General features: G+C 39.5%; 2 protein-coding genes, 1 long non-coding RNA gene and 1 pseudogene across 6 annotated transcripts; 1 reads left to right on the top strand and 3 right to left on the bottom strand.

Moving 5' to 3' along the window:
• Nucleotides 1–73,290: 73,290 nt before the first annotated feature.
• Nucleotides 73,291–81,923, bottom strand: LOC146371482 (uncharacterized). The gene is made up of 2 exons (XR_014802754.1): nucleotides 81,839–81,923; nucleotides 73,291–73,711 (listed from the first exon to the last, which is right to left on the bottom strand). It is a non-coding gene; the product is annotated as an uncharacterized LOC146371482 (long non-coding RNA).
• LOC146371479 (MAM domain-containing glycosylphosphatidylinositol anchor protein 2) lies at nucleotides 80,945–275,692 on the top strand. 4 transcript variants are annotated; one of them, XM_084953559.1, is made up of 18 exons: nucleotides 80,945–82,275; nucleotides 150,156–150,295; nucleotides 160,385–160,559; nucleotides 179,400–179,596; nucleotides 184,329–184,461; nucleotides 184,658–184,927; nucleotides 200,208–200,299; nucleotides 200,405–200,642; nucleotides 213,990–214,310; nucleotides 225,277–225,549; nucleotides 241,755–241,903; nucleotides 247,004–247,181; nucleotides 254,971–254,991; nucleotides 257,098–257,253; nucleotides 261,757–261,918; nucleotides 271,060–271,190; nucleotides 271,686–271,782; nucleotides 274,229–275,692. In XM_084953559.1, exons 1-18 carry the CDS (start codon nucleotides 82,203–82,205, stop codon nucleotides 274,315–274,317), a joined length of 2,895 nt encoding a protein of 964 aa, XP_084809685.1. In that variant the 5' UTR covers nucleotides 80,945–82,202; the 3' UTR covers nucleotides 274,318–275,692. The 4 variants fall into 4 exon arrangements, with proteins under 4 accessions (XP_084809685.1, XP_084809684.1, XP_084809687.1 ...); XM_084953558.1 differs by having other exon boundaries at nucleotides 184,326–184,461; XM_084953561.1 differs by having other exon boundaries at nucleotides 80,946–82,275; nucleotides 214,017–214,310.
• Nucleotides 121,956–124,105, bottom strand: LOC146371481 (low choriolytic enzyme-like). The gene is given in 7 exon segments (XM_084953290.1): nucleotides 121,956–122,109; nucleotides 122,217–122,298; nucleotides 122,388–122,566; nucleotides 123,317–123,434; nucleotides 123,527–123,676; nucleotides 123,778–123,858; nucleotides 124,036–124,105. Coding segments are annotated over 7 exon segments (834 nt in total).
• On the bottom strand, nucleotides 130,589–132,302 carry LOC146371480 (low choriolytic enzyme-like; annotated as a pseudogene).
• Nucleotides 275,693–288,358: the final 12,666 nt, after the last annotated feature.

Below are 288,358 nucleotides of genomic sequence, written 5' to 3'. Positions count from 1 at the left end.
TTCTTATTGCTGGTGTTTTCTTAAGTTGCAGTCCGTTTGGCCTCTCAGGGCCACCGTACAACTCCCTATTAGCAAGCACTTGGCAACAGTGGGAAGGAAAAACTCCCTTTTAACGTGATGAAATGTCAGGCTGTAAAAAGTGAAAAAAAAAAATGCAAAAGTAGCATAAAAACACAGAGAGTGCAAAGAGGTGAGTTAAGCTAATGCATTTATCAGCTAATGTACTGCAAATGTGGCCCACCTAAGCTAACAACATGCTCAGCTTGTTTTAAAATCAAGCACACCCTGTGTCTGTTTATGGGATTTACAATAGACGGGATAGCACCCTATAATCAGAAACACTGAAAACCAGAAATGAGGTATAAATATTAGGAATGAATATCCTTTTTGTTCCAACAGCCATTGTTGAGCAAAACAAATCTCTTCACATAGCGCACAAATTTCCTACTACTGATGATCTGGCGATGCTTCAGTTTCACCTGACAAACACCTAACCATCCTATGACAGCTGCAATCATGAAGCAGAGCAGTGGGAGACAGCCTGGGAGCTACTGATGACTACTGAAGTGGAAATCTGGATCTTTCTCTCTGTAGTCTGTATAGGATAAATTGCAGGATTCATACAGAGATTCTCACCTTCGCCCACATCACCGGGGCCAGCTGCTGCTTCCTGTACAGAAGCTCCCTGCATCGATTGCAGTGATATCCCTCTGCACCCCGATGCTCAGTTTAAAAGGGGTGCTTTTTTTTCCCTGCGCAAAAGATTAATAAGGGGCACAGTCATGGGTCGCATGAAAACAGCAGATTAAAAAAAAACAGTTCACAAGGAAGGTCGTCTGCAGACCCTGCACACCTTTAAAAGAGCATGTGACGGACGAATCATACGAGGAAAATGGCAAACCGAGCGCCGGCAGATATATTAATAGATCTTTCTTCCTTTGTTTTTCTGCTTCCTGGATTAAACTTGTTCACTCATTCCCCAGGTAACTCCAAGGAAGACAAGATTAATCCCAGACAGCCCAGTCTGAGTTCTTTCCATTGTTCCAGCATATCTCCCATTTCTCATGTCTGCCTGTGACCTTTTCCTTCCTGATGGTGTAGTGGTTATTTCAGTAATAACTAGGCATCATTCAAAGCTACGCACTCCACAAACAACACTGCCAGGGCTGTTTCCAAATTGTTGGCGTGGATTCAATAATCCGCTGCATTTCTTTTTTTTTTAAAACCATCTTTTCGTCGATGAGCAAGAATGTCGAGATTTAAAGACTGCAGGGTTGTTGGAGGGGGAAGGAGCAGATGGATAAGAGCTGTCTGTTGAGTGGCTCCAGGAAATTAAAACTGTCTTTATTACCTCTTATTCTGATCCACTACCAGACGCCCACCCCCCACACCCACACGCACCCTCACACACCCACACGCGCCCCACATCCGACTATTACCGCTACAATACAGCCGAGCACAGCAGCTCCCACAGCTCAGAGAGAGGGAGGAAATGTCAGGATTATTTGACAGCGTGAGCTGTAATGAGATGATAATGGCGTCTCCCATGCTGACGAGTTGACAGAGGGATGAACAGGCTTCTGGGATGTTGCTGTCAATAACCTGCTGAAGCAGATAAAATGACATTACACTCAATTAGCTCTCAAGCTTGCATGGATGCATCTTTTAGCACCACATTGGGTAACGCAACACTTGAACCCAACTCATCACGATGGCACTTTGTGTTTTGCTGTCATAAACACGGCCAAACATGTTTTACATGTGGTAAACAAAGGATTCTGCTAAGTGCATGTTTGGGGGCAAAAACTTGTTCTAAAGTGATGGTGAAAGATGAAGAATTGCTGGCACCTTTGAGTGTTCATGATATAGGGCATGTTTTTTTTTTTTTAAATATATTCACAAATCTAATGAGCACCAGACTGAAAATAATAAATCCACTGATGGACTAGGGTACAATATTTGATTATAACGCCTCAGTGAATGCACAGTATCTTGCCCTTCACTTCTGCAGAGGTGTTAACTAAAAAGCTATTTTTTGTTCTTGTTGTTTTCTTTAATGGATATTAGATTTCCACCCCTTGTATCCACATAACAGAGTCCATAAACAGAAAAAAAGGAAAAATAATGAAAGTCTCATATTTTTGACCCCGAATGTAGAGTCTGTTTCATCTTCCTAAACTCACCTCCACTCTTCTCCACTCCCCTTTCCCTTTTCCGTGTGTCTCTCACTCCCTCCATGCGCTCAAATCACCATCTGGGAAAGCCTGATAAGCTCAGAGGCAGACACCAGTATTCGGGCGTTGAGTTGAAGGGCTGCCTCGAGACTGCTGGTAGGTTAACCCCGACAACTGCGCAACCTTCCGAGCATGGAGGTTAGGAAGTGACACACGCTTCGTCCTCTGCCTGTTTGTTTCCGTGTGTATTGTTTATGTTCCTCTTTGTCTTTATATGCTGTATTTTCAACTAGATCTTTCATTCTGCTCAAGTAAAGAGTGCAGGTGCATCATATTTATGGGAAAGTAAATAGATCTGCGCTGGACATATTTGTTAAAGAGAGCATTGGTCTACAGCTCATACCCTCGTAATGTCAGGAAGAAAAGCCATCACTAAACAAAGCTCATGCTTTGTTTAGCTCATGCTTGATCATCAAACACATATATGATTAATACTGGAGCTTAGTCGTCACAGGCTGGAGTACATTTGTGCAAACTACTAGTCCCAGCCCGTTTTGTTGTTTGTTGGTACTGTGAGCACAATGATTTCTGCACAAGCTGCGTGTCTTACAAGGATAAATACACATAGATGTGATACCATTGTGCTGCCACCAGCACTTGGGTGTGTTTAATTTGGTTGCAGTTTCCTTCATAAGGGTCTGGATTAATCTGTTGCTTCAAGTTTGGCTGAATTTCTGTCTGGCGCTGTCCATGGTCCTGACTGGCTAATACTTATTAAAAACCTATTAACACCTTACACGCCACTGCTTTTGTCATTTCTGCACAAGCGCTACACGTCACCAACCTCACCAGTCTCTCTCTCTCTCTCTCTCTCACACACACACACAGGGAGCAAGAGAGAACACATTTCAGCTAATTAATGACATTCTTGTTTTATCTAAATATAATCTGAGAGCCACTGTGTGAATGTGGCAGCTCAGGGAAAAGCCAGAGAGGAACCCTAGGGCCTGAGCGTTCGTGTTTTTTCCTGCGTCGCTTCTCTACCTCCTGCTGGACTCCTCTGCCTCGCTCTGCAATTTATATAACTTTACACAAGAAATTCATAAACACATAAAAATAAAATGTCAACCGTTGACATTTGATCATAATGTCACAACTGACCCAGAGATCCACCACCCACAAAATTTACACACGTAGACCATGTCACGTGGCCGGGTTCCTGTATGGCTTCTCTGTGTCTGTGCTGGCTAAAAACACTCTTTTTAAAATTTTTACTCATTTTAACAGGGACCAGAAGGCAATGTCATTTTAATTTGTTAGAATCTGTCAAAACAGCTGCACACTATAATCAGCCTGTCTTTATCAGCGTGGTATTGGAAAGGCACCCACACATACCTGTGTGAGACAGACAGCCAAACAGAGGATCAAACTGCAGCGAGTATATTTTTCAGCCTTCAGACTCACTGGTGGCCTACAGGTCAAAATCTCTTTGAGTAACAGTCCAAATAGCCTTTTTGCCTTGTCTGTGTGCTGGTTTGGAACTTGCTAAGAATGTGTCAAAGGCTGCATGTTTCAAATGCAGGCTGAATTCAGAGTTGGATTTCTGACTGATCTGCAATAGGTTTGATTTTGAACTTACATCTGGCTCAATCCCAGTGAGCTTCTCGGCTTTTTTGTGCTTAGGGTAAAACACCAAATCATCATTGCTCTTCTTGTGAGAAATTTGTACAACTTCCATGAGACACACACTGGCCAGGCACTATACTAAAACCACTGACAGCTGATGTGAATAATATAATGTTATTAGAAAGGCACCTGTCATGGCTTAGGATGTATTCGACAGTGAATGAACAGTCAGTTCTCAAAGTTATTGAGACAGAAGCAGAAAAAATGGTCAAGAAAGATTAGAGTGACTTTGAAAATGGCCAAATTGTGATGGCTAGATGACTGGGTCAGTGCATCTCCAAAAGTGACAGGTCTTGAGAGGTGCTACCATAATGCAGTGGTTAGCAGAGAACAGAACATTACTGCAGACCACGTACATTCTTTCATGTCAGAGGTAATCCCTGATGGCAGGGCTCTCTTTCAGCTAGAAAGAGGCCCTGTCGCACTTCAAAAACTGATTGAGGATCTGTGGGATGTGCTGGACAATTAAGTCCAATCCGTGGAGGACCCATCTTTTAATTTAAAGGACTTAAAGGTACTAAAATCTTGGAGCCCGTTACCATGAAACACATTCGGGGGTCTTGTAAAGTTCATGCCTTGATGACTCAGAGCTGTTTCACGGACACAAGGGAGACTTACACAATACTGTGCAGGTGGTTTTAATGTTGTGGCTCTTGTGTGTATGTTTGCTCTGCACTCATGTTGCTTTCAGTCCCCTCTGGCAGCGTGTGAACAACTGCTCGGTAATGCCAGCTTTGAATACATCCTTGCTTCTGACATGATTGCAGCTGCATTATGTCAATATACTTATATGTGGCAGTTCTGCCTCCCATTCAAAGTAATATCTACATATTCACATCAAGTGATCCATAACATAACTGATTCAGACTGTGACCTTAATTTAGAGGAATGTGAATGTTTTGAGGCATCCTAACGTCTGTGCTCACAGATGTGTCTTTCTACTCCTGCCTTTCATGGATCTCTTTGAAACGGCTGCCTTTGTGATGTGAGCTGCTTCAAAACATGTCAAGGCATTCCCTCTGAGAACTATTGAGCCTTTTGAATATTGTTTTTTTTATTATTTTCTCTTTATTGGCACATTGAACCTCCATCTACATTGCAGTTATCCTCCCTTGGCTGCAACCAGCATAGTAAACACATTAGAAAGTGTTTTGCTGCAACATCGAGAGTCATCTTCCGCCACTTCACCCCAGAAATTTAAACACAACTCTTTTATATCTCTAGCTGATATGTATCTTTGTTTTGGCACCTCACTTGAACCATTAAAAAAATGCCCTAATTAATATGCAGTCAGGTCTGCTTGAACTTTTCCTACAACCTTGCTGCCATGTGAGTCCAAGCCTCCTTAGATGGACTGTGTCCTGAAAGGCAAGCTTGGTCTTCCCAGAGGAATCTAAAGAGATCTAGTCAATCCTTTCTGGACATTCACTTATTCATGTGAGGGATGTGAAAGGAAGGAGGGAAGGATGCGGGGCAGTGCAGTAAGCCTTAGGTTAGGTTATTTAATGCAGTGCGGGATGAAGGTGGTGAAAGGCTCGCAGGACAGATATAAGATTAAAAAAAGGGGATTTTGCCATCCATCCATGGGATTTAATAAGTACACCATTACTGAAATGTGCCCTGTAACACTGAAACCTCAGGTTTAGTTTAAGGATATCAAAGGTCTGATGGGCAGTGAAAGTTAGTTGACTGCAGTGGGTGATAATGTCCAGGTTCCTGATTTGAAGGCTGACTGTACAGCAGCCCGATAAGTGCACCGATGGGTTATTTAGAAGATTTGTTCCAAATTCAAATGCAGAAAGGTTAAGGGGGAGGAAAGAGAAGGCAGTTCATGAAAATGAAATGCCATTTCTTGTGCAAATTTCACAGGGTCAAGTGACAACTGTGCATGAGATGACGGTAAGTGGCTTTCAGGGTGCAAGCTACAAAGTCAAATAAAAAGGATATAAATATACATGTGGGCTTTGAATATAAAAATCTGAGCAGCATGAGAAGCGGTAAAATGTTCTCATGCTTTAAAGCAAGTGCATGTTGGGCTGCTATCAACATGCATGACAGCAGCTGCTTCTCCAGTCCTAACCTCTGATTATAATTATAACCCCATATCATAGAGAGGGGATTTATTCAAATTACTCATGTCATTATCTGCAAGATTACTCCACTAAATATTACTTACTGGTGTCTATTCAGTGACAAAATGTCCTGCTCTGCACCGTCTGATCGTGTCACCACAGCAAAAAGTTAATCTGAATGCAAACAGGAGTGAGATGCATCAGAATGTCGGCAGACATCTTTCAGTATCAAACAAAGCAAATGGAATAGATAATCGCGTTCTGTCTTCAAGTTCTACTTTCTTCCCCATAAAGTATTTATAAAGAATGGTTGGCTGGAGATTCATACATGGTATGGTGTGGTGCTTATGCTTAATGGCACATGAGCTGTAAGAAGTACTGCATCGTCCTTGCGCATCTGACTGGTGTCTTCTGTACGACTAGATAACTGGGGTTAGGGTGTGAATATAGAATAATGAACACGGGAAAAGGAAGATGGATCACATTAATCTGAGCAGCAGAACCCCCTCCCAGCTTCTTCTTTTTACAGTGAATGCTGCAGTTGTGAAGCTGACACCGCAGTCTTCCTATTTGATGAGCAATTAGCATACCCTCGCCTGAGTTTGTATCGTGATGATCCATTCATTTCCGTGGTGTAATTATGTGTATAAGGCTGCTCATTTGGAAAACATTGAACTCATCAATCTTTTTGCACTCGTTTTCTAATTCGGCCCATTGAGAGAACCCTGGGGGACACCAAAACCGCACTTAATTGTCCTCATTCCAGACAGCTTCTAATTACACCCAGTGCTTTTAGATCTCGTTAGGAAAAGTTCAAGATCCTCCTTGCCTTTTTTTTTTTAACAGAACTGTTCTCAATGTTTAGGCAGCGAGTTACTGAGAGGGAGAGAAATTCCCTCATCACCTTGCCCTCTGGCAGCTGCGCCCTGGATAAACAAACACGCGTCGCTGCACATCAGTCAGCTGGTTGGGAGCTGGGGCCTGATTAAAAAGCTCCCTCTGCTGTATCTCATGGCCTTCCTCCTGCGAGTGCCCAGATAAATAAATAAATGAATGGCTCCGTTTCATCTAATGGAGGAATGGGATAGCTGTCTTTACAACTTCTCTACTGTATTGTGTTGAGTTTGTGTGATGGAGTGGAAAGAAGGGAACACTGGACCACACTGTAAGTCAGTGCAGTCTCGATTAGCACTGAGCAGATGATTAAGCAGGAGCACTGTTTGTCTTTAACTACTCCTCCGGTCTCAGGACGTAGCTACAGTGCACCTTGCCTGAAAGTCACAGCTCACATTTTTGTTTAAAATAGAGATGAACAAAAATGAAACAGATGGTGGATACTGTGATAGCTACTAATTTAGTCAAGCTGAAGGTACTATGGTAGATTTAGTTTGTGTGGAGGACACTGAAAATGGCACTGGTGCCCCTTATGGGCCATTATACTCGCTATTCTCACCCTCGCGAACAATCTCACAGCAATAGTGATGTCACATCCATTGGTACCAGCAATGCTTTGATGTCAGTTTGGGTGGTTGTCCACCTCATGTTGGTTTTTACCACCATTTCAGCGACGTATCAGTGCCAAAGTTGTGAGATTTCCAGATTATACAGAGGGAGATGTGCAACAACTTGAAAAGATGAGCTCTTCTGGAGAAAACTGAGAAAGAAAAACAAAACCTACAAACAAAGAAAAAACTTGGTTCTTATTTGGTTTTGTTTAATTGGTGACACCAATCATTTAGGAGAATACTGAAGCAGGTATCTGCACCCTCAGCGCTGGTATAAAAGGTGGCGGGACTGTGATGTCTGTCTCTGAGCGACACGTCCAATGTGACGACCATAACAGCTGCACCCTGTAAGGTTATAAAAGCTCACAAGGATACAGTTAATCTCCCTGCTGAGAGATAGAGGTTTATAAGGCAGAATTCTTGAAAGGAAAACCTTTTCTTTTGAGAACTTATGATACCATGGTTTAGATTTCAGCGTATTTAGTACTGGGTATGTTACATAGTGACATCTTTCACAAGGTGCAATCAAAAAGCTGTGTGAGCTCAACTGCAAAAAGCAAAAACTTACTTCAGTTTGAGGGTGCACGGTGGTGTGATGATTAGCACTGTTGTGTTACAGCAGGGAGGTTGCATGTTCTACCTGTGCCTGTGTGAGGCCTATCCAGTCCAAACACATGGATGTTAGCATGACTCAGGACTCTAAACTGGAAGTAGGTATGATTATGATTGTGAATACTTACCTGCCTCTGTGTGTAGGTATGATGTACCCCGCCTCTTGCCTCATGACAACTGTGATAGGCTCCAGCCCCTGCCACTGCCCTGAATTGGACAAGCGGAAGAAAATGTACGGATGGATGAAATATAAATTTAATCACTAACCCCTTCAAGAGTGTCCCCTAATACATCTTTCTATGACCTGTGGATTTCCCATTTGCAGAGCACGCTTAATCACCTCCACTGTGCCAAAACTGTGACCCTTCAACTTAAATTTCATTTGGTGAACGAAGAGAAATTAGCAGAACACCAAATCTAGGGATGTCACGTGGGTGGTAAGCCAAGATAATGTTCATGTAGCCAAAAATACCCTTTTTCTGAATGCTCTATGTCAGGGGTGGCCAACTCCAGGCTTCGAGAGCCGGTGTCCTGCAGGTTTTAGATGTGTCCTTGATCCATCACCACTGATTTAAATGGCTAAATTACCTCCTAAACATTTCTTGAAGTTCTCCAGAGGCCTGGTAATGAACTAATCATTTGATTAAGGTGTGTTGACCCTGGGTGATATCTAAAACCTGCAGGACAACAGCTCTCGAGGCCTGGAGTTGGCCACCCGTGCTCTATGTATTGGTCACTATAACAGTCAAGTATGCAAATGGTTGCACTCTTTACCTGATGCACCACCTCAAAGCGTGTATACTGCTAGACTCTGAAAGACGATCCAACTCTGTTCAGCATGAAATTTATAACAAAATGAGAGATATCCACTTGCGAGTTGTCAAAATTAGATTTTGCAGGGAGTGGGAGTGCTGAAGGTGGCCAAGGGGTGCACGAGTGGACAACCTTGAAGGGGAGATAGGAAAATATAAATTAGGTACAATTTGTTTTTCTGTTTTCATGGGCAGAGTGTTTTTGGCTCCAAATCATACTGACCAGTTTTCATTTGTACTTTTGTGTATCACAACTAATTAAAAAATGACACTGCACCTGGTGGAGTGTAGCAAACAACGCATGCAGTACAGCACAATATTGCGTGCGGACAGATGCTTGCAAAAGGTTAAAGATATACTGAGTACTGAAAGTTCTAAGGTTGTCAAGAAAAGTTTTTTACCACAGCCATTTTCATTTAACAGATCAGAAAGAGAAAAACACAGATGTACAAATATATCTGTGTGTATTTCATGACTTTATTGTATCATATAACACTGTCAAAAATTTAAGGTTATATGTGTGTGTGCTGTGAAAAAGGTCCCTTGTTAAGCATTTCATGCTCTAGAATGTGATAACATTAAAATATAATCTCAATAACAAGAATGACTTTCATTTCCCACTGTTTAAATCAGCTCACAACTTCTGTCACTGAGCTAAAGAGCTGAAGAGCTCAGAATTGCTGCTATGGCAACAGTGCAAAGCTCGGGTGGGCTTTAGATTCAGTGATGAGCTCCCAGCTTTTAACATAGAACTGGATGGAATAAATGGAGATTCATACATTAGATACAGAATCAGAATCCTCCGACCCTTTATAATTTAGACTGTGTGCACTTGTTTTATCCTTGTGGTCATTTGGTTTGAATGCAAACTTTTACAGTTTCTCTCTCTCCACACACACACACACACACACACACACACACACACACACACACACACACACACACACACATGCAGTATTGCTGCCTGCTAAACATCAATGTCAAACCTGATATGTGTATACTTCAGTCAAATCACACAGTTGGACCACTGTGTATGACCTTGTGTAACTCCCTCTTCCCCTAAGGTACATACACTTGCATGCATACAGTATGTAAGTGTCCGTGCTGTGAGCAACTGTACAAACATGCAAACACACATATCATGCATTATTTAGCACATGGACTGTATAGCTGGAGAGAACCTCCAGGTCATAAAAAGAGAAGCTAATGTGTAAGTGTTTTAAACCTGAATTTTTCTCCATGTTTTCAGAAATCTGATAATATAGAGGTCTATAAGAAAATGACCCTACTGCTCACTTGAGCTATATATAAACTATGACTGACAGTGAAAGTAAAATCGATGATGAAGCAGGGTATGGATGGCTAGATTGCTGTAGCAAAGTTGAAGCCATATGTGCATGCAGTGCCAAGGTTGGCCAACTGAAGCTTTAAAAACAACAGTCGACAAACTATATGGTGATGCATGGGGTACAGATATGTTACATCAACTTTAGGCCCTCATTTAGCAATCAGATGCAAATGTCATGTCAATGTCAAACACTGGTGCTGCTATTAGTATCCTAATCTCAATGCTTCCAAAACATTTGTAGGACCAATACACTTCTAGCTTGCTTTCTAATATTTGCAAGGTGGTCATAGGAGCTAGTGGTGTGCAATACTGTAAATTTTGGTAACAACCTGATACTAAGTAATTGCCAATACTAATACCACTCCTGATACTTATGTATGGGAGAGCATTATGTCACGAATCATAATCAATTTGAAAATTCTGAACACATTTTAATTCAATTTAATTCAATTTTATTTATACAGCAATAAATCACAACAACAGTCGCCTCAAGGCGCTTTATATTGTAAGGTACACCCTTCAATAATACACACAGAGAAAAACCCAACAATCATATGACCCCCATGAGCAAGCACTTTAGCGACAGTGGGAAGGAAAAACTGCCTTTTAACAGGAAGAAACCTCCGGCAGAACCAGGCTCAGGGAGGGGCGGGGCCATCTGCTGTGACTGGTTGGGCAGAGAGAAGGAAGACAGGATGTGGAAGATAATAGGTTAACACAATAAAACACCTTTCAGATTTTCATGTATCTCTGGAGAGTTGGAATCCAAATTGACATGGCAGTCAACAACAACAACAACAAAAAAACATTTTTCATACTGTGTGTTTGAGGTATATATTTTTTTCATTTCCACAAAAATAATTTGAAACAATTCAGCAGACTACATACTGAACTTGGAGGACAGAAACAAAGTATCGATCTTATTGCACTGGCGTTAATCTGATACCAATATCAGCGTTGGTATCGATACTATCGATATTTGGATTGATCCCCCACCTCTCAAAGGAGCATAAACTTGCTGTTTGAACCATAGAACCTGAACAGACTTTGAATAAGTGCAAATGCGGAAATGTGCTGTGATTTAGCTGTGTGAACTGTGGGGCAGCAACACAGTATCGCCTGTTTATTCTTTATCTGAGGTTTCATTCCTAGCGAGACATTGTTCGTCATACCAAAGATGTTGTAGGGATGCTGCATTCTTCAGCTGCATGCTGCAGCAGCAGCTAAAATAAAATGCCCCGCTGAGGAGTGTCCAGTACAGTGGGATTTATGTCCAGCTGAAGAAAGTCTCCACAGAGCAGACTAAGCAGCAAGGTGTGCCCACAGGAGAGCTGCTTCATCATTGTATTGATTTGTACGAGGGCTTAACAGACTAGATCGTAGCATGAGGTTTCGTGATTGATTATTGATATCAGGGAGTGTCATCAACCCAAAGCATTAATGAAGCCTCTTCTACTGCCACCGACTCTCTTCCCATGTGAATTGAAAACAAGAGGAGAGCGAGGGCTGACTGCATGGTAGAGTGGGATTGTGTTTGTGTGTGTGTGTGTGTGTGTGTGTGTGTGTAAGGAGCTGAGAGAGAAGCACCTGAATCCTAATCACATTTGTTGTTACAACTGAATGCACACAAGAATATTTAACGACAACTACTGGCTCTAAGGAATAACTTTTCTGCAGATGGGGCAAAACAACTTTGTAACACATTCTCTTATCTTTTCTCTTCTGTGATCTCAGGACAAGTGAGCAAATAACATCTGAAGGATGATCTCTCCTCAGCCTCAACATTATAATCTTACTTGAATTTGGGCTGCCAATTTGCTTTTGCCAGCTGTGAAACTAATCATGTGATGAAAGCTGTGTGTGTGTGTGTGTGTGTGCGTGTGTGTGTGTGTGTGTGTGTGTGCGCGCGCACTGTGTCTGTGGGTCATGTTAGCGTGTGTCAGGCTGAACAGATCAAATTAAGGATTTTTAATTACAGAAGGAGTAGCAGAAGTAAAGCAATGGAGTATATGTTGCTCTAACTTTTCACTTAGAATGAAGTTAGGAAATTGCAATCCAATCCAAGGCCAGAGATTTTATTTAATCAAATCAGGTTTTGCAGTTCCGCCGTCAGTCCTTCTTTCTCTTGGCGTGCAACTTCAAAACGCTTGAAAATCTTGGCTTTCGTGCCACCTGTGGTTTGACTGCTCACCCTGCTGCCGTGATAAAGAAGTGTACTTCAGTGCTCACTGTTTCTGGGGTTACAGAAGCATCAGTGCACAATTCTGACCATGTTGGGTGCCGTCGATAGTCTTGAAATTTTCAAGGGCTATGATCCTGCGCTTTTCTTCCTGCTGTAATGTTATTCTGTACAACCTGTCATTTTAAACAAGTGGTGGAGAAAATTCACATGTCAGGTGCACAAAAGAGGCATACACAAGTTAATTTCAGATGCATCTTATTTCCCTGTGAACTTGAATTCAGATTCCAGCATTAGGTTATATTCTATTAAAAAATAGGTGGACCAGTAGTGCAGGAGCAGACAGTTATTATGGGTACAAGAAAAAAGAAAAATCTTAATTCCATAAGCAGAGTGGTAAGCAATTACTTTATCCACAAACTCAATCAGTTGCTTCTCTGTCACGAAAAGGGTTTTCCAACAAATATCATCAGTGTTGTGGGGATGTTAAAGTTAATACCAAAAAGAAAAATATTCTGAATTTCCAGAAAGCCTGTCATCTAGGCTCAAAGCAGTACATCTTACCACAGGTGACACACTATAAAACCATCCTTCAATCTCAAGTGCCGTTTCTGCTCATAAATATAGACATCTGAGACCCTGGCCTCACACAAAATTAATTTTAAAGAATTACCTCTGGTCACTACCAAATGTCATGAAGGATAAGCAGATAAGCTCTTAGTTAAAATGTCACAGGGTGGCTGATGGAAAAGTGGAGGTGGTAAACTACGGCCGAACAAATTAAATTTGGACTACAACTTAATAGCCTGCGGATGAATAAATGTGATTCTTTGCCCTTTCTAGTTTACTTATATGTCCACACAAAACAGCCTGCAAAGTAAATTCATACCGCAGAATACTTATCCACTCAGTGTTACATAATGTTTTAAAAGGGAAAAATCTTCACTGCCCTCAAATTGCATAACCATGTATTACAAAGTTGATCTTGAGGCAAAATTTTCTACTTAAAAGGCACTAGAAGATATTCACTTGTTTATTTTAGTCATAAATTATATTAGCTTTAACTGAGCTATAAAATACATTTTTTGTACAAAATGAGGGCTGTGGATTTTGTTCTCTGTCACTTATAGTTAAATTTCATTTGGAAAAATACTCAACTGCTCAGCAGGCTCTAAAGAGAAGTAATGATTCCAGCAAACAAAACCTGTTCTGTTCTTAGGCTCTTGTTTTAAAAGACAGGTACTTAATCTGTAATGTATATGTAATGTAATGTATGCTTATCACATCACCAATGTAATTTTATACACAAACTATTAGGGATGCCCAAGCCAATACTTGGCATCACGTATTCATTCTCGTACCAGCTCATCCGGCTCAGATCCGTTTTGGACGTGTTCATCGTGGATTACTGATGTCATTGTTGTCAGCTGTCTGGAGCTCTGAAAAACAACTGCAGCTGATTGTAAGCTAACATTATGCTAATGTGAGGCGCGAGTGTCATGACCTCTAGGTCTGCTCAACAAATTCTACATCCAACAACATCCACAGTATTATTATTTTTATGTTTTCCTAAAACATTTCACCGGCCTGTTTAACAAAGTTGGCGTTGCCACTGTAAAATCAGCTTTTTTTCCATTATATAAATGTTTAGCTAACATAATGTAACTAAACTTAACAGGCTACTTAACTACCCTAACATTTCTTTGCCCTATCAACATTTTAAGATTTTGTTAACATTTTAAATAAAATCTCCATGCTACCGCCAACTTTTTTAGTAAAAAGCTGTAGGAGTGCAGGAGCTGTAGCTGTATCACAGGTGCTTTCATACTTTTCAGAATTTTAATAGGGCAGTTTGCCCTCCACCATACACTACAAGGTTTTTCTGTGACAAAAAACACCACATGGAAAAAGAAGTTAAGGGGGTGATTTAAACGAACGTATCTGCAAATGCACAGTCACATTAAGTTGTAAGAAATATCGCCCTCTGTGTTCCCTTATCTGATGATCGATCAGAAAAGCTCCATACACAATTTAATTTCAAAGCTCGCAGAAGTCTTGGCAGCAACTTGCACGTCCGCACACTTAGACACGTGTTACAGGTGTCAGGTACGTGGACATGAGACAACTACAATGAGACAGAATTATTTTAATACTAATCTCTTAAGAATAATATTCATTTAATGCAATGGTCAGAAAATTACCTTGACTGGCGAGCTATAACTGCTCACTTTGACTTTTATCACTGATCTCCAACATCATGGTCCAGCGCCACAACCCTACTGCATGTTGCTAGCTAGCTAGTCACAGCACCCGCTGATCAATAGAGTCCCGCTTTAGTGTGTAACATCAAGCTTCTAAGTCTTTCAATATCAGAATAGTGAAAATGACTGAGAAACTGAGCATGCTCTGATGTCAGTCTAATTGTCAATTGTTGGGTTGTATTTGATAAAACGAGGTAATAAGGATATGGGAAATGTATTTTTTCTGGCTCTATGCTGCACACATTATAGTTTTTTAGACTCACAGCTGGAAACTCCTGTTCTGAATCATCCTGCATAGATGTTTGTCTTTTCTGACACTCTTACTTTTAAGTCTTTACATTTACTTTCTCCTTTGCAATAAATGTCTGAGCAAAACAGCTTTTTAAATGTCAGTTTCCATTTGTCCTTGCTTGGTGTTACCTGAGCAATGCTAATTCTTCAAAAGCACTCTCTCTGCTTCTTCACTGTTTTTTGTCTTTGATTTTTGAGTTATTGTATAATGATCTTCATTAGGAAATGTATTATTATTATTTTTATGTGTTCCTCATTAAAAATGGCTAAAACGAACATTTTTGAAGCTATTTAACACTTGTTCATTGACTCATCAGTATTGATTTAATGACAAGTCTATGTTTCCTTAGTTGTGTGACTCTACATTTGCAAAAGGAATATCAATGTCTTGCAATCAATTCTCCCCCAAGGATAGCACATCTACATTTAAACCCACTAGCATAATATACACAGGCCACAATAACATCGTCTTTCTCTTTGACATACATTAATATGCTGCTATCAACAAAATTTAATTATTGTGTCATTTTTTTACATTTAATACACAATTTTCATAGTAATGTAACAGTAATTAAATAAAGAATTCTGTATCCCTGTGCTGACAGTTTCTCCATTAATAAAATGTCAAAATCAGGTTATCTAATGCATATTAAAAGTCGGCAAGGCTGCATCCTGGTTCGCTGGCTCAAAGCTCATCTCAGGTGGTAATTTGCCACCTATTTTCCATATAAAAGAGACAGATTCCAGTTAATTCATCCACCTGGAAAACCAGGAGTGTCTGCCTCTGATACAGTAATTTGCCACTGTACCTTGAACTACTTTTCATTTTGTGTTCTGGCGTGGTTTCTGTCTGTATATCTTCATTTCAGCTTTAACCTCCCATCCACACTTGGAAACACAAACACTCATGCTCACTTATTTTCATGTAGCCCCTCCCCAGGGGACGGGAAGTGCTGCCAGAGAAAGAGTTGTATGTTTATGTGTGCACCTTTCTTTCTGTTCAGCTGTGCACCGAAGACTGCACCCTTTAAGTCTCTTGGGATTGAGTCAGGCATCATTCACAACACACTAACTAAACCTCAACTTTCTTGCGCCACCCTACAAATGCAGTGGGATATGCGTTCACACACACACACACACACACACACACACACACACACTGACAAGCCTGTACTGAATCAAAGTTTGCAGATGTACAAATGAAAAAGAGAGAATGAAGTCTGTGGAAATATAGACTCGTGGGTCAAATGTGATGATGGGCAAAATTACAATAGCAGAAAATTTTATAGGATTACAATATTAGACAGACGAAGCATTAAATTAATGCTAGTCAACTGAAATGTTGAAGGAGGGATGGAGGGAGTCGAAGGAGGCTTGTCTCACATTTCTATTCGGTCTGTATTACCATACCACAAGAAATATTATGAATGTGAAATTATATCATGAGAGAAAGTTGCCACTCTCTTGCAATTGTTTTTATGCATGAGAGAGTGTCTGTTACTCGACACGTGTAAAGCCAGATTAGACTCAGGAATACAAATTTGCCTTTCCATTTCTCAAACATGCCTGCTTTCAATGAATATATCTAACTATGAATAAATATTCCAGTATGGCCATTGGCTTAGTCCTTTTCATCGGTCACGTTTGTACTATAAGTGTTCCACATGCACCCAAATCTCACCATTATCCAGTGTTCGTAATTAGTTGCATCATTTGTCTCTTGCCTTCTATCTCTCTGTGTAGTAATACTTACGTACTACTTATGTAGTAACAGCAACAATGACAATGAGAAAATAGAAAAGTAGTGGTGGTGTGCAGTGGCTTTTACAGAAAGGCAAGCACAGATGATGACCAACCCCACTGCAAATCAAACACCCATTGCTCACCAGGGAGTTAGCCAGTGTTTACAGAAAAGCTGGTATTTTTGATTCAAATGAAAAGACACTGGAGCAATCTGCCAGTGACCAAAGCAATCATAAGGAGCTCTTTGTCAGTGATTTCACTTGTAGACAGCCAAGAACCGCTAATAACCCATCACCAACGCCAATAGGGAATACGCGTTTTTCCTTATCGGAGATTGTGGGGGTCACTTACTGGTCTCTCTGCCTGTGTGACTGAGGCCCTAATGTTTACTGTGGAAGCAGTGCTTGTCCTGTCACATAAGGGGAAAGAAATTAAATAAAAGCAACGTGTATCTGTTGGTTAACGGTCTCTTAGTGGGATAGTAGGCATCGAGGTTTTCATGCCAGACAATCTGCTGGGATGGCAGCAGCTCTTTCATCTTGATTGAAAGGAGCATTTCATGGTGTCGCTGACTTCCACTCCTGAGATGTTCTTTTGCAACAGACAAGTTCTTCCAAGAAAAAAGACCTTTATTCCAGAGAAGTCAAACCACTAAGCCAGCCCAATCTGAGACTGATGTAATTTGTATACAGTCTCACATCATCAAGTAAAAATTCTTTAATCTTGGCAGCCATTTATCTGTTATGACACTTATACCGCAACAGTTCCCATATCCTCAGAGAGAACATGTTCTTGGCATCAAGACAGCAACACTTGCTTTCATTGACTCTATATAAGGATTGTTTCTAAGTCAACAAACATGAGTTGTAGGTCCAAGCGAGTTGACAGATAATCTGCTTCTTTCCCATCAAGAAGAGAGTCTAAATGTAAACATACAAGAAAATCAAATTATGAGCAATCCTGTCACTCTGTGAAAAAACTTTCACAAAATAAAAATAAAAACTCAACACTCCTTAACTGTATTGTGTTTCCTCCAGTGTAGTTTCCCACCTCTCACTACACAGTGAGTTGAGCATGTCTGTGTCAGAGGGAGGATAAGGCACTCTTAATATTGTAAGTTGTGTCTCATTACAAAATTACTATGGTGGAATGAACTTGCTTGCATAGTTTTGTATTTGTAAAACAGTTTAGTGAATCTGTGAAACTCATTCACATTTGACCAGCTCCTCCAAGATACAATAACACTGTATTGTGACTTTATTGTAGGATCCATACAGCAGTAATTTTCTCCAAGGATTTGTCAGTCCATAATAACTTTTTCCAGTCTTGAGTCGTCCAGTGGCGGTGTTTCATGGCCCAGGCAAGCCTCTTTGTCTTATTCTGACATCTTTGCAATGGCTTTCTTGCTGCAACTTGTCCTGTCAAACCTGCACCTCGAAGTCTATTCTTCACAGTTGAAACTGAGACTTGCTTACTATGACCACTATTAAGCTGTATTTGAAACTGTTGACCTGTGAGCCGCCTATCATGCAAGCTGTTAACCCTCCGAAATTTGTCCTCTGATTCAGTTGTGGCTTTGTGTCTACCAGACCTCTTCCTGAGTTTGCCCCCAGAGTGCCTTTTGATGGTGAAGGAAACTGTACTTTTTAAGTGGTATGATCGGTATGGTCTGTCTCTCTTCCATTGTTAATTGCCTTTTTCTCACCATTTTTGTAGCAACACACTACTTTCTACAGTACAGTACTGTTCAACTGATGCTCATGAGGGTATGGTACCACAGTGTGTCCAACACTGCTTTTATGCAGACAGAAGGGGTTGTAAGTAATCCAGAAAAATTGGAACATAGGAATTAGTAGCACAGCTTTCAAGGCTTGATCAACCTTCATTGCTGCAGAACAGCTTTAAATTGTTAACCCATTTTGTGTCCCCTGAAAAAGGCTTTTTTGTATAATTCTGAAATGTAGCTACATTATTTTTCAGTTTTGGGTAACCTTACATTTTTAACCCTTGGAAATTCACCACTCACCTTTGTACTATTTCAGGCTATTCATTGGACTTGAATTACTTGAACTGCAATAAATAACTGGAAAACTTGGGCTGTTCTGAAACTTTTGACCAATAGTCTATATCTGTATGTTTGTTCCTGCACTCCTCCTAGATGAGTGGTTCAATCTTCATGAAACTGGTAACATGTACATAGTAACTGACTAATATTTTTACTCTGACTAAAAAATAATCTCTTTCTGTGTATTTGTAGTGTATATAGAAATTGTGTGACTCAGGCCAGCCCATAAACATATGCCATTTTGATGCACGTAAATGCAACGTATTGCACACTCATATACACATTACATTATGTTTTAATGGTCACCAGACACTTTTAGAATTGGCAAGGTTTTTTTTTTCCTATTTGGTGCATCTTTACCATACAAACGCCATTAACTGGGGGGCGAAGGTTGGCCATAAAGATGGCAAAGAGGGGGTACTCTTTCTGGATATTTACATGCCATGTCCCAAGAACCACGATTTACACAAAAGGCATAATATTAGTCACTGTGGATGATGGTTGTGGCTGTTTCTTTCTTTAAAGGTAAAATATTGCCTTACCTTTTCAGTCATATCAATGGTTACAATTAAAAGCCCCTGTTATTGATAATTATGTGAGTTATTATGTATCTGACTGGTGGCAAAATGTTGAAAGTTGTCCCTTTTCTTTTAGTGATTGTCTAAGTCTTTAGTGACTGTGTAGTTTTAAACAATGCTCAAATCATATTTAGTAGTGATTAAATTATTTAGACTTATGATTTATAGGTAGTTCAATGTTAACAAATGACAGAAAAGATGTATCAGTATGAACAGCTGACAGTTATATGAGCTGCACCACATACACCAGCGGTCCCCAACCCCCGGGCCTCGGACCGGTACCAGTCCGTGAGTCGTTTGGTACCGGGCTGCGAGAGTTGAGCCTCAGGTATGAAATGTATGGTTTTCAGGGTTTTTATCGGTTTTCAGCATTATTCTGTTATCGTTTTTATCGTTAGCTCGGTTTTCCTGGGTCTTTTCACGTGTGTTATGAATAAATCTTCTTTTTTTCGGTACCGGTACTAGTTTTATTTTGTTGTATTTATCCGCGACACCTTAAAGGCCGGTCCGGGAAAATATTTGTGTGGCATATTCCAGCAGATCAGCAGTAATTTGGCAGATAATATATTTGTGTTAAAGAGCAGGTATACTTTAAAAAGTGGCTGTTGAGTGTATTCTGTTTAAGAGAATAATTTTATTTTAAGCATTTTATTTTCAGTTATTAATTTGTCCAATTACTTTTGAGCCCCTAAAATTAAGGGATTGTGTTAAAAAGTTATTTAGCTATTAGCAATGTCTCACAGACAAAGTAGCCATTCATTTGACCAGAATCGTTGAATCTCTCTCTCCCTCCATCTATTCTATTACTGCGTTAGTTTCACCTTCTTCGTCTCTTCCTCACTTCTCCACAGCTGGTGCTGGCAGCAGCAGCCTCGTGTGAATGTGAGGTTACTTGTTGTTGCTGGTTCATTTTATGGTTCATGGTATATTAGCAGCCCTGACAGCTAAAATGACAGTTAATTTGACACATTTTGCTTGACCTATTTTTTGTTTAGTTTCTTTTTCTTTTTGTTTTCTCATGAGATACTTTTTCTTCACCACTTCTTCCACTCTAAACATTTTCTACAAGCTGCATGAGTGCACAGCGAAGGTAGAGGAGGGGCCTGTTGCATTAAGAGATTTGATTGGGTAATCTAGTGTCGGTAATGAAAATGAATGAATGGGCTGCTGTCAGTGCTTGTACAGCTGTTGCACAGCGACCCTTCAGGCTGACCCATCGGCCCAAAAGTGCGTCACCCCACCCGGAAAGCCTGCATGCAAGATTACCAGTCCAGCCCTGCCACTCTGTAATTAGCAAACATTTGTTGTAAAAGCAGTCATTAATGGAATGACTCATTGCACAATAACAGCTCATTCACAACGTTTTAACTGGAAGTTTGGCAAGAATGTTAACAACTCACTTCATTTCATAAATTAACAACTTGCATGATCTTCCAGCAATCATGCTCATATCCTCTAAGATCAAAATAGACCTTAATATTTCAATCCATTATAGCAATACTGGATCAGAAATAATATAACCTTACGCCGCCTCTCATTATTATTTATCTTTTATTTTAGTAGGGATAAGGTAGTGTTGGTAAAATATTTACAATGAGTGGAAAACAAGGAACAGAGAAGGAGGAGGAAGAATAGTATTTTAAGGGGTATTTCTTCATAACAGGAATCTTAACTACAGCCTTAATGAGAGACTTGTGTACTACTTCATACTAAATCAACAACTAAAAACTCGACGCTACTTTAGACTCACAGAAAACATCACTATGTATTATGTTGTCATTAAAATGTGAATCTAGCCACAGTTCAGGCAAACTGTGCAGGCTCTACACAACACGCCCTATTATTTTTCAAGTAAATCTACTACAAAAGCTCCAGTGGGCACCAACAGCATCTATATATTGGAGAGGACCAGTTCACTGACTCACATTAGTGAAGGTGATGCCTAGCAGGTGATTAGCTCATTATGTCAGCACACCTATTAAACAAGCACCCACCTTTCCAAGTTTAAGCCTTACCAGAAACTAAATGGAATGTCTTATAAAAATAAAATAAAATAACCTACTATACACTCGTGTATGGAGTCTTATAACTAAGTTAAAAAAAAAAGAAAAAAGAAAAGTAAGTACTAACTACTACAGAAGTAACAGTTTCTTAGTACCAGTCAGTAAACACAGCTTTCAGTTGGGCATTTTAACATGGGAGTCATTGGGGAGTGCCTGAGTTTTTGGAGCCAACCTCAAATGGCCACTAGAGGAACTGCAGTTTTGGGAATCCTTCATTTCTCAGTCTGGTTCTGTTGGTGGCTTGAATGTGGTATACCAAGATTGTACCAAAAAGAGCCTTAATTCATATCAGCTATTTTCTCATCTCTGATTGTTTTCCTGTGGTCCTCCAATCACTAGTGAGATGACAATTTTGGGTGTAACATATTTTTATTGCACGTGATGGTAATGTCACATTCTGTACCCAAGACTAAACACAACAGCTGATATGACATTGTGAAGATGTAAAGACACACAAACACACAAACCTCTGAGGGAAAAGGGAAGCATGATGTTATAGTAGTGATGAACACTTAGGCTTGATAGTGTTAGGGTACCTGTGTCGCTGACCCAGTGTTTTCATTTTTGAACCTTTATTTGTATTCTCATCTTAGTTTATTACTGTGAAGGTTTTTGGTTTCTGTTTTGCATTTCTATTTTCCCCGGTTCTTCTTCTTCTTCTTATGTTCGGGTTTCCATACTCCCTCTGTTATGTGTCTGCCCTGGTCCCACTTCTCTCTTCCCTCTGTCGAGTGTCTGCTTGGGAGTCTGTCTGTAGTCCAGTCTGTGTTTCCTGTTTTACTTTGAAAGTGCGTGTCCTATGTTAATGTGTCTGGTTTTGCTTCCCTTGCCTCATTACCCCTGATTTGTCCCAGCTGTGTTTCCCTCCTGTCTCCCATTCCCTGATTGCTCCCTCTGTGTACTTAAGCCCTGTGTTTTCCTTTGTCTGTGTTGTGATCTCCATCATCCCGTGCTGTGTGTTCAGTCGGCCTTCCTGTGTAAGTTTATTTTCAGTATTGTTATTTTTTTCAAGTCAGCATTAAAGCTGTTTCTGAGTGCACTTTTGCCTCTGAGTATCTGCACTTTGGGTCCTACCCTGCCTGCACACAACCTACACTTGACAGATAGTGGTTAAGCCTTCATGTCTACCTATACCTATTCGTGCTGGGAGTGATTAAGTAATGTGCAATGTAAACAATCACATTATGACCCCAGTGTTGCTATGTGTTAGACCAAACTCAGACAAATGGCAGTCAAAAATATGGTTTTGCGTCCTGGTGTACTGTAGCTCAAGGGGTTGAGCAAGTGACCTGGGGTCAAATCTGCCCTGAGGCAGTTTACATTAGGTCTTCCCAAATGGTAAACTGCTCTCCTCAACTTACCTGTCTCTCAAAGGCAAAAAATCCACCTTCCAAAAATGATATCTTGTTTAAAATTTTAAATTTTTTTTTTTTTTTTGTTTTTTCCCTTTAAATTTTAGCATTGTTTTTAAGTTGTTCACAGTTGCTCTACTTTGAATGTGTCCATAAAATGCTGCCTTGGAGTTGTAGTAAAGTGGAGCTCAAGGTGGCATCTTGGAATAAGTGAAACTCTCACATCATAGATAAAGCATATACCCTTTTCTAATATTTACCCCCAGAACAAACAAGCCTCTTGTAAAGGGACACACCAATAAACTGAACTATATTCTGCTCAATGTTAATTTCATCGCTTATTGTTGCAGGTCTTGACAAAAGGCCCAGTTTGTCATATGGCTCCTTGGGGAAAATTCATTGCCTACCCCTGTAGTATTATTTTTATTTTTTTGTAATAGAAACACTTAATGACACCCCTCTGTAAATGTTATAAGGTTCAAGTATGTTATGATATATGCAGTACTGAACATGTTCACCTGCCTCTTTAGTGAATTTCCAAACCCTTGGATGGACTCTTAACTCGGGTAACAATGATCTCTCTCCACGTTCTGTCCTGCGGTTCTAGTGTGCTTGGCTTGAGGGCACACAAACCAGTTTTCCACATGCTGGATATTCTGTTCAGAGTGCTGTTTCAGAATAGAAGATGATGGGGTTTGAATACAACTGTCCTCAAAACAAATGATTCACACTAGAGGCATCTAATCACTCTGGCCCACCAGCTTACAGGTTAATTGTTAGCTAGTCAGCAGCATATGAATCAGGGACTTCTTTGAATTCATTGTACTCTCTGGCAGATTATAAGTTAATTTAAAAGAATAAATAAATAATGCTATATGTACACATGGATTCATCATTAACCCATTAGAATCCACTCCTTTACACGCTGAGGAAAGTTCCTGTTAAAGTTTTAACACTGACTCCCATTGTTTTTCTGACAGTAAAAATGAGTCAGGACTCTTATGGGTTAATACACATGTCGCCAACGAAGAAAATGTTGTATAATTATCTAAATTAGTTATATGTGAACCTTATGCGCATATTCAATAAGCAGGATCTGTAATCATTCACCTGCCTGCTTTCCTGGGTGTTCCGCTGCTAGTCTGGCTGATTTGGATATAAAGCACAATCACTCTGCGTGGTTTAAATCTGTGCTCTCAGAGCTCTATCCAAACCTCAGCCTTCATCTTCACCACCAGAGTTCTCATCAACCAATGTATCACAGCTGTCTAATTACTGGATACATTGATTCATTTCTCTGTCTTAATAAATCTTGTTCTGCTCTTTCAAGTGATCTCTTCTTACTGAAATAAATAGACCTTTTCTAGATGGTGATTAATCCTAAATGCATTGTATTTAAACATTGTGTCAACTGGTTTTCTTTAGCACAACACCCTTCATAGCACTAGTCTTTATAATCAATAAGCACCAGGAGGAGTCAGTCAAATGCTCCTGATACCTGGAGAATAATATATCATGAAGTGATCCTTTGTGAGGAGATCAAGTATACAAAATAATTGCTTAAGGAGCCAGTGTGATAAATGCAGCAAATACACAATAAGAAGCAAGACTGACCCTTAATCATTTGCCTTCATCAAACAATTTAACCCGCTGTGAAATTTTCTGCTTAAAATATAAAAATAAAATAAAATTCATGTGGACAGGAGAGTATGTACTCCACCAGACAACTGTTGCATGCTTGACTCACCCTAAAAGATGATAAATTAGATTTCTAACGAACTCTTGACTATGTAAGCGTCTCCAGAGCTCTACTGAAAGCAAAACACCGAGATCGTCTTCACAGAGCAGCTTTTAAAAAATCTTTCTCAAGGAGACAAAAGTGGCAGCAGCCTTGCAGCCCAATTGACTCCACAAATCCAAAAAGGCTTTGCAAGCCAAGATCATCCCCAGTAGCACAGACTACGGTGCCATGAATCAAGTATTTGAAAGTGCCTTTGTCTCAAGTACTTTAATACCATTGAAAAGCGGCTGAAATACCAAATTAAAACCATAACGCCTGATGTTCTATGCATGGATAAGAGCCCGCAGTAGTCAGATCTTGTGCCAAGTACCTTTTCAGCATAAAGTACCTTCTGTGTCTGTGATGTATTTGTTTGGTTTAGCTTCCGAAGCTAAGGATGTGAATGGGTCTTCCATATTTTGAAAGGATTATTCAATTTTGTTTTCCCTTGAACTGTAGTTGGAAAATAAAAATACCATGAAGCTGCATCTTTCCCATGATAGTTAATAAAAAATAAATAAAATAAAGAAGAACACTTCCTCCGTATAAGAGACCAAATTATTTACAGTAGGCTGGCTTGATGCCCCTGACTTCAATTGTGCAACAGCAAAGGAGACCCACAGTGCTTCCATTTGACTTCAGATGAAAAACATTTCATCAGTTAAGGCTGTCTCTTCTACATCAGTTGCCTTTGCTCAGTTTGACATCAGTTTAGCTGTCAAGACGCCCAGTATGCTTAGTGTTTAAATAGTTCTTACATCCCGTACCACACACCCTACTGTATAATACATATCAGGGAACATTATTTTACAGCCAATAAACCAGTTAAGTTTAATAACAAAACCCATTCACTATCTAAAACAACTATTTCATCATCATTATACTGTCATTAGCAGATATTTAGCAAGGCGTTGACATCCTTGACACATGGAAATTCAAACAGCATGTTGCTCGACTGCTGCTGGGTATGTTGCAGCACCAGGGAAATGTCAGTGCTATCCTGTTGTTGACTGTGTCTTCATCAGCTCACACTTTGAGATTGAGAGAGAGAGAATTAAAAGCACGTTTTTCTCTAACTGGAGGCCTGTTTTTGATGCAAAGCTCTGATATTCATTTTCTATCTTTCTATGTGTAAATACTGAAAGTCACAGGACAGGTGTTGCCTTTAACTTTTATGAATGGTGAGTTTGTCAGACTAAAACAAGAGCCTGGCATATTCTCAAAGAAAATTCATCACCACATCACCACAAGGGGAAATGACATCACTGGTCTCGCGAAGGCCAACCTATCGAAGCAAGCAATTGATATTCATGTGATGGTCCGGCAAATTAATGCCTCCCCTTTGTACCTAAGGCACATCATAAGTGATTGTTTTTACCCTGATGATCTGCCTATTTGACTTCAAAGGGTACCATGAAGAAAGTTGAAAGTTCCTATAATTCTGCAGCAGCAGATATCATTAGAATCCACATTTCTGAGTGTAAAATAAATGCTAAAATCATACTTGCCTCTGTGCAAGTGAGGTCTTGCTCAGAAAATACAGGGCATCTCCATGGGATTTTAAACCATACACATGTGTTTTTCTGTGTGTGCATCTCTGTCTCTTTGTAGTAGCATGAGAGTAAAAACATTTTAAGTCAGATCCAATGCAGAACTAAGTAAAATACACCCGGTTTTTAACCACAGCAGTTGTATCAGACTTTAAATCTGAAAGATTTAGTGTTAGCTTCTGTTATTTCAGACATGTGTCTTTACATCAGGGATGGAAATCTATGCTACATAAATTATTCAATACATAAACCACATCTTGTTCAAGAAGCCACTGCATTGGCTGAATCTTTTCTGCAAATCTATGAGTCTCTTGAGCACACATTTTATAGATTTAATGATATTATGGAGCATAGGTGATAAAATCCACTGATCCACTAGAATAGTATTCTATATTGCTCTGTACAGTATTCCACTATTGTTTTTTCTCCCCTGGTGTGCTGACAACTCTCTTAATGGCATGCGGTCTTCTTTTGATGCATAATTACTACAGCGGCTGTCAAGCTCTGCAGGTAGATTTAGTCATTTGATTCTTTTTCTTTAAACATATATATCCAATCAACCAAACACATGACTGCAATTAAATGCATTTAGACATGTAGACGTGGTCAAGATGACCTGCTGAAAGTAAGCATCACAACGGGGGAGAAAGGTGACTAAAGTAGTTCTGAACATGACGGTTGATGCCAGACAGGCTTATTTGCGAATTTTAGAATCTGCTGATCTACTGGGATTTTCCCGTGCAACCATCTGCAGAGTTTACAAAAAATGACCAGAAAAAGAGAAAATATCCACTGAGCAGTAGATCTCTGGGAAAAATGCATTGTTGATGCCAGACGTCATAGGAGAATGGCTGGACTGCTTCAAGCTAGAAGGAAGGCAATATGAACTCAAATAACCACTTGTTACAGGCAAGGTATGCAGAAGAGCATCGCTGAATGCATAACACATCGAACCATAAGGCACATGAGCTTCAGGAGCAGGAGAGTACATCACATGCCACTTCTGTCATTCAAGAACTGGAAGCTTCAAATCACACTGGATCACCAAAGTTGTAAAGCAGAATTAGCAAACGATTTCTTGGTCTGATGAGTCTCAATTTCGTTGCAACATTTGAGTGGTAGGATCAAAAGTTGACACAAACAGCGTGAAAGCATGGATCCATCCTACCTTATATCCAGTGTTGGTCAAGTTACTTTAAAAAAAGTAATCAGTAACTAATTACTGATTACTTCCCCAAAATGTAATCCCATTACTTTACTGATTAATTATTTTCAAAAGTAATTAGTTACTTAGTTACTTTAAAAAAAAAATGATTTACAACCTGAATAGGGTTGAAGAAATAGATCTTTCAGCCCAATTCTATTTTTTCTGCATAATCCATCATATAAAATGTAATCAAATGAAAAAGTCTCATTTTGAAACTAGTTTTATTAGTTTTAATCTTTTAACTTTACGCATGAAGCAAATATTAAATTATATGCAACATTCTCTGACTGGAAGAAATTTGTTTAACATTTAAACCTATTTTCTGCATATTCCAGCATATAAAATAAAATATTTTTTTTTGTGTTTACACTCACTCTTTCAAATAAATGCACGTAAAACACAGCAGAAAATAAATAAAATCAAAGACTCAGCGGTCCTGTTGCTCTATTTTCACCTGTATAGCAGGAGTGGGGCAGGCGGAGGTTTGCCCTGGTGCAGGTGTGTTGTAGCATCAGTGGAAGGACCTGGCAGTTTCACATTCCCGTGGCAGCGTACTGTCGGTGCTTGCTTGGAAGTTTAGGGGTTTTTTTTTTCGCTGTAAAAAGAAGTTTTCTTCCCACGCAGTGAACAGCGGACGCTAATGTTTTTGTCACTTTTTCCGGAATCAAACTCAGAGTAAGGTCAGTACTTCCACGCTTTAAACGCTGCACGGTCATACTCTCTGCCGCACTCGTTATATTATCCATTGTTGATCTGCACACAGCTGTTGCCACGAACGTCGCACTCGCTTACATCATTGTCATGAGACACTCTCGCAAAAAAAATCACGGTTTTAGTAACGCAGTAACGCAGCGTGCTTACGGGAAAGTAACAGTAATCTAATTACCTTTTTTGCAATAGTAATCCCTTTACTAGTTACTTGAAAAAAGTAATCGGATTACAGTAACGTGTTACTGCCCATCTCTGCTTATATCAGTGGTTCATGTTAGAGGTCATAGTGTAATGGTGTGGAGCACAATATTCCTGGCACACTTTGGGACCCTTAGTACCAACTGAGCATCATTTAAACACAGCCTACTTGAGTATTGTCACTTACCATGTCTGTGCCATTATGACCACATAATCCAGCAGGATAACACACCACAAAGGACAAAAGCAGTATTGAAGGCAAAAGCAGGTTAAACCCCATACAAGAACGGCCTACTAAATAGTACATTGAGTTTTTTAATGTACAGTAGAATGACTTCAAACTAAGTTTCATATTGACCGTTCTTGCTACCATTAATCAGTAGTTAGCACACCATTGTCAAGTTTTTAATATACACAGAAAATCTTGTTGAAAGCAGTGACCTTCTTTTGAATAATGTGAATGTATTAGTCTTGCTTTCTCTGCTGTGATTCGCACAACATGTTTGTTAAATGTGAATAGAGCTTAAATACCAGAACCCACATACTGCAGTGGAGCTAAGATGATGTGCAGATTGTCATAATGTGTCTGTTTAGTTTTCCATATGTTTTACATAACAAAAAAAGACATTTTCATCTTGTGCCGTACATCTTTATCTATAGTACAGCGTGATAGCATACAATGTATCATCTATATTTCAAAATATAGCTGTAATTTTCTAATTTACAGTCAAAATGTTACTGGTTCCCATGTAAACATAACTAAAAGCAACAGTGAGATGAGAGACACTTAGAATAACTACTGTAGCAGCAGGAATAGCAGCTGTGAACAGTGAATAGTTTGACAATTTAAATAGACTGTCCAGTTAAGGCTGTACATTATATAAGCTCAGTTTAAAGCATCAGCTGCAGTGAGTCTCAAATTTTCTGCCTGAACTAGCGTGCAGGTTTTGCGTTATTAATATTCAATTGTCAGCACCTGAATGCCAGCTGTCATCCACAAAGATAAAGTAAAATGTTTGTCAAATAGTGAAATCTAACTTTTGGTTTAAAATCCCCTAAAATCTTCCTTCACACTGCCATTTTTTATTTTTTTTTTTGGCTTTCTAAAATAAAGTAGAAAGAAATTCTTTCTAGGAAACAGCAAACCACCAAGCACCTCCAAAACCTACGATGTAATGAAAAATGCATGACTCAAACATCATTCACTTCGATCCTCAGTTACTAGCCTACACTATACATACCTCCTTTCGGGTAAGTGAACACATACATCATAAAACTGCACATAATAGCCAAAGACCTATAAATCATGCAGTAAGACACATTCTCAGTTCTGCGGTCTATATGCTTCTGAAACTGGCATCCACCCTATCAAGGCATTTTTCATGAGCGCTACACTTCTTTATGTGCACTAATATTAGAAATATAATACAACCGTACAGCCTACTGTTTCTAAATTTGAGGTCTCGTGTATTTATTAACCTGGGAATGGCTATGAATCACTAGTTGGTCTCATGGTTGAATGAGCATGAAGTGTGAGTTTTACAGGATAATAGAATGAGCCTCTGCATTTGACTGAAGCTAAAGCTTGCCTGAGTTTCTAAAGATGCAGTGTGTTATATATATATTTGGCTGAATTTCAATTTTCCAATCAATCATCCTTCTTTTTATCATAGTAAGTTGGCTGGAAAATATTGCATTGTGTAAGATTCATTAGCCGAATGAAGACAGAACAATTCCGGTGCAGTCTTTTCAGTAGCAAATTCATGAGTACAGATCGGCAGCGGACGTCTGAGAGATTGTTGGTAAATTGTTTTGCAGATGAAATGGGCAGGTGACAGGAAGCAAGAGAGCATATCACCGTTATACATCTCCCTCTCAGAGCACCTTGGTATTGGTCTTCTATCAGATAGTTCTCTTCTTCCACTTCACTGACTGACTGTCCCCACAAGAGGAGAGTTCTCAGCTCCAACTTCAACCACTTTCCCATTATGCAAATGATTTCCCTGCAGAAAAGCTCCACGCCTGGTGCCCATCAATTCAGTAAGGCCTCCAGTTTGAATACAGGCGTTTTTTTTTTTCTCTCCTCCACCCCCCACTTCCTCCCTCCATACTTCTGAAAAGAAGGTCTATTTCTGATGCAAAGCACTGGTGTTCACATTGCTTTGGTGAGGGAATAGAAAGAGCACTTACCCAATCAATTTATACAACCGCCTTTGAAGAGTATGCTTTTTTTTCTATGGTGAAAAGTGAAATTATACAAATGTATGGGGAATACCAGCTGTAAAAAGTAAGATGCACTCATACAGGCAATGGGTTGTTTAGGTTGACCGCATTGCCATTCGAAATGCATACATCACACCAGGGCGTATAAATAAACTTCCCTAACCCATTTGATTAACTTCTTAGAGGCCCTGGAGATCTGTGGCCTTAAAACCTCACCATCGTTTAATCCTCTCTTCTGCAGAAAATTCCTTGAGTAAGACCATCAAAATATCTTCAGTCTCTGCATTGCCACTGGCAGAGTATGTCTGCAAACTCAATACATAATGAATACCATTTAGGTTATTTATGCATTTTCTAGTATACTAGCCTGAATTTGCATATTTGTTTTTAAACAACGGAAAGAAATCATATGCATAGATAAAAAGCTGAACTCTGTAAGAGGCTTGGTAGACATACATTGAAACTCACTTGTATCAGCTTCTTGGTTTCTCAAGATTTTACTTGCTGTTTAATCTGTTTCACGTTATAGTCTATTTAGATTTGGTATAACTCTGGATCTCAAATGTGTAGCTAGTGGCCAAAGCCTTCAATATTCAAGCAACCACCTATTAATGGGCTAAAACAGCCTGCATTTAGCAGTTACACACTTCTAACATCTCATAAAAGCATTGTATCATTTTTATTTCATGACAATAACTTATCATGCAACAGAACTTCAGTTGTGTGTCATATGTTGTGATGCCATCAGGTTCCCTGGCAACCACCTAGCAACAGGCTGAAATTACATGTTTTTTGCATGTGTGCACCTGCAGTGCCTTATAAAAGCATCCTGTTGTTTTAATTTCACAACAGTAACATCAAATTTATATCCACAAAAACTGAATAATATTTGATGTGTTAGAACGTCATTGTGTTGCCTAGCAATGACTTAAAATGCCCCATTTTAGAATTTATGTATTTAAGACAACAAACAATCTGTAGCATGGATATGTACTAGTAGAGTACAATTAATTTCAACACGTGTTATAGTTTAAAGTATGGCTACTTTGGGATTAACGGGTACAGTGATGGCCAGTATGTCATACCAGTTGATGAGGTCGTATTGACTATGTCCACCTTTCATATACAGCCACATGCATCAATCTCCATCTATGGGCAAGAGGAAAAACATTTAATCTTCCTGTAGGGAATAAGTACTGCTTTCATTCAGACAGTTCTTATTTTATCTTTAGCTATATTTCTATTCCTAATATAAAAATACAATTTTAATGTGTCTCAGAAAATTTCATTTCAAAATAAATAGTTGTACTTAGGGCTGGGCGATATGACACAAAATTCACATCTCGATATTTTTTAGCTGGATGGCGATATACGATATATATCTCAATATTTTTTTTAAAGCCATAAAGTAAGAACAAAAAGAGAGTTCTTAGTCAAAGCTGTGCCCCAGATGTCACACAGGCACTTTTATTAACATACAGCATAGATGTACATGAAAAAATTACTCAAAAATAAATTATGAGCATTTATTAAATAATAATGCTCCATAAATAAAAGAAAACAATGTTGTTTTTGTGCATAACAAAAAGCTCACAATTGTGCAGTCAAAATGTAAACTAACAGACCCTGAGCATAATAACAAAGAGACACGTTTCACAGCTGCTCTGTTCCCAACTTCTACTGCGTGACTGACAGCCTGGAGTTTGAAATCCTCTTAGTAACCACGTCTCTTGACAGGTGCCATTTATGGTCCTTATACACACACAATACGGTAACATTACGTTGAAGCACAGTACGTATCACTCCGCGAGGCTCCTCGGTAGCCGTAATGCTCCAACAATCCATCAAGCGGTGCAGCTCCGTAGCTTACCAAAGTCGTACTAAAACATTTTTTGACAGATTTCTGAGCGCTGTGTACCACATAGAATCGGTTCGCGGTCATCAAGCACAACCAGAATTCATACATAAGGCGCGCTGTCAACTTTTTGAGAAAATGAAATGATTTTAGGCCATGCAGCCCCTGTGGTTAGCTCGTTAGCGTGGTTAACTCGTTAACGCGTTGACGCTGTCCAGCCCCACGCACGGGGCGATGCGCAGTAACTCGTTAACGGAGATTTGCCGTGTCCATCTTGTCGTTGCCTGCAGATTAAGCTATGGGGGAGAGAGGCGAGGCCGAGTAACGTTGCGTAGAGACAAAAGTGGACGAAAGAGAGGCAAACTTGCGGCTCCACAAGTATAATTATAACGTAACATATACTATATCGATATAAACGATATTGTCACATCTTATATCTCGTATAACAATATATCGATATTTTTTTTTTTAAAACTCGTTATATCGCCCAGCCCTAGTTGCACTTACATTTTGTGGATTTAGAAACTTACCAATCTACTGTGCACTCCCAAAAAGAACATTTCTAAACTCTGTAGCTGCTGCCATTTTTGATAAATTGTGAATTGAAATCAAACCACAGAAAATGGCAAATGAACTGTCACCAAACTTCCAAATTTCCATAAAATATCTCCACACAAAATGCACAAAAGATACAAAAGGATTCTTCTACACGGCCAAAAGCGATTCCTCTTAATTTTAAATTTTAAACTCATAAATGATACAGACATTATTAATCAAGTGGTTTTAAAGATATTAGATTTTGTTTATTTTCGGGTTGACTGACATGCAGCTATTAGCCTGTTTGTCAGTTGTCATTTTATACTGAAGCATGACAGCAAACTTTCATTTGAATGCCCTCCCTTTGAACTTGTCACATCAGCTGGCATTTAATCAATGCAACTTGACAGCTCTCTCCTCCAAAGCTCAAACTGTACAAAGTCCCTCAACCATCAAAAAGTGGGCACTGCACTAACTCAACCTGACTACAGGTTAATTCATAAGATTAACAATTCCCCACAGACACCTTGTATAGAACTGCTGATCCCTACACTAGGATTAGTTTTTCCATGCGTGTGATCTCCTACAAGCTGTCACTGGCAGTGGATGCTTTCACATTTACTTCTTTTCCAAACTATTTTTTTTTCCTTCGCAGAGAAGGAGATTACCACTCCAGGTTTATAAAACAAACACATGGCAGATGAAGAGGAGGCATGCCTCTTAATGAGTGAGTGGCCCATGCTATTTCCTTGTGATTCACTAGAGATTAGAGTGATTACAGTGTGACAGCTGTGTAATTACATGGGTAGACCCAAACAAGAGAGTAGGTGACATGTTTGAGCAGCTGCAAGCAGTGACATTGTCCCTTCTGTCACTTTACTGTAAATCCTTCCCTCAGTGTGTACACGAGTCTGCATTTATTTATATTGTGGCTAATATTTAACATGCAGGTGTCGTGTATGATACCAGTATAGTCATCAAGTGGATACCTCACACCAGAGAGGCACCACTTTCCACCAAAAAAGGTTGTAACTGCTTGGGGCCCTGGACTACCTGGGGGTGGGGGGTGTGCATGATTCTCTTTGAACAAACAGCAAAAACCACTCAAAAATGAAGAAGAGTTATCCTTCTGGGAGTGAAACAAAGACGAAGAACAGAAAACAAAGAAAGACATTAGTGGGTTGAGCAGATAATATTGATTAAATGTAATGCAAAATAAATAAGTGCAACTAACTAATCTAGCTTTAACTAAGGAGGGAGATACTTAGCATAACTTCCACTAGCAACACATTATTCCTTTTATTTACTTACGTTTTATAACTTGGCTAACAGAGCAGCCAATTAATTAGCAGTTTGTTACCAGCCAGCCCGGTCGTGAGCATAGTTGCCAAATTAATATGGTTTCTGTCATTTCTAGAGTAATATTTAGTCATTTTATTGGACTATTGGTGTTTGTGGTGGCGTCATCATTGGTTAGAGGGGCCCCCTGGGAATTTTTGCTCTGGGTCCCAACAGATTTTGAATCACCAATGCCTCTCACAACAAATGTTTGTTTTATTAGGTCCAGTCTCGAATGCTAACATTTAAATGGCAGTATACAATACCAATAACTCAAAAATGACCCGAATCTGTTTTCAAGACTTATGTATTACATCTAATACCACGATACAGAATGGCATGAAATTGGTTGTGACAACACTGTTTACATGTAGAACATTGTTCTAGAATAAAGAGGTGATGAAATGCAAAGCAATGCAATGTGAAAAAAAATCATTGATTTTTAAAATATGACTACATTTCTCTTTTGGGGTATTTTTTGGATTACTTTCACATGAAACAAGATATCTAAAAAAAATGAATTGATGTGGAAAGCAATCTTGACTGCAATATGATATATTAATGATTCGCTGAATATGTGGCTGAGAATTGCTTCAGCAAAATTTCCCCAGTTTCTGCCTATCCTTTTCCTTCTGCATGTCAAGCAGAAGACCCTGACAGCAGCTCACCTCTCCCGGTGTATCTCTCAGGTTTTAATTTAACACAGTCACGCTACAAGGACATCCCTCTGGATTTTACAGCGTGGCTGCAAACCATCAAAATAAACAAGAAAATAAAAACATGACTTGGGTTTAGAGGAGAACGAGAGATGTAATGCCACCCATTACCTCATTTATTTGTATTTTTGATTTGGCAAATCATAGTAATATCCTTTAATTCCTGCCTCATATCTGGTGCAGGCTCTCCGTAATGACCCTTAATATTTCTTTATTTGTTTATTTCTAAATATAGTTTAAAGCAGAACCCTACACCAAACACAAAACAATTTATCAGGAATTAATTAATCAAAGAAAAAAATCGTTCCCTTGTGAGTTTTAGCTTGCAGGAATTTAAATGCTAACCGAGGAAAGGCAGCTTTAACAACTCTGGGCTGCATTTAACAGATCTCGAGCTGTATGTCAGATTTAAGGAATGATTCAAAAAGCATCTTAGCCAAACTGTGTTTTAACGAATGACACAACTCGTGAGGAGCTGTAGTTCGTGCAGCTTGAGGAGTAGTACTCATCATTGCCTCATTAAAATTTTCTACTAGTTTCAGTTAATTTTCTATTGACAGTCTCTGTTGCTAAGCGTTCTATTTTAGTGTTATATATTGTTCAATGCTGTGCTGTAGTGCTGAAATCTTGGATTTCTTGATCAGTGGAGTTTCTGCCCGCCTGCTGCTGTACTGGCATTTTGGTGACTCACCGTGGGTTGAAGTTGAGAATCAACGCAATGGGGGGCATAGTTGGCAATTCACTAAAACTTTTGAGCAACTATTCACAGAATTTGTAGGTGTGTGTGTGTGTGTGTGTGTGTGTGTGTGTGTGTGTGTGTGTGTGTGTGTGTGTGTGGCATGTCTGCCGGGTCAGTCGGTCAGTGCATTTGCTGCATGTACTGTTGCAATTTCCATTACTTTAATTGGAGAGAACAATCTTCCTGAATAAAACAAATCCTTGCTGTAGATATTTAGCTTGTCAGCTTCATTTTCAATGTACATTCATCTGCATAAATGAACTCCACAAATACAATTTTAGAGAAATTATGGCCATAATGCCAGAAAGGCAGAGTAAATATTTATGTCTATTCTCATTAGCATATCTCATCATCAAGTAGTTGCTTCTTCAGCTGATAAACTAACTGCAGCCATCTAAAGCTGACAGGTGGTTTTCTATCTACAGTGTCTAATTTGAATGACAGACATGGTCAAAGTGTAGTTATGTATGCCACATCCACTATGGTTACACTGATTATACACAACTGCCATAGAACAATGATGGCAGTTTTGTCTTCTTGTGTACTTCAAACTGGTTCTTTCTATCTTAAAGAGCCTGCCACATTATTTATTAAAACACTCACAGGTGAAATATAATGTGTCTAATCAGAGTGCAATTTGAATGACATGCATGGGAGGGAACTATTATTCCAACTTTTCCACTAAACACAGCTGTTCAAGAGTGAAAACTGCCATTACCTTAATAAAAGAGAAATGATTTAGAGCATCAGGAGACTCACAAAAAACTGCACACCTGAATTTCTTTCAATACAATATATACGTATTGTACAATACAGCAGAATATTGTTGTAAAATTTGTGGTTATAAGTTTTGAACTTGTTGAGATGTTATTTATAATTATTCTATAAACATACTAACAGTAGTAATACATACTCCAACGGGGTTCAGAGTATATAGAGCGACATGATTCCTAAATTACTTTTCTGGAAAAAAACAATACAAATAAGGAATAGCCTCTGTTTTTTTCCCCAGTTTGCACTTTGAGTTAGGCCAAATGTGTTTGATAAAAGTTTATTAAACTTAAATCAGTTGATACATTGACAACCTGACTTTCCTTTTATAGTTTCTTAGTTTAAAGAGTCTGTTTTTTCAATTAAAATTGACAATAACTCTTGAAGTCATTACAAAGACAATCTGTCAGCCTATTCGCAGTGACAGCCGGATAAATTACAGTATAAATAAGGGGGTTGGAGGGCTACATTCAATGTTAACCTTCATTATGGTTGGGATTGTTTTCATTATTTTCAGAATAAATAGTTACAACTTAATTAAATAAACTCAGCTATTCACCAAACTTAACATTTTACAGGGATTAAATGATTTTTTTTTTTTTAAAAAGAAGGAAAGAGTATATTAAACTCTTAAGATCCTAGCTGTTTGGCAGGGATTTTTAATTCCTCCTAGATATCTCCGATTAGTTAAAACTCATACATATAAAAAAAATAATAATATAATTTTTTTCATAAGTCATGGGTTAGTGGAACAGTGGGTTTATTTTACAACATAACACAATTATAGCCATTGTCTAACAAAGTATAAAATGCTTTGAGAAAAAGGTGCAGAAAGAAAAAGAAAATGTATGTCCTTAAATGATAAAATATCTGATATAACGGATTAACCAGTTTCACCAAAACCAAAAATAATGAGTGGTGAATCTTCAAAAATTGTTATAAACTTTGCTAAGTGAACAAAGAATGCCTATTAACTCCAATCTTTCATTTTCTACTGCTCATCTGGGTCTGGGTCACATGAAGCAACATCCTCCTCCTTTGGACATTGAGGTGTTCCCAAGCCAGTTGAGACATAATCTCTCCAGCATCTCCCCCAGTGTCTTCTTTCTCTGCAGTCATTAAAAAAAGTGTCTGAGGCACTTTACTGTTTTTTATTTATTTTATTTTATTTTTTTAAATGTTGTTTCTTTCTCTATGGTTGACCAATATCATATAAGATGCTGTGTATTTCCACTTTTGTCCCTAAATCTTTCAAACTTTTGATTGGTCCATACTTTTTTGTTCCACACAGGATAAAAGACAGTGTTTTTTTCCTGCTGTTTGTACAAAGTTAACATTTTTTCTTGTATGAGCCATCTGTCTTTATTTTTCACGCAAATTGTGCCTGGCTTCTCAATCTGGATGTCGCAGACTGATCATTTTATGTCCACAATCTGCTGTGACAAGCATTATGTCTACTAACTGCTATGTGTTTGGTGTGGTTTTATGTGTATTTGTGTATAAGATAAATGCTAACACATTTGTTCTTACTGGCCTCCCTAATGGAGAAGTGTTGCCGGATATAAAAATCTGCCAAAACAAGAGGAGAAACAGATCCCTCTTCTGTGATATATACTGTCTTTGCCAATTCTCCTCTGCCACATCAGTGCTAACCTGTCTCCTGTGAACCCACTCACATAGCCCATAACCCTGCAGTCGCTTCTGTTTGGCAATCATTTTCTCTTTTGAACATAGCAAACGGCATGATAGACCGGTTGTCATCTGGAGCACACAAAAGTGTTCGCTAGCTATGAGGCTTTCAAGATAAACATCCTGTTGTCTTCATAGTGTCTTGGGTGGAAGAAAGCAAACAAATTATAAGTACAGTCATAGCTTCCGCTCCCTGGTCCTGTCTTTATTACGCAAAAGGTAGATAAATGGGGGAAAAAATGGCAACAAGTGGTGCAAATAGAGGCATGCAGTAACTTTTACAGAACGGCACAAATCTTTCTTGGCTTTTTAGCAAAAAAATGTAATATTACTATTCCTTCTATACTTTTACCATAAGCTGAGAATGAGTGTTGTAGTATATTTTGAGAGCCTGCCTCTGAGGAAAATTAACAAAAGAAAAAAAAAGTATGAAAACACCACAGTGCACATAAAAGTTTATATTTGGGGAATTTCATTTAAATAATAAAAAGAAAAAGTACTAACTATGCAGTAAAATGTTCCCCATTAATGTTATATGGATCAGTATTACTGCAAATAATTTTTTTGCTTAAGCTCCAGTTTTGGTATATTCTTTAAATCATATTTGTATTGTGGCAATGTTAGATCACATATCTCTAAGAAAATCTTTTAATAAGCTCAGAATTTAGAAAACAATAATAATATTAAAATATATTAGAAGAAATAAATGTCTAGAGCACTGTGTGACATGGTAAACTGTCAGTATTTACACGGGAATTTTAAACTCTGATTCTTCCTTTTTCTCATGGAAATGTGACAAACTTTCAGTCCTTGGGAGGAAGAAAAGAACAGAAATATGCAGAATTTTCAAATTTGGTGTCAAGGAAAATGCAGCAACTGTCACCAGTAGAAATACATCAAGCTTTTGCACTTAATATTTTAGTTAACTGAATCAATTTCAAAATGAGTCTATCACAAACTCACCACATTTAGTCGACTGAAAGCAGACTAAAACTAAAATAATGTGGTAGGTGCTCTATGGGAGGCTTATGTACGATGCAACTTTAGTTCAATTCAGTGTTTCCACCGAGGCTAATGATGGAACCAGAGCTGTGAAGTAAATGAGAAATGAGCTCTAGCCATCAGGGTGGGGCAGAAAAACGTATTAATGTGTCCTGACAAGAAACCGTGGTTCCTGAGAAGAGTCTGAAGATGGCGCATACAATTGTCTTTTTATGTTGGCTGTCCTCACAGGACAGTCGGCATTGTACTTCTTTGAAGCTGTGTTTTGATGTTAAAAGAAAAAAAAAAACTGTTTCTTTTGTTCAGATTCATTGTATAACAGTTATGGCCCTCAGCATGAAATATAAATTGTGTGCGTTTGAAGTCTGAAGTACGATAATGATAATTTGCTCAGCTTCAGACACACTTTTAACTGCCTGAGCATCTGAATTCTAGGATTTGCGCTTTAGGAATTACAAGTTTACCTTCTTTGCAAATGACTATTATACAGAATGTACAAGTATTGCTTCTAACAGGTGGTTACGTATGTGTTTGTTTATCATCTGCAAGTTTAACTGTATGTGAGTCTTCCTGTGTATTCTGTTACCACTTGTACATCATCCCCAGCCTGCCTGTGTGAATCAGCTGCTCCTGTGTGTGGTGCTGTAGAGAGCAGAGCAGAACCACTGAGCTGAAGCTGTATTGCTACAGTAGTAATGAGGTGCCTGGTGCCTCAGCATTTCTGATGAAGTCTTCCCTGTGATCACTTCTCTATCTAATCCCTGTTGGCTAGGGTCCTAGCAGCCTGCCTCCCATTAGTAGAACTGCTATCTAATGCATGCCTAGGAACTCTCACATTAACTCTCTCCTGACTGGATTAATGAAAGCTTGTGTCCCACAGTGGGGCTTTGCATGCATTTCCATGCTAACAAACCTTTTGTACAACATGATGCACTTTTCAAACTGCCTAATGAGACCTAGTTACAATACAGAATGCTAAAAAGACGTACAAGGTAGATGGTCTTTTCCAGCGACGCAGCAGCGTCTACCAGTCCTGATTTTATGGGTGTGTAAGGTCAGATCTTAAGGCAATGTGAATTACCTTGTGGTCTTTCCTGCTGCACTATGTCTCTAAGGTCCTTTGCAAGGACCCATCCATATGCCATATGCTGTATCTGTGGAAGAATATGTCCTTCTTGCCAGTTGAATTATTCATCTGTTGAAGCCAGTCCTCATATCTGTGGAGGCAGCAGCTTCCCTGCCTTATGAGGCTGCAGTAATGTGACTTTATAGGGACCAAAGCACCCTTTACCAACCAGTCAATCCCATTTTCTTTACTCTCCAACACAAGATCTCTACTGCTTCAACCCCCATCTATCTGTACCATTTTCAGTCATTTCCTCTGTCATTCTTGTTTTTTGTTGGGGTTTTTTAAAACTTTCTTCTTTAGCCCTTTTCTACTCTCTGAGATTTCTTAAAATGGATGCTTTATACATTTAGCTTACAAGTGTACATGTTTTGTTTTTTCCTCTACTTTTGGAATTCCCCCATCCTATCATAGTTAAATAAGAACTCACTATCACATACCTCTGAAGCCTTCTTTAGTCCCAAACACTCCTTGTTGTTACCCTGTCTCTGTGTCACTCTCCTGTCTTCCCTTGAATGCAAAACAGAGATAACAAAGAATAATAGATTGTCCCTCCTTTCTGTAGTTTGCTTTTTTTTGGTAATGTCTTAATAACCACTGGTAGCATGAGAGGGTACCTGCAGACCATTCAAGCTGCACCGGCAGTCCAGCTCCTCCAGGATGATGCACCTGTATGCGCCTTTAAAAGAGCATTTGTCTCCCAGCTAAGTCTCAAGAGTGTGGACAAGAACCCAGGAGATGGCCCACTACACGAGGAGAGCGAGACAGTGTTGTAGTAGGGCATCAGCCAAGCAGCAGGAATAGGTATCTGCTCCTTTGTGCATGGAGGAACAGGAGCATGACATCAATTTTGTTTCACAAGAAGAGATGAGGAAGGAGCTACAGAGGTCTGGTAAGCTCACATTGTAAGCTTTTTTATTTCTTTATTTTTCATTTTCTGATGAAAATGAAGAATGATCTATAGTCAGTGTGGTTTGACTGCATTACAAGACTCAAATGTTAATCCAGTTCCTAACTACAACTAACCAAGTAGAATAACAACACAGAATGAAATGAAATTGAAAACACCACGTCTCCCTTAATTCATCCTCTCAGCCATTTCAGTGAGTTGTTGTTTTTAATTGCTAGTTTTAGGTTTTGTTTAATACTATGTGATGACAGAAAAAAGAAAAACAAAGACAAAAATCTGAATTTACTTGGCTGATATGGCTAACTCAACAACAGACTATTTATATTTCCAAGGGACCACTTCAGAAATTGGTTCCACTGTTGTGGAGGGCCTTACCAATAAGTCGAAGTTAATTCTGGGTATAGTGAAAACACCCAAAATATTTTCACTGTTCAATCAACATTTTCAGCAACAACTGTGAAACAAAACATGCATGTTTTTGCAAAATTTCAAAGACACATTTTCCCTGTCAGATTTGTTGTAACATCTGGCTGTTTGCCCCATTTCAGACCCAACCTATCTAAGCATGCAGCTGCATCTGTTATCTGCATCTGTAGTCTCTTTCATTCAGCGAATTGCTTTCAATTCCTCTGGAAATGCAAACTCTATCGTTATCTCATATACAAAAATGAGTAATTTGGTTGCACGGTGGACGGCTCATGTCCAGGGCAAAGGAGAAAAACACAGATTTACCAATAGCAGTTACCTTCAAAATAAAAGCAGCAAAGCTGTATTGTAATTTTACTAAAAATCACAACAAATGATCAAACTAATAACCACAAAAAAAACAAACAAAACAATAAGGCATTTTCTGAGTGTATTCTTAATAATAACTATGTACTACTACTACTACTACTAGACCCATTTTCATTCATTGTGAGAGTCAGGGTCAGTTAAATCTTAACTATTTCATATTATATTTGAAAGGTGCACTTTACCTTTAAAATGCACATTATGTCAGATTTGCATGATTCTTCATTTGTCCTGTGAACATTTGTTTTTCTTCCTCCTATACGGAGCACAGGAATCATTAGTGCAATCCTTTTCAGTAGGTGACTGTCTTATCCTTGCTGTCAGAACATCCTTAAAAACTGTCCTTGCAACTTCACAGCTGTATTATGACTTTGACAACAAAATTGAGTCAAAAAATGTGCCACTGTGCTGAATTACCTGTCTCGAGGTCCCTCATAAAGTTGCAGTGTCCTGTTACTTGTGGCACAAAACTGCACAATTTTTATTAAATGGGCAAACCTATGTAAATGTAACACATTTGTTGCTGATTGGCCCAGACAGACTTGCTATTATTCTTAGGGAACAACATGTAACCGTTGTCATGGTGTCTTTCTGTCTCTCCCTCACTCTTTCTGTCTCTCTGCCCACCGCCCCACCCCCTTCTTTTCAATTTCACAGCTCCACACATTTGCTACTGATTCAGGCCATTACCTTACTCTAAATGGCATTTCAACAACTGTCATTTTCTATATTCAACTTTACATCAACATGGACACACACAAACGTGCTTCCAGTGACCTAAAAAGCAACTCAAACAGCCCTGGTCAGTGTAACTGCAAATTAAATATAGGACAGGATGGAAAATGCTTATTAAAGCATATTCAAAATAAAATCTAAGTCTATGAATTGAATAGGTCAGTGTAATAATAACATAAAATGAACAAAATGCACAAATCTTCTTTTATGTCCTATTTTTTTTAAAGCCAATGAAACCACTCTAGGAACTAGACAGAGATTAAATCTTGGCTGATGTGTCCTAATGAAGATGTCTTTACATCAGCCTTGGCGCCACTGGCTTTTCTGGGCTTTATGTCTACTTGTAGCTTTTAATGTGACCGTGTCATTGCTTTTGTTTTTTGTGTATTAGCCCTGTGAGCATTTACAAGTTAGAAAAATGCCCCCAGTCCATTTCCCCAAATTGTCACATGTAGCAAAGAGTCCATCAGAAATAATTAGTTTGTTACGTGCTGTCAAAACGAGCAATGCAAATCAAGGTCCAGCATCTTGTTATGTGATAATTTATCGATCCAGTCAGAGAAGATAACATCTAATTTACTAATGAAGGGTTATTGAACAGTGCACCTCAGAGGAAAGCAAAGACAGAGAAGAGCTCTGCTCAGCCAGCTGGATGACTTTTTTTCTATGCCGTCGAAGCTGCTTGCTAATAGAAATTTTTTTTTTTTTTCCCTCACATACCGGAATGATATTCTTTCAGTGAGATGACACAGTAATGCATTTTGGACAGGCCAATTTCCCTGGAAGCTTAGCAAGTATAAAATGTTCTTTTATTTTTTGTTTTCTTTTGTTTAAAATTTAATGTAAGGTGTTTTTACTGTCTCTACTGACTATTTTTTTTCTGAGGTCAAATTGTGATAAGAACATTAATGCTGTACATGTTAAGAAGGCTAGTACTTTATTGGTAATTGTGCAAATAACAGTCCAGTATTGAGAACTGAGCTTAAATCTTGTTCTCAGAGGCAGTGTCACTTCAAGATGATGTGTCTTCCATAGTATCAGACATACTGGTAGACTGATTCAATTTTCTGGCCTTTTATTTGAAATTGTAAGTGTATACTTTCATAACGATAAATCTTAAGAAGCAATTTATTGCTTCTGAGATCAGTCAAGCAGTGTTTTGTACCTGTAATGTGTTTTGTTTTGTTTTGTTATTTTATTTTGAGAGATTATGAGACATCTTCAATGACTACAGTGTTCTGTTTGTTGGTGCCAGCTTTACAATGTTATTCTGAAGGTCAAATCCAAGTGAAATCAGGACAGACTAGTGTATAAAGCACTGACTCGTGGAACAGTCTGTGATTTTAAATCAATTTTTGTTTTATATGATGGGAATAAGGCCATGAGCCAGCACTCTCAGTAGAAGGAGTCTTAGTGTTGGTGTTAATAAGAAAGGCTGTTGACATCAGTAAGCTCAAGATGGAGTATACAACAGGTGGAGCTAACTGGGTTTATAAAGTCCAATTTTGCTGGTAATTGTTTCCAACGTGGGCAAGAGACAAGAGTAGTATTTTTAGTTACGTGATGTCCATTTTCTTAACAGAAGAAGCTTTTGCTTTTGCCTAGTACAATGGAAAATCTCTGAAAAAGGTGGTCTTAGAAAATATCTATTATGAATGGAAATGTATAATTTCTGTTTTCATTGGGAAATGTTCTAAGGCCATTTACAATTTGAATTCTGTCATTCTGCAGTGAAAACCATTATTAATGATTGTAAAACATTCAAGACAGTACATTTAGAAAAAGACTGATTAAGCATCACTTGTTTGGAAAGATTGCCAGGAAAAACCTCTCTAAAAGAATATTCAATTCATTTAATTCCATTCAGTTCAGTTCAGTGCCAAATCACAACAACAGTTGCCTCAAGGTGCTTTATAGTGCAAGGTAGGTACCTTTCAATAATACAACTGTAGGGACAAAGCAGCACAGCTTATATTTGCATAGTTGAATCATGACGCCAAAGTGAGACTATCTGTCCACATGCACAGTGTCACATTTGGTGATAACCAAACACAGCACAAAAACATCATACCAACTGTCAAGCATGGTGGAAGTGTGAGAACCTGGGCAAGCACAGGACTTGGGCACCTTGGAGTCACAGAACCAACCACAAATTTCCCAGTATAGTGTAAAATACAGTATTCTAGAGTTGGATGTGAGGCCATCTGGCCGGCAGCATAAGCTTGGCTAGAACTGGGTCATGCAACATGACATTGATGCCAAACACAGCAGCATGCCTAGTCAAATTCCAGACCTAAGATCCAGACTTTAATTTGACACACTGACAGAGTCACATTAACAGCTCCATTTTGACAGACATTTCAATACAGTATGAATGGCTCTGATAGAAAGCAATTTAAATTTAAAGAAACTGCATGGACACTGCTTTGTGTGCACACTGCTGAGAAAAGACCAGCAAGTATTTTAATTATATACTGATCTCTGTGCATATGACTTAAGACCTTCAGGTTAATCAATTATGTCCAGTTTCAATAATTTGATAATAATAATAGGCAAGGCAAGGCAAGTTTATATAGCACAATTCAACAACAAGGTGATTCAAAGTGCTTTACAGAGACATTAAAAAACAAAAACAAATAAAAAACATGATTTAAAATTGATTAATCTAATTATTATTTCTTAAGAGCACAAAGAGACTCAGCTCTAAAGACTCAGTGTAAAGACTTGGTAAAGAGTTACACGACAGACACGTTTTAGCACAGAGCTTACTTCTTTGAGCCATCCTCTTTCACAATAATGCACTTTTCTGATGACACGGTAAAACTGATGCTGCACGTTGTCATTAGATCCAACAGTAACTTTTTAATGCCAAAAGAGGGTTTTGTTGTGATGAGGAGTGTTAGTAAATCTGGCCCGTGGACACAGTTATTTTTGCACTTGACCTCATTAAATATGTATTTGTAGGAGATTCCCTTTCAGAGCCTGCAGGGAAGCCACAGTACAACAGCCATACACGCAATCCAGATATTTTTTAAAGTGAGCTGATACACTACATTGTTAAAAGTATTTGCTTGTCTGCCTTCATATGCATATGAACTTCACTGACATCCCATTCTTAATCCACAGGGTTTAATATGAGGGGCAACCCCCAAACTGTTCCCACGAAGTTGGTAGCATGAAAAATGTACAAAATGTCTTGGTATGATGAAACGTTAAGAGTTTCTTTCACTGGGACTAAAGCTTGAATTGGAATTCTGCAGGAAATCTACGTCCTAACTTATGTAGTAACCACAAACTCCTTTTATCCCTACACTGCAATGACATGATTCAAGTCACTGTGATTTGCACCCACCCAGCATGTAGTTACATTTGTGCATGCTCAGCTACATCGAAGGTACATAGGGTTAATGGGGTTCTGCTTATGGGGTAAATTGCGACGTAGATCTGACGCAGAAGTATAATTCACATGTAAGAACAACAACCCCAGTCCAAGGTCCCTTCTCCACCAAACTTTATACTTGGGACAATTAGGTGAAACAAACACTGTTTTCCTCCAAACCCAGACTCATCCATCGGATTGCCAGACAGCGAAGAACACTTTGCTACTGGTTTAGAGTCCAGTGGTGGGGTGCGTTACACCATTGCATCCAATGCTTTGCATTGGGCTTGTTGATATAAGGCTTAGATGGAGCTCAGCCATGAACACCCATTCAATGAAGCTTTCTACTCACTCTTCTTGAGCTAATCTGAAGACCGCATGAGGTTTGGAAGTCTTTAGCAATTGGCTCTGCAAGAAATTGGTGATCTCTGTGCACTATGCCCCTCAGCATACACTGATCCCTCTGTGATTTATGTGGCCTACCACTCCGTGGCTGAATTGCGGTCGTTCCTCATCGCTTCCACTTTGTTATAAAACCACTAATAGTAGACTGTGGAATATTTTGTATTGCTGGAGTTGTTTCACAGATGACATCCTATCTCATAGGAATTCACTGAGCTCCTGAGAGCGACCCATTCTTTCACACAAGAATTTACTCCATGATGAACACAAGTGCAGCTTATAGCAACACCACAAATCACTTTAACCTCCTAGGACCTGGCGTCCACATATGTGGACATCACATTTTGGGACGTCTAGACCAAAATACTTAATTTTTCAATTTTTGCCATTGTTCTATCAAAATTTGAAACAAATGTCCTCATATGTGGATCTCATTTTTCTCAAAAACAAAAATTAGGTAAAAAAAAAAAAAATCTGGTAATTCTTTGTTTTTACATTCTTTAGGTCCCAATCAACCCAAATAGCAAAGAAAAATTAAAAATGCATGCCATCAAAGAGTTCGGGTCTTAGGAGGCTAATGTAGTTTGTCTTTCTTTCTTCTTTCAGATATCTACTATACAGCAGTGAAATGTAAAATTGGTACAATTAATAGGACTGAGAAAAGTGAGAAATGTCTGAATCTTACAGTATATAATACTGACTTTTAAAAAAGAGTTGGCATTACAGTTGCGACCCATGAGTGGGAAAAGGATCTAATGGTAAATAACTTTTTGTGTGCTTCTTCACACCAAACATGTCAGCTGAAACTCAGATTTCAGGTTCATACAGTGGAGTAGTTTGTAAAAAGCAGGATTCCTCTGGATGAATGCTGCCTCCATCTAAGCTGTCAGGTATATCTATAACTCCAACGTTAACTCTGTGAAAAGTGGCTGAATTCAAAATTCGAGATGGCATCAAAGTTAGAGATAAGGCAGGCAACTGTCCCACAGGAAAGAATGAAAAAGGGAGAGAAGACACATCCAGCGAGGAGAATGCTGCAACCAAATGTGTAAACGATGCACTCCGCTACTTAAACAAATAGCACTACAACTCTGGTTTTTCAGGCACTGCTTCTGTATTTTGAATTAGGTTTTGTTACATAAATAATATCAACATGTAATATGCCATGTATTGTTATGAGGTTGTATTGCAATCATTTTGGAACATGGTAAGGGACCAGATTCTTTTTATTATACTCTGATACATCAAACCTTAAAACTGAAAGATAGTTACACCTAATCACAATTGACAATATCTTAAGTATCCAAAGCAAAATGTGGATAAATGCAAGAAAGGTTATTTTGGAAAAGAAAGAATGTTGTGGCAGTAAGTGGCACAGGAAACAGTGGGCATAGTAAAAAACATGTCATGGGTTCAATAAAAAAAACAAAAAACTATAAACTGAGACTGACAATGACCGGTCATGAAATACTTGAAGAAAAGTAAGGTACACCTTTAAGAATGCCCTAAAAGTCGTTCTGCATAGCAAATAGATGCTAATGGCAAACTGATAAAATCATTTAGATTTTTTTTTTTTTTTTAGAGCAGAAGACCAAACAAGAGCAGGACAAATCGTGAATATTCTTCATCAGTTGAAACAAACATCATTTAAAATTGATTCAGGGAGATGTAAAGAGGAAATAGTGTCTAACCGTATATTAGTCTTGTGTTTACAGCTTGTTGTGGTATAAAAGCATTATGCATCTTTGTTTTATATGAAAGTTTTTCAGAGAAGGTCCCTGAATGGTGCACATCTTTTGAAGCTTTCATGACAGCTTCATCTGCAGTGCCTCTTCAAATTATTCTTTCTCTCTGTTCCACCTGGGATATTTTGGGAGGTTTGCAGTGGCATCTCCGCTCCGTCCTGACATCTTGACCCTCCTTTTGAACATTGTAGCAAAGCACTCCTTTTCGCCTTGTCTGCAAATGCCAGAGTCTTTTTGTACCTTTGGGAGCACACAGAGATCAAATGGCCACAATTCAATGTTGTGAACCACACACGAGGGAACAAGTCACCAGAGGTCCACTGAGAGCACACTCTGTGCCAAGATGAAGAGGCTCACTGATCACTGTCTGATAGTAGTCTTGAAGATGCTTTTTTCCTTTAATATTACACATCCCACAGACAGATAGGACAGACATGGGTGGAAACAGGCTGTTGTGATTTATTCTTTCTATTTAAGAGGTTTTTGAATATGAAATTGGTTTAGAATGCAAGGCCTTAAATTACCTCACTGGTACTCTTTGGAAACCTGACGAGGTACCTTGGGAATAAAAGTTAAAAGTGCATTAGTTTAGTGTTATTCCCTCATAAATTTCAAATTCTATATACATTTGTAAACAGCTATCAGAGCTGCACAACACTATTAATTTAGAGAGAAAGATAATGCACAGTGAGTCATATTTTTATGCCTAGTGTGCATGCATGGAGGACGTTACTAAAAGAAGTTATTTGCATTTCATTAGCCATGAATACACATAAGCCAAAGAAGAACAAAGACGAGCTACATGAATTTTTGAATCCAGCCCCTGATGGCGAGGTGCCTGTATGAAGCCGTGAAAATTTTATGCTTGCATAATAACACTTACAGCATCATGTTCACACAGATGAATATAACCTCTCACTTCAAAATGATTTGTGTTGCCGTGGGAATTCAAACTTTCTCTACACTTGAGTAAGAATGATTGTACTAAATACTTACAGAAGATGCTATTGTTGTTATATAAGAAGCATCAACACTTTGCAAGGCTAGCCCATTTTAGGTGTTGATTTGCCATCGCCTCTGAATGCATCAGTATGTAGGCGGCGTGCAAACCAATCCTGTGCAGCACAAGCTGATCAAATCTGCACAGTCAGCACAGATGGGACTTCCTGGGCAGGTAGAGCAGCCTCCCCAATTGGCTGTCACTCACTGCCCGTCACTCCGAGCCTGACTGTCAGTCATACAGAACACACATGCTCTGACGCAAAGGAATGAATTAAGTTTTGGAGTGGTGACTTTTTTTTTTGCCTTTTTTCTTGCTAGTACATTGCAGAACTTTCATTCCGATGAAATTACCCCTGAGAATAGATTGTGAATGGATGCCTGAGCTCAAAACTGTTCTGTAGCAGCAGTTTACTTGTTGAAATGTGTGAGGCTCATTAGGTCTGGGCTTCCCTGATGAGACAGTTTAATTACATGCCACTGGGTCCAAATGGTAGAGCTGCCATTACAACCTTTATTAGTGCTGTGAACCAGCAAAATGCAACTTAAGTTCTTTATAATGTCATTGTTTCCATTTGCAATAGTGTGTGCAGAGGTGTTTGTACATGTGCACAATAGGCTTTTGTTTTGTAAAGGTAAAACTTTTTTTAAAAATGAATACATCGCCGTGCCGTCAGCTGCTTTACTTCATTGGTACCAGACTGAGAGAAAATGTTGGTGTGCTTGTTTTTATTTGCTTGCATTTTGTGCACATACGTGGCCATCGAGTAGAGTCAATGGCAATCAAACAAACACCTGAAAAGTGTTTGGAAGCTCATCTAGCCACAACAGCCACTCTGATAGGGACAAGCGACCACCCAGAGAGCTCTGTGCTCTTTTCATTCAAAACAGATCTACCTCTTACCTTGTCCTCTCACATCCTCAAGCACAACCTTTGTTTGATTTAACCTGGAGTCTTATATCTGAGGCAAGAACCCCACTGTTTCTCCCCACAGACCAGTTCCTGTGGGGAGAAACAGGAAATACTTTCCTTCCCCTTTTGTTTCTTCGTTGCCTTAGAAGTCTCTTTAGCATGTAGATGTGATTAGCTAATGCCACTGTGTAGCAGGACTGATTCAGACTGTTCCTCTCTGCTGGAGTCGCTTAGACATTGCAATCCTAGGAAAATCAAATTATAGAGCCATTAATTTGTCTAGGTAATCCAGGCTGTCAGCTGCTCTGGAGAAGTAATCTCCCAGGACTGCGTTCATCAAGTGTGTGATGCCAGCAGAAGTGAAGCATTATCTAATTAACAGGAGAGGACTAGGAGTGGCTAGGAATTACATCTGGCCTGAATCACCTGGCTTCGTGCTAAAACTGTGGTGACATCTTGACAGTGCTGAGTATATATGATTTTGAAGTGTAATCTACACTGATTACCTGTTAAAAGCAGTTCCTGATTCCCAGATTCTGAAATTTTGCCACTAATTAAAATTCTGCTCATTGTCACCTAGTTGATGCAGTACAAGATAAATGTTTCTACTGAAGGACTTTATACTTCCAAACAGAGAAATATCTTCTTCAAACACAATTTGTCAACAGTGTAGTGCTAACGATGCAAAAGAAAAAGTTTTTGAGTGTGTCTACAAGAACCCCATGTATATTCAAGACTTGTACCTATTAAATAAGGTGCAAACTTTGTTGTCAGCAAACCCTCACAAGGTGACCACCATGTATTTGGCTATTTATCTCACTTGTATCATTGAAAGGGCAGAGAGCACTATTAGATGCACTTTGTTGTTCTACTCATTAATAGAAGACAACCTTTTGAGCAGCTGAACAACAAAATTAGTTGGTCGTAAAGGTTGAAGGAGGTGAAATCAACTCTCTTGTACTGCTATTTAGAATAAGGTTAATTATATATTTTTTTAAACGGCAAATTAAAATCACTTCAAAGGTAGCAGTGCCAGTAATCAGACCACAGACCTTTTATAATTTGGGAAATTAAAGAAGCATAATACCAGTGATTATTGCACTGATACCAGATAGAATGCAGACGTCTGGTAAACATTTCTAAAAGTCTGACAGACTCCAGCTCAACTGCCTTGGACTACATCTGGTGTTTCCTTACAGGCAGGTTATTCAGGTTGCTGTTGTGGTGGTTCTCAATGTTATTCAGCTTTCTCAAGTGTCTTGTACCGGGACTGGATGGACTCCAACTCTCCAACTGCAGCCTCTGGACACCAAAGGGCTTCTGGTTCAAGTGGCCCTTTAACCGATTCCCATTCTGATCCCCAGAGCTGAACGAGTTGTACATTTGCAGGTTACAGTCCAAAACAGTGGAGTTGGAGTCCACCTAGTCATGGTAGAAGACATTTGAGACAAAGACCACCATATAAGCAATCTGAGCAGCCTGCCTGTAGGGAAACACTATGAAGGACCAAATCCAGCTGGTAAGTAGTGACTGCACTTTCAGAAGAGTGAGGGGATTTTCCAGTATTAAATCCATACCATTGTCATCTCAGACAGATGATAATATCAAAACTGCCAGATTTTCTTGGGTGGCCATCAATGTATCTGAGTAGTCCACCCAAGTTACATCAGTATCTGGAAAACTGAAAGAAAAAGATCTCAGGTCACATTTCTGTGAGTGGCAAAGTCTTGAGCTGATCAGTTAATTTGACTTCATTTGTGTTTTCAGTTAATGGGTTTACATGGTGTGGTTGGTCACCTTGGTTTTATTTTTAAAACAAAAAATATACAAAACTATAATATATTTGTATGGATAAGCTAATGACAACAGCCTGAAATAGTTAAGTCTCCTTAAAACTCAGTGCCAATGCTCGTTACAAATATTCTGGCTACCAGAATGCCAACACTTATTTTAAATACAGAGAACCATGAAACTCCTTTTCTCACAATGTATAGTTCTGGACATCAAGATATCAATATTGAATGTGGGTATCATTGCATATCCAGTGTGGGATTGGGCTATAAAAAGTTACTCCACAAACAGCCAGAGAAACTATCTACAAAGAGAGAAAGTGTAAGACCATTATTTGTTTCTCCCAGAGTGGTCAACCAACAAAGACCAAAGTGCATGTTAGTCTAATTGGTTCTAAATCAGTCACCCTGACTGTTTCTCTGTGTTAGCTGTGTGATGGACTGGTGACCTGACCAGAGTGTAGAACACATCAGATGTAATAAGCTCCAGCCCACCCCCAACCCTAGTTAGACAAATGGTTAGTTAAATGGATGGATGGACACATAAATGGATGGACAGACCTTTCAATCGGGTAATGGTCCTAGTCAGAATCAGATTTGAGTTCCAAGACTGGTGGATAATTATTCAAAAAACTTCTAATGTGAAGCTTATTTACTTTTTAGAAACACACACAAAAATGCAGTTGTATTTGTTCTTATTTTTGTTGAAAAAATAAATATACATACACTATATGGACAAAAGTATCGGGCCACCCCTCTGAAACTTTCATTTCAGCTGTTTTTAGTCACATTACCACACATGTATAAAATCAGGCACCTAACCATGCAATAAAGCTTTTCAAACAATTGTGAAAGAAAGGGTTTTTCTAATGAATTTGAGTGTAGTAATGTAATATAATTCCACAATTAACAATTCACTTCTTGAAATTTCTTTCCTCCACGATATTCTGCTGAGGTGATATTACTGCAAAGTGAAAGGTTTAGAAACCACAGCCAGTCATCTACAAAACACGTGCAGTGGTGTAAAAAAGTATTTACTCCCTTCCTCGTTGATTAATTTTTGAGGCATATTTTTAACTACTACATCTGTCATATCATCAAAGAAATTCTAATATTAGTTAAAGATAAGCCAAGTAAACACAAAATGCAGTTTTTAAACAATTTTGTGTGTGTCTGTGTATGTGTGTGTGTGTGCGCGCGCGCGCGTGCGTGCGTGCGGGTGTGTGTGTGTGTAGCAGTATTAAATTTGTAATATAGCTACAAATGTACTGAGCTCAGTGTTGTGGTCAAAAGGAACTGGCCAGTGAAGCTGTCCTTTGTAATGTGGAGAGAAGGCAAAAAGGGGATAATTAAAGAGTGCATCAGCCTGTCGAGTGTGTCTAAGCCTCTCTCATTAGCAGACATGAATAGAGTTGAATATTGGTCGGAAAATATGATTTTGAAATATTAATTTTCTACTTGATTAGATTTGAAATTGATGAGAAACTTAAAGCGTAATTAGGCATTGATAATGCCAGCCAAGATCACAGTGCAAAAGAGAAGAGAGAGAGGTAGAGGAGCATGTCTTTCCTATGATCATTTTCAATTTGCTGTAGTTTTAAAGCCAGCGATGATGTTAGAAAACCATTTTGTTTTAAAGGACATTTGTTTTCATCCTGTGTGTATGTGTGTGTCTCTCTCTGTGTGTGTGTGTGTGTGTGTGTGTGTGTGTGTGTCTGTGTGTGTGTCTGTGTGTGTGTCTGTGTGTGTGTCTGTGTGTGTGTGTGATGTCAAAGCTTTTTGCCAAACATCATCCCAAAAATCTTCCTGTTCATTTCTTTGTTCAGCGCTGTGGGGTATTACTCTCTAATCAGATCACTTGTGACAGCTCGTTCACAACATGCAGTGTGTTTAACTCCAAAAAGGTATTTTGTCTTTCAGCAATGCGCCAGGAGGAGACCCGAAGCAGTCATTTTGCCAAAATCAAGACTTGGAGGATACAAATAGAATACCCTTTAGTAATTGTGCATTTAGTCATTGGCAGTGTTTGTTTGCATGAAGACAAATATGTCTCACCATACATGAGTGAATAAGTGATAGCAAGCCATCATTATAAGCAATCTGCTTTCTTTTGTGTGAATCCAGGCCTCATTCTTGTCAGAGAGTACTTCCACCATGTTTAATACACAAAGGACTGCTGGTGTAGCAGGCTGTTGAACAAAAACAGATCCTTGCATACAGAGGATGTAACCCAAACCTTTGCAAATGTCATCTTCCCTGTGACTAAGTTTACTGCTGCTATTTGTGTCACAACAAACAACCCCTGGGTGTGTATGATTGACAAGTTGTGAGTGATAATTTGTCACATTCTGTCATTATTCCTTTATGCCAACTCACAGTTTATTCTGGAGCGCACAGTAACACTGTCAACTGGAACCGTAATGATACCTGACAGTGACACATGAGAGAAGACAGCAAGCGAAAGCCTTGAACTTTCAACTAAAGCATTGTGCACACAAGAAAAAAATAAACATTTTTTTCTTCATCCCTTTGGGCTGACGTAGCTCGTTTGATTTTTGATGGCTTCATTACCGGCAGCGACGGTATTAATTTGAAATCCTGCTGCCATGCACGCTTTCTACCTTACAGCACATTTCAGCTAACAAAGATGAGGGTCGTGTGATGCATGTGCGAAAACTCCCTTGAAATTCAAAACAACAATGGGCCTCAAAACGTGCATCGACCACAGCCAACTTTGTGGCAGCCAGCCCTGCGCAGAGCTGTTTAGCAACTCGCGCCATTGATCTCTTAAGGTAAGCATCTGCCACAATCGGCATCCTATCACACAAGGGGTAAGCGGGGGAGTGCAAGAGGTGCAATTAGCTGCTCCCAGGAGCACAGAGGGAGTGACAGACAATCAACATGAAGAGAGAAGGAGAGAACGAAGAGAAGGGGAAGTGCGGAGATACAATAGAGTGAAGGAGTTGAAGGGCTTATAGGTGGAGAAAAGGGAGGGAGAGGGGAAAGATGGTCATTACCTAAATGGGTCGTTATGCCCCATCTATCCATCCCATGCTGCCATTCCCTCTCGCCCACACCACAGGAGTTTTAATTGGCCCAGTACACAGTGTTTGCTCGAGCACTCTGCAAGTTTGGAGAAGGGCTCTGTGGGGGAATGTGGTAAGCTCAGTCATGCTGGAAATGTATAAGATGGAAAGAGTGGGTAGAGAAGTGAGGTGTATTAGTGTGCACGCGCATGTATGTGTGTGCTCACTTATGCATGCATTTTAGTGTATATTCCAGCACACCTAAAACTCATATCAACACCGACAATTTTATATCCAGCCACGTGGATAATGAGCAGCTAGAGTTTTGGTGATTTCCTGTGAGGGGTGGATAAAGAAGAATCAGCAAACTTCAGGACTCATTATATTGCTGCTGTCACTGCATTAAAAGTACCGGTCACTAAACTTGAACTTCCTGCTAAGATGAAGCCTCACTTATTGTGGAGCTGGAATTTCTACAGTATTTCTCAGAGTTAATGTCACAAGAAATAGGTTTTCACCTGCCTGTAATGTCTCAGACTTGCAAAGTCTCCTGTATAAACGGCTTCTGTACTGATAACTTCACTGTGTGCTGCGCTCATCATAAATCCCTGTTCAAATCCACATGCTTTATGCCTCACAAAGCAATGTTAATTTAGATCCCTTCGCAAGAGCAAAGTTGACTTAAAAGTTGAAAAGACTTTTTTTGCCTCCAGCGGCAGGTACGTCAAACCGAAGCTCCTGGTTGGAGATACCGTGATGGAAAGCAGAGTGAAGTCTTGTCTTTTTCAATCTGATGAATACCAATACCCTCCATGGGATTATCTCACCTGGCAAAGATGGAGTCTTTGCCTACAGGGCAAGTCTTTGCTTGTGGTGCGACACGATTATAGCTGTGTGTATTATACCAACTTCAATTGTCCTTACATTTTTTTCTGCTGTTTCTCAGAGAATACTGTGACCTTGAAGTTGATAGAATCTACACACTGCCATCTCCTTAAACTGACCGGAACATATTGTACAGTTGGTCTGTAAAATAATCAGAATATTCAAGGTGGGAATGAAAAACAGTACAGTACAGTATGTACTTTACTTGTCCAATGGTGGTGTCCAGATGTATAAATAAGAACATATGTATGAGCTGTTAAATTGTTACTTTTGAAAGGACATGTAATTTCTTTTGAATGGGTCTTGATACTTACATTTGTGACAGCTTAACATGTTGTGCTAGTCCAAGTGCAAGAACATTTCATGACAAAGCTTGGTTGAATTTTGCAAAACCAATTATATCTTTTAAAACCCAGGGGTTGTTTTTGACAGATTTTTGTATATCGACTAACACTAATTCAATCACCATTTTAGATTCTGGGAAGATAGATTTATTAGTTGGCAGAATTTGAAAGTTAATTGAAAAAAGGTCATATTTGAAAACACTTGCATTATTAATGTTGAAATTTATTGTGCACATTGAAGTACAAGTCTGTAAGAACCTGATCAAACCCTTAGATTCAGCCTTTAAAGATAAAAGCGGCCATGGAGTCTGCTGGTAGATTAGTCTCAACATTTTGATTTACTGGCAAATAACCTTTTTGATCAACTTTGAGCATACTTTAGCTCTTTGTGTTCAGTCTCTTCTGTGTTACAAAAAGTCTGAACCATTGCAAAGGGAACAGCACTGAAATACAGAACCACATCTTGATGTATAAGACGAATATTTGCAAAAGCTTCTAAACTACCGCACTAACAAATGTTCCCTTTCATAATAAATTACAGTCAGTTCCTTCTACTGAAGTATTGCTAGTTTTCTTGCTTATAGTTTCCTATTTCTATATATGTGTATGTTTTTTTTTAAAGATAGATCTAATTTCCAGTGTTTGCCTGTCAATTCTTATTGTTTGATAGAGCTATAAATATTACAAAGTGCAAAGACGCAGCATTCGTCAACACAAAGACACAGTGAGTTATGTACACATGTGACTGTTATCCTTTTTAATCCTTTGTTTGTGTGCATAAAATACATATAATATTTTTATTACTTCTAGAGAAAAACAGAAGCTATTGTGAAGAGAAGATAATTTAGGTACATTTACAATTTTTAAACAAATATTCACACAGCTTTCTCTCTCACGCACAAACACACACATACGCACACACATTTGAAAATGATGCCTTTTTTTGATCTCGTTTAAAGAAAGGTATCACGAACAGAAATTTGAGGTACTTTCAACTGCTTTCCCAAGTGGTCACCACAGCTTTCATGCCCTCTTTGACACAAGACAATCCATTTATACAGACTTGTGACCTGGATAAACGATGGGTTTGTGTCTATTCCCAGTCTTGAACTGGGGATTTTGTATGTCAGGCAATGTGGTGCCACTGTCATCAAGTGAATTAATAATAAACAATACAATAAGAAAAGCATAATAGCTATTTTAGTCGTGTTTTTTTTAATCATTTAATCATATTCTTGTTTTTCCACTCACTCCCCAAGGTACTTGGCCATGGATGAAATTATGAGTGTATACTGACTAAATCAACGGCTCTGCCTTCATGCTCAGCTCGCTCTTCACTCAGTAGACCAGATGCATCCGCATCACTGCGCTAATTTGTACCTGTCAATTTCCCTCTTCACTCTTCCCCCACTTGAATAAGACTTAGAGATACTTAAACACCAGTAAATGTGCCCCTGAGCTTGAAGGTAGTAATTCCCCATCCCTGCCACGTTACACTTGACTGTAAACAGTCCAAGTGCATGCTGGAGGTCATTGCTTTATGAAGCCAACAGGACCACATCATCTGCAAATACCAGAGACAAGATCTAGAGGCCATCAAACTGGAAATTCTTCAGCGAGATACTGCGCCCATAAAAGTTATGAACAAGATCAGTCCGTATTAATGAAAATTTAGAAGGGGTTCAGAGTAAAGCTGCTGCTCTTCCATATTAAAAACAGCCAGCTAAGGTAGCTGACTATATGAGTCCTCCTATATAATACTATATACTATATAACACCTCCTTCAAGTCTTTCAAGCATGTCAGTTAACAGTCAGTTAATAGGGGTGAGCAATTAATTTTTCCCCACGGGCAACATGAGAATTTGGTCTGTTGTGCAAGACCACACAAATACATTTATAAAGAGCTAAAATGAAATGCAAAAATGAGTTCAGCTTATTGGTGCAGGGCTGCACAACAGTCCCAGTTTCTCATAAGGACCCTTGGGAAAATTTATTGCCCATCCCTGCTGTAAACTGTCCTAACTAACAAATTTCAGGTTCAGCATGTGTATGTGTTTGTATGTATAACTTATGTTTCCCATACATAAAGGTCAGAACCAAGAAGATAGCGGTGAAGTGATGTTAGTAGAATTGAAGACAATCGTCTAAATAAACAGGACAATAACTGTCTTACGCATCAGTTGTTGAATAAAGAAGTGGGAGTTGACAGGAAATGTGCTATTATGATGTTACCACCCACCCCTCCAAAAAAAAAAAAAAAAAGACAAACAAATAATTGGATGGTGAATTTGTCTAGCAGCAATGTCTTCCTGTATGTGTATGTGTGTACGAGAGGAAGCGTGAGAGAGCGATCACATTGGGTTAGGCATGGCTAGAGACATGAAGCAGCAGCAGAGAGCAAGCTGAGCACATCATCAGCTACATGATGCACTTCAGTCCATGTGCTGTAACCTGACCTCATAAAAAAAGCAATGAATCACCACTGGAAAAGTACTAGACATCAATTTATTATCAAGAATATTAACATTCATCACTCAAACAAGTGTATTCCATTCAGTCCCTGCAGCATTATGGTCTGTTGTCCATTTGATCAGCGCACACACAAAAGCGAACACAGTGATGCTCTTTCCATTGTATATGAATACTGAGAGAAGTGTTTTGAACTAAGCTTGTATTTTTAGCGGGAAAAAAAGAGTAAACTCTGGGTCACTTCAAAATTGGACCATTTGTACACATTTCATATTGGCTCCATGTGAAAGGAGTCAAAGTATTGTTGAACTCCCCACCTGCCTTTCAGCTTTAGCTGTTTGTTCTGAATGTTTACACCGAACTCAAAAAAGGCAGTCTTTGTTAATGCTGCTGCAGCATGAAACGGCATTTAAGCTGCAGCAGAAATCCTTCACAGTGGTACATCTCCACATGCCCTTTACATTAATGGTGCTTCTTCTTCTTCTTCTTCTTCTTCTTTTTTGTTAAAGAGATTTCTCTCTTTAAAAAAAAAAGCCCTTTCTGAAAAAATGCAGGTGGGCGTGCAGTTAATTGAACTTTTATTCACTTAAAGTCTTTCAGTGACATGACATTCTTAGAGTTTGTATCTTCTCTTATCTTTCTTTTCATATATATTATTTACAGAGAATATTTCTCAGTTTGCTTATTAAGTGATGACATGTTAGCGCTTTGTTTGCAGGTTGATTGAGGGTGTCGTTGTAATGCTTTGTGTTTTAATTTAGTAGAAAAAAACACCTGAAAATAGTAATTCTTGGGTTTTATTCACATATTCCACATCTTTAAGCTCACTTTTAAACCTTACAGTATAATTACAGCCTATGGGCTTCAGAAAACACTCACTCTTGGGCTAACTAAGATTTCTGTTTCGATATTCAGCTTAGGACTTGACTTTCTCTTAGCCTATAATTTAAAGCACAGAGTAACATATTAATGACTAACCTCATTTTGTGATGTTTGGCCTTTTTTTGGCATCTTCTTCCAGCCATATGATGGTGTTTATCTTCTACCTTCACTAAGGAAAAATGTATGCTTCAACCTACAGTTTCCATTTGCTAAGTGTTACCATTAGCCAAGCCATTGCTCTGTAGCTAGCCGTTGGGTGATATGTCATTACATTTCAAACCCTGCAAATGTTGCTGCTCTTTGTTTTTTCTGCCTGTTTTTACATCCAGAGTTATACCAGTCTTTACAATTTAAGTTATGCCATATTTTTAATTATTTCTAAATATCACATTTAAAACTAGCTTGCTAGCTTTCTGTTAACTTCTTCTTTTATGGATGTCTGAATATTAAACTGAAGAATGACCACAATTATTATTTTATTTTAGCTCTACGAATGTGGACCATTTCTAACTCTCAGTGGAGCCTCTGTGTTTTTTAAAATGGAAGGAAGTGTTTGGAGCCAGAGATGACAAATGATGTCAGGTTTAATATGTGGATATCAACTCTCCACCATCAACCACAGAGACATACACGCAAACACCCCTCCTCTGCACCCTCCATTCTTTCATGTGCATGTTAATATAATAATACCCAAAATGAGAACAATCACTTTAACGCTTTTATAAGAACTTCTATAACTTCTACGATTGTGTGTGCATGTACTCACGGACTCAGACCAGGAGCTGGCTACAAAATGGTGTGGTGTCCTTGTAGAGCATACACTTAATACAATCGGATTGAAACACAAATTCATTGAGAAGCATTGCACACAAATCTTCACCTGAATGAGCACAGCATCGACTCGGTAGGTGTCAGTGTGTCATCCTTTAACAGAGACGGGGTCATCACCCCTCCATACGACTCAATACACAAACCATGTGATAGAAGCTGAATTTCTTACCATTAAGTGAACAACTACTGTACATCTGTTGATGAAAGCCAACAAGATGTATTTAAAAGCTAAAATTTTCAGAAGAAACTCTTGCTGATTTAGATATTGTCATTTGTTAAGCTTTTCTCCAGATTAATGAAAATTAAATGCTTCCTAATTTAGGATGGGAGAAGGAAGGGGCGTAGTTGTTGTTCTTGTTTTAACCAGCCTTATCATTGTTAGTATTTTTGTCACCGCTCCCTTATTCACAACAGGTCACCACAATGCATGGATTTTGTGTTTAATTGGGCTTATTTTTACACTGGATGCCCTTCCTTGAGGCAGCCCTCACAGGGATTTCTGTCTCCTGTTGGTCTCCAACCATGAGTCTTTTGCATGTTAATTAAATATACTATGATATACTCATATATATATATATATATATCATGATGCAATTGCTAAAATATGTTCACATGCTGCTTTTGTTTGGTCAACAGACCTGAATTTTTGTTACGAGTGCTCACACATTTGCCGATTTATAGAAAGTTTTATTTTCAAATGTAAATTCATAAATGTAAATTTGTGACACAACATTCAAACTGAATTAGCAGGAAAACAAGACTAATAAAAAAAAAAAAGAAAAAACAAACTAAATTATCTGTTAGATTGGGAGCTATTCATCTCAAAGGCCCCGTTTCAGGCCTGTATGATTGCAAGTGTCTGAGTCAGTCAACCTGAGTGTGAAAACTCATCTGTCTGCCCCTGTACAGTACATTGACTTTGAACGCTATAAAATATCTGTCTGACAATACATTTTCATTGTATGACTGCAACCTAAATGGCCTATCCATTTTTTTTTTCAGTTGCAGGAGGAATACCATCAATTTTGCTGATGTACCTTGCAAGGGCAAAATGACATTGTACTAAGCACAACTATGTTAAATTACGTGAGTAGAATAACCCTCCTGGACACTTTGAGTTTCCAGAGCTTACATGAACCAACATGGTGGGTGATCATGAAGTACTGATGGTAGCAATAAAGAAAAATCCAAACGTAAAAGACGTGACTCAAATGCCATCTAATAATTGGTTCCGATGTACTGCAGAGAAACTATGCGTTATGTGGAAGACTCATGTTTCATGTTGGTCAAACTACTTTTTTTACACCTCTTCTTCTGGTCCTCTCTGCTCCTTACTATCGCTCCCTGTCTCTCCCTAAATCTGTTCTGCTCCAGCAGACTCTCCTCTTTAATCCTATCTGATTAGGACCCCAGTTGTCCCCCTCCACCCACTCACCCAATACTGCGTGGAGGACTCTATGCTAATGTGGAACGACTGCAAAAATGGAAATTAGACTGCTTGCACTCACAGCGCAGCCAAAGACGATGCAGCCTTGAAAGACGCCGCATTGTTCCACAGCAAATCCCAAACAGGAAGATAAGAACCTGTCAAATTTGATCAGCAATGAATTATGCATCACTGGACACCGAGTTTAAGAGTTGTGCCTTTGGACGAATTCCGTTTATCTCTTCATCTGTTACAGAAATCGCACGCTATAGTCAGGAACAGTTGAGTATGTGCGTGTGTAATAACTTTGGTGTGTATACTTTTGTGTGAGTATGTGTGCGTATAGATAAGATATAGCCTTCCAAAGTGAAAAAGACACAGACAACAGCTTATTTTTTGCATTTCTGAGCTTCACACGAAGAGAGCAGTAGATTGTCAATTGAACTTGTAAGAACCTCTTCCGGCGACACCTCAGATGTAAACAGATACAAAAACTTATCATAGATACCCTTCCATCTGGGGGAGTAGTCTGGAATTGAGCTGCTAACAGGATTATGTCTTGTGTGTTCACCTTTACTGAGGAGATAGAGGGGCAAAATCGATGTGTGACTAATGTGATCAGGGAGGGCTATCACCCCTCATCTTCTGCTTTCAATGAAGCCCCATTAACCATGAAACTGTGCAGCTTCAGTACAACCCAGCATATTTTTGCTCCTCTGCAAGCCCTACAGTCAGCTTACGCTCAGAGCACAATATGTTCCTGAAATGGGATATGTCTGATATCGTTCCATGTCTCTCAATTTGAAAATTTAAATTCATACCGGCGAAGATAGGAGAATCAGCCACATCGCTAACAGATCAACGCTCTTGTCAGTAACAATTCAGCATGCCACACCGGAGCGTTTTCATTTACCTACAGCCCAGGTGAGCAGGTACCATGAGCTGAGCATATCTCATTGAAACTGAGGAGAATGGTTCTGCCGTGTCTATTGTGCTCGGTAATTCCTTGGTGATGTATTTCTCCTCCATCTTGCTAATCCAGCAGCATTTCAGATCCCAAACCCCCTTCGCCTCTGCATTTTCCCCTTCTCTGAGAAAGAGAGTCTGATTTTCCCCAAGTTAATGAAATTGTCACAGCACCTTATGAAATTGCCACCGTGTAAGCAATAACATCTGGCAAATAGATGGCGCATGTAATGTCCGCTGAGCCTCACTACACAGAACTCTGTTAATGGATGCAGAGAAAGACTGAGAGACGGGTGTAGACAGACAGGAACAGACTGACAAGCGTACAGACAGACAGATTGGCGAGACAGGAGGAGAGCATCTGTGCGAGCAAAGGGATGGAAAACAAAAACAAAAAGTGAGAGTTGAAAAGCCCTCCTGGATTGTGGCCTAATTAGTTGAAACTGACGAATGATAACCTTTAATCAAAAACAACAAGTTTAATCAAATGGGAAAATTAGTGTGCTTGTGTGGCCTCTGCACTCACTAAGTTTAACTTAAATTCAAACATGAAGTCCTGTCTTTTCTCACAAGTTTCTCACAAGGCCTTGAAAGTAATATATTTTTAAAGATGAAATAAAAGCCCTGGCTTACATTACCTGATATCAGGCAAGACTGTCAGCTTGTTTCAGTCACTTTCCGGCTTCTGACATTTTCTCCATGATAGCAAATTTCCATGGAGGAAACTGTTTGATATCACCTAACCAGCCCTAACTCTATCACTAACTTAATGTGTCCTTGCCAACATATTGGTTTTATGAAGATGTTTTTGGGCAGAATGTAGCAAAGTGAAAACAGTTCAGCAACTTTCACCATTTGTCAATTAATATCCATACGTTTCCGCTGCACAGCATGTGATGTTGACTGGATAATCCTTTGTCTAGGTTCATTAGAGAGTTTTTTTTTTGTTTTGTTTTTTTCAAACAAAAAAACAAAATTTAATGTCACACTGTGAGGCAAATCAGTCAACACAATGATACAGATACAATCTGTCATGAGTTAAATGTGCCATCAACTTCTAAAAGAATTAGGTTTTGTACAGAAATACTGTAACTTACGGGGCTTTTAACGTGTGGACTAGGATCCAGCCATCCATTTTCTTCCACTTATCCAATTCAAGATTGTGGGGGTGGAGACTGGAGCCTATCCCAGCTGTCAAAGGGTGAGAGTTAGGGTACGCCCTGGGCAGGTCACCAACCTGTTGCAGGGCCAACATATACAGACAGACGACCATTCACACACCCAATTTGAAATTACCAATTAGCTTAAACCCATGCTTGTTTTTAGACTGGGGGGGGAAGAGAGAGAGAGACTGTGGGAGGAAGCTGGAGTAGCCAAAGAGAACCCATGCAGACATGGGGACAACATGCAAACACTAGGTAAAAAGGCCCCAGACTGGACTTGAACCCAGGACCTCCTTGGTATGAGGCAAGAAGGCTAACAGGGGTTTATTCAAAATCAAATTAAGGTTTAGAGTACTAAATAACCACAAACAGCGAAACAAACAAAGTTTTTGTTGTAGAGCCAGTTCACTTTCTGTTTAATTTCTATGCGGTTCTACTAGTATTGCTGTTTAGTTGACAGGTCAAGGTTACATCAGTTTAGTTTGTGCAACACAATTAAAATGATTTTGTTTTACACTCCACACTATTCTCCAGACTTGTAATGGGTCACCAGCAAACTTTCACAGTTCCCTAAAGTCAAGTTTAGAGGTGTGAAAATCACTGAGAAGAAAATTAAATTTGCATACAGAAGTATAACTACCAATCAGAGAAATGCTACTGAAACAAACAGATTTCTCTACTGTCCCCATTACATGGATGCTTCTAGGCTTGAGAATCCTCATATAATATGCTTAAACAAAAGATTACAGAATAAGAAATGGAGTTTAATCTATAAAAATTCTCAAAAATGTTACATTCTGACATTTTTTTTCTGTGGGTATCCATGTGTGTTCCCTGTTACAGCATCTTGCTGAGAAGAAGGAAAAGCACCTGGCTCCTTGGCATCCCTGGCAGGCCTCTGACAATTCGTGCTGGCTACCCTCCCAACCTGCCTTTCCAACGGGATGCCAGCTGGCCTGCTGCTGCCACCTCCGCTCAACCACAGCTACCATCATCACCAGGTAGGCTGGTTGAGTGAATACACGACGTAAAAGCAGAGCGAGAGAAGATGGGAGCTGCCAGCTTGCAGCATCCTCACCAGCTCACTGAGATGTTAAATCTGTTGTCGGCCTCATCGTCGCCCTGCCCGATTTGTATGCAGACAGTGAGGGTAACTCATTGCAGACTGTTTCCTTTACCCATTCTCTCATCTGGGGTCGCTCTAACATGCCAGAGCACTTCTAACAAGACACCGTTTTGAGAACTACTTCTGATAATAACGAAACAATCCAAATTCTTGTACAAGTAAAACACATTGAGGTGTCAAGGCAGTCTTCCAGCAGCGAGAACAAAGCTGCTCCTACTCATTAATGAAGACCTGCCTCAGTAGGCTTTAATCAGACAGAGAAGATGAGGAGTGAACTGATGTAATTATCTATTTATTAACCAGCCCTCCTTGACTTTCCTCATGTTCTTTCACACCTGCTTGTCCCATTAGAAGTGTTCGGTCAGCAGCGCTGAGAAAAGCACATTGAACCCGTATCACGCAATAATTAGGCCCCCCTCCACATATCACAGTTCTGCTTGGCTCTGCTCTCAGGAGACATACCCATCATGTCAGTGCACATACCCCAGACACCAAGCCTCCCGACCTCTCTGACATTGACGAACTAGAGAAAACTACACTCCTAAGCAAGCATCTGCACAAGCATCTGCACACGCAGTACAATGTACAGTATTTACATGGGGGGGTGCATTGTAAGGCCATCATGTGCCGCTATTCATTTATTTTCATGACTTGTGCTCAGCTATTCCCATACTGATTAAAGTGGAGTGAAGGCACACATTCCCCTGTTTGCAATTCCTGCTTTAAAAGAAATCAAAGCTATTACTATTTGAAGTTACTCATGATTATAGTGCAGGCTGTCAAACCGCCAAATCTAACACTGTAAAAAACTTTTGCATTTATATCCCCTTTTCACAGCCCCTGGAGCCTGCTCTCATTTTACCTCTATTAGCAATGTGTGAGTCGACAGTGTTGGATGCCTGCCACGCAATTAAATGACAGCCGGAAAATGTGATAAAGGATGATATGAAGTAAGTACATGCTCACGGAGGAAAGACAGAGATGACTGAAATCTTCTACCTTCCCACCTACAATTTTAGTTAATGTAGCCTACTTATAACATCCATGTTGTGCAGTACATTTGCATAAATCCATACTAATTCAAGCAAAGCAATGTGAAGAGCAACACAAGCTTGATCTTAAATGCAATTTGCATTAGCACCTCAGAGAGATTAAATCTAATTCATCATGGCTTTTCTGTGATGATTCAATGTATATGGACCCACAACATCTACTGGCAAATAAAAATTCAGCTTCAGCAATGCATAGTACATCAGCGACTCTAAATAGTGCTTCGGGAGGAAAACAAGTAGAATGGACAGAGCTTGACATTTAATTAAATATTACTTCCTTTCATCATCAGCTACTAATATCCACTTATGCTCCAAGGATCCCAAGGATGGTTTAGCTGAAGATTTAAATTTCCAGATGAGGTCTAACAGATGATCCTCTGTTATGAGGTTTTTAACTACCTTGGAAAGACAGTAGTGTGTTACTGAGGAGTTTACAACATCATATCACATTATGAATATTTGAAATGTTGGCAGAGCACATCACAGTCAGCTCATATCAGTTCCCCAAAAGCACATTTAGCTGAAGGTTGGGTTGAATAGTTCTGGAAAGACAAAAAAAGATAGCGTATTTTTAAAAAAAAGAAGAAGAAGAAGTAGCATGAAAGTAACATTATACTCACGCCTGTGTTATTTATTATTAAAACATGGATTTGTAGTTATAATTAGCATTCAGAAATTATTATTACCAATGTGTTGCAACTTTCTCTGATTGAAATTCATGCACCAAGGATTTGGCTAAGAGCATCACTGAACTTCGTGAGCGTTGCAGTATTCATGACGACAGTGTGTGCAAAGAACAAAGGTATTGTTGAAGCACTGACACTGCAGTTCAGTGGTTAAAACTGCAACGCGTGTAACAAAAGAACCGAGCCAAATGCATATCCTTTCACCCATCATAAAAAAGTGCTATCACACTGCTAACATTTCATGACACGTAGCAAGTCCAATAATTCCCCCAGGTTATGTGTTCCTGGATGAATTTTGGCTGCTACTGTTACACCTTTTCTCTAGAAATGTTTGACTGTGAAGACAGGCTTAGTATGTTAGCGTCTAGCACTTCCCGCTGATCCCAGAACAAGTTGTGAATGAGAAAAAGAATGAGAAGGGTGGAAAAAAGGAAGCTTTTATATTCATTCACTTTCTTACTAATTTTTGAAAAAGAAAGGAGCTCTCATTAATTGTATGTTAACAGTGAAGGAAGTCTCGGGTAAAAGTTTAAGAATAGAGAGTGTAGCCCATTAGACTTACATTTCACACAAGACCAGCTTCAAATGAAATAGAATTTTGAAAGCACACTGTTCTCAAGATGCATATATCACTGACAGTTTTTTTGCTTTGTTCAACAGTTTGACAGTTTTGGCTTTCAATTTCAGGCACCAATCCCACATGGATGGGAAAATCGATTAATGTATGCTTGCGAAGTGTTCAGAAAGAATGCAGGGCTAATTTTAAGGTGGAACATACAATTTTTATTTGTATTTTTCTGTTGAATCAAAGTCAACAGAAAAACACAAGTGGGCAAGTCGGTGCATACCGAGGCGAAGATGCCTCTGTGCACCTTGAAAAATATTTCTGCTTGAGCAAAGATGTGTTCATCCTGGGGCTTTTTTCCCCTTTTTTTTCTTTTAATGAATCTTCTTTATAAACATGAGAGTTGAGATGACTCTTGGGTGGGTGCTTCTTTTTCTAGCTAGCTTGCGGCTAACATATTTACACACTGGCTGTTTGGGGTGAACAGAAACAGTTAAGGAGTCACATTTACACAAACAATGCAAGCCAAAGATCCTATTTTCACTTGAGTAACTATCTGATTTCAAAAAGATAAATGCAAATGCATCCAAGAAGCTTATTCTTCAGATTCTGATCTATTTGTCCACTACTGGAAGTGCCTGATGAGTCATAGCTGGATGCTGAAAAGCTTGCTCTTCACTGCAATTGTGCAATTATGGAAGTAAGAAGTGGAAATATTCACCCTCTGTCTTATTTTCTGAACACATCAGTGGTCTGTGCCCTCTGTTCTAAAAATGAACATTTAAGGTTGCACAATTACGCTGAAATCAATGGCTGCTCTCAATCTATTTTACCACAAACAAAAAGAAAAGAAATGCCTCTGGCTATACACATAATGCAAGCGGGTGCATGGCTGGGGGACCAATGTGAATTGTATTACTTGTTGTACATGAATTCATGTTATGTCATTCTTTTGACACTGATTATTATAAACAATCTGGACTATCTCCACCCTCTGAACAGAAGAAAGGCTGACCTTGATTCACATGGAGCAGAAACAAAGTAAGACTGAATATTAGCAGAGCTGTATTCTGGGTAAAGTGATATACCCAGCACTGTGCTATAGTCTTAAGTCAGCCCTCATTTCTTTGTATTTTGTAATTTCTTAAAGAGGTCTTGAGTTTTTCTTTGGCGATTGGCTGCTTTTTCATTCATTTTTTGGTCCAGTCTTTGTAACTGATCATTTCAGAGGAATGTGCGTGCGTGCATAAATGTGTGTGTGTGTGTGTGTGTGTGTGTGTGTGTGTGTGTGTGTGTCTTTTAAGCCACTTTGCACTGACTTATGAATCAATCAAGCATAAAAAAGGCAAACAACTTTCCAAAGAACTCCTTTTAAATTGAAAATTCAGGCACTTTGTTGCTAGCAGACTGCTGTGAAAATATAAATTATTTTTCATTTCTTTTGTCTCTGTTAAATCTAAGATAAAAGATAACACAGACTGAGAGGCCTAAAATAGTATTTTTGCACCAACAAGGTGATTCCTTAAGCGAGCTATTGGCCCAAAACGTTTCATATCATTATAATGCATATCAATGCATTGTGTCTTTACAGATGTGAGAAGACTGGATGACAAAAGAAGAGGTGGTTGGCCTAAAAATTGATCTGGAGCAGATGAACAGTATCTGAAACTCATTTCTTTAACAAGCAGTAAAGAAAAATCCAGCAAAACCTGACACGAGAAATCCATCTCACCCTTCCGTCAAGACATCTACTGTTTGCTGAAGCCTCATCAGAAATGGTCTCAGTGGAAGGGTGGCTGTCAAGAAGCCATTCTTAATGAAGATAAACAGGAAGAAAGGTATGCCTAATTAGACAAGAACTTGACTACAAATCAGTGGCAATTGTTTTATGGAGTGATGAGACATTTTTGTACAGAGGAGATCAGGACTGAGGTACAACACTGAGTGTCTGCAGACATCTCTTAAGCATTGTGGGGGCTCTCTCATGGTTTGGTGCTGCATTTCAGCCAGTGGGGTTCTCGTAAAATTGATGGAATTATGAACACAAAAGAGTACCATCACCACCATCAACATATTTGAACTAGTGAAGGATCAGAACAGAACAAAAGGCAGCCAACATCCAGAGAAGAGCTTTGAATGTCCTTCAAGAAGCCTGGAGAATTATTCCTGAAGACTAATTAAAGAAATAACTAAAACTCTTCTTAAAGAATAAAGGTGATCATACCAAATATTGACTTTCAAGCTTGTTAGAATAGTTAAAAACTTTTGTCATGGATCGCTGTGTCCAGGCGGGAGAAGAGGACCCAAACGCAGGACTCAGAGGCAAAACGTGAACTCAAATCCACTGCTTTATTGCAAGCAAACAGGTGATACAAACTAAACTGGGAAATGCTAACTGTACTCTCACGGGGGAAACACAGGAAACACACAGGATGGGGACAAACCGACGTTAACGACGCGACAACAAGTACGGACTGACAGGGACTAAAATACACTGACAGGAACATGAGGAAATGAGGAACAGGTGGACACACAGCTGGAACCTATTAGGCAAGACAAGACAAGTAAGTAAAACAGAACACACTAACATGAGATAAGACCTTCGAAGTAAAACAGGAAACATACACTGACAGAACTCAGAGACACAACACCGACAGAGAATGGAGGGAACACAGAGTACAGTGACCAGAGTGACATGAGACATGACTGACGGGGGAAAAAGAGAATAAACACCAGGGCAGAACTAAACCTAAAAGCTAGAAGTCACAATAATCAAAAGAGCACAACCAAGGACTCAGAACAAAAACCATAAAATAAAATAATACCAAAACACAAGAACTCATAATGCTGGGTCACAAAGACCCAGAACCGTGACAGTTTTTGCGTTATATACTGTATTCCCATGTATCCTTGCATGTTCTAGTAAATGTTTGGATACTTTAATTTACACTTATTCAAATATGCAGTAACTTTAAGCTTAGCTTGGATTTTACTTTTATTGGTTATACTGCAAATATAAGATGTATCTGAACATATCACTTTAGCTGACTATTTGGCATCCACTCTTTTTTTTTCAAATCTCTTTATTTGGTTTTCCAGTTCTTTTCCCATAAAGATGACATAGGTTTGTATTTAACAGATTACATTTATACGGAAAAGTTAAACAGATTAAAATACAAAAAACAACAAAAGAAAGTTGATCAGAGGATATTATCTATCGGACTACACATGGAGCTCAGTGATCGTTTATATCTCTGCTGTATTAAAGTGATCTAGTTTCCCCCTTTTTTCCAGTTGCAAATGTCTGCATCCATTCTTTTTAAGTTACAATATGTTTACACTATACAGTCATCATACTGAACCGGTTGGCTATGAAGCCCTAGTGTTTGAGAACACCTATTCTCCAAGTATTTGTGTGTGCAGACTGAGTCGCACAATTTTCCTCCCACAGTCCAGAAATACTGAGGTTAGGCGAAATTGTGAAGACTAAATTGCCTTTTGTTGTAAATATGTTTTATCATCTGCTCAAGGTGGATGCTACATTTTGATAAAAGCACACTAGTCAGCTTGCCTTCCTGACCCTGAATAGGTAGCAACAAAACAACAAAAGGGCAATTTATATGAATTTTGATGCTATATAAAATACTGCAATCTGAATTTTCAAAAAGCCAGATGCTGAACACATCTAACTAATTCTGTGAAAAAAGCTTCTGCGTTCAATATTTTGATGTGATGTTATGAGGTGCGACCACTGGAGTCAGAGCAAATTCAGGGCAGGTGGAAACACCAGGTTTAAAACAAAATTCATGATTTCATTGTAAACCAATAGCAAAAGAAGACATTTAAAGGACAACCGAGTGAGCAGATGGCAGAGTCATTATTACCCTACATCTGAACCATACTGCAAAATAGAAAAAGCCAACGGTTACACAGCGGCTGTTTCAAGCTTTGTTTGACCACTCGATTACTTTTTAAAGTGGGCACATCAGAAGGCAATGTTGGGTGAAAATAGGGACACAACATGATGTGACGCAGCCAGACAAATGCTGTTTATTGTCCACGGATGATAGGAACATAAAAAAAAAACGTTATTTGGTGTCCTATGAAGGCTCCATGAGTATGCTACTGGCCAAGAAAAGGAATTGCAAATATTTGACGTAGATATGTTGGGGTTTTTTTGTTGTTGTTTTTTTTAAATCAGTTTTACACTATTATCGTGCTGTGAACAAATATCAACTGCGTGCTTGTTGGCTTTTGTGCTCCATGTCTCAATGTAGAAAAGTAATTAGAATTCAGCTTCCATGGAAGTGAAAATCCAGCCGTGTAAATCAAATCTGCTGCCTTATGAAGGAGAGGCAACAACAATTTTGAGAGCAATATGCAATATTCATTGTTCATAAATAATTAATTTGTTTGCTCAAAACTCAGCCTAAAGTGATTGTGGCTCTTTTTCATTTGGGTGTATATCTATGGCAAACTCTGTCCTGCTGAATGGAGTGTCATTTGTATTTCATTCACACACCCTGCTCTACCCATATTTCATTGCTTTCTGCTATCGCCCGTGGCTCTACTATGGTTTCAGAAAGAGCTCAGATTCGCAATGAGAATCTCTCTCTCACACAGAATCAGGCACAGGATCTGCTGTAGATAAAGAAAATAATTACACTGTAATGGTGTCTTTCTCATGAAACACCCAATTATCTGTGTCTGTTTGTACACTCGCACAGGTACAAACAGTGATTACAAAGGCTCTTTTCGAGTGGTAAGACTCGACTGCTTTGCAATTTAGTGCTGATCTGAGGTCTGCTGAAATTCCAACCAAATGCAGAAGTTTACTTTTGAATGAGTACTTCCTCTCTGTTGCTACCTGTAATTTTAAGTGGAGATAATAATGTAATTTACTGTTGGTCGAGTGTAATGAATGTACCCAGAATGAGATCTGTTCTGAAGATTTATGTTTCTGGCTCAGTGTAGCCAAGGACACCCAGGCTAACATGGGCTTCACTTTACCTTCTTTACAGAGAGATAATTACATTCTCAGACACTGCGACAAGTAGCACTGCATACTAAACTGGGGATCACATTTGCGATGCAGTTGAGGAGGTTTATATTTGTGACTTGGTTGTTCTTGCTTAGGTCATGGTATTTGAGATTAGCACAGCCCTGGAAATGAAAGTGGGTTACCACCGCCATGAGAACATCAAAAAAGTTTCTCAGTGTAAAGTGAAAGTTGCTCTCTGTGTCAAGGTCTTCTGCTTATTTCAAATGCATATGGTACATTATTATTAGTAAAGATATTTGGTAATGATGTGTGATCAAAAGGCGTTTAGGACAGATTCATAGGAATCAACCTTACCTGATTACATTTTAACCTGAGGCATCACGTTGGGTGAAAAGCAACACCAGCATACATATAATTTCTTCAACATTCACCAGGTTGTGGACCAAAATGTGTACTCCAGGATGAGACTTTCCACACAGAACTCTACTGTAATGCCCTAAAGTGTAGGCGCAGGCCTGGATCCCAGGTTGTGTTGCCTCTGTAAATGCAATATGTGTACAGTTAGGTACATAGATTATTGGTCAGAGGCATGAGTTTTAGTAGTGTAACTAAAAATTATGTATGCCAACACAGTACATTTTAAATCAAAAAATGAAGATGCGATTGAAGTTCATGCTTTCAACTTTGTTTCAAAGGATTTTATAATACTCCTGGATATTACCTATTCAGGAATTATAGCCTTTTTTATACATAGCCCCCCTTTTCAGGGGCTCAACAATGTTTGAAAAAAACTCACGTCATTTCCAATATATAGATTGTTTTTGAGTTCCAAAATAAAGGCTACTCTTTTAGTAGAAAATGCAGCAGATAAGCAAATCTTTTTAGATTATCATCATTTATGTGTATAACAATAAAATTATAAATATGTAACTGTTATGGCCCGTCTAGGGGTGGCCAGACAACAACATAAGGGTGATCCATCCACGTCAGAACCCAAGCAGCCACATCACTCAACTGGTAAAGTTTGATAATGATTTATTTACAAGGAGTTGATTCATTAGGTTATTTGACACAAAACAAGGAGCAGATTATAACTTCGGGGTGGACCTAACGCCAAAACAATAAACAAAAGGAGCCTATCTCGAGGATTTAACAAACTTACCTACTCAAAAGAATTAAACCAAATGATAGTAACTTCCCTCCTTAACTACAAAAAACAGGAGAAAACTATAATCAAACAAAAGGGCAGTCCACCCCTACATACTCCTGTATAAGGCGGACACATTGGGCATGTTGCTAAAGGTCTGCTCATTGGGATAAGCTGAGGATGAATGACTGGCTGTCCATGGCGTTGTCATCATATAAGTCGTCACCAGCTGGCTAGCCAATCCGTATGGTCCGTCCTCTAGATCCACCAATCACCGAGAGGGACCTGCACACTGGGATTTGCATATGAGGCAACATTGCGACAGCAGTCGTAACAATAACTATTGAAATCATTTACAAATAATTTTAATTTTAACCCACTTTTCCAATATCTGAAGTCTAGAACCCATATCACCAAATGCTATGTTTCCTCAGATGCACATGTCTTTACAGCGGCCACCATCATTTGCTGACTGTTTGTGGGTCCCTCTGCATTAATTTTGTCTTCAGTAACTCAAACACTTGCTCTGTTAGGTTAAAATTGGGTGACTCATTTGGCCATTGAAGAATATCCCATTTCTTTGCCCTGAGAAATGGGACATCTCTCTTTGCTTTTGCCGGATGCTTTGGGTCATTATCTATTTTCACTGTGAAGTTCTGACTGATCAATTTTGGATCATTATATGTACGAATCTGACCAGACAGTATAGCATTCACTTCACAGTTCATCCTGGTATTTCTATCAGCAGTCACATGATCAGTAGAGTCTAGTGACAGGTTCTACTGGCAGCCAGACATCCCACTGCCATAACACAGCCTCAAGCATATTTGACAGACAATATTGTGCTTTAGATCTATAAATTGTTTCTCTTCTTTTCCATACTTTTCTTTTCCCATCATTCTTTTACAAGTTCATTTTGGCTTCAAATGTCCAAAGACATTTTTCTGGTTAAGTCTAACCCAGCCGTCCTGTTCTTTAGTGCAACCAGTGGTTTGCACCTTTTTTAAAAACCCTCTACATTTCCATTCATCAAAAGCCTCTCTTGATCGTGGACCGCATGTTGACAGCAACAGGCCTACCGCTTCATGACTGTTTTTAACATGGTTGTTTTGCCTAACCACAGAAATAATTCTGTCATCATACACTTTAGTTATCAGTGATATGTGCGTCATTTGATGTAAAGTACAGAATGGATGGTGTATCTAATATCGAAGTTGGTGCTACTCCTATAACATCATAATGAATGCTACTCCCGGACAAACATTGCAATTAAGCTGTCCTGTTGGTGTTTCTGTCACAGCCAATAACCTGCATGTCCTCTCTCACCACATCCACGAACCCCTCCATTTCCACATAATTAATTTAGACTTGTTTTCTTTGTCCCCGAACTTTCCAAAGTAAGCTATCTCTCTGACATGCTCAGTTTTAACCCTTTATGTCAATGTTACTCTAAGGTTTTGCTCATCTTTTCATCTTTAATTCCGGTGCCTCTAACTTTGCCTACTTTATACTTTTTTGTCAGCAACAAATCTCCATCCTGTGGCTACCATTATTTCACAAATTACTTATGGCATTCATCCCTATCTGTCAAATCTGTGGCACAGTCCTCAAACAGAGTTGGCCTCGCTGAACGAATGGGTCAGACACAGGAGATTTACCTAAAAGGGTTCACATCTCACGTGAGACCAAATGTCAGTGGCTTGTTTATTTATTTCTTCGTTACTTAGTGATTGACTATTTTTATTGATTTATTTGTTAGTGTTATTAATAATGTTTTCATGTTTTCAGTCACAGGTCAGTTATGTTCAGACACAAAACAAAACTATGATCAGGTTTAAGAAAGTGGTTCCAACTGACCTTTTCACAGTGTTGCTTAGTTACTGTAGGTTACGGTGTAGATTTCCCACAGAAGCATAAATCAGTTCTACAATGCCAAGTATTTTATTGCTCTGTCTTTTGTATTAATTTCTTTTTCAGTCAAAAAACCTATACCTTCCCCCTTCAACACGATTGGTCAGTTGCAGTGACATACCTGAAGCGATACTATTTATGACATTGTAGAAACAACACCAAAATAGTAACATTAGAATGTGCTATAACAGGAGTGGGCAATTAACTTTTCCCAAGGGTCCACATGAGAAACTGGGACTGGGAGAATTAATTGTGCACCCCTGATATATTGTCACGTTTTATCTTAATGGCAAATATTGCTGGTGTATATAAATGAACAGTAAAAGTCATATACTAAATTAGTCATCTGAAACTCTGTTAGGATGACTGATTATTCAGCAGTTACACAGGCTTCTTGGAGTTATAAATGTTAACAAATACATCATGCTGACGTACAACAACATCATAATGTTTTAGAAACTATTCAGCATTTATAGTCTCTTCTTATAAATGCTTAACTGTAGCAGTGTTTGAGGGGTTAATTACTGTTAAATATTCATAAAAACATTGAAGACTATGTATTTTTCATACCTTATTTACAATATTGTTGACATTTTTATTGAATATATTCATATACAACCTTTTAAAGTCAACAGACCTCAGTTGTTTTTGTCTGATATCAGGTATCAGCCCATTCGAGTAATAAAGTAGGTTCATACAGCTTAATTAGCAGGCCATGTTAATTCTGTGCTGTCTCACCAAAACAGCCATGACATAATCAATCTGATGAGTTGGAACGAATCCCTTGGGAGTGCAGCTGATCAATAGCCCAATAGGAAGTTCTCTGGTGTTAAAATGGATAGCTTCAGTATAGCTGAATTAGAGGCGACATAAAAGCTTTCCTTGATCACAAGACAGACAGATGAATGAATCGATCTGTGGAGATTCTAGTCATTTTGTAAAATTGAAGGCACTCATTAAACCTCCCACACACACACCCACCCCTTTTATTAAGAAAAGCAATTGAAAATATTTGTGACATATAAACATGTTTGGGCTACAGCTATGAGCGCTACACATTTCATGCAGTGTTGGCAAGTTTCATACGGCTTCAAATACGCAGGTAAATTTGCACCACTTCAATGAATTAACTGATTATTCATCCTCTATTGGGACCTACCTGATATCTCACCAGAGACCATCACAAGGGGCTGCGGTTTCCGGATTCTGATGGCATCTTGATACTAGCTGCTATGAACTGCTGCACCTGATTGTGAAATCTATTTCTTTTCACCCCAGTTATGTGTGTAAATACCACCGACAGGCTTCCCGCTGCCGTGAATACCGAGTGCCACTACCCAGGGAAAACGTGGGTGTCTGAGGGAACATTTGTAGAATAGAAACACGCGTTATGCCTGTCAGAACTGCCTTTTATTTTTACAGTCAGGCAAAGGCCTGCCTCTCAGCACAAGAGCCTACGCTAGCTCATGTTAAAAGACTGCACTCAGAAAGGGAGTTTTCGTTACAGCGAACATAAATGGGGGCAGCGCCTTTAATTGCAACAGAAAAGCACTAAGAACAGATGTGGCACGGATCCCATTAATGTAACAAAACTTCTTTGTTTCATTTCTAGAGCAGCAGTTCCCAAACATTTTTAAGAGAGCCCAACACAATGGAAGCCAACAAAACTACAATAGATAACTACAATAACTACAATATATGGCTTATAAAAGATTATATGTTGAAAGACTTTAACCATTTTGGAATAATCTTATTTTCTTCAGTGCTAGTAGGTTATACTTAGGGTGTACGAGGTGTACACAAATATTATGAATGTTATGTTTTTTTCACACTCCATCTCAGTGACAGGTGGTCTCTGTGATTTTTCCTTTTCATGTGCACAATACTCACTTTGGCTCTCTCATCTCTCATCCAATATGTTACGAATGGACAGTGCCACAGATGATGGTGGATAGCTTTCTTCCACAAGCAGCCAAAATACGTCCATTAAGCTATTAGCCAAGTGCCGTTTAGCCATTTTAGTGAACTCTAATTCAGGCTGTGTCACAGTCACAGGCTGGCTCTGTCTTTGTGCTGTTTTAAATCTTTCCATCACTTGCTCTGACCATCACTATTTTTCCGCCAGCTAAGCTCCTTAAAAACTTCCAAGCCAGAAAGCCTGTTGAGTTTCTATGACAACCGGCAACCATGAGTTGACACTTAATTCGCTGCAGCATGACTGTGTTTTTAATGTGGTCATTTTTTATTTGTTTTTATCCCCCCTTTTGTCTTCGTTTGTTTCTTTAACATGGTTAAAGCACAATAGCTAAACAATTAATGATCAGTCTGAGGGGATTTTGCCCAAACCCCAGGGAGTCACCCACTTTGGCAAGAACTGTTTTTTATCAACACAACTCCACATCAACTAACCAAAGACTTTTTTTGATTAATGAAAACTGCACATGGCTTTTTCATACTTTGAAAAATGCAGTGTAGAAGTCAATAGAGTTCATACTGAATGATTTCTATCATTTTTCCCCCTCCAGCTGCATTTGGATAAACCACATGCAGGGCACTGCCATACTGTAAGTGCACGAATGACAGTAAAGCCAAATGATTTGCAGTCATTACAGTTACATTTCTTAGGAAGAATTTGCTCTGCCAGCTGTGTGGAGACCTATTTTCAAAGTAAAAACTTCATCAGCGGGCACACAGTGTGTTACTATGCATGCAGGCTTGGCCGTGAGTCAGGCATTGGTAATTTCTGACTACCGGCCAAAAATGTAAAGTATATCCCATACTCCCTTGGTGCTTGTGACTTGGATGACTCCTCAGGTAGTTCATGGAAAAAGTAATTACAGCTAATTCAGCCATTAAATCTATTTTGAATCTATATGCTCAGGCCTATTTTATTTCCTGCAGTTTGTGTCAAATGCCATCCTTCTTGCCCACCAGATATGGGCTGACAATGATTCACTTCAGAAGGCGAATTCCAGCAGTAATGTATCAATTTAAATTAAGTAACAGCATCCGGATAGAACCGGATAGAAAAAAAGGTGAGAACTGACTTACAGTAGTTAGTGAAACTGTTTCCACAAGTAGCTGGCTGATATGACTTTTAAGGGGCAGCGAGATGGAAAAATACATGTTGTTCCATTTGAGATTTACTCATGTGTGATGCCAACCAGAGCAGAATATTGTTGGAATACCAAAGCCATAACCCTCTCTAGCGTTTATTCTCACAGATTCACAGATACGCATGTCTCCCTGGACGACCACGGCCATGCGTTCTGCTGTGACGTCATCTGGACATTTGCTGTGTTTGAAAATAAACGCCAAGCCCAGAGAGACTTTCCCAAAATGTCAGATTGTCTTCTTTCATACCATACCCAACACCTCATGCACTAAAATGACCGACTAAATTTAGTGAAATGCCATACACCCAAAAATACAACAGTAGTGAGTGCTTGTTATATTCATGAGCCCCTCTATGATGCTACACATGCAGACGCTCTGCTCACAACGGGCTCCATAATTGCATTCACTCCCATGTCAGGGCACTGTAGTAGCATAAGACATCATGAATATAAAGGTTGCATTATATTCCACAAGGGAAGAAGAAGACAGTGAGGGGGTGGTGGTGGGCATAGAGTGCAGAGTTATCCACAATAGACAGATGGGGAGTTAAAGTCTAAGCTTCCCTAGTGGTTGCCCACTCTCGTCCGTATTGGATGGGTGATGCAAAGGTACAGTAATAAACAGAATGATTAGCAGCCAGCAGATGGAGGGTAAGCGACAAAGCACACACACTACCATATGACAAAATACCTCATTTTTTATACTTGTCAGGACATTCAGCTGACTCATATCCAAGTCCAGACTGCATAACTGTTTCTGAGCAGTCCTGACAACCCTGATATTTTTTCTCTTTAAATATTTTCAACAGCTCTGTCAGTTACTTGAGTTACTGTAAATCCAATGTCAAATCATTTCCAGAATTCCTTTTTTTCCTTTCTTTTTTTTTTTTTTTTTTTTTTTTTTTACAAAAAGTGACAGCTAAAATAAATCAGACTACTCCACTTGCCTCAAGGTGCTTAAGAAATAGAAAAATTAACTGGACGCTCACTTTTAAATGAGTTGTTGAATTTTAATTTAAGTATCTGAGAATGAAAGGACAACTTTTATTACGCCTTCCAAAATGAGATGTGGACATAATTTTACAAAGACGGAAATATATCAATCAAGAGATGGTTTGATGTCCTGAAGATATAATAAACCCCCTGATCCCTCAATTTCCCTCAAAATGAAACAAATCGAAATCAGCCACTGGAAGAAAATGAGATCTGAAAGCTTACTTTTGGCATTGCACTAGTGAGTAAAATTGATAGATGAAGTTAGATGAGATTAATCACTTAATTCCAAAATTTAAAATTTCAGAATGGCATGTATCCAATATTAGCTCCAAAGAGCACATTGTTTATTTTCAGTTCCTTATCTGATAACAAGATATTGACAGTTCGGTTAAACATCTGTAAAGCAAGGGGAAACCCCCGATATTATTATAAGCATTGATCATGCTCAATCAGAATTTTGGCTTAGTCATTAAGGGAGTATAACTCTTAACGACTGCTTGGGTCTAGATGTCTTAAAAACCTGAAGAGGGCGCCAAACTACCCACTGCTGCTGCTCCAGCTGAGGAGAGACTTGCTGCTTCAAATTGAATTTTTCTGTCTCAACAAGTGGAGCATATTATTATTTATTTTTAAATTAGCTATAAACAAAGATTTTACTCTTTTATTCATACGAATCACTTGTCACAACAAACTAGATTCTGACTATTTTAACTTGGGTCACAAAATATCTGAAAGCAATCAGCTTAGAAATCAGGTTTACTTTTATATATTTATGTAAAACACAATGAATTAATTAATTATTATTACTTAATTAATATCATAAATTGCGCAGACACCTCACTGGGTTTTGCTTCATATCCCTATGCCTGTTTGATCAGGGATCATACTGTTGAGCCTCTGTCTTTAACCATTTATCTGAAAAGTATACCATTTACTTCTCCACTGGGGAAAATATTACACTAATTAAAACCATTTAATTGAAATTGTGTTGCTAGGAAACAGCTTTTAGTCTCTGCGTGCTCTTGATATTACCACTAACACTTAACAGGAAAAAAAACACAAAACAATAAAGTGGGCTCATTCACAGTATAATATTTCCCGTACTTTGAAATAGTCTTTATGGCCACCTCTGTGTGACAATGGTGAAAGTGAAACACGTGTAAACGTGCATGATATGTCTTTTCTCTCGCTCTCTTTAGAACACTTGCAGTCACTCTAATAGAATATCATCAAATTGAGATTTTCTCAATTCCCCCCCGGAACTGCCTGCAGGACGCCCGAAAGGCCTATACCGGGACACCATTTGGGAACCACTTAGCCCGACTTCTTTAAAACTTAAAAAGTTGTGCGTTGCCAAAACAAAAAAAAAAAAAAAAACAGTTCCCGAAAAAATGTCGGCCTGTGGCAGAAGCATCACCAGCACCAGTAGGAAGAGCTGCATACACCAGACTAACACAGACATCCCACTATTTCGGGCCAAAAGTAGTCTGATGTAGCAGATGAATGCTACATGACAGACAGCACCTCATCCACCCTGTCTGATAAAGGAGGCATGGTGAAACATGAGCAGGCGGCGGTGTAGACTGTGTTTTTGGGTGGTGATTGCAAAGGTCTGTCAAAGCTAGATCTCTTGAATTCCAATGCTTCCATCTTCCTCTCTCTCCCCCTCTCTCTCCTTCTCAGCATCCAGCAGCTGCGCCTCTCATGCCTTTCCTGACGCTGAGCGAAGCCTCCCATACAGATGAGCGCCTGGAAGCCACGCACCTCTTGACGTAGCTACAGACCGGTTGCGGTGCCACTCTGTCTCCGTAGCACGTATTGCGCAACGTGACCGCTGCTCAACTGGCACCACGGCGGGCACATCCGGCTCCCACCGTCGCCTGAAATCGCCAAAAAGTGGTGTGGTGACGCCGAGACAACCGAAAGCATCGCCGGGGAGCTGTGGATAAACCATCCGGCTGCTCCTGACCGGTCTGGACCCTCCCCTCCCCTTGACTTTCTTTCTTTTTTTTTTCTTTTTTTTGCCACCGGGAGAGATGAGTCGAGCGCGCGGCATCGGGGTGCAGTCGGGATGTGACTATGTGAGAGCGAGAGCCTCCACTGTATACAGCAGCAGCTGGACTACTTTAAAGCGCAGAAGGTGAAAAGTGACAAATCTGTCAGTGTTTTTATTATTATTATCATTATAATTACTATTATCATTATTATTATTATTAAGCAGAGGAGGTGCTTTCGTTTGACAGCTCGCAGTCACCGCAGCAGTAAGCAGCAGCAGCAGCAGCCGTGGAGAGCGCTATGTTCGTGGGTACCGAGCCGCAATCCGCTTGTAGTCGAAAGAACCTGCGTGTCCCCGCGGGTCTTTGCTAAAGTCTACGGAATCGGTGGAGCTCACCTACCTGCAGTGGAGGAGAGTTTTTTTTTTTTTTGTTCCAAGGCCAGGCTTTCTGCAGCCCCACTCCCCGCGCCTGCCTGCTTCTCCACGTCCTCCGTGGTGGTTGTGTCTCCGCGAGCGCTCCGCATTTTTTGGGACTGCGTGACACTTCCCATTAAACCGACCGTTACCTGACTCTGTTCTCCTGCTGCGCCCATACATACCTTTACAGCGAACAGTTGGCGGAGGGAGGGGTGGGGGAGTCGGGGTCTAAATCAATCTTACGTGTGGATCGGAGCGGTGCCCGTGTCTATGCACCTCAGCCACACCGCCCCGGAAAGGACTTCTCGCTTTTGAGAGCTGGATATGCAGAGATTAACGTGAAAAGGATGGATCTAACTATCTGTGTTTTGGGGCTGTTGGCGCTCATCGTGGACGGCATCCGTTGTCAAGGAGTGTATGGTGAGTTTTTGCAATTTACTCCAAATGCAATAATGACCTTGTAAAATGGAAGGGAAAAAGTGGTTTCTCATAAATCGCCTATTGTAATCCCCTTTAAATTCACAAGGAGAAACGAATGAATGAAAGAAATGCAAAATCAGCTTGCGCCAGGTTGACAAAGCAGGTTTGAATGTCACGTTTGAATAAGGGGGGCTCCGAATGCCCCGAGGTTATACAGCAAATCGCGTGTGTAGCCAATCATGCACAGCCCCTTTTCTCATCCAATCCATCACTCACGGTGGTCGGTGAGCAGGCTAAATTTAGGAGGGAGGGGGGCATCCAGTGGATTGTTACAATGAAGCATGCTAGATTTTGTCTCGAATCCTATCGACTGCAGATGATTTGTTAGTTATAATTCAAATAGTGGACGTGGCAAGCACCTTACATTAGGCCAGATACATTTTTTTGAATGTCATCCATTAAGGCTATAATCTGTTGAGCAGCGACACTTGGCACGCACAGTCATGAATGGTTTTCATGTGTGGTGGATCAGTCTGCCCACCTCTTTCGTATGTCTGTCTGTCTGAATTTGTCTCCCTCTCCCAATAAACACGCTTAGCAAGGAGCACACATTTCCGTCTGTGGTTGTGCAACCAGTGGCACAGATCATATCTCAAGTGAATCGTCATCCACAGAGCACCGGCAGCAGCAGCAACAGCAGCACTCTGAGTGATTCATGCGCCCTAACATGGGACATGGACTTGAGTTGGACAGCCCTGACCTCTCTGTAGTAACAGTGGCTGTTAGGGGACATTGTCAGGTCAAGTTAAGATGTGGGATTGTACGTTTCAGAGGCCGTTGCCAAGCGCTTCAAAAGATCTTTGTTGCCATGGTGTGTGAGTGTGAGCGCAGAGATGATGTAGCAAGAAAAGGTTACTGTGAGCATGACAGGAACAGTCATGGTGTTGCATCTGACCCATGATGCGCCAGGATTTTATCTGTTCTCCTCCTCTGGAGAAAGGAGGTAAATGAGATAATAAATCACAGCATATGCCCCAGCAGCCGTGGCATGACTGTTCATTTGTTTATACAGTTATTCCAATTACCTTATTTCTCCCGCACCTGACACCTGTTGGAGCGTTATTTCACATTGAATCACATCTGAAAATGCAAAGGGTGCGCACACACAGACACATACACACACACGCACATCGATTTTATATCATCTTCAAACCTCAAAGTGGCGCTCATTAAGCAGTCTCAGATTTGTACTTTAGGTGTTGTTGTTTGGAGTTAGCGAATTACTCGAGTTACGTATTAAGCCCGAGGGCAGAAGTTCTCATCAATCATTGATGCCTAAAGAAATCATTGCTTTTGCTCGATTCAATAACCACTAAAGCAGCCTTGCGAGATATATTCAGGTCAGGCAGGCGTGACACTGACTATCAAAACTGATGTCTGATCAAAGCTGTGGATTCTTGGTGTGAGCAAACAGTCCATGGTGCAGCATGTGCAAGCTCATTAGAAGGAGTCGTAGCCCATAGTATTTGATATGATGTTGAGAGAGTGGTAGGTGTTGGGCTTGTAGCAGCAGCAGAAGGGACCGGGTGGGTGGGGGGAAGGTGTAGCAGATGGAACTGTTTGGACATTCTGTGTTTGCATGTATGTTGTGCAGGCTAAAATGTTCCCCTGAGCTCTGTCAGCCCCCCCGACTTTCCAAAATTTGTCTTGCTTTCTAATCCCACTAACACAGTAATGGGAGATGAGCTGCACAGGTAGAGATAGACAGGTATAGGTTCTCCATCTCAAACTGTTATTCTATTCTTTTGAATAATGATGAGGTGTCGACAAAAACCTCTAAACTATGCTTAAAGCAAGCTGCGTGCATCTCTTGGGAAGTGCTGTCAGTAAAAAAAAAAATCTATTGGTGAGGTTCAAAAGTCAACATTTATTATTGATAGTGGCAAAACATTTGCATGTCCCCGTCAATGTATGCACTGAAGGGTCTGACGCATGGAGGGTGTGGGAATTGTGCACCACAGGTGAAAGGCAGTGGGTGGGTGACTGGATAATGCGAGAAGGGTTGACACATGAAAGTAGCAGTTACCAGGATTTCACGAAAGCTTTCAGGCAGAGCAAAGCTTCACTGCGCTGCACTACATTTGTCACATCTTTGAAATTGGAGTAAAAAAACAAACAAATTAGCAATAAATATTCTTAGTTTCACATGGTGAACTGCATTTCAATATTCACCCCACTAGATTTCATTATCTTCTTTTTGTTACACTCAAAGCATCTCCTATCTTTCCTTCCCACGATTTCTAAATTGACCCCAGTGCTTACAAATGGGACAATTTGCAAAAATGAGACTTTCAGCGATTAGTTTTGTCCCTGAGCATTGCTGTACGTCATCATCGGCCGAGTAAATGGTGGAATCATGGTGTAGTAATGAAGAAATCACATACTAGTGTGTTAAGTGGTGCTGCCAGAGTCATTAAAGAGGATTGATGAAGGCTAGTCATCCCTCCATGACTTCAGGCCACAGTGGGAAAAGGAGACACCACTAAAGTACAACATCTGCTCCTCTCTCTCTCACTCCACTCCCTCCCTAATTCTTGCCTCTTTTTTTCCACACTTCTCCAGAAGATTGCTCCATTATGCCCATGTCTAATATTTGTTGCATTCCAGAGATCCAATAGGCCAATAACTGCTCCACCATCATAGCAAAATGGAGCTATCCCAATGTGTACAAACCTGGAAATATTCTCAAATGACATTAATGTGTAATGGCAACCAAGCTGTACTAAATAACAATATCAAAAGACTACAAGGGAACATGGCTCCTGTGATATCTCGGAAGTGTTGTTATGTGTGTTACTTTTTCTGGAGATGTTCTTCCTCAGTATGTTCTCTTTGCATCAAAGTCAGTCGGCGACAGCTTCCATGGGATGTGCAGATGTTCCCGATCTCGTTTGTGTTTTGCTACTTAAGAGAAAAAAGTTCCTGCTGCTTCCCCTCCCATTCCACTTCTCCCTCACTCGCTTCGCCTTTCTCTCCCCATTTCTCACTTGCTCTCCCTCTCTCTCGTTTGCATTGAAGTCCAACCAATTGGTGGGGTTTCTTTTCATGAGCCCCGGTTCAGACGCTTTGGCTTCTAAGCTATGCAAATGCATTCTGCCAGTGAAACTAAAGCCGTCTTTGTTGGTTCTCAGAGGCCTCCTCCACAGAGTCCTTCATCATTCCCTTGGATCGGGACCCTCACATTTCCCACCGTAATCAGACCACGGATAACTCTATCGCTTCTCCTCCCTCTCACTTTCTGTCTCTGTTTCCTTGCCTGTCTATCTCTTTCCTGTCTCTCCCCCCACTCTCTGGAGGGAAACTGTACGGATGGACGTCTACAGTATATGTGCTTCAATCAGTGGTAAAATAGGATATGCGGCTCAGTATAGCCCAGAACAAGCAATCTGGTGCAGTGGAACTCTTTGCTGTGCACATTGGGGATTACTATGTACCCCTGGGTGGGGCTTCAGATAGCACCAACTTAATCAAACCGAATGTCAGTTCTCTTTGGACCCAGTCCTCTGAGATTGGCACTGAATATACAGTGCAGAGACAATGTTTGATCTTGAAGTCTGAAGCACTCCTGCCGTACTCAGTTCTCACTGGATAATCCTTGACAGTTTTACTTTAATACCCTAATACAGTGTGATTAAGGTGAAACATGTTTTCCATTGTGGTGAATTTTGGAAACCAGATTTCATAATCTCTCCAAATTCAAGTTAAAGCGGTGCTCCATCAAATACTATTCTTTTTTCACAGGTATTCTTATTATCAATTAGTATGCCTACTGGAGCAAGAGAGGGTGAGCAGATCTGATTTTTAGTATGGGTAAAAGTCCATCACCAAACCGTACATGGTAACAATACACTGCCTTTTGTAAATACACCTGAATGCTGATGCCTTTGAAGAAAAAAATGTAAAAATGCAACACACTGTCCATTTTTATAGAGTAACGCAATAGTTTTTCAGTGTCCTAGACTTTGCTTGGTCGGGATGTTGCTGGTTAAAGTTTTTGTTACTTAGCTAGCAGAGCATCAGGACTGAGACTCCTAAAGCAATTAATCAGTCCCAGCAAGCATTCATCTTGAGGATGTTTTAAAATGTTGAAAATAGCAGTACTGTTATAGATGTGTGGTGCAAGGAGTATAAGACTCGTAAAAAAGCAATTACTTGGGTGCCTCTGATGTCTGATTTTTTTTATCTTAGTATGACCTGCTCATATTGATTTTTGCCAATTTTAATTTTCTTTTTAAGAACTATAAATGACAGCAAATGCAACAACAATCAACTTTTCTTTACTGCCTAAAGAAATTATTAAACTTTGCAATCTTCCCCAAACTGCTCTAAGTTACTTGATCATCTTTCACTTAAACAGCTTAAAATAAAGTGGTGTGTGAAGTGCTCCAAACCCACCTTTACCTTACAAGTCTAACTTTACCAAACAAAAGCAGGTGCAACAGATTCACACAAAAAACAAATATGAAGTAACTCCATCATTTTCCAGCATGTTTATAAATTCACCAGATACATACTCTTTTCTCTTTTTCACTCACCTCCATAATTTTCCTCAAAACTGCTTTGATCCTTTGACTGCTCATTCTAAGGCTTCTGGATAACTTTAGCTTTAGCCACTTTGCATTTGTTAGCTTATTTAAAATGGTTAAGTACACCCTGGTAAGGGTGGTTTAAGTGATTAGCTGTGTTGTCACCGACAGTTTGCTTTGTCGAACTTTGTATCTTTATTTACAGCAAGGACCTTCCATTCTAATGACATGTTAGATGCTATGCCCATGTCGCGTATGCATGAAACAACCAGCTTGTAATTGAACATATGGGAGGCTGAGCAGACAGACATCAGGCCTCCCAGGTCACAAATCTGGGAGGAAAAACACAGAAAATCGACCCATTCCACTTCCTGTTCTATGTGTGGATATGATTAAAGTTTTGGGGGGGGGGTTGTGGCTCAGAGCAGTGCTAATGTTTAGCTAGCAACATGTGATTATGACTGAGACTTCTCATGCAATTAATGAGTCCCAGCAAGTGTTTATCTTCAGGGTGTTTTACAATGCTGAAAGCATTAGTACTCTTGTAGCTGTGCAATGCAAGGAGTACAGGAATAGTGACAAACTTATATTCTTTAAATTTATGAAAGATAAGAAATTAAATTCAGGCATTGGCTTTTATAGGGGGTTATTGTAGAAACACTTAATGAATGGTGTAAAAGAAACCGAACAATTAACACTGTAAAACTATACTGTGTTTTAGATTACAATAGGTACACTATAATAGCAGTTTAATGCAGAGTACTTTACTGTAACCAAATTTATTTAGTCTTTCCTGCCTAGTGACCTGTCCTTCAAACTTCCTTCTTCCTTTAACATTGACTTGTTTTTCTTCCAATTCAAAGCTGGAGTAAGTTCTATGACATCAACGTGATGATCAATTTTCTCAGACTTTCTGAGGCTTCAGAGCTGCAGGAGATATTCTTTTGTATTGAACTGTTTTTTGTTGTAGACATACCACTCATGTAAATCTCTGGATAGGCCCTTAAATTGTTTTTCGGTGACATGGCGCTTAGCTGTGAAGCCAAGAGGTCATGTTTGTTGCCTGTGGTTGTGATCCTGTGGGATGTGTGTCTGTTTGTGCTCTCTGTGCCACTTTTGGAAATTTTGAAAGATACTTTGCGTAGCTTGGCAGAAGGCAGAATTGGACACAGAGTTGTAAGCTTTAGGGTTGTACAGTGGTGGGGATTTTAACAGTATTGTCAACTACAACAATGTCCTCTGCACAGGAAATAAGCAATTGAATACTTCTCCATAGTTGAAAGCCAAGATAGAGTTGTGCACAGCCAGTAGGAATTGAATATGCTTTCAGTATGGATGTTCATGGAGTGTAATATTTCTCTTCAAGATTTGTGATCCAAACTATAAAAAAAATATATATAATGTAGCTTTGGCTATTTTGCACACATCATGAACAGCTGTAATACTCTCCTCCTCCTGCTTTGAGGATTTGGATAAGTTCAGGAACACAATTTACCTCTGGATCATTCGAGGCCAAATCCCTACCACAGACCAAAAGAAGCTTATTGTAACCTGGCTGGCTGCTTGAACTGTTAAGCCCACATCCCCAAACCCTGAGCTACTTTTCCTCCCCTACACAGTACCGAGGACAGGAACCTGCTGCTAATGATGTTGTCCTCATTCATTCATTAAGATACTTTCTGGTGCATGTCTGGACCAACCTTTACTTTGTAGTTTATTTAATTATTCTGTGCTTTTAATGAAGTCTTGCATGCCCTCGAATCTGCAGAGAAGCCCCCTCCCCTGCACTGAACCAAAACAGATATTTTTCTTTTTGTCTCCTGACATTTTCATGAAGTGGTCATTTTTCACCTTGAATCATTAAAAACAAGATTGAAATCTTAAATGTCAAACTTTGGTCCTGCTAATATTACAGTGTTCAATAGCAAAGCTTTTATCTGTAGTGATTTCATTTCATGTAATAGTGTTAATATCCGTATGTCGACAGGCACATGGTTAAACTCAGATAAATTAAACCTACAATATCTTGGCTTTAGAAGCCAGACTGGTCAATAACTGTGGTGCATTTGCAACATGACGTATGACAGATGTTAATTCCAGAACAAGACTCTCTTTGGCAGTGCAGAATGCTCCTTTTCTTTTCACCCCCAGTCTCTTATGCCGTTTACATGAGATAACTGGAACATCTGTGAAGGGACTGTCATTTAGACAGATGCAGGTAATTAATATTTAAATACTATTAACTACTGCAGTATTGACCAAAAGCAGTGGTGAGCCTAGAAAAGTAATCTGCCATCCCTGATGTGATTGCTTATAGTTAGATAAGGAAGTGCAATATTTATTGTTCTTATGGTTCTCCACATTTCTATGGTCTAACACATCTAGTGACGTTAGTGGATAATACAGTAGCCTAATATGTTTCCTGACAGTAATAGAATTTTATTTTGTACAATTTTAAGTATCAGGGCATGCTGACCATGTAATGCAATGTGACATCCCATGTTCCAGTCAGACAAGGACTCTTCATGTGATCCGTCATCTTTCACGATGTCATTTCCTTTCTGTGCTATACTCAATACCTATAAAGTAAACAATGCCAACTGCTACATATGAATGACACTGATCTGTAAATGTCATTTATGGCTCCAGTTTAAGCATAAAAGATGGAGATTTACATGCACTGCTAGCGTATTCTGACACTGGCCTCATGCAAATCTGCTTTGAAAAATGATTCCTATTTTCTGCTCGCACTCTGGAATTGGATAAAAAAAAAGAGGAGTTTTCTTTAGAGAAGGTGAGGGAGTGCTGCTGTTTTGCATTATCTCAAATCCCCTGCATACTGTTAGTCCACCCACAAAGGATGTTCCATAATGTGTTACCTGAGGATAGAAAAACTGCGTCGGACTGACATCTCCATCACCCATTCGTTTTGTTTTGTTGCTATTTTTATTATTAGTGCATGGACTTCAATGAACTCCACCCATAAAAAAACAATTCTAGTAAGACAGAGTGAATGAACACGGTTGTCAGTTTATAGAGCATTGCATTTCCAGAGTAAGCAGTCATAGTGGAGGGTCTTTACTGGAGTAAAAAAATGCAACACTTCACTCAAACATTTACAGTAAGAAGGAATAAACATACAACAGAATAAATATTACCACTTCCACTGACACTGATGAAATGTGAGAGGTTACAACAACAAATTTACTATGGATGCAATCAGCCAGCTGTTTCCATTTCTATTATGAAAATAATATCTTAACTCTGGATGCTTACTGATACCAAGTATTGGTCTGATACCAGTGTTATCATAATGACTATACTTGTAAAGTAGAGTTTGAATCATACTTTAGTGAGTTAGGTAACATATGGTTCAACTTAAACATATTTATAGAATATAAATTAACATGAATTAAATAAAAGTATGTAAAAAACTATTTATTTATTTATTTGGTTCATAAAGACACTCATTAGGCTGCTGCACACTGCTGTTACTTGGAGTTGGGCTAGTTTTCCCTTTTTCGTGCACAGCTCTAGTTCCAACTAGTGTCCTTATAAGTTCTCTCAGAATGAACGTAAAGAGTAAATTTAATAAATAAACAAATAAAGCCAAAATATGCGAGACAAGTGGTCCCCGTAAAGGTGGAAACAAACTTGTTTCAAAACACATAGTTGAGTACAAACAGGCTAAGAAGACTCAGGCAGAGGAGATGCTAGCAGCTTTTGATGCGCAACCCAAAAGGAAACAAATGACTCAATTGAGCACTGCTGGAGCACTCGCTAGTTTGATTTGAAATTAGTGATGCATGGTGGAAACGAGGGACTTTAAGTAGCTACTTAGGCTACTTTTATTCTTACATTTGACCCATGTTGCATCACTGGACATAATGCTGTGTTGCTGCTATATCACAGTAACGCTGCTGCTAGCACCTTGTTCCAGTAGGTCCACACTTTGAATTCTGTCTGTCATTAATGACAATATCAGCAAAGAATAGGAAATGCTCTTCATTTGCTTAGATATATAAATGCTACTCTCTTCAAGCTGAAAGTGTTGATAAAGCTGTTTAGTATTTTTCCCTACAGTATATCGTTATAGATATCATGGCAGATTTTCTTTAAATATTGTTGAGGATATATCACCCACCCCTACCGAACATACAAATAAAAGCTGTTGGCCTTGCTTGGAATACCTCAGAATTACTGACCTTTTGCTGTTAGCTTTTCCTGTGCTACATTAGCCCCTGCCATTAGCTGCTGCTGTGAGATAGTGAAGTAAACACAGAACATCTCAGAACTAAACTGAATGGATCAACTCATAGATTGACTCCACGTCACCAATATCACGGTGAGAATTGTTTCGGTTTTCTGCAAAATGGATCAAAAGCTCTGACTCACAGCTAAGTGAATCATTCATTAACATCTCACACTGTATTTGCTTTGTTGTATCTGAAATTAAACTCATTAGCTGAGTTTAGTTAATCACATTCCGCACTGAATTTCATTTTTTCTAACATATACTCATGTTTGTCTGTTATATGCTTTGCAGCTTGTTCAGCTCATGAGTGCTGTATGCTGTATAGGGATAGATAAACAAGACCAGATGCATAGTGAGGAGCTGTAACTGTATATGGAGCATGTTGATAAGAACAGATGAAAATACCCCTTTACCCAGGTTTAGAATTTGTGCATAAATGGAAGAAACAGATGTATTTATGCTTCCAGAGAATGAGACAAAGTGACTATTATTGCAAAAGACTGTCAAAATTCATTTTGTACATGGATAATTAATGGGTTTTCAATATCACATGAGCTATAACAACTGCTAACATTATACTGCTATTATATTTGTTAAGCCTGCAAATACAGTATATTTTTAAGATGTATTCAGCGACTTGGCTTTCAAGCTCTTTTCACTCTGAATGTGTTTTTATATCTTGAGTTATCATTTCCACAATTGGCATCACTTCAAATTACAGAGAATTATACATGTTACCCAGCTTCAAAGTGACGCGAATGATGAAAGCACCTCATTGAATATGAATGACTCCTGTCTTACGTTATGCATCTTGCTCAATTGAATTGTCTTTGTTAAGACAAACTGGCAGGACCTACATTTACACACATGAAGTACAAATCACTCAGCAATCCCAATAGGTGGCTTACAAGAGCAACAGAGATCCTTTTAGCAGCACTGTGGAGGAAATTTAAAAAACAAAAAACAGAAAGCCAGGGAAGGATTGGTACGTTGTGGCACCCACAAGAGGCTAATGCCAACCTTCAACTATGTCACTTCAGCCCACACAGGCATCCTTCCTAAGTGCTGCTCCTGTGAAGTGATGTCTGTTGTCATGGTGACAGTATGTGAGCCTGGCATTGCACGTCCTCTGACTTCACCGCTGCCTTCCTCGCTCGCTTCTTCCTTCCCTCTCTCCCTCGCAGCCTACCCACATTCTCTCCTTCCCCTCACATGCCAGCAAATCAATCGCTGAAACAAATGTGAAGTGATTGCAGAAGCGCAAGCTTCTCGCAGCATCCTTACAATTGTGCAAGAGAGCAGATAAAATTGCTGTGTGGCGTGGAGTGGGTCGGGGGAGTGGGGATGGTGGTGGTGTTGGGAGGGGATGATGAGGCGAGGGTGGTGATGGTAGAAGGTTGGGTTGGTGGGGGTGTTGAGACAGAGTGTCTTCAAAATTCAGCACTGTTTCATTGCTGAGGCAACTCTAGGATGGAGCTTAGTTATCTTTTTAGAAAATACTGCTTAAGCTTCTCTGACAAGAAGGAACAGTAGCAAAGTACCTTTGTTGACAATGATGACTTCAGTAGTTTCGCTTCAGAATAAATGGCAAACATGCCATGCAGCGCAGAAGGGGGGACCTTCCTATAGAGACAACTTTGCATAAATCTCCTAACAACTCTTCTCCCCACCTAATAGTGCAAATGCATTTTTCCCCTCTTCTCTTAAATGTAGGCCGTAACCTACTGGCAAAAGGAGACCGAGCCTGTGGAGTTGTACTGTGGCTCTGCAGAGGCACTGTGAAATTTTAACACAGATGACCGTGCAGTTTGTGTGAGTGTGGGAGGATGTGTACTCATTTTCTGTGTGCGTGCATGCTTTTTCATCTATCTAGGGCAACACTTTGCTGAGATATTAATTTAGCAGTGTGATTTATGACCATGTTCACACATCATTCTGTCGAAGCAGGACTCATCATGGATGGCGAACGTGCCTCAAAGTGCCTGTGAACGTGTGATTTAGTCATTATGTATGCTTTTGTACTTGCTTTTATACTTACTGCACCTCCCACCATTTTTAAAAGGATATCCAACTGAGTGCTAAGCCCTTTTTTGTTATTTAGCTTTCTGTGTATCCCTCAATAGTATCTAAAAACCTTATTCTTCTAACAGAAATTCACGATGTAATAACTAATCTCTTTAGCGCCATGCTCTCTTCATCTCTCCACCAGACACAGTATATCCCAGAGGCTGTTATACCCATGGGGATAACCTCAAGCCGTGCACTGTCAGTTAATGGCTTCCTATGCCAAAGCAAGCAAAGTCATCTCTAGTACGCAAAGCACTTCTTCATTGAGATTTTGTTCAGTGGAAAAAGGTGGAGGAAGGAAGGTGTAATGCAGATCTCGCAGAGTTTTTGCCCAGTCCTGCACGTCTGCTGTCTTCCCTCGTGTTTATCCTGAACAGTTCTGCAAAGGCTTTGCTCAATTTAAGTGTAGTAGCCACGCATCAGCTGTTCAGAACAAGAAATGCCCAGAATCTGAGAAAAACTAGTTGACTCGTGCTGTCAGCAGCGCCCACTTAGAAATCCAAGATTTGTGCTGCAGTAATTAGCGGTGGCTCTTGAACGAGTCTATATGTGTCTGCTCAGCATCACATGTGCTTCTTTTTGGAGAGCTTGCAGTTTCTTTGGCCAGTTCAGATTTTTGACATCAGGTCAGAACCTACAGATTTAAAATTTGTCTTGTTCTGTACCCCAAGAAACCCTACCTGCTACTAAGAATTCTTCTGTGTAATTATCAATAAATGTTCATGATTAAACTTTTTTACTAACTAACTTCCAATTTGTTCATATCTACACTTGTTAGAAAGCCTGCTGTAACTCTCGCTCAAACAAATATCAAAATAGAGTGCTCCCAATTGTTGCTTTTATATATAATAATATAATAATAAAACTAATAACTGCAGTATATTCCACTTCATCTAACACGAACAACATGTCTGCATGTCTCTGTAATTAGCCTAGACCACCAAAGCATTAGTCTGCTCTTCTGTGTCACTATGTTCAGCTTTTATGGGCACTTGAAACAATACTGAATGAGCTGAACAGGCTGTGTTAGAGCTGAGGCAAATAAATGTTGAATAGCATTTACTTTAGATGAAATTATTGCGTTGCAGAAAAGGAGGAACCAAGAGTGACTATGTGAAGGTTGGTAAAGCCTTAGAAAAATAAGGAAGAGTGCATCAGATGATGCACATGCGATTTAGTGGCTATTGCACTTACATTTAGAGAAATGATGTCAAATGTTGTTTCAAGAAATAAACATCACAGTTTTGCATTTACTGCATTTCTGTATAGCATATTGCTACCAATTATCAAAGTTGTTGTCTGCACTGCTGCAGCCTGTAGTTACAGTCACATGATAAATAAGGTTTTCACAGGACTCTGTTCTTTTCGGGGGTTCTGTTGGAGTTTTGCTGCTCTCCTTGGGTTTGTTGCCCTGTTGTATTGCCCATTCTGGGCTATACTTTAGCTGTTGGACAGATGGCCTAAAATTTGACTCTAAAATACTTTGGTATACAGAGGAGTTGTTGGTCAACTCAATGACTATAATGTGCCCAGGTTCTGTGGCTGCAAAGCAGGCCTAAATGACAACTCCTGCATCACTGTGGGTGTTAAGAGTTTGTGCTAATATGCTGTTTGGTTTTAGCCAAACATAGTGCTGTCCATTTTGTCCAAAGAACTTAGTTCCATAAGATCTGTGATTTGTTCAGATTCAGCTTTGTAAACCTAAGCCGTGCTGCCATGTTCTTTTAGAGAGAATAGGCTTTCTCTTGGCAGGCCTTCCAAACAACCCATACATGTTCAGTCTTTTTCTAATTGTGCTGTCATGAACTTTAACATTTAACATGCTAACTGAGGCCTGTAGAGTCTAAGATATAGCTCTTTGACATTTTGGAGCATTGCAGATTATGTCTTGAGGTGACAGTATATTTGCCACTGCTGGAAAGATTGTGGGTTTGTGTTAGCGCATACCTGAATGCTCCAGACTAGCAAACTGGCAAGACGTCAGCTTTTATAGAGGACCTCACACTCACTGATGATCAGGTAATCAAGTGCATTTGCTTAACAACACCTGACTGCTTAATTTTGCTCTGGACTGCATAGAAAAACCTTTTTTCACATGACTGTATATTTCTGATGAGGTGATCATACTGGGCACAGGGTAACAGACTCTGATGTACATGCATATTTGACGCTGATGTCTTAAAATGTTAGCAGTTATGGCGAATTCCTGTTTCACAGAGATCAACATACAGAATGTCGTGCATATATGAAACAGTGAGAATCAGTTGAATTCAGAGCCAAACAGAGTTTTCCCAGTCTTAAGAAATACCAACCTCACTTGCCCAAATATCTGAATAGAGAGAGACAGTTGGTAGTCCTTTTTACTTGTCTTTCATGTCAGTTAGATGTGTTTAATCTTAAGCTGACTGAAGCCTAAAGGAAGCCTCCTCAAATGCCATGTTCACAGCTTAAGCTGACCTCCTGGCCTTATTTTCATCATTTCTGCTTCTCCCAGATTCCCTCCATTGCTTTTTCCCTTGTTTACAATAATATTACTCCTTTTTTATTCAGCGTACTTCCTAAGAATAAGAAACGGTCTTGTTCGAGCTTTCTAGCACCTCTTCAGCCATGTGATTACCATGCGACGGTTGCTAAAATATATGTTGGAGCACAGTTTATATCTGTCTGTCTTTTGGTTGTAATCAAAGGTCTCTCCGCTAAGCAGAAAAGCTTCCCTCAACAGCGTTTTTTCTTTCTTTCTGATGCTAACAGCCAGACTCACCGAGGATTTTATCCTCCAAGCTCAATTGGGGGTTAGCTTGATTGTGTGAAATTGCAGATCAATAGTCGATTTGATTGTTTAGGGACTGCTGTGTCAGTCCCAAGTTCTTCAAGAAGAACATGAGTATTTGCTCTCTACATGCATATGTTGCTTTTACTTTGCATTTTAGTGATTTATTCTAAAAAATAGTAAACATGGATTCCCAGCTGATTTTGACCACAGACATTCGATATCCATATTACCTGCAGGATTGAAATAAATGTTAATGCGTGCCTCTTTTTGTTATGTTGTAGGTGTATTAATCAAACGCATCTAGTGTATTTCCCTGTGGTGACACAGGTGACTTAACACTACACAGATATCAGAGATTTATCAGCTTCACTAAAGGAGAAGTGGTGCTCTAGGCCATTTCATCATGTTATTAAATGAAATGACTAATCTTGTATAATTAAAAATATACTACAAAATCAATTTTATTGGATGGTCTGGTGGAATGTGATTTCCCTCTTGCCTTTGGGACCCTGTTTTAAAGTAAAAGGAAATATTAAAATCATTAACTAGTGTAGGTAGATGTAATAAAAAATATACTGAATTCTTTAATTCCAGGATGTTGTGATTTAAATGAGTTGAGTTATGCTGGTTTCTGTGCTCGGTGTGCTGATGTGGGACCATGTAGTTATTAAGTTTGTTATTAAGTTTGTAGTTAAGTTTGTTGATGTGGATATTAAACAGCTAGAAATCCCTGCTTCTGCCACAAGAACAGAAGACTTCAAAACAGCTTATAAATACGCCAATAAACCTCAACATATTAGTGGATGTGCGGCTCCTCTTGGCTCATCAGAGGAGTCCATGCAAATCTGGTAATAGAGTCTCTGAATGCATTAGTAATGCTCTCCAAAGAGGTGGGACCTGGGTGGTGTTTCCATATTGCTATCCATATTTATATCATAAGCCACATATCAACACATGCTGATAATATTCATGAATTCTGTAGCTAGTGATCCAGCTGAAGCAGAATAGCAAAATGTGGCTGCCCCCCCTCTGCGGTGAGTGCCTCCTGTAGTGGGTGTCTTACATGTTGATGTATGTGTGGGTGCACGCGTGCACTTTTGTGAATGTGTGTGTCTGTTGTTGTGTGCGTTCCCCGTGGATTTCTATGATGCTACCGAGGTAATTGGATGTGTGACGCCCACCAAAAATCCCCTTTAGCCCCGGGCAAGCGCTCTTTCAATCCCAGCATGCCTCTGTGGAAAGCACAACCCAAAGGAAGGCTTATTCTTTCAACTGGCAAACATCAAATGGTTCCCTGTTCTCTCCATCACAGGCTCTGTCTCTCTGCTCTGCTGTAGCGTTAGGGGAAAGCCCATTAACATGTAATGACAAGACCGTACACATGCGTGGCAGTCGTAGAGGAACACAGAGCTGAGGATGCACACTGTGCTCACCACAATTTTCCTCGTTAATAACCGTTGATTTTTTTTTTTAGTGACAGCTGTTAGGAAGATTGGGGAAATTATTGTTCACTTGTGGAGCAGATACAGCTTTAGGGCAGAAGCTCGAAAGTATGAGGGGAAGTTAAACTGTCCCTGATGGGTGGAGATGTGCCTAAGCCATGGAAGACCATCAGAATTTAATTAAGGCAGTTTAGCTGCTGTAGTTTGAACTTTGATTATGTAAGGAATAATTAATACATCAATAATAGCTTTTAAACAAGCAGCAGAATGAGGATTTAAGTTATTTGCAGTATTGTGTTGTAATACTTGATACTCCTGTGGAGATGAGCTGCTGTGTTTGCGGCACAGACATGGCACGTTCAGTTCTTACAGCTGGCATAATTAAGGATAGCAGCTACAGTTATTTTCATCCAGGGTCAGGAAGTGAAACTGCATAGGCATCATTAGTGTTTTTAATGCTTCTTTCTCTTCTTCTCTCCTGATACCACGTTTTCTTCATCAAAAACTGGCAAAGATGATCTTCAGGCAAAGCCTCACAAAAGTTGTCATATGGATTTTTGAATGCATTGGTTGTCGCAGCCACTTGAATTCTGCGGCAGAGCTGCCAAAAAGGAAATGAGGTCACATCTTAGCAACGCTTTGATCTGTCAAAGCCAAAGTATATGGAGTTGGAGCCTCATTTGGAGCAAGCACAAAAAGGAATTAAAAAGTACAGCATTTTGCATGATTGCTGTTAGTATTTTTTCACTGACTGATTCTTCTGTCTGATAATACTGTGGGAGGTGTCATCCATGACCGCCAAATAGGACTTTAGAGTTTTAAAAATGTCACAAAATTAATCAAGTGAATTTTAGATTGTTTAGAATGTAAACAGGAAGTGAGGTCATACCTCAGAAATTCACAAAAAGGCCAAATTCGGTGTAAAAAATGTGTAATTTGACCCTTCAACAAGTAACATAACTCTAAAAGAGTCATTTTTTACTTTTTTTCAGTTTGAATCCAAAAATGGCAAAGATGCATTGTTCTTCTTTTTAAATCCAGCATATTATTCATAGTTGAGAATGAATGAATGCATTCTAGAGGATGCCATAAACTGCATTTGCAAAAGCAGAAAGATTAAGAAGCTGAAGAACGATCAATAAGGAAAGACAAACGCTACTGATGCCTACACAGCTTTGCCGCTTAGCTCCGAATTAATTACAAAACAGTTTTTGATAAACTTCTTCGACTAATTGAGATTTAGGTGATGTTCATCTTCTGCTCCTGTTGTCATTGATTTCATTACAAAGTAGTCTGGACTTCTCAACATTCAAATTTACAAGGCTTTCTTTCCCTTTGTGGTTATTAATGTTAATCCCCTGTGTAATACACAGTGTGTGATGTTTCTTTAGTGTACCAGAGCTAGTTTTTAACCTGAAGGTTGATTAATAATGCATGACAAAGAGGGGGTCATAATAGGGTTGCTTACTCAGGAGGATTCCTTGTTTAGGAAATTAGATTTTAACTGCAGGTGAATATTAATCCTTACAGTAATTCTCCTCATTAGATCAAGCACACATATGAGCATGGTAAAAAGAAAGCACAAACTCTTTAAAGTCTACAGTTTTACAAATCAGAGCATAAAAAAAGTAAATACTACCCCAGATGAACAACAACACGTGTCATATAACAGAATGTCATTATTTATTTAATAAAAACTAAACCAAAATACAGAATCAGTGAGGTCCTTCTAACCAAATGTGCTTGATTAACTGATCGTCATTACGTTGGAGTCCCTGTGCTGGTCTGATGTGCTTTAACTCGGTGAAAATGAGGAAAGACATCAGCAATGACCTTAGAGAAGCAACTGTTGCAATGCTATTTGCAAACAATATGAAGTCTAACATGAAGTCTAAAGTAAGAAGATTATGCAGACATGGAAAATATTCAAGACAGTTGCCAAGCTTACCGGGTGTCGACATCCAAACAAATTTACCCCAAGGTCAGACTGTGTAATGCTCAGAGAAACGGCAAAAAACCCTGAGAGCTACATCTCTGATGCTACAGCATGTAAAATGTCAAAGTTCATGACAGCACAATTAGAAAGAACTGAACAAGTATGGTTTGTTTGAAAGGGTTTCCAGCTTAATAACACCACAATGATGTGAGAGACTGATAACGTCATACTGAAAATGATTTCTTCTTATTGCTGCTAAAGGTGCTCATTAAATAAATCGAATCAGCACTAGGTTAAATGTCACATGTTGTTGTTTAAATTTAAATTTAGGTTATATTTAAAATTAATCTTAAAACTTTCTCATGACCAGATGACATTATGTCCTGATAACTAAAATCTAAAAGAACTTAAAGAGGGTGTATTGTTCTCGACTGGTCACACGTGCACAAACATGATGGCGTGATGGTGCACGTCCTGTTAAAACTGTTAAAATCTCTCCAGCTGGCAGTGTCAGACACTTGTCTGTGAATATGTACATTTGTGTGTGTGCCTGTGTAAATGTCGTCCATGGGCATTTGTATGCGTTAGCCTCTGCAGGCTCTCTTATTCCAGCGGTCGGGCCTCCTGCTGATTCACACACTGTAATGGGCAGAAAGAGAGAAAGAAGGGAGAGGATCTTTCTTTTCTTTCCTTCCCCTGCTGTTTATCTATTTTGATTCATCTCGGGATATTTCCGTGACCTTGTTTTGGAAATTGCGTAATAGGCTGCTGGAGGTTTGGGCAGAGGGCAAGGGGTGTGGAGGCAGCGGCGGCTTGAGGCTGGACACTGATCTAAACTGTGATGACAGCTTAGGCTTTTTCTCTATCACCTCCTCCATACTCTTGAGGGGAGGTGAGAGTGTGGCGACAGAAAGAAACCTTAAAGACATCAGGGGATTTTTGTCATTGCCCCAAACACAGTTTACTAAGGAAGATGTTAGTGAATAAAAGAACACTCTGACCGTGCGCTTCACTCACACTTAAATGGAAAGAATCACACTTGCACGGCTGGCTTTCTGCTCCTTTATGTTTCACTCCCATGCTCTCTCTCTCTCTCTCTCTCTCTCACACACACACACACACACACACACACACACACACACACACACACACATATGCACACTCATTCAGGAAAAACAAGAGGGAGAAGGCCTCTGACTCATTTATTTCACCATTAAGTGGCTTGTTGTACATGTTACAAGGTTATTTGCCGCAGCCGAAGTGGGAGTAAGCCACGATGATAACGTCATTAAAACGCCAAGAGGGGAACAGCTGTGGGAATTGCTCACTGCCTTGTCTGATGACATAATATGCTAAAACTCAATAAATTATGGCATAAAATTGCATGGTCACACACAGTCCAGTTGCAGCTGTGAGTACTGCAAAGATCTTCTCGAGGAAGCTGAAATAGGGTTCGATTTTTAAATGAACCGATTCAATTAGGAGCGGGCGATATAGAGAAAAACTTCCATCATTGTGTACATGTGATTAATGGAAGACTTAAAGCAAGTTTGCTTGTGTTGATTCTAGTGAAGTAAATATCTGAAAAGTCACAAAAGTGATGAACAAATTATATAAAAATCCAATACTGCTGCAAAGCAAAATGATCCTCACTGATTGGAGAAAATGCTTACAATGGTCTAACACACATAAATAATAAGAACTAGCCATGCAAAATATATATATTGATATATAACAGTTTTATTTCCAATATATGTCTTTTCTCATTGCAGACTAAGTGCAGCGTTTGTCACTGACACGTTCAGAGAGAAGACAAAATAACATCATCTACTGCAGTGCCGTTGAATACCCCTATCGGATATGGTGCTGTTTGATTCTCTTAATGTTGCTTGTCAGTTACTGTCAAATTAATGCATCGTGTTATTGCGTAGTATTGCATTGCTGTATTTTAACAGTGTTCATGCTGTTCATCTACTCGGAGCACATTCTGTTCATAAGGTCCTAGACTCTAATTATTTCGACTTTTACACATATCGCCTTTCACTTGACGTCCTGTGCTTTAGCACATTTAATTTAAAATAAAATTATGAGTTCTGGATTAAAGTACCAGCTTTAATTTGATTAGGTTTTTATTGTGCTGCTATTATGTATAGAGAAAAACAAATACCCTCTCATTTGGGAACACTGTATCTTTATTTAGGCCTTCATTAAAGACGCAGGGACTACAGTTTTGTGTGATGTGCTGATACAGATTTTGGCAGATTATCACTGAGACCATATACAGTGCTTAACAAATTTACTGGACAACTCGTCTTCAAAGCGAAACAAAACACAGATTTTAGAAATTTGTCAAAAACTTGTTTGAAACTAAAAGTTATATTTTTAAACTCCAATTTTAAACTCCACACTGAAAGTCTGAAAATAATCAAGCGTAACATTCAACCATTAAAACAAATTTCTCTGTTCATGAATGCAAGTAGATAATTATAATTTGACATTTTAATTTAAAAAAAGTAATGAGAATACTATTTTTTGTAGAACATTAAACTGATTTGATGGTCTGATTTGCTCTGTTATCACAAATGCTTTCCCTCATGGTTTGGCAAATTTTGTGTCTTCACTGACAGCGACGAGCTTCCACACTAACGGCGCGTTACGGCATGTGGCTGTGAGTGCGTGCACAATTGTTTGCATTCACTGCTCTGCATGTGCTGGACATGCATGAAATGGACTGACTTGTCATGTGCTGATAGATTGCAAGGCAAGTCAAGAAAGCTGATATTAGCCAGAGCCAGTGTTCATCAGTGCATCCTACTTCCTACTGTAGAGGGCTGCAACAAACCTGTTCCCTGTGCAGGTTAGGATTGTGGCCTTGACTCACAGCCACTGGCACAGTTACCCCATCACTGAACCTCTGCTTTGCTTGATCCATTACTGAGCTGTGATACCTCTGACTGGTGAAGTGTTTGAGATGAGATCCACCACACTCCATTAAGCAGTTTCTGCTCAAAGGGGGTAAAGTAAATCAGGTTTACTGCAGTATATTCTTTTTCTGGCTTCATTGAATACATGTAGAATACTGCCTCTGTCCGTGGTAATAGCACAGTTTTGCGGAAGGTTGCGTCTGAGTCTAATGTTTGCAAATATATTTTGGCCTTGTAAACCAGGCTGCCACAGTGCAAAGCCAATGCCTTTGCCAGAAATCTTTAACATACTATTATACTCTCTGTTTTGTCCCTTGCATTTTTATTCTATTGCTGTTCTCCTCAGTTATGCAGTGCCCCCCAGATATATTGGCACCCTTGATAATAGCTAAACTCCAAATGGTGCATAAAGATAAAGAGGAAATAAGGATAGGGTCCATATTCTCGTTTTGAAACAGTAATTGCTGATATTCTGTAGACAAAAAGCCATGGTTATAAATGTTGCACCCCGATGCTTATTGAAGTCAGAGTAACACCCATCAAATTCAAAAAGATCAAGCTTCTGTGATAATATGCTAAATGTTCTTTGCAGCATTTGAATAGATTTAGCCCAGATGTGCATTCATTTGACATTGATATTTTTTATTTTTATTTTATTTTTTCAGGATGAATCCTCCTTACATAGACTGTTAATAGTTCTTTTTTTAGATTTATGTTGACTCTTAATGTAATACGTTGGTGCACTTACATCATCAGTATGTCATGGCATGCTACTGCATGGCCACTGTGTGACGTAAAAAAATTGACTGACATTATGTTTGTCAGTCTATTTAATAATGGACCATCTTTTATATTTTATGGTGGGTTTCTTTGGAGCCAGCTCCTCTTAGACAGAATAACTGGTTGCCAGCCTCCAACATGAAAATAAAGCATAGGGACATTTAAGGTTATTCCGCTGGTATTGGTATAATCCAGCACTGCTCTCCTTATTTGTTGGCTTCACTGCGGGGGTGCAGATTCTTTAAAGAAAATCATTTTCTGAGGAGTAAAAGGGCACATGGGGCTCACTTAAGAGCACCCCGCTTTGTTCTTTTGCTTGTTTGCCATCTTATAGTACACAAATGGGGACAGATGAAAAGACAGCAGAGTGGGGATTTTTTAATAAGGGGATTTTTTGTGGCTACACGTGATTGTCAGCAGTAGATGGATAAGCCCAAGTAAAAGATTCTCTTGGCAAATTGTCCCGGTAACATTATATGGCCACTGAATTTCCATATGTAAAGATAAGAAAAAAAGTCTCTGTGTTTATCTTCCTTGGTGGTATTAAGAATACAGGCTTAATTCCTCCTCTATCATTTCTATCTGTTCCCTCCTGTTTGTTATCCAAAAACCAAGGTGCACGGTGTAAGCGGTGGCTCCTTTGACTGGGATTCTAAGAGAAAGTATTAGCAAGCGTGGAGAGGAGAGAATGCTCAGCAGGAGGAAGATTAAATTATCTTCTTTGAAGGTGTGCTGGCACTTTCAGAGACAGAGGCCATTATTAATATGCAGTGACACATGCATACATCGAAAATGATCCTGGACGCTTCGTCGTGGATCATAAAATTCCCCAAGGTGCCTTTCGCTCATCGCATACTGAGAGCCGCCACCACAGCTTTTATGAATCATAGCGATTCTGCCAGGATATATGGAAGGAGGGCAGAAAAAGAGGGAAAATGGCTCTTGTGTTTTATTAGATTGCCCAGGCAAAATTATATTAGTTTTGAGCAGTTTGACTCCGTGGCAGACCGTTATTCCTCTCCATCCGTGGGTGACAGGAAGGCCAGTGAACAGATTGTTGGGGTTTGCATGGCTTGCAAGAAGGTTAAATGGGTCATGTAAGCCGCTGTCAGTCTGGGCCATGGTGATCTCATTTTGTGATTTGTTGCTGCTGTCTAAAGTTGAACTTTTATCTCAGCCACTGTTTTCTAAAACGAACTGTATACTGTATATTGCTTTAGATGGCTGTTTGAAAGTGTGGAATCTTTAGTTACTCTCATCAATTAAAGGTAGCCGATTGTTCAACCACCACAATGTCATCTCTTAGCTTCATGATTTCCCCGTAGAGGCATCTGGATCTCCTTTACCACTTTTTCAATTCTCAATTTATTCATTAGTTACTTAATTCCATTTAATATGTTACGCCCACAGCATGCTCATTGTGCAGCGTGATGGAAGCATCAACAACTTCAACCAGAGGGTTACACATATCCATGGAACAAATGGGCACTGACTGTGTAATTGGAATTTCAGCCCTTTTTATTTCCTAGCTCTGCCGTTGCCTGGTAGACAGCCCAAATGAGCCATCATCCATGATTGATTTTCATATTTCAGGGATGCCTACCGTCACTAAGCACTAACTATTAGAGAAGCTCTGCCATCCCTATGGCATGGAGTGGGCCGTTAAGTACAGAGTAGGAAACAGTTTGGCTTAAGCGCTCTCAAGTTTAATGTGTAATGTACGTGCAAACAGGGACACATTTAGTTCTGCGCATGGCGATGAACTATAATGCACGAGGCAATAAAAGCCATTATGATCCGCAATCCGAGCTGACTTTCAAATTATCCTGTTGGAAGTTTTCGATTTAAGGTGGCAGCTTTGGGTGATTCACGGGGTAAAAGGGTACGTCTGAGTTAAGCTGATACAGTTGCACTTGAAGTCCGTTTTATGTTGTGTTTTGCTTCGTGATTGCTCACTGTAGAGTAAGTAACAATGTGAAGGTTTTTTGTTAATAGGAAGCAAAGTTGTAATTTGGCTCATTAATGTGATTTAATTTCACCTCAGTTACTCCAATGCTTTTACTACATTTGGGAGCCATTATGAGTCATTACGTTGGTTAGTCAGCTGGGCTTTCAGACCCCTAGATTTAAGATATCAGCAGCACATGCCTGCAGTAATTGATGAGGCAGAATTTTGTCTTGCAGGGGTGGTGGGAGTTTTCCTTTTCTCTTTGTTGGACTCTTTTGAATGGCAAGCCCGCTATCACTGACACAAAATAATTGTTGTCTGTCTTATGAAGCTGGTTTCTGGATGAAGCAGCTACGGCTTGGGAATTGATACGACATTATTTGTCACCTTTTCAGAGCTTCTGCTTTTCATTTTGTATTTATTTATTGATAAATGACTCGGTTCTTGGGTATCCTGTCTCAGTGGACCCATTCAAATACTTTGTTTGATGGATTGTGGCAGATAACGCAGCCATCTCATTCAGATTATTCAAATGGGATTGGGTGATATCCAAGTACTTGACTGGGCATCTGATAATTCAGTTCTTGCAATGAATCTGCAGTGAAAGCCTCGTTGTTAATATTATATATTGTTACTCTAACATACGCCCCATTCATCTAAAAGCAGGAAGCCATTTTGAAGGCATATTGATAAAGCTAAATAATTAAAAATCTGTCTTGCCATCTGGCATGCCTGGTATCGGCTAGATGTTCAGCCTTGCCTTTGACGTACACCACGAAACACCAGACCTTCCTTTTGAACCTTTAGTCTTTACGACTGGACATTGATTTACTCCCTCTGTGTTTTCTGGATGAATGATCAGGGCAAAGGCACTTATCTCACTTACTGTGTGAAATGGAGTGTAACCAAAAATGTGATTCTGTATGGCATATAGACTCAGAAAATGTGCCCGCACATACCAGGGCGTGTGTGTGTAGACAAAGATTTAGAGCAACAGGGCGACATGGCGCAATCAGGCACAGTTTACTGTGCGTGAAATGAACAAAACAGACACATGCTCCTCCCTTGCAGTGGGTGTAGTGTTTTTTTTCTTCCCAGTTTGCTCACGGCTAACATGTAATGACTCTGTGTATCCTCCAAACTACAGCGTTTGTTCCTCCTTGTAAGAACACAGTCTTTTCCCCCCCTAAATCTGTGTTCAGGTATTTTACAAGATAAAAGATTCAAAATATGGGTTTCTGATAAATTTGAAAAAGAATCTATTATTACCATGAAATGTGAAATAGACGGTTTGTTGATATTTTAGAAACATATAAAAAAATACAACAGATGTAACCACGTTGGTAGATATGCCCCCCAACTTGCAGATCACAAGTCTTTACATATAAAGATACATTTGCTACAGGGAATAATGTTTATTTTCATAAAATGTCCTTACCTTTTTCTTGTTTAATTATTTTCCATCATCATGACACATAAAATATTTAAATGGAATATTTTGTAAAGGGTCACGCTTGGGTTGAACTGATAAAAACTTTCCACTGCTGAGGTTTCAAATCAGAGGTCCAAGTGGGATTTGGGAGGCGTGGGAACCCTAAGATCAAGCCTGAGCATGTTGAAAATAATTACTCAGAAAAAAGTTCTAATATTTTTTGTTAGCTCCAGTGGATGTTTCCATGTGTACAGACTGTAAATGGACCGGTACTTACCAAGCATTTTTCCACACTAACAGAGCACACAAAGCACTCTTTTAAACTACAAGTCTCATTCAGTAACTCATACACATTAGTACAAGCACTTTCCTCTATACATAAGCACCTTGTCTAACATTCTCACACACACACTGACACTTCGATGGATGCATCAGGGGCAACTCTGAGTTCAGTATTTTGTCCAAGGATGCTTCGAACTGCAGACTAAATGAGCCGGGAAGCAAACCACCAATTGGTAGATGACCTACTCTACCTCCTGAGCTACAGCTGTGATCGCCTGACCTGTGCTGTAACTCTGATATTCACTCTTCTTTGAGGATTTATCCAGCTGAATTCAGCAAGAATTGAATTCATTGCCATTCACTGGCTGATTTTCAGCTGATAGACATAAAAACCCAGTCTAAAAGGTAGAATTCAGTGAATAAATCAGCATCATCACCTTAGATATAGATTCTCTACCATCCATCTTAACAATAACAAAACAAAAATAAAGTGCATCACTGCAAACTTCATGGGAATACTGCAAACTAATCAGTTTACCCTGCAGTAGTTTTTTTTGCAAGACATTTAACAAAGACAGAGAAAATCAGACATTACATATAAGGTTTAAATTTCCCGTTTATCAAATCTCACTTTTAGAGCAGTCTTGTGAAAATAGCCTCTCATCTTCATTTCCTTCTTTTTTCTTTTTTTGCTCTATCTGGGAAATACAGGGGTACATTTAGCTCACAGACACTGTAAGCTGCTATCACATTTAGTTACCCATCAGTTAAGGGTGCTGGAATTCTTTTCCAGTCCACTTTAACCTCTCTAGCAAGTTACAATTCTGTATTTTCAAACTCCAGAGAAAGGCTGAGGGGTCATTTTGTTGTCATCTTTAAAAAATTGAGAAGGTTTTCTCTAAAACATAAACCACAACTTTATGGAAAACTTTTCATGGAGGTCCTACTAAATTAGACATGTACCGTGTCTAGCGTAGCTGGCCGTGTACCACTTCTTATACCAGAACGCGTGAACACTCACATTAATCCACATTTCAGGGCAATATAAATGAAGTGTCCCATGTGTATGTGGGTGTGTTGATATGTAGTGCCTGTTGTGCCTGACCTTTAACCTGAGGAGATGTGAAATATTCATCCCTTTCCAGCTTCAGGCTACTCTCTTCCTGCAGCCCTGTAGGCTCCTGCCATGCCCTCGGGGGGCAAGGTCCTGTATTATAAATGCAAGATTAGAGGTCACTGACAGCGAATCAGAATGCCGTTTTGCCAGCAGGGACCCTGAGGCTTTGCTTTAATGAAAACTCTGTTATATTCGGAGGCCACAAGCTCCTGTTTATAAGTAGAGTTTGTGGATGGTGTAGAGATCAAAAAACTATATATATATTTATATATATCTTTTGTATTATTAATGATTACAAAGAATAACTAGTTCTTTTGCAACATGACTCAGATGACATCGCTTTTGTGGGTTTTTTTTGGTAATAAAGGTGACATTTTTTCAAAAATCCACGAACACATGCCTTTAATAAACCAGCAGATGTAATATGGCACTAATGTAATTCAGAGGTACCTTATTGTTTCATTTCAGTGATTTAGATCCTCCATAAGGTCTTTGCCAAAAACAAAATGTAATTGCTAACGATATGAATCATTTTCGGGGTGTGATCTGATGTCCCCATGAGGCCCGCTGTCATTTGTAATACAAAAAGTTCCAGACTTGCCAAATGCAATAAGGGTACCATTTTTACATTTATTGAATTTTTCATCTGTAATAACCCTTATATGTCTTTTTGCGCCTCCCCCTGGTATTTAGATTAATGTGAAAAGTGAAGAACAACAAGAGCAATTTGGATCAGAGCTGTGTTAGAGTAACTAAAGTGCACAAAAAAGAGAGGGAAATCTATCATATGAACATTTAAGTCTGACAGTTCCAAAGAAAACTCCCGATCCTCTAAAGGTTTATACAAAATTACAAATGATGTAATGTTACAATAAGTACAGGAGAGCCAAATTTGAATTCCATCAGTTTCGTTTGACTTGTACAGTCAGTCAATATTAACAGTTTCGTCTGCTGTAATCCGTCTTTGACTAAACGCCTTGTGAGACCTTTTCCTAGAAGTGAAACAGCAGGATGAATGATCGCCATGATCACTGGTCTTTCTCTTCTTTTTCTTCCCGGACTGATCGGGCCACTAAAGCTCTGCTTGCCATTTGGTAGCTCCTCAGCTGGAGAACTGAGGGTCCTGGCTGCCGAGGAGACATTACAGGTCGCTCCGCTTTGACAGGTATCTATAGATGCCATTGACTTTAAATTAAAACGGGGTGTGAGGTAATCAATCATAAGAGTGCACTTTGGACAAAGCTACAGTGTGATGCATGGGCTTCCCCTGCCAGACTTCAGGACAGTGCACTGTGATCAGAGCTAAATTACCCCAGCGACCTGCGCTCCTTCTCCTCTCTCCCGCTGTCCTCCCTTTCAGCACGCTGCCAAACCCTCCCATTTTACACTCCATGGAGCACCACTGTTTTTTATTACCTTACTACACCTCTGGCACAACCACTTCAAAAATGTTGCAGTTTTTACTTTGGAGTATGTTAGAACTAGAAGTGTAGTGCATGTTGGAGTGGAAGTTTATTTCTGTGCCCCAGTAAATTAAAAACCTCCACACCAGTATTCAAATCAAAAAGGCAGTCGCAAGGTCATCCTTTAACATCAGCACCTTGACATAACGGGTTATGTAATAGTGAGATGAGTCTTACTCCCAGCTCCATCAGATATGGGTAAACACTGGGTAGCCAACAAGGGTGCCAGGAAAACTTGTGTGTATTTCTTTAGCTCCAGGGGTATCTGACGAAACAGCAGTAATTGGACGCCCTGGGATGAAAACATGTGTGTAGAAAATCTACAGATGACCTACAACTGATAAGACTTCTTTTTGTGTTCTCATGTCTCATCTTTTTCTTGCATAATGTCAGATAGTAAGGCAACTGCTCTGAAAATTCCAATCATTTCTATGTTCAGCGAAGTTTCTGATCTAAGTTTACCATTTTTAAATTGCTGAACTTGAAATCATCTTGCTTTCTGGATCTATTTTTACCTTTTCTTTTTAGAGGGTTACTTTACAACAACATCCTGCACCTATGAGGGATATTCTGATTGTTTTTACAGCACTGTGCAAAAGTCTGAGACACCTCTCAGTTCTTTATAGTTTGCTAGGAACATGTGGAATAGTTGAAGCAATTTATTGACATCTGTCAAAGATATGTAGAAATATAGGACATAAGGCAAAAACAGAGCTTGTACAATTGTAACGAGCTTGGAAGTCAAACTTTGGTGTGACCACCTTTCTTATTTCTTTAAGTAGTTTTTGGGAACACTTCTCCAGGTTTCTTGAAGGACACTCAAAGCTCTTCTTTGGATGTTGACTGCCTTTTGTTCTGTTTTCTGTCAAGATGATCCCACACTGCTTTAATAATGTCCAGGTCTGGCCTCTGGGGAGTCCATGACTGATATTGTTCCACTATGTGTTTTCTATCCAGGTATGCTTTTACTGCATTGACAGTGTTATACTGATAAATAAAGCTGTTGCCAATGAGTTGCCTTCCAGATGGTATTGCATGGTGGATACAAACTTACAGACTTTTTGGTTCATAATGCCATCAGTTTAATGCATGGCCAAACCATGACAAAGCCTCTGTGTTTTTCAGATGACTGTGAACACTCACTGTTATTCACTGTACCTCTGTAGGTGCATCTCTCAGGTCCTGTGTTAGGTCTTTACTGGATTTTACATTTCCTAAAGACATGACTTTCAGATATTGTTCATCTGCTGTTTTTTTTAGTCATGTCAATTCTTCTTTTTTCCCGCTCTTGTCCAGTTTCCTCAAAGTTGTTAAGGACATGCTGCACACTGTGCCGAGATATGCCAAGGTTTTAGCTAAGATGGCTTTGAAAATCACCTAGTTGATGCAAAAATTCAATTTTTATTATGTTTGGCATTTTTTGTTGATTCAACTAAAGAAATGGGAACAAATGATGGTTTTTTTTGACAGGCTGCAAGTAGCAAGGTGCCAATTTAACAAAAATCTAAATGGGTTCTTTTCTGTTATCTGCTATGTGAAGACACAACACTAGATAATCTCTTGAGTTAGCTGCCTTTAATGCCCAAATGATCGAGAGGACAGAGTTAAGTGGCTTAACCAACAAAAGAAAATCTTCTAAAAGTGAACTGGCTCTTTAGAATCAAGATATGAAAAAAAGAGGGGTGGCTCAAGACTTATCCCTAATACTGCACTCTGTAATATTAGTACTTTTTTGACATACAGGATTTCTTCCAATGTTGTTTGATGCTGTGCTTATACTTTCTGACTGACAAGACTGCACTCATGTCTTATGTAACTGACAAAGTGTGCCTTTGAATACCGACTGCCTAGGGTAAAAATGGCACAAAATATCTGTGGCTAAGCAGGAGGGGTTCTGAAATTCAAAAGCATGGTTTATTTTATCTAAACATCATATAGGTTATAAGTTTTGCAGTGTGCATCTATATAGGCAAATGTATGAAAACACAGGCACACAACAGCATGTCAGCTTAGTTATGGGAAAGGGAAAAAAATATATATTTTAGCTAGTTTCTTGTGCCAGCTGGTGTGGAAGACTGCCCACGCTAAACAACTACCGAGAAAAATAAACTTTAAAGCTACTCAGAAAATTGTGCTTTTTGTGCAGATATGGAAACTGAACCATGAGCTATGTTGAAAAGCTTTACATTTGAGAAAATGTGGAATATCTACATTGTTTCAGCTAACATCCTCGCTTTGAAAATCTCAGTGTATGCTCTTTTTACAGTGCCATTCTCACACATCACTGTGCACACATATGCTAACTCTCACTGCCAGCAAAGCAAAAGCAAACACTCACGCGAATGATGAAAGGATTCATAATCAGAACTGGTGAACTGAAGAAAAAGCTAATGAGCATATGCAGTGGTATAGTGCACCAGCACCATCGCCACTATTTTTCAGCACACGCTCCCTTGAAAAATAATCAACTGCAAACCCACATTATGTCTAATTGAAGCTAACATGATTGCCTGTCTCCTGAGATGAATACTTGTGCAGTTTCTTAAACCCTGATGGTTGCTGGAAGAAGTATGCCTTCCTCAGTTCCCCTTTTCCTCCATTGTTTGTCAGCTTTAATAAATGGAGATTAGAAGGGCAAGCACACAGTAATATGTAAAACGATATGTTATTTCTTTTGCTTGGACATTGGATCTAGATTTTTTTTTAAACATACACCAGTGACCAGCAGTATACTCAGTCTTTATAAAAATCTACTTTTGACTGACAATGTTACCTCACAAACAATGATAGTACTAGACTTGATTATTGGTATACAAGTTAAGTGCTTACATTACTCATTATATTGTTGTATTACTTTCATTTGCAAACACTGACAGGTGCAGTAAATATTATTCATCATCTTGTTTAAAATGCAGTGTTCTGCTTAGAAACCTTTTTCCCACCACTGCACCTGTACTGCATTGGCAGATGTTTCAAATTAGATCAAATTAGATTTTGTATTTTTCCTGTTGGCAAAAAGCTCATAACAGGCGACAGTGTTCTTTACATCACCGACTGAGACAAACTCAAAATAGGGTAAGGCTGCTTGATTTGTATGGCATATTGACTAAATTGGGGGAGTCGGAGTGTTTAACAGAGTGAAATCAACAGATCAAAAAATATAGTAAAATATAGGCTTACAAAAAATGCTCAATATTCAGATACTAATCAGTATTACAAATCAGTATCCTATTAGATACTTGCTTCTAACAGTCTCAGATCCAATAACTTTGTGCAATACTTGCAGACATGCAGGCACACAGCTTCTCAAAGGACTAGCATCTGAATTAGGTAAAGTTCACAACACTGGACAACGTTTTTATGAGGAATTTTGATAAGACAGCATTAAACAGTTTCCATAACATTAGCATTAACATTAGCTATTAGTGTTTACCCAGTAGCCACTTTAACCTGCCTTACCTGTTATCAAAAAGATAACGGCTAGCAGCTATAGCTAACAATAAAACAGCTGTCCGAGCTAGCAACTGGTAGTTTTTCCCATCTGTAGTTTTAATAGATTGTGTTACTTAACAATTAACGCTATCTTTTGCGTCTAAAAACATTAGATTTCTCTTAAGTCTAATACTGAATTGAGAAAAGCCTACGGACAACTAGACAGAAACAACAAAAGACTACAATACCAACTATACTTAATCAACAGTGAAAAGCCACCAGAATTGTAACCCTAAAATATTGCTCTCTTTTTTGTTTTTTTGCAATACATCGGTGAACTTAAAAAATAGTGTTGTTGTTATTTATAATGTTGCATGTATTGTTTTAATCTTTATTGTTTTAAAAAAGATATCTCTTATTTTTTTTGTCATTTTCCATGTGGGGATTGTGGGGATCACTATTAAATTGAAGATTCTTGAAAAAGTATCTTGGCAACCCCAAGGTATAAATAAAAAATAGAAAATAATAAAGTACTTAAATCAATTTAAAGTGAATAATATTTAAAATGTAATGACAATGCTTCCAGCATTGAAAGAATACCCTTGGCCATCATCTTTTATTTAGGTCTTGGCTGGTAGTCGATACCTGCAGTACATCAGTGTAATATAACCTGCAGGTGAAAATCAGAGTATTTCCTAGAATAGTGATAACTTTACTTTTGTAATACATTACACTATTAGTGGAGGGCCACCATACTTTCACATTTCACCAAATAGAGATGTACACTTTTATGGTAAAGCAGGATGTGAATCAAGTTTGCTTTCAAATGCTGGAACCAAGTACCAGGCACTGTTCACACAGCAGGACAAAAACCTTATTTCCCCTGTCTGTGACAATGTTATTGCTTCAATTGCCTATAGTTCCCAAAAGCCCTGACTGGACAAAGAAACAGACAAGATGTTCTTAAAGGCCTCCCTCTCTACTCCACACTGTTTGACCTTTCTGCTGATTTAGCATGTCCGTGTGGACAGCGTGCTTTGCTCCAAGAAAGAGACATACATCGCCCGAGTGGACATTCATGTGCTCTCCAACCCATTCATTCAACGAGAAGAAATTACATTTTCCAATTGTCTGCGGCGATATGATGGAAGTACATTGGGGGCAAAAGGATGTGTGGAGAAACACAATCAGCACAGCGCAGAGCCCACAAACATACCATCAAAGTGAATTTCATAGAAATAACATTTTCAAAGCACAATCAGAAACTTTTGACCTTTTGTGCCAGGTTTTGGAGGTTTGGGAAGTCTGGGTGTGTGCGCTAGGAGTTTGATCCTTGCTTTGTTTGTCATCCTCGAAGTTTCACATTTTTTCCTGGGGACACAACATGGCTGCATTAATTACAGCTTTAATTGGGAAATATACAAGTATACTAAGTTATAAATATCTTAAATGCGCAGCAAATCTCTGCAGGGACAATATGTCCTCCTAGGAACATTATGCTGTAAACAAAGAAAAAAGAAACATTTAGATAAAAAAAGGAACATAATTTCCCCTTATTGTCTATATCTGGGAGCGCTAACATTCTTGAAGTATTCAACACTTACAAGACATAAATGTCGTACCTTTGGGAATTGGATTCTAGGCTTCTGGGGATTGCGTCGTAATTTTGTCATCTCATTATTGTCTATTTGCCAGTCTCATTTGATTTTTAGTCTGCACTGTAAAAATGTGCTATGATTAAAATATAGTTTGATTACAAATTATGATCCAATTTACTGGCTAAAAGGGATTTGGGATATGTAACCAAAAACTTAATTAGGAAAATTCCACAAAAAAGTGGCAAAATGTAATTAACCGAAATCCGGAACAGCTGTTGGACAATTGCAGTTCAGCTGGAATTATTGGCAAGGCCACCAAGGACAAAAAGACTGGAGTCTAATTAGCTGAAACAGCAAGTCCTGTAGTCTTACCTGTGAAAGGAAGGGAAGTTCTGTTAAAATAACATGGAGCAAATGGCCTTGGAAGACTTCACGGGGATCGGAAGCTGTCACCTGCTCCACTGCTCACAATTTTAAATTCATAGTAATAGTAATAACTGCCACATATATGGGGCACAATTCAACATTGTTATTGTATAGCTATTGTAATAATTATACAATACAAACTTCCATCCTTGCAGTAACAAGGCTGGTTGTGTTTTGTGAGTGACATAGAAACTTTGGTGTATGTACTGTCTTTCCAAGTACAGCTGAACTTCAGTACTGATTTCATTCAAAACTACCAAACTACCAAACAATATTGGCCAGGACACCTAGGCAGAATCTAAATTGTTCATAAATCACAAATGGAAAACAGACAGTTGCGCTGTCCTTGGTACTGAAGTAGTTCCTCTCTATACTACTGTAATACATTTGGAAGTTGTTAAGTTTCAGAGTTTTCAAAATATGGTTTGCAATTTGTATAGAGTTCTAAAAATTGGCATTACTGATGCAAACTGTCTTCAGTACCTCAGAGAAGTCTTAAAGACACATGAAAAAGTGTATCATCCATGTGCGCACACTTTTTTTTTCCCTGTGGTTTCAGATTACTCAGCCTATCAACAAGCCAAAATATGCAGCAGTGCAGCAGCAAAGAGAGGGATGAAGAAGACTAGTAGCAACTAAATATGGCTGTAAACAAATTGGCTTTACTGTGGAAAGAAATACCGTTAACACATTTGTGAGCACTCGAGAATGCATTCAGTGGATTATAGTGACTACTCCTGAATGTGTAAACATAGCTTTTTGTTTGTTTGCAGGAAAATTAAACTGGCCACCTTTAAGAGGCACAATGTTCATTCCAAGAAGTGCGGCATGGTTGGATTTCCTCCTTTATGTCTGTGTGACCGTTCATTCATCCTGTATTGTATGCGGTCATATTGCGGTTACCTTTTACCTGATCCTACTCTATATGCAATTTGGCTGCCTGGTTCCTTTATGCATTGAGCTCCAGAATTTGAATAGTAGCAGAGTTCAAACTTGGAAAGCAGTGATATAAAATTTTAATAAATTCTTTATCAACGTGTTGGAGTGCAAGCTCGGCCTTGTGTTTTGTCCAAATAGCTTTTAAAACTGATAACAAGGTTGCATTGTTTAGCAGTATTTAGCTAATCTGTAGCAGATGGTGTGGATATTGCATTGCGACAGTGCTTTTTAACTCATGTTTCGGTGTTAGCAGCTGAGCAGTAAGCTGTTACACAGTGTTTCCTCTGGTGAAAGCCTAAAAAATTAATAATCAGCTGTTGCTGGATGTCATGCTCTACATTTAATACCTTATGATTTTAGAGATAGTTAAATTGAAAGGTGGCTTAATACAGTGGCATGACATCATGCCTGCTGCATTTGAGTGTTTTACTGAATGAAGCAACTCCCTTTGCTGCAGTTATTATGCGTCTTAACATAGAGGTAATATGGTCCCTAGGATGAGAGATCAGTAACTCCTTGTGAATAAACCTGTCAATCTCTCATGGCACAAGCTAGTTGTTGTATCGCTTCTTTGCTGTCTGTCTGTGGTCATCTCACTCGCCCCATTCACATCTTTGATTACTGTCCCCACCACTCTATTGCCTTTGTTGGCCCCCCCAATTCGTCACATGTTATCTCCCACCCATCCTTTTTCTTCCTTAACTTTTCGCTCTCTTTCTCATTCTCCACGCTTCCCTTGTTCTCACTTTATCTTAACCCCTCCATCTCCTCCTCCTCCTTTGCCCCGGTCTCATCAGGCAAACACAGAGAGTGATGCGCAAGCACCATCCCTCACATCTCCAATGAGTACCTTGTTATCATCTTGTCCCCACAGCGGCTTTCTGTCTGGCTCCGTCTCAGCTTGGATTCCGTCACTAATGGGACCGCATCATTTTCGACAGCTGCAATTCGTCAGTGTTGACAAACAAAGATGCGGTGCAGCTATGCGAACACAGCTCAAAGGGATTGTAGACTAATGCCTCAGTCTGATTTACACATTTACAAAGGGTATTTTTTTAAAAACAACATTCCTCTTTTTCCACATGACCTGTAAAGATTATATGCATTTATATTGCCTGTACTTTTTTAATTAAAGTAATGTCAGCCATGATCCCTGTGCCAGAGAAAACAATGCATGAAATATTTATTAGACCTCAGAGTGTAGTGGCATCAGACAGTTAGTCGTCAGTGTGCTCTATATGTATGAGCCTTAGATCTTTCAACGTGGAGCCTCAGGCTCTTCGCATCTGTTAAATAGAAGCTAAATGAAACTTCATGAAAGCCTAAACAATAGCACATGTTAGAGTTTGCCTCCATCTCTCAGCCCACTAATCGTCTCCACTGGGCCCTGCAGGGCAACAAGAAAGACTCTCAGACTTTGTATGCCAATCTTTTTCTATTTTCTTTGACCGCATCTCTAACCAAATTTACTTGTTTTTGTGAGTGTTGCTTTCATCTCTCTCTTATGTTCCAAAATCAAATCCACTGCACAAACAACAATCTCTGTTTTTTCTGTTGTTTGTTTCAGCTATTTAATTATGTTTGAAAAACAGAAAAGCTACTCAAGGTTATTTTGTAAGATCAATGCATAGCCTGTATTAAAGTTCACATTTGTTTTCAGATATGTAATACTACCAAAACACAATGCAGCAATGCTAGCTACAATTTAAATTTAGCTGAGATTCCTTTCACCAGAGTGGCTATAAAGAAATCCCTCTCTAATGTGAATTTGTATTCAAGTAAGAAAAAAGTTCAAAAATCTTTGGTTTGTGTCATTTTTTTATAACGCGGAGCACCTTTTTCTATGACACCTATCAATCTATGACTTGTGTCTATGTAACACACATCAGAAGTAACGACATTCTTTAAAAGAGCCTGAATTTAAGTACATGCCAATACTACAGGATTGTTTGGTCTGTGATTTTTAGGTGGTTGCTTGGCCACATTGTGTCATATTATATCATGACATCATAATATATTATAACATGATGTTATATTAAAGTGATAGAATGCTTTTATAAGGTGCTTTAGGGGCATAAACTCTACAAATGGACAATTTTGGTAGGTGGCTATGAGGCAACCAAATGATGATATAATATATCATGCCTAATTCATGTTTTATGGATATGAATTCAATGTTATTGTTATGAAATTAAAATGATACAATGATTTTTAAAATGTGATACAGATAAGAACCTTCAGGGACCCAGGATGTATCTGTGTCCCAAGTTTGATTTGCTTAGATTGGAAGAGTTTGCAGACAAAGAGACAGAGATTTTATATGCAGTTGTGTCTTTTGATCCAGTTTGTCTCAAAGATGAAGAGTTTATCTATATTTTATTATTCTTGCCATTAGATGTCAATTTGTATGTTATCTCTTAGATTGGATCTGCTGGAGAAATAGATCTCCTCATGGTCATTATGGAAAGAGGGTTTACTGTAGAGAAACCACAGACTTTTTCAACATATCTAAGGACATCTGAATATAGTTTTTGGACAGACTTGCACAAATTGAAACCCAGAGTAAGTGCAAAATACCTTTCTCTCCTCCAGATAGGTCGAAAGCCTGACTTGTTGAAAATTGTTGAACATTTTAAAATAGCCTTAAAGGTCAGACTGGCCAGGATGGTAGCACGAGTCAGAGCAAACATTTTAATTTCCTGTTGGTGGACATTAGGCAGCTCATGCAGCGAACTGAGGAGAGCTGTGTGCTGAGGCTTATCATGTTTGAAGAGAGGCAGGTACACTGATCTGTGTTAATAATGTGGTGGTAAGAGCCATTCATCCAGCCAGCGGTTATGGCCTGCCAGTGTATTACCAGTGACATCACAGATCAGGCTGCATTTGGCTCCGCTTGGCCTGCTCTTATTAGAGTAGACATCCTGCAGGAGACCCTGCTGGTCACATACACACTGCCCTTTAAAGTATGGTCAAAGAGCATCAGTGAAAGCCTTACAGACAATTCTTTGTAGCTGTTATCAGATAACAGTCAGTATAACTAAATGTTTGGTATGTAGATTAGGCTTGCTTCAAATGGCTGTCTCCGGTAGCATAAAAACCAAGAGGGAAATATGCGAACAGTCTAAGGAAAGATAGAAATATTCCCTTCGATATGTTTTGATTTATGCTTCACAGTTGAGAAAGCTCCCTCTCATTTTCATTGAACGTTCAGTGAATTTTAACCACAGTGTATTTTGGCCTGTTTATGCTTTAGTCATGGGATCGTGGGCTCATCTGTAATCTTATTTTAATCAGGCATTGCAGGAAAATTTTAATTTATAGCTGGCTGGAAAAAAATCTCTCTGAGTTTCTTGGAGTCTGAACAGAGCCAGCACGTTAAATATTTCAATAAACAAGTAGATTTTGAATATTTTATGGGCAGAACGATTGATATGAACTGAAACTGCTTTATGAAACATTAAAGGACCTGTGTCCATCTCAAGTATTCAGATTTGCATGGCTTTCTCAGAGCACTGCCAGTGCCATGGCCTTCTTTAGCTGCATTTAAGCCAGGACGCTGGAGAAATACATGCAGCGCTCTTGTGATTGTTAGCGCATTCATACATCATGGGAGGAGAAGAATTTGCTTAACAGGAATCTGTTCTCTCTCCCAGGCATTCTCCTTCTTTATCTCACTCCAAAACTCCCCTGATATGCGTTTCTCGCCCAACGCTGCTCTCTTTCACTGGGGTGAACACAGAAGAATAACACTGCATAAAATTTCAAAGGGTGAACAAAACACAAAAGCGTGGGATGTGGCCAAGTGGAAAAAAAAATTCTCTGCAGGGTTAGGGAGTAGAAGGAGAGGGGTTTATCTTGTGTACTACCACATCTGTGCCTTTCCACAGAGAGTCAGCTTGTGAATTTTGGCTTGCTGTGTGTACTGCAGTACTGATTCACTCAGATAAAACAAGGTCTTCGCAAATGTGCAAATCCCAAACTTAATTACTATGAACCAAAATGGAAATGAACTCAATTATGAAGATATTGCCACATATTTACCCCTCAGTCTTTTTTGTATCTAATTAAATTCATTTCTTTGTTTTTTGCCACTGTTTCCCTACTTTATTTCCTTAGTAAACGGCACCAAAAATATTAGAAGATACACTCAGGGAAAAAAATAAAGTTATTTTGTTAACAGAATTTTATTGCACATACAAAGTTGTTTGTAAATGAATGTAAATATTTATTTTCATTTACAAAGTTATCTTTGTCGATACATTCAAGATAATTTGACCTGCAGTCTTTTATTACTGGTGTACTACTCATGATGATTAGTGATAAATCTACTTTGGAGGGCTCCCCAAATATTATTATGTTGTTGACTAGTTTTAGCAGTCATTATTTTATTTTATTTTTTTTATTTTATTTTTTTTTTACTTTTCATCAACCTGAGAAAAATGACAACATATTGAGCTGAGATTCTCTCCTGAGAATATTCTACTGGACTCCACATGCTCTTATTTTGAAATTCTAGTCACCCTTGTTTTCCTCTTGCTTTTTTTTTACTCTGGAGATTTGGTGGATAATCTGCATAACAAATATTAAATTGTGTTTGTTTATAAATAATCCATATTCATATGTATCATGTTGAAAAAACAATCTTGATATTTGTAAATAAAAAAAATTACACTTATTAATCATGTAAATTCCCTGCACCTGTCATAGACGTCCGCATGACGTCCAAAAAAATTACCCAGTCAAAAGTGAAAATGTTGAACATCATATTGATGTCCAAATTGTGGACCTAGTCTGGATGTTTCATAGAATTGGTCGTGGACCCACGGACCCAATATAGAGATGATCTGCATGTTTATCTGACCTCCAATGTTTAGTGGGATTGGACAGTCAGCTGTTTTTATCACTCCGTCATTTATTTGTCACACACTAAGCAATTAACTTATTTGCAAATGAGCAGCTTGTGAACAGTACTGTTCAGTTTGGACACTGCTACCTCCACAAACTGAAACAGAGTCTGTGGAAAATAATGGCGTGTCAGTCTGTGGCCTCAGTTTGAAATACTTGCCTAAAGTTGATTCAACCTGCAGCCTTGCTTCTTTTGTGTGAAGAAGGATAATGCATGATTATGGCCAAAATGGTTATAATGAATAATAAAAGTTCATAGCAAGGTACTCAACAGCTGGGAGATCCCTCTCTGGTTCGCTTCTGTGCTATATTTTGCATATAACGCAGGTAATTTTACTTTGAAAAAATATCACAAGGGGATAGCATAGGGTTTTTTCCTGTTTTTTTCCTGAAGCCTTCATTACTCAACATTTTTAATGGAAATATATCTTTGGCCAAATAGTGACTTTGGTCCATCTCTGTGAGCTGGTCTGATATGCTGAGGTGCTGTGCAGGCTTAGTTTTATCGACGTCTGAGTTGATGCTGGAGGACTGACGTTATCAAACACTTGACTGTGTTTCTTGGCCTTTGTGCATTCATCATATTGCTGTTAGTGATGGTAAGGAACATCATCATCAGGTGGTGTGGGACTGCTTTTGCATTGCGTTTCATAAGTGAAATGTCTGATTGAGATTAAAATGTGATTATTGCACAGCCCTATTGTGAAGCATATGTTCGTTTTGGCTGTCATTGCTAAGTGAGCCAGGTTCATTATTTTTTCTTTTTTCATTTGTGGCCTTGGGCTGTGGTATTATGCATGCTCACACTGGGTTAACTGTGACACATTGAACAGAACAGAATCAAAAAATGTATATTTATGACTTACACCTGTGTTAGTGGGAGTACACTGTTAATATCTTATAGCAGATGCCGTAGACGGCACTGGTAGAACAAGTCAGTATGACTTCTTCTGTAGAAAGATAAGTTCTGATTATCTACTAGCTTTCAGAATTAATAGTTCATTCAAAGTGTGTCCTGAGATGCTCTACCAGTTTGCATTTATATTGTTTATACAGTATGTCTGGATGACATGTGGTGGCTGAATATTGCTAATTTAGGTTATGATACCACTTGTAATGGAGAATTATGCATGGTAAGGACCTTTCTTTCCAGGCATAATTCATATATGATGAAAACATTGTCTGAGGATTTATTGATTTATCTTCCATAAAAGGTAAAACTACCAAAAAGAAATAAATGAAAATGAATGAATACAGGAAAGTTTAAAAATATGGTTGAATTCATATGGAAAAGCCTTTCTTATTATGTGAATGTCAATCACAACACAAAACTCAGAAACAATTGGAGATGTCACAATGCTTTATTATAATGCTTTTAATATTTTCTTCCTATTTACTTCTTGCACTGGTAAAGTATGTTGACCCTGAGAATGTCGATGTCAGACATGCCAACAGTCTGGCCGATGGGAACGTTGGGATTGGGGATGGGAGTTAATGTTTCTGACTGTGGAGTAATTCCGAAGGCAGTCCTATAATTAGGAAGAATTGCAAGAGGCGATTAAACAGAATTTGTTTCTGTGCAACACAATTACACTTAGTACATTTGACTTAAGATTGTGTTTTTGTTCAGGCTTACCTTCCATAGTGCATGACAGAGGAGTAATCATATCTAGTGTTGAGATTATCGGTGTCCATCTTGTCAAAATTGTTGAAATAATCTGTGGGAGAAAGACAAATAAATTAAAAAGACAAAGCAACAGAACAGTCTTATTTCAATTAGTCATCATTGAGGCTTTGAGATTTTTACATTTTATGATGTTTTGCCAGTTGACTCTGATGTACTGGTCGCGGTCGCTTCGAGTGTGTTCATGGTAGAAACCAAGTGCATGCAGCAACTCATGCTGGATGATACCATGCTGGACACAGCCAAACCTCTGCAGTGACACCACCTGCTTGTCTCCAATACGACCCAGCAAAGAGGAACAGCTAAAGATGTAAACGGTATAAGAAGCCAGAGATGATCGTCAGAGGAAGACAGCTGACATTAGTCTGATGTTTAACATGTATCGAGTGAAAGTTTGAACAACTAAGGAAAAAAAAGTTGAATTGAAAAAGTAACTTTCCACTTTTTGACAAATATAGCAATACAGTTTAAAACTGTTTTTAAAGTTTTTAGTGTTACTCCAAGTTGTGTATTACTCTTTTACGCTGTGCCTGACTCTGCATGGATTGGCTGGTTTGTGCCTCTTCCTTACTTTTGTTACAAATGCTGATACAACATATTGGCAAATAGCTAATACTACAAAGTTATGTTTAGAATTGCCATAAATGTTCACAAACAATATTTGTTTCTTCTACCAATATGCATTATGCAGTAGCTGTAAAAATGAAGGGATTATTTATGTAAAGTTTCAAGTCTGATGTAAGAACAGTAATTTATCCTAAATTTAGACACAGTGTATCTATTTTTATTTAGCTGAAACCACAGTGATTGCTAACCTCAACCAGATGGTTTTATTGCTTAACAAGTGTGGGACTGTATGAGAACTCTCATCTGGTAATGAAACTGTTCTCAACTTTACAACATCTCCTTTACACAAATTATTTAAATGAACATACTTAAAAAAATTAATTATTTACTGTTTGTTTTTTCACTTTTCACTGCATATGCAGTCATTTTCAGTGATTTCCACGCAGTGTATTTTGTTTCAAGTAGTGCTGTAGTAAATAACTTACCCATATTTTGGTTCAATACTTAGGTACGCGGTCTCTGACGTCCGTGGAATGAAGCGAACACAGGTTGCTGTTTCAAAGCCCTTCATGGCATCTAAAATGGTCTTCTTCTCACCACTATCTACAGTTGTGAATAACTTAATCAGTGACATAAGTGTTTCACTAGATGAATGAATGTTAATGTGCTGTAACATGCACCACAGTTAAACCCACCATATTTATCACTTAGAATGTAAGGGACGTCAACAGTCCCAGATGTGCGAGACTTTGGCCATCGACAGGAGTATTGCTTATTTGTGCACTTCAAAGCATTTCTGGTTCTTGGAATGAGTATGTCTCCTTCCACCAGAAAATCTGTAGATCCTATTGAAATAATGATAGAATGACTTTTCATTCTATCATTTGACACTGATAATGAGACAAGGTATTGCCCCCCTCTTGTAATATAATGACTGAATACTCACCATTGTTCATTCTGAGGATGGTTGTGGTAATGTCCTCCCCAGAGATCTCTATGAATGCAAGAAAATCAGAAGTCATACAACGTTGTTTTTACAGTGAGAAAAGTGACAATATGACACAGTTAGTTAGCAAAGAGATGAACCAAGATTTGTTCACTTACCATTCTGACCAGCACGATCCTGTGAACAGAAGATAGAAACAAATTTCACTTAGTTGTATTTAATGCGTTGAATGCTACGTTACAGAATATTTACTTACATGGTCATGATGAGCATTACAGAGGCCCAGAAGCAGCAGCAGAAGAAGAGAAACTGTTGTTGTCAGGTCCATTTTGGTCCAAAGATGTCAACTTTAAAGTTGTCACTTCAGAAACTTCACTTGTCTTCCAACGAAGTGATGCTAAAACCCAGTCAGGGATGAACTTATATGCAAGGTGTCCAGGTGTGTCTGTGTACAGAGATTAATGGTAGGGGTTCAGAAGGCTTTGCCTTAGACACACAGCTGCCCTGTCCAGCATTTCCCACTGTTTCCACACTGATAATTTTATTCTGGGGGGATTATAGTGACCACAGGCTGGTGTCGACTTGCTTAGCATAAGGCTTTTTTAACCAGCAGGAGATTGTCTTGGGAGATGTGACCCTGCCCCAAAGCATTATCTTAAAAATGACAAATATAACAGTGGAATCATGCAATGTAAAGAGTTTGCAGGCGTTGCCTTTAAGTAGTATTTTTTTAAACCATTAATAACCTGATTGCAAACAGGCTGGGGTATGTGTGTGTAGAAGTCGAACTACATAGACAATTAAAGAGCGTCTGTGAGTCAGGGGATGTCAGGATTTTGTACTTGTTCACCACCTTCAACAGAAGCTGAATTGCATTTTGATCTCTATCTTCTTTTGCAGCAAAAATATATTCCAGAGAATAATTTTTATGATAGTTGCACCGCTGTTTTAAATAAATATTTTAGTACGTTTTAAAAACAGTATTTAGAGATCAGTTCAACTAAAATGTGCAGCTTTTGACAGATTAATATGAAAATAGAACCACTATTATAATGTTAATAGAAATATGGTGCAGTGAAAGGTGTGCTGTTTTTGTTTGTAGAGGGGGAGATGTACTGCAGCTTAGGGATGTTAAACTCATTTCACATTGGGACAAGTGAAATTCATCTTTCTGTCAGTGTAAAGAACGTATTTAAACCTCAAGATACTTTAATATAACAAAAAGCAGTTTCATTTTTTTCCGTAATGATAAGCAAATGCTGCTGTTGTTAATGAACAAAATCTGTTTTCAGTCTTTGGGCTAAAATCGTAAGAAACAAAAGTGTAAAATGACAGAAAAAGTCCTGGTAGCTCATTGGCCAGATTGTCCTTTCATCATAAAGCAGAATGTTTTTGTTCATTCCCACAAAGTTCCTATTTAATTTATGTATTTATTTTGTCAAAACAAGCAACAAAAAAAACAAAAAACCCAGACATTTATTTTGTCGTCTGTGAAAAAAACAGGACCTTTTTGGAACTTTACTTCATTACTTTGCTCCATAAGAAGGGAGGTCTTTATCATTAGGACAAGCTGTAAAATTTAGGAAAATACAACCCAAATTTTATGTCCTTCTTCACATTTTCCAAAGGCAGAGGGCTAACTATTGGTCCAGTGCCTTATATTTGACACTTCTATTGTAGATGAATACTGAGTAACATCCGCTGTGGTTAGTTGAGCTCTCTGAAAACATATTTATTTGTTTTGTGGGCAGCACAGTGGTGCAGTGGTAAGCACTGTAGTCTCACAGCAAGAAGATCCTGTGTTTGAATCTGTTGGCTGGCTGGGGTCTCTCTGTGTGAACTTTAAATATTATCCCTGTGCCTAAATGCCAGGTATGAAGACTTCCTCCCACAGTCCAAAGGTGCACATGTTAGGCCACTTGGTAATTTTAAACAGGATGTGGGTGTGAATATCAGTGTGAACGGTTGTCTTACACTGTGTGTTAGGCCTCTAATAGAAATCAGTTCCCATAGAATCACACATCAAAATGTCCAGTGTTATGCCAGCAAAAGCAGAACCACAGGTCCTTATGTCTAATGCCTTCGGCTGCAACAAACATTTCATAACTCACCCATTTAAGCTCTATTAAAGTTTGCAATTTGATAGGGAGAAGCTAACACAGGCAGTTGTAGCTGCATGCTAGTAAGTGCTAGACGTCACATCAGCTGAATCTGAATCACTAGCTTAAACCTTGCAGTTATCAGGAAAACAAACTTGTTAAAAAACATGAGAAAATATTTGAACATGGCTTATTCAACTTACTCAACTTGGGTAAATGAATGTTTTCTTGTTTTTGTTCATCAACAGCATTTCCAGGCACTATTATAGGAGCTACAGTAAAAATAAAAATAAATATAATTTCATAATTTTGATATCAAAAGGTAACAAAGGTATTGGTGCATGGTTTATTGTACAGCCCATCCAAGAAGTCTGAGACATATAATCTGGGAAATTCTTGCATTTTATTTTTTGGTTACTTTCAGGTAATTGGCGGTTTCTTAGATGATTACACAAAACAAAACAGAAAAAAAGAAGCTGATGACCAAAACAGCAAAAGTGAAAATTCAAGTTAGTTTCCAAACCAACACATTGGTTATCATCATGCATTTGAATAAACCAAGCATATTTTTCATTAATCTGTTAATTCTATAGTAATAGATAGTTAACAGGTTGAATAGGTTTGATTTATAAACAGCACAGGACAGCTTCATCTTAACTAGTGACAAGTCAGTGTTTTCTAAATTTTGAGGAAAATAAAAAGAATGAAAAGCAGCTGTGCAGAAAACAAACGTCTGATGTAATTAAAGAAGCCACAATACATATTAGCTGGAGAGGATTGCATTTGTATACGTTTTACACAGGTTTTGGTACAATATACAGCATCAGAATAGAAGTGAAACTCTTATTTGACTGAGCAATCAATTGCCAGTCAAGAAAAAATGAATCAATTCTCTTGATTTCGCTTCTCCAGTGTAAGAAAAGCTTTCTCTTGATTTTGGTTTTACATTATTCCAAAAAACAGATTCTGAACTCCAATTTAGACCGGAGGAATTTAAACATGTTTTTCTTCCAGTTTATTGACAAAGGCAACAGTCCATGGATCCAGCTCTAAATAATAAGTCAATTTTTTTTTAATTCACTGTGACTTCATCATTTCTGGGAGGTGTAGTAGTAAATGGAAGAAGTGGAGAAAAAGAGAACTTCTGGCACCTTGTTCCTGAACACCAAACAGCAGTGATGACATATCCAAGTCCAACACTGATGTGGTCCTGTGCTGTACATCACAATAATGTGACATTTATTATCAGTGGGGAAAAATTACACTGTGTGTGTGTTAGAGAGAAATGGTGCTGCAAACTCTGGCATCTGTTTTATGTGTACTTCAAATTCAACGTATTTGTATATTTTCCAATGTTTGCATGAAGCATTTTGAACATATATAAGTACTTGTCTGTGTATATGTGCCACCTGGATATCAATGCCTGTCCACTTCGGGGGATCTACGTGGGTACACAGGTAATCCAATTTGATCTTTTACTTCACACATCTGCACTTGGCAGAGAATAACCTTTAGAAAACTTAAGCTTTAAGACTTTTCCAGCATCACATTTAGCTTTATTCATTTTCCATAAGAAGTCAAACTAGCAAAATAAAATAAATTCAACCAAGTTTAACAATATGTGATATGGAATAGCCTTTCTTATTATGTGAATGTCAATCACAACACAAAACTCAGAAACAATTGGAGATGTCACAATGCTTTATTATAATGCTTTTAATATTTCTTCCTGTTTACTTCACTCAATCAATCTTCTTTTGCAGCAATAATATATTCCAGAGAATAATTTATAATAATAAATTTATGACAGTTACACCCCTGTTTTGATAAATGTTTTCGTAAGTTTTAAGAACAGTAATTACACATCAATTTGACTAAAATGTGCGCTTTTTGACAGACTTGTTAATGTTAATGGTAATGTAGAACTGTGAAAAGTGCATTGTTTATGCTGCAGAGGGAGAGATATACTGGACATGAATGCTTAGTAACATCAGCCGTGGGAGGTTGAGCTCTATGAAAACATATATATTTGTCTTGTAGGCAGCACAGTGGTGCAATGTTAAGCATTGCAGCCTCCCGGCAAAAAGATCCTGTGTTTAAATCTGTTGGCTTTGTTGGGCCTTTCTGTGTGAAGTTCTCACTTACATGTGCCTAAATGCCAGGTATTAAGAGTTCCTCCCACAGTTGAAAGGCATGCATGTTATGTCACCTGGTGATTCCTGTCCTAAACGGTCATGGCAGATATCCATGTTATTCCTGGTAAAAGGGATTTTTTTGTTTCCACTCTCACCAACGCTCTTGCTCATATGGGGTCATGTGATTGTTGGGGTTTTCTCTTTTTTCTCTTTATTTTTGTTGGGTCTTTACCTTACAATATAAAGCGGCCAATGTTTTTGTGATTTAGCACAATATAAATATAGTTGAATTGAGTTGAATTGATTTTAAAAAGGCTATGGCTGAGAATATCAGTGGGAATGGTTGTCTGTCATTCTGTGTTAGCCCTGTGAGAAGTGATCTGTCCAGAGTATACCCCACCTTTTGGCCTGTGACAGCCATCATGCCCCAATTGAGAAAGCAGTTAAGACAATGCATGGATGAGTATTTATTTGCTGGCTCAGGTTCTTCTATTTACACTTCAAGAAAAATCTTGGTTATACCATCTTCTAATATCACTATTTCTTAGATTAATTGTATGAATTTTGAGTAAAGGCAATCAAGTGTAATTTTGAAATAAAAACCATGATTACTTGATTTCTGTTTGCTGAGGAAACAGAAATCAGATGATTATTGCTTTAGTTTGGAGCTGTATTGCTGTAACCACCTACGGTGCAGTTTTTTTCCTTCCACACAGAACACCCTATTTATGCCCAAAGAGCAGCTCATTTTACTGCTGGTATCAGAACAAAGCTCCTTTTTGTTTTAACCCCCTATGAGGTTGATCACTAATAACTTAAGTGCTACATATTCCATCAGTCCATTTCATAATAAAATGCACATTTGCTTTTTTATTTTATTCTGGCTGTAACTGGTTGTTGTGTTAAAATGTGTTGTTTCAAATGATATAATTTCTTCAATTACTCGCTATAATTTCCTGTATTCATTAATCAAGCTCTTCTGGCACAACAGTGATTATCTCATGAAGTCTGGGCCTTGTTTATCAGACTACAATGAGCAAAAAACTATTTTCTAAAACCTCAGAATGCAGAAATGAATTGTTTAGCGTGAGAGTATTTACATTTATTAAATCCTCACTAATAGATCATCATCCTCCAGACTGTTGTTTACAGGAAAGAAGAGGTACTGTCTAGCTTTCTAGCGCCATAAACAGTTTCAGGGTCTGATTTTGCATGACAGGACTGGCGCTTTTGAAGAGATTCCATCACGGCAACCTTTAAATGACGTGGTCCTCTGCTGTACATCACAATAATGTGGCATTTATTATCAGTGGGGTAAAATTAAACTCTGTGTGTGTGTGTGTGTGTGTGTGTGTGTGTGTGTGTGTGTGTGTGTGTGTGTGTGTGTGTGTGTGTGTGTGTGTTAGAGAGAAACAGTGCTACAAACTTGGGCTTCTGTTTTATGTGTGAACTCCATGTACTTCAAATTCAATGTATTTGTATATTTTACAATGTTTGCATGAAGCATTTTGAACATGTGCGTCTCGGTGTGTATGTGCCGGCTGCATGCCTGTGCCTGTCCACTTTGGAGGATCCACGTGGGTGCACAGGTAATCCAATTTGAGTTTTGGAGTCAGAGCACAGCACGAGTAATGTTCAATGATGTATGACCCATCCATTCGGTTGAGTTTTATTTCTAATGCTTTGCAACTGCAAGAAGAGGTAGATCTCATTCAGCTGGATGTCAGCCTAGTGGAGCCCCCAACAAAATCTGCTTTTCTTTCTTTCTTTTTACACATCTGCAGTTTTGTTAGGTGGAGAATAACTTTCAGAAAACCCAAAGCTGTAAATTCTTTCCAGCATCATATTTAGCTTTATTTTATTTCTCGGTGGCATAGTTTTTGTTAAATTGTGACATGTTATTTTTATGTTACTTTGCACTAATTAGCATTTTTTAAATAAGGTTTTATAAGATAAATTTTGAGTGCGCACCCCCCCACCCCAACTGATGACCATCATGGTAAAACTGAAACTTCACAAATCATCACAATTTTCTTTTCTTTTTTTTTTTATTTTTATTTTTTATCTCCATTCATCTATGAATAAAATTTTTATATGAATGTAAAAATTCAGCTCATATTCTCTTTCAGATGAAATCACATTTGGCAAGATGTGTACAAATATGCCATTACACATTTTTAGAAGATAACTATTGTTGAATTATTGCTGAAATATGAAGTTTCATTTAGCAATTGATGTGTACAGAAAACACTGTCAATCTTGTGTGGAAATAAAATTTAGAATTTTGCCAAACTGACCATGAGATTTCAGACAAAAGTAGCTGTTTCAACTCCCCAAACCAGCTTCCTAATATTCAATGATTGTAATTTTGAATTGATATGGAATATTGTTTCACCTTCCATTAAAAGTAAAAATACCAAAATAAAATAAATGGATATGGATAATGTTTGAAAATATGGTTGAAGTGATATGTAATAACCTTTCTTATTATGTGAATGTTAATCACAGAACACAACTCAGAAATTATTCTAGAAGTCACAATGCTTTATTATAATGCTTTAAATATTTTCATCCTGTTTACTTCTTGCACTTGTATACTATGTTGACCCTGAGAATGTCGATGTCAGACATGCCAACAATCTGGCCGATGGGAACGTTGGGATCGGGGATGGGAGTTAATGTTTCTGACTCTGTAGTAATTCCGAAGGCAGTCCTATAATTAGGAAGAATTGCAAGAGCCGATTAATTAGAATATATTTCTGTGAAAGAGAATTACATTTAATACATTTGACTTAAGATTGTGTTTTTGTTCAGGCTTACCTTCCATAGTGCATGACAGAGGAGTAATCATATTTAGTGTTGAGATTGTAAGAGTCCTTCTTATAGAAGTCAATGTAATAATCTGTAGAAGAAACACCAATAAGTTGACAAGATTAAGCAATGAATCCGATTTCAATTAATCATCATTTGAGATTTTTACCTTTTATGATGTTTTGCCAGTTGACTCTGATGTACTGGTCGCGGTCGCTTCGAGTGTGTTCATGGTAGAAACCAAGTGCATGCAGCAACTCTGGGTGATGCCATGCTGGACGCAGCCAAACCTCTGCAGTGACACCACCTGCATGTCTCCAACAGCTAAAAATGTAAACAGTAAACGAAAGCAGAGAAAATAATGTATAGAAGGCAGTGAAATTTGTCTTATCATCCAGTCTGTGAATGCTTCTTTACTGTTAGCTAATGATAAGGAATATTCTAACAAACAACATGGTTGCTGTAGTACTTGGAAAAATTAAAGCGTTATAGTTTATAATTTGCAGTACTTTTAGACAAAATATATTTATTTACATGTGACTGAAACCACAATATTCCTATCTTCAACCAGATAGTATAACTTTGACCTTCAATCAAATAGTAGTGCAGTAAATAACTTACCCATATCTTGGTTCAATGCTTAGGTATCCCCCCTCCGCTGTGCGTGGAATGAAACAAACACAGGTTGCTGTTTCAAAGCCCTTCATGGCCTCTAAAATGGTCTTGTTCTCACTCTCACCATCATCTACAGTTGTGAATAACTTAATCAGTGACGTAAGTGTTTCACCGGATAAATGATGTTAATGTGCTGTGACATGCATCACAGTTAAACCCACCATATTTATCACTTAGAACGTAAGGGATGTCAACATTCCCAGATGTGGGAATCAACAGGCTATTCCATCAACAGGAATAGTTTTTATTTGGGCATTTCATGGTATTTCTGTTTTTCAGGAGGAGTATATCTCCTTCCACCAGAAACTCTGTCGATCCTATAAAAATACATGAAAGAATGACTTTTTAGGCAATTGACAAAATAAGAAAGCGCTGTTTTTCTCCAATATAATGATTGGATACTCACCATTGTTCATCCTGAGGATGGTTGTGGTAATGTCCTCCCCAGAGAACTCTAATAAATGCAAGAAAAGAAGAAGTCATACAGCCTTGTTTTTACAATGAGAAAAGTGACAATGTGACAGTTAGTTATACGGAGCTACAACGAGGCAAAACCAGATTTGGTCACTTACCATTGTGACCAGCATGAGCCTGTGAAAATAATACAGAAAAAAATATAGATTTTTATATAGTTGTTTATAATGTTGTGTTACAGATAACGATAGGCGCCAATGTTATGGGAGATGCGACATCCATTAAAAACAGCATTTACAAGCAGGTTTAGTTTTTAGTTAGTACTTCCTTACATGGTCATGATGAGGCCCAGAAGCAGCAGCAGAAGAGAAACTCTTGTTGTAAGGTCCATGTTGGTCTTGATGTGCCAGTGGTGAAGGTGTCAATTGAGAGACTTCACTTGTCTTCCAACGAAGTGATGCTAAAACCCAGTCAGGGGTGAGCTTATATGCCCAGTGTCCAGGTGTGTCTGTGTACAGAGATTAGTGGTAGGGGTTCAAAAGGCTTTGCCTTAGACACACAACTGATTAGTGCCCTGTGTAGCTTTGCCCACTGTTTCCACACTGATAATCTCATTCTAAACTTATGCTATAAACATTCAGTGTAAAGAGTTTTCTGGCACTGCTTTCAAGTAGTAGTTTTTAAACCATTTACACACCTGAGAACTAAAGGCTGATGTATGTGTGTTTAAAATTGTAGTGTTGTTGTGAATCAGTTGTTTTTCTGCTTCTTCAGTTGGTGCAGATAGAGAAAAACACTTGCAGGTTTATGCTGCTCTGTTATATGTACTGTTCTACCTCCGGTAGTGTTTTCAGAATTTATGTATCAAAAGGTAAGGTACATATTGGAGTGTGATTCATTGTACAGCCCATCCAAGAAGTGTGTCGCAGGCAGCAGGTTTTATTAAAATTCTAACATTTTATTTTTTTATGCTACTTGCCGCTAATTTTTTTGTTTTTGTATATGATTAAAAAAATGTAAAATAACAAACTCGTGTGCAAAATGTTCAAACTGAAACTGAAAACTTTAGATCATAAACCAAAACAATGGTTCTCGCCGTACATTTTTTAGAATCAGCATATTTTTAATTGATGGTGTAAAACGGCAGTAATGGTGAGCTAGGTGGTTGGATAAATCTGATTTATATACGGCACAAGACAGCCTTCATCTTAACTAGAGACAAGTTAGTGTTTTTTAAATTTGGGAGAAAATAAAAAGAATGAAATACAGCTATACAGAAAACAAATGTCTGATGCAAATAAAGAAGACTATACCTGGAGAGGGTTGCAGTTGTATAAACTTTTAATGGGTTTTGGTACAATATACAGCATCAGAATAGAAGTGAAACTCTTATTTGACTGAGCAATCAATTGCCAGTCAAGAAAAAATGAATCAATTCTCTTGATTTCGCTTCTCCAGTGTAAGAAAAGCTTTCTCTTGATTTATATTTTATATTATTCCAAAACAGATTCTGAACTCCAATTTAGACCGGAGGAAATTAAAATGAGTTTTTTTTTCTTTAATTTTATTGACAAAGGTAATAGTCCATGGATGCAGCCCTACATAATAGCTCGAATATGTTTTTTTATTTCACTGTGACTTCATCATTTCTGGGAGGTGTAGTAGTAAATGGAAGAAGTGGAGAAAAAGAGAACTTCTGGCACCTTGTTCCTGAACACCAAACAGCAGTGATGACATATCCAAGTCCAACACTGATGTGGTCCTGTGCTGTACATCACAATAATGTGACATTTATTATCAGTGGGGAAAAATTACACTGTGTGTGTGTTAGAGAGAAATGGTGCTGCAAACTCTGGCATCTGTTTATGTGTACTTCAAATTCAACGTATTTGTAAGAGAACTTCTGGGACCTTGTTCCTGAACACCACACAGCAGTGATGACATAACCTAGCCCTTCTCTGCTCTATAGTACTTCTGAGTCTCTTCCTATGACACTATGTGGGCAGCCAAGGACAACAGTCAATGAGCAATATCAATTTATGTAATAGACTATTAAACAGTGCGCTTAACATTTAGACTTGCTACACTGGTGTTCAGTGGGAGTGTGTGCCAGGAAGTCCTCTGCCGTGATAATAGCCCTCTGAAATGAAACATGTTAGCCCGCTCTGCTGGCTCTTACTCACTCTTGCTTCTCCTCCTACAGTCGGTTCCCTGACCCCAACACAGGTGCCCTGCTTACTCTTCTCCTTTCACCTTTTGCTCTGAATACCACTGGATGTCAAAATAACAATTAACTGTTTTATATACTGCATTCATGTCGAGCATCACCTGTGAACTTCTCATCATGTATTGTTGCATGCAAGTGTTGAAATATCTAATTAATTTCTTCAGTTGTTTTCTCACTGGCTGGTTAATTTCATGTCTGACATGCAGCTGATGTTTTGTTTTGGGGTTTTTTTTTTTTTGGGGGGGGGTTACAACCCAAAGACTTTATAGAAGTAGCTTTCCGCTTGCTTTCCTCTGTCTCCTTTCTTGCCCTCTCCTTGTTCTTTATACTAGAGTCAATCTGTGATGGTAAACATTGTGTTCATAATAATTGACATTCAGACAAACAGGAACAATTACATCGAATATGAACACTGTCTTAATTGGTGTGTATTTCCAGTCCTGTAAGAGTCATGTGAAAAGTAAATTAAATCAGATGTCATTGTAGATTGATTAAGCCACAATCTAGTTGCACAGTCCATTCAGAGAATAACTGCGTCTGATGGATGACATGTCAAGTGCTTTCTTAGGCACATTTGAAACTGATAATCTTAAAGGTCTAGGAGAAGTAGCAGCAAAATAAAAAGACAGAACTTTTTTGTTTTTGGTCAGATGCTTTTAACATAACCGTGTCTGGTGCGTGTCTAATGGAAAGAGTTCACAGGAGCCAATACTGTGCAAACTTAAAATGAAATTCACAAGATGTGTTCAGCTGGTGAAACTTAATGGGATTGTGGACTTTTTTGAAGGAAAACAAACACATCACTGTCTTTATTGGTACCAGTTATAGTGTGGTACGTGCCTTGCTCAGGGGCACATCAAAACTGATTACGGGCGCGAGAAAAGTGTGACTCATTCAGTCTGCCCACCCACGTTTTCCCAGCTCGCCTAGAACTGATGATGTTAGAGAAGTAGTTGCAATCCCATTTCCCTTCCTTCAGGCAAAAGTTGCTGAGATAAACCCTTCTGTTAGCACTTCTGTGTAGATACTGTAATGCAATCATTTTTGAACTTTTAGAACATTAATGAAATAATTTAAAACATCTCAATCCCAGTGTGGAGAAACATATGCTAGATTTAACAGTTGAGTTTTAGCTCTTCACAATGTTCTGTAGGTTTCTGCAGTGTAGTGATGATGTTACCCTGTAGTTTGTTTTGTTTTTTCCTATAATGTTTTGGGTTTCTAATCTTACAATATACAATGCTTTGAGATGAATGCTAGTGTGATTTGGCTTTCACTGTCATATACATAATTGTACACTGTTTTGCATGAGTATTACAGAGCTGAGTAAACATAAAACTAGTGCTCCAATCTGCTCTGTTGTTTTTGAAGGATCATGCTTTGGTAAACTTTCTAAAATAAATGATTTAAAGCTGTAAATATCTTGATACAATATACAGTGTTGTGAAAATATCTTCAGCCACCCAGCATTTCTTTCTATTTTGAAAAAGCGAATGGGAAATAGGGATTTATTGAAATCACACATGTAAGTACAGTCCATGGGGCAAACACAGTTTTAAGTACAATTTTAACAAACAATTCTAACAGTATGGAGCATGACCAGCCTGAGCATCGCCTGAAATCTGATGGCCAAGCTTTCATGTCATTTCTTTAAGTAGTCTTCAGGAATTTTCTCGAAGGACATTCAAAGTCGTTCTAGGAATGTTGGCTGCAAGTTGTTCTGTTCTCCATCAAGATGATTCCACACTGCTTCAACAATGTTGATGTGCAGGTTCTGTTGAGGCCAGTCTATCTCACCAGTCCAATCCACTGTGAGTTTTTCTATCCAATTATGGTTTTATTGAATTGACAGTGTATTTAGAATTTTTGTCCTGCTGTAAAGTTGTCCAGTTGAATCTCTCAGGTCCAGTGTCAGTTCTTTTATTAGGTTTTTTCCCCCTAATTCTTAAGAATATGACTTTCAGATACTGTTCATTTGATGTTGATAGTTTCTAGGTCTGCAACTTTTTTTTGTCCTCCGTGGGCCGAGTTCCCTCACATTTGTGAAGGACCGACACACTGCCCAGCATGCCAAGATATGCCAAGGTTCCAGCTAATGACTCTTTAGGAATCACTTCATTGGTGTAAAAATAGTTTTTTAGATCTTTTGAATTGTGTTATCATTTGCATTTTTCATAGATTCAGCTAAAGGAAATATATGTTTCTCCACCAGGCTGCCAGTAACAAAATGCAAGATACAATTTGAAATTGGTTATTTGCAACATTGTTATGTGCAGACACATCCCTTGAGCTAGGTACCTTTTTTGTGCTCGTTTAGTGTTAAGTGGCATTGTTTATAAATGGTAAATGGCCTGTATTTGTATAGCGCTTTTACTAGTCCCTAAGGACCCCAAAGCGCTTTACACATCCAGTCGTCCACCCATTCACACACTGGTGATGGCAAGCTACATTGTAGCCACAGCCACCCTGGGGCGCACTGACAGAGGTGAGGCTGCCGGACACTGGCACCACCGGGCCCTCTGACCACCACCAGTAGGCAACGGGTGAAGTGTCTTGCCCAAGGACACAACGACCGAGACTGTCCAAGCCGGGGCTCGAACCGGTAACCTTCCGATTACAAGGCGAACTCCCAACTCTTGAGCCACGATCGTTTAGTGTTAAGTGGCTCAATAAACAAAAAACCTTTTCTGAAAATGGACAGGTACAAGTACTGGAGTGAAAATGAGTGAAAAAGCAGAACTTGGAGAACTATTGCTCTAAAAAATTACAACAAAGTCTTGCTCTTTGGAAGTACACTGTAAAGAAATAGAGTGGCTCTAGACTTTTGCAAGATGCTGTATATATGTATATGTTTAACTTTGTAAAGAGGTCTTGTTTTACTATTTGCATTTTACACCCAGTTCAACCCATGGACTGTTAGTGCATCAAATTACACAGTGCAGGTGTATTATATCCCAAGTCAAGATATTAGGAGATTTGTTAAACTTCTTGGTGGGTTACTTTGGTAAAACTTGCCATGTAAGCTCATGAGGTTGTGATGGTAGGCAAGGTATTATAGGTATGAATGAGGTACAAGATGAAAAGCTGCATTTGAAAGATCTTCTGCTACAGTACACATGTGGGACTGAATGAAGTGGGTTGGCCAGTCGTGAGTTTTTACTGCTTCAAACTAAATTATCCTAGTATTACACCTGCATACAGGGAGTGCAGAATTATTAGGCAAGTTGTATTTTTGAGGAATAATTTTATTATTGAACAACAACCATGTTCTCAATGAACCCAAAAAACTCATTAATATCAAAGCTGAATGTTTTTGGAAGTAGTTTGTAGTTTGTTTTTAGTTTTAGCTATTTTAGGGGGATATCTGTGTGTGCAGGTGACTATTACTGTGCATAATTATTAGGCAACTTAACAAAAAACAAATATATACCCATTTCAATTATTTATTTTTACCAGTGAAACCAATATAACATCTCCACATTCACAAATATACATTTCTGACATTCAAAAACAAAACAAAAACAAATCAGCGACCAATATAGCCACCTTTCTTTGCAAGGACACTCAAAAGCCTGCCATCCATGGATTCTGTCAGTGTTTTGATCTGTTCACCATCAACATTGCGTGCAGCAGCAACCACAGCCTCCCAGACACTGTTCAGAGAGGTGTACTGTTTTCCCTCCTTGTAAATCTCACATTTGATGATGGACCACAGGTTCTCAATGGGGTTCAGATCAGGTGAACAAGGAGGCCATGTCATTAGTTTTTCTTCTTTTATACCCTTTCTTGCCAGCCACGCTGTGGAGTACTTGGACGCGTGTCATGGAGCATTGTCCTGCATGAAAATCATGTTTTTCTTGAAGGATGCAGACTTCTTCCTGTACCACTGCTTGAAGAAGGTGTCTTCCAGAAACTGGCAGTAGGACTGGGAGTTGAGCTTGACTCCATCCTCAACCCGAAAAGGCCCCACAAGCTCATCTTTGATGATACCAGCCCAAACCAGTACTCCACCTCCACCTTGCTGGCATCTGAGTCGGACTGGAGCTCTCTGCCCATTACCAATCCAGCCACGGGCCCATCCATCTGGCCCATCAAGACTCACTCTCATTTCATCAGTCCATAAAACCTTAGAAAAATCAGTCTTGAGATATTTCTTGGCCCAGTCTTGACGTTTCAGCTTGTGTGTCTTGTTCAGTGGTGGTCGTCTTTCAGCCTTTCTTACCTTGGCCATGTCTCTGAGTATTGCACACCTTGTGCTTTTGGGCACTCCAGTGATGTTGCAGCTCTGAAATATGGCCAAACTGGTGGCAAGTGGCATCTTGGCAGCTGCACGCTTGACTTTTCTCAGTTCATGGGCAGTTATTTTGCGCCTTGGTTTTTCCACACGCTTCTTGCGACCCTGTTGACTATTTTGAATGAAACGCTTGATTGTTCGATGATCACGCTTCAGAAGCTTTGCAATTTTGAGACTGCTGCATCCCTCTGCAAGATATCTCACTATTTTTGACTTTTCTGAGCCTGTCAAGTCCTTCTTTTGACCCATTTTGCCAAAGGAAAGGACGTTGCCTAATAATTATGCACACCTGATATAGGGTGTTGATGTCATTAGACCACACCCCTTCTCATTACAGAGATGCACATCACCTAATATGCTTAATTGGTAGTAGGCTTTCGAGCCTATACAGCTTGGAGTAAGACAACATGCATGAAGAGGATGATGTGGACAAAATACTCATTTGCCTAATAATTCTGCACTCCCTGTATAGTGTGAAATTAGGCTGACTTTTTTCAGTTCAGTATATATGCTAATGTACACTGAAATAGGATTACTAGTTTTTGTTTTTGGTTAACATCCAGTTCTTCTCTCTCCTCCTTTAACTCTGTAAATGCCCCAGTCAGTGCATGCACGCTAGCTTAAGTTTTTCCATCAAATGTAGAAAATCCCCTAATGAGGCTTTAGGCACTGCTATTTTTCATCTCCATCATTTCACCAAGCTGTATTTAACATCACATGAAATAAGCACCCTTCAGTTAACAAGACTCAGTGGAAAAATTCATATTCATTAAAACTCAAAAACTCTCAGAACCAAATTAATTAGCACAAGACCGTAACAGTTTGTGTTTTGTGATATCGTACTGCGTGCCTAGTCAGTTGGTGGATTTTTGTAGTATAGCTAACTTGAACTAAAGAGGCATTTCCCCAGTCTATGCCGCTGATATTGGAAGATGTGTAGCCCATATTTCCAAGAGCATTGCTCAGTGAGAGATCTTTAAAACCCATTTCCTGCCTGGCTTAGAATAATGAGGTGTTAGAGCCTGCTGGCAGAGCTTAGCTGCACACCTCCCCAATGAAAAAGTTATGGATGATATACAATTGCAAATACACACACACACACACACACACACACACACACACACACACACACACACACACACACACACACACAAACCCACTTCACACTCAAAGACATGGACATATGCCCCCTGGAGGTGTTATGGATAGCTGCATATTGCAATGCCAGCCAGCAGGAAGCACTGTCAGCCAGTCTGCACTGTGGGCATTGATAGGACAATCAGTTCGCTCTGGAGCCATCACAGCCAATCATCAGACAGTTTCTTGGCGAGCTGCACCCAATCTTCAGAGGGTTGCCAGATCTCCTTTTCTCAGTGAGCTGTTGCTGGCTTACTACTAGCCAACCATAAAAAGAGCTGCTGCCTTGCGTCAGCCAATCGTGTGAGTGTTGGCCAGAGTTGGTCCTATCAACAGATAACTGCTGCACTGTTACAGCCAATCTGGGCTTTATCCTTCCCTACAGATGTCCGATTAGTGTAGTTTAGGGAAATCAAACTGCCACAACAGGCCCACTTTGCCAATGTGGCACCGTGAATGGAGAGAATAGTAAAATGGGATAGGAAAAGCCCACAAAGGCTTACTTAACCGTAATACTCTGGCTGTTATGTTTTAATGCTGTGTGGGTGAGTTTTTTATTTGTATTTGCAGCACTGTTGGTCACAAAATATAGTTTCATATCTCACTTTCTCTAATAATAATGTGAGCTAGCAGGTGCTGCTTAACTGTGGACGTCTTTCATTAATGAGATTTTAAATTTACCAGCATGTACTTGTCAAGGCCTATAAGTTTATTCCTCGTAAACCTGTTCCGGCATTCACGAGGCAAGGACGTGTTCACTGAACTCAAGTCGTGTCCATTTTAATGGCCCTATAACACATGCCAGCATCTTAAGGTGACAAAGCCATTAGATCAGATGATAGAACAGGGGTTTTTAGACCTGCCCTATCTTTTCTGCTTTCACTGCAAAATGTTGCAGGTAATGTATGAGTCTGTCTCGTTTGAATTTGGCCCTACATGGTTATGCACATTCATGTTAATCCATTCCAAGTTTGTTTCAGACCATTCAACCCCTTCTTCAGCACAGTGGCAAAACAGTGCTAACAGCACCTTTAATCACTGCTCATGCAGGAAAACAAGCATTTTTTTCACTTAGGAAGACATAACATTTCCTCCCCAGCTTTTCAAGAACATTCTAAGAAAATTCATCAGATGCTTGTTTGGTAAGTATTGCCTTAAATTTTTCTGTACTTGGCTTAGGGTTCACACACTCCGGCATCAAAAACGTTTGCTTTAATTCAGAGTTGAGCAAAAATTCTGCCATGGATACAAATTTTGGTGATGTACATTGAACATGACACATAAAACAAACGGAAACGGGTTTTGTAACATCATATTTGCAGAGGGATGAGGAACTGAAAAAAAAATATTTATAACAATCAAAAGGATTGGGAATTATTTAAAAAAACATTTTCTTTAATATAGGTGTTAGTAATTGCTTTATGTGTTGCTATTTGTTTCATTCAGATATACATGCACACGCCATCATCCTTAAGTAAGACTTATATGCATCTGTTATCTCCTCTTTCCTTTCTCTGTTCACAGTTGGTGTGGTTGAGCCAAACACTCTTCTTTTGAATTTTCAGATAATCTGTTAAAAATTTCCTTTATAATTCATTTAATGTATCCGTCTGTAAATTAGCACAAAAAAAAAGAACCACTGCACTTTAACTGATTCCAAGCTGATGCCTCCTAATTGCTGGATTGACTATTTAGCAGTTCAATTTCCTGTCATAGATAGCCCAGTTTGTGCGAGACATTTATCATTAAAAAATTACCAATTTACTAATTACAATATTTGCAGATTCATTTTCTGTTGCTTAATGATTTCAGTATCACTCAGAAGCTCAACTTGCAGAACAGTTTCTCATTGAAGAACTTATGTAGCAAATCTTGGCGTCTAAGTCTTTCATGCTCAGAGTTTTTAATCAAATTTAAGGGCTGTAAATTTAAGATACTGGGTTTCTGCTGGATGTATGCCTGTGCTAAACAGAGTTAAATTAAAAATTACAACACATTAGGTAACTTCTCATCACTGTATACAGAGAACAGGCATAGCTGTCTTTTTTTCTCCCTGCACTAACTGATAAGTTTCAGCACCACAGACCAAGAAAGTACCATCGCAGCACTGCTTCCAGCCAGACACCACGCAACGTCTAACAGTGTTAGCCTCAAATGTTTGGCTATTTTCGAATAGCCAAACATTTCGAATACTAATCCCTTCAAAGTCAAACATCAGATGTTACCAGCCTCATTTATGTCACTTCCTGAAGATGGCTCGCATGGCATAAAGCTTGCACAAACATAATGGCTGCAGCTGTATGCAGTCAAGCTCCATAACCCCTGCTGTGAAGTGCTGTAATATGGGAGCAAAGACGAATCTGTCCTCTAAATTTCCCTACCTTCACCCTTCATCGTCATCTCTTTTCTCTCTCTTCCCATCTCAGCAGGGCTTTGGCAGCTTCACACTGGCCTAATTTTAGAGTAACAAGATGTGTGTATACGTGACTCAGTGTGTGCTTGCATATGTGTTTTAGTGTGTGTGTGTGTGTTTTTTATGTATGTGTTGCCTAACTCCAAACGAAATCTCTGAGGGCTAAAGCTGTGTGTTCTGTGTTCCTGTAATGATCCATGTCCACGGACAAACGGACCTCTCAGCCGTTTTAATGAGATGTCTCAACTCGCGTATCTAGCTCAGTTTGTTCTCTTGTGCCAAAAAAAGACCACTTAACATCTCTATTCAGTTTAATAACGACTGTCTTCTTTTTCCGCTGAACTGGACAAACGTGTTTTCTGTGGTGCTGCAAACTTTGCACCGAAAGATTGTGTTTGTTTTTTGCCCCGCAGTACACACTGGGATAGATGATCTGCGCCAATAGTGTGAAGCCAGATCTATACAGAGTCTCATTTACAATAAGAGTGGAGGATGAAGACTCCATGCGAGTGCATTACAGTGTGTAATCAATACGCTCTGACAACATCTGATGTAATAGTATGCATGTGCTGCTGGCAAACCATTTCAAGACCTTACACACATGGATGACCCCATGGATGAGTTGCTTCTCAATTATCCAGCAGCCAAGCCTGGGTGCAATGTAAACTTGCAGTTTCAAAAGGCACGGGAGATGCACAGAAAATAATAGAATTAAATATGTGTTGCCTTTGGCAATGGCCCATGTTTACTTACTCTCAAAAGTAAAACCCACAGAATTTATTCAGATATAACCAGTGGCACTGTTGTGCATCACCTGAGAGAATTTGAACCAAGTCCAAATTTAATAATGGATGTGCTGTATAATTCAGTATCACCTTCTTGTATTTGGAAAGCTCTATTTGCATAACTATTCAATGTAGAATTCTTATTCGAACACTTTCTTAGTTATAAATTATTAACCTGACAATCTTAAAACTGCACTAATCAATATTTAAAACCAATAATTCACATTGTTGTATGTAAAGTAAGAGTAGTCCCTTCCAATCAGAAACCACTCTGTATTTGACACTGTCAGATACTTTTACCCCACAGCTTCACCGTTCTTATTAGCCTGCTGGTTTCCAAAGGCAGCGCACAGCTGTTCACAAAACAAAAGAAGAAGAAAAACACTGATAAAGCTCATTGTACACTGCTTATTCACATAAAACATCAAAAAGCTGAATTAAGCAACTAGTTGGGGTACAAAGTGGAACATTTGGCTGCTAAAAGATGTTAGAGTGAATATTTGACTAAACATTTGCCAGGTGGCTTGAAGCACAGAACCCAATGAATGCTAATACTGCATTTCCACATGTCAGTATCCCACTGTCTGTAGACTGCAAATAGTCAGAAAGTGTTGCTTTATAGTCTTTTGGAGCTAAAGCAAAAATGTTTGGTGAGGCAGTGAACATTTTGAAGTGGGAAACACAAGCATTCCTCTTATAGCTTTAGAGTTCAATTCATATATGTACATTCTCATATATTCAAATACAAATATATTTGGTTTAATCCACATGAGGGTTTTTCTACTAAATATACTGCTAGTAACCCTTTTTCATGCTGTGTATGTTATGTAACTGAGTCAGTTTGCTAACTGTATGACCTTTATACACTTGTATATTCACTGTCTTAGACAGAAAATACATTTTATCGATTTACACCCCGGTACGCAATATACACTGTTCACCATGGTGACTCTTGAGCAGTACAAATGTTGAACTTGATACAGTAGTTGTTTTCATACTTGATGTTGTACTGTTCTTCGGTTTAGCACGTGTATAGAGGTCTTGCATCTTGTGTGAAAAGGCTCCGGTCAAACTGATTCCATTAACATGCGGTTTTAATGGAGTCTGCTGAAAGCATGTTAGACTGTATTTTTTAACGGTAAGTGTTGGCTGTAGAGTATTTAAGCAGTTTTACAAATCTTCTTTTGAAAAGCCATTGTTTTTGGCAGATATGGCAAATGTGAACTTATTTGTGCGTTATCACTAAGCTTTTGATGTTGGCATTGTGCAGTGTTGTCACACAGCTGAAATTGCCTTTTCTTCCTCAACAGTCCTTTTAAAAGCAACAGAAAGTGTATTTCCGGTGGTGCTAGCACAGAATATATAATGAGTATTTTGTGATAACAAAACAGTTATTTCATGAAATTGTTACTCCATGCATATTGCATATGTTTTTCTCCTCCTGTTTCTCACTCTGTGCTGTTTTTCTCTTTTTGGATCTCTCATTCTGAGAAGGTGATTACAGAGCCAGAAAACTAGCAGGATATGGTTAGTGTTCCTCAGGGGTTGGTCTGAGGACATTAAGCCCACAGTGACAACGAGCCCCAGCTGTTGGGAGTTTTTTCACATTCATTTGTTTGTCAAATTTAGAGTCTCGACTATTGCCAAGAACTCCCTCTGCCACACAAGCACTCCAGAACTGTGGTGACAAGGCTGCTTTTAGCCAAATCCAATTTAATCTCCACTAGCGGTACTGGATAAAGCCGTCTCCATCTCCCCTAACTGAGGCTAAGGCAGGCTAGTTATTCTACTGTATGATGCTCATTAACCACATAAAGACACAACACAAACTTGAACGCACACACAAACACTCTCAGGTACAGGCGAATGTGAAGTGAGAGTACTAAACTAACAGTTTAACACACACAGTTATATGTGGCGAAGCTTCGTCTCATTCTCTCCTCCTACTTTTCTGCATTTTCTCTCAGTATTGTGTATTTCTGCAGCAGGGGAAATGATGTCACTTTTATGGAAATGAGAAACCAAAATGAAAAAGAGATTCACATCTGAGACTCCTGCTTCTACCCTGCAGGTCCACTGCTTTTCTTTTTTTTTCTTTAAACTAATAATTACCAGGAAGCTAGTGTGTGTGTATGTGTGTGTGTGTGTGTGGGGAGTTTGGATGTTTGTGCCTGCAGATGGTTAGGTGGATGGGGATAGTGAGGGGGAGTAATAATAGAGGCGGAGATTTACATTTATGCAAATTTCACATCGTGACACAAAGGTTCAAGACAACATTTGCTCAACATGCGCATCAGTGCTGTTTAATCACAAGTGCATGTGGTGCACATAAACAAGCCATCTTAATATTATACTTTTTGTTTGTGTTTATTATACTGATATTTCTTGTACACACATGCTTTGCTGTGGAGCAGCCTACAAAACAAACACAGTGAGGAAATAATATTCCAATATTATACAGAAATAAATGTTATTTACTCTTAATGGTATCATTTTGTGTAATTACTATTTCAAATACTTCTAGTTCATTTAGTGCACCATACAGCTATACTTCTGGAAAATGGTAGAATGAAGTGTTTTTTATCACCCCTAGTGGGGGTTATGTAACAGTGCTTCAACAAGTGGATCCTGTTGTTTTTTTATGATGTGCATGTTTGAAGAAGAATTTGAAAATGTATATGAAAGGATGTCACAATATCAGTAGTTTAGTAGTCAGTACCACTGAACTTCCATGATTCTCAATACCATTTAATATGACAAGTCCAAAATAACGATGATGGCTAAATGGATGATGGCAGCTGCTAATCTTCTGAGCATTGCTCAGCTCAAGTAATTGTAAGGTATTTCTCAGAGACGGCCGCAATTCCCAGCCAATAACAGCAGCACTCCAGATTATGAACAGTTTGATGACATCATACAATAAAGCTGGAACATAGCACTGCTTCATCTTCACATTTATTTATTTATTTATTTTTTTGTGTGCAGGTCTAGATGACTGATTTTAATATGCTTAGATTAAGTGTCCAGTTTCAGGTTTAAAAATACTCTGTAGCATCTTTTTGGTTGTTTTTAAATTGTGTCTGATAAGCTTAATCACTAAAGCTGTTTTCACACACGCCCTTTAGCTGTGAACTCTTCTCAACATAGTGGAGCTGCAAGAAGGAATGTAAATGTCCAATTCAGATTGAAGATTAAACAGTCTTTAACCTGCCAGCTCTCTAGTAAAAAGTGTAACGGTCTGGAAAATTCACAGTGAGCGAGCAGGTGCCAAATGTCCTGCTTCCTGCATGCTCAACCCAAGAAGCATCCTCACATCAACCAAACAGAGTAGAATATGGTGAAAAAGTCTTTAACAAGTCCTCGTTGCTTTATATTTTTCTATGAAAATTGAGAAACAGGTTCAAAGATTCATTTAAATGTGCAAACATACATGGAAATACAGTATAAAAGGCAAAAACTACTTTGTATAATTCTAACTTTACACAGCCTGAACTCTCTTGAAAGAAAATACAAAGCTCTTTGTTACATTCTCTGTCAAGATGATGCTGAGGTCCGGGCTCTGGGGAAGCCAGTCCATGACTGATAGTCTTCCATTATGTGTTTTTCTGTCCAGGTATGCTTTTACTGCACTGGCAGTGAGTTACAGCATTGCCATGCCGAAAAATGAAGCCGTTGCCAGTTAGATGCTTTCCAGATGGTATTGTGTATCAAGATGCGTCTTAATGATAACTTTTGTTGCTTGCAAAACTCCAGCAGGCACCATTAATTATTACATCTGTAGGACTTCAAGTTGCAGCAGAGCGTTTTGTGTTTTCCATTTCTTAGAATTATGAACTTAGTGTTTCTTCTCCCACTAAAGATAATTAGGCCTTGTTGGTTTGGAAACTAACTAAGCAAAACTAAATTAGCTGAAAATGAAAGATTAAATTGAGTTATCTTTGTTAAGCTTTAGTAAACATTAGCAAATTGGACCCTCGCTAGTCCGAACAATGTGTGATCTGCAGTTTCTTACTGCGGGCATGTTCCATGCACTTACTGCTGAATACGACATAATGTGATGCATCTAAATTTGAAGTTTTTACTGAAATTGACTTCATTTGCTTTCTTAGGCGCCTTTATTTAAGATGTTTACTTACAGATTAAATATACTGTTGCACATATGACACTTTATACAGCTGTACATAACATGTCAGGCAGTCATAATAATTACACATATAAGATGCAATCTGTAATTCAACCTTAGCAGCACACCAGTCTTGGTTAAATAACAAGATTTAAAAAAATGTGTAAAAGCTGCATCTATCCTGTAAGGCAAAATTGTTGTTCTCCATTCAAAGCATGCAAGGAGGTAGATAGAAACGATTAGACAGGCCCTTTATAACATACCATTTGCAGTATATAAGACATCATCTTTTTCCATGTAATGAACTTGTATGGGATGTAGTTAAGAATTAGAGGGATATAACCTGACACTTCTGACCCGCTGTGGTGTGTTCAAAGCTTTGTCTGTCTCCTGTTTCCCTTCAACCAGCACATCTTTTATCTCAGACCTGTCAGTCCACTGATGTCTCACTTTGTGAAGCCCCGGCCCTAATTCCCACAGCATTAATGTCACATTGCCCATTCCTAAATATCTTTTCTAAGTATATGAGTAGTTACTGTTTGTAAAGTATCAAGTGGCTTTCACGAACACAAACTGAAAATTACGTTGTAATGACAGTGATTTTAGCTCACGCTTTGGGCCAAACGATTTGAAAAAGCAGGTCTTAGCTGTACAAGGATATTTGTCACTGTTAGAACATTAGGATGCTCATTATGTAAGCTCAAGAGACGGGTATTTGCTTTTGTGGCTGTAAGCCTGGTGTTGTCTGCATAAAGAACGAGTGTGTGTTTATGCGATTGTGTATGCAGCTGTTGCGGTAACTGTGATAGGAGCTGAAGATCATTAATTATGGGTGTTTCCCTACTTTCCTCCAGGTCTGATAGTAGCCTATGCTAGAGAGATACTGGTTCAATGGAGTAAATGCCATTAGCACTTTGTTTAGCTAGTACCCTGGGGTCTTGTTTCTAAGCCTTTTTTCTTTCAAGTGGCAGCCTTGCGTGAAGCTCCCTTACACTGAGCCTATTTCTCAGACCCTTATTCCCCCCCATGGAATTCAGCACCAGTGTGTCCAAATTGAGAAGGGAAGACAATGAAGGGCAAGGAAAAGAAGGAAGGCTTCATGCGTGCGCATTTAGCACCTGTATCAGTGCACATCACCATGTGGCATTTAGACAGGCAGGACAAGTGAGAAGGAGCATTAAGCCAACAACCTGGATGAAACAAACAGCATGGCTAGTATCAGGGAGGGACGAGTGGTTAGTGCATGGCGAAGGATACACTGAGACTCCCAAAGCAGTGTTAGGGAGGAGTGGCGATGTGCTCATTAGCATTGAAGCCTGGGTAGAGGTAGAACTGACTCTGCTGCTGGGGCACGCTCTGCCTAGAGAGGCCCACACAGGAAGCTGCTCCTCTAACATGAAAGGCAAGCAACAGTCTGAAACTCCTCGTGATTTTTCAGCATGAATTTTTTTTTTCTCCCCCTTCTTTTTCACCATTTTGTACTCCTCCTCCTAATGATACTCCGTATCCGCTCTCTAAATCATCTCATCCCAAACCTCTTCACTAATCATGTAAGTTGGAGAGGAATAAATGCTTAACAGATGCTAGTATTGTCAGGGGTTGGTTACATGCAACTGCATTTTTTACAGCTCAGTGGAAGTGAATATTTTGAAGTGGTTTACCTAAGATGACTCCTTCCTCTGCTCAGTTTAACCCCCATCGCGTATGCACCACTGTCTGTTGGTGTGTGCAGAGACCAAAAATCCTCTCACCGTCTCACAAGGGTCAAATAAATGATGGAGAGAAACACCAGTGAGGTAATTACAGCTGTGAACAGACAGCTGTGGGTAGTTTAATTTGCTCATATTGCAGTTTCCGGCATTTTTATATCCCTGATTAGATTGCATTAGGAAGTTATGCGGAAAAATGAATGTGCTACATGATGAGTTCGGTTCCAAAATGAGGTACGCAGTAATTTAAATATGGACACCCACTCTCCATATGGTCTAATGGCAGTTTTTTTTTTTAGCTGGTATTAACATTTTGTGAAATATTATGCTTTTCTGAGTCAAAGTGTTTTCCAGAAGTGCACTGATACATCTTTTATTTCTTTTTTTTAAGTAATCATTTTTGTAATAAAACCCTTCTTCCATGTAATTACACTGAGTTCTAAATTAATTCTGATATCTGATGGCACGGAGGATAGGGGAGATAGTGAAAGATATTTTCCAAGATTACTAGTTCTGTGGCATACCATCAGTATTTTGCAGATGGTCATTACTGCTGCCTGTCTGATTGAAATTTGACGTATTTTATTCGGTTACTGCTTCTGCCACAGCTAACGTACAATACCTCCCCAACCTTTCTAAGAAGCTTCAGTTCAATTCAGGTGCATTTATATAGCACCCAATCACAACAACAGTTGCCTCAAGGCACTTTATATTGTAAGGTAAAGACCCTAAAATCAAAAACAAAGATAGTTCTTCCCTGAGCGAAGGTCTTTTAAGAAAATTCTGCAAGTAACTCAATCAATCACTGGCCCAAACAAAATCATACAAATTTTGTGCAATAGTACTGTTAGGCCTGTATGTCTTTTTGGCAGACTGGTGAGCCTAATCACACTGAGCAAAGTAACAAAAAAGCAATAACAAAAAAAAAAAAAGAGAGAACACGGGCGATAGATGTTGTTTATATGCTTAAAGTGGGTCATTTTACACTGTTGCTAGGTCGTTGCTAGGTAGCAGGATGGCATCATAATACATCATGCATAATTCAACATTTGTGGACTTAAATTAAATGTTGTTTTGGTGAAACAAAAATGATATGATGCTTTTATAAAGTGTTACAGTTGCATAAATGCTCAAAATACATGATTTAAGCCTGTTGCCGAGTGGTTATTTAGCGACACAATGTTGTCACAACCTCTGATATAGATAAGAACCTTTATGGGCCTACCTGTGTGCCAAGTTTGGTTGCTCACCCCTGTGACTTAGAGAGAAACAAAGTGCTACTACTGCCAGTCCCCAATAATTAATAGGCAGCTTTTAAAATGCTAAGCCAAGGGGAATGCTATAAAAGTAGTGTCACTTCTTTTTGCAATTCTTTTACCTGTCTCTAGTTATTTGTGTGCTTGGTGCAGTGTAAATGTGTGCACAAAGCTTTGGAATAGCCTTGTTATAAGTGAGACAACCTTTTAATCAATACACCATCTACTTCACTAAACTACTCATTCCTTCAGAAACGACCAGAATGCTAACACACTTTGTGCTTTTTCCCCCCCAAACAGCACCTCCTACGGTCCGCATTATACACTCGGGGCACGCCTGTAATGTTGAAGAGGAGAGGCACACCGAGAGAGTCTACACCATACGAGAAGGGGAGACCCTGGAGCTCACCTGTCTGGTGACAGGTCATCCTCGACCGCAGGTAGGAAAGTCAGCGCCTTTTCATCTGCCCTTAACCGACAGCATGGGAAAGAAAAGATAGTTGCACATGCAAATCATGGGGCGGTTTGTTAATTTCTACCATATCTCTGTATCCATCTCTCCTCTCTGCAGAAAGCTCTCTTTTAAATCTGTATTAGCATCAAAGCTGCATACCACATAAGTCTGCACTAAACCAGCTTAAAAGTTTAATCCTTTAATTATTAATGGTTTCGTTTGCTTTGTGCACCTGTATGCTGATAATTACAGCTTCCAAGTAAAATGAGATTGCAGAAAACAGCAAAAACATCTGCCAAACGAGTGAGAAACAGGCCACAGTTAAAAGACTCTGGGTCATGTGAATGCACATGGGTTCTCAACATCTGAGAGCAAGCCTTCCTCACATTCTTATTTACTGTTGTGATGTGAACTAATTAAAAAACTTTACACCTTTTTTCTCTGATGAAAATAAGCTTATAATTAGTTTGTTTTTTTGTGCTCACTATGTATTGTTTGTAGTATTCAAATCTAGAAATATACAATTAAAAGTTTAAAAAAGTAAGCAGATGGAAAAAATAAGGTCTCATCTGCTCTTTTAGACTAAATGTGAGGTATTATGAGCCACATAGATACATAAAACAGGTCTGCTATGAATTACTTGACCATGACATTTTGTTCTTATTAACCCAGTAGGTCACCCTAACCTTTATTGTCTTTTTATTACATGTTGCTTCTGATTTGAACAAAGACTTTTGCAGCTGATCAAACCCACACATGTGCAATAAGACTGCTATATGTGCAATTCTTTTTCTGACAAAGTTGTACTTTTGTATTTTCTTACTCAGTTGTATATAGCATTTGCATTTTATTTTATTCTATTGTATATATTATTCTATTTTATTCTATTGTATATAGTATTTTATTTTATTTTATTGTATTCCAGTGTTTTCTAATTTCTGCTACATAACTTTGCACTTTTACTGTAACGAAACAAATTTCCCACCTGTGGGACTAATAAAGGTCATCTTTTATCTTATCTTATTTGCTCAATAACAAAAATTTTACAGAATTTCCAGAAACTCTGGACGGCAAAACCAAAACACATATGGTTTTTTTATGTTTCAACTGAAAAGGTGAGGCTCCTTGAATAAGACTGTTTCAGGCACACTGTTCGTCTCTTTCCGTCCCCGGGAGGGGGTCACAACTTTGTACTCATCATCTCTGTCTTTCCTCTTAATTAGAATTTTTGAAAAACAGAGCAGAGCGAGGGAGTGGGTGGGAGTGTAGCGCGAGATCAAAAGCTATGCAGGGCTGTGGCAGGAAAGGCAGGATCTCCTTTGAAACAGAGTCATTATGAGACTCATGCAGATCCCCTGGCACAGTGGGTCTCGGCTGTGTCTCTCTGGACTTTGGGATGTGTCAGCTTTGTCCCCCCTCTGGTAGTGGCATGGGACTGGGGACAGAGCACAGTCATTCTGAGTGGTTTAGGAGGCTGAGGTGGTTATCTGGAATGGCAGTAGACCTAAGGCTGGTTTTGTGATGTTGCAAGAAAAACCAAAGTGTATGTGACCTCATCGGAAACAGACTTGCAAGTTAATACGGCAGTAACAGCCCATCTTTTCGTTAGAATTAAATATTAATCCTTAGAACGTGTTCTGAGCCTTTCTTTGCCCCAAAGTTCCACATTTTAATTGAGTTGAGTTTCTCTATCTTTCAAGACCAATGCAGGGGGAAATAATCAGTACTTGCAAAGGTTGTACTTCTTTTTTTGTGTCCTGTCTTGATACTTTACAAGTGTGCAAGTTCAGACAGACAACCAGTGCGAACAGTTCTTTATGTGTGCGTGAGTTTGCTTTCTGTGTCTTTTGTATGTACTTCTCTGTGATACTAGCAGATATCGTCTATACATATTTCCACGTTTAACTCTCACATGATTTACTGTATATCATATAAATGATCTTGTTTTTTATGAAACATGATGATAGGTATGATTAGGGATGGGTACCGGTATCCAGTGCCATGATGGCACCGGTTCTGACATAAACGGTAGTAACCAGACCGAAAAGCAGCGCACATTTCGGTGCTTTATTTCGGTGCTTTTTTTTTCCTGAGCTGTGATACACTTTAGATTCTAGCCAATCATTTTACGTTTCCGAGGATAGTAGGCGGGTCCAGGTACGTATGTTCTTTTAGAGCAGAGCTACAGATTAAAAATGCCCAAGGAGGACCGGTCAAATGTATGGCTGTACTTCACAGCAAAATATGCAAACTCAGCAGCCTGCAACAAGTGCTTTAAGCTGATACTGTGATACTGTCAAAGGAGGTAACACCTCAAATCCGATGAAACACCTGGCGACGCATAGCGTTTTTTTTTAAAAGCCGAGAAATGCGCCGTATTTGATAGCTTGCTGCGAGACCTCACTCCGTGCACATCTACTGCGGGTGGGTTGCCAGTTATCGGACCCGGAGCAACATCCCCCAAAAACCCGAAGAATAGAGTCCTGGCCCCTAGCCCTGCCAGTGTAGCAGAAATGATGACGGATGATGATGGCAGCAGCAGCCGTTCTTCTCTGCGTGAGTAGCGTAATGTTGTTCGTGTGTAATTTACGTTGAGTAGGCTAACCACGTTATTACATTGATGCATGTAAGGTGAACTAGCAAACATCATCATAGCTACATGCGGCTGTCTTCTTGTTTGATGGCAGATACTCCCTTCACCCTGGCCAAAAAGGCTAAAATGACCAAAGAAAAAGTGGAAAACAGTTAAACATGAGAGGTTTTTGGATAAAGTTTGTGTTTTTTCCATTGTTTAAGCACTGCTTCCAGCCAAGAGTGATACCATATATGCCCCATAGCTGCAGAAAAGGCTAACATTGTTATCTTTTTACAAAAAAACAGCTGAACATGAGAGGTTTTTGGACAAAGTTTGTGTTCTCCATTCTTTAAGCACCGGTTTGAGTACCGTTTAAGCACCGGCACCGTTTCAAAAGTACCGGTTTGGCACCGGTATCGGATAAAACCTAAACGATACCCATCCCTAGGTATGATACATACAGTAAATTATTAATATATATAAAATATGTAGCTTATAACAGGTGAATAAATTGAAATTATGCATTAATACAGTTAGTTTCCCTGGCTACTATAATCTCTTGACTAGACTCTGTAATCTTGTCAACTGCCTACAGTACTTTATATTAACCAAAACATCATAACCATAGAGTATAGCAAGACATTTTTCTATAACTTGTTTTACTTTACTAAATCATATAGGGTAGGCCTGAAAGAAAGACAAAAATCACATTTTTCTCAGACTTCAGAATTCATATAACATTATTTAAAAAGTATTGGTAGGCACAGTTTACTTGCAAGTTAGCACTGATAAGTCAGATATGCCCTCTATATCTATACCAAGATCTCAGTTGCACAGGCCCAGGAACGGGTCAATGTCTTTAGGCCTCTGACAAATGCATATTTCCAGCAGTTGTCAGAGGCTGCTAGAAGTAGGGATGGGTATCGAAATAAAGCACCGAAATGTGCGCTGCTTTTCGGTCTGGTTACTACCGTTTATGTCAGAACGATACCGGTACCCATCCCTAGCTAGAAGTCAAAGGTAAAATTGATTGCTGAGAGGATGTTACACCAAACTGCAGCTTTGGCTGCTACCAGAAACTTGCTAGCTACCAAGTGGTAGCAAAACTTAAAACGCTGACACAAAAACAGGAAACGGAGAACAGTTTCCTTCAAAGTAAAACTGATGGCTTACCGCTGCAGCAAACACATTTCAAGAGGTGCAGCTTTTCCTTTCAAGGCAAATGTTCAGCATTTCCAGTTTGCATTTTTGCAGACCAGTTGGTTTCTCCCATGCTAACTTTGGGTGACCAAAGCAATCCTTCCATATAGCAGCTTGAATCAAGGATGATGATATCACATAGACTCATGGCACATCTCTAGCATAGTGAAATCCTCAATTAGTTCTGCAATAGCAAATCACAAAATTGCCTTTTTCAATGTTAATGTTCAGATTGCAGTCTCTTTCTTTGACTTTGACTGGTGCTGGGTTAATGCATACACTGAGGGGTGCTGTGCCAAGTATAGCGCCACAAAGGACCAACTGCAGAGTAAATGGGTCCGTGGTTGGCGATTTTGCCACCGTTAATTCTTCACATGTCTATCAATATGCACACTTCTTAAATTACAGAGACGCCCCTATAGGCCTTCTCACTGGTGGGAGTCTCTGGATTGTGTCCAACCAGGCAGCATCCTCCTTGTAGCCGTTCTCCTTGTCAGCCCTGTGCCTATCCGCCTACCCACCTCAGAAAGAAAAACAAGGGCTTTCTAATAATAAAGTCATACTTGCATCCAGCCAATACAGGCACACACACAAACACACTTGTAGCAGCACCAAGACTTCTCTGCCTTTCCATTTAATTGTCAAATAAATATATGTTCCTGTCAGTCAACTCCACACCATATGTGTTTTTTCACTGCTGACTTGTGGGTTAGGCATTTTTCAAGGTGTTACCCTGGGCTATGCAGAAAGACTGGGACTATTTGTATCTGGAGGGATCAGGGACCAATTAAATTTAATTCTGTGGGATGTATAGTACAGATGTCACTAGAAGGATTTTCAGATCTTGGCTCTGTGAGGAAAAGAATAAAACATTTCTCAACACTAAAATACGCTCCGTTGTCTCATACTGTTTCAAATACTATTTGAAACGGTCTAATATACTGGTTATAAGCAACATCTGATGCTTTGGTCATAATAACGTCTTATGTTCGGGTATATTCAACAGCTTATGATTCAGAAATTGCAAATAAGCAATGCCCTGTTTTGCACCAAATAATGCCCCATCTAATAAACCTCTTGACTATGAGGGGAAACCCTCGCTCAGTACAGTCACAGACATCTCAGGGTGTGATCATGAAGGTCAGCCAGCAAAATTCGCCCCCTTAGTGATGTTGCTGACTTTTTTGTCTTTAGTTACAAGTGGCTTGGCTGTCCTCCACAGCGTGTCTTTTGTCCCGTTTCCTTCCCCTCACCCACAGCCGATCACAGCAGATGGCTGCTCCTCCCTGAGCCTGGTTCTGCCAGAGGTTTCTGCTTGTTAAAAGGGAGTTTTTCCTTCCCACTGTCGCCAAGGGGCACATAAGAGGTTGTTGATTGTTGGGGTTTTCTCTATAGTATTTTAGGATCTGTTGTTGTTGTTATTTGACTCTAAATAAATACATTTAAATTGAATTGGCTGTTTAACTAAATATTTTACTAAAACTGTAATTCAAAGAGTGCACACAATTTGACATCTTCAAGTTAATAATTTATAGTCAATTAAAAAAGATAAGAATCATGAAATCTGGTGAGTCTAGAAGTCCTGAAATTTATATTTTTGCATCTTTACCAAATTTATAAAAAAGGATGACAAATATCAAATGGCTTGAGAAAATCCTCATTGATGCAGTGCCTTTCCTGCTACAGGACTAACATCTCTGTGTATTGCAGCAGTCCATTAATCATTTGCTCAAGGAAAAGAACTTAATTGGTTTTAGTTTGGCAAGAAGTAATTTATTAAGCGATATTAACAAACACCTGGCTAAAGCTTTTAATTGCAAAGATTTGAAGTTGTTCAGTGTTTTGAAAAATGTAAAACATATTTATATGTAAATCTAATGTAAAAAATGTCCTCTGGGTTTCTACAAAACTGTATATATTTTTTAATATTTTCTTACATTTTACAAATTCTTTTTTTAGAGAATTGCACATTGATAGATGACTCAAAGCTGGAAAGAAAAATCGATTTGTTCATTCCTTTTTAAAAAACAGTGTTTCGTAAGTCTTATTTGCTTCCTTAATCATATTATTTGTCTTTCTTTGACTGTTTGGGTGTTTTTGACTCTGTCAGACCACCACATAAATATAAACAGCTTTTCCTGTTCATACTTTCATGGTCACTGTTCTCCAGATCTATTCATTGTCTTTGATGCTATGAACAGACATCAAAGAGTCCCTGATGATGAAGCCATCTGCCCCCATCTCCTCTGCCCTGGCCTCCATCCATTATGTCCACAGTACTTTGTTTGAGTACCAAGCTCCAATAGCCAGCAAAACCACATCGCAAACACCTTTTTTTGTGTGTGTTTCAATTATTGGCCAGCCAGATTCAACTCACAGCACCACGGGTCAGCAAGTACAAATAAGCTGACCTCAGGCCCTAGGATATTTCGCTTTATACAGACCACTTGGAGTATGTGATCTGTTTTGGATGCTCCCATGACAGCCTACAGTGCCAGTGTCTTTAGCAGATGGTGCTTTTTTTGAGCATGATGTAACCTTCTATTTTTCCACTGTTTGCCATACAAACTGCAGTATCAAAAGGGGATCTGTCTGATAGCTTTCCCTTAATCTGCACCCTATCCAACCCACCTATAGTCTTAAAAGTGAATTTAATAGCACCAGTCAAGCATACACTATGCAGTTCAACAAACAAAAAGCAGATGTAGTTTCATTTTCGTGTATGTCACTGTCTTGTGCTTGTCCTCTTTGATTCAGGTTCTGACATCAAAACTGTCACTGCGATGCGTTTCATACAGTATGATCATCCAATTTTTATGAAGGCCAGTATTTTCTAATATAGACCTGTGGTGTAAGTGCACTCTCAATTTGTGGACCCCCTGCTGCTTTTTCTGATCACTTGATTGTCATGCTCAGCCACACTTGTCTGCACCACTGTGCAGCGCAGACCAATGTCACTGCCTAAAAGAAAAGACGACTGGCAATTAGAAACTAGTCTCGAGTTCGGTAGAGGGAAACGTCACAGCGGGCAATATGGCAGATTCACCAAAGATGCGTGCTCCAGCATATGATCACTGCATAACAACAGACACTGGGTGCATTTTAATTAGCTCGTGCTGTGACATCTCAGCATGTGTGGTCTCAGACACTGCTGGGATATTCAGTTGGATATTAATCTATACAAGCTTCTGCTTTCCATGTAAGCAAATACTGTAATTCCTGCTAGGGTTGTCTGATTTAAGGAAAACAAAAAAAGCGTTATTATTGTGTTTGACTTCGCTTTGTCATGGTGCTTTCACAAAATGTGAAATAAAGCAGTTTTTTTAATCAGAAGGCACAGACAGGAATAATATTCTGCTAGAATACTGTTACTAGCTGGTACACCACGGGTAGTTTGGCACATTCCCTTCTGTATACTTGTAGGTACTTTACGAGTTTTGTTTGACATAGTCCTGGAAGAGAACAGAAAAAAAACCAGCTAGGCTTTCAGTGGGCTGGGAGGAACAATTATCATATTGCTCGAATCTGCCAGCGCCTCTCAGATCAAGAGTATTTGCATTGCACTGAGTAGCGTGAAGAGGGTCAAACTGTTCTCACCGGGTATACTTCAGGACGCCCCTTGTGGGCAGAGGTAAAAAAGTCAGAAGAGTGGGAATGAAAATAGCCTGAGGGTACAGAAGGAGTTGAAAGCTCACCAATAATGTGGTCTGCTGCAATTTCCCTTTTTTGAAAATATAAAGAGTTATTTGAATACCCACTTCTTAGTGTCACTCTAACAATGCATTTATTGATACTGCATTTTCTGAAAACGCAAAGCTCTTTACACAAAAGCCAAAGAAAATGACTGGGGGTATAAGCTGGGTGAATATTGAATTCTGCTGAGGTCGCCGTAAGCCAGCTCGCTTTGTATTTGCATGAGGGAATCCAGAGCACTGTAGTGACACGGTATTCAGAAAATCTGCTCCCATCTAATTTATGCTCATAAGTTATTTAACTTTAGCGCTTGTTGTGCTGAACTCATGATGTCCCTAACTGTTAGAACAAGGCCCCAGATTTTCCGACGGTGTGGCTTTTGCATCTATCAGCTGCTGAGTTTGGGCTTTTTCATCAAGTGCTTTCTCTCAGTGTCTCTCAATGCATTTTAAACAGGCCAAGTGGAGCCTTTTGTATGCCGGGTGCTAATTTAGAGGCTTTTATTTTTAATGGTAGTGTGGCCTCTGTGTAAAGGGATGGTGTATAAGCACAGTCTGACAGCAGAATCTTTTTTTCTTTTCGGGGGAAGAGGTTGTTGAAAAGAATTAGTAACTTACACACGCTCTCTGTATATGAATTTTAAAGGTATCTAATTTATTTCTACCTCTCTGAAAAGTAACACCTCAAGCAAGACAGAGAATCTGAAACTGATAAGCTTCAATTTTTTGCTTCATGTCATCCTCTACCCCCAAGGTCCAAAAACGCCTCTGGAATAGGTTACCATTATCAGGTTTTGGGCCACCCACCCTTCCCTTTCCTTTCTCGTATCTGTTTGGAAAATGACCAAACTTCATACTGTCGTAACCTTGGGATGGAGTCGCCATGGTTAAAACCCTACAGCTAGAGCAGCGCTGCAGCAATCTCTGTGATAGCACCCAATCCCTATCCCTGCATGCAATGATATCCCTGTTCCATCTGATGCTATCGCTGCAAAATGGGATGTTATCAGTATCCAAGATGATGCTATCACCATACAGTGTGGAGATATTGGATTTTAATTCATAGCCTCCCCTGCCTAGACAGAGATATGTAAGGCTCTGCAGGCAAAGCCAGTCCATCTGTAGCTTACTTAGGATGAGGGATTGAATGGCGCTTTATGCTTCACGGTTCTGGTTGTGTGGCCCCCGGGCCAGAGTTGTCACAGTACCTGTTCATGCTGTATGCTTTAATGAGGACAGGAGAGGGAGATGATGGAGAGTCAATTACAACCTCATGTTGGAGAGTAACACTATTTCACCTTTCATTACACCTCATTGCCATGGGCTAACTGGGTCTCATCAGTTCGTGAAAGGTACTCATGCTGAGAAGGCCATGCTGAGGTCAGTCTTGTGTGGAACAGAGGAAAGTGAGTTAGATGAAGATTTTAGGTACCAAATCAACACTGTGCGCTTCACAAAAGAACCTTTCAGCTGCTTCGAGAAGGAATGTTCCCACATAAAATGAATGCAGGATCATGTGAAAAACAGAGTGGCAAACATGCAGGTCATCATAGCTGCCGGAGAATTTGATTTACATCATCTGCAGGGAGAGCAAGGCCAGCATATGATACAGACAGACCTTCATTTCTATTTTCTATTTTACTTATTTTTATAGATGTTGTTTGGTAATTTGTTTTTAAATATTATATATTATGTCTACTGCACAGACTACATTGATTAGATTTGAAGATCAATATTGCTCCGATATTCAATTCAATTCAATTTTATTTATATAGCACCAAATCACAACAAAGGTCGCCTCAAGGCGCTTAAAATCTATTCTATTCATCTATCTATTCATAAAACATGGATTCGGACAGTGGAGGGATTATGCTTGGTTTAGCACTAAACATATACACTGGGGAAAAGCTACATGTATAGGTTGGCTCTGTGGATTAGTGACAAAAATTGTTTATGGATACCTCTAAATATCACTTCTTAACACAGTATTATTTGTTTCATTTGTGCACAAGTCAAAGTATGTCACATTGTAAATGATGCAGACTACAGTCACTTGTTGCAGTTTACTGTTTTTTTTTCTTGCAGTCTCACAACAACAAGGCTATGAAGTCTTTAACCTGATCATAGTTGTTGCTGTTTGCCATCTTCCTAAAACGATTCACTGCATTCTTTAACAGATTTAGTGAATCATTTCAACAGATTTTTCTTTCCCATCCAGTTTATGGTTTTTTTTTTCTTTTGCTGTTAATCTTTTGGCAATGAAATGCCACTCTGAATGTTTCACATCAAAAGCCTTATTGTAGCTCTATTTTCCAGTAGCCACTTCACAGGGAAAAAATGGAGGAAGTGTTGAGTTCCTCTATTGTGATCAAAAGCTTTATTGTGATCAAAAGAAAACGGAATAAAAACAGTAATTTTGTTCCAATCAGAATAAAATTTTTCTTTAAATGAACGTTTTCTCTGTTTTACCTGCCCTTTTTTGTTTATGTTGGCTGTGGTATTTATTCTATACTTACACTGTATATTAGCTTCTTAACTGAGTCTGTTCTGTGTCTCTTCTGTCAAGTCGTTGAAAAGCGTAGTAATTTTCACTTTTTCTTCTTTGCAGATACGGTGGACAAAGACAGCTGGTAGTGTGTCAGATCGTTTCCAGGACTCCAGCGTCTTCAACGAAACGTTGCATATCGCAAAGATCCAGAGGACCCAGGGAGGCCGCTACTACTGCAAGGCTGAGAACGGCCTTGGCTCTCCTGCCATCAAGTCCATTAGGGTGGACGTCTACTGTAAGTGTGATGAATTTGAGTCAGCACAGACCATTTTCATTTTCCAACATTGCCCAAAAACAATTGCCCATTGTTGCTTTACAGTAATAAGGTTGTGGTTGTTTTGTTCACGGACTTTGTATTTTTTCTTGTGAGTTTAGCCTCTTTCTGTGTGTGTGTTTTTGTGTGTGGTTGTTATTATGTTTTTCTTCCTGGTTTCAAAGAAGTCCAAGTGCGGCAGACTGCAAATGGTAAATTGCCCAGAGGTGTGACTATCAGCAACTGTATCTGTGTTACCTTGCTAAGGATTGACCACTAGACCCTTATTCTTCCATCTAATTCTATTTTGGCAAGATTCCAGACAGCCATGACCCTGAAAATGTTTCTGTTCACAGTCCTGATTTTGCAGCAATGCCAGTCTCGTAGTGGTGTAGTAAAACATACAACTAAAGAACCTTTTGCTTGCCTGGAACAGCATATATGTATGCTTTAGAATTGAATCAGTTTATTATCCTGCAAAGAAATTAGAATGTAAAGTGAAACAGGTGTTGCAGTATTAATTTATAAGCCAAAATGTTAACACAGACAGCTGGTGAACAGATGAAACGATACAAAGATGCATAGCCCAAAAATAGCAATGTTCCATATTTCTGTTGTGAATAAAAAGTAGTTATTATGATGTAGCGCATAAGAACAGAACTTCTTCTTCCTCTCCTGAGAATGTTACTTGGATGTAAAGTCAGTCATTGTACATGCAGATTCTTTATTTTAAAAGCAGCTGCATGACAAATGCGAAAGGTTCATTAGCATTCATTAAGCAAACGTAACAAACTTAACTTTATTGTTTTTATTGATTTGTCAGTGATTATTCTATTTCACTTCATGATGAGGAATAGCAGTCACTGCCCTCCATCAGACACCCTCCAGCCTACTTATTTGTGCAAAGACAGCCAAATCTGGACTTTATGTTCAATAAGAAATCTGTAGTCATGCCATAATTAAGAGCTTGTCTTACTGTTTGAGCTTCATGAAATTCTACTGAGATACATTTAAAATGACTTGCTTAGTGCCTTTGAAAGATCTCCTTTTTTTATGCCAGACTGCAAGGAAATATGTATCTTTGAAAATAAATGACCCCAGTGTCCTTAATTTGTTTCCAAATATCATTTTCAATCACAGAGGAAAGAAAAAGGTAATGATGCTCTTGATTAGTTTCCAGCAACACCTACAATAATTCCAGGCACTTTTTCACAAGTTAGGATTTATACTCCTGCAGTTCCCTGCATTGATGCCAGTGATTTGAGGCAGTATATTTACAGTAAAAATTCTTTTTTTATGTGTCAACATTATACGAGTGCTTGATTTAACTTGCGTTAGCAGGGAACATTTCATTGAAAATTACTTCATAGCTACTTGATTATGTCTTTTTTGTGCTGTGCTTTACAGAGTAGCCTTCTTGTAGTCTGCCTCATGACTTTAGAAAAGCTCAGGCTGGCATGCACTGGTAAAACGTTGGGATGCTAACAATGCATACATTTGCCAAATAACATTCTTAGTGTTCAGCCATAGTTCGGTTAGTAAAACAGTTTGAAAATCATTTGTGATAAATAATCCTGTCCAAGTTTGTTTATAACGGTGGAACTGACTTTTATTGTGAAGTAGAGGAAGTACAAATTAATTGGCATTTCTAAGCACTCAGTCTCAAGGACACGTAATGCCCTTCATTGCAGTTTGTTGTTCCATACAGTGCAGAAAACCTCTTATCCCCTAAAAAACAAAACAAAACAAAACAAAACCCTAGCACAGTAGCAACAAGAGTCACCCAATAAGGAAAATCCTAACTTGTCTACAAATGCACACCGTTTACTCCCCATTCTGTTGTGATTGTTGAAAAAGTGTAATACATGCTAGAATGAGAGCATGATAGCCTTCAAAGTAAGAGTTGTGCATTATTGCTACAACCAACGCAGCCAAGTCAAACGATGCAGCTTTTACTTTGAAGGCGAATCCTCTCCATTTCTGGACACTTTTAACAGTTTTGCTACCACTTGGCAAGCAGTTTGCAGGTGATCGCAGACATCTCAAGTCAATATCTTCCATGCAAACTACTGGCAACAGCAGCAACCTACTAGCTACCAAAGCAATCACAAGGAGGTTTGTGGTGCAGCACTGTATACCTATTTGCAGCCATGCTAGCAACTCCTGTCAACCTACAGCAACCAACTTGCCAGCCAATTGCAGAATACACACTTTTCCTTAGTAACCAGTGTTTCCCAAGGTGGTCACTGACTGGTCTGTAGGTCTGCATGAACGGGGCAGTTTCACATCGACAGCCAGAAACAAGCAAGCAACCTCAATCAAACACTCACAACCAGTTGAGGAATACACTCTAGGACAGTCTTTCATGTCCCAAATGGAGCCAAATGTTGCTCAGTGCTATTGGTATTAAATAGTGTCTCATAATTTTCTGTTGATTAACAGTTACCCTCAGAAAACAATGTTAATGATGAATATACATTTTTATGGTAATACCGCGTGTCTAAAACAGTTTCACTGATGCTCTCCATTTAATCGGTAAGGATACTAGCGTGCATGCTCTGAGGCCCCAAATCCACAAAAAATGTTGCTCATTTTTCAACTTATGAAAGAAGGATAATTTCTTCGAAGTATGCATGACTGAACAATGAATAAATGAGGCACCATCTTGTGATCCAGTTCCCCTTTATATACCCTCTCTTTCTCTCTCCCCCTCTGTGCTTTCTTCTCATGTCCCCCACATAAATACAGAGTACATTGTTAACTGGCTCTCCTTTTCACTCTTCTTTCATGTCTCTGTCTTATTCTCTTTCAGCATGTGGGCTACATTCTTGTACTTGTTTATTTGGACTGACACTGGCAAAAGTTGTGGAATTGAAACTTGTTTAGAAAGCTTGTGGAAGGGCTTAGTGGTGCAGGAGGATGGGGCTGAATGCATCTCAGCTGCTGACAGTTAGAACCGTGTTCCTCCTCTGCACTATTTCACCTTGGCTGCGCTAAAGAGGTGCAGGATAAGACGTGGAAATGAAGCCCGAGACAGACTGGAGACACAACCTTAGCATAATAGAAAGGCATGGCTTCTCAGCCAGCTTCATCATACGGTATTTTGCAGCCTTAGTTCTCTTGCTGTTGAAAGCAAACTGATGATTGTCATTGGTGAATGATAGCGATGTAAATAAAATAAGTTGGCTACTGTGAATAAGTATGCATAGTTTAATATATAGACAATGTCCAATGGTTACAGTAATTTGGTAATTTATACAACACACACTCTCTCACATGGAATATTCCATGCATATTTTAGATCATGGCATTTGTTTGCTGTCCTTATAATCTCCTTGCATCTGGCCTTGTAACACAGCATGTTTGTATTTCACAAGAAATGTGTTATGTTGCGCATCCAGTAAAAGCACATCATTTCTACAGAGCCACGTTATAGCTGTCCCCTGGGGGTGAATTTAATTTGTTGCCCTCTGCAGTACAGGCTGGTTTTAGTGGTTTGCAGCTACAATTTCTGATTAGTGTTAAAATAGATATTGTGGCTCCGGACCTCACAACAATAAAGCCATGAATTATATTTGCTTTCTGTTTCAGCTGCATCTTACATGTCTGTCTTCATGCTCGTTTGTTTACATCTGACAAATAACTCCAGCAATAATGGACTATATCGCTTCTGTTGTAAAGGAAAGATAGTATTCATGACGAGACACGGGGCCCCAGCATGGTTTACAATGAGAGGCTTAAAACCTGAATGATCTTTCTGCAGCTGATTCCTTTTTACTCTTTTCTTCTGAGACTATTTATTTAGCTTCTGCTGGTTGGAATCAAGGGTCCTGTTTTCAATTGTCAAAAGAAGCACTCGAAATCTTATATTATATGTGTATCTTTATTAGATCAGTGAGCATGCTTCCCTCCTCTGTTCACGCAGCCTCACCCTGTTGTGCTTTCTTTCAATAAATTTTGATTTAAACAAAAACATTAAATGTAGATTCATGAAACAGATACATGAAAATAAAATGACAGAGAAGCGCAAAAGTTCTCTTTAGAGTTTTCTGTGAACAGCGGACAATATGAGGAAGGGATAATTAATGGTAATAACTGCCCTCTCCAGCTGGGAGGAGCTGATATTAGCTATATACCCAGCTCAAAGCTAATGTATTTACAAGGCTCAGAAGTCCATCTAAGCACATTTTATACCTGCTGACACCTCAGTTGTGTTTGTCCACAGTTGGGTCTATGGGGAAGGTCCTCTGCAAAGTTAATAAAGAACCTTGCCCAACTCCTATACTGATCGATTTTAAGCTTAAGATGCTCACTTCTTTTTCCTGAAGGGGAGTCTTTTCAGTGTTCTCATTTAATTTCAGCTGCATTAATTTTGCTGCAGCATCTAATGTTTCATTGAGTGACTGATCGAGGAGAGCTTAAGAGTTCTTCAGGGGCAGCTTATTGCAGGCTCAGGGAGTTCATTGACCATCACCAGCACAATATATCTAAACGAGATTTGGCCAGAAGGCAAGCTGAGGAAAATGTTCATTGAAGAGACTGCTCAAAAAACAAACTGTGAGAAAGAACTTTTAGAGTCTGGTCTATTCCTTTTCATGGTAGTTGGTCAATAAATGTATGCTCCTTTTTCCAAAGTGCCAATGGGAAATCTAAAAGTCTTTAGAGACCCATTTGTTTAGGTTTTCTGGTTTAATAACCGATATCAAGGCCAACATTTCAGTGTTTTCCCAGCAATAATTGTTTACAAATGTGTGTTACAAAAAGAAAAGAAAAATGTATCTCAGCATTAGACAGTATGGTTTAGGCAATTGCAATCCTTTTGCAGTGTTTATTTACATGCTACCAAAGTCTATTCAAATGTGATTGGTCAATAGAAATCAGGGCACAGAAGCCAGAAAGCTTACAATACAAAATATATTTTCCCTTGCCTACATGCTATGTCTTCCAATGTGAAGATTTGCAGCTTGCTTATGCCTTTTGCATAATTTAAGTCTAGTCTTGGCTAAATCAGGTTATCCGAAGGCATCACTTTGGTCTCACTTTGATCACTGTGGAGCAGTTGATACATTGGTTATATCTGGAATAAAAAGTAATATAATTCTAAAAATTATTAATATGCAAATCAGAAAATAATCATTGTCAGATTTACCTCACAGTCATTTAAAATGAATCCAACAAATGATCAAATGTAAAACAAATGACTAGTCTTTAGATCTCCTCCATCTAGGTCAGCTTTTCCTGAAATATACCATTTCCTGATTTTGTGATGCTGGTCTTTTATTCTTTTATATAAACTGACAGCCTTCTATGTCTTGCTGCACTCTGTTTCTGTTACTAACATGCTAAATTTGGCCAAGGCAGCTTCTAGAGACAATAGCCAAATGTGGCCATGAGATAGCAGTAATTTACAGAAAGGATGCAAACATGCAACAAAATGCACGGAGAGCTTTACGGAGAGAGATTGCTAAAATTTTTATGTTTTAATCAACATGTGTTTTTAAATTTCACTGAGCAAGCACTGCTAGCCATGCTTGCCCTGGCAAAATGTATTGCTCTAAACAATTTTAAACAAGCGTTGAATAAATTGAGCATATAAAAATGCAATACAGAGAAGGAAAAGAATTCCAGAGTTTACAAGAAAGAAGTATTTTGCACTGCCTAAGTATGTTGTGCAAATGATTTTGATGTTGTCAGACAACACCTGTTTTCTGTGCAAACACTGGGCTGTAGATGTCATTGCACTGAAACGTCCACTTGCAGCTTCACTTTTCCCGGTATTCATTCAAAAGGATTAGAAAGAGACAATAGCCTGCTTTCTCTGTGTTATCTTTGGAAGGACTTATGCAGCCCTCACTCCACAGCGCTGGTGCAGAAGCAAACGAATTTTAATAAGGACACTGTGTGTTTGTGTGTGTGTGTGTTTGTCGCCATGGACTTGGAGTTAATACTGAGCTTGAATAATTTTCGACATGTGAGAAGCGCTAATGTATGCACCCATGTCTTTGTGTGACATGGTCTCATGTGTGAGAGGAAACAAAAATTTATGCTTCCTATTGGGTTCAAGCACACACTTATGCATGAACACACTCTTCACCAGTGAGGTCCTGACTCACAAACATGTCAAAGGCTTAACTTGTCTTGGCATAGGCCTCCTCAGCTGTGCAACACTTTGCAGCAGCATGCAGGGTGGGCTCACTTGGTGAAATGTGTCTGCTTGATGTTTGCTTTTCCTCGATGGAGTTCATGAAGGAGCTCAGAGACCAAACAGCAGCTGATGGTGTTTGTTTTGTGGACGTGCTGGCTTTTCTTTATCCAGTTTGGTCAGTAAAACTGGCATGTGCTATTTCATTGGGTGTCTTATTCAGGCTGCCTTGCTGAAAGGTGTAAATGTGTATGTAGAGCAAGAGCATGAAAAGGCATTCTGGAGAAAAAGTTAACTCAGAAAAACAGACTATGGTGACAAAACCTGAGTTTTGAGTGATGCTTATGCACTTCCTATTAACTCCTATATCCTTTCATTACCCATGTTTGCCCTCTCTGCTTGCATTTATATACTCAGGAGAGGCTCCTCTAAAGTGACTAGGTAATTTATTTGGGTATGGGCAGAGGGAAGTGTGTGGGATGGTGATCTCAGGGGAGCCTATGGATTAATGGGTTCAGCTGGATGCAGTAGGTGCTGGAGGCAGGTTCAATAGGTTGAGTTATAACCCAGATTGAAAGAACTGACAATTGTTAAGTGTTGGACCCTCTTCTCATTACATTAAAACATTACATTGACTGTTTACTGATAAAAAACAAATGATCTACATATCCTTTTTATCATCTCTGGAGAACATCCAGGAAATGGGTGAAAGTATCTCTGGCTGACTTTTGAATGTTTCTAACCATGCGTGCAAGTATCAAACAGAAAGTCTGGGTTTTTACAAGAAAATGATCTATAAAGACATGGGAATGAAACACTGTCCTCATATATTGCAGTGTTTAACCAATGTGCACATAGATAGATAGATAGATAGATAGATAGATAGATAGATAGATAGATAGATAGATAGATAGATGTAAGGGGCAAATAGCTTTTCAGGATGTCCTCAAACAGCTTCGTTCCCCAAGTTCCAAATCTATTAAAAAACAAAGTGTCCATAAAGACAGCATAAAATGCAATTAAGTATATAACTGGTTAGATTAATGAAGCTTTTCCTGCCTCTGATAGTAATCCAAGTGCTAAAACACAGAGCAGCGGTTGCGTGGTCGCTTACAGCCATTTACATGTATCTTTCCTCCGAGTTTTGTTGTTTTTGTTGTTGTTGTATTAATTAATATCAATATCAGCCAAAAGTGGGAGGGTTGCTTGACACACATGGCACCAATAAGTTTTGTGGTTGTTCATGATTATTAATTGTCTCCATTATTGAGACAGGATGAGTAAAGGATAGCAAATGGCTATTATGGATAGCTCATCTGTCACACAGATAGTCATAGAGTCATAGAACCTATAGCATATCCTTTGTATACCATATGTACCTGTTACATGTGGTTTACATAGTACCTGTTCCTGCTTCCATGTAAGCTGTCGTTATTGGATATGTTGCTAAACAGTACGCAAACGCTGTAATGTTTAAAATATATGGAAACATAGGAAAATGCAGTAGGAATTTAAGATATTGTAGTTAAGATAAGTCATCATTAGATAGTGACTATTTTTATTGTTTCCAAAATTAAACATTTATAAGAAAAGATACAGTCAGTTAAAAACAATCAGCATATTTGTGGTGATGAATACTAATTAGTAGAGGCACATCATCTAAAATCAGTACTTACTTTCACGGTGCAGATTTACCGGAGCCAGCTTCAATATTATTCATTAATCCATAAAAAAAGTCTATGGCATCACCCTCTCTGTGGATTGTGCTTATTATATGGCATGACCCTGATTTTTTTTTTTTTTTTTTTTGTTCTTGGAGATACAGACATACACAAAACAGACACAATACACAAATTATACAAACTATACACAAAGTATAGTCAGTTATATTCAATTTTGAACATACTGAGTCCATGTCCAGTGTCTGACATGACAGTGGTAATAAACCCCTAAACTGAATTTCCATCATCCCTTTGAAACTAAAAGCAAAGTTATGTACGAGAAATGGCTGATGAGCTCCATCATAGTCTTTCTATGTGGCATGATCTATGAGCCTATGATATGAGGTGATGTGGATACATATGTACCTGTATAGTTTTCTGAAAAGATCCGATAATGTATGTACATCAAGATATATGTGCAGTGCCTTTAAAGTGCTTCTGGATGTAAATGACCTGGTGTGATGAATAGCACGATACAGCCGCAGTGAGTTATCTGAGCCTTGTTTGAATCAGGACAGAATGAATCAACACATTATATGTACATTATGTAAATGTTTGCTGGTTTGGTTAATGGAGGTAAAGCCAGTTCATGACTGCCCATTACTCTTTCAAGGACTCGCTCTAGGGAGGGGCCCTTAATCAGAGTAGGGAAGTCAACCTCATCTCTTGGCTTTGTTTTTCTCGCCATCAGGAGCTTAAAACATACTGCAGTGTGTTTGTGTTGTGTATGCTAATGTGATTATCCCTTGTAGAATTTCATTCTGATCTGCTTTTTGTTTTTTAACATCTTTCTGGGTGAGGAGAAGGCAACAGATGACAGCTAGCTGTTTATCTTACAGCCATCGTTTATGGAAACATTAAAAAACAAAACTGTTAAAAGACCCAAATATAAAGTTAAAAAATCAACATGATAATTATGTTACCTTGGATTCATTTTTTTGAGTCAATAGAACTCTTTTTTATTCATCCTGTGAATAACGTAATGTTGTCTGCAGGGACGAACATTGTTATTTGTCATTAAGGCAGTAAAAGATCAATCTGAAATGTAAAAAAAAAAACGACTATGTGCTTCCGAAAGGATTTGACTTCACAAGATGTTCATTTCTGAATGCTTTTGGATTTGATACTCCTACCATCTGGTAAGTGGTCATTAGGGATGGGTATAGAAAACCGGTTCTTGTTGAGAACCAGTTCCCACTGTCCTTGGAATTGTTCGCCATTTTTGCAAACGATTCCCTTATCGATTCCAGTCGCCCCGAATGACGTCACCACGTTGCGGAGCGTCATTTACCTGGCAGGAAACACGGCGCCTCAAAACTTTGGTTATACTTTACGAGAACGGATGACAACAGGGCAGCTTGCAATACTTGCAAAGTAGATATTTCATTTAAAGGAGGAAACACTACGAATATGCAAAAGCATTTGCTCACAAAACACGCGATGACCTTAAATGAATGTCGTGTTTTTAATTCCACTCCGGACTCGTGAATCTCAACCCAGCAGCAGCGGTAACGTTTGCACGTCCTCTCCCGTTAATGCGGCAGGTAAATAATCAACTAACAGTGCATATTATGTTAGCGCGATCTGCCTTATTACAAAACCTGCCATTACTGTGCATTTAGGTGACCATGATGAGAGAGACAGACAGAGTCTGGCTCAGATGCTGGCAGTTCTCGCTGCAGTCTACCGGTAGCGTCTCCTTTCAGGCCAGGATAGACGAATGTCACCGAGCAGTGACTAAGTTTGTGGTAAAGGCTTGCACCCATTTGCCACAGATGCCCCCGATTTTCGCTAAGTGAATGTGTTTAATTGTAGGCAGGGACATTACTGGATATTCTTGTGTAATTGCTACTGAATAATTTATGTTATACTTTGTTATTGCTACAGAAGAATATTTATTTCATTATTTTACATTTACAATTTTTTTTCCTGGGGACCCTGTGACACCCCATTGAAGAGCCGTAGGCTGTGGATCTCTTAAGATCTCACTGCTGGGTTTGTAAGGCCATGTTACTCCTAAATTTCTATCTTGTTCAAAGAGAAGATATAAAACAAAGTTCTAAGCTAATCGACCTCAGTGTTCTCCTTTTTTAAAAAGAATCGAATCGCTAAACAGAATCGAAAACGGAATCAGAATCGTGAAAATCTTATCAATACCCATCCCTAGTGGTCATTATCGGAGATTCAGTGTTTGTTTTCTAATAAAAACATGAAACCTCATGGCGTGATATTTTAGCACAAGTATGCGTGTGATTAAGTGCTGTGACTTAGATAGTTAATAACTGAGTGATTTATTCCAACAAACAAACTAAAGGTCAGTTGAAATCTATATCTCCTCAGTTAGCCCAACCAATAGTTTCTAAGAATAATACCTATTCAGATATATCCATGTATCATGATATTTGATGTAAAAATCCAAAATTAAATACATAAATAGGAATATGTCTGTTTTTTAGCATGTGATGTCTAAACTCAAGTTGTGAGAAGCTGGAATATCATGTTTCCCTAGTGTTAGATCAATATATATCCAATATACAGCAAATCCTAATAGTAATAATGTTCTGCTTGGGCTCGCAAATAGAGGTTACATTGATTTATTTTGCTTTATTCAGTGCTCTTTCATTTGTCTGAAATGGTCATTTTTCTTCCCCAACAAATACACACATGTAGCCTACAAAATGTCTTAAAAGCGGCATTTACTGCTTTACTTGAATAAGCTTTTTATTTTTCAACTTCTTTGTTGCTGTCCAACTACTGCTACCACGCTCTACTTTTTTTTTATTTAGAGAACATGCTTTCAAATCATCGTTCACAAAAGATGTACCTTCCTTGGTTGTCCAAACCGAACACAGGAGAAGGTCATTAGGCTCAAACCAGAAAAGAACTCCATCATATCACTGATGCTTTGCCTCCAATTCTAATGGTGGCTTTCTAGGTGTTGTTGTTTAGATCAGGGGTCTGTGGCCTGCTTGTTTTCCTTGGGAGATGAATTAGAGAGGAGATGGGCTGAGGCAGATGCCAGTGTCTAAGGGAGAGGATGAAGAGGAGATTCATTACTCCTTACCCCCCCCCCCAACACACATACAAACACAAACACTGCTCACACAGAGCAGAAATAGGCCTCATTATTTCCCCATTTCCATCACCGGGAGGAAGTGAGGGGTTGCAGCCCTTTCAGTCAGGCTGCTGACATATGCCCCTCCATTTATCATACGCAATGTCCACGAGTACATAGAACAAACAGGCGCTGGTCTTACACCTACAGACATGACAGCACAGCACAGCATAATTGGAAAAGCATTGTCTCTAAGGGACATCGAGTTGTAGCGTTCTTTAGATTCTCTCTTCAAGCAACAGTTTAAATAGCACAGTTAAAATGAACGATGGCTTTTTTCTTGCTGGAGGAAAACTGCATCTTCTCTGTAAACTTAACCATAATCTGTTTTCAGAGCTTTGACTTCGAGCTATGCAGAGTGTATAAATAAGCTCTTATAGAAAATAAAAATAGATTTTCTTTTCACCATCATGCTACATTATCAAAATCTATATATCTATATTCACTTAGGCTGCACTGCTACTTTAATTGGCAGTAATTATACTTAACCAGACCCAATGACTGTGGCCTGAAAGACCATTACTTTGATACCTAATGTATATCCTATGATGACTCAAGATAGAGAGAAAAAGACTGAGCGCATATGTAGCCTAAGGCAGAATGGTAGCCAGTAAGGGACATTTCATAGAGAAAGTGAGAGGGAAGCCACTTCCTCCCCGTTCCCTAGTACAAATTTAATTTCAAATAAACGCAGAGATGTTGAAATACTTAATGAATAATTCAATGCTTGTTAGTCAGTGCCACAGAGGCATGCCAAAGAAGTGCCATGGCAAGGGTGGTGTGTTGGCCTTTATAAGCCTTAACCCTGCATGTCTAGCTGGGTTAATGTTCCTGGCAGAGACAGCAGTGAAGCAGCTATAAACCCCCCAATGTCAAAGATGTGCCCCTTCACAGTTTAATAAAACAGCTGTTGTGACCGCCAATAACTGACCTACTGATTATATTTCATTTCAAATATTACTATAGTCCCATAGTGCCGTAAAATAGCACACATAAAGCTATCTGACCTAATGAACCTAATGAAGTGTTTTTATTACAAATGAGATTTAGATATTTATTACTGTTCTTCAGATGGAATCACAACAAAATCTGCTATTTATTTGTAAGTATTAATAATTATTATTTTTTGTAAAGCACCTTTCTTAAAGTTACAAAGAGGTTCACAGAAAAAAAATGTTTTAAAAAGTCTGAGACATGGATAAAAGAAAATAAGATAAATAGTAAGAATGTACAAGAAAATTAAAACCAACATTGCCATCTATCAGACGGTTGTGAAAGCTATAAAAACGTTTTTAAAAGAAACTAAAAAGACAATAAAGAAGTCGACATTGTGACTTGACTGACCAGACTGTTCACAGTTTGAGAGCTCTAATGATAAAGGCCTGCTGATCTTTGTTTACTAGCCGAAACTTTAGAATAACCAGCAGCCCAGATGTAAGAAAGTGCCCAGACACATAGGAGACTAACAAGTTCTTCATATAATTGGCAGCAAGCCTATTTAAGCCTATTTAATTCTTTAAAAGTCATTATTATTATTATTCTCATATTTCTAGGTGCCAGTTACAATCCAGGCAAAAATGTTTTAAATGAACTGACGTCAATTAAGTGAGTTGTAACTGATGCTGTCAAGGCAGGAAAAAAATAAAAGAACACATGACCTTATGTACGTCATTAGCAAACAAGAATGGTCTAATTTTTAAATTTTATTTAAGCTGAAAATATATATTTTTTTAAGTATAAATCAAAATGGTAAATGTCATATAAGAAATAGCTTATTAGATGTGTTTTCAAAAGTGTGTTTTTAAATTATCTGGCTTTACTGGCTTTGACTTTAAACAGTTGATTTTTAATAAATTTATTAAAAGTTCTTAAAATGGATGTCACAATAGTAGTCAAAGGTTTGACTGTGTCAATGCTTTTTAAATGAAAAAAATCCTGAAATTTAAATTAGTACCCATAGTTGTGTGTGACATATTTGCACTGTTATTAATCCTCTGCATCAATACTTTGTGGCTTTTTGGGGAAATGCACCTTTATGCTTTCATGCTGAAGATACTCGGTGATAAGATTGTTATTGTTCTTGCTCTATAAAATGAACATGAAGTTAATGTTACAGCCTGTTTATCAGTAAGACTAAAAACAGGAAAAAGCGAGTCTATTTCTATAACACAGTCGATGACAACAACCACTTGTCTCACAATTTTATGCTGCCCAAACAAATCTCAAGCTAAACAGGAGGAAGCCTTCATGCCTTAATGCGATAAAGTATTTTGTAGATTATCCTATCGTTTTTCTGCACAATGGACAAAGTCAGAGCATCATTTTTTCCCTCACACTTTTGGAGAATCACTGGTTTATCGCAGAGAGCACAAAAGGCAGAGTTTGCATGTCATTAGTTGATGAAAATCCCCCCACAAAGAACTCACCAGAATAGTAAATCTTTAATGTATATATTTACTTTTACTTCTTTTAGTTTGCTCTACAGCTTTACAAGTTGAAATAATATTACATCTTTGCCACTATTGTGTGTAATAAGTGTGAGTGTTAACAATACATTCACAGGGCTAAAGTTTGGCTATTAGCAGGAATTTAGCTGTCAGCAGCAGTTTAGATTAACAGAAGTTTTACAGATTTGATGTAGATTCATTTCTACAAAGACACAATAGACAATTCTGAAAGTGAGGAATTCTTTTTTTTTTTTAAAACATGTATTCTTTTTTTAAATTTTAATCCTAGCATCAAATTTCAGATAGTTGCTAAAGGAGCAAGGGTTGTGTAAAAATAACCAAAACACCTGTTGAAATAACTCACAACGACTAAGCATTAACAAGTAACACAGCAAGTCAGAAAGACTTATGAAAGAAATATGGTAGCGGTTCACCTGTTTGAGAAAGACTGTGTGGGCAACTAGTTCAGAATAACTATTTGGACAAATGATGAAGCTAAAACCCATCAGTCAGTCGGTAAAGTTGTTCTGTTTGCTACAAGTGTTGCAGCTTTAACTCGTTATGATGTTATTCTCTTTACCTACCTGAAAAGTAGGTAAAGTTGTGCCAGAAAGTTTAACTCTGCTTCTAATGCATTTATGGATTTCATAATCTACAGTACATAATATGATGAGATGTCTTTGTATAAGCAAGCAAGGCCAACAACCAGTACTGAATGACCGTGACCTGCCCTCAGGGAGACCTTCATTAAAAGATTAATAACCAGCACATTCTGTGGTGGAAATCATTATGTGGGCTCAAGGACTGTCATTGAATGCATATTGCTGCAGAACTGAGAAAGTACAAATTATATCTGCCATATGAAAAAAAGAAATCGAATAAACTGGAACCAGAAATACCTCTGCCCTCTTTAAATGCAACTTGCACAATGGTCTGCTGAATATGTTGAGGGAACATCGGCGACGAATTGGTTTATGAAATGATCATTGGCCAAGCAGACATCATCCATCCTCATGTTTAGCCAAATAAAAAAGGAACCTACGCAGCCTCATCTTATCACTGTGCACTGCAGCTAATAAAGTATACCTATAACAAGCCATAAACTGTCACAACAGTCTTTAGATATTTAACATCACTGGAAATCTAGCCATGTGGGTATTACGCTTCTGACTGACTCTCATTTTGCAGTGTGTCCACTCACTGTTTCTTTGTTTCTCGGCACAGAAATGTGTGTGCCACACCGTCGCGTCTGAACGAGTTTCTCAGTGGATTCTCTCCTCTCCCTCCTTTTATCCCCCCGACAGCACTGAGAGCAGAGCAGCACATGAAGCTGCTCACGCTCATATCTCATGTCTCAGAGAATGATATTCAGTTTACTGAGATATCTCTGCTACACAGGCGCCGTCGTCAGAGTGGACTTATTGCAGAAATAGATGCATCATGCCCTCAGCCGTCCGCCAAACTCATCCATCCGCCTCGACAATCACGCTTTAGTGTGAAGCAACAGATGACACCAAATAGATACAGTTAGCAGGAGGTAGTTATTGTGGAGTGTAGCCATGAGATAGAGGTCACTATTGCCGAGGGTTTGAGAGATGGAGGGAAAGGAAATGTTCTGACAATAAATTACATGCTGGATTCACATATTCCATCAGAGGCTTCTGCATGAGATGAATGTTATATATCACTAAAGTGGGTTATTAACCTTGTGACTCACGTAAATGAAATGCAATAAAGTGCATCATTCAGCAAACAGTAATTACATCTAACCATCTATATCATGGTGTATTTGGGCTCACTTATTTGATGTGTGTGTACACATAACAATGCATATTGTCAACAATTTTAGATCTTTGTGTGCTATATTTATCCCAAGCGTAACACATTAGCCTGAGAATATTACAGAAATGTCATGTAGAATCCTCCGTGCCCATAGTTTCAGTTTATTGTTATTAATCTAAAGCATTAAGGGAAAAAAGGGTTAAAAAAATTAGATTAAAAAATCTTGCTATGCACATGAACAAAGACATATGAATACTTGATGGACATTAAATCAGGTGGCAGACTCATTCTCAGCAACCACTCTTACTGTCTAAAGACCAAGTTTATGACTTGGATAAATGTCAGGATAACTTTATTGTTTTTTCTTTTGTTTTAGATTTTTTTGTTTCTGCGGGATTTTTTTTAGGATTACTTGTCCAAATTAGTTTTTAAAAAAAGGGGGATTGCCATTAATTCAGACCCAGAAACAGTCCTCCTTGGAATAGTCCATTAATCCTATATCTTTCTAGCCAAGCCTTTTTTTTCCTCTTTCTTTTGTTTCCCGACCTCGACCCCACTCCCACCCATCTCTTGCACTCGCTCACGGTCCCTTGGCACAAAATAAAAGCAAAGAGCTTGTCAGTGACATAAGAGAGCTGTTTTCACTCATGAAAGACATTTCACAAATGTCATTCAGGTCAGCAGCTCCCGCTGGTAATCATGCTGGGACAGTGATTAGGTGAAATTAATCGCCACCCTCTGTTGCTCATGGCTGACAGCCCGGAAGCCTGATAGGCTCTCTCTTCTCAGGTGACTTTGGCAAGTCAGGTGGAGAGGGTGAAAGACATCAAAGCCAAGAAGAAATAGACAAACCCACGTTAGATTAGCACCCAGGAGACAGCACTGAAAAAGTGTGTGTGTCTGTGTGTGTGTGTGGCATGTTGGTGTAGGTGGAGTGGGGCAATACGTGTGTTTTCATGTAGGTGTCTGCGTTTTTTTGGCAGTGGGTGGGTGGGGGGGACATGAAAGGGAAGCAGCCATGGTTTGATGTGATAATGAAGTGCCTTCTTTAGTCTTCAGTTTCTCTTTTATCCAAACCACTCACTTGTGCCTATTTGTCCAACAAATGTTTTGGTAAGTCTGTAAAGTACAAATCTGATTTCTGCTAGTCAAATGGGAATATCATCATCATGTCGGGTTTTATTTGAGGTTTTTTTCAGTGTAGAAGATTAAAAAAAAAAGATAAACCGAGCGTTGTACCCTTTTATGCTCGTCTTGTGAGACTTCCACTGCCTCGCATGCACATTGCATCTAACGTTTGCACTTTTGTGCATCATGCTGCCTCCCCCGCCTCCCATTACAGAGAAACCCAGAGTTTGGAGACTTGTCATGGCTGATAGAGGTGAGCGGGAGTGATGCTACGGTTAGTGCGCTAGAGCGTTTAGCTGTACATGGGCAGATTTACCGGCCTGTGAACCCATAAACCTGCAATTACAAACCCTAACAACTCTGGCGCAGACTGCTTGTACACCGCAGTTTTCCTGTGGGCTCTGGGATTTAAGCTTCACAATCAGTCAAGCGTGACTTCAGAAGCTAATTGCACAAGAGTGACAAGCACACACACACACACATGCACAATCCTTACGGGGGGAGAAAAAAAACGATGGTGGAGGTGGAATTTTGTTTGAAATTCATCAAATTTTAATCCACTGCGTGCATTTCCATATTTCCATATTTATCTCTTTGCGCTCCTAGCATCCACTCCTTCTCTGCATATCATTTCAGCCCTATTTATAGCTCAAACTGCTCCTTACCTAATATACACATATACAGGCACTTTCGTTGTCACCAAGTAAAAAAAAAAAGGCATCCTCCTATCAGGTCCAATGTTCAATGACACATGTATCCCAAGGTAGATAGGGCTGTCAATGAATCACTCCATTCCTGCCGCAGTTGGTAAACTGACTGTTTGTAGCAGGAAACGGATGAGGCAGACGCTGGGTAGAGTCAGAGATAAGATGTAGGATTCATACTCTTCTTCTCCTCTCTATAATGAATCAGTGTATTTACTTAGAGCAATCTGCTCCTCTAAAATGGCCCTGCAATTGCTCTGTCTTCTCTAGAGCGTTGTCACCCCCCTCCCCTGCTTTTTTTTCCCTCCCCACCCCTCCAAAGGTAATTGCTCTTACCTGAGACACTGTAATGGATCCTGGATGAAGTATTGACCGCTGCTAGATTTTGATTAAGGGGCTGTAGGGCAGAACATGTCTTTAATGAAACTGAGGAATCAGCATTCTCTGGTTGGTGTGTCCAGGAAGGATGCTGTGGCCCACAGCCCCTTTGATTAGGACCTGATCCTTTGCAAATCCAGGGGTGGGCCAAAGTTGCTGAATTAAAAGGAATGAATTTATCCATTAACGATACCTAAAGCATGTGTAGTTTTTCTCTAGAGGCTTATAATCATTAAATATTTGGGTATTTACCGTGAGCAGTTTGCTTGCTTTTTTGCTCACACATTAAAGCACCAGCTCAGTCATCCACCTTGTTGCACATTGGCTGATACACTAACTCCCCCATCAACACCCTCAATCATATCCCCCCTCATAGGTCACTCGTTATCAGTTAGAATTTTAAGGATGAAGAATAACTTGCGTGGGTATCTCTCATCCTTTCCTTAAATTGCCTCATTTTTTTCTTTTCTTTTTTTTTTGCTCATGCAAAAAACTGATTGCATCTCGGATGGAGATGAAAGGGAAACAGCTAGCTCCCCACGTTCTTTAAGCGTGCAAATGGACATAATCTAAAAGGCGAGTATTAGCATGCTAAAAGACACCACAGCTATGATGAACACCATTTGCCAAGGCTTAATGCGATAGCCGGGTAAGATGATTAACTTTGAATCCATTTAATCAACGACAGGCACTTTCTCAAATAACCAACTGTCTGGTATTGGGGTAAAACTTCCTTCAGATCTGTCAGGGAATGGGTAGAGTAACAGATGTGTCAAATCACAGAGTTCCTGAATGAGATCAGAGGCCAGCCAAACAGTGTTCTTTGAAGTGATGGACATCAAACATCATTTTGTGCACAGTATTTGTCATCCTCTCTCGTCTTTGAAGCTCACAATGGAGTGCGACTTGGAGCACACAGCAGCTCGATTTGACTGGGAAGTCAATGTGCCCTTGGGCGGCATCCTATTGACTTAAACAGTTCAGGTAGTGGGCTTCTCACCTCCTTTCTCACGTTGACCCCCGAGTGCATGCAGATTGCTGGCTCCCCCTAATGCAATGAGAATTCTGACCCCTTCACTCAGACCTCTAACCACAATCAAGAAGTGCGTATTGTGAGAGATTATAGTTGTGATTGCTGTTACGGTACAGATTTGTTATTGCTACAGCATCCTGGATAATATAGTGTGTGAATGTGAGAGTGAATGAGTGTCTAGAAAAGCGCTATATAAATGCAATCCACTATTATATATATATATATATATATATATAATATTTATTTATTTATATTTATTTATTTTTTCGAAATATGGTAACATATTGATCTATAGATTTGTTCTTTAGTGAAAAATGGGAAGGTGTTTATTAATGCCTTCCTCCTCTGTGTGTGTGTGGGATCCTTTCACAGACCTTGATGACCCGGTGGTGACAGTGCACCAGAGTATAGGAGAAGCTAAGGAACAGTTCTACTATGAGAGGACTGTATTCCTGCGCTGTGTGGCTAACTCCAACCCACCTGTCCGCTACAGCTGGCATCGTGGGAGAGAGGTCCTGACGCAAGGCTCAGACAAGGGTGTGGAGATCTATGAGCCATTTTTCACACAGGTAAGTCGACAGGAACGTGATTTGAATGAATATCTCAAATTAAAATGAATGGTACATGTAGAGAAAGTTGATCTATTTTAAAGGTCTAAAAGAAGGACATGGTATGACCAAGAATTACGAAACAAATGTAATAGCCAAGACAACAAATTCATCAACAAAGTGTTTGCAAATGTCAAGAAAGACTTCCACTGCGCCTTCCTATGTGACACCATGTGGACATGGCACGAGGGTTATCTGCCATATTGGAAGTGATACAACCATTGGTTGCTAGGGAAACGTGTTTTCTGATTAGTTAGCCGTGGCTCCTATGGGGCTGGCTGTCACTCGTGACTGCTTTGGTTGCTAGCAGGTTGTCTGTTGATTTTCATGCTTTTCTGCGAATATTTGCTAATTACTAGCTGAGTGATAGTACAACTTGATAAAGTGCGACATGAACTTGAAATGGACGGGGTTTACATTCTCAGTCAAAGTTATGATTTAGTGCTGATTCCTTCTTACAAAAGGTGATACTTTTACCTTGAAGACAACATTTCTGGTGTTGCATTTTTAAAGAGGCGAAGCTCCAGCAGAACTTGCTGTACGAAGAACGACTTTATTGCTTGACCAACGCTCGACAAGTCCACCACTTCCATTAAAACCATGATCACAGCAATATCCTCGTGACCAAAGCGAACGCAAGGAAGCTTTTTTCTTAACCAGCTGGAGAACATGTTTTTCCATAGCGACATGTGGTTGTCACGGATCTGTCAGCCTTTATGATTGAGGATTTTGCAATCGTTTTCCCAGCAACTGACGCAACCTCCAGCAACCACTTAAAACTGCTCGGGTTGCCAGATGCTCACAGACCAGTCTGTAGATTTGTCTGACATTGCCACCATCATCATAACACATCAAGATGGGTTCAAGTTTCCAACCATGACTCTACAGCCGTCTTTTTTTACTGACTGTTGTCTAATGTTGTTAGCATTTCAATGTGAACCTTTGGTAAAAGTCTTTGAATTCTGTTTTGCCCAACCTGTCATTAAGACATGCACCTTGTGCCCTCCCCCAGAGACTACAAAGAAAGAACAAATAGGCTGACACCGTACAGAGGATCTGAAACCATTTAATAACCTTCTGAAGGCAAAGCACAAGCTCTGTTTATCAGGTGCTAAATTAGCTGAAACTCTGTCTCACAGCGTGCTCTCATATTTATTTAGCGATCCACTCATGACCAGAATTAAGTCGCAGCTGTGGCACCTTCATGTGTGTGTGTGCTGTTTGTTTAACCATGGGAAGGCGAAAGAAATTCCAACAAACATTTTCATTATAAATCAAGCAGTTTTGGAAAACACCAACAAACAAAAAAAGGCTTGGAATTCTCCAGAAATACCCACAGTATATTTCTCTCTTACCATGGGACCGTGGTTTGGTTTCAGTTGCAATAAACAGAAAGAGCAAAGTATTATTTTTGCCATCAGATGTGAAGCTTCATTGCACTCCATGAATTACGCAATGGCCTTTATTACGAATATAAATGGCCTTTCGAAAAAGAAAAAAAATAAGCCCTGCACCTAAAGTAAACCATCTTTCTTAGCAGTGCCATTATTAATATTGGTAATGCACTGTATTATTGCATATTGTGGCATATTTTTAAAGGTACTGCAAAGCTTTAAAACTGATGCATACACATACAAATGTAAATCATGATATATCTTGACCTCATTTAACAATGCGTTAACAAACCCAACATCACACTGTCACAACAGCCGCACACCCTTTCTGCATTTTTCTCTAGCGAGATGAGTAAGAGGCAGTTGCTAATTACCGAATCAACGCAGCACGTTGTCACGTAATTATAGTGTTTCTATTTGATTTGGGTGATTTGATTATGTATTGGCAATAACATTATTGTTGTGGCTATTTGTTATAAAACCCTGCTGCATACCTTAGAGTGCAGTACCAGCCTCACTAACCCAGTTTCATGAGTTACATGCATATTAAGGATTTGCAGATGCTGAAAGGCTGCGGAAAGACTTTTCTTCACAAATCAGTTCTTTCAGATGAGGAAGTGGATTTTCTTTACCGTCTGAAAATTGAGAAGCTTTGTTCCAAAATGGATTTTGTGCAGTCAACAAAGAACTGATTGAGATTGTTCAGCCACTTGTGAGGGAATTGTAGTTTTCTTTTTTTTTAATTGATCGAATTGGATGTGAGTTGTATGTGGAATGGAGCGTCTGAGAGAATACAAAACTATGACAAAGAGAAAAAGACATCTGAGAGGGGAAAAGAGGCTTAAGAAGTGGCAAGAGGAAAAGAAAAAAGATTTTTAAAAAAAAAAAAAAAGAAGTGAAATTGATGTTTGGCCAAATGGAGAAAGATGGCTGGGAACTAATAGAGTGGGTGAAGGAGTCTGAAGAAGCTGCACAACCGGGCCCCAAAAGACACTTCTCCCTTCCATCCTGCTCTTCATACCTCTTTGCTCCTTCCCTCGCTCCTTCATCCTGCCCTCTATTAAAGCTTTAATTGGGTCTGAAATTTGAACACAACCCAAAACTCAGAGATTAGCATTACGTGAATCCAACCCCAAATAAATCCTGACTAAACTCCAAGTAATTTGCACATATAAATGGCTAATAACATTATTTTTCAACAATATATTGGAACTTGCCTGAACTCTCCGCAGACTATTCAGGGAATCACTTGTAACTGACCTAAATCAAAGCTGCAGCGTCGAGTTTTGTCTCCTTTTGTCTCCTTTTGTCTCCTTTTGTCTCCTTTTGTCTCCTTTTGTCTCGTTTTCCTTTTTTATCCATGGATTTTTAGTTAAGTTTATCTTTACAACTTCCTTTCTTCACTCTGGCACAATTTTTCCAGCCCAGCAAAATGCTTTATATTCCCACTGATGCTATAGAAATGCAGGAATGGCATTTTAAACCAGTTCATAATTAAGCGAGCAGAGGTGTGGCTTTATTGTAGAAACCACGTCCTGCTGTCTGTAACGTTTTCCCTCTGGCCGCAAAACTTTGCCTGCAATGTGTCGAAAATAGCGCAATTATCCACTTCATCCATTATTTCTGCTTCAATTTTAGGCTATTAGAATAATTAACACTTATGGATTTGATGTTTTTGTGTGCTATGATATTCTCTTTTTTTAGATGTTACCTTCTATAAAATGACAATAAGCCGTAATGTATCATTTTCTAATTTGTGATGGGCTGTAATATCAGTGTTGGAGTTGCCAAGATGTGGAAAAAAAACCTTTGTTTTTTTGTCTTTTTTTACTGTAATTAATTAGGATGCCTACTGCAACCGACTGTTTGTCCAGCTAGCTTATGGAAAAGGTCAAAGAAAATCAATTTATTAACTGCTTATTAACATTTACAACCGCAGGCCTAATGTAGTTCACTTCACTTAGATACAATTTGACCAGCAACAAGAATGTGAAATGAGGCTGATAAGACCTTTTTTATTCACATTGTTTGGTGAAAGTTTGCATTATTACTGTATCAGATTTGCAGGTATAAATGTTAGTGTTTCCTGTGAGGAATTAGCAAATTATTTTGATCCGAGTGTCAAGGCTTTTAAGTAGGTAATCAAACAGTCTAGTGGATTATTTATTAATGAATTAAAAAGCTAAAAAGGCAAAAAGTGTCTCAAATGGTTACCACATCTCAGAATGTGGTAACCATTTTTTTGATTCATCTCCCTCAGACATTTTCCCAGAGCCAGTGTCCTGCTGCTTGTATGAAAAATACCCTCAAGTCATTTTTACCACCAAACATCTTAAGCCCAAGTGGTTTAAATTTTAGTTTTTCTTCCTCACAAACATGCAGTTAAAGCATGAAAACAAAGCTAGAGATGCCATATTTTTTGGCTGATAGACACCGCACTCCTCCCAAATTTCTATAGACAACTATTAAGTCTCATTCCCAAAGCTCTTTATGTACTTCAATCTGTCCATCAATATGGCCATCAATCCCTCGGACCACTTTGGTTTAATGGCTTCAACCCGTCGCATTTTCCAAATTGTCTTTCCTACCAGTTGCACCAATTGCATTTTGAATACCTCAGTACCATAGGCATCGTTCCCCTGATATCCGCTTCAAAGCAAAAGTGGTAACGGAAAAATAAAGGAAGCGAAATGTTGGGTCCATGGCTCATCTAATGCAATTAATTTATCCATGAGCCTCACCAGAAATGAAAGGGTGTGAAAGTCGTGAGTGATTGCAGCGTTGTGTGTGCTGCCACAGCATGTGGCTGACTCATCTTTGATTCCCTCCCCAACGCATCCCTGCACCCACACACTGGAGTCAGCCAGATCAAAGATTTACATCCTTATTGTAACCTTTCGGTTGGGGCTCATAGTCGACAGGCCTGGTTGGAATCAAACACACTTTGTCAATGAGCGAGCCATTTCTGTGGAGAGATCCCCTACTGTGCCCATCTGTATTCCTGGAGCTCTGTGGCAAAAAAATGCTACAGGGCTTTTCACTAGAGAGTAATCCACTCATTGCTGAAAAACATCAGCATCATTTTCATTTAGATTTAACTATCAAATTCTACGGCACTTTTTCACCTGCCTTTATTAAAATTACATACGTGTTAATAAATATCGTTGACTTTTCTGTGGAGCAATTTGGCCTTTGTAATCTCCTTCCCAGTGCCTATTTTTTTATATTCCTTTCACTTGATTATGTTCATATTTTTGCACACATTTGCATACCAGTGTTGTTTTTCGTCTGAGCTGCAGGGGGAAACGAAGATTCTGAAGCTGAAGAATCTGCGTCCCCAAGACTACGCTAACTACAGCTGCATCGCCTCTGTCAGAAATGTGTGTGGGATTCCTGACCGCAGTGTTATCTTCAGACTTACCAATAAGACAGGTACTCCACATCATTACTGACTTTTGTGCACAGAAAGCTTATTGCAACCAAATAATTATATCCTAAAAAAGAAAGATGTAGATAGAGAAAGATGAACTGTCATGCATTTTCTCAGCTGAGTTATTCTGTAACTGTCATAACTGCCAGAGCCGTCCATCTTCCTCCAGTCTATCATCGATGCTCTCTTTTTCCACAGCATCCCCGTCCATCAAACTGCTGGTAGAGGATCCTATTGTGGTGAATCCAGGACAGACAGTATCCTTGGTTTGCATCACTACTGGAGGTGAGCCACCTCCCATTCTCACCTGGGTCAGCAGTAATGACAGCCTGCCACAAAGAAGTGTGGTGAAGGGCGGCACACTTACGCTTCCGGCCATCACCTCAGATGAGGCGGGGGTCTACAGCTGCGTGGCCAGCAACAATGTGGGAAACCCTGCTAAGAAGTCCACTACCATTGTAGTGCGAGGTGAGAATGCATACCTGCATATAAAAACAATATATAGATCCCAACCTAAGATATATATTATTTTTTTGATTATCTAGGTGCAAAAGTATCAAAGTTTATATTTAGAAAATGTGTCTTTCAAGACTTCCATTTTCATTCGGTCATTAATACTAGCTATGTCTTTAGCCTGGTAAACAGAAACCCACACTCCAACCTTTTTTTACGATGTTTTTTTTTGTGTGTGTAGCCATGTCACACTGCTAATGCTAACCCTAAAGCCTGTTCTGCCAATTTTAGAAGCCACACAGAATCCACATACTGAAGACAGGCGTCCAGATTATTGCAATACCTCCACAACCATAAAAAAAAATCCTTAGAGTGTAGATCGGATAATGTGGCTAACAGTACCATTTGATACTTACGATTTTATACCCACAAACCAAACGGAAATGCTTGGGGATATTGTGGAAACTTTAAGAATGATTTCAAACCAATAAACAATGACAACGTATGTGTTTCTTATAACCTGCTGTGCAACCAAATATTGGCTAATTTTTACGGATCCTCATTTTTAAAAATATGCATTTTATCCAGTCTCATGCTGTCTGTCTTTCCTATATTATACCCTTTATACCCGTCACTCACACAGCATGCAGCAAAAATGACGTCACATCCGCTGGCACAAACCACGTTCTGGTGTAACCTCGTGCAGGTCCCGTTGCTGGCATGGTTGGGTTGAACACACAAGAATCCGATTGTGTCGCTTTTCATTGCCATTTCAAAGAAATATCAATGCAGAAGCTCAGAGATTCCCAGCTTATGCAGAGTAAGATGCTGTAACAGCTTGAAAAGATGAGTTTTTGAGAAAATTCTGCAGTAACTTTGCTTTCTGTTTTGACTTCCACTGCTCCAGTACCAGTGCTGATGCACAGGGTTTTTTGGGGTGGCATTAAGTAGAATACTTCAGCAAGTACCCATGCAATCAACACTGGAATGAATGGTGACGAGGCTGTGGTGATCTCACTGGTTGCATCGACATTAATGGGCCCTTTAGTATGCTCAACTAATCTCTTTTCACGAAGTAGCTGTTTCTGACCACACCAACCAAAGAGGACAATCAAAAAGCCTGTGACTGTTTAATAGTTTATTGGATTGTAGTAATTCATTTGAGTTTTAAGTGGGAAAAAGGTATACTATAGCAAATATGTGGACATAAATAGATAAATAAATAACAAATAAAACTAACAAGCCACAGTCCTGAAATAATGGGCAAATTCCCTTTGTGCTGAGTGAAAGGAAGAGTTGAAATTTTCTATGTTTCCTTCATATGTTTTTATTCAGTATATTCACAGGCTCGATAGCTTCTGATAAAAAAGTGCGGTTTAAAGTTACAAACCCATCGAATCTTTACTTCAGCTGTGGATAATTTTAAAACAGTCGAGGGCAACTGTCACAAGACACTTCACCTACCACCTACTGGTGATGGCCAGAGGGGCCGATGGCGCAATATGGCAGCCTCGCTTCTGTCAGTCTGCCCCAGGGCAGCTGTGGCTACAACTGTAGCTTGCCTTCACCAGTGTATGAATGTGAGAGTGAATGAATAGTGGTATTGTAAAGCGCTTTGAGGGGTCCCGAAAAGTGCTATATAAATGCAATCCATTATTATTAAAAACCCTGGAAAACAGAAAAATAAACAAAACTCTAAACATGGCGATGAGGATATATGAAAACCTGGTCGCAGGAAATGGCATGGGAACAACGCAGACAATCCGACAAAGACTGAATGAGAAGGCACAGACTAAATACACACAGGAGGCTAATGAGAGAAGTGGGAACACATGGGGGAACAGCTGACACACATGAACATAACGACGTCACAGTGGAAGAGTAAAACTAAACACAATGAACACAGGAACACAAGACCTCTTCAAAAATAAAACAGGAAACATAAGACGCAGACATGACAACCTGAACTTGACAACGTAAGACACAGACATGAAACACGTGAAGGGCAAGGGAGACTTAACAGGGGTGGAAGACACAAGGGGAATCTAATGACAAAGAACTATAACAACCTAGGCATGGAAAAAAAAGGAACTTAGAAAACCTGAAGGGCTTAAACATAAACCATAAACTAAAACTCAAAACGCTGGGTCAAAAGACCCAGGATCGTGACAGGTAATGCTAGCGGGAAGAGAGTGCGAAGCCATTAATTAAAATACACTGATTCAAGAAGTGGTTATCACAAATTTAACAAGAGCAGCTGGAGGAGGGTCACTGCTGTTTGCTTGGTCATTACCAGAAAAACATTATTTTCCAAGCTGCTCTTCACCTGAGTGGCACAGGAGGCAGAGGAGCATCTGATCTTGCTGTAGCTCATTACAGAAATAACTGTTTTCTGAGTAACACTTTCTGCATGCTCGTCGTAATGATGGCTCGCTATCAAAGTGGATACCCAGCAGATGATGGGCACTTGTACTCGATATGAACTTGGCATAAGAAATGTCAAAAAAAAAGTCATATGCTGAAAGTGTATTTGAGGACTAATTCTTAATAAAGGCAATGTTCGAATTTGTAAAGAAAAGCCATTTCACTATAAGAGCGGCAGCGATGCGGCACAGCGCCTGAGGAAATTGACTTTCATACTTTTAAATCGATTGCCGTTACTAAGCTTGAGGATTAAGGATGGTGTTTGATCAGACTTTTATCTGTGACATAACAGAAGATACCAGTGCCCTGAATGAGAAAATGCAGGAATCTGTGGCAGGTGAATAAAAACATGCATTAATTAGCTTAAGCCTGACAAACAAAACAAGCATTGGTGCAATGATCATACTTTACGTTTCTCTGTACGCACATAAGTGGAAGACATATGAACAGGAGTTTAGCAGAGTGGCTCAGAAGTGCAGTTTGTCATAATTTTCTCTTTCCATCTCAGAGATTATGCCACAGCTCCATCATCAGGTCGGCGCTATGCTGAGTCTGTTTGGAAGCATTTATTTATGCAGCCATATGCTCCCTAGGCTGAAAATCAAATCATCAACAAATCATCTCTGATGGTCCCCCTGACAGATATACCCCGTCTCCGTATTGTGAAAGTGCCCATACAGTTGAAGACTTAAGAACTGAAAGGCTTGCATCAAAGAGGAGATGTCAGGTGTCCCATAGGAGCGAATAAGTCAGAGCACGCTCACTGCAGGCAGTCACTGCAATAAATATGACACACTCGCTGATGTGTCTCACATCTGGATGCACAGTACGTCGCATATGAGATCTTAGTAAAATATCATAAAAGAGAATTCACTGCCTTTATTAAACATGTGTTGTTTAAATATATAGACCTCTGTCATCTGTCTAAGCCTATGGAGCATTGTCTGCACTCATAAAAAGTTAAACAGGAAGAATATGCATTATTCTGCTTGAATATCTAGTAGCAAACACATACGCAGCCACTGATTTGATATGCAGCGGTTTGCAGACAAATAAGTATTTTATTTGTGCCATCACGCCAGATATAAAAGTTTAATGCATTATATAACTCTGACTTGGATATTTTATGTAGTTGTTACTGTTCTTAAAGTTGTATTGATTTAGCAACAGAAAAAAAATAGTCATTATGGAGTTACTGTACTGTGCAAAAGTCTTGAACCACCATTCATTTCTTTAATATTTTGCTTCCAAGGAGCAAGATTTTCTTTTCTTTTTTTTCTTTTTTTTTTTTCTGTTGAGTCCTTGTACCTGACCATGTTTAAAAGAATATATATGTATATTTCTAAAACCATATCCTCCTAAGACCCGAACTCTTTCACGGCATGCATTTTTAATTTCTCTTTGATATTTGGGCATATCGGGGCCCAATGAATGTAAAAACAAAGAATTACCAGATTTTTTTTTTTAACCTTATTTTTGTTTTTAAGAACAATAAGAGCCATATATGAGGATATTCGTTTAAAATTTTGATAGAACAGTAGCAGTATAATGTCCTCGTAAGTGGATATCAGGCCCTTGTAGAGCAAAATTGAGTATTTGGGTCTAAATAACCCAAAATGTGATGTCCACATATGTGGACGCCAGGTCCTAGGAGGTAAAAGCACTGACCTGTGAATCAAGAGACGTGCCACTGTTGTGTCCACATATAACCAACAACTTAGCAAAGAACCAAGTTTATTTTTTATCTTTCTGTAATTTGTTTCTATTTCATTAATGGAATCTATGAAACATGCCATAAATAGTTTGACAGGCATACAATAGTATTTTTGCTCCAACAAGGTGATTCCCAAAGAGCTATTACCTGAAAACTTGGCATATCTCTGCATAGTATAGAGTGAGTACATAGATACATTTTGAGGAAACTGTACAAGTGATGGAAAAAAGAAGAAGTGGCAGGCCTGAAGAGGACTTATCTACAGAACATGAACGCTATTTGCAAGTCATGTCCTTAAGAAATAGGAAAGAATCCGGCAATGACCTGACACAGTGCTTTTGCATCCCATCAGAGATGGTTTCAGTTGATGGGTAGCTATCAAGAAGCTATTATTCAGGAAGAGAAAGAGGAAGAAAAAGCTGAAGAATGACAAATTTGAACATTTTATATTGTTATGGGAATATTGATGGAATTCATGGAATTCTGAACACAAAGTCACTCACAGCAGACCACTATCAGTCAGGGATTGGCCTCCCCAGAATATTAACATTACTGAGGTTGTGCACGATCATCTTGATAGAGAACAGAACAAAAGACAGAAACATCCAAAGAAGAACTTTGAATCTCCTTCAAGAAGCCTGGAGAACTATTCCTATAGACTCCTTAAAGAAGTTTCAGGAAAGCTGGTGTTAAAGAATAAAGGCGGTCCAAACAAACATTGGCTTTTATGTCCTGCTTGTTAAAACTGAACTCTGTTTTTCTCTTAAAAGCTGCATTCCCATTTGTTTTTGCATCATTCAGTAAATTGCTGCATCTGTTTTCCTAAAAAAAATATAAAGACATTTGGGTGCCTTGAGACTTTTGCGCTGTACTGCGTCCTTGTATGAAAGACTTTAAAGTCTTAAAGGCTCGTAAAACCCGCTTACATCACTTTGACTTCCATTTAGATGTTTAGACCACAGCAGTAAGATAGGAGGGGTGGGTAAAGAATTGACAAGAAATCAGGTACATAAAATTAATGAGTCATCACACATCAAACAGCAAACAGACATAAATGAAAGATAGAAAGGGAGTGCAACAGTCAAAATGACACAATTAATGAACATGTGATAAAGCAAATAAAAGGTCTCTGACAAAAGAAAATAAATTGGGCACATTCTTATCTGACTAATGAACAGTCCCTCTTGTCAGTACAGCTCTGGGATCAATCACGACAGACAGTGGAAATAACACTTTTCACAAGGGCCGTATTTTGATCAGATAACTTGAATGATAGCTGAGCTTGGACACCGAGCGATATCATCAAAGCAGAGTCAATTAGAAAGGAAGACAAACTGAGGTGACACAATCATGCCTCAGTTTGTCACAATCATGTGACGCAAAACAATCCAAAGTCAAGTAAAACATCACTGGTGTCAAATTTAATTTGGACCAAACACTAGAAATAGAATAAATGCTCTAAAAGCCAAAAACAATGCTCTTTTGATTTTTTTTTTTATCTGACAGGAAAATAAACTGTGAGGAACAGTTAGTTAAAAAGAGAGGCGATGTTGTCTAACTTGACATCACTAATTGGCAGGAGGTGGGTTCAGGAGGCTATCACATATCTCAGGATCGCTCTCTTGAGTCTGATGAGCTGTCACTGACTCAATTTCAATTTTGGGATTAGCATGCACCAAATAATTGTGGTCGTCATAGCTGTGCAATGGTAGATATATGTCTACATTCAATGATTTAACATATCATTTGTACCAAAAATAGATTCTGCTGTAAGGCTTAAGTGCAAGCATCAGCACAATGTACTTTATTTTAAACAACATGATACTTAAAGGCTGGTCTCATCAGTCGCTCCGACCGTATCAGCATGATATAGATAATTATAATCTGTTTGACGACTGCTTTTCTTAAAACCAAACTGAGTCATTCTTTTTCAGAACCTTTTCTCCTTTGTGTACTCATGCTTTTGCGGCATCTTTGTTGCGCTTCCCTCAAAGTGATTCTTCCTGTAAGTGAGTGTCACGCGGCATGAAAGAAAGCTCACAGCATCGCGCTGTATTAAGGGGGCTGGTGGGTGGGCCAGGATGGGGTTGTGCTAAATTTCCATTTTTACTGGGAAACTTCTATCACCATGGATACTGTTAGGTCTTTGAATTTAGAAGCAAATCAGATTTTTTCTATTTTTCCCCCCCATCACAGAATTTTCTGGAGATTTTTTTCTAAATCTTAAAAAAAAAAGGTTACAAAACGACAAAAAAGAGAGTTATGAGGAATAAATAAAGTAATGCTCGGAAAGCTACAAGAGATTAATCTGACACATGTTGCTTCTGTTTATGGAATGTAGATTTAGCAGAAGCATTCACTAGATTTCCCAAAATTGTGATGTTTGAAAGTACCCTGCAGCTACACATTATATGCTAAATCCCTTATTTCACATAAGCATATAACCCAAACATTGTAAAGAACAATGACCACTATGCTTAATCCAGCTTTCAGTCCTAGTGTACAGATAAAGGATTTCTGAGTTTGATCTTCTAGTGAATCTTATGAGGTTGTGACCATTAACAAAGACCCAAACATACACATCAGGGATGTCAAACTCATGTTACATCTTGTGCCACATACAGCCCACTTCATACATGACAGAGAAATACTGCTGTAGTAAATGCTGCTTTTTATTCTTCTTCTCTAACACATAAATAATTTTCCTATGATCTACAAAATATATGCTTCCTTCTATTACCTGCATTTTTGTTCCATGCAATAGTGGTTGAGGTCGGTTAGCAATAGTTAATGATTAGTACCTTTAATTCAGCGTTACTAGTTACAAAATTTGATCTCTTTAAAAGGGTATTTACTCTGTCATCTACTAATTTGACCAAAAATGAGGACCTGTTGTTGTACATGTCATTGGTGTAGAGGACCTTTATCTTATTGTACATATACTTTTGAATCTACTGACTTGATCTCATTCCCTATTGATGTGATATCGGGTTGGATATTGGTAGCATGTCCTGCACTATGGAACCAGTCACAGCCTTTTGGATCTTTTACTTGTAGCTTTAGCTGAACTAAAAAAGTAGCCAGTGCTGTTTTGGAGTGTCATTCTCCTCTTCAGTGGGCCACTCTGGAGCTCTGCTTAGCAGCAGGTGCTTCTTCAGATTTTAAGTAGACACTTACTATCACCCACATGCAATTTGCATTTTACTGTGATCTGCTCTCCCTTTTCACCCACAAATTCAAAACAGTCTGAATACTTCCACGCCATAAAGGCAGTCCTTGCTTCTATCTCCCTCACTGAGCTACACGATGGCACAACTGCTGGATTAAAAGAACAGACCTTCTGTCTGCCTGCCTGTGTGTACAGTATGCGTGTGTGTATGTCAATGCTCTGCCAATCTCTAATGAATGTGTCGTGTGTAAGTAAGAGGCATTGAAGGCTAAATGTTTGGAAATGTAAGCACTTTGGAGGAGAGAGTACCCATAAGTGGCTAGCTATTGCTATACTTCACGTGTACGTGAAATACTAAATTATTTGGTTCTGCTCCTCTGAGTTTATTTTGCTCAATTTACAGGGTCACCCTGTGGCCTCCTCTTTGCCTATCTCAGCTTGTTCACTCTTGTCTCCAGTCCTTGAGAAGCCCTAGCAAACTGCTGTTGCCAAAGGGGGCTGTGTATGTGAAAACACACATCTCTCCCTAGCAGATGGTAGTTTCGGTGGCCATACTGTCCCACCAGCCAGACTGCCTTCCAGGGCTTGGCCATCTCCACAGCCGGCCCAGCGAGCTACTGGCATCACATCACCCTGCTGACAGGATCCTTTTTATGGATTAGGGATCCGCAACACGTCTTCAAATGCAGGTCAATATCCTGCTTTTCTCTGCCACTTGAGTCTATTCTATAACCGACAAAGACACCAGTTGTGATATATCAGTTGTGACAATGCAAAGACACTCTCACTGCACTCAGTCGTTTCTTTCTTTTGGGGGTGGAGGGAGGGTGGCAAATATGAGGAGGCAGCTTTCAAATGGAGCATTGGTGAATTATGACAGAACTGTCTGTAGATGGTGTTGAAATGGACAGTTGGTCTGGCGCTGTGTTTTTATGTCTTCCAACACAGACACAGTCATCTCTCTGTGCATGTGTTTCCCATCTATTCCCAAAGCAAATATGTTTTCCTTCTGTGTTGTGTGAGAGAAACGCGTATTGCTTTCACTTTGACCAGATTCAAAATCAGATATTCATCCTCGACATCCTCGATGTCCCGGCGAATCCGGGCATCGACACCTTTTTAAGGTGCTTACAGGCTTTTATACCAAAGGTATTCATTATTCAGAACTGCTAACGCTGGTGCAACTAATTGCATGCATCTACAGTACACGGGTACACATATTTGAGCATAAATGTGTGCAAAGTCGAGCAACCGCCATCCTCATTTTTGTCACTCTGATTGGAAGCTTGCTGCTGTCATACACAGAGAAGCAAAAATACAGTCCTTCGCTGGGGGCTCCCTGCTGTTTGTTTAGACTGTTTAGTGGTGGGAAAACAAAAATGACGTGCCTTTTTAAAACCTCTCTGTCAGCATGTGAATCAACATGAGAATGACCCTTATCAAATTTGCTTTGGAATAAATTCTGGTCAAAAGCTGAATATATTTCCATTCATGAATGCCAGATTGAACGGCTGGATGGTCAGGACTGGCACAGGCGGTCCCGGCTCTTGCGCTGTGGCCGTAGAGAGGTTCTATGCGTCTTTGTATTTGTATGTGTGTGAGTATGCCTTTATATGTGCGCATACCTGTTTAAACATAAATTAAAGCCAGAGGTCAGCGTGAAGGTTGGGTGCAGCATTTAGGGATGGGGATGTGTGTGGCTGTGATTTTTGTAAAGCTGCTGATGCATGGGGAATGTGTTGGTGCTAATGTGAAAACACAGAGTGATAAGAGGGAAATGAAAAAGTGTTTAGTTGGCGGAGCAAATATGTGTGTGCATACGTGTGAACGTATGTGCGTTTTGAACCGTCCTGTTGGCCGTTGTCCTTTCCCCCCCCCCCCGCTTAACCTTGAGATGAGCTGATGAAGTGAGTGGCAGTTTCTAGAGACATCCATCTGGCTCAGAGAGATGAGCTCAGCTTCACATGCTGATATTCTCCACAAGAATGAATGGAGAGCGCAGTACGACGCCTGCTGAGAGATGGACAGACAGGGCTGACTGAAAAATGAGATGGGCTGATGGGTAGACAGGAGGATAATGATTCAGAGTGAGAAGAGAGTGAGACAAGTCTTTCTTCTCCAGCAGACAAAGCCAACGCGATGCACTGGAGAGACAGTGAAGGAAAAAACATGTTCAAACATATTTTTTTTTTCGCAGTGTGGCTCCGTGTATGTATTTCCATGATTAATAACTTTATTTTTTTTATATTATACGCATACATATGTGGTCCTTATAGCAAGAATGCCAGTGCTGTGTGCATTGCCGAATAAGAAGGTCCCCTGTGGTGCCGTTGTAATCCCGCCGTGTGTCACGAGGTCTCTGTAGAAGAAGACCTCAACCACGGCTTTTCTCTTTGTGTGATTATCTGCGCTTTTATGTACAGGCCACCTATTATTCCCACAGGCCATTAAAGCTATGGAGAATCAAAAGGGCTCGCTACAGGCAAAAACCCTTCAGTTTACAGCTAAAAAGGAAACACGGGGCACACTGTAATATGATCGGTAATGATTCAAAAGAATACAGCATACAACCTCTCAAGAAAATCAGATGCCGGAAACATGCAATGCAAATATAAGTACAAACAGATGAACCTTTTATCTCTTGATATTACCATGAAGAAAGTTGCTGAAGATTGTTTATGTTTTACTCAGCATTTTGCCATAGTCAAGGTTCAATGACAGGAAGCTCTGATGATGATAAAAAGCAACGGGCTTCCAAGTTCATCTATAATGCATGCAGAACTTGTTTGTGCATATGTTGACTTGCGCAATGCCAGCATTGCTTTTAATAATAAAGCTGGATTTCTTATGCTGGTGCTTGATATTTGTGCGTAAATCTAGTGTATAAGCAGATACGCGAAGCTAGGGCTTCATTACAGTTTAAGACATTTTAAAGGTAACAATGAACTGTTCTTTCAAATACTTATACTGTATATTTATAATATTCTTTACAGTTTATTTCCATATGTTCTTGTCCTCTCCCTACAGAGTTGAAAAAACACTTCTCTGACATCATAACTTAACTATGGGAGCTTGATAAAAGTAGTAAACCAGTCTGACTCTCACTTATTAGCTATAGATTGCGGTCCATATCAGCAAGTAAGGTTTTCTAAGTGACAATCAGGATGACAATGCAGGGTCAAGTAAATAAAGAACCAGTCACACAGCTTGGAGACCACTGGCAACCGCTGGTCATGAGGGAAACATTTAATTCCCCAAACGGCTGGCAAGTGGTTACTGGAAGTTGATGGCATTTGCAGGGAAATGAAGTGCTAAAGCCCCAGACACCCCCCCCCCCCCACACACACACACACACACACACACAAACACACATCAACTGGCAAGTTGATGGGGAAAAATGTATATTACTCCACCGGTTGGCAAAAACCTCTTTGTGGTTGTTTTTCTAGCAGTCACTCACTTTCACAAGCTACTCGCTCCGCGGTACGGAAAGTGCAACATAAACTCGAAACTGAGACTGGATATTGTTTCAAATAGGGCATGATAAGTTGTGCACTTACCAGAGAACTGGGACTCTGATGTTACCTGCGTGCTTTACACACTGTTGCTCAACAGACATCGCTTTGCCTGTGACTGCTGGTCCCTTGCGGATGTTCCAGGCTCCTGTTGCCTAGGTAAACCTCATATATTTCAATCAGTACTAATCTTCACTGTCATTGGTAGTCGCTTCAGTCACTCACCTGGAAGCTGAGAAAAGTTTATCTTTGGTTCCACCCACTTCCCTTCACTGGCAGTTATTTCGCCCAATTCACTTGAAGTTACATAATATCTTTCACTTTCCATGGTCTCTAGTTCCCACGTCACTTGCAGTGTGTATGCAGTTTTTCTAACCTGTCAGGTCTCTTACTGCATACTACTACATTTTCTTTCATTATATCACAATTTATCCCACATAAATATCCAAATAATACCACAGTATGTGTCAAACCTTTTTTCTATTAAGCGCACTATTTGGGTCTTTTCACACAGCTGTACCTTTCAGTGTGAACTCACTTATACTCAAAATAGCCGTGGTCAGTATAAAAGTGCACCATTTGAGACACAGTGTGTGTTATGTGTCTAATTTGTCCATTCATTCTCAGCTAAATACCTGCTTCACGCGATCCACCATGTTTCTGCAAAACAGCCTGAACCATGTAGCTGTATCGTAAAACCTAATTTTGACAGATAAAAGTGATTTGATCAGATATGATACTCCTGACAGTAAAAGCTGGTCAGTGGGCACTCAGTTTAAAAAGTGTTCCCAAAGTTTACAAAGGTAGGGCTATAGCTTTGAAATGCACACGTTTTTTACAATTTGTCTTTTTACAGGTGCATACATATTTATATATGTATTTATGCACAGACTCCAACTGTATATACACACACAATAGCACTCTTGTAAGATATTAATGATGTTGTGAAAATAGTGTAGCAGTAGTCGGGGGCACAGTTTGCCACCAGAGCAAATGGGAAAGTTCTGTTTCCGAGCAAAGCCCTCATAAAACATTCATGTGACTTTTGCCATGAATTGGTTATCCGGACTGGGGAGGGAAGAGTGACAACGCACCGTCACCCGATAAAGTCTCCCATCTCTGTACTTCTCACCTCACACACTCATCACGGTTCCTTTTAAAATACTTCCAGTTTTAGATTCTCTCCCATGCATAAAGGAGCAGGAGCCATTTTAGTCACTGCAGCTGTCCAGCAAAATTTACTACAACCTTGGAGAAGTAATGCCCACTTATCTCTCTCGTACACAAATGTAGTTGATTTAAAGGAATGCCTACTTGCTATTCAATATTAATGGTCAGATAAAAAGGCAGGAAAGGATTTTTGAATGTGGAGGAGACTTGGAAGGAACCATTTCTGAAATATGCATGAGTGCACATATGCACTGCTGGCTGTTTTGATGTGCACTGCTTCTCTATGCAAAAATAAGGGAAGGGTACGTCAACATTAGTAAAAGTAGTGTCATAACTGGCTCAATAAAGGCAACAAGTAGGGAGTTGATGCAAGAGATTTACTTAAAGAAAGTCTTTAATAAAGCTTTACCAACACAAACAACAGGGGACTGAGTCAGCAAGATAAGCAGTTTTAGCTGATGATCTTGGGCCACTCTGTATAAAATCATTGTCCTGCCTCTATCGTGAAAGAATAAAAGTGGTCATAGCAAATATTAACTTTCAACCTTGTTACAATTGTACAAACTCTGTTTTTGCCTTATGTAGGATATTCCAATTTATTTTTCCACATTTCAGTACATGTCTGCACCTATTTCCAATTTTCCCAGTAAAACATATAGCAAAATTAGCTGTGGTTCAAAGCCATGGTTCAAGATGTAAAATTGAAACTATATTTTTATTTTACGGATGGATAGGTGCATAATTTGTGCTTATACTTAGTGTTATGTTTTCATCTGTGTACATCAGTGAACTCCACTGATATGCAGCTCGCATGAAGATCTATTTTATGACTTAAAAGCTTGCAGCATTACTGCTGCTGCGGCATTGTTTTTAACACAGTCATTAATGTGTTCATTCTCATACAGTTACACTCTGCTCAGTGCTGTGAGTGCTTTTCTAAGCTGACGTTTTTCATGCTGCATCTAGAACACCTTTAACCGCATAGTTTTCTTTTTGTTTAATGTATCACTGGAGAAAATAAATGCATTCATGGACAGGCCAGTGAATCATCAGCTAAATTTAACAGATATGAAGTGGATGCAAGTAACTAAAATGTTTTTTTTTGTTGAGTTTTTTTTGGTCCACAGCACCACATTGCATCAGACACTGCAACAGAGGGCCTTCTCATCCGTGAACGCATGATTCATGTGGTCAGTTGAGTGTATCTGCACTAGAATTATAGTGCATTTTAATATAAAAAGGTCCAGTGAGAGAGGAGACACAGCAGACCAATAATGTTTTTGTTTTTTTTTCCTTAGAGTATTAATGGGATCTTATATAAATATTGCAGGTACTTTTAGAGCTAATGTATCTGGAGTAGTGACCTTTAATGAGCAAATGTATATTTAATGCTATATTTACTCACTGACATGAGTGTAGTTTAGAAGATGGTGGGGATCGACCCCCCTGACAGACGTCTTCATGAAATCCAGCCTCACAGTGAAGTAGAGTCCGACCTGCGACCGTTAAATACCTCATTTTGTTGCAGTCTGTTGCCCGAAGAATACGTCTGAGCTGTAGGAATGTGAAAAAGACGTTTGCATATAATCCAAATCTTTATCCACTGTCATCTATGACAACACTGCCACTCACATGGTTATGTGGAAATGTGTGTTTGCAAATTGTGTGTGTGGATAGGATAATACTTAAGACGTGGTAGCCAACTCTGTTCAGGATGTTGCTGGGACACCAAAAGGCTTTTCCCACTGTCGGAATGTAAACGCGTCTCTATCTCTGGATGTCTCTGACATGTCTGATGTGTTCCCTTACACATACACTCACAAACTGGGTTTAACTGTGAACTCTATATTTTCTCAATAACCTTATTCTTTGTGTTGAGTTTAAGGAATGCACGAAGGAGTTGTTCAATGTGTTGCCGAGCTGAGTCTAAACAGGAAATGAATCTAGGTTCCTGATAATGCTTTGTATCCATAAAGGTCACAGATATAAGGATGCACACCGTATAATGTCAATTGTCACAGTTTCCATGCCAGCGCAATGGAATTATACTTCACGATTGATAGGCAGTGCCTTGGAGAATAAGGATATATGGGATACAAGAGTGAATGCAAATGCATATTGGTGTTTGGAGAGCGCTGACATGATTGTAATATTTGTATCTGACATGCATCAGAAATAGGATTCTGTGCCTGCCGACACTGATTTCAAACGTGAGGAGGAAGATCATGTCAAGGAGGCGTGTGTCACTCGTCTCTCCTTCAGTTTGCAGCTTGGCAGGCGTCACAATGTTTTGCACATTCAATTTCCTGTGTTTAAATCTGACACGCAGGTTTTGTTTTCGTTTTCCCTTTACCAAACTGAATATGATAATGTCACTTGGGAATTGCTAGATGAAAAGATTTCCATGGTGCCGTCAGCTTTTTTGCTGAGGAGATGAATTGAACAGTAGATGCGGGGTTTGAAACCAATACAGCATGCATTATAATGAAATCATCTTCTTTTTTCTCTTCAGAGAAGCTATGCTTTGAAAATGGAGTTTGCAAACCAAATTGGATTAGAAATGGTGGATATTTTGTTAGGTATCTCTCCAATTTCACAGTGTGTGTTTGCTTGTAGTGTGCGTGAACCTGCTTCAGTACCGTAGGATTCTTCCATGTGTAGCTATCAATATTAATGCCGGTTCAAAGCGTTGGCCTTTCAAACAGACACAGGTTTCTGCTTTATCTTTTAAGTTCTCTGTTTGACCCTGCTGCACCATCAAAAGATCAAATTTCAGATGTTGTTTACGTAAACCAGTTGCAGTTGTCCTGTCATCGTCTACTCTTACACCTTGGGTTGAAGATGCTTTTACAATTTCACCACCCTGCTCCAGAAATGACACGTCTTGGGGAGCAAATATCATATTTTGCTCAGTTAGTTGCTCAGATCAGGTATTTCAGGCAGCTGTGACTTGATGCAGGCTTTCACTGCCTTTTTGAACAATGTGTGTTTGACTGAACAGGTACGCGCACACACACACTTAGCTTTATAGCGCATTCACTTGAGATGCATAACAGTGATTTACAGCTCAAGTGTGGACGTTGAGCAAAGTAAAAGTGCGGGGAAAATTTTTTTTTAAAATCTATAAAATCCTGTCTTTGGGATTATATCTCAAAAAACACATCAATATAACAACCAAAGCCAAATCCCACTGTGAATATCTCAGGGTTTGTTCCAGCACCATGCTGCAGAATCAACACGTGAAGTGTATAAATATAAATATAAATGTGATTCTTATCAAATTATTTCTTTTTTCAATTGCAGCTTTGAAAAAGGGACGATTCTGGATCACTCCAGATCCCTACCACAACGATGACCACATCCAGATTGGACGGGAAGTAAAGATATCCTGTCAGGTACGGTAACAGAAAACACTGGGAGACTAAGCACACATGGTTATGCGTATAATATTGAGCTAATGTTAGTGAGTGTAATAAAAATAAAGCCTTTTAATGTCACAGGTGGAGGCAACACCTCCAGAGGAGCTGACATTTAGCTGGCTGAAGAATGGCCGTGCCCTGCGGAGCTCAGAGCGTATGGTCATCACCCAGACAGATCCTGACATCTCACCTGGAACCACCAACCTGGACATCATAGACCTGAAATTCACTGATTTCGGCACGTACACCTGCGTGGCTGCTCTGAAGGGGGGAGGCATCCCGGAGATCAGCATCGATGTCAACATCTCATCCACAACTGGTGAGCCTCACACCCCTTTGTGGCATCGACACACCTACACACCTCCCCCCAACAGATTTGACACAAACACGTTGATTTCTCACAGCTACGTTAGTCACACTCAGTTGGCTTCAATTTTTTTAACTGTCTCATCAGTCCCATCAGTTTTGTAGATCATTTTAATATATTTATTTCCTGATGGTCCAAAAATAAAGCGCTGTAATGTCACAGCGTTACATAATCCTCCATTGCATTGTTAAACCATATATGCTTACAAGCATGTTACATTTCGTGGGTCAAAACTGGCATGAAAATGAGTATTCAGTATCTAACGAGCATGGACAGCTGATGGATACTTATCTAGCGATTATTAATATCTGCAATAATATGTTAATTTAGCATGTAAAATGTTTGGAATCAGAGCAAGTGTTGTTGGTGCTCAAGTTGGATAGAAATGGTGGCAGTCCAATGAAAGTGGATCAGCAGGCAGTATTACGGCGCTTAGAGAGGAAACGTCAGCTTTACCAATGGGGTTTTTTTGTTACATAGGTGGTTTACCTCTTACCAGCATATAACACCAGCTTATCCTGGACACTTAACCTTCCCCAGAGCTAGTTTGTTTGAGATAAGAGATGAACTCATATAAATTCACTGCTTGCTATCAGGTCAGTTCTCAGGAAAGTTTTGTTTTGTTATGAGTAAATAAACTTCAATACAATACTGCTATATAGAGTTTTTCTTTGGCTGCAATATTTTTCTAATATTTTTGTTTCATCATCTTCTTAAAATATGGCACAGTGTGATTGCTGCCAGTAAACTTGACCTTTCATGTGACCACTCCCAGCGTAGCTAGATTGGGAAATCTTAGGTTGTCTCAATGAGTTGATTACCATCTTCGTGCGAACACAGAGCTTACTTGCTGATTTTAGGGTAAGTGAAGTGAAATTAAATATTCTGGATATGTTGGACTTGTGTGATATAGTTGCCAAGTTACAAGAAAAAAAAAGGATTTCTTTTGAAGGGTGCTTTTGCCCGAATTCATGTGTTCCCATATACTTTTAATGCTGTCTGGTGAGGTTATTACATATCCGCCACAATGTGATGTCCTATCACAGTGGAGATGAATAGAGCATTGCTTATGGTGTTGACAACATGGTGCAATCACCATATTTTTCCTGTCTCAGAGAATGGTTGACAATAAATGCGTATTTGCAGTGAGGTTTGGGGATTTGTTGTATCAAGTTCACAAGTTTCAAGTTGTGTGGCGCTTGCATGTTCTCCCCGTGTTATCTCTGGGTATTTCAGCTTCTTCCCACAAATCAAAGACATGCATGAGAGGTCGATTTTCAACTCTTAATTGGTCATAGATGTGAATTATCTCTTTGTTAACCCTAAAATAGACTGGTGCAATGGCTTTACTTCAGCTAAAGCTAAAGGGAAAAATCCATAAGGGTGTGAGCGGTTATGTAGCAAACTATCAATGTCGAGTCACTATGGAATACCCTGGCAGCTTTGAGAGTCTTCAGTGCCCACGTGACCCTGAACTTGATAGGCTTAAGAAAAATGGATGGATGCTCTCAAAGATGAATATTTTCAAAGAAACTCTTTATCTGCAGATTCTGTGTGTGTGTGTGTGTGTGTTGTGTTTAAGAATATTTGAATGTCTTATATCTACAGGCTGTTTCTACATCTACAGGCTAAACTTTAGTAATTGCTCCCAGACTGTGTAATAGTCATAAATATGTCTCTTTGACTTCTGTTCCTGCACACATTATTACAGTAGCAACAGCTTTCTATCGCAATAAGTGTTCAATTGAACTTTGTGAATCAAAACTGCCTCCATTGCTCCAGCTAATCAGACACTAAGTGTCCGTTACCCTTCCATCTGTCTGGCTGCTTTCAGGACTGTTCCAATTAACATGCACTCACCAGCCACTTCATCAGTTTCACCTTGCTAGTGCTGGATTAGCCCCCTTTTTGCCTTCAGAACTGTCGTAGTTCCTCACAGCATCGATTCAAAAAGTTGGTGGAAGCATTCCCCAGAAATCTGGGTTCATATTAATGGAGCAACATCACATTTGAGGTTTGTGACGTGATGCTTTATCCTCCTGGAATCAGCCATCAGAAGATCCATCAGAATATGGGTAAAATATTGGGATAAATATTGTCAACAGCCATATTCAGCTAGGCTGTGGCTTTCAAATGATGCCCAGAGAGTACTAAGTAGCCCAGAGCGTGCCAGAAAAATATCCCCCATACCATAACACCACCAGCAGCTGGAATTGTTGATGCTGGCTTCATGCTTTCATGCTTTGTTGTTACTATCAGAATGTCAAAGCGGAAATCGAGACTCATCAAACAAGGGAACATTTTTCCAATCTTCTATTGTCCAATTTTGTTAGCGCGTGCGAATTGTAGCCTCAGTTTCCCGTTCCTTTTTTTTGGATCATTCTCTTTAAACCCCAGAGATGGTTTTGTGAGAAAATCCTAGTAGATCAGCAATTTCTTTAATACTCAAACAGCCCGTTTATCACCAACACCCATACTATGTTCAAAGTCGCTTCAGTCACCTTTATTCCCCATTCTGATGCTCAGTTCAAACTTCAGCAGGTCGTCTTGACCACGTCTACATGCCTGAATGCATTGAGTTGCTGCCATGTGACTGGGTGATTATGCATCCGTGGTAATGTGCACTTGAACAGGTTCAAGTGGCTGGCATTAATAGCCTATTAATAACAACATACCAGTCCACCTTGTCTACCGAGCTGATACAGTTTAGTATGGGTCGTATTGAGTCTGACTCAAAGAAAACCAGTCATTTATTGTGTCCTTCTGATTCTGTGACATTCTATTGTTTGTCAGTTGTTTAAAAAGAAAGTAAAAACTTTGTGTAAGCTTTGATAACAGTATTCAGTCTTGAGCACAATAGTCAAAAAAGAAACTTTACTGACTCTATTTTCTATCCACTGTTTTAGATTTTAACATCAATCAAAATCCAAAAAGAAAAAAAAGCTACTGTTTCACGGACAACAGAACAGAGACCGATTTATTAAAAGATTGCTACGAAGCACATTTAGTAAAGCTAACAATACCTTTTGTGCTTTCTTATCCCCTGGAGGTTTTGCAGTAATAGCCGAACGCAGTGGTTAGAGAGCAAAAGCAATTATACATTCATGCGTGTGATATCACAGGAATGCTCGTCTTTATCTGTGCTATCTGTGTTGTATATGTGAGGTTAGTGAATGAGCTGCAAAGGTGTGTTGATCATCAATTAACTCCACTGGGAGAAATCACCCCTTATATCCACACCCCGCAGACACCAAGAGGGAGTTTCCTGGTTGTCCTCGGCTCATCCCAAACTTCCAGATTCCGTTCGAGGGGTGGGGATGTAGAGGGTGGGTGGAGGGGAATCCCATGAGTTGGTGTTGCTGCTGGCATTGTAGATATCTCTTTTTTCTTGCTTTGAGTTTCCTGGCATGTGTTCTGTGCTGATAAGTGACTGTTGGGTTGTGCGATGTTTTGATGATCGGGTTGCAAGCAAGCTTTACGTCCCCTTTTTACACACATATGCCTACACGGTGATAGCCACATTTACACCCTCACGCAGCCTTACCCATTTTCACTGTACTATTTTTCTATCACACACACCTGGCTGCCACTCTCAGCGTGAACATGAAAGCAATGTGTCGACCTTGTGTGCATAATTATTGTTAGATAATCCTTTGATAATCCCTGTGCTATAAAACAGTGGGATCAATCGCATCTGCCAAGATTGTTTCCTCATTATCTTTTAAGTAGCACATTCTCTTCTTTCGGAGTGCCTGGGCGATGCCAGTGCATTAACACAGATCCTTTAATGTGCAAAAAAACTAAATAAATAAATAAGTAGAACACCGCCGTCTGACTGAGAAAATAACCACGGAAATGACTGGCTCTTTTGTGATCATATGAAATGAAAGCTTTCCTTAAGGCTTAGATTTGATTGCTTCTTAAGCTTTCATTGCTCCGGTCGAATATGTGGGTATGAAATAGTATGAAAGAGTTGCGTTGTAGTAGCTGTTCCTGTCACAGGAAATAACATACTGAATTTTGTTTCTACCGGTTAAAATTCCTGCTGCTTTACCTGGATGTGACTGGGCTGTTTGCTAAAGGATGCCGTGTTTCTTTCGTTGTGGGGTGAATAAGCCCTTTTTCTGTGCCTCTGCCTGTTTTCCTGGAGGGAGAAAGCCTGAGCTGCAATTAGAAGTCTTAATAAAAGTGTTTAGAGGAGATTACCACAGGTTTGCCAAGGTTTCGTACAGGGGAAGTGATTGGAAAGCATTTGAGCTTTAAAGTATCTCTTCTCTGAACAATGTCACACTTGCTGGCTGTTCCAACACTGCCTCTAGTTCCAGATTCGAAACCAGCGCTTAGCCAGAGACCACTCCACAGGATGCATTGATTAAAGTGAAAACTATTATTTTTCCATTCTTTCAACCTTCGACGAGCACGAATTTCTCGATTTTCTCCCTTTTTGCAAAACGGCAGTAATAAGCAGTTTACCGTCTTCACACACTCGTTAAATAAGCAGCTTCTTTCCTCGCCGGAGCTGCCGGAGATTGCGGTGCTAATGCTTATTTATGAGTGTCTGAAAATGAGGACACAGACTTCCCCTTTGGATACTGTCAAGATTAAGAACCACGGGACAAGGGAACAGCTGAAAAGAGTTACGAGCATTAGTGTAAAACATGCCATAAACTTCTAACAGGAACAAGCGAATGAATCCTTTCATTAACTTGTGTGTAAAATGTGTGTTTATGTCTTGCTGGATTATGTTAGATGACGTGATTACTGTCATTCTGAAATGTTATTTGGACTCAGACCGGAAATACCTGTGGGACATTTAAGAGATAAAATTTTAATAGCGTGCCGAGTTATTACAGATTTATTTCTGACATTTAAAGCTAATTTTGATCACAGATAGCCACTTAGCTAATCACTAAAAAGCAGAATTGTAATTATCAAAATAGTCTAGCCTAAATTACATTTGGATCTTTTAAACAGTTGTGCTTCCTTGACTCCCATTTGATACTTTTTTTTATTCAACAAATCACCGTCACGATTGATCACAAACTAAGTATCATGACTGAAAGTCACCCCTCTTGCGCGGGTGATAAATCTGCCTTTGATGAGTCCCTCAATTAGCAACCTGCTCACACCTGAAATCCTGGCACCACCCAGTGTCTCTGTCAATCTTAAGAATTACTGCAGTTAATTAATTAAGCAAATCAATTTCAAGTGCTCAGTTGATTAAGAAATGAGTTGGTTTAATAAACACAGTGTTCAAGCCTTTTTCTACAACAAAATTTGAGTCATCAGACGCGCAGGGGAGGCCCGCCGCTCTCTGTGTGTACTCCTTTCATGCACAATGTCGTCTTTTTGACTCTGATTTGTCATGATCTGCCATCATCTAAGGGACTGTGCCACATGTGATTCTAATAGGGACAACATGACTGCTGGCTGTTGACCACTCTGATGTGCTTGTTTTAGCAGCAAATTTACTGACCCTTATAAAGAGAAACCTGGTCTGCATCCTGACTCAACTACAGGGTGAAAAAGTTCAAACTGCTCTTTTGGTTACTGTGAATGGAAACGAGATGCTTCCTTTATTTTTCCCGCCTCCATCTCGTCAGGACATGAAATTTTCATGGCATGTGTCTCACTTGATGGTGTTGGTTGCATGTCGATGCTCTTTCACTGCAGAACAGGCTTTTTACGGTGTAAAAATATGAAGAAAAAATCTACAAGTGCATTGTGTAGTGTTTTTGTATTGTTGAAAGTTCTCCAAAAGCACTGTATTGTTACACGGCATGTGTGGACAAAAGTAAAGGCCACCTACATGTTTACACTTACAAGAGCTGCTCAGCCATGGATATCCATGCATGAAGATCCTGATGCACAGTTTTTGTGCAGATGTTAATGCTAAAGGAGGTTTAGAGTCAGCAAAGTTCGGAGAATTTTTCACCTCAGCACTCAGAGACGCTCCCATCTGTAACTTTTCATGGTTTGCCACTTCATGGCTGAGTTGCTGTAGTTCCTAAATGATTTAATTTTGCAATAATACCACCTACAGTTTATTGTGGAAGATCTAAGGAAGGGAAGACGTTTTAGAAACTGGTTTGGAATAGTGGTGGCTTCCTGTTACAGTATCGTGCTCGAAATCTGTTTTCTTTAGAACAACACTTTCTTTCACAAATATTTGTCAGACTGCATGGCTTGATTTTACACATCTGTGGCAATGGAACTGAAAACCCATGAATTCAAAAATTAACAGGTATTGTCCAATACATTTTTTCATGTAGTGTATCACCTCGGTAACAATGGCAATATTACTACTTTTTCTACATATGAGTAGAGTTATCAGCTGTTATTTGCTGTCTCTTTAACTACTGTAAATGGTTTTTAGTGGTTGAAAACACTCAAGGTTACTGGCCAATAATCTGTGTAGAAAAGTGGCAAAATGTTTAGTCTTGTGCTAGGTTTTTGGTAGCAGGTTTAAGTGTAGTTGCTGGAGCATTAAGCTCCCTATTTAACAAAGAACCTGAGAGAGCTGCTAACATTGGTTTGACCTCTCACTTCATCCTGTAACAGCTCATTGGCAGTTGAGAAATACTACACAGTGAATGTTCTTGTCAATAACAGGACTTTCTAACTCCATAAGCTTAATGCATGAAATGAATTATGCGTGTGATTGCCTTCCAAGAAATGCTTAGCTACTACTGGTAATCTATTGAGCCATACGAGCTAGCACTTGCACTTTGGTTTGAAAAGCTTTGTGGCACACATAATTCAATCTTCGTATCACTTATAACCAGAAAGGTTGTTTACACAAGAGTAAAAATAAATAAATAACAATCCCCAGCCCTGATAAGCCACAGTAAGCCACCCAGTCGCTTTCTTTTTTTTCTTCTACCAAATCAGCTTGGCTTTGCTTAAAAGAACAGATGTTACTGTGCTCTGGCCATCAGATTTTAATGTTGCGATTTTATTTGAATTAACAAATGGAAAGTTTTAACCCAGCATAAAGTACAGCATACAGATAGTGACGGGTTGTCATAAACTTAACTGATAGTGCCTTCATTTCACAGGTCTCTGCTTTGCTTGACTCCACATGTGTCTGTTTGGAGCAAAGCACAGCAAAAGAGGTGCACACTGTGAAACACAGGTCAGAGGAGAGCAACAAAACAGGTTATTAACATATATTTAAATTATTTTTAAAAATTATTTGAACAATTCAGTGTGAAAAGTCACTTTATAATTATGTTATAAACACTGTGGGGGGTAGTAGTTTCAAAGGGAGGGTTCATGTGACCACCTACTACAGCAGAGCTTTCAAGGATTCAAGGAGCTTTATTTGTCATTCGCATCACATGTTAACAAGAGGTGGAACGAAATGGAACAGTACATTCATTTTCTGCTGAGTTGACCATTTATTTACATCCCTAAATCCTTAGAGAGCAGTTAGTTATTTGGTTGTATTTTTTCATTAAAGTTCGAAATTGCATATATCATTTTAATGCAGATCCCAGCTCCATCACCTTCAGTATGCTGAGGCAATGTCACGTGACAGATGACAGAAATCTTTCCAACTGAGCAAATGGCCTGAATAACAAGTTTGTCTTTGGTCTTGTAGAGCAGTCACATCTAAAATCTAAAATTCATTAATCCAAGGTTTGAAAATGAAATTATAAACTGCACACAGGAACCAATTCCCAAAACTGGATGAACGACCCAATAGACTAACAGTGAGCGATGAACTGCGATGAAGGGGCTTACCAGCTGTCCCACAGCTGGGACACTGTCCTGAGAAATCCACCATATGACAACAATAGATGCCACTTATACAATGGCGCTGGGCGCAATATGTCAGCACAGCACCTGTGATGTTCCTGTGGTAGATTACCGTTGCCCAGAGTGTCAGCGCAAATAAAAACTTCAGTTTGTTAATAAACACACTTATGTGGATGTTTGGAGACGTTGGATAGCAGGGGTGTATCCATAGCTCAGATTTTTTCAGAGTACAACATATTTGAATAAGATGAGATAACTTGCTGCATTTGTGCTCAGTGTACCTGCCTATAGCCTCCACCGCAACACCTGCAGTCATGCTTTATGGAGGTGACCATCTGGGAAATCACCTCCCCGTGCAGCTGGGAAAATCTGAGAAACATGAATAAGAAACACTCTCCCTCCCTCATTAACTACTGTGAAGGCCCCTTGAACAATTTACATAAACTGTGGGCCATCCATGGGAGTTGTTCCCCGCTTAGCAGTAGAAAAGTGGTTGCATGCATTTGTTTTTAGACTGGACATTTCTTTTATTCTGTTTTGTTGGTTAAACAAAAAAAAAAGAAGGCACTGGTATAAAATCTGCTGTGCTACAGTCTGATCCATGTGAAGAGTTTTTGAGATTGATTGTAGGTTATGAAATCTCAGGGGAATGACACAGAGCTCAAAACACACACACACAAACGCGCACACATTGTTATGTCAGTCTTGTCACTGGTGTGTCACAGCAGTCTGTGGGTGCACTCTTCCAAATTTAACACATCTGTGTATATTTATTGCGACTCAGGGTGTAGATACAGCCTCCCCCAAAACAGACACACAGAAACACACAGATTCAAAAACATGTCCACAGTGCACCTATGGGACTCTTCACTCTGTCCACAGAGGATCAGGACTCTGAGGAACAGAGTCCTGTCACATTGTGACCAACTCATTGGCCTCAAGCTGTCTGAGCACACAGTCTCATGCATGCATGCATACACACACACACGCACACACACACTGCAGGACCTGGTTTAGTAGAGAGCACTATGTTGCCATGGTGACGAGGAGTGATGTCATAGCACTTACCCGAAAAAAGGGGGCAGTGGGAATGTTTATTCTCTAAAACATCACTCTGGATCCTGTCGCTGTAAGAAAATTCAAAGTGCCAGTTATTTCTACCTTTTTGCAGTTAGCTCATGTTGTTCTGCGTCTGCTGCGGTGCTGATGGATCATAATTAAAAGCTACATTTGAAGGATCATTCCAGCGCAGTGCTGAGGCCAGACTAGAAGGTCCTATCTTGATTTAACCCATAAACCTACAGATACATACGCACAGTGTTTTTGCTCCATAGCAAAGAGAAGAAGCATCGCATCTCATTGAGGAACTGAGGCAGGATCACAGCATGGTGTCACCCGTGGGCGAGGAGAGAAGCAGTGAGCGATACATGCACATGTGCACGTGCAGAGACATTAACCACGCGGACGCACGCGCACTGCAAAGACGTACGCACACAGCGGGCATGCCTTGCAGGCATCACTGGCATTTGGATGGCTCTGGCACAATGAGAGCACAGTGAAAACCAGTAGCAGGCTCCCTTCCACACTGAGCATCGCAGTGGTCAGACTCAAACACTGAGGCAGGGTGTTCACTTGGAAAAAACAGAGCAAGAGGAAGAGTAATGTACAGAGTAAGCAAGAGAGAAGGACGTGCGAGTTTCTGAGTGCATGTATGCCTGTCTGTTTTTTTTTTTCATCGTGGTGTGAGAAGAGACAATGGCAGCTGATAGCCAGTATTTGTGCTGCCAAACCCAACAGGTAGACAAACTGTAATTGCCTGCCTAATCTGGGCAGTGGAGAAGCCAGGTATAATGATGGCAACTCGGTGAATAAACCTCTCCTCCACACTCTAATGGATGCTTGCTGCTCCTCTCCTGTCCTTTCAAACTCACTACTTCATTGTTTTAACCCAAGGAAATGCTCTGAATAGCAAAGTGGATTTGAACCTTTGCTGTTAAAATTGAGACATTGTGTGAATAAAAAAAATCAGCAAATGTGCAAGGATGAAATGAGGGTCCGCCATCACTGGCTCTGTGGAGGGTCTTTTCTTTCTGTAGTGCCAAACACAATGCCAGTATTTTATCTATGAATGACCAGGCTTCATTATTTCATGCAAATCACACCAGCATGTTTTTTTTGTTACTCACTGGCTCATGATCTGGTTTATGTGCGGAGTTAGGTAATAGCTTTTCATTTCTTGTATTACAGTAATCAAAACCTGTTATCCAGATACTGTAGTAATAGATGTTATTGGAATGACAGAAAATGAAAGTACTGTGATGTCATCATAGAGAATTATCATCCAACTCTACAGAATGTTAGTATTTTTTAGTATTTTTCAGCTCATTGTTTTGATTCTGTAGCCCATTTATTTCTCCGTGCCTCATGGAAGTGGCCACGCATTTGCTAACATGTTTATCCCATTACTCCAAACATTGTTTATTTCCAGTTTTTAAATCAATTAATAATTGCAGCTTTGTTCTCATTCTTAAAAGAAAAAAAATCCGCGAATAAGATTGTCTGACAGCAAATTTATTCAATTTTTGGTCATAATTGCCGAGCTTTCAACAATGAGCTAATTTTATGGTGCCACAGAGTCTTTAAAAGGCACAACCTAATACGGAGGATCGTGAGATTGCCTTGTTTCTGACTAGGGATGGGTATCGAAACCCGGTTCTCGTTGAGAACCGGTTCCCACTGTTTCAATTCCTTGGAATTTTTTGCCATTTTTGCAAACGATTCCCTTATCGATTCCAGTCGCCCCGAATGACGTCACCACGTTGTGGCGCGTCATTTACCTGGCAGGAAACACGGCTCAAATGCTCAAAAGTTTGGTTATACTTTACGAGAACGGATGACAACAAGGCAACTTGCAATACCTGCAAAGTAGATATTTCATTTAAGGGAGGAAACACTATGAATATGCAAAAGCATTTGCTCACAAAACACGCGATAACCTTAAATGAATGTTGTGTTTTTAATTCCGCTCCGGATTCGTGAATCTCAACCCAGCAGCAGCGGTAACGTTTGCACGTCCTCTCCTGTTAATGCGGCAGGTAAATAATCAACTAACAGTGCATATTATGTTAGCGCGATCTGCCTTATTACAAAACCTGCCATTACTGTGCATTTAGGTGACCATGATGAGAGAGACAGACAAAGTCTGGCTGGCTCAGATGCTGGCAGTTGTCGCTGCAGTCTACCGGTAGCGTCTCCTTTCAGGCCAGGATAGACGAATGTCACCGAGCAGTGACTAAGTTTGTGGTAAAAGGCTTGCACCCATTTGCCACAGCAGATGCCCCCGATTTTCGCTAAGTGAATGTGTTTAATTGTAGGCAGGGACATTACTGGATATTCTTGTGTAATTGCTACAGAATAATTTATGTTATACTTTGTTATTGCTACAGAAGAATATTTATTTTATTATTTTATATTTACAATTTTTTTCCTGGGGACCCTGTGACACCCCATTGAAGAGCTGTAGGCTGGATCTCTTAAGATCTCACTGTTGGGTTTGTAAGGCCATGTTACTCCTAAATTTCTATAAAACAAAGTTCTAAGCTAATCGACCTTAGTGTTCTCCTTTTTTAAAAAGAATCGATAAGAGAATCAATAAAGAATCGAATCGTTAAACAGAATCGAAAATGGAATCGGAATCGTGAAAATCTTATCAATACCCATCCCTATTTCTGACAGTGTGATCATTTATCCAAGACTCTGGGGGGAGGACAAAAGGAATCTGACCTGGAGCTGGAGCAGTGAAACGGCTGCAGGATTCTCACCTCTTACCCACACAAAAAATGGGGTTCAAAGAAATATAGCTGGACTCTGTTTCGTTTTCGTGAGATTGCTGGTGATTTCATCACTGTGAAACTCCAATGTGGCTTGACTCCATTCCAGCTGCAGCATTGTTTGGGCAGAATGACAGTGATTCGAAAATCATCAGGGAAGCACGACACGGTTTCATCATTGCTGAGAAGATTTTCACTCCTCAAATTGCTGGCTGTAAACTATTTTTGGGAACAGTGCTACAAAACAGAGCTGGAGTCTGTTGATGATTTGGACTCGCACACGAACACACTTATACACATACACAGCACTCTAGGAGCCCGCGCAATTTGCCAGGTTTACTAATTAAACAAATTTACTTGGCCAGCATGCTTGGTGAGGAACCAGACTGTTTGATCCAACCTGCTAGATATCCTGCCTTCCACACTTAGAAAAGACAGATGCACACATAAACACACTCAAGGATATCTGCAAATCTTCTTCTTCCTCTTTTTTATTATTAATTGTTTGCACTCACCCAGACTCTAAAATACCTGTTGTAAAAAAGGCAGGTATCTATTTATTGGGTCATATTTTTGTTACATGGCCAGGCTCAGTGCTGCATCACCTTTGGGAGGGTTCTCTTGTAAATGCTCTAAATTATGGGGTGCTAGATTGAGACTGAGTGGCTGCACGACAAGGATAGGAGGAGGGTAGGGAAGTAAAAAGCTGTGACGATTGATTGCGATGATGCAACTATGAATGTTAAAGTGATTTTAGCTGTGGAAAACATCTCAGAAAAATAGTTTTGTGATGGGAAAGTGAGGAGATGATGAAAATGTGACAGTGAAAGTAACAGTGCTGTTTGGCTGTTGATTGTAATGCCAGTGCTGCTACTGCTGAGAGTGTATTAGAAGTGTAAGGATAGCTCATATGACGGTCCAGACTTTGTAGTTACAAAGAAATCTCTTCTCTCGGTTTTGTGATTTACAATGACCCACAATCATGTATAAACACAAGCTTGGAATCAATCTAACTCCTGGCATCAAAGGCAACAGGAGTGCTTTACAAACTGTTGAACTGCTGGTTTGCTTTTGTTTTATATACACATATGTATGTATATATATATATATATATATATAAATATCATGTCTTACTTTTCTCCTCTGCATGTTTATTTTGTAACTGTTTTATTCAATCCAGTTGAACATCGGTTGCTGCGCTGATTGTGAACTATGTCTTAGATTTCACTGGACTAATCCCTTTGAGGCCTAATCTGCCTGATCTTCATGCATTCAGAGTGGATGTGCAAACAGAACTCTTACTCTGTAGTTTACTGCATGGTCTACATTCCTTAGTCTTTTTAGTACCTGGACTTGTTTAGCTAATAAAGGCTGTCATTAACTATTTAGAATTTGCTTGTCCGCTCATTGCATTGTTCATCGTTTGCCATTGCTTGATAGCATTAAACCTTCTCACTGCTGTCCTTCGTGGTGGTTTTGCATAGAGTACATGTTCAGACTGTCTAGTCCCAGCCGTTAGACATTACTGTTGCTAATATCCGCATGGTGCTTCCATAAAAGCTGTGTATGTTGCTGAGATGCCGCTTCATTGCCATCGCAACTTTGGATGCTCATTCGCTTCCCCCTCCATACCTTTTTCGCCACAACTTTCCCCAAGTTGACTATTTCCTCTTATCCCGCCTGCTGACTTTCTAGAGCCCCATATCAGTCCCTCCTTTGTTTTTCTCTTTCTTAGTTCCCCCCAACCTGACAGTCCCACGGGGCAAGTCTCCCCTGGTGGCCCGCGAGGGTGACACAGTGGAGCTGGAGTGCCTTGTTTCAGGGAAGCCCAAGCCGATCATCCTGTGGTCGCGAGCGGATAAGGAAGCGCCCATGCCAGACGGCAGCATGCAGATGGAGAGCTACGACGGCGTGCTGCGTATTGTTAATGTGTCCAGGGAGATGACGGGCTCGTACCGCTGCCAGACCAGCCAGTATAATGGGTTCAACGTGAAGCCCCGGGAGGCCATAGTGGAGCTGATTGTACAATGTGAGTTGACAGACTGTGGGTATTTTCTATATGTGTCTAAATTTGTGGGGAAATGCATTTTTGTGGTATAACTTGTAGCAGTGAAATAATGTGTTTGTACATGTGGTGCACCATTTGTTACTGTGATGTATTTTCTTTTGTATACCGTGTAATTATTCTAGTCCAGTGTGACCAGAATTGAACATTCACCCATTTCTTTTCATTTGCACCCATCCAATTTCTTTCTGAAGGCTGTAAAATTAGTCTAGTCCCCTGGTACCCTCCGTCAGGTCTAAGAGGAAACTGCTCTGACTCCGCCTCCCACACTGAGGACTATATCTGCTGAGTGCGAGCTGAGCAGAACTAATATTTACTGAGACACAAAGCTCTTGATGCTGATGCCCCCATTTGAAAGGGCCTGGATGTGTGTTTGTGTGATGACCTGAAGACTGCGTGCCACCACCATTCATTGACACCCCTTTACCCTCCTTTAACACATGACATTCAGCATTAGCTTAAGAGCTAATTAGTGACCGGCTAATTTGTTAGCCACTGGTATTCATTTCGTCTTCATTTATGGACATCCAAATGGAATATTTTGGATGAGCACCAGGAATTGAAAGGAGTGTCACTCACTGAAGATTCGGGGAGGTTTTTCTCCACCAAAGAAAGAGGGGAAGATGGATAAGAAGGAAATGAAAGCCATCCATGCTGGGTGCTTACCAGTCGCTGGCAAGTTATCATAGGAAATGGATAAACTCTCATGGCTTCCATTGTTTTCTCCATGGCCCACTTAGTTAATCCATGCATTCTTCTGTTTCAAATAATGCATTCACTCCTTTACCTAAAAGGAACCTGAGCAGCAACACAGCTGTTTTAAAGCACATTGTGAAATATATTACACTGAATTTGGTGCATATATCAAGTATTGTCAACACTGGACCTGCCAAAGAGAAAACTACAGAAGTTTACCCAAGCAACTACTGATATTTTGCTTGAAGAGGAAGTTCAGCTGCTGTTTTCTTAGCGCCACACTTTACCCTCAGTTCTTTAAGAGTTTTATTGTACTTTTTCTGTGGCGTTCACATTTCAGCTTAGCTGTTACCCACTTGTCTGTATTAAGAGAGTTAATGAAGTTTTGATGCGCTTTGAAGAAGACTGTCTTAAATTTGGGGCTGAATTGATAAAGATTATGCAGCAATGACAGCTCGTATCAAAGGTTAGTGGCTTTCCTACAAACCCAAGTCTGACACCGAAAAGTAAACAACGGATTTAAACTCTGAGATGCTTTTTATTAATTAGCAGCATTCACTGGATCTGCTGTCTCACGCAAGGGCAGTGTTTTGGAACCAAATAAATAGTTGAATCCAAAATTCAACAAGCAAAGCCAGGTATTTCATTTATTTGTTATTCATTTATTAATAGTTCAAAAATGGATAATGCAGCTTTTCCCTCTCACCAGAAATCAGCTTATGGCAAATAAGCTGAAGCTTTCTGGTCAACATGACAGAATTAATTCTTTCTGCTTTTGCGTCACATTCAAATGTTACAACTTCATCCGCAAATCAGTAACTACTTAAAAACTCTGACACATTTAAATTTGATCTGTTTAAGTTGGGTTAGTCTTTTTGCCAATAATACTTTTAAATAGTATGCAAGAAATTAAGCAAAAAACATGTCACTGTAAAAGATGCAGTATCTAACACATAACCTAAAACATACAGTCTGCTGGCTGTACCTGGGCCACATTCTTTAACACTGTGGGTTATTAAAGTAAATAAGATGCCACTGTCATGACCAGAGTTTATCAACAAAATCAAGACAAACGTGTGTTTTACCACTGTAATGAAAAAAAAAATTACAAATATGTAAATCCTTGTTTGTAATAATAATAAAAATGCCAAAACTGTTACAGTGCAATCATAAAGCTATCTCATAAGTAAAACAAGTAATATACATGCGACAGGCAATGTGTGGCCCAAGAAATCACACGGAGGTTTTTTTGAATGCAGCACTTGCTTTATGACCAATTTCACCTGGCTCCAGTCAGCAACCTCCAGGAACGCTCACTAACCACATGGTTGACAATATACACATGTATGACTAAGGCCTAAAATTAAGAGCAGAACAGGTAAAAGAGACGTTTCACTGCACTGAATCAGTAACTCGCCAGCTGTCTGGGATGACCGATGATCTCAAGGCAAGACCCAGGGTTCTAGAGTAGGCCCCAGTTAAGTCCAATATGATAAAGTTAAAGATGTTAAAAAATACATTAAAAGCTTTGCCAATATTTTTAACATAACAAGCGGAAGTTCTATAACCTCTGAATGACCCCATCTCAGAGTCGAGGTCAGTATCACACATGCTTTCAGGCAGTATTTCTAACCTCTGACATCCAACCATGAAAGGTCATCTCTTATCACAAGCTGCTGCTGCTTTCTCCCCTCTGTATGTGCAACTGTGGCAGAAGGGTCACTTGCAGAGAGTGACTGTTGATAGGGACACTCAGATGGAGAAGACATGCCTCAAGAGGCAAGGAGGGAGAAACCGAGACTCCGAGACCTCAGCTTAAAGACACGCATTCCTTTAAATCTAGTCCTTCTCAAACATGGATTTGCCTTGGCATGGAGTTGCGTCATCGACACACGCAGTATGAGACTCGCAGTGAAGCGCATCAATTCACTCCAGATAATTCTGTTCCTTTCAACACAATTTATTCTGAGAATGCAATTATCTCTCATTATCTAGTATTATTTTAATAAAGTACCTCTCTGATGCTACAGTTCTTGATGTCATACAACACTTTCATCTGTTCTCCATCTTCAAAGGAGAACACATAATGAAGAGACTTATTAGGGCTTTGGTATTGATAAATCAATCTGCCATGTTCCTGCTTCAGAGCTAGTTCTGTTTGTCAGTCTTTTTACTTATTAATAGTTGGCATCAAAGCCCAAGTTTAAAAAGCACAAACAATCTGCATTTGAACTGTTGGATTGCTTTGACACACTTTGAGCATATTGGGGAAACGCGTCCACCCTGTGTACACCTCAGTGCACGCTGCTGATTGCATTTGCCAAATACATGGACCTTTGATCGTCTTTCTTCACTTAAGAATTTACTTTATTAACACGGTCTGGCCCGGCTTTTGTTGTTTCCTCCATACGCCTGTCGGTATGCCCCCTCCCTTCTTTCACTTGGCCTGTCTCATGGTGTGTAAGCACAAGCCAATCCCTCTGAGATGCTTTTCTCGCCTGCATTTCCAGGTCCCAGCGTGAGCCACCCGCCTTTGGTGGTGAGCCATGTGCAAAGCCGCGTTTAGTAACTTGATCAAGGGACCGAGGTACAGTCCTCTGAAGCAAAGAGCATTAGAGGCGTGAAGAAATGACTCTGGCAAGTCAACAGCTTTGATATGTAAAAACCTGCATCTGTTGGCTGGCAGAGGCGACGCCAGGAGGAGAGGTAGAGGGAATGGAAGACGTTTGCCTTTAGAGTCGACGCTCTAATAGAATTGCAAACGCCAAATCCCAAGCTGTGACACCCTAATGTTCTTAGTCAAACTGACTTGGCATGGTCCAGGGACTTGAGAGAGGAAGTGAAGAAGCAAAAAGAAATGGAAAACGAAGAGGTATAGAGTGGTCTTCTGTCCTAGATACCACTGTCTGTCAGAGTGAGTTATCAAGTTCTACTTCGGCCCAGATGCACAGGAATCTTTTATACAGGCTTCCCTTCTGTTGCTCCTTGCGTTGCCCATGACACCTGCCTGATGCAACCGTGCAGTAGTCCCCTTAAGCAAGCACCTGACTATCTGACATACATCAAAAAGACACAGTGGGATAAAGAAGTTACAGCCTGGGTAAAAGTAATGAGCAGAATTACACGATTATTGTTTTTAATTAATTTTCCTTTCTGCATCAAGAAGGGCTGCAATGCCGGCCCCTGAGGCCCACTCTAATGTGAATCATTTTAGAGCGACTCACATTAGCCTAACGCCAACTTAACACCAGCAGATTAATCTTTTGCATTACAGCAGTGCTCACACCACGCATTTGGGGATGAAATTTTAATAACCCTTTTTGTGGAACAATATTGAATTGATCAGGCGCATCGAATCCACACCAGAAAAGGTCAGTGAATATGTAGGTTGTAAACAGAAGCCTGTGCACGGCTTTGACAGAATAATTTATAACTTGGTTACTGAGTGAGCTAAACCTATTAGTGGATCACCAGGCCACTCGTCACGCTAAAAAATCTACATTGATTATCATTAATTGTATATTTAGGTTCATAAATTATCCCTATGTTATAATAACAATATGCTAATGCAGATGGTGCGCAAGTTCATTTTTTGATTGCAGTGGCTATAGCATGAGGGAAGGAAGGCGTACTGATGCAGAGAAGCGTCCCCTACATTATTCAACACAGAGGCTCATTATAAATCAGGGTTATCATTTTATATTCCATATATATCTGTTTGACTTCCTAATGAATGCTTTTTTGCTCTATCAGGACTTCATATTGAAGCATGCTATGCTACAAAGGTTATTCTCCCACAAGAACGCTTTTCGTTGCATCTGAGCCCAAGGCTTTTGTTTTGCTTTTATACGCCCACGTACAGCTGCTGAAGTTCTATAAAATGCCACATTTTTCTGAATTGAACGCTGGTATGTCACATGTAAGTTCAAACAATAAATGTAGGGAGGTATCTACTCCATTACTGTAAGTAAATATTCTGCTTTTAACATCACAAACATCTATATCAATGAAGGATAACAATACATTTTAACCTTTCTGGAAACTGGCTCCTTACAAAAAATGGTATTTGAACAGATTCAGCAACTTTTTTTCACATTTTCAGTTTTGAAATCTTTTCAACACTTTGCCTTTCTAATGTCTCAGATACTGTTATTTAAATCACTGCCTATGGAGATCAAATATGATGTGTTATATGAAAGCAAAGACTTAATCTAATGACCTAAAACTAATCCAATGTATAAGGCATTTGTTTTTTACCCATTTTTTCCCCTGCACTGGTTAAAAAAAAAACAAAAAACAAAAAACTATATCATATAACTATATCATCATGGCATAATTCCAGTATGCCCTTGATCTTCAAACATGTTGCTTTCACTAGAATAGCATGTTTACTAGTCATTATCTTCTCCCCGTGGCTACGGTCCCAGTCACACAGGCCCAGAAGTCAATCAGCAACCACCTGATAACAACAAGTCGCAAGGGGAAAATTACCCAACAGGTTGGCAAGTGTTTGCCCAATGTTAATAGAAGTTGCTGTGAAATTAATTGCTGAAGCCCCTGCATGGCTGAGCTTTAGCAGTCAGGCCTAGTGATGTCATAGTAAGGAAAAATGTGTACATACTAGAGTTGACTAGCAGTTGCCAGGTAAAATTGCTGCACGAAAAACCTCCTTGCAAATGCTTTGGACACCAGCAAATTACCGTTTGTGACCCGTGGTAGGTACCTATTTAAAATTGGGCAGAGCCGTAGGCGCACAGTCAGTTAAAAAGGGTTTAATTTTCAATACAAAATAAAAGTAACAGTGTAACAGCGGCACCTAAAAACAATTAAAAACTTTACTTTGATAAAAACGATAAAACTGTATGATTGCCCGTAAGACAGGATAAGCGCTGCGGGGAACCGTTTAAAAACAAATCGAGGTTAAAAAGGGACGGCAACTCACACATAACCCCAAATGGGAAAGACACTAAAGATCAAGCTTTCATAGAAAGAAATTAAAAACACCAACTTGCCCAGCTTGGACCAGGCACTCACAGCTTCAGGTTCGCTAGAGGATAGCTAATTGCCCACACCTGAGCTTATGAAGGGGTAAAGACCAGCTCCGCCCTCCAGGGGCGGTTCCCAGACTCAGGTCTCACCTGTCACATTCAGTTGCTAATGGTTTGCATTTGCAGTGAATGTGCAGCACAAACTGGAAATTGAGAATGTTCTCCTTTAAATTACAAGTTGTGCTTATCAATCAGTCTCCGTTTCCAGTTAGCATTCCACTTTATTAAGTCTTACTGCCAACCAGCTGGGAGTTAGCAAGTGTTTACAGGCATTTCTATCTGCATGTTGCATGCAAAAAAAAATGGTAACCAAGGCATCACAAGGAATTTTTTAGGGTAACACCTCTTTGGGACTGATTTCACCTAGCCAGCAACCTCCAACAATGACTCACCAATTCGATAATACATATTTATCCCTAGTGACCAGATATTGCCAGAAGGTTGCCAGCTGGTATCTAGTCCTGTGTGACTGGGGCCTAACATATCAGTAATATCTGAGCAGTTAGCGCTTGCGATGTCACATAATCCTCTCCTGGTTTGTCTAGTTTGTCTATGCTTAAATTGCAATAAATTTAGATGTGCTATTAAGACCTATATTAGTAGCATAATGAGAGCACAACAGTGGTGTGTGTGTGTGTGTGTGTGTGTGTGTGTGTGTGTGTGTGTGTGTGTGTGTGTGTGTGTGTGTGTATGCGTATGCGTGTTAACCAAAGTAAACACAAAATGCAGTTTCAAAATTGCGATAACTGGCAATGAATCTTTTACAGCACTGTGGAGAAATTTTGGCCCACTTATCCATGCAGAATTGTTGTAATTCAGCCGCATCAGAGGGTTTTAGAGCATGAACTGCCTTTTTAGGGTCATGCCACAGCATCTCAATCAGATTCAGGTCAGGACTTTGAATAGGCCACTCCAAAGTCTTCATTTTGTTTTTCTTAAGCCATTCAGAGGTGGTCTTCCTGTTGTGTTTTGGATCCTTGTCCTGGTACAGAACCCGAGTGTGCTTCAGCTTGAGGTCACAGACAGATGGCCGAACATTCTCCTTCAAGATGTTTTGGTAGACGCCAAAATTCATGGCTCCGTTTACCACGGCAAGTCTTCCAGGTCCCGAGATAGCTAAACAGACCCAGACCATCACATTACCACCACCATATTTTACTGCTGGTATGATGTTCCTTTTCCAGGTGTAACGGCACTCAAACCTTCCAGAAAGTTCAACTTTTGTCTCATCAGTCCACAGAATATTTTCCTAAAAGTTTCTGGGATCATCAAGATGGGTTTTTTTGGCAAATGTGAGACATTTTTGGTCAGCAGTGTTTTTCTCCTTCAATTCTTCTCTTGCTCAGTCTCTTTCTTATTGTTGAATCATGAACTCTGGCCTTAACTGAGATATGTGAAGCCTGCGGTGCTTTAATGTTGTTCTGGGTTCTTTTGTGACCTCCTGGATGAGTTGTTGATGTGCTCTTGGAGTAATTTTGGTAGGCTGGTCACTCCTGGGAAGTTTCACCTCTATTCGAAGTTTTTCTCAATTTGTGGATAATGGCTCTCGCTGTGGTTCACTGGAGTTCCAAAGTCTTAGAAATGCTTTGTAACCTTTTCCAGACTGATGGCTGTCAGTGACTTTGTTTCTCAGGTGATCCTTTAGGTCATAGCATGATGTGTTGATTTTTGAGCTCTTTTAAAATGTGGTTACAGTTACTTCATGTTTTAACAACAGGGGCAATTACTTTTTCACAAAGGGCGAGGTAAGTCTGGATAACATTTAACCTTTAATAGAAGAAATCAGCATTTAAAAACTGCATTTTGAATTTACTTGGGTTATCTTTGTCTAATATTTAAAATTTGTGTGATGATCTGAAACGTGGTGTGTTTGTGTGGCAAATATGAAAAACACTAGGAAATCAAGTAAAGGGGCAAACACTTTTTTACACCACGTTATATGTACCTCAGTAGCAGAGAGAACACTCTGCATTTTAACATTTTTCCCTGTTTTTGATCTCGCATAATGTCGATTTCCACAACTTTTTTCCACTGACTTTGGTCAACCTATCAAGACTGAGAAGCAACAGCTCCTTTTTTATTTGGGGTAAAATCATGAAGTTTGGTGATGGTCTTAACTATTTTTACATTGAACACCCGAGAATCAGATGTCAGTGTGCAGATACAAATCCGATAATACCAACATAACTGTGGTATTATACACAGCATATATAGTGCAGTGAAAATTAACACTGTACACCATTCACTTCAGCAACCAAGTCAATATCTTTTTACCTTTCCTGTACTGAAAACCAGTTTTTATTTGTTTGTGCTGGTCATTTATTATTGGAGAATCCATAATGTTGTTAATATCTACTTTTTGGGGGGAGGAACTTGGACTAATAATGTCACAGATTTTGTCTGGGGCATTCCTTATGCTGCCTTAAGTGCCTTTTTTTGTTTTCTTTGAAGTACATTTTAAAAACTCACGTTGCCTCATTTAATTAAAATTTTGGATGAAAGATTTGTAATTGTATCATTGTATGGGTACTTTAACTTTATGTAAAATGGCTGCCCTGAGGGATTACTGTCAGACAAGAAAATAGATGAAAGAAAAATAGGGACCAAATAAACGTCTGACACTTCCCCACTCGAAACAGGCAGAAGAAAAATGGAATCCATTTTGATTGAAGCTCAAGTTTATTGTTAACCAGTCAAGCGGACGGTATTTCAGAAACGTAGGTGGACACAATACACCTCAGCTTTCCATGCACAAAACAAACATGCACACCCCTTCCTCTCGGTACACGTGAGTCTTTATTCAGGCCTCCTCCCTGTAGATGTCCGTGCTCATGGACCATGGGGACAAGACCTGAGCGCTCCTAAATGTTGTTTTTCTCCACATTACTGTCAAGGTACCCACTAGTGACTGATGATGGATTGCACTTCAGCTAGCGCTCAGGGTTTTCCCCGAGCCTGCGACTTACTGCAACTCTGAGCACACGTCACCCTCACTGCTACGCTAACCATGGCGAGCACTGCTCAGGGAATATCACAAAGGACCTTTCTGCTCCTTTCTCCTCGAGTTCGCCAGGCAGCTGTTTCACAGGAAATGCACAGGGGGTGATGAGGCATGTGCCCTTGTTTAAAGGATGTTTTGGTTATATAAGAGATTTTCCCTTTTCTTTTTTCTTTATTTGCTGCATCTTCATTTGTCTCTCTGTGTGAGTGGAACTGCACTTACTGCAATTTGGTCTAGTGCCACTCAGGGAGGCTGCGGAGCTAACTGTGATTCACTGCACCACACAAACCTACAATTTTAATGTGATAAGTAGAATTCCAGACCTTTTTTGGAGTCAGAGATAAGCCTTTTGGGTTTGGGTAAAAGCCCAGGCAATGCTCAATTGAAGAAGGAACTGATTGCTGTTTCATTCAGAGGTGATGAAAACCACTTTACTCTCCGTGAACAAAATCAGGTGAAGGAGACAAACTTGTATCTCTATTTCCATTAAGTCCAAACCTCTTGAAAGATCTGTGTTTACTCTTCCTATCACCTAGTGTTATGAGGTTTTTTTGGTTATTTTTACATTTCAGCCACTCATTATCTGATCTAATGGTGTGTCATTAATCATTGTGACTCATGAGTGAATAGCAGGATGCTGTGTGTTGAGAGATAATTAGCACTGAGGGCAAGAATGGAAAATCCCACTTTGGACCGTTTTATGCCAGTGTATTATTTTGCATTCACTGTGATGTTTACATCCCACGTTTCCCTGTACACTTGACTGGCCTCGTAGACGTGCCCCTGCTCTAAGATCCTGGGGTGAAGCAAACTCAATTAAGTGCAAAAGTGGAGAAAAAAAGGTTCTGCTGAAAACACATTCAACGTTCAAACCGTCAAAATAAAGCCTCAGAATTTTGCACATCCTATGAAAAAAAAAAATGGCTGATTAAGGTTGTGGATAATGACGTTAATACTGTTATCAAATTATATCCTGTAAATTTTAATACACTGTTCATTTAATTGCATTCCCCTATCAAATATGGAAGGCTCATTAATTAGATTATATTACCGAGTGTGAATAATGTCGAAGATTATGTTGCAGATTACAGTTTCAATCAGGTAATCAGTGATCTGTAACAGACTACATTTTGAAAAACAGCATCCCCGGCCTTGGCTATAGTTACCGCCTCTCCTTTACTCTATCAGGAATTATGCAAATTTCAGGCAATTAAGGGGCTCCATGTCATTCTGTCTCTGCTCCTCCATAGTCTTGTTGTTTTTCAAGCCCCGTCGTGACTTTTGTCAAGCATCTGTATGAGCGTGTCAGGAGCAGAGACGCTTAAAATGGGGAAATTATTCATAACCTTTTCAGTGCTTCCACACACAAGTGCTTACACCCATTTTGTTCACCCAAAAAAAACCCTCCACACGTGTCACCGTGCACACAGTCTGGCAAAACATTTGCAAAACATCACCCACACATATTAAACTTTTGCAGATTCAAGTTCGGGGTTGCAGCAAGGTCGTTTAGCTCCTGACTTCACTCACTGAAATGTGGCTAAATTATTTACCACTGTGTTCTCTGTGTTGGGGGGGATGAGGTAAAGCCTGTCAGTTACTCAAATAAGTTATTAATTTTACTTTCTGAAAGTTTGAGGTGTATTTTATCATCCAGATAACCAATTTTCTGTGAAGTTCAACTGGTTTTTGTTTCAAAAGTTGTCCCAGTCGTTTTGCGAAATTGATCTTCTGGCAGCTATTACCGGTCTCTCCACAATTGTTTTCATTTTTCATCTGTTGGTGAAGTGTATTGAATTTGCAGTTTAGTTTGTTTTCTACAGTTTGCTTAAATATCACTTTTTTTTTTTAAATTAAAAAAAACATCTTTTCAGCTTTGTCATTTGTAGATCGTCAGTGAACATCAACTACATCGCTTGAAATCATTGTGCATGTGTTACATTTTAAAAAATGTCCTTGTTTGTGTTTTTAAATATGCAAGGTTATATTCATGTCATATGTATCCCCCTTTTTTTTTTATTCCAGGTGTTTGTCCTTGCTCTCACTTTGGTGCCCTAACCTCACTCTTCTTGTCTTTATTCATCCAAAGTATTTTTTTTTTCTGTTTTTTTTTCATCCTTGACACACTTTTCTGTCCTTGTCAAATATCTGTGAACTCTCCTGAGCTTTTGTGTCTCCTGCTCAGACCCTCCAACAGTGGAGCCTGTTTTCATGGAGATGCGTCAGGGTCTTGGAAGGCCCGTAGTGATGACCTGCAGAGTGCTGCGAGCCCACCCCTCCCGTGTGTTGCGCTTCGAGTGGCTTCTCTCTAACCGGCTGCTCCACGCGGGAGCTTTTGACGCCCAGCGAGATGAGACAGAGTACACCATCCGCAGCCTAAATCGTGATGGCTGGGGCGAGTACACCTGTAATGTCATCAATGAGGCTGGAGCAGGCAAATGCACTTTCCAGGTTACAGGTAAAAAAAAAAAAAAAAGTGCTTTCCATTTCATTTCATATTTCCTTTTTTATTCTTCTAGAATCTGTTTCTGCTTGGTTTAGTTACTTTTCCTCTTTATGTTAGCTTTTCTACATTTGTTTGACACATGGTGAACGAACAATGATTCATCACTGTGTCTTATATTGTTAGTATAGTTTCAGTACAAAATGTATACTGCATGCTTATCTGTGTAATACATACTTTTACAGGGTAGCATTGTTTCAAAGTGAACGCACAAAACTGAAATAGAAATTTGCAACATTTGGCTCTGATGAATTAAACAGAAACTCATATTAACTACTTCCATTCACAGTCCAGCCAGAACCTGATAGATGTGAAACACAAATTCAGAAATTTCTTTAAAAAAAGTGCCATAGTTGCTGCTTCTTTATATAACTAGAATACAAGTAGTTGGTAAGCAGCTGGAGAGCAATTTAGAGACAGGTTCCTTCACACCAGGCGACCTGTGCAAATATGTTGTTATTAAAAACTCAATGCAATCTGTGGGCAATGTCCACCAGTTGCATGGAGATTGCCATACTATTTTTAGTTTCGTGTGACCGAGCCATAACGTGGCATTACAATTAGTTTAGAAGCCGTGGATAAAAATTCTTGGTGGTCTTTTCCTTCCATTGTAGTCAAAGTGGAAACTTTTGAGTGTGGGTTTTTAACAGATAATTTTGTCAGTGTTTTTTTTTTTTTACTTTACATTTTCCCAGCATGTAGTCACACTTAAATAGTAAGCAGGAGTATGCAATGTGAGAAACAGCACAAGTCATTTTCAAAATGAAGACCCCTCACTTCACACAGAGGTAGACTTTTATTTCAGCTGAATAACTGCTATTGCCAGCAGATTGCATCAACTGTAGCTGGATAGCCACAGCTACTTTAGCTTCCTGACATGTACGAAAATGCTAGATGTCATTTTAATATTCCAGGCAAATATGGGCTACATATGCTAAACGGCTGAAGCTTTGAACGTGCAAGATTAATTCTTTTTGTTGGGATTTCAAAGAGTATGTTTCAATTTTAACATTACAAGGGAAAAAAAAGGTTTTTAGTTTTAGGATGCATATAAATGTGATCAAATCTCAGAGGAATACTGGTTAGAATTAGATACAAATCCAAGAGTTTCGGAAAACCTAAGTAAACTAACCTTTTATTAAGTTGTGTGTAGAAGTTGCAGGTATTTTTTTAAGATCCAGAAGGAACCAAACTGCAAAGCTAAAACCTCCAGGAATTAACAGGCTAGACACTAAGGAGGAGCACAGCGATGGTACACAGATACAGTGACAAAGACAAAAGAGCCAATTCAATTCAATTTTATTTATATAGCGCCAAATCACAACAAAAGTCGCCTCAAGGCGCTTCATAGATACAGAGAAAAACCCAACAATCATATGACCCCCTATGAGCAAGCACTTTGGCGACAGTGGGAAGGAAAAACTCCCTTTTAACAGGAAGAAACCTCCGGCAGAACCAGGCTCAGGGAGGGGCGGCCATCTGCTGCGACCGGTTGGGGTGAGAGAAGGAAGACAGGATAAAAGACATGCTGTGGAAGAGAGACAGAGGTTAATAACAGATATGATTCAATGCAGAGAGGTCTATTAATACATAGTGAGTGAGAAAGGTGACTGGAAAGGAAAAACTCAATGCATCATGGGAATCCCCCCGGCAGCCTACGTCTATTGCAGCATAACTAAGGGAGGATTCAGGGTCACCTGGTCCAGCCCTAACTATATGCTTTAGCAAAAAGGAAAGTTTTAAGCCTAATCTTAAAAGTAGAGATAGTTTCTGTCTCCCGAATCCAAACTGGAAGCTGGTTCCACAGAAGAGGGGCCTGAAAACTGAAGGCTCTGCCTCCCATTCTACTTTTAAATACTCTAGGAACAACAAGTAGGCCTGCAGCGCGAGAGCGAAGTGCTCTAATAGGGTGATATGGTACTACAAGGTCATTAAGATAAGATGGGGCCTGATTATTTAAGACCTTGTATGTGAGGAGCAGGATTTTGAATTCAATTCTGGACTTAACAGGAAGCCAATGAAGGGAAGCCAAAACAGGAGAAATATGCTCTCTCCTTCTAGTCCCTGTCAGTACTCTTGCTGCAGCATTTTGGATTAGCTGAAGGCTTTTCAGTGAGTTTTTTGGACATCCTGATAATAATGAATTACAGTAGTCCAGCCTGGAAGTAATAAATGCATGAACTAGTTTTTCAGCGTCACTCTGAGACAGGATATTTCTAATTTTAGAGATGTTGCGCAAATGGAAGAAAGCAGTCTTACATATTTGTTTAATATGTGCTTTGAAGGACATGTCCTGGTCAAAAATGACTCCAAGGTTCCTCACAGCGTTACTGGAGGCCAAGGTAATGCCATCCAGAGTAAGAATCTGGTTAGATACCATATTTCTAAGATTTTCAGGGCCGAGTACAATAACCTCAGTTTTATCTGAATTAAGAAGCAGAAAGTTAGCGGCCATCCAGGTCTTTATATCTTTAAGACATTCCTGCAGTTTAACTAATTGGTGTGTGTTATCTGGCTTCATGGACAGATAGAGCTGGGTGTCATCTGCATAGCAGTGAAAATGTATGCTATGTCTTCTAATGATGCTGCCTAAGGGAAGCATGTATAATGTAAACAGAATTGGTCCTAGCACTGAACCCTGTGGAACTCCATAATTAACCTCAGTGTGTGAAGAGGACTCTCCATTTACATGCACAAATTGGAGTCTATTAGATAGATATGATACAAACCACTGCAGTGCAGTACCTGTAATACCTACAGCATGTTCTAATCGCTCTAATAGGATATTATGGTCAACAGTATCGAACGCTGCACTGAGGTCTAGCAGGACAAGCACAGAGATGAGTCCACTGTCAGAGGCCATAAGAAGATCATTTGTAACCTTCACTAAAGCTGTTTCTGTGCTGTGATGAGCTCTAAAACCTGACTGAAACTCTTCAAATAAACCATTCCTCTGCAGATGATCTGTTAGCTGTTTGACAACTACTCTTTCAAGGATTTTTGATATGAAAGGAAGGTTGGAGATTGGCCTATAATTAGCTAAGACTGCTGGGTCTAGAGATGGCTTTTTGAGTAAAGGTTTAACTACAGCCAGCTTGAAGGCCTGTGGTACATAGCCGATTATTAGAGATAGGTTGATCATATTTAAGATCGAAGAATTAATTAATGGCAGGACTTCTTTGAGCAGTTTTGTAGGAATGGGGTCTAAAAGACACGTTGATGGTTTGGAGGAAGTAATTATTGAAGTTAACTCAGAAAGATCAATTGGAGAAAAAGAGTCTAACTTAACATCAATGGTACTAAGAGTAGCTGTACATAATATTACATCTGTGGGATGATTACTGGTAATTTTTTCTCTAATGATAAAAATTTTATTTGTGAAGGAGTTCATGAAGTCATTACTAGTTAACGTTAAAGGGATGGTTGGCTCAACAGAGCTCTGACTGTTTGTCAGCCTGGCTACAGTGCTGAAGAGAAACCTGGGGTTGTTCTTATTTTCTTCAATCAGTGATGAATAGTAAGATGTTCTGGCTTTGCGGAGGGCTTTCTTATAAAGCAGCAAACTATTTCTCCAGGCTAAATGATGATCCTCTAAATTTGTGACACGCCATTTCCTCTCCAGATTACGAGTCATCTGCTTTAGGGTACGTGTTTGAGAATTATACCACGGAGTCAGGTACTTCTGATTAGAGACCTTAGTTTTCACTGGAGCTACAGTATCCAGAGTCGTACGTAGTGATGAGGTGAAATTATTAACAACACAATCGACCTCTGTTGGGGTAGCGTTCAGATAGCTGCTCTGCTCTGTGTTGGTACAGGGCATTGAAGATGATAACAGTGGGTGGATTATATTCTTAAACTTAGTTACAGCGCTTTCAGAAAGACATCTACTGTGATAAAATCTACTCTCCACCGCTGTGTAATCAATTATTGTAAATGTAAATGTTATCAGGAAATGATCAGACAGGAGAGGGTTTTCAGGAAACACTGTTAAATGTTCAGTTTCTATGCCATATGTTAAAACAAGATCTAGAGTGTGATTAAAGTGGTGGGTGGGTTCTTTTACATTTTGAGAGAAGCCAATTGAGTCTAATAACAGACTAAATGCCATGTTGAGGCTGTCATTTTTAGCATCTACATGGATGTTAAAATCACCCACAATAATTATTTTATTTGAGCTCAGAACTAAATTAGATATAAAGTCTGAGAAATCAGACAAACTCTGTGTAAGGCCCAGGTGGACGATAGATGATAACAAGTAAGACTGGTTTCTGAGTTTCACAGCTGGGGTGGACAATGTTAAGCATCAGGCTTTCAAATGAATTAAAAGTCTGTCTTGGTCTTTCATTAATTAATAGGCTGGTGTGAAAAATTGCTGCCACACCGCCCCCTCGGCCTGTGCTTCGAGGTTTCTGGTAGTTAGAATGACTCGGGGGTGTTGATTCATTTAAACTAACATAATCATCCTGCTGCAACCAGGTTTCTGTAAGGCAGAGTAAATCAATTTGTTGATCAATTATTAAGTCATGTACTAACAGAGACTTGGAGGAGAGAGCTAATATTTAATAATCCACATTTCACTGTTTTACTCTTTGGTTCAGATGTGGATACTGTACTGTTCTTTCTTTGTAATTGTTTATGTTTAAGTTGTTTGTTGCTGGTTTTTAGTTTGTTTTTTGTCTTTTTGGAAGCTAACACAGTCTCTATGGAGATGGGTTTTTGGGGGGGTAGCAGGAGGAGAGAAGCTGCAGAGAGGCGTGTAAGACTGCAACTCTGCTTCCTGGTCCCAACTCTGGATAGTCATATTTTGGGGGGTTTAATAAATTTGTCCATATTTCTAGAAATGAGAGCTGCTCCATCCAAAGTGGGATGGATGCCGTCTCTCCTAACAAGACCAGGTTTCCTCCAGAAGGTTTGCCAATTATCTATGAAGCCCACATCGTTCCTGGGACACCACTCAGACAGCCAGCAATTTAAGGAGAACATGCGGCTAAACATGTCACTCCTGGTCTGATTGGGGAGGGGACCAGAGAAAACTACAGAGTCCGACATTGTTTTAGCAAAGTTGCACATCGATTCAATATTGATTTTAGTGACCTCCGATTGGCGTAACCGGGTGTCATTACTGCCGACGTGAATTATGATTTTACTGAATTTACGTTTACCCTTAGCCAGCAGTTTTAAATTTCCTTCAATGTCGCCTGCTCTGGCCCCTGGAAGACAATTGACTATGGTTGCCGGTGTCTCTAGCTTCACATGTCTGAGAACAGAATCACCAATTACCAGAGTTTGACCCCCAGCGGGTGTGTCACCGAGTGGGGAAAAACGGTTAGACACATGAACGGGTTGGTGGTGTACCTGGGGCTTCTGTTTAGGACTATGCTTCCTCCTCACCGTGACCCAGCCGCCCTCTTTCCCCAGCTGCTTGGGGTCTGCCGGGGAACAGCTAGCGGGGCCTACGCTATCTTCGGCTGCACCAGCTACAGGGGCCTGGCTAGCTAGGGGTGAATGAAGGGTGCGAAGCAGAGTCTCCAATTCAGTAATCCTGGCCTCCAGAGCTGCAAATATGCTACATTTGTTACAGATATCATTACTGCTAAAGGAGGCCGAGGAGTAACTAAACATCTGACACAATGAGCAAGAAAGTGCAAGAGGGACAGGTGAAGTAGCCATGGTGCTAACGAGTCGGCTACGAGCTAAGCTAAGCTAGCGAAACAGTACAGAGACAGTGAGTGAATACTTTGGCTATAAATTAGGTAGTGAGTACACAGAAAGTGTGCTTCGGATGAAGCACGTGAAGATTATACTATGAAAGAAGAATGTATTTAAAAGTTGTTAATTAAATTGCTAAGCAAATAAGCTACTCAGAAACACCACTGTGTTTGAGCAGGAACAGGAAGTGATACTCTACCGCAGAGCGAGCGAACACCAAGTGACAGCGCCACCAAGAGCCAGGGCTGTATATTCTCACAAACAGACACCAAGGGCCAATCAAGGGAAGTGAATACAGCTGTGTAAACCCAGACACAGGTGTACACAATCAAGACAATCAACAGATAGAAAGTATAATTCAAAAGAAGGCACAAGAGAGCGAGTAACAAAAAAAAAACAAAAACAGGAAATTCAGTCCACATGATACACAGAACATTGCAGATGCTAGAAGAGTAAACCAATATACAAAGAAAACACAAGTAATGAAAGGTAAATAACAATCTCTATAAATACTAACCAATAACTATAATTTTAAAAACAAAAGAAAAAACCCTCAAAATACTGGAATAATTTATGTTAACAAACAGGAATCAAAGCACAAACTTACATTAGTCAAAAACAAGGAGCAATAATGAAGCCCAACCAATAACAGCAAATCATAAACAAGGATTGAAAACTGAAATCCTACACTACTGCAGTTTAAATGATGTTGCTGAGCTGAGATTTCCCTCATCTGAAGCAAGAGGATGTAGCTGACATTAAGCTACTCTTTCCACACCTGCTTTCTTTGCCAGAAGTATTCCCTCGTCTGCCTTTACATGCATATGAACTTGAGTGTCCATAGGGTTTAATATGATGTCACTCCACCCTTTGTAGATATAACACCTTCATCTATCTGGAAAGGCTTTCCACAAGCTTTAGGGGTGTGTTTGTGAGAATTTTTTAACCATTATTCTAGAAGTGCATTTGTGAGGTCAGACACTGATGCTGGATCAGAAGGTAAGGCTCACAGTCTCCACTCTAATTTGTCCCAAAGGTTGTTAATCAGTTTGAGCTCAATACTCTGTGCAGGCCAGTCAAGTTCTTCCACACCAGTCAAGTTCTTCCACACTTATCCATGTCTTTAAGAACCTTTCTTTGTGTACTCATGTTGGAACAGTAAGGGGTGCGCAAGGAAATTTCACAACTGTATTTGTTGTGCATGTGGCATCCCATCGAAACTACGCTAGAATTCGCTGAGCGACCTGAGAGCGACCCACTTTTTCACAAATATTTTTAGAACCAGTTTGCTAGCCATTTGATTTTATACACCAGTAGCCATGCAGGAACAACTGAATTCAATTATTTGAATAGGTGAATGAATACTTTTGGAAATACAGTATAGTATCACATGCTAATTAGCCAGTAAAGTTGGCTAATAGCAGCAGTGTTAAAGTTTGTCTTTCTCATAGCTAAAAGGAACAAAATGATTGCCCAGCTCTGTATCCCAGAAATACTTTTCTTACTAGGAGCCCTCCTGCTTACTGTTTCAACATGTAGAGAAATTTAAAGCTACACAGACCTCAAATGACCAGCGCTATAGTTGCTAAACTAGGAGTAGCTAAGCTAGGAGCGATTTTGTGTTTGTTTGTTTTTTCTTTTTTCTTCTGTTTCTTTTTTTACTGGTCATTTATTTTAAGTTACTTACTTCCACTCTTTCTCTCTCACAGAAACAAAATTCTATACTGGTATTAGTGCTATAAGCCTGGCTGTCACTGTGTTTGATCCAGATAGCTGCATTTAATAACAGTCATTTAGCCTTTATTCTTTTACCATACGTTGGCATGTCAACAGAAGATTTTTTAGTACGCTATTCAATTGATAATTAAAGGGTTGTTTTGACAGATGCAATTGGCCGAACAAAAAGCTTAGAAGGCCTTGTCTCATATTGTTTTGGGGTGTGTGTCTGCCTCTTTATATGATAGACAGTTTATATAAAGAAGACTAAAGGGAAAGATAAATCATAGATTGCCGATCTGAATTAGGCATGTCCATTATGTCAGGTCTTTCTTTTACCTTTCATCTGTTTTTGTTACATTTTTTTCCCTCCATTGTGAGATCCAAATGATCGTCTCCCAGTCTTTTGTTATGACAGGACAAAATTAGTTTGGCTACACTGAGAGTCCTCAGGAACTTTGGCCAAGGTTTCAATCTCCCAGACCTCCTATTAGAGACAGGAGCTGCAGGGTCACAGGAGGAGTATTTGTCACTTTGATCCTCTGGCACTTAGGTCGCTCTTCTCTTTGATAGTGTCTATTTCTCTCTATCTCTTTCTGCGTTCTAATCATACCTTGGCTGCACTTGATTTTTTTTTATAGCCTTTAGTTCTCTCTGTGTCCATTTTCTTTTCCACATTCTTCACCTTTCTCATTTTCAAACCCCACTCTCTCATCCTCCTTTCCAGCTTGACACCCCCCCCCACACACACACACACACACACACACACAGTGCGTGCCATAAATCCCCTTCCTGGGGAAACAGGTAGAACAGAGAGACAGAAGCAGCTAGTTCCCTCCAGCCATTTGTTTTTCTCAGCAGGGCTGGGGCTTTGCCTTCTATTGCTCATGCTCCCTCCCTCTTCCTACTTCCACTCCCTTTCATCCTCTATCCCTCCTTCCCTCCCTCGCCCTCTATTGCTCCATTCCTCCCGCCCAGTGCTCCAGATTCCCACCATCTGGACTCAGTGGTTGCCAAAGGTATGGAGGCTCTTTTAGTAACTCCCTGAGTACAGGAGTATGGTGCAGAAAATCCACTTTGGTTCATTGCATCATCTATGAAACCTGCCATGCCTCAGTCTCCTAATTCCAGCTCTCGATAGTTAAAATTTTTAATTTTATTCTAAAACTAAAATGCCATGAAATCAGGCAATACCCTGCAGTAGAAGAAGTGCATATCAGCTCCTGTCTGCGACTTGTAAGACTGTTTCTCGACAAGACTTGCAAAATATTGGTGTAACTCATGTAATTAGATGGCACCTTGGTTTAAACTCACTTTACCAAGACAGGTAGACAAGCCAGTAGACATTCTCCCATCGCTCTATGTCTGACGTCTTCTCAGGCTGTGCTAGCGTGTGAAAAGTATGAGTTGGGAGTTTTGGCCCACAGTCCTTGGATTTCGGATTCAGTCAACATGTGAGCAGCATACATGTTACCATGCCGACAGACACATGCAAACACACCATAGTTAGGCAGCAGGCCATTATTAGCCCATAAATTCTGTCGCCTGGAAAAGTGTATTGTGCCAAAGGAGAGTGTGTGTGCATATGCATGGATGCCCATGTGCCAAGCCATGGGGACATCTGTGGGAACAGTGAGTTGGCTCTAATGGCCAAGTTGGCCATTAAATTGTGCCTGGGGAGAGACCCCTCAGAGGAATGTAATGTGTACCACTGAGCTTTGGCTCAGGCTCTCTGTCGTGGGAACCCTGAGTTGTTAGCAAATGCTCAAATTACGCTCCTCAGAATAGATAGCAAGTAAATGTTCACTGATCATAGAGTTTCAAGTAAAGATGCACATGGCTCCTGTGACATTACTGTTGATGTGTAAAGTCCTGCTGTAAATTCTCAAACAGAGAATTTCTCCGCCATAAGCATTGCATCAACTCGACTTGACAAGCCGGATCTGATACTCAGATCATGGGATGCTGCATACTTATAGACCTTCTGTCTTTTTGTTTTTTGTTTTTTTTAACATAGGCTGACCATAATAAACAAAATAAGCATTGCTCTGTATTCATTAAGGTGTGAAACTAGCATTTCAGTTTAATACATCCTCAGGAAAGTGTTTGTTTGGTCACAAAGGGAGTCATGATCTGTTTTCCTGCGTAATTACAACTGGACTTCTTTTTGCAACCACAGGAGTCTCCCCCTACTGGCCAGTAAAAGGAATGTAGGTTTAAGACTCTTTTGTATTAGCTTAACTTTTCAGGCATAAAGGTGTGCCCATCTTTAATGTCATCTGTGACAGTATCTGAGTGAAACACTGACAAGCTTGGTATTTAGAAAAATATTATAGCAGTTAATTCACTTATTCTATTGTAGAGTTTACAAAGACAGAACAATGGTCAATGTTTTGTTTATAATAGTTTTAATAAATGTAAAACTACAGTTCCTACATATCCTTCAGTAGTCCCCAGATTGTGCATTTCTTTCAAAGGCCATGCCTCCAGTTTGTATTGGCATATTTTTAAGACTCAGTCTAGAAAAAAAGGTTAACCTGATGATTATCATTGATCATTATTTGAGCCTTTTTAGCTATGGGGGAAGAGCAGGGTGCTGCAGCATTAAGAAAGAAATCTGGGATATTCTTAAAGCCTATAGTGCTTTTAAAGGAGGGCAATTGAGGTCTGCTACTTGTTTTCAGGATTTAAGATACATAGAAAGTTTTATTTAGTCAAGGGGAAAATCTATCAAGAGTAGCATTTATTTATTATAGTCATATGATATGAAATATATGATGATAATGAATCTTTTTACCTAAAATCTTCCAATGCTTCCTTCAGAGCCGTACAAAACTTTATACAGCTAATTTCACAGGCATGACTGATCTAATCTTTAAGTGTAAAATGACTGGAGAGGCAACAAAGTCTGCATAAAATTGCCCAGCACATGTCTTTTCTCTCCATTGACCAGTACAAACAATGCAAACTGCAGTACTATAATTTTGTTGGATTTCCGAAATTTACAAAGAAAAAACAAGCAGTGTTTCTCATTTCTCTGCCGCCTTCCTGCTTAAGCCCCATTTCTGGCAGCCAGTTGTAAATTAGAAGAGAGGAACAATTAAATTCTCAGGGACAATGTTCAGATAGACATTGTCTGCATTGTGTGAGTGTGCCTGTGAAATGAATTCAGATTCCACATAATGCTGTGCTTGTATGGTTCCAGTATCCTTTTTTTCAGTCATTCAGTCATTGTTCCTAATGCTGCAGAAACTGTGTGCCAATAGTGCGAAAGTTAGCTGCAGTGCGATTTGCTGTCATAATAAAATGTTTTTCATTTTATTGTGAAACACTTACTCTCACATTTTTTGTCTGTGTTGGAGTGCATTTCTGCATTCAGGTTTTTTTCATATTTTATTTTTTGATCTATCATCTGTTTTCAGTAATGTTTATTTCATTTTTATTTATTCAGCTTTTCTTTTTGAGATGTGTCTTAAACAGGCCCCTTGGGCCTCCTGCTAAGTTACTATCTGGTGCTTTTGTGTGATATTTTTGTCTCTTTTATTTTTTATGTTTTTAAATAAAAGCAAAAGCTAAATTGATTTTGCTTTCAAACCTGCACTCTTCTCTGAGTCAGGGATTTATAAACCACAGATTTGTGCCTTACCTTTGGTGGTTTTAAGTAACTCGTCTGCCTGCCTTTTAAAGTCTGTGCCCAGTTCACCTGGCTTGAACTGCAACCCTGCAATACATGGAGGATGAGTCTGAATAGTTCATGCAGCTCAAGGAGACATGCTGACACTGGTGGATCCTGTTGGTCATAATGCCTAACAGTATATAGTCAGAGTGAAAAGCATCTGAATAACGTTATCCGTGATCAGACTGAAAGTCTGTCAGGCTTGAAGGACAGATGCAGTCTGTTCGGGTCTTTTTTTTCTGCTTTCTTTATTTTGTATTTTCTGGCCTATTTTTGTAGTTCTGCTTCTTTTATATCAGCACAATATCTCAACATTAGTCACTCTAGAGCAGCCTTCAGTTTACACGGACCAAGAAGGATGAAATCAGAAGTCACTGGGCTTTTTAATATCAGCAACGATTAAAACGTTTGTCCTTTTTTGTACTGAACTGATTAGTCGAGGAGGAAGGAAGACTGTAAATGTAGAAGTGACTCATTGCGAGTTCTGTGCTGTTTCCCATAAGGAAAAAAAGACAGAGATTTATTTTGCGTTCCCATAAGGGCACCACGTGATTACCGCCGCCCTATAATGCCTTTGTCTGTTAGCAGTTCCTGCTTTGGTGTTATTTGTTTGTCTCGGCCAGCTGTGCATCCATATGTAAGCCTACTTCCTGCCAAATAAAAATAAAAGCAAAAAAAAGCCCAGAACCGTATAGGAATTGCTTAGCATATGACTGCACTCCTAAAGATGAAAACATGTTCATAAACCCTCAAAAAGTAAAAAGGAAGTCTGCAAACAAGGTCAACTTCTTGCCTGAAGGCTTTCACTGAGCTGTATGAATCATTGCATTGGTTATGCTGTTATAAACAGGATTTTAAAAAATCAATTAAGCCCTCTGTACTTTATGTTTGATGTCTCCCACCCAGGGTTATCTGTTTCAGGCTGTGTAAGTGGGTTAGGTAATGTGCTTCACCACACATAACATATTATTAGGAGCAAAGGCCATGTTGCTTCATTACACTGTATATTTGAATAAAAGGCAATAATTTGCCGTGCGAGTCTGTGATATTTGTCTGTAAGAAATGTACTTTGAGAAAAAAAATGTTCCCCAAAATAAGATTAATGAATGCGGCGCATTAGTATAAAGACTTCCGTGTCAAACTTCTAAGAAAAGTATGAAAAGAGTCTTTTCATGTTTTGTTTTTTTGTTTTGTTTTGGGGCTTTTTCTGAAAAAGGGTCTGTGTGGAAATCTTTAAGCTAATTTACTGATCCAGACAACAATGTGAGTGAGTTTAATTAACATTCCCTGCCTGCTCTCTACTGCAAATTGCAGCCTTTTTCTTTTTCCTTATCGGCTTTACTGTACTGTATATGCTGCATGACTAAGTCTGACATTATCTGCCAGGCGGGTTTATGTAACATTAGCTGTACAATATGCTGTAAACACAGCTGGCTCTATACGGCAAAACAGTGCCGAGCAAAGTGCAGACGGTAATTATCCTTGTTTTTTTATTTATTTATTTATTTTAGTTGGGAAATGTGTTTTGCTGGTTTCATTAGCATCTCAGTGAGAAACGGAGGCAGTTTGTGAGATAGTGTCATCTGTTATAACAGACAGGTTTACCTTGCAGTAGACTGCTGATGAACTTTTGAGACATATTCCACAGCTCAACATAAAGCAGATAAAACCTACAAAAAAAGTACTGCGTAATTTTCTCTCTTTCGCCGTACTTGTCTGTACTAGTTTCTCACTCACAATGGTTTTATTTTATCAGGCTGATGAATGTGCATTGTTTTCCTTCCGATCAGAATATTGCATTTTAAATAGCTTTATCCATGAAAAAGGCCACGTGATCTGCAGTATGCTGCCTAGAGCACCATTAACCTGATTTATTATCTAGACCAAAGAACCAAACGCACTGCTTGTGCTGTGCTGATTTTGGCTTTTTATACTGGACGATTATGAGAATTGATCAAACCGGTCAGACGATGAATGAAACCACAAGTCTTGTTTTGTTTTGTGTTTTTGTTTTTTTGTCTTACATGTGCAGTTTCCCCACTTCTGGCTTAGATTTGAGTGATTAAATCCTAAGTGAATGTGTTTAAACCTCAGCTCTGATGCAGCGCAATCAAAGAAATTATGAAATTGTTCCATAAATTTACGTAAATATTCAGTAGATTTTGTTTGAGGCCAGTATGCGCAGCTACTTTTTGCCATTTTGCTCTAATGAGAACTGATGCTGAGGATTATACAGCTGTGAGTGAACAATGGCTTTTATTTGGTCTCACTGCAACTTTAGTTAGTACTAGAAATATTCTGCAAACCTTTGAGATCAAATTTCTTTCAAACCAGACTACATAAAAAGTGAACAGGAAACCCTGTTATTAAGCACATGCCTATTAAGCTGCACTTAAACAGCATTTGGTGATGTCTTTACAGCAACAGAAGAACTGGGGCATGCGTACACAACATTATAACAAAATGCCACCCAGTACAACAATATGCTTCAGTGTTGTGTCATTTAGAGCAATCGGCTGTCAAGTTTCTACTGACTCTCTCTGAAGACCAGTATCTTACTGGATGAAGGGACCCCCCACATACACACACGCACAACTCCTCTTGCTTCGTATCCTCCCAGGAGTATAATCATCATTTTCAAAATCAAAGGAAACCAAGTGGTTCAAGGGTCTGTCACACTAAGGAGGCCACAGGGAAGGACTCAGGAGCAAATAATGCTATTATAATTCGTCAGTGACATAAACTAACTTGACAGGTTTATCCAATTGCCTGACATTCATAAACTGCTTGCTAAATCTTCACACAGGTTCATCAAATCCCAGCGCCGCTTTTGTTTGAGCTAACAATGGCAGCTCTGCTGTCTTTTCCATGGTTATTAAAAATCATCTGCCTTGGGTATTGTCATCCCTCAATAAACAAGCCCAAGAAGCAGAGGGACAAACACAACAACGTGTCATTGAGGTGAATTACTATTCTTTGCCTGGAAGGTCATCCTGTAAGCTTGTTTCTGGATCTTGATTAAAATGCCGTGTTCTGCCAGTTCCTTCTTAAGCTGTCAGAAATCAGCCTTCCTACTGTGACCGGAAAGCTGAAAAGTTGATAGATTCATTTAGTTTGTGCCACATGTGGGCATAAAATTAATTCTCACAAAGTTAACTATGTTATTAGAAGAAAAGACTGGTGAGAATCACTCAATCCAGGAGTATGGCGTAATGTTTTATATATATATATATATATATATATACACACACACACACACACACACACACACACACACACACACACAGTGTTGGGGAGTAACGGAATACATGTACCGCCGTTATGTATTTAAAATACAAAATATAAGTAACTGTATTCCATTACAGTTACCATTTTAAAAGGTGGTATTCAGAATACAGTTACTTTGTTGAAATGAATGGATTACACGGCGGTATTTTCCTGTTTCATAAGGCTATGAACTCTATATTTTTGGTGTCCACGCCGGTGGAAACCCAGCCCATGTCACCTCTACTTGCGGCGTGAAGAAATATTTTTAAAAAAATTTTTAAAATTATTCACAAAAATGATTTAATATGAAGGCAATAGGCAGAGTGTTACAGGCATAGCCCTAAAGAATGTAGCCTCATGGGCAGTGTAGTCCGTGCTGCAGGGAGAATGGACTGCCATACCCGTTATGTGTCTGTGAGCGTGAGGGAAGGAGAAAAAGAGTCGAAAAGTAAGAGATGTCACCGACCAGAAACAGGAAGCATGTAAATATATATATACAAAGTTGACCCAGACAACAAAGTAAAGCTAGTTTTCGGCTACGAGCCCGACACGGAACCCGACGTATTAGACAGAGGTCTCTTTATGGTTTTATGCCTTTATGGTTCGGAGCCGCGGACCTGTTTTATATTCGCGCGGAATAGTTTTCTATATGAGATCGCTGCAAAAAGTGCAGCCTTACCTAATGTCCACCCTACTGTTACTCATTTATATTAAGATTTAAAAATCTAGTTGGTATTGGTATGGCGAATAACCTTTAGTAAAAGTAATAAATCACACAGCAATAGGACATTCATGTAGTTGTAAAAGGCATGATAATATATTAAGTAATCCAAAGTATTTGAAATACGTTACTCTCATTGAGTAATGTAACAGAATACGTTACAAAATACATTTTGGGGCATGTATTCTGTAATCTGTAGTGGAATACATTTTAAAAGTAACCTTCCCAACGCTGTATGTATACATACATACATATATATATATATCAACAATACTACTGTATGATATATATAAGATAACTGCCTTTGTTATCCTGCGTCAATTACTTTTGGCTTAAAGGAAGTCCAAGGGCCAGATTTGCTAAACAAGAAAAATAAACAGAGGTATTCTGATGGCGGTGGAAAGTTGTGCAGTCTGTTAACAATGCATTCATTTATAGATTTATAGACTGCAAAGCAGCCAGCTCATCGCATTAATTACAGACGCAATCTACCAAGAGCAGCTCAAATTAGTAGGGCAAAAATGAGCATCAAATACATATTAATTCTTCCTCTGCTGCCTCTTGTTGATTTCAATTGCCCTGCTGTTTCCAGACAGAAACATATGCATAAAAGCTGCACTTACACTGCACTAGTTTTGTTAGTACATTGCTCAGTTCCTCATACGCCCTCATCAGGTCTGCTCTTTCTGACCTGCTAATTTGAGCTGCTCTTTGTAGAATGCTGGTCATTACTGAAATGAACCGTCTGTTTGATTAGAAATTAGCACATTGTTCGTGGTTTTTTTAGACTGATTTGACCTGTTTATTAAATCTGGACTGGAAAAATTGTCCGTTTACAAGACGAGGAGGTGACAGACACAGAAATAAGAATTTTATACACTTAAAAACTTGATTCCTTAGAAAAACAAAGTACAGCTTACTTAAGATAACAAAGTTAGGGAAACACATTTATTGTGATAGTTACACGTGATTAAACGCACCCTTGATTCCCAAAGGTTGATGTCTCGTTATGACTTGGTCTGTTTTGTGATAAATATGGTCATTATTTTTAATTATTTCTCTCTCTAGGGAAAGCCTACCCCCCGGAGTTCTACTATGATACCTACAACCCTCTGTGGCAGAACAGGCCAAGGGTCTATGGCTTCAAGCTACAGTGGACCCAGATGAACCCAAATGCTGTGGACCGTATTGTTGCCTACAGACTAGGCATCAGACAGGTAAGACTGCTATGAGGTGCCTGCTCATTTGCATTCCTATTGTTCAGTCTTCTATTCTCTGTGAGCTACTATCACAGCCAGAAGAACCACGACATGAGTCTTAAAGTCATGAAATGTTGGCATCTGGTACAGTAACTTGTCACGGGTATTGGTCAGCCTCTTTCCAACCCTTCATACATAAATTAGAGTCATCCCACGCGACAGGCATGTAAAAGCCTTTCTTATTGCCAAATTAAACACGCAATGGAAGCTTTTGCACAGCGTGCTCGCACTTGCGTGTTGTACCCGATTGACAGAGCCAAACCTCATATCTGTCTTATTGTGCAGTTTTTCAGGACGTGAATGAGCCTTCGTGCGCCGAGCAGGAATCACTGAGAACCTGTCAGGGGCAGTCAGCTCAACATGGTCTGTGGTTTCCATGAATTGTTTCTGTTTTTGCTTTCCATCAGAAGAGTGAAAGGGGTCCCCACAGCTAGAAGTAGCGAGCATAGCTCCTATTTTTTGCTTTTTTTGTGTTCGTTTTTCCTGCCTCTCAAGTAAGCTCCACACATGACAGGCAGGCGGCATTGATGGATGGCGTGGTTACATTTTCTGTTTTGGCAATCAATGAGCACCTTCCACTCTCTGCTCTTCTTTCTCTGTCTTGTCCCCCACCCCCATGGCGATGCACATTTGATCTTGCTTTTTTCTCTTTTTTTAATTTAGAGCAGCAGGTGCAGCACCCCACTTAGAAACATTTTGAAATGTTGAACTTGCCGCAGAATTTCACATTGCCTTTGCTGCATGGAGGCGCATCTGCAACCATGTTAAAAACAATGAAATTTTTTTTATTTTTTTAAGATGAAGAAATGTGGCGCATGCTTGAGTGAAATCCGTCTAATTTCTGCTCCGAATTAGGGAGCACACCCTGACAGTTGTGTTTGTAATGAATAATATAATTTAGTGTTTGTCTCACTTTACACCCTCAAGGAATTGACGCTTGAGAACACATTTCAGACCTGTTATGTTTGTGTAGCGCAGTGATTTTTCTGTCAACTATCTCAGTTGGTCTGTTTGGTAATAAATTATGTCGTGCTTGCCGAGCCCGTGTACTTGCCAGGGATTAGTCTGAAAACCTGCCAGGAATATACATTTGCTTTTCCTATTTTCAGCTGGTCCTGTGCACATTTGTAAAGAGTGTAATGTCTGCATCTGTGCTAGAATGGACCAAATGCAATTTTAAAATCACATTAGCATTTCAATCTAATGTGCATTTCTTTATTTAAGAAGAACAAGTGAGAGACCATCACCACCCAAGTCTGTTTTAGAAGAAGATCTGTGTTTGGGCGAATTAATTTCTTTCCACCTTCTTGCCTTGATATCTGGGGGACCATTATCTGCTTGCTCCGAGGTAAAACGGCCAATCTTCCATTGTCTTAGATGAGAATCAGAGTCAGAGAATCTTTACTGAAGGGAAAATTCTGACTTTTTTCTGTGGCATTTGCCATATAGTGTACTATCTATGGTCTTTGCCTTTGCTAGTGATTTAGGACAATAATAACATTTTTTTATTGCCTTGTGGTGAAGAAAAGTTGAAATCCAGAAGAGGCAGCAGCAGCATGCAAAGAGGAAATGAAAAAGAAGAAGTGAGGAGGAGTGGCTCTTTTTCTAAATTGGAAAAAAAAAGAAAGATACCTTTTGAAAAAAGGGAAAAAATGGTGCAGTAAAGAAAGCATCGGCACATGGACTACACCGCTTCATTCTATTTATAGAACCAGCAGCAGCTCCCCTGCCATTCCTTGAGAATCATTATCATTTTCTCTCAGTTTTGAATTAATACTTGAGAACTGGTAGACCTTATGCCTCTGTAATGGACTGCTCCGTCTTATCGCCCAGTGCCCTCATGAGAGACGGTCCGACTGAAGGGGAGGGAAATGGAAATGACTCTAAAGCTGAAAGGCATGCACCGGTCAGAATCACAAAACACAAATCGCTGCACCTGTCAAGGAACCAGTGTTATATCTGCCTTGTTTTGATACTCTTGCGGCTTCAAGCCCTTCTACTCTGTCCAGAACCTTGATTGCCTGTTTCCATTCCTAAGATAACTTTTTTTTCAGCTCATATATTGCCATCTTGCGGCTCCCTTTCTTCCCTTTTCTGCCTCTACTCCTCCTTTTTTTTTTTTTTTTACATCTTTTTCAATTGATCTGACAAGTCAGATTGTGCAAGCAGATCAATAGAAGTCATACTAACTACATGCAAGTAATCTGCAGTAGATCAACTTGTCTAACGTTATGCCAGCAATTGGTTATTCTGGAGTTTGTCTTCAAGTCTATTGGTATCGCTTTGATCAGCTTTATTTTTATTTTATTTTTTTTTTAAGTTCCTATAAATCCCCTCCTGAACCGCATCCACAGTGAAATGAAATGAAATCAATACGGCTCTCTACGTCTGTGGGGAAAATGTGGAGATTGAAAGCTAATGGGATGTAAACAGAAGCCTTAATTGAGTGCAAATGTGTGGATTCAGTGAACATTAATGGGAATCAAAACAATGGGGGTGAATCCATAAGCCTGTAAGTATGTGCATGTGTCAAAGTGTCTGGAAAGTTGAATGTTTTTCTGTTTTTTTTCCAGTCAGCATTTAGAGTTTGATTTGATTTGCATATTTAAGCACTGTTGGTTTTTAATAAGGAGGGGAGGAGGGGGGACCTCTATAAAGCAGCTCTAGCCAAGACCAATATTAAAAGCCATGCACACACACACACATGGTTTTGTTGTTTGTTTTTTTAGCTCAGAAATGTGTATATTTAATTTTCCATCCATCCATCCATCTTCATCCGCTTTATCCGAGGCCGGGTCGCGGGGGCAGCAGCCTAAGCAAAGAGGCTTTATTCAGTATTATACAGTCACCTGAACATAAGCAAATAATGCCACGGGCATTTGTGAACTACAGGTACATGAAATATTTCATTTTTGGTGCTTACTGGTTAAATCGGGTATTAAAAATACTATTTTTAATATTTATATTTAAATGTATAAATTTTTGAGCAAACTGGATGAACATCAAGTCTCATATTCATGTTTTAGCCACAGCTTTTGAACATAATAAACATCTGATCTATTTCCAAAAATTCATTAAAAATTACTTTTAAATAATTGTTTCTTTAGATAGATAGATAGATAGATAGATAGATAGATAGATAGATAGATAGATATCATTATCAGAACTTGGCTGCAGTTCAGGGCCAAACATAAAAGCCTATTTAGTAATGTACTTCATCACCAGTGGACATGTGCATATTACTACAGCAACATAATGCATGCAGTACATAATACAGGTTTACATAAAGTTACGTGAAAAAGAGCATTTTCACACTCATTCACACGAGGATTCAATAACTTGCAAGCACCCTTTTAGCAGCAGCAACTTAAGTAGTCAGTTTCTGATTGATCAGTTTCTCACATCATTATGATATCTCACAATAGCAAATATCCTCACCATATTATCATTTATTTTAGCGGATTGAAACACACATAGGACGAGACACATACAGGCTGACACTGTTTAATTTATGGCAATTAGCTGTCATGCCTTTTGTGCTTAAGGGGAAAGCTAAAAATTTTCAAAGCATAGGTAAGGGATAGAGCGCTCTCTGCAATTACCGCAGAGAGACAACGGACTCTATTTACCTGCAAACTAATGGTGATGAAAACTTGCACGCCATAATTGCGGCTCATCCAGCCTCTAAGTAATTACTTAATTGGTATTGTTCCCTCACATGCACACTGACTCAATGCTGTCACACCTTCATTCATTCGATCTCTGTCTCCCTCCGCTAATGGTGCACTTCTTTCTGTATGGTACGGTCACTAATTGTGATGCAGATGTGATCACTTGTCTTTGTGCCCTGTTAATCTGATAATCAAGGATAAAATGTACCCTCCTTCACTCGCCCCTCACCAGCAAATCTAGCTTTGCTGCTTTGTGTTTCAGAGGGGTTGTATTATATCAGAAAGCATAAAAGGAATTAAAGTTTATGTGATACCTGAACTAAGTCAGCCAGGAGTTTGCCTGTTTGCTGCGCATTATTGAAAGAGAAGATAGAAAAATCGTGCCAATTCAAGGTCCCTTTATAAAGAGATGGCAAAAAAAATAAAAAAAATTGCAGAACATCATGATAGAAATTCTTTACAGGAATCAGGCAGACAGTCAGAGCACAACTGTACTTACAAAAGGCCCATAAAACCTACAATAATGTTTCTTCTGCTAATAGAAACATGTGTCTGCTGCTTCTTAATAGCAGTCTTTTAGTTCTGACCCTGGCAGCTGCTTTGAAAGTAAATATGGTTAATGAGCATCTCACTGTCATCAGCTTACAAAAGAAATTTGTTTTTGTTGTGCAGCTTGGATCGTGCAGATTGGTGAATCGTACAGATGCCTATAGGCGGTCTTAATTGGCAGATGAAATGGAACCTTATACAGTCGTGTTAAAGGACTACATAGTTGTGGTCACACTTGGAGGAAAATGAGAGAATGTGTTTTCTTTGCATGGCACATACTCTCCTTATTTGGTAAATCTGCATACAGAACCTATATATAGCTGATAGTGAAGATGCATCACATGAGATCACATTAGAGACCCTGTGATCTGTTATTGGTACAGTATTGAGAACAGCTCTTTGAAAAGTGTGAACAGTTCACAGAGACAAGAACCCAAATGATCTTTATTTACAGACTAGCATTCATGCATGGGAGGACTTTAGATGAAGCAAATGGTGCATGAAAGCAAAAGGTAAGGTCTGTAAAATGAGCAGTCAGAACAAATGATACAAACAAGGAAAATACGGGAAAAAGAAACCCAAGGCTGGTCCAACTGCTTGGCTGTGGGAGGTAACAACAAAAGAGGAGTCTGTCAAGTATACCATATACTGCATCATATTGATGCTGATTGCTCAGATGTGGAGCAGAAAGGTGGAAAAATAGAACAAAGGGTGAAGGGGAACATACCAATCCTCAACAGCAGCAGGAACATTTTGCTATTTGAAAATCTGTTAGTTATAAACAGAACTAGCAAATGTCTAATATCCCAAACCTCATGTGGTTCTTCTTCCGACACAGATGGGGCTCCAGCGCTGGTGGGAGCAGGAGATCCCAGTGGATGGAACAATCAACAAAGGAGAGCTCATGACGCATAACCTGACTGAGCTGATAAAGCCCGAGTCTTACGAGGTGCGCCTCACGCCCATCACGCGTTTCGGCGAGGGGGACTCTGCCATCCGTATCGTCACCTACAGTGGTAAGCGCTACATACTTTTTCTATTGTTTCAGTGTTTTGACAGCCAGCAAACAGATAAAAACAAGGTAAAGGAGACAAGAGATTTTAACTCCTGCTGAAGTTTGTGCTTACGGCGTACGTTCATCACTAACGATGATATCAAAAGTTCGCCGTAGCATCAGCAGTCATTACAAAGATCCGATGATGAGTTATTTTGCATAAGACGTACGAGGAAAGAGCGAGTAAAAAAAAAGGGAACTGATTGAAGTAATTTGAATTGCATGTAACACATTCAGTCATCTGTAGACAGCTCGAATTCAGCCGGCTTTGCTTCTTTTCTCGTTTGAGCCAAATGGATGCTGATCAACTGACTAATCCCTTCTTAGTGACCTTCATTGCTTGAGTCAGCTCTCCCCTGTACCGGGGCAAAGGCTGACTTGTTGTGTCTGTGCTTGAGAGATCATCATGACATTGAAGCTTCAGATGACTCAAGCATGTAGCCTGGGTAACAAGACCAAACAGAGCTGGTCAGAGATGAGTCGTGCTTTGCTGCCTTCGCTCAGTTCCCCCCTCCCAAAACAATGCAATTTTCTGTCTTTTGTCTTTGTCGGAGGATCTGATTAGTCCCCCGGATTGTTTCTCATATAATAATTGACATCACATCACATTGTAAATATTTTGAAAGGTTCTTGCCCTCACCATGCCTGACATGGACCCTGACATGAAAAGCATAAAAATCTTACTGTACATTTGCCCAGACTCGGTGGCCAGATAGAACAGTAATAATTTTATTTGATTTATTTCTTATAGACTACAGTAATAAAAGTAATAATAATAATTATTATGTAGCAATTTTCTAAAACAAGCCACAAAGTGCTTTACAAATACTCAGATTTTATAGAGAAAACCGCAATAATTACCCTTTTTTGGAAGAGCTCGGCAGCACTGGTAATGATTTAATACGCAACAGGGAAACACACAACAAAACCAGTCGCAGGGAGGGACGCCGTCTGCCCAGAGCGTGCCGGGTTCCAAAGGAAGTGGAGGCAGTTTGTAACAACAAGCAGAGAGCAGATCGGTGCGGCCAGTAATTGCAGATCACTACAGTGCTAACGTTGCTCCAGAGAAAGCGTGAAGTTACCTGAGGGACAGCAAGGGAAAAAAGCAAGAGCTACAGGCGAGAGAGAGAAAAAGGTTGAAAAATTGTAACTAAATAAATAAATACATCTAGTCATACTGACCTCGTCCTCCCTGGGGCCCCTTGTTCTGAGTCCAGGTTGAATTTGTTATAAAAACCCAACTGGCAGAATTTTTTTTCAAAGGTTTCCAAGGATGTCACACTGACTGAAATGGCCACCTTTTACTGCCACCACTAAAATGCATCTAGGATTTATTTCTGGTGCATCAAAATGTAGTTGAGAGTTGCACTCGAGACTTTTTAAAACAGGAGCAGTAACATCTGGATCGCCGACCCGTTGATTGTTGCTGTTTTTTTTAAATCTCCTATTTACATTTCTGATTCAGATGAAACAAAATCGTCACTCGTCGTTATCTCCAGACTGAAAAGGACTTAAAATAGACTTTGTATTTCAAAATTCTCCTAAGTATATCTCATCCATAGAGCTCAAGGTTGTTCATTTTGACCTTATAGCCTTGCGACGGTTCTCAGGTGGGCATCTCAGCCTTGGATTTAAGGAGATAAAGCAATAATAACAAATGAGGTTAAACTAAGGTTGAATCAAAAGAGTCTCTCTGATAAAAGTACAGCAGCCAAAAATAGCAGCCAGAAGGACATCACAAGGATTTTGTGCACTGCGACCACTGAGAATACATCAAAACACACTGTATTTCTTTACAGAACGAAATAGCAGGTTGCAAACAGAGATAGATTCTCCAGCTTGTGGGATGGCATGCTGGCAAAAACAATACAAAGACTACAGTAGTATCCACAGTTGGCCCAGTAGTACCAGTGAACAGATGCACAGGTACTTGAGATGTACATCTTCAGAAACTAAGTGACTGACTGTTTTCTGTCTATCACTGACTGCCAAGTTCTTCCAGAGTGGTGCTACTGCAGTTGTGAATAATTCAGTTTCACTGCAGCTCATCATGGCTTCTGCAAAGAGAATTGGGAAAAAGGAGAGAAATGAGAGAGGCAGATAAACTTTCTCCACTGTTATTTTTGTAGTAGTTTGTGATACTGCGCGGTTCCCCCGGTCAACCTTGAATTGAATTCAGTGGAGTTGAATCCAAATGAATCCAGTCGAAGCGAAGTGAGGGGAATTGAGGCTAATTAAGGCAGGGAGTAGCGCAGAAGGAGTGATGGAGGCAGCCAAGTTGGGACTGGGAAGAAAAGGGAGATACAGGGGAACAAAGTAATAAAAGAAGAAGAAGGAGAAAAAAGATAGAAAGAGGAGAGCCAATGCTGACGTGCAAATCGCCTGCCCAGCGAGAGGCTGGACTAATTATCACTCTAGGGCTGCTCTGTTCTCCCACACACAGCATAACACCACGGTAGCAGGCTAATGTAGGGCTGAACCATATCCACTCTGCTCTGAGACTGATGTGTGAAATACAGCCCAGGACCTTCTCCATTATCACTTCAGTTTCATTCTCACTGGGGAACATGGACCTGTGGGGCATCTGTGTATGGGCTGTAGCACAAAGGCTTTATGGGTTTGGAAATTTACAGTGAATTGAAAAAAAAGTTATAAAAGTTCTTCTATTTATCGCTATGTAATCACTATGTTTAAGTCCTGTCCTGTCTTTGGTATATAAATCTAAGGTAGCATTTTCATGGCAGTCCTGCATTTGCTATTGTCCTGATTCAAAGACATGTCCAAGATTTGACTGTTTGGGAAGCTCCCAAAGGGTCCAAGCACAAATAAGGTTTACTAACCCAAATTAATCAATTTAATGACTTTTGCATTTTTATTAATTTTAATTGGATTAATTTGTGGCAAGCAATGTTGCTTCACCATAAGGAGGCTGCGGGATTGAATAAACCTTTAGCCCTGGCTCTTCCAGTCTAAATTTGTGCATAGACTCAGCACACACTTTGGTAATTGCATTCATTTATTCATTTATTTGAGTATTTGCATAAATGGGAAGTTGAACAGCAACCGATAAACGTATTTCATGTGTTTGCCTTGCACGGTGGGATATTCTCTTCCTCCTTGTGACCCTAAAATGAAAGAAATTGCAAAAAATGAAGAAAACCTACAGAAAAAACACGGCTTTGTTTGTTTGTTAGCTGTTAGCTTGAACATTTCTGCCCTGTGTTAAATTGCAACATAAGTCCTCCATTAGAGGAAGTTTTTTCCATCATTGCCCAAAAGGCCGAGCAATCATTCTGAACCACATAAAGTCGATGGTAGCAGCTTTTCTGTGACTTGGCACGAAAACACAAAAGCGGTTACAGTGTCCCCAGTTGCAAGATGAAGAATGGCTATGTCACCAAGCTCTGAAGATGCTCTTTTAAATTTTGCTGCAGTGACAAACTCAGCATCTGTTTGGTGTTCCTCATAACGCTCCCCTCCCACTATGTCTCTCTTCCTCTCTGGTTTCCTCCAATACACAGGATTGAATGTTTAAGCCTCCAGTCAACCCTCACCGTGTCACAGTAAAACACTGCTGCTGTTTCTTAATATTCCATTTTTATGCACCTTGCAGTGACATATACAACACCTCTCCTTAAGGCAAAACTCCCTAAATCTTATATTAAATTCAGTTTCTCGCTGTAAGTGGGGTGTTTCTGTTTGAACAGCGGTGACTCAGTGTTAAAGCTGTCCCAGGTTCTGTCTCTTTGTGTTGCTGTGAAGCATGCTTTAACCTGAGAATTCAGATTATATTTTATCTATATGTTTTTTAAGCTACCCAAAGCTTTCAGCACATAGCTTCTGAGGGTTGGTACTATCTTCCTTGATCATTTTTTGATCATATAATCATGTTCATGACCAATAAGATACAGCACATGTTGCAGCGCAGTCCTTGGCTGCAGCTATAGCTATATAGTAACTGTTGTTTTGATACAGTATTTTGTACATGCTCAGGAGTTCTGCTTTATAAAGTACTTTCACTTAAAAGAATACATTTATTCAAGATCAATACAGCTTTCATATCTGTTCATTAAATATAAGCCAGCACTCAGTGAGCTTGGATTAGAACAAAGACTGAACAGCTAGCCTTGTAGCAGTGACTCCCCAGAGTTTCTTTTTCACCTGGCAACTGCACAAAAGCCTTAAAGATCTCTGAGCTATAGATATTTTCACTCTTTTTTTTTCTTTCTTTTTTAGTTGGTAAGAATTAAATGATATATGACATATTAATTATTGAGCTTTAGAGGTGTTGGTGTTTGGGATTCTTTACCTCCTGAAAGATTCAGACAGAGCTAGCTGATTCTCGCTGTTTCCATTTTTCGTGCTAATCTATGCTCACCAAGTGTGCAAGGCATGACTCGTGGATTCCCTGTGCTCAGCTGGATGGCCCCTCCGTTTGACATTCCTTTGAAATCCACTCTTGTTTTTGGTCGAAGAGTTGTGACCAGCATATTTATGATTTGAACTGTTTTGATTGCTGCTGTAACATGTTGTGACATGACATGACACATGATATCCTTTTGTCTTCTTTGTTCTGTCATTTATACTTCAGTTCTTTAGATTAAAGTGAATGCCAATCCATCAGTGCATATATGTATATGCGCACTAATGAAAGAACAGCCTTGCACGGGGCTCAGCATGGCTCGGGTGTGTCCGTGTGTGTTACTGCAGGACTTGTGCAGAGCAGTGCATCCTCAGTAGGCTTTTGTAAAAAAGGACACAATGGTGTGATGTCGCTCTTGTTATTTTGGTCACGGAGACACGAGGGAAAGATTGCTGAACTACATTTACCCACACTGTCATTATTCCAGCTGATGGTTGGGCAGCTGTGGAGCTATCACAGGGCCTTCTCAGAACATCATGGCACGCACCCATAACCCCTAAATATGATTGATGGGAATGTGGGAGTGTATGGATTATATGAGGTCAGTAAAAAAAGAAAGAATAAAACCAGGCATGCCACTGTTGTCTATGAGGACACTTGGCTGCAGCCTTGGAATTGTCTGCTGCTTTGTAATGTAGCCGCAGGCCAGTGGGCAGGGAATCCTGCCAAGATGAAGTCAGTGATTGTATCCGGAACAGCCTCCATGGACCAATGTCCTTTGGCGGTCAATGAGCTCACTTTGTGTTTCAATCAAAATTAGGCAATTTGGATGGGAGGCATTCATGCATCAAGCATGCAGCTTGTTTTGTCCTCTCAGCTGGAAAAGTATAAACCAGGAGTCAGGCAGACATGCACCTAATATGTGCTCTAATAACAGAAGTTTGAAAGAAAAAAAAGAAAAGAAAAATCCGCTCTTCACTCCACTGTGTGATCACTGGGAGTTTTTATCTTGACAACTATCAAAATTACATTTCATCCTCAATCATTATTTGAGGCTTTTTAGCTATGGGGGTAAAAGCAGGGTGCTGCAGCATTAAGAAGAAAATCTGGGATATTTTTTAAAGCCTTTGCAGTGAGCTCGAGGGTTTTGCACATCTCTTCTTTAACGGCATAGCGCATTTGAAGAAGGGCAATTGAGGTCTGCTACTTGTTTTCAGGAGTTCAGACACAGTTACAGACAAGGCGGCAACGTTTCTTTAAAAAAAGTTCTTCATTTAAAACGCTCGAGTCAACAGCTGAGCTCTGTCGCAGTTTATTTTAATGCTTGTTTGTTTTCCCATATCCAATATAGTCATCTATACTGGAAGTAAAATTATCTGTTTTATGCAAGTGTGATCTGGAGAGAGTGTTTGCATGCAAGACAGTCGTAAAAGTAGCCTCTGGGCCTTCTCTGTGCACAGCTTGATTTCCTCAGTGTGGATGGAGACACTGCTTGAGCAGACACACTCTTTTGGATTGGATTAAGGCGTAGTGAGTCAGTCGGGGGAAGCTGCAGGTAAAAAAAAAAAATGCAGACAACGAAATACATTTTCATAACCACAGTATCGGAAGAAAGAGGGATTTGGGAGGGAGGGAGTGAGAGTTACAGGAAATGGGACATTGAGATGGAGAGAGCCGGCGAGCAGGAGGGGGCCTGAAAGAATAGAGTTTTGTCAGAAACCTCAGCATCCGTTTCGCAGGCTCGAGGCTGTAAGTTGTCATTTAAAACATTTTCTCTGCAACAGCCGGGATGATTTCCTCCCCCTCTGCAGTCTGTGCTGCTCTGTGCAGTCCACTGTAGATTCAGTGGGAAGCAGTGACTGTCGGGCGGTGAGTATTTTCACAGTCACATAAAAGATTCTTAAAGCGTTTTCAAGGAAGGTGTGCGCTGAAAATGCAATTTTAGTTGCTTCACGGCATGTGTCTTTGTCTATCTCCCCTTTTATCCCCGAGCAAACATACATTTCCACGAGTTACACAACAATAAACAGAAATCCCTCCTTTTTTTGTAACTCGAGCTTTTAATAACAGCAGTTTCATCAGCACCCCTGTACTTCGCCACTCTCACTACATGTTTTCCTTTGTAGGAATGATTTGTTATTACTCACTTTAATTGGTTGGATTAAAATCAATTCCCTCCATGAACAGCAAGGTTTCATAAATCACCCAGCAACATAGTTTTGTAGTAAAGCTGATGTATCGCATCTATTCAGCCGGTCAGCAATCGATCATGAAAATGCCCATGAATCTTCTTGACAGGTTAAATGGTATTTACTCTGCAAAAAGTGAAGTGCCGACTAACTGGCTCGCTGCAACTCTGTGTGATACCCTTGACCTTTATGTGTTTGCTGCGGCAGTAGCCTCTTAAATTATCAATGAGGAAAGCATTGAACTGTGGTTAGGTGGACAGAATGCAAAAGAAGTCCTCGGTGTATTTCCGTTAGCGTTTGATCTCAAAGTTTTCATAATGATGGGTTTGAAAAGACAGGATATAAGTTGCAGGAAACTGATTAGCAGACACACTTGTGATTATTACTCATTTTTGTGATTTATTGGCTCCTAAATGGAAGGATAAAATAGGCTTAGTGTTCTAAATGGAAGTCACCTTGGACAAGAACATCAGCAAAGCCAGTAAATGGCAGTAATGATAAGCAGTTGCGCTATAAGCTTATTAATGTGGTCAGGCTGGTCTTCCTAATCCCTCACTCTTTTACATTAGATAACAGACTGCAAATAAATGCTGTCACCTTTTCCACTTCAAATCCCAGACATCTCTCTTTGTGTCTGCTCAATAATCATTGTTCTGAGTGCGGGAGTTGATTGGTGCCGTGTTTCCTTCGTGTTTTTACACTGAGAAGGCAAAAGTGCTTTACAGAGACGAAGCACAGATACTTTGCAAACAGTGTTCTGTTTCTGCGGTCACACACTCCAAAAAGAAACCTGTCTTGCCACGGCTGTTAGACCATGCTAGCACTGTATGACAAATGGGTCAGAAATGTTTAATAAGCACTTTCACTGTGTTTCTGTCTCACTGCAAAGCAGAGGCTGCACAGACAGACAGACAGACGAGTCCCACTTTTACTGAAGCTCTTATTTCTCTGCTATATCTTTACATAATATGTTCCTTGTTGCTCACAAAAGGTTAATTTATGCCTGTATAATACTCTGCTACATGCTGAATAGCAGAGCTCACAAGGCAGCCACACAGTGTCTGAAAGTGCAACAGGTTGAGCTCTTTTACGTCGGCGTGTGCCTTCATGCACATTTTCTCTTAATAAGTGTTTCATGTAATGACAGGCTTCTAAGATTTTTTGTACTAACGATTATCCCTGGCCTTTCTCTTCCACAGCTCCCATCAACCCTCACCTGAGTAAGTAATGTGCACCTCACTTAGCATGTCTCATCAGACAGAGTGCTCCTTCTGACACAACACCGGCTGTGAAAACAGTGGGGATACTCCAAGTAACTGTCTCGTCTATAGAGAGCCGACTTAAATAATCAGTATTGAACTGGAAGATGTTTTTAAACGACTCTAAAACGGGAGTAAATGAGCAATGATTGAGCAAGGCTTGCCTTTAGAAAAGGGTAGGCTTGCGTCAGGATATTTGACATTGTGCATTTTGGACACGGCGTTTGCATGAGATGTTGGATGTCGTTTGGTGTATCTGTGTGTGTGTGCGGGTGTGTGTATTTCTGGGCGCATGAGTTTATTTGCACCTTCTGTGCTCTGTGAGCATTAATTATGCATGCATTTGTGCCATAGCTGTTTATATTCTTTAATGTTTAGCTTCATTTATGACGCATTGTTTCATTGTTGAAACTTTACAAATTCACATTATTCATGCCTTGAGAATCCAGACTTAATCATTGCTTGCTGTGCGGCAGTGTGCTGCCTTGTATCGTGGTTTATTTATTTTTATAGATATATATTTTGGTGGGTGTTCACAGAAACATTGCCAACATAATAGCAAACATCCTAATCACCAACATCATTATCCAAATCCCTCCAGGAAACTATCTTACCTGCATGCCTCCCCTTCCCCCCTGCCTCCTTCCTCTGCCTATCCTCCAAATCCTCCTATCTCTCTGAGGCGCACGAGGCGAAAACATTTAGTTTAGCTCTCTGCGGATAGGGACGTTAATGTCTTGCACCAGGAGCTAGACCTCCATTTAAATCTGCATGCTCATGAGGAGAAGAGTCAAGAGTGCCTCAAACGCGGCCCCTTGCTGCACTTTTCCCTCTCCACCACCTCTTCTTTTCTCGCTCGAGCTCATTCTCTCGCTCTCTCTCTGCCTCGCAGCATCACTGCCCTCTTCCATCCCCCGGCCCATCCACCCACACCACACCTCTACGTCTGTGTTACCTCCATTACCTGAGTAAAAGCTGCAGATCCCGCTCCTTTCAAGGTCACCACTCCAAACTGCTCCCAGCTACGTTTTAATAAATCAATGAATATTTATCAGAGCACATGCCTGCGTCCTGAATCTAAATGCTGTGTTTTTGCTATCTCTTTGAGGACACCGCTTAGCGCCGCCGAGTCCTCTGGTCAGGTGCTTTTTGCATCGTTTGTTTGTTTTTTTCTCTCTTCTTTTTGACAGAGTTGATCCAGCCACTACCCCTTCATTAAACTGAGTGCATGGGGATTTGCACTCATCATCACAGTCTATTCACTTATACGTTCCCTTTCATGTGACCAATAACAACGTCGTTCCACACTCTTTCAGTCCTTCCACTTGTTTTGAACTTGTTGTCACGGGTGGGGGGACTTAATATCTTCACCTGCACACCTACTACAGAGAAGATGGAAGCTGATAGAAAAGGCGGTGTCAGGTTTAAAGAAATGATTACACCGTCTCACCAGTTAGAGGATATGAAACATTGGAAAACAATCACCCCATTTTTCTTTTAAACCTGTTAAAAAGGGGGGATGTCGGGGATTGTTCAAAATCACAAGAGGCTCACCTGATTCAGATAAAAGTTTTCTACTGTATCTGTGCCAAACCTCACAAAATTATGTTTTAACAGGAGATTTGTATTAAGTTTGAAATTATTTACTGTGCTGTGGCTGCGTTTATCGAATGTCATCCATCATGCTTCGGTAGTGGGCTGTCTGATAGTCGCACACACAAACCGCCTTTGGGTGTTTCTTCAGTGGCGCACTCTGTCTTCATAGACTCTGTTTAAGTAGCAAACAGAACTGCATGTCGTAGTCAAAAAAAAAGGAAAAACACATTCAATGGCACCTCCCTCACAGTCAGTGAGAGGTCACGACTTAATATAGAAATTCTTTTCACCAGATTGCATGATGTAATTAGGACTCGGGTTGGTCTATGTATCCCCCCGAGACACATGCACACACGCACACATGCCGCAGGAAATGTCATAGATTATACAGTAGGTGTCGCGCTACTCAAGACATAGCAGTGTACTGTAACTTCTCACTCTTCTGAAACGACGTGCTCTGTCATTCACCAGGAGAGTTCCACTGCAGCTTTGAGGAGGAGCCCATATGCATGTTCACCCAGGACAAGAATGATGATTTTGACTGGACGCGACACAGCGCAGCCACCCGCGACACCAAGTATACGCCCAACACTGGCCCTAGTGGTGATCACAGTGGCTCCAAGCAAGGTAAGGAGCTCAAACTTCCACCCTTGACATGTCCAAGCAGCGACTAGCCAATCATTGCTTATCCCTAGTAAAAGTATTGCATATTTGTTTTAGCTAGTGGCTACTTCTTTTTTTATTAATGGAGGAGATGATTCTCATTGTCTTACTTTGCTAATTTGATGGCCTGCCCTTGAGAGAGAAATTGATAAATAATTAACCTCTAAAGAAATATTCAAGGCGTGTGGTAATTGCAACTGGCAGGTTGAGTTGTCCCACATTACGCACATTCCATGATTTTTTTCTTTGACAAAATATGTCAGTGATTAAATGTCAGTGAAGCTGTCTTTAGTTGAAATGACCCATCAATTGGAGTTAAAAGCAAGGTTGAACTATTAGTCATCTTTAAGAATTGGAGCAAAAATGTATGTGTGGTTAAGTTTCCCGACCATATCATGGCATGTTTTATGCCCCATCTGTTTGTTCATTCAGAGGATGTAAGCAGAGGTATCCTTCATCTGATTGCATAGTTCCTTAGGTCATCAAGTCCTTCAGATTGCCCATTTTGTCTGGTTCAAAACCGAAATGATCCCAGTTAGGTGATTATGTATTCTTTTCTCAAAATACTCTTCCATGATTGCATTTGCTGGAAATGGTTCATTGGGAGTGGGAGAACTCCGGAAATCGACACACGTGCGCACAATCCTTATTGCTAGTTGTTACACTCAGGGTGGCTGGTTGGAAATTTTTAACACATCGCCCAAGCCAAGTGGTCTTTGTTATCTCCTGAAAAACACAAGGAAAAGATAATAATCACCAGAGATGGGCAGTAACGCGTTACTTGTAACGCGTTACTGTAATCCGATTACTTTTTTCAAGTAACGAGTAAAGTAAGGGATTACTATTGCAAAAACGGTAATTAGATTACCGTTACTTTCCTGTAGGAACGCTGCGTTACTGCGTTACTAAAACTGTGATTTTTTTGCCAGAATGTCTCATGACAGTGACATAAGCAAGTGCGACATTCGTGACAACAGCTGTGTGCAGATCAACAATGGATCATATATCGCGTGCGGGAGAGAGTATGAGCGTGCAGCGTTTAAAGCGTGGAAGTACTGACCTTACTTTAAGTTTGATTCCATAAAAAGTGACAAAAACATTAGTATCCGTTGTGCGTGGGAAGAAAACTTCTTTTTACAGCGAAAAAAAACCCCTAAACTTCCAAGCAAGCACCGAGTAGCTACGACGTAATGGGAAATTCACAGAGAAACTTGCGGATTCTTCCACTGACCGCCGCGGCACACCTGCACCAGGGTAAACCTCCGCCTAACCTACTCCTGCTTTACAGGTGAAAATAGAGCAAAAGGACCGCTAGTCTTTGATTTTATTTATTTTCTGCTGTGTTTTACTTGCATCTATTTGAAAGACTGAGTGTAAACACAAAAAAAAAAAAAAAATTATTTTATGTGCTGGAATGTGCAGAAAATAGGTTTAAATATTAAACAAATTTCTTCCAGTCAGAGAATGTTGCATATAATTAAATTTTTCCTTGATGCATAAAGTTAAAAGATTAAAACTAATAAAACAAGTTTTAAAAAGGGACTTTTCCATTTGATTACATTTTGTATGATGGATTATGTAGAAAAAGTAGAATTGGGCTGAAAGATCTATCGCTTTATCACCTATTCAGGTTGTAAATCGTGTTTTTAAAAAGTAACTAAGTAACTAAGTAATTAATTACTTTTGAAAATAAGTAATCAGTAAAGTAACGGGATTACTTTTTTGGGGAAGTAATCAGTAATTAGTTACTGATTACTTTTTTCAAGTAACTTGACCAACACTGATAATCACAATAAATGGATGAATCGGTGCATTTTAAAAGGCCCCAAATACATAAACTGTAAAACAGCGCGTCGCTGTTTTTAATGGCCTGCTGTTTAGCACAATCTGCCTGTGCGTTAGCCCTCCCTAGAGGTCAGACAAAATATCAATGAGGCGGTACATTGTATTGGCTTCCTTTTGCGATATAATATCAATGCAGTGGAAATAAATATTGATAGTTTTATTAAAACATAAAATGCAGGCGTTGTGACCCTGTCCCCACCAATTCAATTAGCAGAGTAATTATGTCATTACTCCTCCATATCAAGAGGGAGCAATGTGAACACAAGTGATCTAAGTTGCTTTGAAAAAGAAAAAAAAAACATAGGGAAAAAATGGTGGTAAGTTAACACCCTAGTAAATACATACATGTGTTTTTTGTTTTGTTTTTTGGGAGGGGTTGGGTCCATTCGGAGCATATTTTTTACCTTCAGTTATAGAGATGTGGTGATATATCATAGATGAGCTTACAATGTATATTGATCGGCACGTTGCTGTAATGCAATCGGGGTCATTATCATGTATGATAAGAGTGTCTTTGCCAAGCCCTCATTGTTTCTCTTCTCTGAATAAATGTTACAGGCTACAATTACAGTGGACACTGTAGCAAAAACCTCTATGCATTGATAAAAATATTGCAGAGTATAACACAAATCGTGACCAACCTTAACATTCACTAACCAGTGAGCAAGTAATTTCATAATATTTCTCATCTTGTGATTTATATGTACGGCTGAGCAATGATATTGCAAAAATCTGTGGTAATAGTAAAAACCACAGCTGGTCTAGGCCTTAGTGATCATTCTTGCCAGCTGTCAGCGAGCCTCTGAAAAAAGTCTACCTGCTTGTTCTATTAGAAATTAGCATGTTGAATGCACACATTTAAATGGACACTGTTGTTTCTTATGTGCTCCATCCACAATGAATGAATCTACAAATGCCCCCAGGGCACAGTGAAGCAATGTGATTATCACATTATCGGTCAGTGCACGACACATAGCATTTTGATTATTTCATATGTTTATTTGCAAACAAACAAAAACAAGTGTCACTTTTCAAAACGACGAAATAAGATGGGACAATTCAAAGAAGATGATTTCAGCTGTGCTCATTGTGTCACCAAATATTTGATGCTGCACAAACTAACAGTGAGGATCCTTGATCATTTATTTGCAAGATAATCTTCTAAATGAGCCTCGTCGCTGTTTCCATGGCACCCAAATTAGACTCTGCATAGTAAGTTTAGCATTCGCTCTCGAGAGCTGCATGTACAGGTATTGCATATTCAAGGACTAAATAAGAAAAATGGATATGCAAGAGTCTTTTAGAGGATTTTTAATGAATCCTCTGATGGAAGTTGTCTGTGGTGAAATATACAGTTGGTGCCTATTATGGTGCTACGGTACCAGCAGCAGCAGCTGAGGCAGTAAATAATGCATTGGCTTTAATCACCTAATGGTTTCAAAATGTCCAGCATTTCATTAGCAGCCCCATTCATTTTTTTGTGCATAATTATCTAATATGAGATTCAGCTGAGGGAGATATTCCATTTGATTTTGGCTGGAGGGCTGTGGAGCCGCTCACAAGCTACCTTGCCTGTGCCTGTGGCTGGGCTGAGATTGGCTTCAGATAATTTGGCTCACACGCAGAGGGCTGTCTGACTTATAGGCATCACTGCTGCTGTCCACCGCTGTCAGACCAAGGGACCATAAATGTAACCTCACTGTATCTGTGCCAGGTTTTTTGCGACTAGTGAGCTCTGGCCCTTATCTTTATTAAGGAAGGTGTCATTACCGCAATATTTACAGTGATAAAACAATTTGTCAGGGATTCAAAGAGAAATCGCTGTTTGTGACATTTCACAGTCAGGGACAGTGAAGTTGCTGATGGGGCCAACATAAGTATTCAGAGAAATATATAGAGATATAATTATATATATAACTAAATATAAACAGCTTAAAATGGAAGAAGCAGCCTGACTGCTCATCTGCTTGTTACCTGTTAAAGTTCAGGGTCTGGCTGCTGGGCTGGGGTCAGCATTCACTCAGCCAATAAATGATGAGTTTGTTTAGTAAAGTCATGAAAACTGTGTTATTAGTTTAGTCACACTGTGTCAATAGTTTTGATTTAGATGCTCTATTATGTTCCTCTCATACAGATCTCACTCCCAGTATGTTACATATGGGTCTTTGTATGCGTGCAATCATATTTAAAGTTTGTTTGCCTGTTTTTTTTTCAAACCTGCTGCATTAATCTCGTGAAGCCAGGTAGGTTTGATGGCTAAAATTAACCAAGCAAAGGTAGAAAGGGAGTAAAGGCAAAACGAATCAGCAATTAAAAAAAATCTAAATATGAGAAAGCTGCAACAGCTGTGAAACCTGTGACTTAAGCCACTGCCACGCTTCTAATAAGTCTTTTCTGCTTTTTTAAATTAGACCATCAGCTCTTGGCAGTTTGTATTACCACACCTATTGGTTTAAGATCTAATCCGAAGAACAGCCGTCTCTTCTGATAAAACGGGAGTATTTGACACGAGAGGATGAGAAGGCACTGAAAGATCAGACCACAGTTTATGAAAATGTTGAACTCCTTTTATTTTGTTCTCATAACTCTGGTGTCCGCATGTGTGTTTTTATCCATTTCAAGGTTTCTACATGTATATTGAGACGTCAAGACCGCGCAAGGAAGGAGACCAAGCACGGCTTATAAGTCCATTTTTCAACGTAGCACCTAAAAACCCTTACGGTATCACCAATCCACCTGCCTACTGCTTTGGCTTCTTCTACCACATGTATGGAAAACACATAGGTAAGTATGATTGCCTTCATTTAAAACCACTGCTTAATTTCTTAAAAAATTTTAAAGTCTATCACTGCTCCCCGTTTTGCTTGATAAAACAGCAAAACCAACTTTGAGTGGATTTCAAGTTGCTTTGGTAGTTCTCTGAAATACCGCTGGCATTAATTATGATGAGGTTCTTGGTTTTGGTGTCCAGCAGATGTGTGATTCACTGTGGAGTTTTTTCTTTCTTTTTGTGAAGGACTTCTTGTTTGTAAGAGAGGAAATGCAGTAGTCACGGCCCAAAAAAAAGAAAGCAGCACTTTTTCCTCTAAGCAACAGAATTGCAGTCATTTCCTGAGAGTTTCTCCCAGTGGTGTGTTTGGTGTGGAGCTTTGCGCTTTCTTTCCAAAAATTTCTAAGTGTAGCTGTCAGATGTTTCAAGTAAAAGATGTCTCCTTTTTGCAACACACTCCTTCAAAAGGTGTGCGCACAGATTCTGGGTGTTAGCCCTCACATTCATCTCACAATGTAGATAACAACCCTGCATGGCCCATTTGAAGATGGCGAAGTGACTGAAGGAGCACTCTGTGGCTTACATCTGACTCTCTTCACCAGAGACCCAATCAGCCAACCACAAGCACTCCTGCTTTGAATGTGTGCTGTTTGTACGCTCAGTGCATTTAGGAGTTTTGCTCTAGCACAAAAATAGCAGTTTACGCACTGTTGAAGCCCTCCAGGGTTTCTCTGTCCCAACCTAACTCCCTATCATCAGCTACTACACACCTTTATAAGGCGAAAAAGGTCACCAGTGGACGTGGGTGCAGGGTCATCTTGTGTCTTTTTTAAGGCACCGGTACTAGTGTTGATGCAGAACCAGCTTTGCTTTTCATTGCATGACTTAATTCTTATTTTTGTGGAAAGAAGATCACGGTGGGCAGAATATGGAAATAGTCTATGCACCCAGAAAATTTTTAATGGTCCAGTTTAGGAGCCAGAGCCATGTCAGTGAGAAACAGGCACTGTTAGCATATGACCTGAAGTGATAAAGGAATAGGAATAAAAAACAATGAATCTAAATGACAGCAAGATCTGCAGTCATGTGAAAATGAGAGTTTTCAAAGCCATGTGAGCAGTCTGTGAAAAACTAAGAGCTCTCTGTGACTCGGTAGCTTGTAGAACCACTTTTAACAGCAATAACTTGAAGTAATCTTTTCTGTATGATGTTGTCAGTCTCTCACATCGTTGTGAAAGAATTGTAGCCCACTCTTTTTTTTTTTTATAACATTGCTTCAATTCATTGTGATTCGTGGGTCAGTCCATTGATGGTAAGGTCAAATATCTCCACTTTGGTCCAATGGACTTGGTTCAAGAAGTCTTCTGAGGGCTTTTTTGTTTGTTTGTTGTTGTTTTGTAGATGCTAATCTGTGACTCTATAGCCTGCAGCCATGTTATTTTGGGGAAAGAAGATGCTTTGTCCTGGCAGGCTTTCCAAAGAAGTCGTACTTGTTTAGTCTTTTTCTAATTGTATTGTCATGAACTTTAGCGTTTATTGTGCTAAATGAGGCCTGTAGAGTCTGAGCATTGCACAGTCTGACCTTGTGGTGAATTTGCTTGGATATCAAATCCTGGGAAGATTGTGACATTTTGTTAACACTCACCTAAAAGCCTGAAAACTGCCGAAATGTTGATGTTCATTTAATCAAATGCAGTTGATTAGCAGCATCTTTCTGCTTCGTACTGCCTTGATTCCTGTGGGAAACAGTAAGGGTGTACTTGTTTTTCACAAGACTGCATAGAGTCCTGTGAAAAAAATGTTTTCACATGATTGCACATGTACCAAAAACATGACAGAATTTTAGGCACAGTATCTCAGAGGAAACAGTCGGCGTACTTCTAAAAATATTCATATCCAATATCAAATATAAAACTTTTTAACCACACAAATACACAAGTTCTTCATGTGAGATAACTAAAACTGATGTCTTCGACTCATTATTTATGTGTTCTCGTTTTGGTTTCAGGCCATTTAAGTGAAATTCTAGTGGCACCAAACCAGAGGGAAATAACCCGCAGAGATAGGCAGCTAAAAAATAGTATTTCACTGAAATATATTTTAGTACAGAAAAAAGGATATTTAAAAATAGATAAAGTATAGAAAGAAAAATCAATCAGTGACAGTAAAAAATGCCAAGAGAGGAATTTCAAGGGAAATTCAGCAAACTGTGAAACTGCTACAGGCCAGCAGCTCACCTCCCCTCTCTTTTTGACATTTATAGTCAGCATTTGACTTCAATTACTTCAGGATCCTAGAAAGACATTGATGGTCTCCACACTCCAACTTCTGCAGCTTCTTTTTTCACCTTTTAATAAGCTGACTTGCCTCTTCAGCGTCACATATCTTACTCCAACTTCTATTTTGTTTCCTTTGAAGTCTGTTTTGTTATAAACTCTGAGACAGGGACCTGAGTGCAGGACTTTGTAATGTTTGCAAGTAGTAATAAAAAACAACCCTTTATCAAGGCCTCAGTGACACAGGACTAGAGACCAGTCACTGGTCCCCCTGGTAACCACTAGTGGTGGGCGGATCAATCCAAACATCGATTGTATCGATACCAAGTCGGCATCAGTATCGGATCGATACTAGCCTGGTGAGATCGATTCTTTACTTTAAGTTCTGCTCTTGTTTGCGATGCTGTGCTTTCGGCAAAGACGAAACAGCCAGGTTGCCGGACTTGCCGCTCCTGTGTCAGCGCAGACCAGGCACACTTTGCTCCCCCTTGTGTTTAGGCGTGACTTAGACGCTTTGGGGATTGTTAAGTTGTTTACATATTATATTTTCACTAGTTCTTTAGAATTTCAATTGTAATTTTTGTATTATAGTTTCTCAACAGTACTTGTTTTAACTTATTTACTGATTTGTGTGCACTTTTTATTTAAGATTTTTCTTAAAAACTCGAAAACTAAACCACCACGGCAGACCCGGTGGCATTTTCATGCTTCGCAGCATCATTTATTCTTACAATAATCACACCGTTGCTGTAACAGTACATTCAACAACTGCAGCTCTCCCGCTGCCAGCCGTACACATCACCAACAACAACACAAGCAGAGCACAGGTTTTAAGCCAGCGAGGCGTAATTTTAGATGCGGTGCAGGTGAGTCCATATCACCTGCAGCGGCATCGCAGACCAGCCACAATAATAAAGCATTTTCTATTTAATTATAAATTTTGTCCTAATTATGTCCTGGGTTTCAACTATTTAATAATAAAAACACAAAAAACACTTAAGGTCATGAAAATTAATTAAGATTTAGCAATTCAATGACGCATCCACCTTATTTATTAAAAAGTATCGGTATCAATATCGGCGATACTGACCCGTATTTAATGGGTATCGGATCGATACCAAAATATGCAGTCGCACACCACTAGTAACCACTGGCTACAAAGAAAAAAATTCCCCAACGTTGGATAAAATCAGTCACAAAGAACTGCACTGAAAATCTACTTGTGATTTTTGTGGCCATTAGCAGACAGCTGTGGTTACCAGCTACCGGTTTGCATGGAAGACACTGACTTGTCTGCAAAATCCAACACTGACTGCTCTTTAGTCCTGCACGCCTGGAGCTTTAGCAGTTGATTTCACAGCGACTGCCAGCAATCTCCAGCAGCTAACCGCAACCAAACTGGGAGTACTCATTTCCCCCCGGCAGCTTGGGGTCTCCTTAAATGAACTCAAATTCAAGTCCTGACATCTACAATGAGCTCTCCTTGTTTAACTACTGTTAGACACAAATGTCATTGTGAATAGTTTCTTTCAATTTTTGTAAGCTCACGAATGGATATCAAAGGTAATTTTAATTGGAATGCTGTGTAAAATGTAAAAATGCAGATCTCATAAATCCATATTTTATTCATTCAGAGAGTATAGAAAATGTTTAAACTGAGACATTTTACTGTTTCATGAAAAACATAGCCCATTTTGAATTTGATGGCAGCAACATATCGTAAAAAAGTTGGGACGGGGTCAACAAAAGGCTGGAAAAGTGAAAAGAAACAGCTTGAGCAACTTTTTGCAACTAGTTAGGTTAGGTAGCAACGCAACGCATCAGCAACATGTAAAAGTGTTTTAAAAAGTGCATCTAAGAGAGGCATCGTTTCTCAGAAGTAAAGAGGGGCAGAAAGTTTCTTTCTGCAGAAATTTCAGAATAATGTTCCTCAACATAAAATAGCAAAGATTTTAAATATCTCATACACATTACATCATATCAGAAAAGATTCACTTGCACTCAGCAATTTTGCGTGTAAGTGACACAGTTCAAGTCAACACTGGATACCCCTGATCTCTGGGCTCTCTCTGCGTGGGCTCAGGAACACTTCCACAAATCATTTTCTGTGAGCACAGCTCACCTTGCCATCTACAAATGCAGGTTAAGAAGAAGCCGAATGATGACATGATCCAGAAACACAATTTTAAATCTCTTTTTAAATGGACCAAGGCCATACTGTGGTCAGACAAATTGAAATTCTTTTTGGAGAACATCAACACTGCATGCTCTGGACTAAAGAGTAAAGGGACTGTTATCAGTTCAGAACTCTCTATCTCAGATGGTATGTGGGTGCATTACGGACTATGGAAAAGCCAGCTGCACATCTGGAAAGCCACCATGCCCAAAGATATTCACTGGTTTTAGAATAGCATATGCTGCAATGTCTTTTTCAATGAAAGCCTGCCAAAATGAGTTATTTTTTCTAAAATATTACATTTTCTCAGTTCAAACATCTGATTTGTTAAAGATGTGGGTTTATTAGATTTGCAAATCATTGCATTCTGTTTTTATTTACATTATATTGTGAGACACTTTATATGAGTGATTTAGTTCATGGTTAGTTTATACATACTGACTAAATAATTTATTTGTATAATCTAAAGTTTTTATCTACATCCACAAATCCACCTTTGACTAAGGAGCATACCCATCCCATTAACTTATTTCCATTTTGTGTTTGGAGCTAACAATTGGAATTTCTGTAATGGACTTACATGAAAATAAATTAGCAACAGGTAGCCGAGATAACAGGACGAAAGGCAGAAATAGGAAATGCAGATACTAACAAAGCGTAAACATGAGCACTGTGCCTGTAAAATGCTAATTCTAAAACATGGAGAAGAATATCTTTAATTAAGCAAAACATGCTGAGAGAGGTTAGTCATTAAGTATTACACTGGACTTGATAACATGGCTTGCATATGCTCTGAAATTTAGGCTGCTTTCCGGGTGTCCTCAGGGGAGAGCTAGAGTGGAAGTGTCTAGGCAGGTGGGCCAGACCAAACATCTGGAGAGGAGGAGGCGAGGGAGGTGGAGAGAATATAAGGGTAGAGGTGTTGGAGGGCGACTCAGCAGGGAGATGAGAGCTCCTCCGGCTCCCCGCTGAGGTTGAGTAGGCCGTGACATTTCCAATTTGCTCAAATTGATCGCCAGCCAGACCCTCTCTTCTCCTGCCCTCCCCGTCTGTGGTGAGGCCCATGCCCAGACTGTGGCGTGTTGTGATGAATGGGCTAAATGTCAAGGACTTGAAACCCAGCTCAGATCCTCCATAGCGGCGCTTCATTTGGTATTCTGCCTCTCCGTCCGTGAGAAACATTTGCCCCAAGCTCAGGAATGTTGGTTTGTGATATTTTCTTCCCAGAGGAGTAAATGCTTATGACAAATTGCCCAAATAATATATGCATTTCATATTTTCTGTTATCTGGGGGAATTTGGGCATTTTAAATAATTGAGAGCTTCTTCTTCTTTTTCTTTTTTGCACTTAAAGCTGTGGCTTACAAAACCAGCCGGTGAGGCAAAGCTCCATCTTGAAATTTGAAGATTTCGGTACTGTTTGGCACGGTGCCGTTGACGTGAGTCACAGTCAGGCTGTGGCACGGTATCACTGAAGGCCAGAATCAGTCGATAAAGAGTCATGCCTACGCACTGATGTGAACAGTGGCTCAGGCTCAAAGAAACTCCTCCATAGTTAGCTAGCGGGTGGATACCTGAGACAAGGTCACACTTAATTACTGAAGCGCACATCAAAGTTTGCCTTTGGAGCCCGTGTCGCATTTGTTTATAGGATTAAGTCTCACCAACCAAGCGCGCGTTAAGCCTGACCTTCTGAGAAGCAACTGAGTCATCTTTTCATTAGCAAGGAGGGTGGTACAGCACCTCAATCCACCTCTCTACCATCCTCACTGCATAATTGAAAAATTTCCAGGAGCTGTTCTTCACTGTTCACCAGACTCACATCTTTCTCTTCTCAGATCTTTTTAAATTTCACAAGTGTCTGCCAAAGGTATTCCTTTAAAAAAAAAAAAGTACTCCAAAGAATATACAGCATATGCCTTTGCTCAGGATGTGATGACACTGACATAACCACCTACATCGCTATGAGTTCAAAGAAAATGTAAGCCAGTTAGCTCAGCAAGAATCCTCCTACATCCTAAACACTTCCACAGGAGATGAAACCGCAGGTCATGTTCTGTACAAGAGCTCATCTCTCAATGGAGATTGTGCTGTCATTGGGGGGGGGGGGGGGGGGGGGGAGTGTATACCGTGCTGATGAGAGAGTGTGAACAGCGTAGCTTTCCCTCTTTTTTTTACCTATCCAGGGTGGGGGCTTACCAGTAATGAGGCATGTAGCTGAAGCAAAGATGCATCAAATGAAAGGTTGCCTCACTGGTTGAGTCAACGCAAAGGTGCTGCTTCCCATATTTGTGAAATCCACTTGACTTCAGAGCACTGCTCGCACTGAGCTTCGCTGTGGTGTCATTGCTAGCCTGATTTGAGTCTTTGGATGCTGCTCCTGTTAGCCCACTGCAAAAAAGATGATGTTCTCTCTCATACACGCACTCCCTGTTCCAGCATGGCAAATTAGAAATACCACAAACACACACACACACACACACAATTGGTATGTTTGTAAAGGAGGGAAAAGTGGTTGCGCTCAGTGTCATCATCTGACAGTTATATATCAAAGCCTGGGGCCAGACAAGAGACCTCACTGAGGGTAGTCTTTAATGCAGACTTGGTATATAGTCTGTTCTGTCTCAATAAGACCCAGTACATCTGTGTTATTGTTAACTGATATAGGAATTCCACTGAAATAGATCTGTCATGTTGTGTTTTGTAATATAGAGCTGGCAGTGGCACACAGTGGATTATTTTCTGTAGCTTTAGTGGAAATCCAGCTGAGCTGAAAAAGAAAACTGAACTTGGCAGAAATAGTTTGAAACTAATGATAAACTCAGAAGAACTGCCCTCTAGAGGGAAAGTATTTCCATTTATCGAGAAATTCTCATCACACATTGCCCTTTAGTGATAATTAATTTGGAACATCATGAGCGAGAGAATAATTTATATTTGCATGCAGACACTTAATAGATGTATCAATTCATATAACCTGAGTTTAACCTTTGCTACTGCTTGGCTCTGCTTCGTATTCAGAAGAATACATAAATCTGAAATGTGGGATACACAGGTGAATATTAGATCAGAAGCCCAATTTTATTTGGGATTAATCTGGAACAAATTACTACGGAGTTCTTTAATGTACATGGTCAGGTGGTGTATAATATAGACCCACTTAGAAAAAAGGCAGCAGCTTTTTTTTGTCGTAAAAGAGATTTTTTTAAGAGTTTTGATTGAGATATCTGGCTTTCATCCTTTCCTTGACCCAGAGCAGTCTGCTTGTCATTGCACGATGCTGCTGTGAACCATGGTATTGCATGGTAGCATTGTGCAACGGGGGTATTTCATCTTTATTCTCAGTCTTTTAAATGGCATTTGACAGTTTCCAAGAGTTCTGTCATTTACTTTTTAATCAAGACTTCTTCCCTTCTTCTCTGTGCACTGCTTCTGAGTTAGTTGTCCTACTGGCTGGTTCTCTCATCTCTTCACAGATCTTTTGACCACTTAGCTGCAGTTCCTGGGGACATCCCCGATTAAGACCCTTTACAGTTTGGCTGGTCAACCAACTGATTGTCCAGCCAAACTACCCAAGCTGAACTCCACATGGTCAGCTTTGTGAGGTCAACAGAGACTTCATGGACCTCATGTCTTGGTTTTAGTTCTGACATGCAGTGTGACTTCTGGGAGCCTTTGATTGTTTTATGTCCAATCAAATCAGTTCATCACAGGTGGACTGCATATTTTATTCTTTTTAAAACGAATAAAAATGTTAAGATGTCTGATTACTTTTTGAAGGAATTGTACATGAAGTACAACAGTGGTTGGTGCTGACAAATGTTCCTATTTCGGCATATTGTAATTCAAATGATCTTACAAGGAACTATACTCTTGAACCCCTGACAGCATGTCAGACTTTACAAAATCAAGCCTGTGACAGCATTCTTTGCCTTGTAACGGATCTTTTCATATCAGATCACTTTAGAACTATAAAGCACTGTAAGGAGCAGAAAAAAGCAACCCAGTATCCTGGCAAAACGTGTAATAGACATGCCGGTCCACCGTGTCCATTCAACGCTTTGCCGTGATATTAGATTTAAAAAAGGCTGCATAGCACGGTAAAACCAAGTGTGGTAATATGTCCAACAAAGGACTGTCACCTGGTGAAAATGAAGAATTCAATAGTCAATATAAAGTTGAAAAGGTATTTAAAGCAGATGTACTTACCTGTAACTGTGGCTTAAAGAAGGGCAGCTCTCGGAAGACGTCTCTCTATTTTTGGAATTCTGCTATTTTTCTCTTTTTTTCCATTTCTTTTCTGCCTGCTGCTCCTTAAATTTTAAACTTTGCAGAACGTATACCCTATTGAATGTCTCTGCAAAAGCATACATATATTTGTTACTCCAACATAAACATATGGGATTCGGCCTCCACTTGCACACCCTAATTGTCCCCTCACATGGATTTCATGTACTGCTGAGAGGTGGCTACAATCAACCAGTTACCTTAATTTCTAATGACCTACTTAAATGAAATAATAGTGAGTTGTCATTTGGGGCATAATATAGAGGAAGTACTCTAAATGTAGGACAAAAGGAGTTAGCACTATAAAATGAAAACATATAATGATTATTAAGCCATAATTCCAAGATATGAATACTTTCTTTTGAGCTATTAGAAAATGTTTTGGCAACAGTCCAACTGTCTCTCTCCTCAATGCAGGAACGCTAAATGCATTCCTAAAGCAAAAGGGTCAAGCGGCTTCAGAAGGCCTCGTGTGGTCGCTAAGTGGCAATCAAGGTGACCGCTGGAAGCAGGCCAAAGTAAGCATCCACCCAACATCGTCTTTCCAGGTGAGTCTAAAAAAACTTTCATTCAGTATGCAGTAGCGTTTCCCTCGGTGCCCTCTATTTTCTTCTTTGCCTGTGTTTGTGTGGTATTGGCTTCCCTGGGGGCTAAACACTGATGTAGCTGTGAGAAGTAGCCAGCATTCCCACAAAATGTCTGGTATGACACGCTTTTCCATCAGGAAGCCTGAACTTTGTGAGTGGATGATGGAAAGCTGCAGAACTTCCATCATTTTTACAGCTTTAGTTGTAAAATAGGTAACTTTAGTTGCAGCTTCCAACAGTCTTGTTTTTAAATTTTGTGACATCATAAGCAAATACTTGCCACCTGCTGTTGTGTTTTTTAAGGTTTTTTTCCCAGGTGTAATTTAGCTAAATTGTGCATTGACTCAGTCTTTATCTTACTGCAGTTCAAATTTCCCTTTTTTTTCCCGTTCTTTATTTTTGTTGTTTTTTTGGTCTCTCAAGATTCAATATAATGACTTGTGCTACTCTCTGTAGGTCGTACTTCAAGGGATTCGGGGACCAGGCATTGAAGGAGACATTGCTATTGATGATATCACGCTGGAGGAAGGGGAGTGTCGAGACCCGCCGCCCAGTGAGTAGCACCACGCATCCGCCTCCTCCATCCTCTCCTCTGTCCCTCTTATCTAAGTCCCAGGTACTCTCTCTCTACCTCACCGGACAAGGTTCAGATTTATGAGAGAGGATCTAATCTTAGACAGCTGGCAGCATAAAACGACCATCTCATGGGGAAAGCATGGTTGCCATGGCAACAGGGTGTGTAATCACATGAATGATAGCCGCGCTGGCTGAGTGGAGTACTGTAATTGCGCTGCTGGAACAAACAGAAGGTAAAAAACAGAAAACAGGACACGGAAAATGGCCTGCAATTGACAGGGCATTATTGGTTGGCAGACAAATACAGTTTCCTTGATTTAATTCCCGTTATTTATTCTGCAGGAATTATTTGCACAAGCCGTTCAGACTTAGACATCTCTTTAACATGCCATAAATGAATCAAGATAATCTGTTTTCATTTTTCACGTCCGTGGTGGAAAATAACTGCCCATCTAACAGCAATCAGAGACAGTGATCTCAGTCTGCAAGATGCATTGTTTTTGTTGCTGCGAGTTTGTTATTGTATAGGTTATTTTTCATTTGGGTGCATTATGATTCAAAGCGACAGCATTAATTCATTTTGGAAGTAAAGGAGTAGTCGCCTGGGCTGAGGACAGAGTAATGTTATGAATTATGCAATTCAATCTCACGCAATGAATCTTACATGATTCAGCGTGATGTGAGAGGGGAAAACTGAGCAAGATGTCGTGAGGAATGATGAGAGATGACTTCTGACTGATTTTCCAGCTCAGAAAGAAAAATGCTTCATTGTGGCTGTTTTAGGATTTGTTCAAAGAGGTTAGTAGCACAGTAGAAAACATATGGGAGAAAACGTATATTTGCTTTCTTGCACAGCGGGAGATCCATCTATTTTATCCAGCTATTGTGGGCAGGGTGTTCTGGAGCCACCCAGCTTACTTTAGGAAAGACATGGGATACACCTGTGATAGTACTGAATCCCTCACAGTCATCTTCATTTGTGGTTTGGAGTTTACCAACACATGAATGTAATTTTAATTTGGGGCTTTTAATTTGGGGCTTCTTGTCCCTTGCCACGTTGCACCTCGACCAAACACTTTTAGAAGCCATCAACAAGCTTCTGGTATAATTTTGCTTGGATATTTGACCACCTATTTTAGCATAATTAGTAGATTTCATTTAAATTAGTTGGTTTGTGGGCACAGACCTCGCTTTTAAGCATAGTCCTCAAATTTTGACTAGCGTTGAGGTCGGGGTTTTGGAAAGGCTTAATGGGCCTAATCGCATAATCAGTTTAAACAATTATACATAAGTACGAGACCCAAAGTGTGATTCTGAGATGATAGGAAATTGGTTAGGATGTTAACGAACAACCCAGGAACCACCAATGCTCAAGCCCGCCATGAAGTGGAAACTGCACTAAGTTGATAAAATAATAACTACCTCCAAATGATCCTAAACACATATCAAAATTGGTTTTGGAATGGATAAAGCAGGCTAACATTAAACTTCTTGAATGTAGATTATGCTTAAAAGCCAGGACTGTGCCAGGAAACCAAACAATTTAAAAGGATCTTGCAAATCCCACCAAGAAGAACGCTCAAATATCCAACCAGAATTATGCCGGAAGCTTGTTGATGTCTAATGAAGTGTCTCGTCAAAGTGCAACTTGCTAGTCCAAATATTAGTGGTGGTCTACGTATGTATTGGAGCCTGTATATATAATTTGGACCCTGTGTCGATTAGAGAAAATTCAAAATAATTTAAAACTTGTGCATCCAGTTCTTGTTTTTCAGTAATTAAAGATGTATGCTGTCTAATCATTTTAAAGAAATCATTAAAAGCCCATAATTACCATGACATTCATCCCCATGGTGAGTGTATTTAAACTTCTGACCTCAGCTGTATGTAGTGAATTTAAAATCACCATTTAACCTAAAGCCCAGAACAGAAACAGAACAAAAACATCGCGCAAACACAATGCTGACCACTGCAGCCTCATGCACAGATGTTAGATGAGAGCATTAATTTGACTTTTACGTCTGCACACCGAATCTTCAGATCTTTAAGCTGAACTGACCAATTGTTGTGGTTACCGAGCAACTCATTAGCTTTAAGCAGCGGAGCTCTTTGCTGGTAACAGCCCATTATTTACTAGTTAAAAGCTCATTAAAAGATAGTGAAAGCCACAGGGATAATCATGATGTTATAGCTCTTTCATGACTGCTGAGTTAGTAATATTTCTGTATGCATAGTCTTGTATTTGGCTAAATGGAAAAGCTTTAGTATTCAACACACTCAACATATTTCTGAAGTGAATCAGCATGCTACAGATGGATAAAGCCATATTAAATAGTATGAGTAATAAAATCAGTATTCCCTTCACCACTTATCTTCCCATGTTTGTATTGAAATGTTTGCTTATTTCTTTTCCGCCCATTTAGATCTCAGCGCCAAGGCTCTGTCCACATCCTGCCATATATGGCTGCTATGTGTCACCTTGGTGCTGACCCTCCTGGAAGGTCAAAGGTGACCCATTTCTCCATCATCTCAGAGGCGAATATTCAGAGCCGCCGTCTGTGAGCTGTACCCTCAACATCCAATCACCAAAGATTCATGCATCCTGAAAGCAGCGGGGTCCCCCCATGGACTGCAGACCACAGAAAGGCCGCAGTTATTAAATGAGCGAGAGAGAAAAAATAAGTGATTAAAAAGTTACACAAAAAGTAAATAAAGAAGATGCGCTACATTTTTTTTAAAGAGACCTCTTTTACAGAAAAACACCCGCTGACGCAGAACTCTGGACATCTTTACGAGCACAAAGGCAGGTCGGCGACGAATGAGCCCGGACCGGCGGAGGAGATCACAAGCATCGTGGGAGGGTAGTTTGTAAAGCACAAGAACCATTTCACGAGGCGCCGGAAAGCTTCCTTCGACGACGGAAGGAAATACGGACACTGCTGACTTTTTGAATATGAAGTAACATTTCCCTGCTTATCAATACATTCAATCAGACCTTTCTCTGTGTATCTTTATCTCCATTTTCTTGCACCAGATGCCAATCCCCGACACTTGTTTTTCACTTTAGCCCAGCCTCGTGTCATTCTTTGGCATTTCTTTATCTGCTCGGTGCTGTACTGTAGAAAAACAAGGACTCCAACAACATTTAGTTCTGTCTGCTTACTCCCCTGTAGCTGCCTACGTATCTTTTAACACTGTGCTCACGAGTCCAAGTGGCCAACTGACGGTATGGTGGCAGAACAATAAGAGCAGAAGGCTCAGCAGAGGTGTAGACAGGTGGACTGGAAGGCAGAGAGATGTTCGAGCTTAAAAATGAGAAGGAGGCAAAGCAGAGGAGGGAGAGGAAAAACAGGCAGAGAGTAGAGGAAGGTCCGATTAGCGAGGCCCCACTCGAATATTCAGTCAGCGGTCTGCCTGTGGAACAGAAGCCACTTTACTTTCTGCCATGAAACAAAGTGCCTTCAGATTACAAACCGAATCGTGAGCCTGGGTGTTAATTGACATCGAACAAGTCTCTGTTCATGTTTCCTCTGATGGGCTATTTTCTACATGTTTCTTTTGCCCCACAAGTGCTGATGGGAGGGCAAGGCGCGTTCAAGATCGAGAGAGGGGGTTGTGCCGCGTCCGGATTTTACTCCCGACGGAGCAGTCGCCCGCGAGTATCAGCGCGTGTGTGCAAGGGCGCGCGTTTTTGTGTGTGCATGCACCTAAGCCTATGCCTATGCACAGTTTCATGTGAGGGCAGCCAACCAGGCAGTGCTGGCAGACCCTGAGCACAGGTTTGGAAACAATTTGGATTACGAAAAAGAAAAAAGAGTGGCAACGGTCAAAGTGAGGCTCTGGATCCTTTTTTGTTAGTTTCCTTGTTTGTTCTGTTTTTGTGGGGTGGGGGGTGTGGGGGGGGGGGGGGGGGGGTTGTCTTGTGCAGGAAAACAGTTTAAGATCATAGAGGAGGATAAAGACACTTCACCGAATGACTACCCCACTCTCCATTCCCACAGTTCTCCTCCCCTGCGGGCAAGATTTTTTTTTAACAAAACAAAAGAACAACTGCTGAATAAAACATTGCGTTGTACAGGGAGGAGAGCAGGAACTTTGGGACTGCAGGCGCTTCATTAGGGTGACACGCCTCACCCCTATCCTCCACCATTTCTATGGAACAATACGAGAATAAAAGATAATAATGACCATAATAATAGTCATGATATTTTATTACTCTAGCGAGAATGTTTCTCTGCTTTTACACAAACTGTGAAGATTGACTGTGGAAGATCTACCTGAGACCATAACCTTAACCAGCGGGGTTTTTAAAAAAAACATGTATTGTAAAAAAGAGAAAATAAGAAAATGAAAAATTCCGTTCATTGTTGGTTATGACAAACGTTTTTGAGGACTTGTGTCTTGTTTCTTATTTTATTTATTTTCATTTTTTTCTGTTAAAGATGACTTAACTTCCTTTTACTTCTTGTTGTCTCCCTTTGCATTTGCTGAAATATCAAAGCTGGTGGAAGCAAAAGAAGCAAACCAATTTGGTAAATGTATAACTTGTAAATGTTAAAGAAGCTCTATTCAAAGGTTTATGATATATGTTTATGTTGGAGTACAGGAAGCACAACATACAGTTCAGCATATTAAAATCCATTTTATATTTCTCTTGCACATATGTGACCTACTCCCACAAATTCAGGCTTTTCCGCTCTCTGTAACAAAACTGAAAATTGAACTTTGTTTTGGGGGTTTTTAAAAACTCGGTATCTTCTTATTTAAAGTGCAACCACAGCATTAAAGAACAAAAAAGGAAACCCGGCGGAGAAAGCAAATAAACTGGGTCAAGGTTAATTTTGGTGTTGTGGTTCACTATATGTAGCCTCTTCAGTGGAAGCCTGGGTTAGTCAGAGTGGGTAGTGTACATGCGTGAGCATCAAGCTGTGTACAATAGGTGTGATAAGAAACTGATACATGTAAAGAAGATAAATATGCTAATCAAAACAGAGCAGAATGATGAGCATTTCAGGGCATCTTAACAATATTGTTACAATCTGTGTGATGTTACTACAGAGATCACAGATAATATCTGCTATCCATTCCTGTTTTCTTTGTTTTCTTCTTCTTCTTGTTTTTTTTTTTTATCTCAGACATTTTCATTTCAAGGTTTAGGATCACACTGAATGTAAATGGAGTTCTTGGGAGTTCTTTACTAGATGTATTGTCTTACTAAAACATATGTTTTCTGTGTGCTTTTGATGATGAGAACTTTCAGACTTTTATAGGTTGTTTTGGACACATCAAGAACATCAAGTATGTCTGACTTTGACACAGACTTTGACAGTTTCCAAATAATATAATCTCAGATACAATCTCCATTAGCTAGTTGCTATATCCTCCGGTGATATAGTAGGTAATGACAAGTGCCAAAGTGCCCCGTTCAAGTCGTCACTGTTATTTAGTATGGATATGAGTTCAAGATGTGCTGGTGACTGTTCCTTTTACATCCTGGAGTACCTGGTCGATTCACAGTGAGAACAAAAGCTCAGCAAATGAGAAGAATACGATATACTGACAGATTACTCAAAGGTTTAAAGGAACAATTTGGCATTTTGGGAAACAGGCTTGCAGAGTGTGACCTAATAAGGGAAATCAGGTAAGCTGGATCTGTGCACGGGTAACTAAAGCAATCAACCAGCACCTCTGAAGTTCATCATGGCATATCATGTTTCCGTAATTGCTAAAAAAATCATGTTAAAACAATGAGTCGAAACAACAGGAAGTCATTGGCCATCAAAGCTCCCAAATAGGCCAACCCATCACTGTAAGACCACCAACTGTTGTATTTAGACTTAGCATTAAACAAGAGATTTAATGAGGTAATTAGCAAGCTGAAGTGCTGGCAGTCATGTTTTGTAATCTTTGGATAGAGCCAGGCTTCCTCTTTTCTCCTGTGTCCAGCCATTGTGCTCTGCTAACTGGCTGGTGCTCTGTTCATAGTAAATGAAAAAAAAAATTAATCTCCTCTGGTCAAAAAATGTTTTTGTTGTTTTTGTTTTCCTCCTAAAATGTCAAATTATTGCTTTAAAATAACAACCAAAAGTATGCAAAACTCCTGTTTATCTTCTTTGTGTATATTAGATTTACGAGTGGCAGACCTCATTTCTGTTTTTGTTTCATGGTGCATTATAAATATAAAAATATTTCATTTTTTATGCATATTGGGTACATTCATGCAAATTAAAAAAAATTCACTCGGGTTGAGAAAAGGCTGGCTAATAGTGGCGGAAATTATACTGCCAAAAGGATCATTGTTTATTTCCATGCTCTCGCAGCTCTCGCTGTGCCTTTGATTTCCATTTCTGTGCAGACACACACACCCTTTGTGCGTGTGGCTGCCCTTTGAGGGACCTAAGTCTAGTGAGTAGCTCACACTCAGCTGTGCTCTCTTTCTTGATAAAAGTCCTCCAAGTACAATTGAGGGGGGGATTAACAGTTTTGAATATGTAAACAGTGTTGTGTGACACTTTCTTAGTGTAGAGTGTTTACCGACTTTATTTTGATGATAAGAAGCGTCTGCGTTGGCAGAAGGTGTGAAGTATTCTTAAAGGAAGAAGGGGAAATGGGTTGTTTCAAGATTAGTTTAGGTGCTGCAGCTTAACGTGACTGCATTTGCCAAGTGTTTTGTTATTTATCGCTGTATCCGGACCCATGACATTTGCTGTTTGTTCCAGCTGTTTTATTAGTTGCGGTATTAGTGCCATATGTTTATGACAAAAGTCACTTAAAAACATTTCTTTGTAGAATGGTGTGCAATAATTGGAATACCGTAGGTACTGCAATATAATAAAAGTCAAAAATCATGCAATACTTAAGCATACCACATGCCGGAAGTGATGCTTGCTATATTTATTGTCTGCTCAATAGTTATATCCTACATTGCAGGTAAGCCCTTATAACCCGTTTCATCTCCCTCTGTGTGCAGCAGCAGCTCCTTAATCCTACATTGGTGCATTTTTATGAAAAACGTGCAGTTAATTTTCTATCTTTACTAACCTTTTCTCTAAATAGTCTTTTTCACGTTCCTCTCACTGAAACATAGTTTCACTCCAAGGTCCTTTTTTGAAGCTTGGGTGTTATGTGTTTGGGGGGTTTTTTTGTCTTTTTTTTTGATTGCGTTATCTTTTCCTTTCAGTACGCGGCAATCAAACCCACTAGAAAACAGCCTCGGAGTTGGAGGCTCAGAGCTGAAGTACTAAAGCCTGTAGTCGTGATAAATACGGCTCGTTACCAATAAGGTGTTTGGGCCGGCTGTAATGCATTGCATTACGTCGTGTTGGTCACAGCATACACTAGAAATTGCCTCTTTTTTCTTTTTTTTTTACTTCTGTAACACTACTAAAATAAGCATCACAAGTCAGTTTTTATTGCATGGAAAAGGTAATAAACATTTGGTTGTTGGGAGAGGAGAGCAGGCTGCAGTGCATCTTACAGAGATGCTGTTTGTTGTCTTAGACTGCAGTTTCACCCTCCTCCCTGATTAGATGACACGTTTGGTTTGCCTTGTGTAACAAAAATTATACGTACCGGTCTTTCATTCAACTGGAAAGTCAATGACCTAATGTCAGCTGGGGTGGTGTCTCGCAGTATTAAGAAAGCAAAGTTTTCAATGCTGTTCTATCTTGAGTTCTTACAAAGAAAATCATTTATGCATTGATGAATACATGAATGAATAATGCAGTTGTGCATGAATGTACCCAGTAAGCATTAATACCACTGAAATGGAGGTACTGTAGCATTTAAGGTTGTGGTCTGTCACAGATTGTGCAGGCCACAGATTGAACACAATTGCTGGCAATATGTTAAAACAATTTCTCAGTTCTTTGCTAAATTTGATTAAAGTTTATCCATGTGAATAGAACCATGACTCGTTGCTATGTGACAAAATGTGATTTATAACAAAGAATTGCCTTAATTCCCAGAAAGTGCATACCTCGCAATATACTACTTGTGGGAAAAGATCTTAGGTTAAAGAATGGAGTCCTCTTCAGTTATGCAGCTAAACCAGTTTCCAACTCTCATTTGATCCCAAAGTTTCTTTTTTAAATACTTTTGACATTCGCGTATGAATTTTAATTTTGCCTTCTAAATTGTGGCTATAAACGCCTAGAAAATTGTTAATCTTACCTTGTAGTTAACCACTTATCACCTGGTGCTTTGAGGGTTTCTAAAAGGAACAGTGCCAACATTTCTCTCTGAGTGGAAATGTTCTCATTTTCTGTTCAACCTAAGAAGGGCTTTGTCACATCGTGCCATTCATTGTGCTATTAGCTCCCCTAAAGAAAAAAAATTATTCAGTTGCACTAGCACGATATAATTGCAGCTGTTAGCCCTAATTATCACTATACACACAACCCTGCTTTCTTGGTACTGATTCAGCAAAGAGAATGGGTGCCAATGGGGGGGGTTGGTACTGCAGTAAGGCTCAACCAGTACTGGCAAAATTGGCAGACGCAGAGGTTTTTTGGCATTCAGATACATATTAGTTTAACAGACTCAAAGAGGAGCTAAATGTCCGTCACCTTAAACTTGAAACGTACTACCCAGTTTTCTGTGTGTGTTTTTTTTATAGTAAAATGTCTACCTTACTGCAGTAGCTTCCATGCTGTCTGATTTTGGCAGTCATGAGTGATTTCTCAACAGCAGCCTCGCTAAATAACTGGACAAGGCAGACACATTTCAAAGATTTCATTTTACTCTTACAGGAAAGAAGCGGGATGTCACTATTTGATGGCACGGCTCCTCAGTGTGTCAACGTTACCAGCGGGAAAGCTGCCACCTTTGGGCACCAACTTTCCCCTTTATTGGAGTGAATCGGGCTGCCTGTCGATGGCTTTCCTCTCCTTTCCGCTCTGATCAGAAATCACAAACCAAGATGAAGCAAAGCACTCGCAGGCTCTGGTTATTTACCATCGGTGAAGCTGACTGCATGCAGGTGACAAAATGAAGACGTTTGCCAGCACTGAAAGCCACCCCCACCCCCAATTTCATTCTTGGAAAGACCCCGGGAAATAATGAAATTTGATGCTGTAATATCAAGGTTGTTGAGAAGGCTGTGTTTCAGTGATGTTATTTATCTTGTTCTGTGCCAACACCCTGTAATGATGACCTGTCACTCTTCTCTGTTTTGTGCTCTATATTTATATATGATCAGGCTTCTTTTACTTTTTTTTCCTCCACTGTATTTCTTTGGATTTATCATCCATTTTTTTTGTGCCATACCTGCAACTAATGAAAAAATAAAGACAAGGAATATTTTATGTGCTTTGTGAGAATTTACAAGACAAGGATATAATGACGAGGAACAGAATGCGTTGTGTTATGTGCTGAATGCTTTAACACAAATCCTCTTGTTCCTGTGTCTAGTCAATACTCGACACTCCTGTCCCTATAGTTTTTCAAAGAGAAAGCCAAGTTATTCCCACAGTGACCACCTGTCTCCCACTCAAAGGACTTTCAACAAAAGCTTTTGTGTTGTGCAAATTGTTCCTTTGACAGTACTTCCCAGTTTGTGGTTCTTCTGTGCTTGTTTTCCTCTCACAGTTGAGAGCATGCAAGTTGATTGTGGCGAGAAAAGGACATCTGAAGGAAAGACAGAGGCGTAACAATGGTGCGTGGGGGGGGACTTGAAAGTCATCCAAAGTTTAGTCAGCAGGGGCCTCCTGAGCGAGGAAAGCTTATAGAGTGGCAGCCTGAGCAGAAGCTGCTGTATTGAACGCAGACTGAAATGACTTTGAAATACTGAAGAGAAAAACAACAAAACTTTTTTTTATTGTAACACTGTGTGGAATTCAAAAGTTTCCTATTAACACAGGTAACAAACCTCTTCCCCAATAGTATCTACTGGGCTGAACTCATCTGGCTTTTAGGGTTTCCACTCAGTGATAATACCTGTTACCAGTAGGGATGGGTACCGGTATCGTTCTGACATAAACGGTAGTAACCAGACCGAAAAGCAGCGCACATTTCGGTGCTTCATTTCGGTGCTTTTTTTTCCTGAGCTGTGTACACTTTAGATTCTAGCCAATCATTTTACCTTTCCAAGGATAGTAGGCGGGCCCAGGTACGTACGTTCTTTTAGAGCAGAGCTACAGATTAAAAATGCCCAAAGCGAAGCGGTCAAAGTCTGGCTGTACTTCACAGCAAAAGATGCAAACTCAGCAGCCTGCAACAAGTGCTTTAAGGTGATACTGTGCAAAGGAGGTAACACCTCAAATCCAATGAAACACATGGCGATGCATAGCGTTTTTTTAAAAGCCGAGAAATGCACCGTATTTGATAGCTTGCTGCGAGACCTCACACCGAGCACATCTACTGCGGGTGTGGTGCCTGTTATCGGGCCCGGAGTTAGCAACATCCCCCCAAAACCCGAAGAGGAGAGTCCTGGCCCCTAGCCCTGCCAGTGTAGCAGAAATGATGGCGGATGATGATGGCAGCAGCAGACGTTCTTCTCTGCGTGAGTAGCTTAATGTTGTTCGTGTGTAATTTACGTTGAGTAGGCTAACCACGTTATTACATTAATGCATGTAAGGTGAACTAGCAAACACCGTCGTAGTTACATACTTCTTGTTTGATGGCAGATGCTTCCTTCACCCTGGCCAAAAAGGCTAAAATGACCAAAGAAAAAGTGGGAAACAGTTAAACATGAGAGGTTTTTGGACAAAGTTTGTGTTTTTTCCATTGTTTAAGCACTGCTTCCAGCCAAGAGTGATACCACATATGCCCTATAGCTGCAGAAAAGGCTAGAAAAACATTGTTATCTTTTTACAAAAACCAGCTGAACATGAGAGGTTTTTGGACAAATTTTGTGTTCTCTATTCTTTAAGCACCGGTTTGAGCACCGTTTAAGCACCGGCACCGTTTCAAAAGTACCGGTTTGGTACTGGTATCGGATAAAACCTAAACGATACCCATCCCTAGTTACCAGGTATTTTTTTAGTACCTACTCAGCCCGGGCTCCAGCTGAGCCGACAGACATCCAGTTTGTTGAGCTGATGTCAACAGACTGGATGCCACTGATTGGCCAGAGAGTGATGTCACTGGATGGGTCATGAGAGCGACTCCTTCATAAGTATTTCCACTCTTTGTTGTGATGAGTGTTGGGCTCAAAAAAGTAATCTATCTCATGTGATATTTAGTATTTAGGTATCAATACAAAGCCAAGAACACAAAGCAAAGATGAAAATAGAGGTTGCAGTCTGAGTGCTCACCTCTTTGAAGTTCAGGGTTTGACTGCTGGGCTGGGGTCAGCATCCATTCAGCTTGAATAACACTCTGGGTTCTTGACTAGCTTAGTGTTAGCATGATGTCTGTGCAGAGGCTTGAAAAGAGCCAAAGTTCTGGATACAGCATGACGCAGTTTTATCTGTTCTGGATGCAGTTTGCACTTTACCTTCGCGCTCTCATCCTTTTGTGCAATGAAAAATAAAAGTAATGTCCACATTCACACTGGAGACTGTGCCGGTATTTTCAGCTGATTGATCGTTGACCCAGTTCTTTGATGGTCCGGAGTGGCATGGACCTCTTTAAGTACGTTGTAAGTACATCATACAGACACACTCACACTCGACACTCTCTCGCTCTTTCTCTTGCTCGCACTCACACTCACACTCACACACCCCACAAGAAGATTGATGTATGTACCTGTGCATTTTTTCAATTTTGTTATCCAGGTGTCTTTTTTTTCATACAGGTGCAGCAGATGGCAACACATCCTGTCCTTTTGGGCGGGGGGGGGGGGATTTGCACTTGCAAATGGAAATGCAAGTGCAATTCCGTGCAAGTGCAAATGGGGCTAGTAGCAAAGAGGCAATTAGTTTCATATTCCTCTTCCTCTCACCAACAGGTGACTTTGGTGTGTCACGACAATGTGGCCAAAAAAAGATTGTGAAGTACGTTGTATGCCACAGAGGCAGCACTTTGGTCGCTGCCATATTGGGGGGTTTTTGGAGTCAAATGTTTGAATGCAAAGTTATCAAGTAAACAGGCTTGGCTAGCAAGTGGTTCATTAGTTCTAATGAACATACAAATAAAATTAGGATTTTCAGTGATCAAACCTGGAGCACAGACTTCTTAGATGGTCTTTTAGTGCAATTAACCACACAGAAAGTTATGTATTTTTTACTTAGTAATACTCGAAAAAACACGAACATCACAGATTGTTCTAGAGGTCCAATTTAGTAAATAAAATTAGCAGAGATGGGACTACAAAGACCAAAAAAGAATGTTATTTAATCATGACTAGGCTGTAGACATGGTGATTTCAGCTGTAAAGTTGGGCTGTTGGATTAATTCACTGCTGAATCGGCCACTAAAGAAGCCTCAGAGGTTACCAGGTTAATAACTGTTTCCAGGTTAAGCTAATCATGCTGGATTAGCTTAATAGACTTCATTCTACATTTGCATAAGCATAATATCAATATGCATAAAATGTAGTGTACCTTAGCCACACCTTGTGGTAAAGGGATGGATATGTTCATGTTGCTCACATCAAATCTCTGAATGTTGCAGCAGAAATCAAGACGTTTTTCCAGTCTTCCACTAATTTTGGTGAGCCCATGTGAATTTTACCCGTACCTTCTTGTTGACAGGAGTGGCACTTGGTGTGGTCTTCTGCTGCTATAGGTCAGGCTCAGTGTGACGTAGGTTCAGGGAAGCTTCTGTATACCTTGGATGTAAAACATAGATATTTGATTTACTATTGACAGCCCAAAGAAGTCTGACCGCTGTCCTTTGGCCTCTTACATCAACAAGGTATTTCCATCTCCAGTCTCTTTTTTGGCCATTCTCTTTCAGCCCTAAAGATGTCTGTGTGGATAAATCTCACATCTGACCTCTCACCCATGCCACCGTCAAAGTCACCTAAATCATCTGTCTTCTAATGCTTGGTTTGAACTTCAGCAGAACATCTTCACGATGTCCACAGACCTAAATGCATTGGAATGCTGACACGGGATCGGTTGATTAGATATTTCCATTAACAAGCAGATGACCAGCTGTACTTAATAAAGTGACACTGCACTCATTTTAAAAGGTCAGTTAAAGACCAAGCAGCAAATTACTTCTTCCGCACAAAGAGGCCTTGCTGTAGGAGCAATATCAGAAATGGAGTCACTGTGTCATGTACCTGAAAGACATTTTTTTTCCCCGAGGGAAGGAACTGTATTGTTTCCCACACTCTGACCCTGGGGGGAAAGGATCTTTTTATATTTGTCTGTGAAGGTTCTCAGTCATTTTTATATTATTTTATGAGATGCAGATTTCACTGTGAGTCTTCAGCCTCAAGGATTTCTGGGGACTGCCCAGCAATTTAGACAATGGCACAACTCTACGTATTTGCGTAGGATTTGTGGCATACTGTACGTGTATGCACCACCCCACACGACAAAACAGTAAGTTGTCTTTCCCACGTGGCAACTGGTGTGTGAATTTCTAGGCGTATTATGGGCAATCTGAAAAGCATCTCTTACCTTGATTTTCATGTTTGTTTTGCTCTGAATTGCAGCATGAGTGATGATGTAAGCCTCTTTACAGATATCCAAGAGGTGATCTCTTTTAGTTTATGCAGATTTATGGAGGAAAAAAAAACACACCGCGTTACTGTTTGTTGCATTACACAGACAATTACCGTGAATGGAATGGCTGGTGGTAAGTGGAGCGCATTTATTCAAAAGGTTGTTGAGCATACAATCCAAACGTTTTTGGGGGGTTTTTCCCCCCAAACAAGGTGCTAAAAGTAATTTTACAGTGTTTTAAAGGCACTCTAAGTTTGCTTGTGGCCTTTATGATCTCTTTTCCATCCAGGTACCCTTTGTGAAGCGTGACAAACCTCCTTTTTGTCCGGATAATAAGTTACTCCTATAAAAAATTCAGATTGTTTCTGCTGCTGATAACCCCTGGTAGCATTTGGCCTTTAAAATCCAAAGCACTTTCAATTACCCTGCTGCATGTCCCATTTGTCCACTCCCTTATCGTCTCCCTCTTCTGTTTCAGCCAGCCAGAGGTTGCCCTGTAGAGCCACATTTGAATGCGCACCTGGTATCTCAGCCACTGAACAATGCCATTTTACATTACATTCTATTCCCTTTTCTCCTTGCCATGCACCACAACAGCATTTTGTTTACAGGACCACCACTGCTTTCTGGACGGATGGGAAAATGTCATGGAATGCTAATGGTCTGCTAATTCTCCTCTGACAGGCCTCCCCATGTCAGTCAAACAATATCTATTCAGCTGTGCCAGTGCTGTCAAAGTCATTCAGGCAAATGTGCGGGTGAGCACATCTGTGACCGCCGCGGTGTTGACACATTATCAATAAGAAGCACACCTTGTTTACAGTAGTCGCCATCAACATACGGCGTGCCTGTGCTTATTCGTGGTCAGCCGAGATGATTAAAGTTGCACGTTTGCGGGAATAAGAACAGGATAATGATTACAGGCCTAAGAGAGCCACACTGTTGTGATTTGATTAGATTTCATTTTATATTACCGAGACACTCTCGGTGCATCTTTTCCCGAGATAATAAGCAAAAGTTATTGATCTTAAAATTCCCACACAAACAAAATCATTTGAAAACAATATAACCACCCAACAGCACGACAGAAGCAGAGCAAACACTCCATGAGGCATCGCTTTGTTGTTTTCGCTCTCACCTGCATCTCAAAAACAAAGATATCATAGTCATTAGTAATTATGCGATTAGCAATTCTTCCATAATGAGCAGCGATTTGCCTCTCCGCACACATATGAGCATCCCTCACTCAACTCGTGGCTTTGAGACATCTCCTTGTCCTCTCATGGATGTTGCATGAATTAATCCCTCTCATGTGCTGCCATCTGAGCCGTGCTGATGCAAAACTTCAGGTTGAATAATTTATCTGTCTGCCCTTTGGAAGCCGGCGTTCGCACCGGGTGCCACCGCACATAACTAGGAGTTCCCATCACAGACCTGAGCCCGCTGGCATCCACTCAGACATCTGTGTGGTGTGATAAGAGCGCACATCACGGGAGGAAGACATCAGATCTTTTTTTGAATTGTGGCCACTAGATAGAAACACAAAAGACAACCAAACACTGCCTAAGCAGAACAGCAGTCACCTTTTCCACATGCCGCTGCTGCCGCTTCGGCTTTATATGGCTCACCTCTGCCTTTCTGCAGTCCTGGCTCCTGCTTTGCACCACTTCATTGTTTCAGCCTCATCCTTCCAAGCGATTAACCAGTAGATGAGAAGATTCTGAACCTCTGGTTAATCTTAGCTCACTTTGTTCCTAATTCAATTATGATGGGAGTGAGTGTCACCCTATAACAGAGCTGATATATTTGTTGCATTACATTACTGTCTCATATATGGATTACCTCACAGGGTGGTTTTGCATGCGATTTCCTCGTGGGTACGGCATGACCTGCTTCCACAGAGCTGGAAGTTTCTCAGAGTTGCTGAGCACTTTTCTTTAGCTAATATTTAACAAAAAAAAAAAGTTAACTCATTCTCATTTCTGTGTTGTTGATTGTAGTGCGTCCATTTAAATGAGACATCTGATTCTGCTTCTAAGAGTAAATATTCCCTTCAGCACTTGTTAGCAGCTCACTTGCTTTGTCATTTCCTTGGCTATCAGTGTATAGTTTCCTAGCTAAGGCAAAGTAAAGCATAAGAACAAAGACAATACCACTCTTCAATTCCCACATCACGTCCATCATGTTCACAGTATTTATTTATTTATTTATTTTTTACCCTAGATCATTTTTCAAAGAGCTAATTGACAAAAAGTGATTTAATAAGCTTTGTTTACTGGTAGGCTATGGGTATAATGCTTATGAGCTAGCCAGATAATGATTACTGCTCCTGTGCATATCAAGTAGGTGATTCATTTGCTCAATATGAATTGTGTGTTTATCCAAGCAGCGTGTCGGTTGTGAGGAAACGGGCTTTTCATTCCTGTTAAAGTTGCTGATCCAGATCAGAAGAGCGTAAATCTTCTCCCGTATGTCTTCGTGCCAAAGGGAAATTAAGAAAAACTTTAAGCCGCTACGCTAAAGTCGGTGAGTTTGCATTAGGTTGCAGACAAGGTTGTTCATCATCAAAGTGAGTGAGCTCCACCCAGGTCCTTATCCGCCCACCGGATGAGCTGCTCCCTCGCTTGTTCCCTGATGGAGTGCGGAATGTGGAGGGCAGTCATCAGATCTGTTCTGCATCACCCTACAGGACAGAAGGGGCGTGGCGACACCGGCGACCTTTGGATCATCTATCAATGCTGACGTCTTTCTCATAATAAAAAAAAAATGTTGCATTAACACAAATGACCTTTTCTCATCACCATGTCCTGATTGCACAATGCCACGAGGATCCACCCCCACTGCTCTCTTATCTCGCTGCTCTCACGAGCAGTCACGCCATTAAATATGAGCCCGAAAATTATAATTTAGAACAAATTCAAATGCCCTGTGTGGTGAACCGCATCAAGTGGTTGCAAATTTGATTTTTTCTTTTTTTAAACATAAAAAATTGAG

The sequence above is a fragment of the Perissodus microlepis genome, chromosome 15 (assembly GCF_051167445.1).
Source record: "Perissodus microlepis isolate ML-2025 ecotype Zambia chromosome 15, ASM5116744v1, whole genome shotgun sequence".
NCBI classification, from domain to species: domain Eukaryota; kingdom Metazoa; phylum Chordata; class Actinopteri; order Cichliformes; family Cichlidae; genus Perissodus; species Perissodus microlepis.
The sequence above is the reverse complement of the archived record's forward strand: the minus strand, read 5'-3'. Positions and strand labels throughout refer to the sequence as shown.

Coding starts and splice junctions, on each gene's coding strand:
- LOC146371479 (XM_084953558.1), top strand. CDS start 82,203: ATGGATCTAACTATCTGTGTTTTGGGGCTGTTGGCGCTCATCGTGGAC. Junction 214,311..225,276: donor AGTGGAGCTGATTGTACAAT/GTGAGTTGACAG, acceptor TCTCCTGCTCAG/ACCCTCCAACAGTGGAGCCT. Junction 257,254..261,756: donor TCACAGTGGCTCCAAGCAAG/GTAAGGAGCTCA, acceptor ATCCATTTCAAG/GTTTCTACATGTATATTGAG.